The following is a 288,358-nucleotide window of genomic DNA, read 5'->3' on the forward strand; positions in this document are numbered from 1 at the left end:
GGGCCAACAGGCAACAGGGAAACAAGGAGGAGAGAGTTCCTCTACAGCACTGCCTACACTCAATATAGCACTTTGAAAAGGCAAAAGGATTACATATAGAATTATCTCACCTTCTACTATGTAAAAGTTTGTGTAATAATGGAGAACCTCCTGAAATAGTAGTTTACATCTCAATTTGCCAAATCAGCTGTGCACTTTGCCTTTCTAAATCTTTTTTTTTTTTTTTTTTTGAGACAGAGTCTCGCTGTGTCTCCCAGGCTGGAGTGCAGTGGCGTGATCTCGGCTCACTGCAAGCTCCGCCTCCCGGGTTCACGCCATTCTCCCGCCTCAGCCTCCCAAGTAGCTACAATTCAAAAAAAATTACATTAGATGATAGTTATAAGTTCTCTTTAAGATTTAAGATTCCATGATTTTACTAATATAGTGTCTATCCAGACTTCATTACAAGTTCATTGTTTGTACAGGACAGGGATGATGGCTTATGCACCCTGCACATGGCTAGTGTTCTACAATTCGTCCATTGTTTAAATGCCAGTTGAGATGTGGGAAAGTGTGTATCACTTGCTTCAATTCAAGGAGCTGGAAGGAATATACATATGTACACTTGCATATAATATTTTTGGAATTAGAAATAAGAAAGTAATACTGGTTGTTTCTGAGCAAGGTGACTGAGGTATCAGGAGTTTTGGGTGGATGGAAAAATTTGTTTTCAATATCAGTTGTCCTTTGTATTTATATTCGACTCTCCCCCTTGCTCTTTCTCCTCCAGCCACCCCGACCTTCTTGCTGTTCCTCCATTTCAAAAACGCTCCCAACTCAAGGTCTTTGCACTTGTCATTTTGGTGCCTGGTGCACTCTCCCTCCAGATACTCCCACAGTGAACTCCCTTACTTCATTCAATGAGACCGAAATGCTACGTTAATACTGAGACTTCCCTGACCACACTGTATGTAATGACTTCCCCCACAGACTCCCCATGACCCCTTAGCTAACAACCCTTAACATTTAGTAGCATCTGACATACTGAATATTTGCCTGCTTGTTTAGTGTTTGACTGCCTTTTGGAACACTGCCTGTGCTAACAATCAACAAATACTTGTTGAATTAAGAAACTTACTGTTTAAGATTTTTAAAAAGTAATCACAAAATTACTTTTTCAACAAAAACAACCAGTTAGGGAATAAACATTTGATAAATTAACTTTTAGATCTACAGTATTATAGGATAAAGTCCAAACTTCTTTTCTCAACACACGGACTTTCCTCAACACACGGACTTTCCTCATCTGCCACGTATTGACCACAGTCAAGTAACCCGTTCCCTTTCCTCCTGCATAAAGTGGGGCTATTCATAATTACTTCACAAAATTAAGATTCAATGCAGATGAAAGCGCTTTTGTAACCAACGCACTGTAAGTTACCATAAGCACAGGATTTCTTCCGCGCTTGGAGCCTAGGAATAGTACATGGTGTCAAACTGCGCTAATGACCTGAGGTTTAAGGACAGGAAAATCTCCAGTGCAGCGCTAGCAGACACTACTCTGGCGCGGGGCGGGGCTCCTTACCACCGTTGCCAGGGAAACTGTCCGGGCGTCCCTAGTCTCTGAGCCCGTGCTCCGGGGCCACTCAGCTCAACCTCTCTCCTGCGCTAGCAATAGGTGGAGCGCCGGCCAATCGGAAGAGGCCGGAGGGGCGGGGCGGGCAGTGGCCCTGGGAAGGCGGGTCCGCGGCCTCGCTCCCTGACTTCCGGGTCGCGGTGCTAGCAGGGAGAGTTCCGTCGTTTCCGTTGCCGGCTGTTTGCAGTGGGGAAACCGAGGCAGCTCCTGCTCCCCCTAGTTCTTCCGCTCCTGTGAGGTGGCTGCTGTTTCTTTTCCTCTTGCCCCGCGCTGCATTGGTGCGGCTGCGCTGAGAGTGCGCGGGCTCGCGAGCCCCGCGGGGTTCTGCGGGAACCCGGGGGCGCCTGGGCCGGCGGGTCTTTGTGCGAGCCCTGCCCTCCCATTCGCGGGCGGCGCGCGAGGGGGGTCGGCGCAGTGACGCCCCGAGCCTTGGGGTGCTCAGGCGCCGATAGTAGTGCATCCCTTCTGCTCGGCAGTTCTGCGCTTTTGTCCTAATGAGCGCGGACTAGATGGCTTGATTTTCAAGATAATGATCAACCCAGCTGTGATGTGTGCTGTTTTCTGCACTGACCTGCGGCGACTTCGAATTTGACAGCCCCTCCTCAGGCCCTAGTCCAGAGATGACGTGTCTGTGGGAATGTTTAAGGCAGGAAGGAGACGAGCAATTTTGTTTTTAAGTATCTCCCTCTCATGAGTATCTCCCTGACTTTTTCATTTAGAAGCTGAAGAATTTTCTTAAGACATAAGATACAGTTGTATCGTGTGTATACTTAAAAAAAAACAAAAAATTCTTGTTAGTATTTCTGCCCTTGACCTATTGAATGGAAAGTCAAGAATGAGCTAAGGTGTTATATACTCCGTGTTCAACTTGTATACTTAAGTTTATAAGCCATATGTAGTGTTTTTATTTGCTGGCATCACCTGACTGGGACAGTTGTAACGAATTATCCACATGGGATAAGAAGAGCGTGTTCTATAAAAACAATTCTGATGTTTTGGTATATATTTTAATTGTTGATTAGTTGGGGTCCTCTTGATCTTGAACTGTTGAACCCCAATTCTCAAAGAATGGGAAATTTGGAAACTAAGATATGAAACACAATGATTTAGCAAACCATTCTGTTATTCTTTCAAGCCATTGAGTGGTTTGACTACGTTGTGTGAATTTTCGTTTTGAAAAAGTGATAAATTGGCCATTGAATCATCCATCATTTAATTAATGTAAGCAGTATATATTACACCTGCCATTGTTTTTAGATGCCTAATTAAACACTATCACAAAACAGACACAATGAAATAATAGATACATAATTTGAGATTTGATCAGTTGTATAAACTAATTTTTTAAATTTTAAAATTCAGTTTAAGGTCATTAAGCTTGTCTTGTATATTTCCCTCCTCCAGGAAAAAAAAAAAATGTTTATTTCTTTGTGGGAGTTCTTCTATGGGCACTTTTTTCGATTTTGGATGAAATGGCTATTACGACAGATGACTGGGAAGTGTGAATTGCAGCGAATATTTGATACCTATGTAGGTGCACAAAGGACACACAGGATAGGTAATGTTATTCGAAAAAGAAAAAGTGCTAATAAAAGTTTAACTGAATATTTTTCTCAGTCCTCACAGTGACAGATGTATTTCTTGTGTATCCTGACAAGTCACTTAAACTGAATTTCATAAGCTTTGAAATCCTGCTTTGACTCTTTCAGCTCTAAAATTGTATGAATTTATAGAAAAAGTGATTATTGAGTTGCTTATCTGTGGAAAGAATTATCTCCTTTGGCTCCTGAAGTTTATCAGTTATTCCTTAGATTATAGCTGCAACCTATTTTCTGGTGAAGAATTTCTATACTTATATAATCCCTTTGAAATTTTCACTCACATGATGGGATGAGTGCCTCAGTCTAGATCCATTTTTATACTTGGCATCTTTCATCAGCCTTTTACTTTCTTACTGTTACTTATGAAAGGCCAGTAATTAGATATCCAGTGGTCTCTGGGAAAGACTATTAGACTCATTCTCACTGTCCAATACCGTAGCCAATAGCCACATTATATTGAGCATTTGAAATATGGCTAGTCTAAATTGAGATGTGCTGTAAGTGTAAAATATAAACTGTATGTCAAAGACTTACAAGAAAATGTAAAAAAATTTCAGTAATTGTTTATATTCTCTATATGTTGAAATGGTAATATTTTGGGTCTATTGGGTTAAAAATATATTAAAATGTTATCTGTTTCTTTTTACTTTAATGTGGCTATAGAGAATTTTAAAGTACACAAATGGGTCACAATTTGGGTTGTGTTATATTTCTGTTGAACAGTGTTGCTCTGGTACCTTCTAAAATACATCAGTTTTCAGTGCTTCAGTGAAAATTTTACTCTAAAATTTGAACATATATGAGTAAGAACTGTGGTTTGAAGTCGCTTCTTTTCAGCCAGGGTCAGGAAGAGCAGAGAAGTGCTCTAGCTCATGCTCTCTGTGTTAAACAGAAAATTGTGAATAGCCAGATTTCCTTTTGTGTTAATCAAGTGTGCTTCAACTGAGAAATCAACCCCTGTCAGGTTGAGAGAGTGGAGTATTGACAATTGGAACCTGTATCCAAAACAACATCGGAAGAATGACAGACAGAAGCTGCCTCAGGGCAACTGGTTGATGAAGTTTAATTACTTTCCTAGTTTTCTTACAACTTCATGGCTGACTTAAATTATTGCTGCTCTTTTAACTTGCCCTTTTGACTACTCAAAAGAGCAAAGTACATCTTGATAAGAAATCTCTTCAGGCAGTATGGGTTGGTGTTTTAGAGTGTGGGGGAAGAATATATATAAAGGCATTTGTTTGTGGCAAAAGCATTTTTCTTATATTTTTCAAATTGCTGAGAAAAGATTATTCGTAAATGTGCCAGAAATTTTTTTAAATAGACCAATAAAAATGTTCCTGTCATTCTTGATATAGAAACCAGGAATGGAGAAACTATTTGTCTGGTGACAGAAGGGTTGACCAGATAATCTGAAGTCCTTGCTCCTTTGTTGTACAATTTGGTTGCTGTCACCTCAAATGTAAACGCTCAGGCTAACAAATGAAAATGCAATAGAGAGCACTCTCATTGTAGTGTTAAGATGAGTTTCTGGGACCTGAGCTACTGTGAAGCAATCATGGGTGAGTTTGCAGTGGTTAGTAGACACTTCGGGGTCTAAACAGAAACAGATGACCCCAGGTAATGAGGTTGGTGTCCCCTCTTTGGATAGATATGTTGTGTTCGGTTGAGTTATTTATACTGTAAGATTAAATTTTAAAATGCTTGCTGTTATGTAGAAATTATATCTCCTGGAACTATTAGTTTATTACTGGTTTGATATTTTTACTAGTTGTTTATTATAAGGTAATCCACAAACAGCATTCAATGGTAACATCTTTTTTTTTTTTTTTGTCCTTTCAGAAAATTCCTTGACATACTCCAAGAATAAGGTAGGATAACATAAAGGTGGTAACTCTAGAAAACTTAACTTGGACATATTTTTTCTTAGAAAAATAAAAAGTGCCCTGCTAGAAGAGTGTTTTCTATAAGGAGCGTTGAGTGAAATTTTCCCCCTTTAGAGGTAATATTCTGTTTTCAAATGTTTCTCTATGTATGTGTGTTTTTCATGTGTGTTTCAAAGAAAATACTTGAATAATTCGTCCTGTTCTGAGGTTTTACTTGTTTATTTTGCTTTAAGAGTTGATAGCTTTTGGGAAAGCAGGGCCTTAGAAGGAAAGCTGTCTTTTAGACAGTGTCTTCCGGATAGGTTATGTGAGAGAAAAGCAACTTAGGATAATAGAGAAAACCCTGGGTTGTGTACCTTCTGAGCTCAAATAAGTCATAATTCATGCTATGTATTAGTCAGCTTTTGCTGTGTAACAAACTATTATAAAATCTCAGAGGCATAAAATGATAGTTGTTTCTTGCTCATATGTCTATGGGTCAGCTGGAGAAGCCTTACTTCAGGCTGAGGCCAAGTTCCTGTTTATTCCATTCGTCTCATCTGGGACTCAGGTGGGGGGTTAACAGGTACCTGGTGAATGTTTTCACCATGGGTAACTGAAGGCCCGACCACACAAACATATTTTAAGTTTCTTTGTGTCATGTCTGTTAGCAGCCTGTTAGTTAAAACAAGTTACGTGGCCAAGCGCAAGTCAAGGGGTGGAGAAATATGATATGCCCACCATAAGGCTATGGTAGGGAGTAGGTTGTATAATTCAATTACAGGGTAATGAAGAATTGGGACCAGTAATTCAGTCTACCACGTGCTGTTACTTCCCTATTGTAGTTCACAGTTTTGTCTACACGTAGATTATTTGGTGTGGCAAGGATAGAATATGGGTCATCTAGACCATTGTTTGAAATCCCATAATAGAACACAACCAGTATTAAACAATAATAGGAATAGAATAGAAAATATTTAGAAACCATTGGTCGTAATATGGTTAAATATATTTTAGGAATTTTTTATACTATTATAATTATTTTAAATATTTCTGTGTACATCTGTATGTATTTTAGACATCCACATGAATGTTTGTTCTTAGCCATAATGTAAAATGTGGCTTAAGGTCAAAAATGTTGCTTTGCTACTGTCTAGTAATATGAATCGTGCCAGAAATAAAATAGACCTTCTTGAGAGTTGCAAGCATATCTGTTATGTTCTGAAGAGTAACCTTTAAAATAGGTACTTTAATGATTTAGTTATACTCTTCAAGAATGGTCTATGTAAGAATAACTCATATATAAGTGAATATTTGGGGGAAGAGTCCAGAGTTACACTCCTTTGTTCAGAATTGTTAGAGAGTGATTAATGTATTTTCGAAAATGAGGATACGGAGGTCCTGAAAGCTAACAAGTTGCTGGTTCTCAACATTTATTTATACCTTATCTATTTATATAGTTCCTTTGTTTGAAACATAGGATGCAGTTTCCCAAAGTAACAATATTATAAATTGTAGCAGATGCAGTTGGGGAGGTGTTATATTTCAGGTCCATTACAAGAGTAGTTCTTAAATTAAGGATGAATCAAAATCTTCTGGAGGCCTGTTAAAACACAGAGTATTGGGCCCCACCCCCAGAATTTCTGATCTGGTTCTGATTGCATTTCTAACATGTTCCCAGGTGATACTGCTGCAGCTGTTCCTGCTGCTGGGGGCAGTGTCTTGAGGCACTAATAGCATATTAGTATGCTGTCTCGGAACTATTGTGGATCATAACTGCTTTAACTTAGTTTCGATAGGAAACTGTGTGCATTTTTCAAACTGACCTTAAACAAGTTGGTTTGGAACTATTTGGGTGCTGAACCCTCTAGAATGAATTGTTCTGTGAAACCTATTTTCTTTAAGCCTCGACGTTGTAAAGAGAATAAAACCATAACTGAGCTCTTTATATTATACCCACCATCCCCAGCTTCCAACCCTAATTTTTCAGTAGTGTATTCCGTCAAATACCTTGACATCTCTCAGCCTGGAAGTTGACCAACACTGCCGCTGCTGTCTACTAAAACTCTTCTCTGGTCCCCTTTATGGCTCTCTGACTTTACTACTATTCTTGCCTTGCGCACCGGTCATCACCACTGTGCTGCCTGTTATTTTCCGAACACATCGGCATGCTTCTGGTTTATGACCTTTGCACCAGGTCTTCTGTTTAACTAGGATTATCTTCTTCTGCTTAAAAGCTTAGCTCACTTCTTCATTTTCACGTTTTCCCTCAGTTATGACATCCTCTATGAGATTTTCCATGACCATTCTCTACCTAAGGGTATACTCTTGTCTCTGTTTATGATCCCCTTTCCTTAGTTGTTTCACCGTAGCACAGACCATCCCTAGCATACCAAATATTTTACTTACTTGTTTTTCCACTCCTGAAAAGAAAAAGGCATTCTTTGGGTTTTGTTTTGTTTTGTTCACTGATGTTTTTCTAGTACCTGAAACAGTGCCTGGAATGTGATAAGGACTCTGAATATGTATTGAGTGAATGAATGAATAAGTGAGAAAAATAAGAGGTTAAGGAATAATAAGTAAATGAAAATTTACTTTTTTCAGAATAGAGTGTGTAGTGTGTCTTTTATTTACCAATTTACTGCAGAGGTTCTGGAACTGGCGACCCAGTATCACATCTATCAGTGTAATTGTTAGTACTGCATTTATAACAACAGTTTTGGTCACAGAATTTATTAATGGGATTGTATGTGTGGTAAAATCATGCCAAGCTTAAGTGGAACAGTACATAAGATGCTACATTTAAGAACTCCAGTGCCTTGGTCAAATCCATTCAAGGATTTGAATGACTACCGTATGTTCAATATTCAACCAGGGTCTTTGGGATATTCAAAAGATATACAAAAGAAGACTGAAATTGAATGTAATTGTAAATAGAGGTTTAGAGAAGCAAGAGGTAAATGTAGTCTAGAGTGTTTGGGGATTTTAAAGTAGTGGTTACAAGTTAAAGAAAAATAAAATGTTCATTTTTTTTTTTTTTGACACAGAGTCTCGCTCTGTCGCCCAGGCTGGAGTGCAGTGGCGCAATTTCGCCTCAGTGCGAGCTCCGCCTCCTGGGTCCACGCCATTCTCCTGCCTCAGCCTCCCAAGTAGCTGGGACTACAGGTGCCTGCCGCCATGCCCGGCTAATTTTTTGCATTTTTAGTAGAGATGGAGTTTCACCGTGTTAGCCAGGATGGTCTTGATCTCCTGACCTTGTGATCCGCCCGCCTCTGCCTCCCAAAGTGCTGGGATTACAGGCGTGAGCCACTGTGCCTGGCCTAAAATGTTCATTATTTTTTACCTCTGTTGCTTGCTGTTAAAAAGTTCACTTGAAAAGTAAACATTAAAATTGTATTCTTATAACTTCATTATTCAAAAATAGAAATTGCTGATAGTACGTTGGAGGGCCTGCAAAGAGAATCGTCAACAAATGGGTAAATACTGAAATTAAATCACTTATGGTTTATTCTTTTAAAGTTTTAAATCTAAGATAAACTTTCCAATAAACAGAAGTAGCTTTATCAATTTAAAAATATAATTTATGTGTGTATTGCACCTAATTTGTATATTCCATTTACTTTGTAGGGTAAATCTTTTTCTCATTTTGTGATATTTTGGTTTACCTAATTACATTTTTATTCTATGAAAAAGTCGGGGTTCAAATCCTGATATTATCAATTACCAGTTGTTTGACTTTGTGCAAGTTACTTATTTGCTCATTCTAAAAGCTATTCATACCCACATAGTTGTTTTGAAATTAGAGATACTACTATGAAAACAGTCTAAGAGAATGCCCAATACTTGATAAGTATTCAACAAATAGTGGTTACTAATAATATTAATTATAATAGAATTAAGCCAATATATACCATAATCATTTTAGAAGTTTGATATTCATGGAAACCTCTTTGGTACTTCAGATTACTTAGCATTACCAATGATTGCTGTGAATAAAAGTGATTTTAATCTATTCAGAGTGATTCCCTAAAGCAGTGATCTTGGAGTATGATCCTGTTGGGTTATGAACTGTTCCACAGTGTGCATTCTTTCTTTGTTAAAAATTGAGTCTTATTTGCTTATATTTTAGATTAAGGACTATTTATCAATTAGATATTAAGGGTTACTAAACTTTGGGATTTATAAACAAATATTAATGACTTATCAGAATCTGAGGAGTCTAATTCAATATTCTGCTAAGAAGTCTGGCTCCCATGCAATATATGACAGTATAGCAAAGCTCCATGTACTTATGCATACACAGGCATCTGAATTTCTGAAAGTTAGGGAGAAATACTTTGGCAATCTATTAGTGTTTTTGGTGGCTGTCTTTGTATTGCAGCTGCTGTCTTAGGTTTTAAATAATAATAATATAGCTGTTAGATAGTTGAATAATAAATAAGTTTTATGACATTAGTTTTCTTTTAATGCTATAGTGATGCACATTTGCATTTTTGGGCCTCTACTTTTCCATTACAGCCTATAGTCATTCAAAGTATAATAAGGGGATTCTATGAGCAACTTTATGCCAGTAAATTGTTCCATTTATATGAAATGGACAAAGTCCTTGAAAAACAACTTACCAAAACTAACACAAAAAGAAGTAAAAAATCTAAATAGTCATGTACTTAATAAAGAAGTAGAAGCTGTAATTTAAAATTTTTTCACAAATCTCCAATCTTGGGTTCACTAGTGAAGTGTTAAACATTTAAGGAAGAAGAAATAATACCACTATTACATTAGCTCCTAGGAACAGAATAGAAAGAAACACACTTTATGGGGCCAGTATCATCTTGATACTCAAGCCAGAGGTAGACAACATAATATATGAAAATTACAGTTCAATGTCCTTCGTGAATATAGGTGCAAAAGTCCTTAACAGGATGCTAGCAAATTGATCCCAGTGATACATAAAAAGGATAATATGTCATGTTGAGGTTTTTTTTTTTTTTTACTTTAAGTTCTAGGGTACATGTGCGCAATGTACAGGTTTGTTACATATGTATACATGTGCCATGTTGGTGTGCTGCACCCATTAACTCGTCATTTACATTAGGTATTTCTCCTAATGCTATCCCTCCCCCTTTCCCCCACCCCACCACAGGTCCCTGTGTGTGATGTTCCCCTTACTGTGTCCAGTGTTCTCATTGTTCAAGTCCCACCTATGAGTGAGAACATGTGGTGTTTGTTTTTTTGTCCTTGTGATAATTTGCTGAGAATGATGGTTTCCAGCTTCATCCATGTCCCTACAAAGGACATGAACTCATCCTTTTTTACAGCTGCATAGTATTCCATGGTGTATATGTGCCACATTTTCTTAATCCAGTCTATCATTGATGGACATTTGGGTTGGTTCCAAGTCTTTGCAATTGTGAATAGTGCCGCAGTGAACATACGTGTGCATGTGTCTTTATAGCAGCATGATTTATAATCCTTTGGATATATACCCAGTAATGGGATGGTGGGTCAAATGGTATTTCTAGTTCTAGATCCTTGAGGAATCGCCACATTGTCTTCCACAATGGTTGAACTAGTTTTTTGGTACGGAGCCTCGCTCTGTTGACCAGGCTGGTGTGCAGTGGCGTGATCATGGCTCACGGCAACCTCCACCTCCTGGGTTCAAGCAATTCTCTCATCTCAGCCTTTCAAGTAGCTGGGATTGCAGGTGCACACCAGCATGCCTGGCTAATTTTTGTATTTTTGGCAGAGACAGGGTTTTACCATTTCTCAGGCTGGTCTCAAACTCCTGACCTCAGGTGATCCACCCGCCTCTGCCTCTCAAAGTGCTGGGATTATAGGCATGAGCCATCGCACCCGGCCCGTCATGTTGAGTTTTCAGAATCAATGTATGTAATTTACCACATTAACAGAGTAAATCAGAAAAATATGAACATTTCAGCAGATACTGAAAAACTGTTTTGACAGAATTCAGTACCAATTCATGATTAAAAAATCTCAACTAGATAAGGAACTTTCTCAACCTATGAAAGGCTGTGAAAAACATGCAGCTAACATGATACATAACACTGAATTATTGAATGCTCTCCACATTCAACTAAGAAGAAGACAAATAGATGTACTCTCTCTGCTTTTATTCAGCATCATACTAGAGATCCTAAGTAGTGCAGTAAGGCAAGAAGAAGCAATATAAGACATAATGATTGGAAAGAAATAAATTATATTAACAGATGACATTATGAATGTAGAAAATCTTAAGAAATCTACAAAAACTACTGGCATTATTAGTAAATGAATTTAGTAGTATTACAGGACATGGTATACTACTGTATGTTAGCAACAAACTTTTGGAAAATAAAGAACAGTACCACTTACAAAAGCATCCAGAAAACATAAAATATTCAGGGCTAAATTTAATGAAAGATACATAAGACTTCTGCACTGAAACTCCCAGAGAAGATTGCTGAGAAAGATGAAAATGGAACCATACACTGTATTCATCCATTGGAGGTCTCAGTATTATTAAGATATTAATTCCCAAATTGATTTATGGATTCAATGCATTTCCAGTAAAAACCCCTGCAGACTACTTTTGAAGATTGTGACAAGCTCATTCTAAAGTTTATAAAGAAATGGAAGGGACCTAGAATAGCCCACATAATCTTCTAAAAAGACCCCCACTACCTGACTTTAAGACTTTCTAGTCAAAAGATGAGTATAACAGATGAGAGACCAGAAATTGGCCACACCTAATATGTCATATAATTTTTAACAAGGGTATCAAAGCAATTCAGTGAGGAGAAGAAAGTCTTTTCAATAAATAGTGCTGGAACAACTGGGTATATATAGGGGAAAAAACAAACCTCAGCTTCAATCTCTTACCATACATGAAAACTAATGTAATATGGACATTAGACCTATGTTTAAGCTAAAACTTAAAATACTCTCTATGCTCTGAAAGCAAGCATAGGAGAGTATCTTCCACCTTGGGTTATGCTACCACTTAAAAAAATTGAAAAGTTAAATTTCATCGAAATAAAACTGCTTATCAAAGATATCTTTAAGGAAGGAGTAGGCAGGCCACAGACCAACAACGTATTTGCAGCATATTTTTCTGATAAGGGACTTGTATCTAGTAAAGCACTTTTATAAGTCAGTAATAAAAAGGCAACAGAATTTTTAGTGGACAAGAGTCTTGAATAGTCACTTGACAAAGGTGTATATATACATATGTGTGTGTGTGTGTATACACACTTGGAAAAGTGCTCAGCATTATTAGTCGTCAGGGAAATGCAAATTAAAGTCACAATAAGAGGACACTAAAAGTTACCTAAATGAAATAGACTAACAACACAGATGTTGCAAACACCAGTTGGAGTATAAGATGATATTATCACTTTGGAAAGTGGTTTTGGCAATTTCATTGAAAGTTAAACACATACTGCCCTATATCTTAGTAATTTCACTCTTAGGTGTCTAAGAAATGAAAATATATATTTATCAAAAGTATAATAAAGTGTGATCCCAAACTGGGAACAATGCAAATTTCCAGTACCAGGAGAATGAATAAGCAAATTGAGGTATATTCATGCAATACAACTCAACAATTAAAAGGGACAAATTACAGATATGAGAAAGAATGTGGATTTGAGTAAGAATGTGGATGAATCCTAGAAACGTTAGTTGAACAAAAGCCAGACACAAAAGAGTACGTACTTTGATTCCATTTATGTGCACAGCTAAGCTATGGTGGTAGAAATCAGAACAGTGGTTGCTTCTTGAAGGAAGAATGAATTGAAAAGGGGCATAAAGGAACTTTTTGGGATGATAGAAATGTTCTGTATCATAGTAGGGATGTGGATTATCTGGATGTATGTATTCGTCAAAACGGATCAAATAGCATCTGTGCCTTTCACTGTATTTAAATTATAAATCAATTTTTAAAAAAGTAATGGAATAGTATATATAGGAAAGAGTATTTGCTTAGAAACTAGATGTGGTTTCTCTTCTTAACTCTGCCGTACATTTATGTATGCCTTGGGCGAGTTCATTCAATCAGTCATTTGTTCATAATATATGTAATGAAGTTTTGAGCATATAATCAGTAATGTGCTATGCTAGATGCTCAAGTTATAAGAGTAAATAAGAGAGACAAAAGCTGGTAGAGAACATAGAGAAACAAAATACGGCGTGGTCAGTGCTCTCTAACTAAAGTATGACTGTGAAAAGAAGTAGGTAACTCTAGGGCTGGGGAAGGCTTCGCAGAGGAGGTGACATTGAACTGGATTTTTAATATTTTAGGAGTTTGTAATACATGCAAAAGGTATGGCTTTTGCCTTGACTACACATGGCGAAGGTAGTCCTTTTACCATTGCTGGTGTTTAAGCTTCAACACTCTTCCTGTACCCATATTATCTCAGGATTGGACAAACTAGACTTTGTTGACCACATCTGTATCTTTACTGATTGTTATTAATAGATCTTTGACCATTTTCTTCTCACCTTTTACTTTTATCTGGGGAAATCTGTTTCTTTCTCTCTCTCTCGCCTTGGGGTATATCTAAACTACAGACTCTATTTTTATTTTTCTTACCAGTTTTGATTCGAAGTCTTAGTTTGCGAACTGTTCTTCAGTATGCACAGTAAATTCCTACAGTTCAAATTTGATCTGATTTTGTTTTTGTCAATGCCAATTTGTTACCAGTGGTGATCTCTGGAGACAAGATTATGAGATTCAACTCTTTTCTGCATTTAATTTTTTAAACTTATGCATTCAAGATTTTTTAACATTTTTATTATGTAATTAAAATATCTACTTCATAAACACTATGGTGGCAGCTCATTTGCTAAGAACTCGTCAGCTGAGAACCTGTTGACTCAGTTGAGGAAGCCTTCCTCTGATACATCATGTTGCTGTTCTTTTATTATAAAACTATATATATATATATGAGGTTAGCCCTAGAGAAATTTTGAAATAAACTGGTTGCAACAAACTGGGTTTATTTTGCATTTTCAATATCTACTTTGTAAGGTTGATTAAATGCCTCAAAACTGTGTCTTTTTCAGCTACAAAGAATTTTTCTCATTTGGCTTTCTTTCATATAAATAGGTTTTACAGAAGGCGACACGTGTTGTTCAGAGTGAAGTGGACAAATGTGTAGACGATATTATGAAGGAAAAGAATATTAACCCTGAGAAGGATGCCAGGTGTGCTTTTTGTACATTATTATTTTTTTATTATGCAGTCATAGCCTGTGAAGTATCGAGATCACACACTGTTGTAACACTCTAGAGCTGAAGGGTTTGTGGAGATCATCTGATTCAGTGCTCTCACTTCACAAGAGGAGCAGTCGAGATCCAGAGAAGGCAGTGATAGAATCAGTACTAGAACCTGTATCTCTTGGTTTCCAATCCAGAACTAATGCCAGTATATCATCTGCCTTCTTCAAGGTGTCTTACCATGACTTTCCCAAGGCTAATAACTTTGGCTACTATGTCTTTTGAAATACAGTTCCTATTTCCTCTAGTAAAATCCTCCCAGGCTCCTCCATTCTGAGTTAGATGCATTGCTGTGGCATCTCGTAGTTCTATCATACCATGTAACCCATTGTACTATAGTCACTGATTAACTCTTGTCCTTCCCCCTGTAAATTCTAAGTTCCGTAAGAAGAGGACTTATCCCATTTCTGTGTTCCCAGCACTGGTATGTTGACATAGTATTTCATATTTTTTCCTTCATTCAGCATTTTCTATGTGAATATAGAGGAAGGAACAATTTATTTCAGCTGAGACGAGGAAGGGTCTAGGAGGGAACTGTGAGGATAGTTCCACCTAAGAGCTGGCATTTACGCTGGACCTTCATGAGTGGGTAGGGGAGCAGTGCCAGCAAGGCACAGAGACATAGAACTATTAATACTTTTGTATCTGGAATGATAGGGAGTTATTTGTAGCTGGATCATTGAATATGATCAGAGTAGTGGCTGGAGAAATGAGTGAAATGCTAGATTGATACATCACAGAGTCTTGTATGCCATACTGAAGGATGTAGATGTTGTCCTCTGGTTTTTAAGCAAACAAGCTACATTTTTAGATATGTATTTTAGGAAGATGGAGCGTAGATTTGATGATGTGGGAGGCTGGCAGAAGGAGTAAACAAGAGGAAACTTGAGTCATTCAGGCAAGAAATGACAAAGGCATAAATACAGTAGGAGAAAGAGTGCTATGAGGATTGCTTTGTTCAGAGCTAGAAAGGATTAGGGTATGGGGATCTTTGGACACATTGTGATGGAGAGAGGCAGGTCAGAACTTGGAGTGTTGTAGCTTGGGGAACTAATGGGTAGCGATGTCATTAATAGATCTAGAGACTAAAGAAGAAGCATGTTTGTGTAGGGAAGAGAAGCAGTTGTATTTAGAGCTGAGATAAACTGTTGTGGAGCTATTTGTTTTACATATACTTGGAAAATTAAGTCTACTGGTGGTATCTGGCAATAAGGATTTAGGAATGTATAGGATTGCCCAGAGAAAACATGAAGAGAAAAGCCTTCACAAATCCTTACAGTTGTGAAGTTTGCCATTCCTACCATATCTTGCCCTCTTTCTAGGCCTTGTATCCTATATAATACTTTGCATAATGTTTTGTGTTTAAGGAGGCCTTTGGTGGGTCTTATGTTAAACTGAAAGCCAGGAAATGCTTTCTAAATAGATTGACGAACCCCAAGCTATGAAAGACTTTATTGTGATAAGAAGGTATGCTTTTTAAAAATAATTTTATTATTTTTAGTTTTAAAATCTGCATGAAGATGTGCTTACTTCAGATAACTGGTTATAAACAGCTCTATTTGGATGTAGAAAGTGTGAGGAAAAGGCCATATGATTCTGATAACCTACAACATGAAGAGCTACTCATGAAGGTAAATTTCTGTTTTCTTTATGTGGAGTTGTTGAACACTAGAAAAATAAATCAGGCTTCAGCTAAGTAAAGTCTGTGCAAATTCTAGAGGCTTATATGGCTAGGCTTATATGGTTTCTTTGCCCTTAGAGAATTTTATTATGCTGGATTTCATTGATATGGAAAGATTTTTAGTTAGCTATTTTTATAATTTTCTGATAAGCATTATTATAAATATATAATGAATATGTTTTTATGAATAAATATATGCAAATAAATTTTATTTTAATGTTTTTAATTCTGAAATAAAAACCTATAGAGATCTTTTCAACCAAAAGTATATGTCTACAAGTTTCAGATTTTTCTCCTACTTTTTATACAAACTGCTCATATAAGTTACGCATTTTTTTAGCTACTTACAAATTGAAAACATGCGTATCCCTTTTCAGATTATTATGTCCAATCTTTTGGGACTTACAGAATGTTAATTGCCAAGTAATGCCACAAAAGATTTAAACTTTATGAAAGTAAAAATTATTTACTTAGAGTTTTTCTGTTTCTTATTTCTAAAGTCTAAATGCATAAAGCCAATGAGGTGCCAAAATTAAAGAGTAATAGACCTAGAGTAAGCTTTACAGATCATCTAGACTAGTCTCTTTGTTTGAGGGATGAAGATTCTAAGGACCAGGGAGATGAAGCGATTTGCTTTAGTCCTAGAATGATAGGGACTGGAACACAGCTGAATCTCCTGCCCATCCTCTACACCTATTCCAATTTTATTTGAAAATGGTTAAAGAAAGTAGCACATTGCACTTGGAATTAGGAGTTCTGTGGAAACAAACATTGATACTATCTAAGTAACACTAAGCAATACAAGTTTAAAAACAATAAAGGATTTTTTTGCTTTTCAGGAAAAGTGTATTTTGTTAAATGAGGATAATACAAATATGTATCTCAAAGGGTTATTGTATGGATGAGTTTTTATATTTAAAGTGTTTAAAATAGTACCTGGCACTTACTGAGGATTAACTGCTATTTCTGTCCCCATTGTCATCGTTATTCCCTTCATGTTAGGCCCTTGCTACACAATACCGTTCCTTTTGAGGGAAAAAAGTACAAGTCCTAGACCTCTAGTCCAAGGAATTTTACCTTGGTGCTTCATGGTGAAATTCAGTTCTACAGTACACATACTCAGCAGTCTACACTACACATATTCAGCAGTTCTACACTACACATACTCAGCAGGGTAAAGAGCTGTGTAATCCGTCTTGCTTTAAGTGTAGTCCAAGGACCATCTTTACTAGAGTTAACTAGTGTTCAGTGTGTAGATTCCAAAGTTCCACCTTAGACTTACAAAAATTACAATCTCCAGGAATGGAACCCAGAAATTCAATATTCATGCATATTAAACTTTTAATACTAGTGGTTCTATACTGTGGCTCTCACCACATCACTGAGACCTTACCATTGGCATGATCAAACTCCTTGCAGAATTCATGGAGAGAGGCTAATGTAAGCAAGTCACACGTGTTAGTAATAAAAGTAGTGACCAGGTAAACCTAATCTAATGCTTGGATTTAGCTTCAGAGCCAGTCTTGACCCTGTTTTAAAACACGGTCACAAGTCTTCACATTTTATTTTAGGTAACAGAATACTCCTTTCATTAGGGGTCCTTATTCAACAATGCCTGAAATGGTAATGAAATGGGAAAAAATGCAAGTATTTCTGTTTTGCAAATTTTCACAGACCTTTTTTAGTCAACTTCTGTGTCTTTCATTTGATGGCTTGTATTGAATTTAAGCAATAAATTTTCTTTATTTTGCATTGATTAGTTTGTTGGTATGTAATATTTGATAGCTGTTTTTGTTGTTGTTGTTGTTGTTTTTGAGATGGAGTCTCACTCTGTCACCCAGGCTGGAGTGCAGTGGTCCGATCTCGGCTCACTGCAAGCTCCGCCTCCCAGGTTCATGCCATTCTCCTGCCTCAGCCTCTCGAGTAGCTGGGACTACAGCTGCCCGCCACCACGCCTGGCTAATTGTTTGTATTTTTAGTAGAGACAGGATTTCACCATGTTAGCCAGGATGGTCTTGATCTCCTGACCTCGTGATCCGCCCACCTTGGCCTCCCAAAGTGCTAGGATTATAGGCGTGAGCCACCGTGCCCGGCTTGATAGTTGTTCTTAAATCCTCATCCTTAAAGATATTTATTTAAAACCAAATCATATTTTTTTAAACTGAAAATGTGTAAAACAAGTTGGAATGCTATCAGTATCATTTCTTCATCCTCTTCTGTCTTAGACCTATTTTCATTCTGATTAAGCACTATTAACCCACCATTATAATAGAGCCTATTTAACTATATGGTATCTGAAGCAAGGGCTAAGTTCCTAAAATACTGTGTTCTTCTCAAGCAAGCAGTTTACCAGTTCTGGGCATATCTGTATTAATTAGTAAATAAAAGACGTCTCATTGTTTTATATTTTTGTGTATTATTTGTTTTCAAAATCTGCTCTTTATACTAGTCTTTTTAATGGGAATAAATGTGCTGCATGTTTTAGGATAGTTGAAAAATGTTCTAAAGTCTTTGCTTAACCTATTATTTTTCTACAAAAGTTATTTGATAGCATTAAATTACTAGTTATAAGCTATGAGAAAGAAAATGTCTTAATAATGGAAATATGTTTGTACAGCTTTGGAATCTTCTAATGCCCACGAAGAAGTTAAATGCTAGAATCTCCAAGCAGTGGGCTGAAATTGGTTTCCAGGGTGATGATCCCAAGACAGACTTCCGAGGCATGGGCATACTTGGATTAATCAATCTTGTGTAAGTGAAAGTGAACTTTTTTTTCTTCCCTAAATGAAATTACATGTAATCTCTGATCTAGTTACTTCTAATAAGAAGTGATCTAGTTGATTCATACTATCTCTGAATTTTAATAACTGCAGTGCTGGGAGTATTTGCTAATGTGTTGGCAACAATATGAAGATACTGGAGGCCAGGCACATGGCTCAGGCCTGTAATCCCAGCACTTTGGGAGGCTGAGGCCAGAGGATCACTTGAGGCCGGAAGTTTGAGACCAATCTGAGCAATATAGTGAGACCCTGTCTCTACAAAAATAATTAGCCAGGCATGGTGGCATTTGCCTGTAGTCCAGCCACTTGGGAGGCTGAGGCAGAAGGACTGCCTGAGCCCAGGAATTCAAGTTTACAGTGGGTCGTGATTGTGCCACCTCCAGTCTGAGTGACAGAGCAAGACCCTGTCTTTAGAAAAAAAAAAAAAAAAAAAGACATTGGTGGAAATATACTTGTGTTTGTGATTTCTTTACTTACCAATGCTTTCCTCTCCTTTTTCTTTCTGATCTCCATTTTGATACTTCTTAAAGAATTATGTATCCTCCTACTGCCTTTATTCACTTGCTTTTTCTCTCTGGGCTCCCTGATTCTATTTTGGCAAATATAACCAGGTAAGGTGATAATAAAGTCTCTTTACTCTTTACATATATTCTTCACCACCTGTGACAACTTACCTACCTGCATTCCTGACTTTGTATAGACTACCATATGAACTTTCTCTCTTTTATCTTCTTTAATACTTATGATTAGCTACATGTATGAAACCCCAAATATGTAACTCAAGTCACAATTGATAGCCAAAACTATTCTAGAAGATGGCCCGGAAGATTAATTTCCTCCCATAAGGATATGCAAATATACAAATTGTAGTGTTTGGGTCTGTCCATGAAATTGTGATTTATAGACTATGAAATGTCTAGAATGGGAAGGCTAGGCTATTAAAGTTTGGATAATTCTTACTGTGAAAAAATCCTGAAATTGGCTAAATTAGGTTAATTTTGATGGTTTTTCTTATTGTGTATATATGTTTATTTTTCACCATTTGATACTGTTAAGACAGGTTAACTAAATTCAGGAAGGAAATTAAAAGTTGTTCTATATTACAGATTGAATATTTTAAGAGTAGTTTGACTATTAATGCAATGCTGAATTATTACAAAAATGAAATATAGTCAACTGAAGGCATTTTAGAGTCAATCTAGGGATAAAGTAGAAAAATTAGAGTACTTAGGAAAGCATTGCATTAAGCAAGACTTTTGAAACTGTTTTGGTGTTTACAGATCCCTTAGGGAATCTGATGAAAGCTTTGTATACTCTCTCCCTGGGAAACATATACACAGAAAAAGTTGTCCATAATGTAAGATGGTTCCTGGATTCCCTTTCATTCATAAATTATCATTAATTCATGGACTTCTAAGTTAACAGCCCCTGGTGTAATGGGTTGAAAATTAGAGCCAGTGAAGAAATAAGGAAGTTTATATTAATACTCTGTAGAAGAATAAAGAGGGAAGAGTTAATTAGAAATTTCTATGCTTTATGAAAATGTCAATGATTTTGTCCCCTAAAATGTGAAACCATGGACATTTATTTTTTATTTTTATCTTCATATGAGCATTGTGTGTGTGTGTCTGTCATTTAGAGGTTATCCTAAGGTTAAATAGATTTGGTATAGGCCAAAAGGATGTATGTGCCTACAAATAGATAGTTCCATATCCATCTCTCTTGTACTACTAATACTTCTGTTTTATAGCTAGTATTTTAGTTAGATGATTGATGAAGCAAAAGATTGTTGATTCCCTTCTGATTGCACTGAAAATGGCACTAAACAACACAGACTTAAATTGTAGTGGAAGGAACGAACCTAGGTGAAAGGAAGAGTGTCCTAACAGATACATATTGACTCTTCTATAGAACTAGAACCAGCAAAGAAACAAAAATAATTGAGTTTTTTTTTTTAAGATAGTCTCTTTTTATATTATCTATTTATTAAAGTACTTTACAGTCTTGTCAACGACCTATATTCTGTACTACATAGGCCTGATAGCTAGGAAATTTTGACTGAGAAGCATTTGTGAATCACTGAAGTGATTTGAGACAGATATCAGGATACTCATGGCAATACTAGGACTATCATTTTGACAGTAGCTTTTTAAATTGGTTCTGGATATCTTATATTTGAATGGCGTACATTCCTTTGATTATTTTTCTTAAACTTTTTAGGTATTTCAGTGAAAATTACACTAGTGAAGCTCATCAGATTCTTTCCCGTTCAAATCATCCAAAACTAGGGTAAGCTGGGTATATTAAAGAAGCTGTAATCTCTCACATTTATAATGCTTAGATGATTAATGAATTTGAAAGTATATCAAGGTATTTCTTAAAATGAAGTATTTAATAAGAACTTTATAAAGAATATTACATGATACATTATTTTTAAGGATAAATGTGATTGTAAACCAATTTTGTATGTAGTTCAATATATTTTTATCACAAGATATAGTTTATCTATACAATGGAGATAAGGGCCCTTATAAAATCTTTTTGAGAAATAGATTTGAAGACAGGCAGAGGAAATAGTTTGGAAAAATAATAGGAAAATGGGAAATAGCTTTGCAAATTATAAAGTGAAATGCAAACTGAGGTAGTTTTATTAGCCTTACCGTTATTTTTAAAAATATTCTGATAGTATCTAATCTTTGAAAAAGCATAGTAACAATGTTAGATCATAAAAATAAGTACCCTGATAATGGAGAAGAAAATGTCGGATTATCCAGTGTATTTTAGGAATCAGTGAGATTTGGTGTCTGTAGTCCCCCGACCCCTTTTTTATTTAAGAATTTTAGTTTTAGATATCATGTGAACAGAGCTTTATTTTTATTCCTTAGATTATATCCAGAAAAATATACAGGCTTTAAAAAGCAAAAATGTTAAATTCTTTCTAGTATATTTTTCTTACCATGTAGAGATTATCATAAAAGCAATACTGTGTTAAACCTGAAGTCATTTTCTACTAATTCCTAACGTAATTTTAATTTATTTTATGAGTTATTCGGCTAGCTGGTGTAACTGGTAATGTTTCTGACATAGGTATTCTTATGCAATAGTTGGAATCAATCTTACAGAGATGGCTTATAGCTTACTGAAGAGTGAAGCTTTGAAGTTTCATCTCTATAACTTTGTTCCTGGTATACCAACAATGGAACACTTTCATCAGTTTTATTGTGAGTATTAAAATGAGTTAAAACTAGATCTAAGATAATTCTTAAACCACTAGGAATGTATAATATATATTTTAATCTGTTGCCTCTATGAAGGTATATAACTTATGTTTCTCATTTTATTACTTAGGGTCTTTGAAAAACAAGAAAATAGTAGAAGATGAGTCCCCAAGAGTACTCTGTACTTCAGTTTTTATATTTGCTGATTATGAAAGGCAGTATTTCACATGTAGACACATCTAAGATTCATGTAATTTTTCTTTAGGCATTCATTTTCCAGCTAACTACAAAATATATTTTCCCTCTTGAATGCTGGTTAATGAATGCTGTTAAGGACAGGACAGACCATTTACAGATTATTTTATTATTTTTGGAAGGAAATTTAATTTAGAGGAACTTTTCACCCCCCCCCCCCGCCTTGAATTTCAAGGCCAGATTTTCTTGTGGTAGGTCAGAGATACTAAGTAACTGTTCCTAAAGCTGTCTTTACTTCTCTGTTCCATTCACTTTTAGTGATAATATTTGAATACTGAAGGTTTAATTGAATGAATCTATCTTCTGAAGCTATTGTTCAGAAGCAAAGAACTCAAATCTAGTTTTTCTTCACATACTACTTTTCTTGATCTTTTTCTGTCTTTAGAATGTCATTTGCATGTTGGTAGCATATAAGAAACTACTTAGATAATAGTGGCCAAATCATAATTTCTTTATCTCCATTGTTGAAAATATCATCCATGTCTCTTTTTCGCAGAACCTTTCCTGCCTTTACTTACACCCTAATTCCAGTTTTGTCTGCATCTTAACTTTCTCTTGCATGTGTCTGTTTCTTTCCGTCCCCATCGTAACTGTACAATATCAGGCCTTTGTTACTAGGTTACTGTAATAGCCTTTGGCAGTCTGTTTATGGTAACACTCTTCTATTTCTTCTCCACGTTGAAAGTATAGTTATTTAAAATGAAAATCTCATCATTTTACTCCACTGCCAAAAATTCTTCGAAGGATTCCCATTATAAGGCCCTGCATAATCTGAACCTTGGTAACCTCTCCAGACTCATCTTTTGCCATATACCAGCCCCCCTCGCACCCCTACAAACTCTATAGTGGAGGCATCCCAGTCTTCTTTTTAGTTGCTCAGAAAAATTATGCTCTCTTTTGACTCTGTGCCTTTGCAAGTGACATTCACTTGGCCTGAACACTATTCCAGCTCCCTCTGTTCTTTCCAAGTGATGCCTTCTCATCTTCCAAATCTCAGTTTAGACGTGCTCTTCTCGGGGAAGTTTATTCGTTTACTGTGTGTTAGGTGTTGTTCTAGGCCCTGGGGATATAGCAGAGAAGACAAAGTCACTGAATTCAGTGAGGAGCTGTTATCTTCAGAATCAAAATTTCCCCCTAATGCAGTGTCCACCTCCAGATACTACTTCATTTCTCTGCTCCCTTTCTTCAGGAAACTTTTTCAATAATTGCTGTTTTTCATTTCTTCATCTCCAGTTTTTATCTAATTCCAATTTAGTTTCTCTCTCCATGACTGCTCACACTGATTTTTCTCAAACACCAAGTTTTTTTGCTGCCTAATACCATTGCCATGTTTTTTCTTCATGTTATTTGTTCCTTTTAGTGGCACTGGGCATAAATGACCACACGTTTCTTCTGGAAACATTATCGTGACTTTTCTGATGCCACATTCTCCTGGCTTTTCTCCTGCACCACAGGAATTCCTGTAGACATCCACTACCTTACTAGATGTAGGAGCACCTCAGGGCCCAGCCTGTGCCCACTCCTCTCTTTAGCCCGCATACTTTTCCTAAGTGATACCATCTGGTCCCTTGCTTGAAATGCCAAATGTGCATTAAATGCCAAAATATATATCTTCAGCCCAACCTCTACGTTAACCCCAGCACTGTATGTCCAGATCCTTTTTCTCCCTTAATGGATAAGGATAAAGAATAATATGGGCATGCTTACACAACATAGGAGCCGATGCAGCATGTCTTTAAATGGAGGGACAGGTTTCAGGTCCCTAAGGACAGCATTGATGATTCTACCCAAGTGTACTGAAGATTTCTGGCAGGCATGAGATGCTTTCCTTTAGCATTCCAAAGTGTTGTCGCTGGGACTTTGCTAACTTGCCTCTATTTTTTTTTTTAAATGAAATATATCCCTTGTTCATTAGCTACCTATTGAACATAAATATAAAAGCAATTTTAAAACTCCCTAAACAATTAAGCAGTTTCCCGTATCTCAATATATACAGGAAGGTGGTAGGTTAGAAAGCGGTGCAAAATGACCTCTGTGTAGTAGTTTTCCCCTAAAGACCAGGGAACTTGAGGATCTGTGGGAACTGTTGCTCTCCAGCACCCTCACACCATCTCGGCTGGCTCCTCTATAGGAAGGACATTAAAGTGTAATATCTGAGGTAGAAAAGTCATTGTAGAACCCTTTCAGTTGCCTCCTGTCAGCTCAATCTATCGAGCTATATAGATCATCCTGGAAACAGTGAAGCTTATGGTTTTCAATTATTTTGAGACATTAAAATGCACATACACATATACCTATGTACCTTTTAAGCAGAAGTTTCCCAAAAACTTGATTTTCATACCCGTTACCATTGGAAGTTTCACATCTTAAGGTTCTGCTTTTCTTCTTAGGAGGAACATATTCTAACTAGAATAATAATTTGAAATCTTGTCTTTTGAATGTGCATACTTTTTTTGTTAGAGGAGTGGGATCAATTGGTTTGCACAAATTAGTTCCAAGGTCATAGTTTCTCTCCAGAAGGAAGAACAGTTAAGAGATTAGTTTCCACATTTTTTGTTTCCCTACGATCTGCCTTCATCTCCCCCTTTGCCTTTGATCTCTCTGCCTTTGTTTTAATGCGTCCTGTGTAGGAAGGGCTGGAAACATTGGTAGGTTAGCTTTTTAGCTCCATTGTCATCTTGTACGTCCAAACTGTGAGCAGGTATCTGCCATGATTGTGGAAAGTTACTGTCCAGCAGGAGGGCTTAGGATTTGGGGACCTCTGTCTTCTGTATATTCCTGTCTAGGATGTCTCCATTCTAGTTTTGTAGGGCCACAATTTTAGCTGGACTTCTGGTTTGGTGGTTCCAAAAAAAAAAAAAAATAGTAACACCTCAAATTTATATAACAAGAAAGTTATGCCTCAATAACAACTTTATTGAGGTATAATTTATATACCATAGAATTTACCCATTTTTAAATTACACTTAAATGGATTTTAATGAGCTAAATTGGGTAGCCATCATCATCATCCACTTTTAGAACATTTTCATCACCCCAGTGAGATGCAAGTTTACAGTTAATCCCCCTTCCTATGGTTTTCTTATCCTTAACCTCTGCAGTAAATACATGCAGGGAATTTCAGGTTTAGACATTTCATATGGCAATTTCTACAGAGTCTAAGTGTTCCAAACGTCTGGACTCAAAAGGACAAAATATGTGCATCATGGAAAACAGCTCTCTTTGTTCCATCACCTTTTGCAAAGCTTTGGGGGTCTTATGCCAAGGATGGCCCTGCCAGTTTCCTAGAATTTCAGTATTTTTTCCTGTGGTTTCCTGATGTCACATTAAATCACTTTAGCTATTATAGTCTCCGTTCTTCAAGTTAGTCTTTCCCTGACACTGATTTATATTATAGGTCAACAGCCTCACTCTGAAGCATGAAGTTCCTAGTGCTTTAACTTGAGCATTTTGTTCCAGGCCCATGTAGTCATTTGAATGGGCCACATTACTGACAGTAATGAAAAAGCAATTTAAAGGACATAAGAATGGTAAATATCTAAAACATAATAACCAGATACACTGAAACAAATGGTATGGCCGTGAAATTTGGATGGCTATCTCCATTATCATACTATGCAGAACATTAATCTCTAAATGTATTTATTGTATATCCCTAACAGTGTATGGGGGATAGAGATAGCAGATGGTATTTCTTCAGAGGCTTCATTTCTTGATATTACTTGTATATCATGGTTGACAAAAATCTGTTTTATCATATATTGAGAATAATCCAAAAATCTTTCTTAAACTGGCCTTCTTATGAAATGATATTTCAGTGTTGGAATATGATGATTTTAACCATTAATGTTTGCTTTATGACCAATATTATTAAAATAGGATTTCCATTTTTTTCATAGTAGGCAATCATGATAGTCTAGCCACCCTTTTGTGTAAAGTCATTGGCTTTTGCAACAGAGACCACTTACAAACTGTGTGATTTGGGGCACATCATTTAACTTCTCTTTACCTCTGTTTCCTTTTGGTAGAGTGGGAATAACAACATAGTACTTGCAGCCTAGGGCTGCTCTGACAGTATATGAGCATTTAGTGAGCACTGTAGAAATATTTGAAAAAATAATTCAATAAATACATTTGATTACATACAAAGTAGGACTGGGGTGGTTTTATTTTTTATTTTTTGTTTTACTTTTTAACAGCTTTATTAAAGTATATGGTAAACTGCACATATTATATAACATATGATAAACTGCACATATTTAAATATGTATGATTTGATAAGTTTTAACATATGTATACACCTGTGAAACCATCTCCATGATCCAAATGGTGAATATAATCACCACCTCTGAAAGTTTTTATGTGCTCCTTGGTAATCCATGCCTCTTGCCCCTCCCCCTACCATCCTAGGTACCGCTTTTTTTTGTCACTATAGAGGAGTTTGCATTTATTTTCTAGAATTGTATTTAAGTGAAATCATGCAGTTTTTACTCATTTTGGTCTGGTTTCTTTCTGCATAATTTGTTATGTGTATTAATAGCTTTTTTTACTTGTTACTTTTTTAAATTGACAAATTAGCTCATTTACTTTTATTGCTGAGCAATATTCCATTATATGCTACACATTGTTTATGTACTTGTTGATAGATATTTTGATGCTGGGTGGTTTTAAATTCACGTTTAAGTTTACATATGTGTGTGTGTGTATATAAACAAGTTCAGTTTCGTGAAATACCTTTAACATTTTGGGGGTTAATTTGGCTACCATAATGACGATATTGAAAGCCAAAAATATTAAGCTGATTTAGAGTGGATTTTTTTTTTTTTTTTAAAGAGAAGATGCTGATAGCTCATTGAAAAAAAAAGTAGAAATAACTCTTAGATTTAGAAATCAAGAATTAAGTAGGAAATAGCTTTCCTACACTTTAGCCTTATCCAACATTTTCTCATTACTTGCATTTTTGTGCTTCAGAGATTTCTCGGGAAACTTCTCAAGGTATCTTTTGAAAGTACTACATCTTTTTTTTTTTTTTTTTTTTTGAGATAGGGTCTCACTCTGTCACCCAAGCTGGAGTGCAGTGGTGCAATCATGGCTCACTGAAGCCCTGACCTCCTGGGCTCAAGTGATCCCTTCACCTCAGCCTCCCAAGTAGCTGGGACAACAGGCGCATCCCACCATGCCTGGCTAATTTGTGTACTTTTTGCAGATACGGGGTTTCGCCATATTGTCCAGGCTGGTCTCTTAAGTCCTGGCCTCAAGCGATCTGCCCACCTCAGCCTCTGAAAGTGCTGAGAGTTCAGGCATGAGTCACTGCTCCCGGCTGAAAGTCCTGCATCTTTTAAGCTTGAGGGACGTTGTTGATTTTTGAGACCAATAGTAAATGCACACTAAATCGTTTATTGAAATTGCTGTTCATTTTGAACATACAGAAACATTTCTCATTTAGTCCCTCAGGCCTCTAATAGTTTTGAGATTACTTTTGATTATTGTATTCTAATATGGAATTTAAAGGATGGTTATATACTTTGTAAAAATGAGATGGTTTGAATGTGATTCCAACATTGAGGACTAAATGTTTTGTTTTTCTTTAACTGTAGGTTATCTTGTCTATGAATTTGACAAGTTTTGGTTTGAAGAAGAACCAGAAAGCATTATGTATTTCAACTTGTATAGAGAGAAGTTTCATGAAAAGATTAAAGGACTTTTACTGGACTGTAATGTAGCACTTACTTTAAAAGTATAAATCATCCACTGTATCTTCTATTTCTACCACATTTTGCACATTCAACAGAATTTATATGTTGTAATAGGAATTATCTGATCAATTACACTCTTATATATAATTTCCTACAAAAATATTTCAGAAATTCTATTTAAGAAAGCTAGTGGACAATCAGTGTATGTTTACAGTTGTTTATACACTGTTCTCCAAAGGTACCTTATCCTTCCAAAGATCCCCTCTGTAGAGTCATGCGAGCTACAGTTTGGAACTTGGGACTTAGCCCGTTGGTGTAAAAGTATAAATCAGGTATTTGTATTAAATTGGTTGATTAAAATGTGTAAAATCAATTTTCATTTTTATGTGTTGTGGGATCAAGTTGGTATCTTTTTTCAAAGCTCTTTAAGGTTTTTTTTTTTTTGGTTTTTAGTTTGGAAATGGCTGTTTTTAATTTTGTCTGATTTTTATTTCTAGGGTAATTAACAGGAAGAGTGTTTCTTTATGATTTTCTTTGTTTGCATCTTAATTACGTGTCATAATGTTGCTTCATTAGTAGCAAACAGAGTAGAGATACGGCAGAGAGAATAAAGAATTATGGCCTCCTTTTGGGTTTCTGTGATTATTGAGCATAACTGATGAGAGAATGACAGTATTGGTGACTAGCTTTTTTGTTTTTAAATAACACACTTTAAAATGCCACAGTGTTATTTTTATTTGAAAGCTTAAAGGCATTTTCTCATCTTCAGTATTTGCTTTTTATCAGTTGTAGAAAAGAACCTTAATGTTTTCTTCTCTAGCTATGTATGTTTATGAAACTGCTTTACTTGTGTATGAAACTTCTCCACCTATGTATGTTTATGAAAAGAGATGTATTTGCCAAGAAAATCTTGATTATGTAAAAGACAAAAAGATTATAAAAGACAGTTTTTATTTAAATAAAACTGTCTTTGAAACTTAAGAAAGTTTAAGTTTAAAAAAAATCTCAGTTAAACATCATTGGTTTATTTGACTTACTGTTAACTCTTGCTTCTCTTTGACTCCATGGTGTTTTTAGATAACGATGTATGAACTTTATGTTAACGGTTTGTGGGATACTAAAATAGCTTGAAGACGACATGATGACTGTGCATTTTATATAGTTTTATTCTCCTAAAATCTCAGGAGGGCAGCAAGTGCTGTCAAGGATTATATAGTGATGAGATTCTTATGGGAATGATTTCTTCTTGGTGTGTTTTACACATTTGTACTGATAGCAAAACTAAAGTTTAAAGCAGGAAAGTTTAAGTTCTCCTTAAATCCTACAGAAACCAACCTTTTGAAGACATAATTTCATCTAAAACATGATGATATTTAGCACACCTTTTAATGTGGGTGTATATCAAGTGTTTAAGGACTGGCTCGTATATAATAGAGCAAGACTTGAGACTTTTTAAGTATTTGCTCATATCTGTTGACCTTTCTCTTTCAAACTTGTTAAAGAGAAGAGTGGTAAGACATATCCAATTGGAAAATAAGACGCAGTGTTGTATAGCACATGCATTTAAAGTGCATGCGTTAAATTAGTTTCTCAATAAGATAAAATTATTTTAAAATTTTAGTTCCTTTTATTACAATAGTGGCAATTTAGCTTTTCAGTATTACAGGAATTTAAAAATTGGTTTCTTGTAGGGGACATCTCAACTTTGGGAATGTCTTCACTTAATTTTTAAAAAATATTTTCATGCTTTATTGTCCAGCTATATGATATATCGCAAAATCCTGACAAGTTCATTGTATTAAGGTATTAACTATTACATGGAAAGCAATTCTGTTCATCTTTTGATGTTTGTGCTGAAAATGCTTATCTTTGTATTTTGATCCTCCAACAGCAGAGAACTTGAACTGATTTAAACCTTTGTCAGTATACTTAAGAATGCTTTAAGTGTGGAAGGGGAAAATTTTAAGTAATTAAGTTTTTTCCCTTCTAGGAAGAAAAACTATGATGATGTTAAGAAAATGTTGGTATAAAGTTTGCTCAATAATATGTTCTTTAAATCCACCTCCATATGTACGTTATAAGTATCATTCTATTTTTGCTTAAAATAATCTGCATCCATTTCAGATAGTTTTACAGCAAATTGATCTAAAAGCCACTATTAAATTCTAGGTTTGAGTCTAGAAGCCAAGCAAAATGTCACCAATGTCAGTTGTAAATTAGAATGCAACATGGGCCTTCAGACTCTTGATAGTGATATACATGAAAACCGAAATATAATTGCGTCTACCTTCCTACTTTCCCTTTTGACATATGTAGTTGGAATTTTATGTAGTCTTAAAATCCATATTTAGAATCTTACCTATTTCTATAATGATTAGTAAAATGCCAAAGTAGTGATAGAATATTGTGGCATTGAAATAGCCAAAAAATTATGTTAGTTTTAGCATCAAAAAAGTAAATAAATGTTGAAATGAATTTTTGTATGTGCCAGATTGAAGAGAGTGTGTCAGTGACAGGAAGTAGTCTAAAAAATTAATAGTCATGGTTTTAATAGGGTCTGAAAGACAATCTTTAAAGAAATGGGAGAAATCGGGGTATCAGTGAACCTATACCAACCTCTCTTTGTACATAAATATGGTGATGTAGCTAGATATAAAAATCAGTGTCTTACTGGCACCATTTACAGTTTAGAAAACAATCTTTTTCTTAAAAATTCCCATCTGATTCGTATTTTTAGGAGCTACTTGGATTTGTATATATTTTTTCTACGTGAAAATATATGTACTCTTCACTTTTGTTCCAGTATTATAATTGCTCATGCACTCTTTCTCCCCTTTGAGAACCTTCAGTGAAATATAAGTTCATCAAAGATTTGCTCAAAGGAGAAGCATCACATGAGTATGAAAAATAGATGCTTGCAGCTAGAACAGAAAAGGTTACACATGATCATGACACAGAAGATAGGAGGTTTGACTTGGAGGGCCATAATGTTTATTATCTTTCTTGAAATAATGGGGACCAGCAGCTGTTTTCTCAGGATAAATGGTCTACCCTACTTCTCCATGAACAGGTGTGGGGAGGCTTACTTTCCATTTTCATATTTATACACCTCTCTACAAAAGCAATTTTTAATGAAGATTAGTGGAATTGTTAAAAATCTGAGAGGAATCATGAGTGGAGGTGTTTGGGGTTTTTTTCTGTATTCAGTTTTTGATGAGAAAAGTTTTAAATGTAGTACAGGTAAGACCCAACTACTACCTTACTATTATAGGATGATTCTGTGTTTCTGTTAAAGTATTCAAGTAGCTTTCTCTGGGGGAAAAGTACCACTTGGACACTTAAAGGAATTGGGATTTTTGTCTACTTTGGATAAGGCAGTTGACTTCTTAAGTAAAAGCAATAGTGTAAAATGTCATTTTGTTTGGAATGTTAAGTGAGCAAATAAAAAAACATGTTGAAATTGTATAAGCCTTTCTGTTGATACTTCTTTTTTTCCATATTCCTTCATTTAGTCATTCATGCTCATTAAACATTTTTCTTATTTTTCTTATGTTGCTATAGGTAAATCAGAATATATAGAAAAAAGTTTTGATTTTCTTGACTTTTTAACTGCTAATTACCTATTTACAATGTTGAATGAGAAACAAGTGGTTATGAGACTGAAAATGTCCTCTATTTAAAAAGAAGCCACCACCTCCACCTGCCTGTTCTTACAAACAGTAGGAATAATTCATGCTAAACTGCACTGTTTTATTCTTAACTTTACATAAAAGTTCTATTATCCATCATAAAATGGATCTATTTTCACATAAATACATCATTTTTTACAGCTGCACAGCATTTCTGTGTGTGTGTGTGTGTGTGTATGTGTGTATATCTTACTTTGAAATAAAAATATTACAGGTAGATCTGGTTGGATAAGGTTAAGTTAGTATATTAGTACTAACTTTATTAAAGTTAGTACTAATTATAATTTTAAATATATGTATATATTTGAAAATAGAAAGGCTGGAAATTAAAGACAAAACATCCATCTTAAGGAGTTTGATGAAGAACACAATAAATGTAAAGAAAATAGACAAGGAAATATTAAAGATAAGTGCTTAAAATGCATAGAATAGGAAACAAGCATATAGGATCAACAGAAATAAGTTTTTGCTTGAAAAGACTAATATTGATAAATTTGATGATACTAGTTAAGAATAAAGGAGAAAGCAAATAATGTCAATGAAATATGGGACATCCCTACAAATTATACAGATGGTGAAAAAAATTAATTTTTTCAAAAATTTGAAAATTTTAATGAAATACAAAAATTTCTAGAAAAAGACAGCTTACCCAAACTGTACAACAAAGGGGGAAAGTCAGCCCTATTAAACTGAATTAGCAATTAAAACCCTTTCTGCTAAAAACTGCAGTTCTATATGGCTTGCATCAGTGAGCTGAATGACACATTTAAGAGTAAAATCACTTTTCACAAACTCTTGCAAATGATAGAGTATAGACTCTGCAATTCATGAGACTATCATAACCTTGATGACTAAAACTCCACAAGAACAGTATGAAAAAAAATTGTATGCCAATGTCACTTTAGATGCAATAATTATAAACAAAATGTTAGTACTAATTTTAATATATTAATGACCTGCATTTATAGATAATATTGCTTTAATATGTGATCAGTTATGGCTCAGTTGATCACCAGAATAAAACTAATGTAAGTTTTCATATTAACATTTGAAAATCATATGATAGTCTTACATGCAGAAAAAACATTTGATAAAAATTCATTTATGTTTAAAAAATAGTAAATGAGAAAAAGTGATTAATTTTATAAAGTGTATCCTTATAAACTACAACAAATACACTTTAAACAGTAAAATATTGGAATGAAATTTAGAAAGACTGGAGAACTATGGAGCAGTTTGATGCAGATCATTTCCCTCTAGGGACAGACTATTAATGATAAATGCTTTAACTCTATAGATTGCATTAAATCTGTAAGATAAATATAAAAACAGTTTTTCCCAATCCAAGAGTATGTTGTATACCTATATAGTTTTAAAAAACATTTCAATAGAATTGTAGCCTTTATAGTGATACCACACATCTTTTGTTGTATTTATTCCCAGGTACTATTTTAAAATGCTTTTTTTTTTTTTTTTTTTTGAGACAGAGTCTTGCTCTGTCACCCAGGCTGGAGTGCAATAGTGCCATCTCGGCTCACTGTAACCTCTGCCTCCCGGGTTCAAGTGATTCTCCTGCCTCAGCCTCCTGAGTAAGTGGGATTACAGGTGCCCGCCACCATGAGCAGCTAATTTTTTTGTATTTTTAGTAGAGACAGGGTTTCATCATGTTGGCCAGGCTGGTCTCGAACTCCTGACCTCAGGTGATTCGCCTGCCTTGGTCTCCCAAAGTGCTGGGATTACAGGTGTGAGCCACCACGCCCGGCCTAAAATGCTTTTATATAATACATTTTTAATGTTGATTTTATTAGCCACTTTGCCAAACTCTTTTATGTGCCAATTCTTTTGGATTTTCTGTGTACACATTCATATCACTCGTGAGCAGTAACTTTTATTTCTTTCCATCCATTTATTTGTCTTACTGCACTAGCTAGGACTTCTAGTACCATGTTGAACAGATGTGCTATGCCAGTTTGGATTTATTCAGCAAATATTCAGTCCTTTCTATTTCCCAATAAGGAGTACATTTCCCTGCTCCTTGATGTTAGGCTTGACCATGTGACTTGCCAAGATCAGTGGAATGTTAGTGGACATAAGCAAAGGCTTGAAATAGGTTCGAGCAATTGGGCTTATTCTTGCGCCTCTGCCATCACCATGAAAAAGAGCATGCCTTGGTTTGTCCATGGGTACCAGATGAATCAGAGCCACATGGAGTTGATCAGAACTGGTCATAAACCCATGGCCTAAATTTGAAGGCCAACTGAATTCAGCTAAGATTAGCAGAGCTGCCTAGCTAGCCTACTGTTGTGTGAATTCTAAATTTGTAATATTGGTCAAAAGATGTGCACATAAAACATACTGGAAGATTCCATTTATATGAAGTTTAAAAATAGACAAATGAGCCATATAATTTAGGGATGTATACTTAAATAGTGAATCTATATAAAAACACACGGAAAACCATTTACCATGAAAGCAAAGTTAAGATGGTCTCAAGTTGTGATCCCGTGGGTGGAGGTGGTTCTGCGGTGCTTGCAATTTTCTGTTTCTTGGGCTTCACTTTGTTTACCTGTTAGTTCACTTTGTAATAATACATTAAAATATTCATTTGCTTTATGCACTTTTATGTATATGTGTTATATTCCACAATGAAAATTTTCCCATTTTAACAAATGAAGACAAGAAGCAAGAATGATTTGCAGACTTTATATATCTTACCTTGTTTCAAGTAATGGCTTGCCTTGTTAAACAAAGAATAGAGTGTGATTATTGCCACTTACTTTGCATGAAAAAGAAAAACTTTGTGGTGATTCTCAGGCCTGTAGGGGCTTTTGCCCACCCCCGCAGTTGTGTTCCCTATCAGATGAGATCACTGAGGCTGCTATCAAAACACTTGGTAAATCCCCAGGTACCTTCTGATAACAGATGGATTCCCTTATATTTCCTTCTGTATGGGGGCAGGGCCTATGATTGTTTTATGTACCACTGTGTAGTATACACAATGTCTAGAGCATAGCAGATCCTCAAATATCTTCCGATGACTGGCGTTTCTCTGTACCAGGAATTGGCCAACTTGCTTCCCTCCATTTGCAACTTCCCATTGCCTGACCAGGGTCCCAGGCACAGAAATAGTTACATGTTTTATTCCTTATTCTTGAAAGAAACATGCTATTTTAAGGTTGTGATTTGTCCTAGTTTGAATTCCCTGTGAATCAGACCTTGAGGAAAGGATTTGCAGTTCATTTCGGAGGTGATCCAAGGAAACGCTGGTAACGGAGTAGGGAACCGAGATAGGGAATAGAAGTCAGCCCACAAATGTTGTAAGCTAAAAATAAAATCTAAAGCTTCCCACTGACTAAAGGACCCCCTCTTGGCCAAGGGGACCCCAGAGAAACCCTCAAAACTGAATTCCCAGCCGTGATAGAATGGAAGGTCAAACATGCTTTGTTATACCCCCTCCGTTGGATGGTTTAGACACAACTGACCAGCATGAATGTTAAAATAGAGATCACAGACTGAGGGAACAGACACTTTGTGGCAATATTCTTTGTAGCATTGTAGTCTTCTCCATAGTGATATGACACATCTTTTGTTAAATTTATTCCCAAGTACTATTTTTAAATGCTGTTACACATTTTTACAGCTTTATTTTCTTACTTCCTTTTGCTGGTATATAGAAATGTAGGTATCTAGTCTTTTAAATATTGATTTTATTAGCCACTTTGCCAAACTTCTATTATGTATGCCAATTCTTTTGGATTTTCTGTGTATACATTCATATCACTTGTGAGCTGTAAGATGCCAAATTATAAACAGGACCTAAGGCCGTGCCAGGCAGGATTAAGTTACGCACTCCTACACTTAAAGAATAAACTATGTTCTAACTGCCACAAGATTTTTCTTTTTCTCGAGCAGCTAAACACACACTGGCCTTGAGTGTCTGAAGCAATTGCAGCTTCACCAAGTGTTGACTGGCTCCAGCCCATTTTCCACCAGCCATAACTACAGTTTTAACTGGACAAGAGGATTCTAGTAGCTTTCTCCTGATAAGAGACCAACCACTGTGGACTGGCTCTGGCCTATTTACAGAGATGGTGCATTATGTGCCTTTGTGTCCCTGTTTCACCTTGTCATGTATAGGGCCTAACTGTAATGCATTTAAATGTTAAGTCCCCACCCCAAGGTGTAACACGCATGTTTGTTTAACATGCATGCATCAGGACTGCCTTCATGAATATTCATGATCCATCTGTAGCCTGTTGAATACGTATACTTGACCAACCCATTCAACTTAAATTCCTGTCTTACTCTTCCTTCCCTAGAAGTGCCTGCCTCTGGTCTTTGCTGGAGGATATGCTTTCTAACCTGCAGAATGACCACCTTGAAAGCTGTAACCCTTTGTAAGAAATAAAGTCTCCTTTCCAAATGCATGAAGACCCTGTGATTTTTTAGCCATAATAAGCAAAACACTACTGTGTGTTACTAGAGTTTGATCCCTCAGCAGTACTCCATCTGACAGTTAGGGAACTGAGATATTTGTACACCAACTACTACCAGTTATTGGTTAAGGGCTGCACTGGGGCTGTGTTATTTTCCCTGCTCTTCTAGAATGCCACGCACAGGTGAGTAAAGCTGGCTCTGGTGGCCAGAAGACCCTAAAAAGGGCAGGTGCTGACCTGACAATAGGAAGTCAGGTCAGCAAGCACTAAAGAGCAAAATGGTATGTGTAGGACATAGAAGATATCTGCTACAAGACCCTTTTGCAGGTAATGAATGGGGAAGATATGCATGAGGGCAAGGTGAGGATCCTCAATAGTAAATGTAATGTGGAGTTGATTAAAACAGAAGTAGAATGATGTTTGGCAACCTGTAACCTTCCTGGTCGTCCAAGCTGCCAATCCTTGTATTTGGCTTAAAATCAGACTGGGCTTTGTCTTAAAAACTTCTTTTTAATATGTTTTACTCTTTCCCTATCTCTTCTACATGCAGTTTGTAGGCATTAAAAAGGTCACTACAGGTGCTAATGATGAATTTGAATTTGGCTTTGCTGAAAGATTCCATGAAGATTCATTTTCATCTCAGTAGGAATCTCAAACTGTTCTTCTGTCTTCCCAGAAGTATCCTCCAGCTCTAAAATTACGTGATGCTAGCACAGGTGCCAGGACTCTAGTTACAATCCTGCTAAAATGAATATAGTGTCTTAGATTAGAAGTTGTTAAAGATACATCAAATCTGGACTCTAAACATTAAAAATTTATACTAATAACATTCAGAGTAGGTTCATGCCTATGATTCTAAAGACCTGCACTTCCTATTGGGCAGTATTGTATTCTAGGTGAACTTGACTCCTACACCCAGGTATAGATCTCAAAAGACACACTTTAAAAGGTATTAGCAATAGTTTATTGAATATATTAACTGACAACTGTGGTTAATAAAAACTAATATTTTTAATAACTTCATTTTTAAGTATTTATAAACTGCATTTCACTCAGTTTCTTTTCTACCAGTTGGAATTGTAATTAAAACATGTTAAAGTTCTTCACATTCATTCACACAATTGCACTCCAGAAATGGTCAAATGCAGTAGCTTATCTGCATTACATTTGCCAGGGTATATGCTGAATGTGTTGCTTTCCCCTTTTTAAGACACTGAGAAAAAAAAGTTACATGAAATAGGCATTAGTTTTCCTCTTTTTTATATAGAAAAGTCCAAAATTCTCTACCAAAATTCCTTTATCATTTTAGGTTAAAATAAGTGAACAAGTTTTGTTTGTTTTTATGATCCAGTCAGCAAGATTCCCACTGGTATGTCACATCATTTTCTTGAAGCTGATTATGTGGCACAGTCCATAGTCTGCCTTGACTTTGACAGTTCTCGTTTCAGTTGTTCAAAGCACACAAACATAATGACGTTCCAGGATCCGAGTCGCAAGAAGGAAGGTACCAACCTAGAAAAGTGCATGTCTTCATTCGATTAGTTTGTTTGAGATTCTTTTTTTTTTTTTTTTAATTTTTATTTTTTGAGATGAGGCTTCACCCTGTCACCCAGGCTGGAATGCAGTAGCACAATCATAGCTCGCTGCAACCTCGAACTCCTGGGCTTAAGTGATCCCCCCCACCTCAACCTCCCGGAGTAACTGGAATGAGAGACTGCACCACCACACTCAGCCTGAAATTCTTAAAGTGATTATAGCAGGTTATGCTTCTCATTTTGCCACTCCTCAAGTGAAGATGCTTAAAAGTACATATTCTTCATCTTTCTCTCCTCTGCTGAAAATAAATTTTCCTTTAGATGTCCTATATTACTTCAAAACAACACAGCCCTAATGATCACATCTATACAAATCCACAAATATCCTTCACTCCCAAAACATGTCTGCTCTTCTCTGACATGAACTTTTTCAAAAACTCTTTCCTTGTTTGAGGGAAGGGGGAATTTTTGCTTGTTTTGCTTTGCTTTCTGAATGGGAGGTAGGAAACTTAGAAGGGAGAAGGAAGAAGAGAAACCAAAGAAGTATTGAGTAGAGTCAAGAAATCAATGCTGTCTCAATCTTGACAATTCTTGTCCTTACAGAAATGGTTAAATGTTTAAATGGCTTTTATTGTTTAACCTATAAAAAACACCCCTCTGCCCCAATTTTTTTCCTTCAAGTCTCTTAACATGTTTCTCTTCACTTCTCAATGTGGGGTATTTTATTGCCCAAAAAAACCCACAAAATTACATTTCAGTAGCATTAAGTACATACACATTGTGTGTAACCATCACCACTATCCATCTCTAGAACCTTTTTGTCACCCCAGAAAGAAAGTCTCTCTCCATTAAGCAGCTCCCCATTTTTTTCCTACCTCCAGCCCCTTGTAACTTCTATTCTTTCTGTCTCTATGAATTTGACTACTCTAGGTACCTCATTTAAGTGTAATCATACAGTATTTGTCATTTTGTGTCTGGCTTATTTCACTTAGCATAATGTTTTCAAGGTTCATCCATGTAGTATTTCTCCCCCAAAAGATTTTTAAATTTGAAAAAAATAAAATTATTAAATGGTTAATGGTTTAATAACTGGTATATCCATTTTAAGTTAATTTTATAAAGAACTTCATTTGTATTAATGTATCATAAGTACAGATTATGATGAGTTGGAACTTTTTATAAAATGTGTATGATGCATTCATGCTTAATTTATAAGACTTGAGGAATGGCCTTACAGTTTAAAAAGGTAATGGAATTTTATCATTTAACCACTAGTGTAATCCTTGTAGAATATATTGACAGATTACTTAATACTGTATTTTCTTCTCCTTCTTCTTCTTCTTTTTTGAGATAGGGCCTTGCTCTGTCTCCCAGGCTGGAGTTCAATGGCACAATCATAGCTCACTGAAACCTTGAACTCCTAGGCTCAGGAGATTCTCTTGCCTCAGCTTCCCAAGTAGAGGGGACTATCAGTGCGTGCCACCACACTCAGCTAATTTTTCAATTTTTTGTTGAGACAGGGTCTCGCTTTGTTGCCCAGTCTGGGCTCAAGTGATCCTCCTGCCTCCATCTCCCAAAGTGCTGGGATTACAGATGTGAGCCACCACGCCAAGCCCATACTATATTTTCTTAGGAAGGTAGTTTCCAATACAACATTGCATTATGGAACTATGTAATCTATTACACAATACTTGTTTCTAGGTGAGTGTAATAATTACCCAAATCACATAATTTTCTGCATCACTTTTCTAGATTGGTGGTGATGTCTTATCTCTAGTTTTACAATTTTAAAACTTGAGTCCATCAAATTAAATCAAATCAAATCTTGTTCTCTCATAGCTCTCTATTATGATTTCCCTCTACTTTATAGCTCTCTTGCCCAGAGAAGGCAAAATACTGTCTACATTTCTAATAGATTGGGACCAATGGAAAAGGCGCTGATCTTGAATGAGCCTTTGATCAAAGTTGAGAAAATTTTAATATAATGACTTTTTACTTTCTGGCACAGTGGAATTGGTGGATTCAAGAAATCTGTGGTAAGGAAAAGTCAATACTAAATATATGAATATACTAAGGCTTGTAAGCTAAATGTCAGTTGTTTGACATAAGAGTGTCCCAAAGCACATAGACAGCCAGAACACATTACAGATACACAAGACCACATCTTACCCCTTGAAAAAAGCCGTTGGTCCTTCATTAGTGAACATTTTCATTGCACAGTTGGGCACACTTCTATACTGTCCTGGTGGAGAATTAATAAATCTGGTTTTTACTACATCCACCGGGGAGGACATAGCTGTTGCGCAAAATCCAGCAATAAGAGCCGACACCAAGTGGCAGGGGACGTCATCTAAAATGGATCGGTGAAACAGGTCAACATCAGACTTTTGGGGGCTTGCAATTTAGTTATCTGACATATCTTTATAAACCTGTTGATAACAGTAGCTCAGTGAAGATGTCTTATAAATAAATAAAATAAAACAAGAAAGGCATTGCACTAGAAAAAGAAGGTAAAGAGTAAATGGCTTAATAGATTGTTAACACTTTAGGAAAATGACCTGTTAGTTTCCTCTGTGCCTTTAAGGCCTGCAATAATGCCTAATATATGAGCATCTAATACTTTTTTACTGAAATAAAGTGCAAGGGAAATTTTAATGTCTCTAGAAATTGTTAGTATATTATTTTTAAGAACCTATCTTATGGAATTACTTTTTGGATGAGACCACTGATAGGCTCCTTGTATAACTAGATCTTTTGGATATAGTGCAGGATGGACTTACCTCCTGAATTCTGCTGTATAAAGAAAAAGATTCTAACAAAAGTCCCCTATATTAGTGTTAAATGAGAATAATGCTGACCTAAGATGAAATTGCCTGTTATTTTTGTTGCAAAATATTTCTGTTGTGGCAAAACTTCTTAAACTTAATATTTTGGTCTTTTCCTGCTTCTCACAAAGTTATATATAGTTCAAAATTACTTATTTTTAAAAAGAGAAAACAATTAAGAGTTAAGGGATTCAGTATAAGGTGGCTGCAGAAGCTCCAAGAGGAAATTCTAAAGGTGCAGACGTGTTTGTTATATGAAATGGGAAGTTACCTGCTAATATGTTGTTTTTCACAAAGGCCTCCTTCATTAGATCATATGTCACCAGCTCTGTACAATTGATGATGACACTTCTCATCAGATTGGGGGTAGTCCCTGGGGAAAAAAAGAAAATGTTTACTAACTCTACTTTATAATAAGTTGATAATTGTATGTATGTGCTTTGGTGGTTCTAAAACCCACTTTGAAGTTAGTTACCTTTCCAAAGACCCGTCAAGCCTTCCGTTGTTGCTACTATTCTGTACGCGTTATAAGTCCCCGTGTAGCGAGGTTTGATACCGTGGAGATGGCTCTGCGCTTGAAGTCTGACTTTCACAACCTCTGTGGGTTGTCCGATGAATACTGCCACTCCTCCAGTCATTAGACCAGCTAAGATCTTGCTTCCTAAACTAGGTGTTGCTATCCAGAGAAAAAAAAAATTATTAAGAAAAAACAATTAAAGACCTAGAATGCATGCATATCTTTTTAATTTTCAGTGGTTCATAGTTTTTTTTTTTTTTTTTTTTTTTTTTTTTTTTTTTTTTTCTGATATGGAGTCTTGCTCTGTTATCTAGGCTAGAGTGCAGGGGTGCAATCTTGGCTCACTGCAAACTCCACCTCCTGGGTTCAAGCAATTCTCCTGCCTCAGCCTCCCAAGTAGCTAGGATTATAGGCATATGCCACCACACCCTGCTAATTTGTGTATTTTTAGTAGAGACAGGGTTTCACTGTATTGGCCAGGCTGGTCTTGAACTCCTGGGACCTCAGGTGATCTGCCTGCCTCGGCCTCCCAAAGTGCTAGGATTACAGGTATGAGCCACCATACCTGGCCCATATTTTTGTATTCTGACAGTTTTTCTACTCCTCTAATGCATGTTCATGTGTTGATCATGTACTAAATGTGTACCAACTCAGAGTAAGGCTAGAAAACGTCAGGTGTCTGAAATTTTTTAAAAATGAAGACTTTCAAGGAACAAGAAAACACAATGCTTATTTTCACAGTGGTCTGATTTTTTCCTGTGTTCAGCTTGGTTCTTTCTTATATTTAGCTCTCTTTTCAGTATTATCCAACTGTGAGGAGGCACCTGTCACCAATGAGGCTTGATCTTTCTCCCATGAAGGATAATGTTAATTATGGGACTTGGTGGCCTTAGAAGAAGCCCAGTGGACAAGCTGCACCAATATGGGCCATCAACTAGTGTTAGGCTACAACATGTGAAGGGAACAAAAATAAGAAGACAGGTGAGAAGAAAGTGATTTTTATCTTAAATTTTTGAAAAAAAATAGCTTATGTTGCTCAAGACAGATATCATTAAATACAAATAGTCTTGAAGCCCAATATTCATTTCTATCATTAAGTAAATATAAAATTATGGTTCAGCAACATTTACTCAGCAAAGGCTTTCTCAGTCATTCTAATTCAGTTTCCTAATCTGTCAAACAGGGATAATAATATCTACTTCCTCGAGTTGTGTGAGTTAAATAATACTGAAAAAGAGCTTACACTGTCTAGCACAAAGAAAATCCACAAAACTGGCAGCAATTTTTAAATCACTATCGTGATTGTACTCTTCTCATCATGCTTTAGCAGGAGCTGGGCATATGATTGACAGCTGTCTTTTAATTGGCAATATCGTATGACTACAAATGCCTTCACTTTTAGCTCATATTTGTAATGCATTGCACTACAAAGTATCTTGATGTACTCATCCTATCCTCCAATCTCCAACTTTCAAATCCCTCTCTTCACTTCCCAGTCAAGCTTCCTGGAAAAGAGGCTATGTATTTTTTTTTTCAAGAACTAAAAGAAATTTATTTACAAAATATATTGTTTGTCTTTACTTCTCAGACCCATTTCTTCCTCAGTCCCCTACAATATAGCTTATACCCCACTACTCTGCTGAAGATGTTTTTACTAGAAAATCAGTGAGCTTCTATTTGTTATGTACAATGATCACTTTTCAATCCTTTCCACACTCTCTGCTGTCTGACCCTATTGATAGTCCCTGCTGTGACTTCCTGGAATCTAGCCCAGACTTTTCTCCTAAACTCATGTGCCTACTGGACATTACCTGTTGACATGGCCTAAACTAAATTTCTTGTCTTCCCCCTAAGACGGCTTCTATACATCTTCCCTCAATAAAGGGTATCTTTAACCAGAAACTTGGAAGTCATCTTGTATTTCTACCTGTCCCTTATGCCTTACTTCTATTTGTTCACCAATTCAATTCAATTATACGTTCTCAGTCTTTCTGATTGACATCTCTTTTTCCCTATTGCCAGTGCTTTAGGGCATACCCTGATCATTTCTTGCTTTCTAACTTACCTCTTTCTTACTCCTTTTACATATATACTCTATCTGCTGCCAAAGTGATCTTTTGAAAATGTACATTGTTTATGCCACTCCCCTGCTTAACATTTTTACAGTGACTTCCCACCAGGGTAAGGATAAAATCCAAACTCCTTAGCATCACCTGCAAGGCCTTCTGTGATCTGGCTCCTTCCTGTCTCTGTGGCTTCACCCCTCCTTCCTCACCAACATGTCCTCCCTGTGCTATGTTCACTCTACTTCTCACTGAGTCTTTGTACATGACCTTCACTCTACTTGGAGGGTCTTTCTCACCCCTTTACCTGGATCACTCCTGCTGGCCCTTTCAGAATTGATCCGGACATTAACTCTTCAGGAAAATCTCACAGGACCATGCCTCCATGGCTAGGTTAAATAGTTCTGTTTAATATGGCCACCATCTTGTAATTACAGTTAGTCATGTGCTGCATATGTGATGGTGGTCCCATAAGACTAGAACAGAGCTGGAAAATTCCTATCATCTAGTGACATCCCAGGCACCGTAAGGTTGTCATGTAATGCATTACCTTTTCTATTTTTAGGTACACAAACACTTAACTGTTATACAACAATTGCCTATAGTATTCAATACCAACAGTCTGCACAGGTTTGTAGTCTAGGAGCAATAGATTATACCATATACACTAGGTGCGGCTATGCCATCTAAGTTTGTGTAAGTGCTCTCTGTGATGTTCGTACAACAACCAATTTGCCTCCTACCTCATTTCTGAGAATGTATCCCCATCATTAAGGGAAGTAGGACTGTATTGTAATATAGCATGTGTCATGGTGTTGCTGGAAGTCAGGGACTCCAAACGGAGGGACCGGCTGGAACCACAGCAGAGAAACATAAATTGTGAAGATTTCATGGACATTTATCAGTTCCCAAATAATACTCTTATAATTTCTTATGCCTGTCTTACTTTAATCTCTTAATCCTGTTATCTTCATAAGCTGAGGATGTATGTCACCTCAGGACCCTGTGATGATTGTGTTAACCATACAATCTGATTGTGAGACATGTATGTTTGAATAATATGAAATCTGATTGTAAAACGTGTGTTTGAACAATGTGAAATCAGTGCACCTTGAAAAAGAACACAATAACAGCAATTTTAGGGAACAAAGCAAGACAACCATAAGGTCTGACTGCAAAAAGAGCCATATTTTTCTTCTTGCAGAGAGCCTATAAATGGACCTGCAAGTAGGAGAGATAACACTAAATTCTGTTCATAGCAAGGAATATAATATTAAGACCCTAGGAAAAGAATTGCATTACTTGGGGGAGGTCTATAAATGGCCACTCTGGGAGTGTCTGTCCTGTGCAGTTGAGATAAGGACTGAAATATGCCCTAGTCTCCTGCAGTACCCTCAGGCTCACTAGGGTGGGGAAAAAACCCCACCCTGCACCCTGGTAAATTTGAGGTCAGACCGGTTCTCTGCTCTCGAACCCTGTTTTCTGTTGCTTAAGATGTTTATCAAGACAATACATGCACAGCTGAACATAGACCCTCATCAGTAATTCTAATTTTGCCCTTTGCCTTGTGATCTTTGCTTTGCCCTTTGCCTTGTGCTCTTTATTGGCCTCAGAGGCATGTGATCTTTGTGACCTACTCCCTGTTTGTACACCCTCTCCCCTTTTGAAGTCCTGAATAAAAACCTCTGGTTTTACGGCTCAGGTGGGCATCACGGACCTACTGATATATATCACCCCTGGTGACCCAGCTGTAAAATTCCTCTCTTTCTACTCTTTCTCTTTATTTCTCAGACTGGCCGACACTTAGGGAAAATAGAAAGAACCTACGTTGAAATACTGGGGGTGGGTTCCCCCAATATCATGGAATATGGTCATCTATTCACTTCTCCTCACACACCCCTTACTGTCAACTGTAAACTCTGTCCAGAGACACATCTGCCATCTAAATATCTAACATAGTTACTGGCACATGGCAGTTCAATAAAGCCTACTAAATAAACTGAATCTATATAACATAGAACACTGCCAACATATATCCTATTAATTTGGTGCCCAAAGCCTGCAACCATTAACAGAACAGTCAATCTGTAAAGAAAACCACCTGAACGAGCACTTGACCTCCTTTGTGTTTCCTCTCTTGTACATCTATAAATATCAAAATGCAGTTTTGATCTAGTAACATACAGACTTTATCTTCACTTTGAAAGTACTTGTGTGGATAAGTATAATTTACATATTTGTGTAGACAATATTTATAAATTATCCCATAAAGCTACAGTATTGAAGGTTACTCACAGCAGAATTGATGAAATCTACAAGATGGATTTCACTTAATGTATTCATTTTGTCATCAGCACATCTTCTCTCCGGCTTGTCTGCTCCACATGAAAGTGCCTCTGATGTTGATTAGCTGTGTGATTTTGTGCATCTGACTTAACTGCCCTGATACTCAGCTAGCAGTTTTTACTCACAGCATTGTTGTGTGTTTGAATGATGGACAGAATCATATGCGAAGTGCAGAAGGCAGTAGAAAACAGGGTTAAGAGCCTGGAGTCCGAGGCCAGACTGCCTGGGTTTGAACCCTGGCTCTGCCCCCTCCCAGCTGTGTGACCTTGGGCAAGTGATGAATTGCTCTGTGTTCAGTTTTCCCAACTGCCAAGGGATAATGATACTACTAGTAGCCTTCCAGTTGTAATGTATCTGAAGCACCTAGAACAGTGTCTCATTCATAGTAAGCCCTCAAATAAATACTAGTTAAAGTGACAGGAATTCTTAGAGTGCACTTGCACTCAGGAAATATGTTTCTTTTTCCTTTTCCCGTAAACAAACGCCCTACAGCATTCGTCCATTTTTTCTGGTCTGGTTTTCCCTGGACCTTATGAGGAACCTCTTAAAAGGAAATATATCTTTTCCTGTCCTTTCAACTCTACTCACCAAGTCTGGCTTTCTTTGCTTCAAACAGAAGGTTTTGAACTTTGTTGCATACCCAAATGATGAGGGAAGCTTGTGGAAACACAGATACTCTGGTCTCTAGCCTGAGGATTCAGACTCAGAGGACCATGGTAGTCCTCATCTGGATTTCTGACAAGCTCCATAGATGTTTCTGATATATTTCCCTGTTTGGAGAACTTTAAGTTAAACATTATTCTGTAGCTCATGCATATTCTCCAGATGGAGATCCAAATTAGGCACAAAACTTCCATGACTGGGTGACTTTTTAAAAGTATAAATCTGCATCTAAAATGTCAATTTTGCGTACTTTTTTCTTTCTATGAACAATGAACTAATATTTGGGGAAGGGAGAGAGTTCAAATATGAATGTTTTCTCGCCAATTTGTTATGAAAACCACTCCTCGATGTGTTACATTTTTTGGAACAGAGCAGAGCCCAAGGTTTTTCTGCCCCTCCCAGGAACGTTCTCGGCTTACTTTCTTTGCCTGCGGTGAGGAACTCCTGGACCGTGTCATAGAGGCCGATCCTGAGAGAGGTGGAGCTGATCTGTCTCTGAAGCCCGGCAGGCAGCCCGCTGTAGAGTTTCATCCGCCCTTCTGTTTTGACCAGAGTGGTGATTGTTCCCAGGACACCTTTATACCTAATAGCACTGGACGTCGGGCGTTCGCCTTGGATCTGGAAATAAGAAAGGTGCAGATCAGAAGGGAGCGAACACTGAGTTCACTCTTAAGCCAAGATTTCCCCCACCGTGTTCCTATTTTCCGTTTCTTTTCTCAGCAACATCCCCCTTCCATCCACCTCCCTCTACGCCGTGTGTGTGTGTGTGTGTGTGTGTGTGTGTGTGTGTGTGTGTGTGTTCGCGAGCACGCAGTTTGGGGGAGGCTGGCTACAATGTCCATTTTAAACATTCGCCTCCCCGTGAACTCTCCAGAACCCCTAGGGCAGTAGGATAGGGCAGAATTAAAGAAAGGAAAAAGCACCTGACTAGTAAACTGAGGAGAGGCCAATATTCTCAGTTCTTAGAATACTAAGTGCACCCTAAATTTGGGGAGAATTTGGTAGTAGTCATGGTCAACCCATCCTCTGTGGCCCTCGTGGTTCTTCAGCTAATCCCAGAAAAAGTTCCAGTTTCCCATCCTAAAGCACCAGCCCTGGGACAAGGCCAGACTGCTTTGGAAGGGCACTTACCCTACCTAGAAACAGTGGTTAACCCAAAGCAGAGAATAAATGGAATGCACTCAACAGCGCCCCCTCTGGCCTGAGAGCCCTCGTAATGCCCCTCTGGCTGGCTACCTGGAGCCGGACTTTGGCCGTGTCCAGCGGGAAGGTGATCACGTCCGCTAAGCACGCGGCTATTCCAGCTGAGAAGAGCTGGATCCCCAGGGTCGGGTGCACGTCCGAGGCTGTCAGGCCCCCCATCTTCACTCAGAGACTGGAGATGCAGAGGAAAAGGGTTCCAGCCCCGAAGGTGTGGGAAGTTTCTTTCCCTTGCTCTTCACGCCTGTCTCCCGGGCAGCAAAACCCGCTTTCTGTTTTTTGAACCCCCGACCGGGCAGCTGAGGTGCAGAGGCGGCGGCTCCAGACAAAGCGCGGCGTCGGGGGCCGAGTCCCCGCGTCCCCTCCTCCCCACCCTAGCGCCAGCAGGACCCTCTGCGCCCCGGTCTTCCGCTGGGACTTATATAGCTGGGCCGCTCCGGGGCTGGGCCGCGCGAGGTCTCAGAAGACCCGGGCGTGGGACCTGGCGGGGGCGTGTCCGGAAGCACTGGCTCCCTCCCATTCCCATCCTCGCCCGGCGCCTCGGGAGCCCCGCTTCTCTCCCCAAAAGTCCTAGGCCGGTCCCTGGTTGTCTGCGCCCGGCACTCCGCGCGTGGGAGGGAGGGCGCACCGCGGCGGTCAGCACCTGCGCCACCGGCACGTGCCTCACCTTCTGTCACCCTTTGCTGCGCACCTTCGGCTGGGGCTTTCGGAAACCAGCACGATACCGGAGACCTTGGTAAAATGTCCTGCCAAGCTGGAGCTCTCCCAGGAGGAAGAGCTAGGCACTCTCCCATTCCTCCGACTCCTCAGACATCTTGCAGGCACCTTGCAGCCTTCTCTGCTTCCCCTTCCTCTGCTTTAAACTTCTCATCCTCCTTCCTCCGGATTCCTTCTCTTCCCACTACCAATTTCAGACTTGGAAGAATCCCACACAGGAACCAAGAGCACTCTGAACTTGTCAAAGAAAGCGTTTCATCACTTTTTGAGAGAAGATGTCAAACGAGGCAGTAGACACACTAGAAAGCAAATAGTACATTGCTAAAGCATATACAAAATGAGATACCGCTTGTTCCTTCTACTTACATTTCTTAGAGGGTGCAGTGGAAAGGACAGGGCAGGTTGCTTGGCTCCTGGTGCAGCTCTCCAGCTTACCAACTCTGTGAACCTGGGAAAGTCATGTGTACTCCAGCTTTTATTTTCAGCAGTGTGAAATGTGGTTCCAGAGCTAGCCCGGGTCTGAAATCTTCCTGCTAACTTACCTATAATGATGTAATGTGTGTTGGTTGTGTGGCCTTTCCTAGTTCAATCGTTGTGCACATTTTATTTTCAATGTTTATTCTTGTGAAAACTTAAAAAATTTTTTTTTAAAAAACAGTGGGAAATAATAGGAAACAGGAGAAGGAGGGAAATGGGCAAGGTCAGGTCCCAGCTTCCAGAATCTCTCAGATGAGCCAGAGATCCATTTGATATTACCAGAATCCACATCCAGCTATCTAGGGCTCAGGTGCTCAACCCTGACTTAAGCCCCCCAAAAGAGTCAGTGGAAGTCAGAGTCATCTCCTCCAGGAGCAGCGGAAATAAGACATGAATAAAGAATAATCTCCAATCCCTCTCTAAGTAAAGGTTGTGTACTGTGCAAGAAGCCAGCCCTAAGGCACTTCCAAGGGAGGTTAGGCTAACGGAGCTTCCCTGAAAAAGGCAATGTTGACCTGACATGGTAGCCTCTGAAAAAATTAGAAAGAAGAAGGAGCGAGCGAGGTTTCCCCTCTGCAAACACTTGTTGAAATAAAGATCAACTGAGGCAAATAAGTGGCATGCGTGCAGGCAAAGATGTTGAGGAAAGCACGTTGCATATATAGAGTGCATTCTGTTGGCCTGACTGGGAAATAGGGTGATGGGGAAGAACGAGAGAGGTAGGGCAAGAAGTTGGTGAGGGATGAGGCTGTAGAAGCCAAATGAGAAGCAAAGCCTGCAAATCCATTATGAGTGTAGATTCATGTTGTCACCTGTGTAGTGCTTTATGGACTATGAAGTGCTCTCACATAAATGTCACATTTAATATGATAGACAATACAGCTTTGTGAATGATTAGATGTGGAGTCAAAGATGACTCTGTTTAAGAACATGGGTTGCAAGCTTAGTGATGGTACCAACAGATTGTCATGAGGCAGTTGGTAAGGGGGCAGATTTTAGGGGTAAGAAGATTAAACCAGTTTTTAAAGTCTTAGAATTATTTGGAGAGAATACTGTTGATATCTAGATAGAGAGCCTAGGAAGCTGCATCTAACATGCTAAAAGAGCAAGAAATAGAGCTGGGAGGTATTTGGTGGTCATGATACGGATGCAATGAAAAGGGCATGCTTTACATGGGAAAATGGGACTAGTCCAATAGGACTAGGAAAAGAGTTCAAGGGCCAAATGATAGGGGGACCCAGACCCAGAGTTATAGTCTGGAAAGAATGGCCTTGTCAAAGGTAGAGTGAGAACAAGTGATATCCAGTGATAGAGCTAGTATTTAAGAACATGATTAAATAAAGATTGGGTCTTGACCAGTGTCAAGTTTAGAAAAAATGTCAAGAGGACAAAAACCAAGAAAAACCTACTGGATTTGACTCTAAGATTGTTGGTGATCTTAGGGAGTACAACTATGATGGAGTTGTTAGGTTGTGCGGCTGATGGCTAAGCAGTGGCTAAGAATGTTGGTAGAGTATGACTAAAATGTCCATGAGGAGGCCTTATTCCTTGCTGACTCTAGTGAAACTCTGCATCAACGGATTCATTCCCAATCCTCACCCCAAAGCTACCCATGAATCTTTCTCAGTGGTTCTATCTGTAGTAGTTTTAAAACATAATTGCAAATCCATCACATTCTCCCATCAAAAGATGAGGGTCCATGTGCCTTCCCCTTGCATCTGGCAGGCTTATGAATGCTTTGACCAATAGAATAATACAGAACTGATGCCATGTGGCTTCTGAGACCAGATTATAAAAGTCCTTGTATCTTCTGCTTTACTCACTGCAACATTTGCTCTTGGAGCCCTGGGTCGGCATGTAAGAAAGCAAACTTCTCTGAGCTGTCATGCTGGAGAGGCCCCACATCGTCATCCCTCTTTACCAAGGCACCAGGCACCAGAGTACAGCTATCTTGGACCCTCCAGATAAGCCTACTTGCTAGTTGAATACCATCAAGTGATCTCCAATGATGTCAGTAAAACAGAAGAATCACCTAGCTGAGCTCTGTCTAAATTCCTGATCTATAAAATTGTGAGATACAATAAAATAATTATTGTAGTAAGGTAGCAAAAGATAACTGTAACAGAACCTTTACTTGTTTGAGCAGTTGGGAGGGGCATGCATTCTCTCTTTGCCCCATCCTACTTTCACAATGAGGAGTTCAAGGCAGTGGATGGGTATAGAGTTTTGGATTTGGACTATAAGAAGAAGCCATAATACATTTGTAAAGAAGAAGCAAGGTAAATTAAAATTGTCTTTTTTTCCCCATAAGACATATGTTTGCATGTTTTAAAGCCAAAGTATGACAAACTGGAGGAGAAAGTGACAGGAAAACTATGAAAAGGGAAGGAAATGTGAGAAATAATCTATTAGAAAATAAGAAAAGTTGTTATCCAAAAACAGGTAAGGACAGGTAGGGACAAAGGACCCCTGACAGGATAAAGGGGTTGCTTTATTTGAGCCTGGAAGGAAGAACGACAGTATAAGCTTCCGGGATATTAACATCAGACTAAGATGGACAGTTAAGAGCCTTTGCTAGGAGATAGTATGACTGTAATTCAATGGTGACTGAGCACCTGAGATGTGCGAGGCACAATAGTGACTTCTAAGGGTTACAGGAGAGGCTGACGTCAAAAACTTCACACAAGGAGACCCTGAGAGGTCACAGAAGTTCAAGATTCTGAAAATGGTTCTGGATTCCAACCAGCAGGCTGGCCTCACCACTTCTGAGAGGCTCTGGGAAGTAGGAGAAAGTTTGCCTCAGGTTGGAGAGAGCAGTAGGGGAAAGGGTGGTATCCCCAAAGGGTCAGATTTCTGCTCTTCTGGCACAAAGAAGAAGCAGAGAGGTAAAGAATAGGTCAGTGTGAGCAAGGGCAACTGACCCTTTATGACGTAGCAAAGGAATGGCAGCAAGCTCTGAATGTACCAAATTCTCCTCTCCTTTTTTAAAATTTAGAACACATTAACAAATGCACTTGATCGAACTGTGGTCAATCAGAAATCGCTGCACAAAATGTATTCCTATTAAATAAAAATCATACAGTGCTTTGCACTTGAATAGTGTTCTATACTTTCCCATAATTCTCTCATTAGCCACCACTGGGAAATATCCTGTTACAGTTATACAGATAAATGTGCAAATGACAGAAAAATCAATTTATAGAAGAAGAAATACAAACTTTTAAAATGGGAGAGAGGATATATTTATTATCACTAATAAAGAAATGTATATACTTCACCTAATAAATTAATACTGTGTCACTACCAAAATTATAATTACTATAACTTTATATATACTATACTATAATATTAAATTTAATATTATAAATATTAATAAATTATGAGTGTTATAATTATAAATTATGAATGTTAAAATGTAATAACCATAATATCAATACTATATTAATGATGGCATTATACATTCACACAATTCTTTTGGAAAACAATTTGGCGGTATACACTGAGCCAAGAGAATGTCTATTTTTTTTTTTTGAAACAGAGTCTAGCTGTGTCACCCAGGCTGTGTAGTACAGTGGCACAATCTCAGCTCACTGCAACCTCCGCCTCCTGGGTTCAAGAGAGTCCTGTACCTTAGCCTCCCATGTAACTGGGAGTACAGGCATGTGCCACTATGCCTGGATAGTTTTGGTATTTTTAGTAGAGATGGGATTTCGCTGTGTTGGCCCAGGCTGATCTCGAACTCCTGGCCTCAAGTGATCTGCCTGCCTCTGCCTCCCAAAGTGCTGGGATTACAGGCATGAGCCATCACACCAGAATGTCTATATCCACTTCTGGTAATTCCACTTCTGAATTTCTACCCTAAAATAATTAACTAAAATATGAAAGAGTCATATGTAGGCTAATGTTTATGATAGCTTAATATTTATAACAGCAAATTAGTGAGAGTGCCAACCTCAGCTTGGCATCTAGATGTGGGATTGTCTGAAGAGCTGTCCAGAATAGTGGTGCTCAAGTGTCTACTGTTAGGAACTGATACACACGTGAGAAAGGAGAGCGCTCTTAGGAATAGAGAAAAAGTAGAAAGAGGACAGGATTGGGTTTTCTTGGTCCAGCCCAACACAAAGAGACAAAGACTATCAAACTCCATGTTAAGGAGAAAATACTCCATATCCATGCTGATTCAGGTGGTATAGCATGGTGATTAAGAGACCAGGAGGCCCATGTTCAAATTCTCGCTAAGATACTGACTGACTGGGTAAGCATGGCCAAATTACTTAACTTCTCTGAACTTTAGATTCTTTACGTATGTGATGAATATTCCTGCATCATGAGCCTATTCTTATTAATAAGTCACTCTTTATGCTAAGCGCCTGATGTACCTAATCCTCATAACTCAATGAAAGATTTATTCATGTCATGTATTTAACAAATATGTAGCATTGAACTAGTGCCAGACACTATAATATTTTAAGCATTTTGCGAAACTTAACACAGTTAGTCCTCCTTGCAGCCTTTGGAGGCATATATTATTATTATTCCCACTTCATGGGTGAGGAAACTCAGAGGTTCAGAGAAGTAAAAATAACTTCTCCTAGGTCATGGAACCAGTAGATGGTACCCTGAGGATCTGCCTGACCCCCTAACTCTCAACTACTATGTGATACCCCAACTGTCTTCCCAATACATTTGTGACATGATACTTTCCTATGATTTGAAGACACATAATGGCTATGTATCCTTATATATTTTTCAATAAATCATATCAAAAGTTAAAATATCACATGCAATATATATCCCTTACTTGATTTGTATATTTTACTAAGGAACTTACAAAGACAAAAATAAACAAAAAGCACTTTTTTCATCTTCAGTAGAACCTGGTAGAAGAGACAGGAAAAGTGACCTATGAGATTCAGAAAAATGAGGTGTATGGGGATTGAAGCCCCGTGGAAGGAACAGAGAGTGAAAAGGAGAAAATGTCTTAGAGAACAGGACATTACTGTTCTCAGATACTTGAAGACATAGCCAGTGGACAGGGGCAGATTTGTTCTGTATGCAATTAAGCAAAAGGATTAGTGCCAAAGAGTGGAAACTACAGGTGGGCAAATTCTAGATAAGTGTAAAAATGGTGATCCAGAGATAGAATGTGATGCTATTTGGGGTAATGAGTTCTCTATCAATACAGGCATTAAATTTCAGGCAGTTTGATATAGTATTCATTCAGGGCATTAGATTTATTGTCAGAAAGATATAGATTTGAGTATGCCATTTGCTATGTGACCTCAGGCAACTTCTTTAATCTTTTAAAATTCCTGTTTCCCTGTCTATAAAATGGGGGCAGTAGTTATAGTTATGGAGATATTGCGAAAACATAATTAAAGAATACTGGTAAAGATCTTAGCATGGTAACTGGAGTGGCACCTAGAAAGGGCATAATAAGTGATAGTTATAATTACATTTTCTACTGATACAGTTTGGATGACCACTTCATAGGCTGTTGCAGGGAACCAAAAGATTGAACTAAGGGTTTTACTAAAAAACATGAAAAGGCCTTGTACATCCTGAGATCCTACAAGTCCACGATTCTGTGGCCCACGCTGGGACACAGTTTCTATGCAGGGAGGTGAGGCAGGACTGGCTCCCAGATCCCTTTAGAAATGGTCTGAGGGTGAAATGGGAATGTTCCAGCTAAGAATAAGCCTCAAGACTCCTGGTATGCAGAGACTACAGGGCCTCAGTACAGATGAGGACATGGCTGCCAGGTGAGAGGTCACAGCCCAGTGACAGGGCCCTCTCCTTCCATCGTCCCTCCTCTTTCTAATCTCCCAGAGAAATGGAAATTGCAGAGTGCTGCAGAGTGGTGCGTCCTGCCTGGCAGAAAGGACTTGGTTAAAGGTGAAGAATTGTGAATGTGAAGCAGACAGTGGGGGAAGGAGCAAAGACGAACTGAGGTTACATTGGAAGCATTCTTTGTGATGTCTGTGGTCGTCTGCCTATTTCCAGCACTATGTGGAAGCCAGGGAACAAGCCAGGAGGCCTTCTCAGCCAGCGCCCTGCCTCTATGAACAAACCCCTGCAGGGCCTCCTGTGGCCGTCTATTGATCCTGAGTGTCTGGGAAAGATGAAGCTCCCACACCAGGACAAAGAAGGATTTTATTTCATCTACAGCATGATGGAACAGGGCAAAATACAGAAAAGAAATCACTACCCTCAACAGTTTTCACTTTGTTGTTTGAGCTATTATACAGTATGTGAAATGCATTATATGGTGAGCAGGTAATGGGGAACCTCCCGCAGGGAATTCACACATCTGAGCTGCCCAGGGTGCTTCGTCTGAAGGAAAAGCAGAGGGAGAAAACATCTAGGTGTACAAATATACTTGTGTGCCTAAAAGTCCATAAAAGCTCACTTTTTTTTTTTTTTTTTTAATACAGGGTCTCACTCTGTTGCCCAGGTGAGCGCAGTGGCACAATCAGGGCTCGTGTATTCAAGTGATCCTCCCGCCTCAATCCCCCAGTAGCTGGGATTACAGGCACGCACCACCACGCCCAGCTAATGTTTGTATTTTTAGTAGAGACAGGGTTTTGCCATGTTGCCCAGGCTGGTCTTGAACTTTTGGCCTCAAGTGATTTGCCCGCCTCGGCCTCCCAAAGTGCTGGGGTTACAGGCATGAGACATCTGCCTGGGCAAAAGCTCACTCTTTTACATTTACTCATGTGGTTAAAATTATTACTTGGAAACACATATGTGACTGGTTTTAGAATGTCTCAGTCTCACAGACAAAAGAGTAAACTTTCCTTTCTATTATTTTCCTATGATCTGTAGAATGACCTTATGATCACTCTCCAGGAGGGTTTCTCTGCCCAGCTGAATTTCATAATGAAGTATAGTACTTGGAGTTTAGTTCACCTTAGAAGCCATCCTTTGGCATGATCTCCACCTCATGTTTTTGGGTCTTTGTCCTTTTGAGGTGCATCCTTTGTGTTTAGATCCTTTGCTAGAAACATTCTTATTCAACATTTCTTGGTAGGGTATGAAGGGGATCAGCCTTTGAGGTATCTATCCATTGGGCAGAGCTGTTCTAACATTCTTGGAGCAACTGTTTATTCAATGAATGTCTAATTCCACACACATTTATTGAGCACCCCCTGCATACCCTGTGCTAAAGTCTGGAGAGACTGACACATTGGTAGATGATTATGATATAACATGGCAAATACAATGTTAAAAATGTCTCCAGGAGAATTGGGATCAGACAAGAAGAGTTCCTGGCCCTGGCTGTGAGCATTTGGGGGGCTTCCCAAATGCGGTGCGAATGGATCCAAATCTTGAAGAGTGAGTAGGAGTCACCTAGACAAGAGACGGGCATGGGAAGTGGCAGTGAGGTCATGCAAGACAGATGAGATGGCACAGCCAAGACAGGGAGTCAAGGGACACCATGGTAAGTTTGGATAAACAAAAGCTCGTTGGTATTTCTGGACCATAAAAGTCAAAGCAGGGGAAAGCAAGAGATTGGACTTGAGCCTGAGGAGGCAGAGCAAATCCAGAGGATTTGATCCTCCTATCTCATAAATAATGAGGAGATTTTAAATCGGGAAGTGACAGAGGTAATTTTACGTTTTAGATAGATCCGGGTGGCTTTGGGATTGAAGTCCGGAGGGCTTTGAGAAGACCCTGTTGCGTGTCTCTCCCTAGGCTTCTGGTGGTTTGCTGGCAAGCTTTGAGTTCCTCGGCTTGTAGAAGCATCACCCCGGTCTCTGTGTCCATCTTCTTCATCTTTGCATGATGTTCTCCCTGGGTGTCTGCTCTGTCTAAATTTCCCCTTTTTGTGAGGACACCAGCCGTACTGGAATAGTGCTCACCCTAATGATCTCATCTTTATACCTGCAACAACCCTGTTCCCAAATGAGGTCACATTCTAGGGTATTGGCGGTTATTACTCCAACATATGAATTTGGGGGTGGGGGAGACACAATTCAACCCATAGCAAGTGCCAGTGACAAGCTGCGTAGGCCTCTTTTGGCAAGACTTGAGTCTGTCACCCTTGGGTTAAGAATGAATAAGCCAGGTGTGGTGGTGCATGCCTATTGTCCCAGTTACTTGGGAGGCTGAGGCAGGAGGATCACTTGAGCCCAGGAGTTCTGGACTACAGTGTGCTATGCCGATCGGGTGTCTGCAGTAAGTTAGGCACCAAATGGTGACCTCCTGGGAGTATGGGACTACCAGGTTGCCTAAGGAGGGGTGAATTGGCTCAGATCAGACATGGAGCAGGTAAAAACTGCCCTGCTAATCGGTAGAGGGATCGCACCTGTGCATAGTCACTGCATGCCAGCCTGGGCAGCATAGCAACACCCCGTCTCTAAAACACAACAACAAAAGAATGAAAAAACAAAAAAAGAAGCATGGTAACAAATATAACTTCTTTTTTCAGGAGCCAGAGGAAAATTTCAGAAAAATTGTGTAGTGTATTAAAAGTGATGTAAAGAAGACACAATTTTTGAAAAATGGAGCAGAAAGCCCAAAGAGAAATCATGCTTCAGTGAAAATTAAGAGAAGATAAGATGCAGACAAGTTGAGAAGAAAATGAATGTGGAGAGATAAGAAAGAAATGCAGGTAAATCAAAATTTCAATAGCCAAATGGAAATCTGACTTGGGCTTTGGTGGAAGACATACATAATTTGCAGAGGGCTACTCAGCATTTTGAAATATTACTTTATTCAAAAGTAATACAGTGAGGGTTTTTTCCTCCCTATTTTCCCCCTTTCCATTTGTCTCATTCATGCAGGTAGTTGGGTTTATGCCTATTGTTTTAGGAGATATGAGATAGGATGGAAAGGTATATTGTCCCGAAAACTCTTTCTTTCTATGTTTTATTTCCCAAAACCTAAGTCCAGAAAGGGAGAGAGTTCCCAGAGAGGGGTAAAATGACTTCCACAACAGACATGCCCTGTCCTCTTCCTCCTCCCTGCCCTCTAGGTCCCGGGGAAAGAAAGGCAGCTACAGATTAGTTTCTCCGGCCCTACATGTGGCATGAAAGCAGCAGAGACAGGCTGCTTGAAGAGCCTCTTCCCACCCTTGGCACTGTGCAAGATGAATGGCACAACCCCAGGATGCAGAAAGCATAGGAATAACTAAGAATAAATGTATGCCAAACCTGCAGAAAGGCACTCTGAATCAGAAATGAAGTTGCATTCCTGAACTTGCCATTGTCTTAGAGGGGCTAATGGAATTTAAATCAGTGATTGGAGAACAGACCAGAAAACTTCCCAAATGTGGAGGACATTGGACAAGAAAACTGATTAGAGAAATGATAAATATGAAAAAGAGATTAGTGATCCAATTTTAAGATATTGCAAAGCTCAGAACTTGGTAAAAATCACCTGAACATGCAGGCTAGTTCATGGAGCAGGCTAGTTCATGGATCAGAAGCAAGAGCCCAAGAGGCTGGAGGAGGCGCACTGCTGCAGGCTTGGAGGGGCCGCTCCAGCCGGCAGGGGGCTCCCCCGACCTGGGCTGGCTGCCGCAGCGGGGCTTCGGCTTGAAGGGATCCAGGGTAAGCGCGCGGGCTTGGTGGTACCGCGCCGAGTCCTTCAGCGTCGGCGTCAGCTCCTGCCAAGCATCCTATCCCCGCGCGGTGCAAGACCAGGCGGGCGGCGCTCCCTTCCTGCCTCAACACCTGCGGGGCAGGTGGGAGAGCAAACACCCCCTTGCGCCCCAGCTCCCCGCTGCCCCGCTGCTGGCCACGCCGGGGACCCCCACGCGATCTCTGCTCAGGGAGACCCTCCCCAAGTTGTTCGAGGAGAGGCGCCCACTAGGTTAGGCGCCTTACCATCTACACTAGGCGTGGGAAAGTTGAAATGTATGGAGACAAGAGAATAAGCGGAAGAACAGAAATAACGTCATAATTAACCTAGAAATGTCATCTGCGTTCGAAATACCTGCTGGAAAAGTCAGAACAAATAAAATAAAGCAATGCAAGATTATAGCTCTATGTATTTCAGCAGAACGTCTGAAATTTAACCAGAGGGGTGTGACTACCGTTTGCTGAGAGAAGTGTTCTTTTCCGCACCAAAGCCGTCAACCCAATCAGCCTCTGGGTGAGGGCTGCCCGGTGTTCTCGAGATTATACTTGGGAACACATAACGGAAAACTTCGTGATAGGAATGCACAACAAAGCATGTCAGAATATTATGGAGTATTCTGCATTTCAATAGCATTCGTCAACCTTTAACTTTTGGTAAACGTTTCAAGATTTAGCATATTTCTTCAGTGAGTTATTAAATAGCTGTCTGTTCAAATTATGTCCTTTATTTGTGGCTTTTTACATTAGTAAATCGTTTGACTTATTACCTAAATTTACCTAAACCCATCAAGTGTCTATATATGATTGATAGATATTTCATTTTCCTACAGTAACTTCAATTTGTTTTATGACCTCCATATTTGTTCTGGGAGATGCAGCTACCTATCACAGTCTGAATTCACAGAAGTTTTATTTTTGCACGTATCTTTTTTACAATTATGTGATGACTTTCAAGTGTCTGGCTTTTAAAAGAAAAAGGGTCAAGGGTTAAACCATAGAGGTACCCAGAGTTTTGGTCTTGTTGAGCAGAAGTTGTCACCCAGGTACAGCTGGTTAGGATAGTGTTGGGTGGCGGCGTGCGGTGGCTCACGCCTGTAATCCCAACACTTTGGGAGACTGAGGCGGGTGGATCACCTGAGATCAGGAGTTCGAGACAAGCCTGGCCAACATGATGAAACCCTGTCTCTACTAAAAATACAGAATTAGCCGGGTGTGGTGGCACATGCCTGTCATTCCAGCTACTCAGGAGACTGAGACAGGAGAATCACTTGAACCCAGGAGGCGGAGGCTGCAGTGAGCTGAGTTCCCACCACTGCACTCCAGCCTGGGTGACAGAGTGAGACTGTCTCAAAAAAAAAAAAAAAAAAGATAGTGTTAGGAAAGCCATTGTGCATGCCGCCTCTCCATTCCTGCTTAGCCACAGAAGAATGAGCCTTGGGCCTGGCACACTTGCTTACCAAGAGCCCACATAGCCTGTGCTGGGCTTATTACCTTGCACGGGAATATCTTTCCCTGTTTGAGACTCAATGTGTACTCCTTTGTTCTGCATAAGCATATGTGTCAGTGGCCCTTAGGCATGCCCCCAGCTTTCAGTATTTCCAGCTCCACTGGGGAGAGGTTGGGGTCCTTCATCTACCCCAGGAGAGGGGCACATGTAGCCCACTGCCCTACTTCAGCTGCCAGAAGAGACCCTCTGGCCTTGGGAGATCACCACACGTACTGAAGCTCTGTCTATTCTCTTAAAGCTAACACGTTGCTCCATCCAGCACTTGACTGTGTTGTTTCCCTTGCCTACTCTGATGTCAATATGCAAAGGGCAGAAGTGTTTAGAGTCCTTCCCTGGAACTGGTAACCAGAGAATGATGTTTTGCTTCCCTGGGACTGATGACCGGTGCCCAGGGCTCTGCTTAACAGATAGTTTTCAATGTGAATGAGTCTATTCATCTTTTCATTTTGGATGTGATCAGACCCTAGTTTATTATTTGTGTCTTTTTGAAACTGGACACTGTATTTACTGTTTCAATAATAACCATTTTTCTAGTAGTATAGATTGCAGCCTTTATTGAGATAAACATCTCTATCAATAGTTTTCTTCTTTTTACAGTTGACTAGTTAAGGTGCTACAAGCTCATTTATTTTTTAAATTTTCTTTATTATTATTTTTGAGACAGAGTCTCACTCTGATGCTCAGGCTGGAGTGTAGTGGTGCTATCTCAGCTCACTACAACCTCCGCCTCCCAGGTTCAAGAGATTCTCCTGCCTCAGCCTTCCGAGTAGCTGGGATTACAGGGGTGCGCCACTATGTCTGGCTAATTTTTGTATTTTTAGTAGAGGCAGAGTTTTACCATGTTGGCCAGGCTGGTCTTGAATTCCTGACCTCAAGTGATCTGCCTGCCTTGGCCTCTCAAAGTGCTGGGATTACAGGAGTGAGCCACCGTGCTTGGCCTACAAGCTAATTTTAACAGGCAAAGTATCACCTGTGAATCCATTTATCAGCTCAAAAATGCAGCTTTAAATTATTTAAATTCCATGATCATGAATAATTGGAGAGACTTATATAAAAAATAATCTGCTAATAAATTGCCATGTTAAAATGAAGTAAAAGGGTTTGTTATATCTAAATAGTTGGAGAATAACCTTAAATATTTTGCACTCAAAGATTTTGTAAAAATCTACACTTTCCTGAGAATGATGGTTCAAAGCATATAAAAATGCTTAGAAAACCAAACACTGCATGTTCTCACTCGTAAGTGGGAGTTGAACAATGAGAACACATGGACATGGGAGGGGAATATCACACACTGGGGCCTGTCAGGGGGTGAGGAGCTACGGGAAGGATAGCATTAGGAGAAATACCTAATGCAGACGATGGGTTGATGGGTGCAGCAAACCACCATGGCACATGGCACGTATACCTATGTAACAAACCTGCATGTTCTGCACATATATCCCAGAACTTAAAGTATAGTAAAAAAAAAAAAAAAAAAAAGCTTACTTAGATGAATTAGTCAATATTCATGGTACAGTGGGGATTGGAGTTTTTACACTTAAATTTTAAGAACTTAAATTTGAACTTAAGTTCCCTTTGCAACTTCCATCTATTCAAAAAATACCATTTGGGATTGTGATTTTGTTTGTAAAACAGTACAAAGCAAAACAAAATAATTCCAAGAAAAGTTTTACACTTGTCCAGGAAAGTTATTCACCAAAATTTGTTCTTAAGACAAAACACAGAATAAAGTTGAGAATATTTAGCCATATTAAGGTTTATGTTAATCAAAAATTTATTGAATACCCATTGGTTATGTTAACCTGAGATTTACTAATGACTTTGAAATTATAAAAACTTAAACATTTTAGCCAAATGAAAAAATGAAGAAGTTGGAATACAAAAGGACTGGCAGTGAGCATTGAAACCAGTTAAACAAATTTACATGTTGCTATCAACAGGTTTATAAAACAGCACAAACATAATTTTTAAAAGAGAAAACATGAAATGCAAAAATATAATAGCCTTAGTCCCTAAACCCCAATTTTCAGAGACTGGAGATTGGGAGGGCGTCGGAAAGTCAATTGGTGAATGGATAAACAAGCTGTGGTACGTTTGTAGAACAGTGAAATACTACTCAGCAATGAAAAGGAATTAGATGCTGACACTTGCAACATGGAGGAATCTCAAATGAGTCATGCTAAGTGGAAGAAGCCAGACTCAAAAGGCTACACACTGTATGACTCCATTTGTATAACATTTTGGAAAAGGCCATGCTATAGAGAAGGAGAACAGACCAATGGTTCTCAGAGGTGGGGAAGGGTTTGACTACAAAGGGGCTGAGTTTTTGGAGAGTGATGAAACTCTCCTGTATCATAATCATGGCAATGGTAGTTATGGGACTCTATGAATTTGTCAAAACTCATAGAACTATACACCAAAAAGACTGTGTTTTACTATATCTGGATACAAAATCAATTTAAAATAATAAAAAATCCCCTCAAATCTATTGTCATCACACTTAGAACAAAATTAAAGTCTTTATTATATCCTCTAGGACACTGTATAATTTGGCCAGTGTCTACTCTTAATTTTATATATAAAAACAATGGCACTTCCAGCGTGGGGGGGGGGGGGGAATCTCTTTTAAATCTCATTCACAAAAATACATGAATTAAAGTCCTAACTAATAAAGAAAAAAAAACTATAATAAAAGCACTACAAAAATATACAAGATTATTTTTATTAATTTGGAATAGGAAAAGCACACTTGAATCAGACCAAGTTGGTAAAAGAAATAAAGGAAACTATTGAGAAATTCTATTGGATCAAAATTTAAAACTTCTGAATGAAAAGTCATGATAGATAGATAAATATAGATAGGTAGATGATAGATGATAGATAGCTAGATAGATAGCCAGATAGATAGATAGATAGATAGATAGATAGATAGATAGATAGATAGATAGATAGATAAAGTTAAAAGAGACAGGGAGCAAAAGCAGAAACATTTTTTTACATCCTAGCAAAACTAAAGTGATTTCTGTTCCTCCTAAATGTTTCTGTTGTTTGCCTCACTTCTTATGCTGTTCTCTCTGCGCGCAATGCCCTTCTCTCCTCTGTGTTTGGCCAGCTCCTATTCACCCCTGAGACTCAGAGGAGGTGTTGCCTCCCCCATTCTTCCTCCCTAACCATTCCTCCTTACCCTGCCCCCAGGGTGGTTAGACACTTTTTCAGTGATTCCAAATTTCCTGCACAAGTCCCTACTATTGCACTCCCCCACTGTTTTGTAATTGTTTATTTTTGCATTTATGTCCTCTGATAGATTGGGAGATCTTGGAGGATCAGAATGCTACATCATCGTATTTCCTGGGCCTTCCACTTGTCTGACACACATAAGCACAATGTGTACTTTAAATGAACTAATTTCTGTGCATAACTAACTTGATTGGGGCCAGCTAGCAGGACAAATAAGTGCCCTTTCTCCCTTAGATCAAATGTTCCAGGCATGTCCTTAACAACTGGCAGCCACTGTTTCAGAGATTCTTGGTTCCAATCCTGTTCAGCACATTAGATTCATTTTATTTCATAAGTTGCTTTGGAATCCATATTGTGACTTGTATACTTTGTCGTATATGGTCTTAATTTTAATCAGCTAAATAATTTAGGCCCTTAAATTTCAACCAGTCCTTTAAGTACTGACCAAAACTTTTACCAGTATATAATTTTTCATGGTTTGGGAGTGCTGGTCTGGAAATGAGTACTTAGAGTTGCTACTATATAGACATTTATTACCTATAGAAGTATCTATGAATATGGCTATAATGAAAAGGAACAGAAAACTCTAGGCTAAGGAAAGTAGGAGAAAACATTCCTTTACTAGTACCTTTTTTAAAATCCAGATTATCAAGCTCCAAGTTTCTCCAAAGGAATCCTCTGCCCTCTACATTTTATGTTCTGAGTTTCACAAGAGTTATACATAGCTGTTCTCTTTGGGAATTTAAGCTTGCTTCTTCTAGTGAAAATTCAACTAAAAAAAAATCAAATAGTGAATTTTCAACATGAGGCGTTGTCACTGTCCATGAGAACAGTGTCTCACAGAAGCCGAAAGAAGGGTGGGAGAAGATGATTGAAATGTTGCATATCTCTGTTGGGCCTGAAGATACTCTCTTCCCTCCACCATGCTCCTGGGATGAAAGTTTAGACTAGCCCCTCACCCAGCCTGCTGTCCTGTCCCCAGAGCCAGTTAAGGCACCTCTAGATTTTGGTCATCCTCTGAGGCTGGATTCTAAAACTTTACATAATATAAACAAATATAATGACTTAGAATCACTTACTGTTTTCAATCCCGTGTATTGAATCCCCTGCTTTTAAAAAGGGGATCTCTTCTGTCCCTCTGTTTAGTTATGATTAGGGTTAATCTAATTTATGATTGAGTATATAATCCTTTCCTCATTTATAACAGGATTTTTGTTAACTGTGTTTACTTCGTGTTTATTTCACCCTTTAGCGTAGTGCTTTATACATGTAGGAGCTCAATATAAGTTTCACTTATTGAACAAATATTATTTGGTACTCTCTATGCTTTAAGCACTGTTCTAGGCCTTCAGGACATGGCAGAATATTTGCTTTCATGGAATTACACTAGGGGTAAGGGAAAGGGTAAAAAAGATAATAAATACACTGGTAATATTTCAGGCAATAAATAAGTGCTATAAAAAAAATAAAAGAGACATACAGAAATTGGGGGCTGTTGTTTTTGATGCATTACTCGGGAAGCCCTCACTAATATAGTGGCATTTGAACAGAGACCAGAATGAAGTGACAGAACAAGCCATGCTTGTAGCTTAGAGAAGTGTAGTCCATGCATAGGGAACTACAATCACCAAGGCTCTGTGGCAAGAATGTGCTTGAATGTCCAAGTAACAACAAAGAGACCAGAGGGACAAGGGGGATGTGTCAGAGTAGTAAGTGACCAGTTAGAGCAGCCGCCAGAGCTAGATCATCTGGGCCATGATGAAGACTTTGGATTTGATTATTAGTGTGGTAGGAAGTTACTGGACATTTGGGCAGAGAAGTGTATGATCTGGCTTACATTTTTAAAAAGAATAACTGTAAGCTGGGTTCAGTGGCTCACGCCTGTAATCCTAGCATTATGGGAGGCTGATGCGGGCAGATCACTTGAGGTCAGGAGTTCGAGATCTGCCTGGCCAACATGGTGAAACCCTGCTCTATTAAAAATACAAAAATTAGCCAGGCATGGTGGCAGGTGCCTATAATCTCAGCTACTTAGGAGGCTGAGGCAGGAGAATCTTTTGAACCCAGGAGACGGAAGTTGCAGTGAGCCAAGATTGTGCCACTGCACTCCAGCCTGGGCAACAGAGCAAGATTCTGTCTAAAAAAAAAATGTGTGTATATATATGTGTGTGTGTGTGTGTGTGTGTGTGTGTGTACATATTTATATATGTATACATATATAATAAAAAAATAAAAAGAATAACTGTAGGGGGATACGATCCTAGCAGATAGACCAATTAGCAGGTATTTGCCAAATACAAGTAAGATGTGATGGTGGTTGGGACTAGGGGAGTAGCAGTGGAGGTGGTTAGAATAGATCAGGCCTGATAAGATTCTCTGACATATTTGAAATGGAGGTAGGAGAAAAAACAGTCAAGAATGATTCCAAGGTAATTTGGCCTGAACAAAGGGAAGAATGGAGGTAGCATGGGAGGAGCAGGTTTAAGGGAGTGGGCGAAATAAAGAATTCAACTTGGAATGTTAGATTTACTATGTCTATTAGATGTCCAAGTCATAATTTCAATCAAGCAAGTGGGTGTGTGATTCTGGGATCAGGGGAAAGTCATCAACATACAGATGGTATTTAATGCATGGGACTGAATGAGATCATCTAGTGAGCGCAAACGGAGAAAAAAAGAGGACCAAGGACCTAGACCTGGGCACTTCAACACTGGAAATCAAGACGATGATGAGGAATCAGCAAAAGAGACTTGAACAGGAGTGACCAGCAAGGTACTAGGTGGAGAAACAGAGAACGATGCCTCTGTTGCCAAGGGGTTTGTTTCAAACAGCTGTTCATAAAGTTTTGAGTAGGTGCCTGTAAATTCAGGAGGTGATCAGAAGTGTAGACCTGATCCAAAGAAACTAGTTAAGAGAATAAAGTAACCAAACAGGTATCCTGTGTGTGTTGCTGCATACCCTGGGACCTTTGCCTTCCCAGCGCGTCAGCTCATCCACCTGCAAGGGTCCCTCCTCCTGTGGGTGAGGACTGCCCCGCTGAGCTCAGAAGTATGCAGTGAAGGGTTCTGCAGTCAGCAAGTACCACCTTCACCCCAGGCCAGGCAAATCCCTAGGGTCTCAGCTCTGGCATATCAATGACATGGGAGGCGATATGTTACAGTGGAAAGTGGAGGGGCTTTGGAGTCAAAAAGGTTTTAATTTGAACCTTGAACCTTGGCTTTACTGCCTGCTTGCTAGATGAGATTGGGCAAGTTCCTTACTTTTCCCCCTTTGCCAAATGGAAATAATAAATATTAGCCTAGGAGGATTGTTACAAGAATAATAAATAATATATTGAACATAATACTCTTGATGCACATTGTAAACACACTAAATGGAAGGTATTATTATTACTATAGACAGGAAGTAAGGACTATTATCAAATACAAAGCTTTCTGCTAGAACTATGGAGGGAAATGAACAAAGAGGTAGACAAGATCGATATGAATAATCAGTGAAAACTCTAGTAGTGAAACATCGGGACAAACTAAAGCCCAGGAAAACTCAAATACTAACACGATTTAGGGGATTATTGGCCCCTTACTCTTCTTATCTTCCTGGAAACCTACAGAAGGCTTTCTCAGAGGCTTCCTAGCAGTGATCCTGCTGCCTCTTGGGACACCTGACCTTACTGGATGAGGACACTTGTCAGTGGAACTGCCTGACCTTCATGAGTGCTAGCTCTACAAGTCTGTCTCCTCAAGGCCAAGGGCTGTCCAGCTGTTTCTGAATCTCATCAGGGAGGATGGTACGTGAGAGGCCCTGATAGGCTCCAAATGGTGTGGCAACTATGGCAAAGTTTAAAAAAAATCCTTTTGGGATTTCTACTTGAACTTGCTAAATAAGCACAACCAATATTGACCTTGAGAGAATGAGGAAAAGTCTGTTTTCATATGGATTGACCATCACCATTTGTTGGGAAAACTGCACTTTCTCCAGTGCTCTTCATTGCAACCTTTGTACTAAATCAAACGTTTTATGTATGTGTCTGTTTCCGAGCTCTTCAATCTATTCTATTGGTCTGTTTGTTTCCCCTGTGCCAATTCCACATTGTCTTAATCATTACAGCTTTAATATAAGGTTTAGTACTCAGTAGTTCTAGAACTCTGCTCTTTAACACTGCCTCGGCTATTCTAGGCTATTACCCTATTAATTTTAGAACCAGGTTTATTTCCACTAAAACAAAACAAAACAAAACAAAACCCAGAAGTTTGACTGGAGTTTTGTCTATAGATTCATTTGGAGAAAATGGACATCTTTATAATATCAAGCCTTCCAATCCATGAATGTCATATATTGTCAGGTTCACGAATATGCCAAATGTCATGTTGAGGTCCGAAGGGAGTGGGTGGGTGAGGAGAAAGAACACTCAAGAGGCTGTGGGCAGGTGAAAGATGAATTTATTCAGCAGTAGCTCTCATCAACAGCTTTCTCACACTGTCTGCCCTGTCTCAGCTGCTTAGTCCAGCAGCTCCCACACACAGCTGTGTGCGTGACCAGCTCTCCCCTGCCTTCAGGGTCAGCAGCTTAACTCTTTCTCTCTTTGGGCATGAGTGAGCAGAGCTGTGTTCTGACTTCCCTATGTGCATCGGCAAAGACTGACAGCTCTGGCTCTCTCTTTCTCTTGGCACCAGCGCGTGTACAGTGTCAGCAGGGCAATTATACCTCTTACAGACAATAGTGGTATAGGGTCGAGAGATGGCCTTCCCATGTTATAGCTACATGGCTGTGATAACAAGTGGAGTTACACGCCTGTGCTCTAAACTCTCTGAGTAACTCTGGCCCAGGTGTCCATGTCAGCCTATTCCTTGACCAAAGCACAGCCATGTTCCTTACATATATTCTCCCATTTGTTTAAGTTTTCTTTACCTTCAAAGCCATTTTGTAATTATTAGTGTAGAGGTTTTGGTTTTTTGGGGTTTTTTTGAGACAAGGTCTCACTCTGTTGCCCAGGTTGGAGTGCAGTGGTGGTGATCACAGCTCAGTGCAACCTCCACCTGCTAGGCTCAGGTGATCCTCCCAGTCTACAAAGTAGCTAGGACGACAGGTGTGCACCACCAACCCCGGCTAATTTTGCATTTTTTGTAGAGACGCCATATTTCCCAGGCTAGTCTTGAACTGCTGGGTTCAAGCAATCCTCCCAACTTGTCTGGGAGTGTCTTAACACATATTTTGTTAAATTTATTTTGAGATTTATGATGTTTGTGGATGCTACTATAGATGGTATGGCTTTCAAAGTTTCTTTGCTAGTTTGTTAGTTTCTGATGTAAATAACTAAAATACATTTTTGTGTATTGACTATATTCTGCCACCATCTGAATCCACTTGTTAATTTCAATAGCTTTTAGATTATTTGGCTACACCATCATATCATCTACAAAAAGTGACAGTTTTGTTTCTCCTTCTTTTTTAATCCTTACAATGTTATTTGTTTTTCTTGAATTCTTGCTCCAGCTAGGACCTTTAGTAAGTTTGTGTAAACATAATTGCAGTTTTTGCATTGTTGAAATTTGCCATTTGATATTGGAATAATTCTTAAATAAATGGGGTTATGTTATATGTCATTTTAATGTGCATGTCTCACTTTATGTTGTTTTGCTAATGACTTATTACTTGCTGTTTATTTTATGTTTATTTTAAACTATGGAAGTGATGCTATGCAAAAAGCAAATTCAAATGATTTTCTTATTTGAGCTCAAAATGGTCATAAAGCAGCAGAGACAACTCGCAACATCAACAATGCATTTGGAACTGCTAACGAATGTACAGCGCAGTGGTGGCTCAAGAAGTTTTGCAAAGGAGAAGAGAGACTTGAAGATAGGGAGCATAGCGGCCAGCCATCGAAAGTTAACAATAACCAATTGAGAGCAATCATCGAAGCTGATCCTCTTACAACTACACCAGAAGTTGCCAAAGAACGCAATGTTGACCATTCTATGGTGGTTCAGCATTTGAAGCAAATTGGAAAGGTGAAAAAGCTCGGTAAGAGGGGGCCTCAGTGAGATGCACTGAAAATTGCAACAATTGCAGCCAGCATTGGTCAACAGAAAGGGCCCAATTCTTCCCCAGGACAAAGTCTGACCACACATCACACAACCAACGCTTCAAAAGTTGAATGAATTGGGCTATGAAGTTTTGCCAGATCTGCCTTATTCACCTGATTTCTCACCAACTGACTACCACTTATTCAAGCATCTCAACAACTTTTTGCAGGGAAAATGCTTCCACAACCAGCATGATGCAGGAAATGCTTTCCAAGAGTTTGCCAGATCCTGAAGCACAGACTTTTTATGCTACAGGAATAACCAAGTTTCTCGCTGGCAAAAATATGTTGTTTGTAATGGTTTCTATTCTGATTAATAAATATGTGTTTCAGCCTAGTTATAAGGATTTAAAATTCACAGTCCAGAGCCTCAACTACTTTTGCACCAACCTAGTAATATTAAAGAGAAGTGACGATAGAGGTCATCCTTGTCTATGTCCTGATCTTAGGAGAAAGGTGTTTAATATTTCACCAGGTGATGGAGGTGAGGTTCTACATAAGTCAATTAGGTCAAGCTTTTATTTTAATGAAAATATTTTTTTATTTCCAACTTTTAGGTCCAGAGGGTACATATGCCTTGGTTATCTGTACACCTCCTTAGTTATCTGTATTCCTAGGTATTTTTTTTTTGTGTGTGTGTGTATCTACTGTAAATGGGATTGCATTTTGATTTGGCTCTCAACTTGAATGTCATTGATGTATAGAAATACAACTGATTTTTGTGCATTGATTTTGTATCTTGAAACTTTACTGAAGTCATTTATCAATTTTAGGACGCTTTTGGCAGTATCTTCAGGGTTTCATATGTATACAATCATATCATTAGCAAAGAGAAAATTGGCTTCTTCTTTTCCTATTTGGATGCCTTTTCTTTCTTTCTCTTGCCTGATTGCTCTGGCTAGGGCTTCCAGTACCATGTTAAGCAGAAGTAGAGAAAGTGGGTATCCTTGTCTTGTTCCAGTTCTCAAGGAGAATGCTTCCAGTTTTTGCTTATTCAGTATAATGTTGGCTGTGTTTGTCATAGATGGCTCATTAGTTTGAGGTATGTTCCCTGGAAGCCTAGTTTGTTGAGGGTTTTTATCATGAATGGATGTCAGATGTTATCAAAAGCTGTTTCTGCATCTATTGAGATGATCATATGGTTTTTGTTTTTGATTCTGTTTATGCGGTGAAACACAGTTATTGATTTGTATATGTGTTGAACTAACCCTGCATCCTAGGAATAAAGCCCACTTGATTATGGTGAATTAATGTTTTGATGTGTTTCTGGATTTGGTTGAGGATTTTTGCATCTGTGTTCAGCAGAGATATTGGCCTGTATTTTTCTTTTTTAGCTGTGTCTTTGGCATATTTTAGTATCAGAGTCGTGGTGGCTTTGTAGAATGAGTTGAGGAGGAGTCTCTTCTCAAGTATTTGGTATAGCATTAGTAGGATTAGTACCAGCTCTTCTTTGTAGGTCTGGTAGAATTCAGCTGTGAATTCACCTGGTCCAAGGCTCTTTTTGGTTGCTGGGTTTTTTATTTGTTTCAATTTCAGAACTCAGTGTTGATATGTTCAGGGTTTTGATTTCTTCCTGATTCAGCTTTGGGAGGTTGTATGTTTCCAGGAATTTATCCACTTCCCCTAAATTTTCTAATTTGTGTGCAGAAAGGTGGTCATAATAGTCTCTGAGTATCTTTTGTATTTCTGTGGGATCAGTAATAATGACACCTTTGTCATTTCTGATTGTGCATATTTGGATCTTCTCTCTTTTTTATTTGATTATCTAGCTAGTGGTCTATTGATCTTGTTTATCCCTTTAAATAACAAGCTTTTAGTTTTGTTGATCCTTTGTATAGATTTTGGGGTCTCAACTGTACTCAGTTCTGCTCTGATTTTAGTGATTTATTTTCTTCTACTAGCTTTGGGGTTACTTCTTACTATTCCAGTTCCTCTAGGTTCAATGTTACATTGTTAATTTGAGATCTTTCTAACTCCTTGATGCAGGCCTTTATAGCTACAAATTTTCCTTCTAACACTGCTTTTGCTGTGTCTCAGAGATGTTGGTATGTTATGCTTCTGTTTCCATTTATTTGAAAGCATTTTTTGATTTCTGCCTTAATTTCATTGTTTACTCAAAAGTCATTCATGACTAAGTCATTTAATTTCCATGTAACTGTGTAGTTTTGAGAGACCTTCTTGGTATTGATTAGTAGTATTATTCCACTGTGATCTGAAAGTATGGTTGGTTTAATTCCAACTTTTTTGAATCTATTGAGACTTGCTTTATGGTTGATCATGTGGTTGATCTTAGAATATGTTCTGTGTGCAGATGAGAAGAACGTATATTCTGTGATTGATGGGTGGTGTATTCTGTAGATGTCTGTTAAGTCCTGTTGTTCAAGTGTCAAAATTAAGTCCAGAATTTCTGTAGTTTTCTGCCTCAATGATCTGTCTAACACTGTCAGTGGTGTGTTGAAGTCCCCCACTATTGTAGTGTGGCTGTCTATATCTTTTCACAGGCCTAAAGGTACTTGTTTTATAAATCTGGGTGCTCCAATGTTGGGTGCATATATGTTTAGGATGGTTATGTATGTCTTCTTGTAGAATTGAACTCTTTATCATTATTTAATGCCCTTTGTTGTCCTTTTTGATCATTGCTTGTTTAAAGTCTGTTTTATCAATATAAGAATGACAACCTCTGCTCTCTCTGTGTGTGTGTGTGTGTGTGTGTGTGTGTGTGTGTGTGTGTGTGATAGATCTTTCTTCAACCCTTTACTTTGAGCCCTGGGTGTTATTACATGTGAGATGGATCTCTTGAAGACACATGAGCCTTGTTTATCTAACTTGCCACTCTGTGCCTTTTAAGTGGGATGTTAAGACCATTTACATTTAAGGGTAATATTGATAAGTAAAGGTTTTTTGTTTGTTTGTTTGTTTATTTGTTTCTTGAGATGGAGTCTCACTTTGTCACCCAGGCTGGAGTGCAGTGGCGTGATCTTGGCTCACTACAACCTGTACCTCCCAGACTCAAGCAATTCTCTTGCCTCAGTCCCCCCAAGTAGTTGGAATTATAGGTGCCCACCACCATGCGTGGCTAATTTTTGTATTTTTAGTAGAGACGGGGTTTCACCATGTTGGCCAGGCTGGTCTCAAACTCCTGACCTCAAATGATCCACCTACCTTGGCCTCACAAAGTGCTGGAATTACAGTCATGAGCCACCGTACCCAGCTGATAAGTGTGGTTTTAATCCTGTCATCGTGTTGTTAGCTGGTTGTTTTGTAGACTTGATTGTGTAGTTGCTTCATAGGTTCTGTGGTTATATACTTAAGTGTGTTTTTGTGGTAGCAGATATTATTCTTTCATTACCATGTTTAGAACTTTCTTAAGGACCTCTCATAAGGCTAGTTTAGTGTTAACAAATTCCCTTAGAGTTAACTTATCTGGAAAGGATTGTATTTCTCCCTCGCTTATTAAGCTGAGTTTGGTGGAATATGAAATTCTTGATTGGAATTTCTTTTCTTTGAGAATGCTGAAAATAAGGCCCCCAATCTCTTCTGGCTTGTAAGGTTTCTTCTGAGAAATCCTCTTTTAGCCTGATGAGGTTCCCATTGTACGTGATCTGACCTTTTGCTCTAGCTGCCTTAAAGATTTTTTCTTTAGGGTTGACCTTAGACAGTCTCCGTCTATGTGCCTTGGTGATGCTCATTTTGTATATTATCTGGCAGGTGTCCTCTGGATTTCTTGTATCTGGATGTCTACATCTCTAACAAGATTAGGGAAATTTTCTTGAATTATTTCCTCAAATATATTTTCCAGGTTATTTTTTCTCCTTCTCTCATAGGAATGCCAATAATTTGCAGGTTTCATTGCTTTACATACTCCCACCTTTCTTGGAGATCTGGTTAATTTTTTAATGTTCTTTTTTCTTCATTTTGTCCATTTTTGGGTTAGTTTGAAAGACCAGTCTTCACGCTCTGAAGTTCTTTCTTCTTCTTCATGTAGCCTATTATTAACGCTTTCCATTATATTTTGAAATTATTTAAATGAGTTTTTTTATTCCAGTAGCTCTGATCAATTTCTTTTTAAGATGTTTATCTCTTCTTTCATTTCCTGCATTACTTTTGAAATTTCTTTGTGTTGATTTTCAGTCTCATCTTGGATCTTGTTGAGCTTCCTTGCAATCCACACTTTGAACTCTTTATCTGTCATTTCTGAGTTTTCATTTTGGTTAGGGGCCATTGCTGGAGAGCTAGTGATATTTAAGTGGTACCGCAACATTCAGGTTTTTCATGATGCCAGAATTCTTATACTGGTTCCTTCTCATTTGGAGAGGAGTGGATTGGGTAGAGTCTTTCGGCTTTGTTTCTATAGCTCTTCTGTTGGCAGATTTTATATTGGGCTGTGTGGTTCGACCTATAGGCCAGTAGATGGTGCTTGTGGCTAAGAGCCAGCTGCAGCACAAGCAGGTAGGTGTGTACCTGTTCTTTGTTTACTGTGAGGTGCTCTCTGTTGTTTCAGGTGAAGGGCTAGACAGTGGAGTGCCTGGTGCTCTGAGCTTCCTGTTCTGTGGGAGTGGGGAAACACAGCCAGGCAGAGATAGAGGCCCTGATTTGCCCATGAACACCCCAGTGGCAAGTGCAGGCACCAGCCCTGATGAGGGTGGCTGGGAGGAGCTCCTGGTGAAGTGCCGGGAGCCTCTGAGAGGGGGTAAGGGTGGTGTACCTGCTCCCCACCTTAGATAGACAGAAACTTGATTCGTTTCCCTATCACACCCCTGTTCCAGGGCTTCTGATTCATAGTTTATTTATTTATATTAAAATTTTGTTATTTTAATAGTTGTTGGGGAATAGGTGATTTTTTATTACATGGAGAAGTTCTTCAGTGGTGATTTCTGAGATTTGGGGGCACTTGTCACCCGAACAGTGTACATTGTGCCAATGTTTAGTCTTTTATGCCTCATCCTCCCCCACCCTTCTCCTTGAGTCTCCAAGGTCCATTATATCATTCTTATGTCTTTGCATCCTCGTAGTTTAGTTCCTACTTATAAATGAGAGCACATGATATTTGATTTTCCATTTTTTAGTTACTCTACTTAGAATAATGGTCTCCAAATCCACTGAAGTTGCTGCAATTGCCATTATTTCATTTCTTTTTATGGCTGAGTAGTATTTTATAGTGTATATATACCACATTTTATTTATCCACTCATTGATTGATGGACATTTAGGTTGGTTCCATATTTTTGCAATTACAAATTGTGCAATTACAATTACAACTATTATTTTTTGATTTTTAAATTATGGTCATTCTTGTAGGAGTAAGGTGGTATCTCATTGTGATTTTAATTTGCATTTCTCTGACAGTTAGTGATGTCAAGCAATTTTTCATGTTTGTTGGCCACTTGTATATCTTCTTTTGAGAAGTGTCTATGTCCTTTTCCCACTTTTTGATGGAATTGTTTTTTTTCTTGCTGATTTGTTTGAGTTCCTTATAGATTCTAGATTTTAGTCTTTGTCGAATGCATTGTTTGTGAATATTTTCTTCCACTCTGTGAATTGTCTATTTACTCTGCTGATTATTTCTTTTGCTGTGCAGAAACTTTTTAGTTTAATTAGGTTCCATTTATTTATTTTTGTTTTTGTTGAATTTGCTTTTGGGTTCTTGGTCATGAATTCTTTGCATAAGCCGATGTCTAGAAGAGTTTTTCTGATATTATCTTCTAGAATTTTTATAGTTTCATGTCTTGGATTTAAGTCTTTGATCCTTCTTGAGTTGAGTTTTGTGTAAGATGAGAGATGAGGATTCAATTTCATTGTTCTACAAGTGACTTGCCAATCATCCCAGCACCATTTGTTGAATAGGGGTCCTTTTTCCGCTTTATGTTTTTGTACGCTTTGTTGAATAGTTGGCTATAAGTATTCAGGTTTATTTCTGGGCTCTCTATTCTTTTCCATCATTCTATGTGCCTCTCTTTATACTATGGGGTTGGAATGACATGGATCTCTTGAAGCTTATCTCAGTCTCTCATGGTGTACGCTTTATTTATTTATTTAATATTTTTCCCAGAGTTTTATTTACTGAGTTGATGGTTCAGCTTCAGGGCAATAGGGGAGGTATCCCCAGGTAGGTACAGGTTGTGGTTAAGGCAGGTGAGTAGGTGTAATACCCAATGAGGGGCTGAGGTCCAAACCTTTATGAGAGTGGCTGGGGGAAATCTCAATTTCATGTGCTAGGGTTTTATCAGGGTGAGGAGTGGGAGCTACCTCAGCTTCCCTGCCAGAGTAGCAGGAAAGCTATTCACCTCACAGCTTCACTCCTATCCTAGTGTTTCAGCCATTCAGATCATAGAGGCACATCTTTTCATCTCTAGAAATGTTGATGTTCCAAGTAGAGAGGAATCGTGACTCTGCCTCTTATGCAGGCCTGAATCTGGGAGGTGCTCCTCCTGTGGGGCTGTAATCACCCTGAATTGTCCCAGGAAGGATGTCTATAGGTGCCTTCACACGGCGTCCTGTGGGGGAAGCCCCAGCTGTGCTTGTGGCGAAGTGCCGAGTGGAACAGGGACCCCTTCTCCAAGGCCCTTCGCAAACACAAAGGCTGTCTGCCTGTTGGGGTAGAGGTGCAGGAAGTTGCAGATAAAAGTGCTCTAGAAATAAATGCTCAGCGCTGCAAAGTGAAACCAGCACTCAGGCAAAAGTTTTCTCTGTAAGGCGATTTACTTCTGCAGAAGAGTGCTGCTCATGTCATTCAGGATTGCAAGGGCACAGGGAACAAAGGAAAGCAGGGAGTTTTTATTCTTAACACAATTCTTACCCCTGTGTCACTGCCCCATGGGCTGGGGTTGGACCGAAGAATCTAAACTGACCCTTTTGGCTACTTGTAAATATTTTTCTAAACATGGAAGGGAAGGGGGACGTGAGGTACAGTGGTGAAGCATGCAAGACGTACAGTTTTGGGGGAACAATGGGTGCAGGTAACTAAGAGAAAAGATGTGAGTTATTGATTAGAGCTGACGGGAAGGGGGTAGGCTGTTCACAGTAACTAGGGGCAAGGAGGCATGTAGAACAAGAAAGTTAGGTTTGAGAACAAAGGACAAGGAAGTTAGCAGGCTAAACTTTTGAAGAGAAACTCAGAGAATTTCATCATATCCTACAATTCCCCCTTTAAATTTGTCTTTTGTGTTTGGCTACCAGAGTGGGTAGAGAAATACCATCAAGTGGGGCGAGGGTTAGGCAGGTCTGAGCTCACTCCTTTTGGACCGGGTTTGCCATGGCCACCATGGGGGAAGGAGGGGTGGTTCTCAAGCCAATGGAGTTATGTTCCAGGGGAAAGTTTGGTGGCCTCTACTTAGCAGTATTGTTCACCAGGGAAGTGGGGGATAGCTGGTAGTGAAAGGCCTTACCCAGCTCCTATGCAGTTGGCAAGGCCAATCTCACTCCCACCGTGCCCCGCTAGTGGCACTGAGTTTATATCCAGGCAACCTGCACAGAGAACTCAGACTTGCCCCAGGCCATAAGCTTCCCTGTTGAGAAAGCAAGCAGGGCTTTCAGGCCTTGCCCCTCCCCATCCACTCACAATGGTGGCAGCTTCTCCACTTGTATCTGCAGCAGTTCCCGTTCACTCCCCCAGCAGTCTGCAACCCGGATTCTACTCAAGGAAGTCCATGCCCAGTAGAGATTATCACAAAATTTAGTTGGAAACTTCTTTCACCCTGTGACCCCTCCCTAAATCTGCTGGCTGCCTTCCCTGAGGGCCCCTGTGAATCAGCGATGGTTTCCCCTAGCTTGATCTGGAGACTGGGAGTGCCTGCAAGTCTCTTCCCACTGCTGTTTCTACTTTTCTATTTTGTGCAGCTCTCTAAATCCATTCAAGCTGTAGGTAAGGTGAAGTCCTTCTCCCATGACCTAGGTTTTCAGATTCCCAAGTGGGGATGTGTGTTCACAGACAGGTTTCCCCTGCTCACACTTTGGGAACTCACAGCGTTACACCTGTGTATTCTGCCTGTTCTCAAGTTGCTAATAAAGACATACCTGAGACTGGGTAATTTATGAAGGAAAGAGGTTTAATTGACTCACAGTTCACCATGGCTGGGGAGACCTCAAGAAACTTACAATCATGGTAGAGGGGAAGCAAACACATCCTTCTTCACATGGTGGGATCAAAAAAGAAGTGCCCAGCAAAAAGGGGGAAAAGTCCCTTATGAAACCATCAGATCGCATGAGAACTCACTATCATGAGAACAACATGAAGGTAACTGCCCCCAGGATTACATTATCTCCCAGCGGCTCCCTCCCATGACATGTAGGGATTATGGGAACTACAATTCAAGATTTGGGTGTGGACACAGCCAACCATATCGACTTGTCTCCCTGAGTTTGCAGCAGTGTGCCATTTCTTTCAAAGATCTCTGAATTCTTTCAGTTCTCCTAGTACATTCACGTGTGGTTCTTGGCATAGAAGTTCACAGTGTGAATCTCCACACACTGTTCTGTCCATCCAAGTGGGAGATGCATGTTAACCCTGCCTCCTATCTGCCATCTTCCGAAGCTGTTCTCCTGACTCCTAGTTTAAACGCACATTGTAGTCTATCTCCAGACCACAATGTGGTTGAGAGCCATGGGAAATGCCTGTTTTGTGACTCTCAAAGGACGTGGTTTCAGACATAACCCCATCACTCAAACTGATACAGATAGCTTTGTGACTCGCCTGTTCTCTGATGTGGCAGTATTTCTGCTTCTTGCAAAGTGGGGACCCCACCTTTGGGCCCGTGTGAGTGGGTGTTCATTGTGGTGGTGTTGGATGGATGGGTTGGTCTGACCTCAGGCCTGGAGGAAGTGGTCAGGTGCCAGCAGAGTTGGAATGGGATAGGCAGTTCCCCAGTTCCCAGGCTCCTAGATGACCTGGTGGACAGCGTATAAGAGTCCTGAAGGGGCTGGATGAGGGTTGGGCTAGCCCAGAGTTCAGGTACTGGCTGTGATGGGGATGGGTGGGCTGGTCCCTGAGTCACCAGCCAAACTTGCAGGTAGAACACTTAGGTGGCGGGAGCCTGAGGAAATATCAAAGGCCTGTGGGGGCTGGGTTATGAGAAGGGCTCTGGGTCGCAAGAGAAATGTTCAGATGGGGGCAGGGCAGCTGTGCTGTGGTGGGCCTTTCACCTTTCACTGGGAAGGGCTGGACCCCTGAACTGTGGCAATGGAGACTGGTGGCTGTGTGGTACGTGATACATTCACACTTCCCTCCCAACCAAGCAAAGCTGGACTTTGCTGTTGGGGCATGCAAAGGTGTCAAGCTTTGTCTGTTATCTCTGGGAGTTTCACCCCAGAGGAACACAGAGCCATGAACAACCACAGTATTCAAGCTGGAACAGAGCAGCTGCACTGGGAGCCCAGGCCAGCAAGCCGTGCCTGGCAAGGAGCGATGGGAATAAGATTTTCCACGGTCTACAGTCTGGGCACTTCCCAGAGAAGTATAGGGACCACCCACAGTATTCAGGCGGATTGCTGCTCTGGAAGCCCAAGCTGAGCCTTGCCTGGCGAGGAGCAGGAGGGCAGTCTGGCCATTCCTCAGCACTGTGGATGTGACCTTTATTGGGGCTATGGCGGCTGGCACTGGGTAATCCAAGGCCTGTGGGGCTCCATGTGGACTTGAGTGGCGCCTCTGCAAAGACTCCAGGCACTTCTCTGTGTCAGTCTGGGGGCCAGTTGGGGGTCAGGGAGGCTCTCCTGTGCCCAGGATTGCAAAGGTCTGTGGCAGATGTGTGCGTCCCCAGGACTCTCACTATTCACCCTCTCCTTACATTAGGGAGCTTCTCCTGGCTCCACCCTGGTCCTGGGTGGGTGGCTGCCCGGCTTTGCTTCTCTCTGTTCTCTGTGGATCTTGTCACTTCCTTGGTGAATCCCGCCATGATCTCTTAGATGATCCACTTGAAGAGCTAGTAGTTACTTGCTACTTTGATTCCTGTCTGTGAGAGAGGGTAGGCACCATCTCCTTCTAGTCAGCTTTCTACAGTCTCCCCCAGTCAAGCTTTTAAATCACAATTTCCAAATTTTCCAGATGCTTACGGCTGTTGTTTTCTGCTTGTTCTATTAGTAATTGAGAGAAGTTCCGAAAATATCCTCCTATACTTGTGGGTTTTCCTTTTACTTCTGACAACTTTTGCTTCATATATGAAACTATCTTTATTAGGCACATGTATGTTTAAAATTGTTCTAAATCCTGAGGGGTTGACCATCTTTTTATTGTAAAATATGCTTCTTTATCAATAGCAATGCTTTTGCTTTACTTGAAGTAGAATTTATTTTTACAGCCACACCAACATTTTTTGGGTTATTATTTGCATGGCTTATTTTTCCTCCATTTTCTTATTTCAACATTTCTGGGCCTATCTATTTAAAATGTAAAAATAAGCAGCATATAGTGTTTTTTTGTTTTGTTTTGTTTTTAGATGGAGTCTCACTCTGTCACCTGGGCTGGAGTGCAGTGGTGTGATCTCGGCTCACTGCAACCTCCACCTCCCAGGTTCAAGCGATTCTCCTGCCTCAGCCTCCCGAGTAGCTGGAACTACAGGCGTCCGCCACTATGCCCAGCTAATTTTTTTGTACTTTTAGTAGAGACAGGGTTTCACCATGTTGGCCAGGCTGGTCTCGATCTCCTGACCTCGTGATCTGCCCGCCTTGACCTCCCAAAGTGCTGGGATTACAGGCTTGAGCTGTCGTGCCCAATCAAAATTTGCTTGTTATGTAGTTTGAAAATTTTCATATTTTGGTGTTTAGTCCATTTACAATCAATGTAATTAGGAATAGATTTAGAATCACATTCATCATTTTATGATTTTTTGTCTCATCTATTCTTTGATGCCTTTTTTCTTACCTTCTTTTCAATTAATGAAGGTATTACTATTATTATAACTCATCTTTCATTTTCTGTTAGCTTGTTATACATTATTTTGCTATTTTTATTAGCTTTATTATATATTATATAATTATATTGTTATTTTATATATTATATATTATTTATGTATTTTTAAATTTAGTTTATTCTTTTATAGAGCTTGTAGCGTGCATTGAGTATTTAAAGCTTAATGATAATAGCAGTACTTTTCCTACTCTCCAAAATATGCAACTCCCTTAGAACATGTTCACTTCATTTCCCCTCTCTTATCTTTTGTATATTGTTGCCACACATTTCAATTCTATGAACCCTACAAGGCATTATTATAATTGTTCTCTACAGTCAATATTTATTTCAATTTGGTCAAATATTTACCCTTCCTGGTGCTCATCTTACCTCCCGGCATTTTTACCTTTCCATTTAGGATCATTTTTCTTCTGTTTAAAGAATTCTCTTTGATAGTTCCTTTAGTGCATGTCTGTTGGTAATTAAATATCCTAACTTTTTATTTGTCTGAAAAAATCATAATTTCAATACTTCACTTTTATTTTTGAAAGATATTTTCATTGAGTATAGAGCTTTAGTCTGTCAGTTATTTTTCTTTTAGAACTTTAAAATGTTTATTCTGCTTTTTTCTGGCTTCCATCATGACTGAAGAAGTAACTGTCAGTCTCTTTGTTGTTCCTTTGAAAAGTGATTTCCCCAATACTTTTGAAGTTTGTCTATATGATGAGTTTTAAACAATTTTACAATGTCTAAATGTAGTTTTCCTTGTATCTGTCCTGCTTGGGATAGCTTGCACTTCTGCAATCTGTAGCTTAATGCCTTTTGTAAATTTGTAAAATTATTAGCCATTATATCTTCAAACATCGCTCTGTCCATTCTCTTTCCTCTCCTCTTCTAGGCTTCCAAAAATGTATTTTAGACCTTTTCCCTAAGTCCCATATTTATCCTATACTGTTTTCTATTCCATTATTTTTTCTCTCCAGGCTTCTGTGTGGACATTTTTTGTTGACCTATTTTTTTCAGCTCATCAATATCTTTTTGACTATGTCTAATTTTCTTTTTTAAAAAATTTTTAGCTATGTCTAGTTTTCTACACAGCTCATCCATTGAGTTTTTAACTTCAGTTATTATTTTTATCTGTTATGAAATTTGCATTCAATTTTTATTCCGTTCCTCTCATGAAATTCTCCATCTAATTTATATTCTTAAATTAAATGCAATCTTTTAAAAGCCTGTGTGTATCTGATAATGCCAATATCTGGATCATCTCTGGGTTTGATTTTATTTCTGATTTTTTCTCTAGTCATGTCCCATAGTACACTTGATACTTTTAAAATTAAATGTCATACATATATATGAAAAATTATATAGGATCTGGATAATATTATATTCATCCAGAGAGGATGTAGCTTCTTTTTGCCATGCAGTGAAAATAGGCACAGCTCTCTTTATCTTTGTGATTAAACTGGCTTCTGGGTTTCAGTTTTGATAAAGACTATTTTTTATTCACATGTGCTTTTTTTTTTTTTTTGAGACGGAGTCTCGCTCAGTCACCAGGCTGGAGTGCAGTGGTGCCATCTTGGCTCACTGCAACATCTGCCTCCTGGGTTCAAGTGATTCTACTGCCTCAGCCTTCTGAGTAGCTGGGACTACAGGCACCTGCCACCATGCCCAGCTAATTTTTGTATTTTTAGTGGAGATGAGGTTTCACCATGTTGGCCAGGATGGTCTCGAGCTCTTGACCTCGTGATCTGCCTGCCTTGGCAGGCAGTGCTGGGATTACAGGAATGAGCCACCACACCTGACCCACATGTACTTTTAAGATATAGATTTTCAGGAGTCCCAACTAATAGTTTGGGGTGCCTTCTAGGATCTCAACTCATTGGCAGACTCTGAAATATTTTTATCTCCCTGTTCCATGAGAATACCTGAAGTTCGACTCAGCTTCCTAACCTGTTGCTTTGTGTGTTGCCCAAGAGTCAGAAAATGCCTTGAAGGGAAAGGGGTACCCATACAGAGTTAACTTCTCTCTGTATTTACATTCTCTCCAGGATTTTGGCTTCTCGCATCCTTGCTCCCTTTTCATTCTCAAACTGCAACTTTTATTTCTCTAACTTCAAGAGACTACCAAAATCTCTTCAGCATCTTTGCCTCTTTGAGACCCTTTTTGCTTGGTTTCCGAGCCTCTTGCTTCTGCACTGATGAATAGTTGACGAATTCCTTAAGAGGAAAAGTTGAGAAGAATGTGGCAATCCCCTTTATGCATATTCCTTTGTTCTAGGACCTTGGTCCTTGAAGTCCTAGCTTCCTTGGTAGCTTTCTCATGCTAGAGTTTGTTTGTTTTGTTATTTTATCCAACTTTTAAGTTCTTCTTGTGATACTGTTAGTCTGATACAAGACAGTTTATCATACTTAGAAGCAGAAGTACTTGATAACATATTTTTTAAGAAGAGTAAAGAAGGGTGAGCTGATGCTTGATCTTTAAAGTATTATAAATTCTTATAATAAAACTATAATAAAATAGACTATTACATTTAAACATAAACTAGTTTACTTTGATTTAAAAAATCAATGGGTACTGAAAATCCCTAAGAATATAAAATGATCTGAAAAATTGAGAGATACACATCCTCTCAATATTTTTATTTGCATATATGAGGCACGCTAAATCAAAATCTATGTGAAAACAATCAGGCCATACGGTACTCTGCAGCCATAAGCTCACATTTTAATGGCATTTGTGCAAATTGAGCAATTTTTACTGCCAATTAAAACCAAGGGGTGTTATTTTTACTGTAAATAGTGAGAAGCAGCATACAAGTTTGTATTTCCATTATTAAGTTAATTCTGATTTTTGGTAGGGGTGAAGGATGATCCGCTTTCTCCCCTCATCTTCTAGAGCGTGCTAGGAAAAAGCCCTCGGGACAGAAACACCCCTGGAGAAAGGCTGCGTGTGTGCCTCCTGTCAGCGCTGTCTAGAAAAGCACTGTGAAATACTGGCAATCAGACAGGTTTGAAACTAAAGATTGCCAAATCCAAATTCACTTTTATTCCATTAAATTGAATACAGTTTAAACGTTTAGAGTCTCAATTTCTTTCTCTGTAAAATTAGGGTATTTGGACTGATCATCTTCAAGATCTTTTTAAATACCAAAATGTTATTCTGTGAATATCGGTTGTGCCATATGAGGGTCAAAGAACATTATTGCCACCATTGCCACCTGACAGCCATTCAGGTGTCCCTCAGTGATCCTGGTCACTTTGTATGTTACTCTATCCATTTGGGCTGAAGCAGGACGGTCTGGAATTTGGGGATTCCTTTGTTGTTGGCCAATATGTCTCAAGTGCCTGAAGTTGCTCATACAGACTAAAGGAGGAGGCATTGTGGCAGCAAGGGATGCCATGTGAAAGAAGGGTGATGAGGACAGAGAGCCAAACTTCTCCTAGTATAAGGTAGGGGGTTCAGAATAAGACAATGAATACATGACCCAAAACCATCTGCTTGACTTAGATTTAGCAGAAAGGAGGTAATTCTGGTTTTCAGAAAATAAAAACCCAGATATTTTGTTAGGATTCCAGTCTTTATTCTAGTCTCTGTAGGATGTTTCCAGTCCAAGATAGGATTGAGTCTAAAGAGTAATACCCATAGGAAATTTTCAAGTACTTCTGTTTGACGAAGGGTGGCAAACACCTGGCACATGTGTGGCTATTTTTCTATCCGGCTCCAATGGTGGTTCTGGCTAAGTGATCATGGCACACTTTTTCTGTGACTCCAGAAAATGTGTTAGAATCCTTACCAACAAAACACACAAGCCAGGACTTGGCTTACACAGTGAAACCTGTCAGACGTGCCTGTCTTCGGCATTAGGCTTGCAATTGGGGTACTTGTCACGAGGTGAAGAGTAATGTCATTTAGGGTGCCAGGCCAAGGCTAGAGTCATTGATTAGATGTCTGGTTGTGCACAGAATTGCTACAGGACCCAGTCATATAACTCAGTGTCTTCTCCACCTCTTCTTGATCCTGCTTATTGTAAATGAAAAATAAAATTCCAGGTCCCCCAATCATCTGAATGGATCCCTTCTCTCCACCAAGGGCATTCCAAAGTTAACCTGAAAAACTAGTTTGGGCCTTGATGGGAAGGGGGTGTTGGACATGCCTCATTAAACCTCCTCCCTTTCAGAATTACTGATGGAACAGATTCATTAAGTCTAATAAGAAACATTTACCTTCTTTTCTCCCTGAAGCCTTGCTACCTGGAGACTTCACCTGCATGATAGAACTTTGGTCTCTATGATCCCTTATCTCAACCTGGACGTTCCTCTCTATTGATTCCAAGTCTTTAGATAATAACTCAACCAAATGCCAATCAGAAAATCTTTGAACCCACCTATGACCTGAAAGCACTCCCCTACCCACAACTTCCAGTTTTTCCACCTTTCCAGACTGAACCAATACACATCTTAACATGTATTGACTGATAGCTTATGTCTTCCTAAATTACGTAAAACCAACCTGTAGCCTGACCCTCTTGGGTGCATGTTCTCAGGACTCCTGAGGGCTGTGTCACAGGCTGTTGCTCACTCATATTTGGCTCAGAATAAATCTCTTCAAATATTTTACAGAGTTTGACCCTTTTTGCTGACATTACGTATAGTGGTAGAGTCCAGTGGTGAGTCTGTAAACTGATTTCATACTAATGAGTTAGTATTGTAGTCCCTTTTTGAAGAAATATCGCTAACCCAAGCTGGCCTACCCAAAGCATGTTTGGGTCGGGGAAGAGTACACATGGAGGCCCTAGACCCACCCCCCAGCATTCTCTATCTCATTGTGGATGGCGTTGTGCATGTGGATGTGGCACCCCGGCTTATATATCGAGGGTCTGTAAATGATCCTCCCAACAGGCAACTCCTAGGCACCCTTCTGCCCAGGGTGCCATGCCTGGGTACATGGCTCTGCTCTCCCCAAGATGAGAAGAAGACTGGGCAGGTCCTAGGAGGGGCTCAGAGCTGTTTGGGCAGAGTTACCAGAGTGTGGTCTAGATAAGGCGAGTGGCACAGTCTCCCTGACAACAGTCTCCTTGGTCCTTCCAGAGCAGTGCATCAGAGGACAGCATAGTCAGAGTGGGTGGACCAGGCAAGGCCCACTAAAGCCTGAGGCCCAAGGCAGGACACCAACTGCCCATGTCTGAGGACAGTACTAAACCCAAATGACTCTGACTAGTGGTATTTCAGTCTGTATAATAAATAGATATTGAAAAATACAGGCAGAGTGAAGAACAGGTAACTCAGGGTAGTCTGCCCACAGGCTTAGCTTCACTAAGCCATTTTACTAATTTTCTTCCTTTCCTCTTCTTGGGAATCAGAGAGCTCACAGAAATCTCCAGCCTTGTTTTTTTGACTCGCAAGACTTTCAGATTGGCAGCTGCAGTCAGTGAGGAGGGAGGGAAAGAAGACAGAGATGGGAGTCCATTTAGGAAGGGCAGAGATTTGTGTGGGGAAAGAACATTTATTCCCAGGAGAGGGCTCCAGAGATCTGCACTTCGCTTTGCTGACTCTTCGCCACTCTTCGCTTTCTACCCCCTTCCCAGGCTCTCAAATTACAGACTTTAAACTGGGCATAGCATGTCTTCCCATTTCCAAACTGTCCATCGTAGACGGGGAAGGGAAACCGTAGAAAATATCCGTGGAAGTGTAAACAAGTGACTGTGTTACCTGCTGATGCCTGCTTCAGGTAGCTTGGCCCTGTTGCTCTTCTCAATACTTTGGGGTCAGTCAGAACCAAAGGTGACAATCAGAAATAGAATGTGTAGGCTGGGCGCGGTGGGTCACGCCTGTATTCCCAGCACTTTGGGAGGCCGCGGCAGGTGGATCACTTGAGGTCAGGAGTTCAAGACCAACCTGGCTAACACGGTGAAATCCCATCTCTACTAAAACGCATGGTGGGGGGCACCTGTAAACTCAGATACACGGGAACTGAGGCAGGAGAATTGCTTGAACCCGGGAGGCAGAGGTCACAGTGAGCCAAAATCGCGCCACTGCACTCCAGCCTGAGCAACAAGAGTAGAACTCTGTCTAAAAAAAAAAAAAAAAGATACAGAATGTGTAGCTAGGTGCTGTGGCTCACACCTATAATCCCAGCTACTTGGGAGACCGAGAGGTCAAGGCCATTCTGGACAACATAGCACAACCCCATCTCTTAAAAAAAGGAAAAGAAAAGAAACAATGTAAAAGTCTCTAAGGGGGCTGGCCTCCTTTACTCTTGATGTTCTTGAAATTCGGCCTAGCTCTTTTACTTAGTGAGCTCATTAGGTCTTTCTCCCACATGCGTACAGTTCTCTCTCTCTCCTCTCTCTTTCTCTTTGTCTCACCAAATCTAGAAAAGAAAATTGCCCCACTTTGTGTGCTGGTGGTGTTGTCCGTGAGCTTCTTAGTGGAATACTGGAAGGCCCAACCTGCTTCCATCTCTCTGACAAGGTCCAGGCTGCATTGTTTTAAAAGTAACACCCTTGGCCGGGCGCGGTGGCTCATGCCTGTAATCCCAGCACTTTGGGAGGCCGAGGTCAGGAGCTCGAGACCATCACGGCTAACACAGTGAAACCCATCTCTACTAAAATTACAAAAAAAAAAAAAATTAGCCAGGCATGGTGGCACACGCCTGTAGTCCCAGCTACTCGGGACTGTAATCTCTAGTGATCGCATTACCTGCTGACCGCACCCAGCCTACACATTGTATTTCTGATTGTCACCTTTGGCTCTGACTGACTCCAATGTATTGAGAAGAGCAACAGGGCCAAGCTACCGGAACCAGGCATTGGGAGGTTGAGGCAGGAGAATTATTTGAACCAGGGAGGTGGAGTTTGCAGTGAGCCGAGATCACGCCACTGCACTCCAGCCTGGCAGCAAAGCAAGACACCGTCTCAAAAAAAAAAAGAAAAAAAAAAAGAAAAAGAAAAAAACAAGAAAAAAAAGTAATGCCCTTGAATCCTTACATGGTTGTGTCATTTAATTTGGATCATTTTGACCTTTAAATTTCTTTATTCAGACCTTTGATGTTTTTACAGGAGCTATTAGAAGAGGAATTGAGTTTGCCTCCTTTGCAGAGAAAACTGAAAGTGTGCCATGACACTGAGTGCCCTTAGAGAGGGGGAGATCTTTGGAAGGTTGAAGGGTGATCTTACCTAGAAGGTGCTTTTGTACGTGATTGTAGAGGGGGCAAAGAAAAAAAATGGCCTCTACCCATTGTGTTTCTCCATGAGCTATGACTGAGTGAGGCCACCGGGGAGTCACCTGTTCCCACAGGTTGGCGCTCTGATGGAAGAGTGCCAGTTAGGCAGGCCACGGAGGAGGGCTCTGTGACCCAGGAGGCACTGACACTGCAGGACTATGACGTTGGGGGGGTTTTAGGAGGGGATTTTGCCAGCTTAAGGCCATGAAGCCAAGAGGAAATTAGATTTTAAGCAGAAATAAAATCCTGCGGAAATATTTAATGTTAGGTAATGTTTGCATCATGAAGGACATCATCTCTCTTCCATTTAATCTTTTCCTCTTTTTGTCCGTGGCTTCCTGTGTCTGTAATAGAATAAAATGCATTGTCTCCACTGAGTGCTGTCTGGAACAGAGGCTTTTGTCAGGCTCTTCTTGATAATATCATTTCAGTTACACTTGAATTCAAAGCTCTGCCCTCTTTTTTTTCCCCCCTAAATGTCTCTAGCATTAAGGGAGGAATGGATCCTTTTAGTTTTGACCACAGAAATAAAACTTTAATCAGAACATGTTGAATGCTGGCTTCAAATTTACTCACCAGGAATGGTCTTTAGCCCAACATTACCCCCTAGTGGGATAAAATAGAATAGATATTAATGAGGTTATGTGGGATGCCTTTGAATGGGTGTAACTAGATGCTCTGGCTTGGGCCTGCTCTGTGACAGATACAAGTGGCTGTTAAGGCCCCAAGGAAAAATGCATCTCCCCAGCTCTTTGGAAAGCCACTGGCCTTCAGTGAGCATGGAGCAATTCATTCTGCTTAATAACCTCCTCTTTCTCTTTCATTTTATTCTCTCATTGTTGTCATAGTGAGTGGCATTTAAGAGCTGGAGAAACAAAACACAGAAGTCATGTGTAAAAAGTGTAACAGATTTGATTTCATCAAACATGCACACTATTGTGTAATGCAAGACACCAAAAGTTACAAGGCAAATTCAAAAGACACCTAAAGGAGCAATAAACATTGTTTAAAGTAGCCCATAAATATGTAAAATATTATATATCAGTTTAAAAAATTCATCTTCTTCACTGTGAAAGGAATTTGAATTAAAATGAAATATCATCTTTTATCCATCAGATTAGCAAAACTAGAAAGTGTTAATTTCAAATGTTGCTGAAGGTTTGGAAGAAGGGAGCACTAGCTGTTGATGGGAATGTAAACAAGTGAAAGACTTTGGAAGGCCATTTGTCAGGATCTGTTATGACTTTAAATGGACATATGCTTTGATGTAGAAAGTTTATCTTTTCAGTTCTATCCCCCAAAGATATTCTTATATATGTCAAAGATCTCTTTACAATAATATTCATTGCCACAATGTTTATGATAAGAAAAGCCTACAGATAAGTAAAAGTCCATCAACTGAGACAGAGTGTGGGGCAGCAGAGGTGTAATTAAATAAATTATGGAACATTTCCTTTTCACAGAATACTGTGCTGACATTAACATAAATGAGACAGAACTCCATATACATCTATGGAAAAAATCCCCATGACCCTTAGGTGAAAAATGAAATCACAGAATAACTTTTAGTTTGATTCAATTTTTGTGTGTATGTTTTAAAAATGTGTATGTGGCCGGGTGCGGTGACTCACTCCTGTAATCCCAGCACTTTGGAAAGCTGAAGCAGGTGGATCACAAGGTCAGGAGATGGAGACCATCCTGGTTAACACGGTGAAACCCCGTCTCTACTAAAAAATACAAAAAATTAGCTGGGCGTGCTGGCGGGCGCCTGTAGTCCCAGCTACTTAGGAGGCTGAGGTAGGAGAATGGCGTAAACCCGGGAGAGGCAGAGCTTGCAGTGAGTCAAGATCACGCCACTGCACTCCAGCCTGGGCGACAGAGCGAGACTCCATCTCAAACAAACAAAACCCAAAAACGCATATGTGTATGTAGACATGTATAGAAATTTCTAGAACAAATGAAATTCAATCTATTAATAATACTTACCTCCAAGGAGAGAAGTAGGAGTACAGATGTTAATAAAGGAAGACTTTCTTTCTACATAACTTCTTATTGGTCAATATGGGAATTCATTTTGCTGTGTCTGTGTATTACTCGTACGGAAAAAAGTAAGCAAAAATAAACACTATTATGTGATATTCATACAGATGCATGATGTTTCAATGGAAACTTCTCTACTATAAGATAAAGAGAGTTTAAATTTAGCATAGCAGCAAGGCTAAGCCCAGTGACAAGTCCTTCATCAATTGTCTTTTTTTTTTTTTCCAAGAAATCTCAACACATGGGTAAACATTGTGCTGGAGAAATGAGTGGTTCTGTAATTTCCCAGATAGTCAGAATCTTCTTCTGGCCTCGTGGCTTCATCATTGCCAGAGTCAGCACTGTGTACTCAGGGCCCCTAGAGTGAGCCATGGTGAACCAGGTGGTAAGAGTTGCAGGGAGTGATGGTGTAGCCTAAGGACTCCAACTGCTATGTCTCTTCACAGCAAACACCTGGACATGGGCAAGCCACCCAAGAGACAATTTGCTCTAAAATGGTATTTTTTGCCCCTTCCCATTTGGAGCAAAGGTCAAATTCCAAAGAAGATTCTGAAATATTCGTGTCAACGTGTGTATACCATTAAAGCTATTTCATCTTACTCATTTTCAAAACTGTTTATAATTTCATAGGTTGCTTAAGTATTTTAGAAAATCAATATATCCAGGTTAACTCCGCAGCAGCAGGTATTTACAAATTCTCTTCTTTATGAGACAAACTGTTGAAGTAACCCAGTGTCCTATCTCAAAAGATTTTGTGCTTTTATCTTTTCAGACTCTTCCAAATATCTTCTCAGTTTATATGAGCATTTAAGAAGCATTTAATACCTGGCAAGTTCAGGTATTACTTCCTGATTTATTTCCTCATTATTCAGCACAGTTCTTTATTTCTCACAGTGAGAAGAGACACTGTGTTGCATTACACTGAAAATACTGGACAATTCAATACAAATTATAGAGGTGTATTATCCAAATTCTGATGCTAAGTTTTCATTTTTGGCTTTTGAAATGTCATACTGATCACTTATTGGTTTATACCAAACTTTCTTTCACTTTTGAAACTTCAAAAGTAAATACTCTTCCCCGTTTCCCACTCTAAGGTCTAAATTTGCAGCAGGAATTGAAGGAGGGATTGAAATATTGCACCTGACTCATAGAATTTGACAGCATGACAAAGGATGCTGTAAAATATGAACCAAAAGGGGAAAATGAGTATGCTGTAATACCTTGGATATTTTTGGTCCTTTACCTGTTAGAATACCAACCAGTGTTGAGAAATAGTATATAGAGTAAAGGTAGTGACTGATCATAAACTTTGAATATGCTTGTCTATTATCCTGTAGGAAGATGGGATCTTGAGAGGCTTGAAACAGAGGAAAACATGATTACATTAAAGTTTTCAACAGATCACGTAAGCAGTAGTTTAAAAGAATAACTGAGGAGTGTGAGAGGGAGGACTAGGGGCAAACAATAAAATGGCAACAATCCAGCAATCTTTGTCATGATCCAAAAAGTTTGTTTCAGACACTTGCTACAAACATTCATGTACACATAGGAAAGTGTGACATGATGAATTTACAGACTTGCCCATTTCTATCCTGCTTGCCAATGATTAGAAGAGTAATTATGTCACACACAGACTGACAAATAGCTAAAGGGCCATTTTCAATGACTGCTTTTCAGTCTATCACTGATGCAGTTAGGTTGATTCCATGTCTTTGCTATTGTGAATAGGCTGGATGAAGAAAATATGACACATATGCATCATGGAATACTATGCAGCCATAAAGAGAATGAGATCATGTCTTTGCAGGGACATAGATGGAGCTTGAGCCCATAATCCTTAGCAAACTCACACAGGACCAGAAAACCAAATACTGCATGTTCTCACTTATAAGTGGGAGCTAAATGATGAGAACACATGGACACATAGAAGGGAACAACACACACTGAGGCCTATTGGAGGGTGGAGGTGGGGAAGAAGGAGAGGATCAGGAAAAATAACTAATGGGTACCAGGGTTAATATCTGGGTGACGAAATAACCTGTACAACAAACCTCCATGACACACGTTTACCTATGTAACAAACCTGTACATGTACCACTGAACTTAAAATAAAAATAAAAGTTAAAAAAAAGAAAGAAAAAATGAATGACTGCCTTTCGATTACTGAAAGCAGACCCAATTAAGGAAACTTAAGTTGCCGAGGTCAGGGACTATAAATGCATATGTGAGCTTCCATCAGAGCACCAACCTCTGAGTTCTTCCTTTGGGTCACACTTTGGGGCAGTTGGATCATCAGATATTGGGCAAAGGTGTCAAGAAGAAGCAAGATGCTGAGAGCCTGCTCAATCCACAACAAGCCAAGAAATGTTTTGTTTTGTTTTAAGTAAAAAGCAATCAATCTCCTTTTGCTGTGTGAAGGTAATAGGATTGATACTTTTGCTTAAGGATAACCTATACAAATACAGTCTGAACTGAAGAGATAGATCAAATATTAATATACAAACCTAATAAAACCTTCCTGAACCTATCGCCACATACAAAGCTGGACTGTCAGTATAACTAAGAATAGACTGAGAAGCAGAGACAGAATGGTGTTTATAAAAATAATGGGGCCGGGTGCGGTGGCTTACGCCTGTACTCCCAGCACTTTGGGAGGCCGAGGCGGGCAGATCACAAGGTCAGGAGATCAAGACCATCCTGGCTAACATGATGAAACCCCATCTCTACTAAAAATACAAAAACTTAGCTGGGCGTGGTGGTGGCCACCTGTAGTCCCTGATACTAGGGAGGCTGAGGCAGGAGAATGGCATGAATCTGGGAGGCAGAGTTTGCAGTGAGCCAAGATCACACCACTGCACTCCAGCCTGGGTGACAGAGCGAGACTCCATCTCAAAATAAATAAATAAATAAAAATAAATAAAATAAAAACTAAAAAATAAAAAATAATTGATAAGGGCTGGGCACAGTGGCTCATGCCTGCAATCCCAGCGCTTTGGGAGGCTGAGGTGGGCAGATAATCTGAGGTTAGGAGTTTGAGACTAGTCTGGTCAACATGGCAAAACCCTGTCTCTACTAAAAATACAAACCTTAGCCAGGTGTGGTGGCGTGCACCTGTAGTCCCAGCTACTCGGGAGGCTGACGCAGGAGAATCACTTGAATCCCAGAGGTGGAGGCTGCAGTCAGCTGAGCTCATGCCAATGCACTCCAGCCTGGGAGACAGAGTGAGACTCCATCTCAAAAAAAAAAAAAAAAAAAAGAATAGGGGTCATAAGCAATTGGGAGGAATCAAGAATGACATACGTTTCTGGCTTCAGTTCTACAGGGATATTGCTGTTATTAATTAACTAAGGACTAATAAAGGGAAACGTTATGGGGAGAGAAGGGTCCAGTTTTTGAAGTGCATATAAGTTCAGGAAGTGAGAGCATTGTTGTGCCTCTTGTTCATTGTCAGTGCTGTTATTAGCCCATGACACAGAGCCTGGAACACCCAAGGCACTCAACACATGTAGACTAAATGAAACAGTTCTGGAGAGAAGCCTGAGCTGACTCAGTATTTGGGAGTCAGTAGTAGACAGGTAGGGGCTGAAGTTATTGAAGTGGGTGCATTCTTTCAGGGCAAGCAATGAGAAAGGAGCACCTTGGGAAGATCCTTGTGGTGCCCATTCATGTAAAAGGTAGGCAAAGGAAAGCAGCCCAGGGGAGTTCATGGTGAATTTATTAGAGAAACAAAGGGGAATTGCAAAGATATTGGTGTCACAGACACCTTGAAAAGGAAGAGATAATTTTAATGAGGGAGTGTCAAAAGATCTAAACACCACAGAAAGAGGAAGTAAGTTAAGAATCAGGATCTATTGGAGTTAGCAATTAGGAAATCATTGTTGCCCTCAGCAAGAGTAGTTTCACTGCAATGGTAAATCTATGCTGAAGTGCATTGAAGTTAGACTGGAAGAAATAGAGGTAGTAAGATAAGACCACTCTTTCATGTTTGGCTGTGATGCAGTTAGATAAGTCAATAACTAGTATGTTACAAAGTTAAGGGATTGAGCAAATATTCTTACAACCTGAGGCTATTGTGAAGAAGATGTTGAAGACAGAATAGGTTAAGAGTGCTGAATTTTCCTCCAACACGGAGGAAGGAGAAAAGTAGATTGCAGGTGCAGACACATTTGCACTTGACGGGCTCAGAGTTGAGAGTTGCAACTGATAGCTCCAATTATTTCTGTTAATCGAGAATCAAATTTTCATCTAAGAGGAAGCAGGTGTGGGATTAGGGGGTTCGATGAGACTAGTAAAGAATTAAAATAGTTATTTGGGGGATTAGGAAGATTGGATCAGAGACATGAAACAATCATGGATTGCTAATTGGCATTCAGGACCGATCTGAAGATAAAAATCATAAAACTGGAGTAGTATAAATCTATATCATGTAAATTTTTTCACCTCTAGCAGTGTCTGCTACTCAGCAGCCCAGATGTGAGTGCAGAAGGCAGATGCTTATAACAATTCCTGATTTGGGGTTTACAGAGTAACCATCACAGAGGACAGATGGCAGATACAGGGGATCCAGGCAAATGGAGTTGAGAGAGCTGAAAAGATACTGGTGGAAGAGATGACCACAGGATCGTATCTCAATAGGAAAATCAGTGTGAGACCTCATGGTTTAATAGAGGAGTTGAAGGACTAGAAGTGCTGTAGACAAGTGTCCTGGGAATGACAGAGCTGAAAAGGTATGAGTTCATATTTCTAAGACACAGCAGGGGATGGAAAAATCACAGGAATCCAGGAAATCAAGGTTAAAGTGTTTTCTAGGTTCTTGGTTTAGATGTAGAAGTTCCCTGAATGGTAGAAAAAACTGGGGCAGAAAGGAAATTTATGAGCTAGATGCTAAAATATTTAGTGAACATCCAAGAAGGCCCAGGAAAACCCAGAAGGATGGTCGATGTGGCAGAATAGAGGAGGACAACAATTCTTTGACATGTCTCTCATTGAGAAGTAGGATCCATCCCCCTTTCTGAGTCTTACCTAGCCTGTGCCTGCTTTGACCATTAGGATATGATGGATGTGCCCCTCTGCTCCTTTCAGGCTTCAGAAGTGAGGGTAGATGAAAAAGTCATCACTAACTCTTACTTGGGTTCCTGCAGTGACCTCCTAAGTGGTCTGCTTGCTTCTATCCTTGTGCTTCTACTTATTGTCATGATAGTGGCCAGAATTATTGTTAAAGCCTTGGTTGGGTCATGTCTCTCCTCTGCTCAGAACCCTTCAGTGGCTGCCATCTCCCTCAGAGTTAAGGGCCATCTTGTCGTTGGTTCCTTATTACCTCTCTACCATCATTGCCCACCACCTCACCTCACTCACTCGGCTCCATCCACAGCTTCCTTGATGTCCCTCAAACTTACCAGGCGCACTCACACCTCTGGGCCTTTGCGCTTGCAGGTTCTTCTGTCTGCGAAGCTCTTCCTCCAGTCATCTCATCTGCATGGCTCGCTCCTTTGGCTTTTACTAAACAGTCATCTTCTGTGAAAGGTCTTCACGAATCACCCCATCTAAAATTTCACCACCTTCCCAAGCCCAGCATTTCTAACCGTGGTTCCCTGCTGTGTTTGTTTTATTGCATATGCCACTAACATAACAGATATGGTACTTACCTTGCTTATAGTCTGTCTCCCTTATTAAAATAGAATTTCCCTTAAGGACAAGGATTGTTTTTGGTCATTGTCATTTGCTGCTGTACTCTCAGTGCCTAAAACAATATCTCACATAGTAGGTGGTCAATAGTCATGAAATGAATGAATTCACCAGACCTATTCTAGGACTGAAAAGATTATTTCCAGGCCAATCCTAGGAGGTGCCATGAATCTAGCTGATACTTTCTCCTTTAGGTATTCTAAGAGCTACAGGATTTAGCTTTGCAGAGTTCTTCTGGTTTCTCTGTGAAGGGTGAGGGGAGGAAGTAGTTATGAACCCAGGAAGCCCTGACAATCTACAGGTGGGCCCTCTGCCATCTGCCCCACATAAAGAGAATCCTAGTCTTAGCCTACTCTACTCACTTGTGTCTAACGATAAACTCGCTTGTCTGACTCCTATGCTTTCCTTTTAAAGAATTAGACTGTCAAGAGCACGTTAAACAAAAGGCACAGGGCTCTAAACATTATGGAAAGGAATCATTTTAAAGCAGAAAATAGTATGAAATGCTTTCTACTCCACACATCAATTGTTACTCTTTTCAGGTTAGAAGTTGAATCTGTAACAAAAGAGCCTTTTTACAGGATGGGTAATGATGAAACACAACCAGAGGAGCCCTTAACCGGAAGTGGAAATAAAGCAGCTGCCAACACCTCCACTTCAGTTTCCCTACTAGGCTCAAGAAGCAGAATCTCTTTAAGTTCAGGTTCCTAGACAAAGCTTCAGCTGGAGACCAGACCAAGGTTACTCTACCGAGATCAGGAGGTTCCTATAGAGTCTCTGTGGCCAGGAAAGTGAGGAGGAGAAGCCTCACCACCCTTCCTAAAGAGGTTTGCCCTAAAGAGGGCAGGCTGTGGGATTTGCCCTGTGCCCAGAAGCCAGGGTACTCGGCCTGCACCACCTTGGTGGGGGTGAGGATGCTGTTGGAACATGAGCCTCCTTATTGCCCGTGGCTCTCTTTGTGGTACTACCACATAGCTTATCCTGCTCCTCCCTACAATCAGCTTCGAAGTGGTGCTGAAGCAGTGATATCCTTAGATCTGTGGTTTCTCTAGCATCACCCCTTCCCTGCATCCACACTCTGCATGGTTTGCTTTGTTCCTTTTCTGTAGCAGTAGCTTTCTCTTTTGCTTGTTCTTATGTGAAAGCTCCATTGAGGCCAGGACCCAGTGCTCTGGAGCAGGAACCTCACTGGGATATAGATACTGAACGCTTCATCTGCACTGGTGTCATCATTATCATATTAGCATGGGAAGGACTGACAGAGCTGGGGGTAAAGTGGCCAGAGAAGATGATAAAGGCCGGGCGCGGTGGCTCATGTCTGTAATCCCAGCACTTTGAGAGGCCAAGGTGGGTGGATCACTTGAGGTCAGGAGTTTGAGACCAGCCTGGCCAACATGGTGAGATACTCGTCTCCACTAAAAATACAAAAATTAGCTGGGCATGGTGGCGGGTACCTGTAATCCCAGCTACTCAGAGGCTGAGGCAGGAGAATTGCTTGAACCCAGAGGTAGAAGTTGCAGTGAGCAGAGACTGTGCCATCACACTCCAGCCTGGGTGACAAAAGCAAAACTCCATCTCAAAAACAAAAACAAAAACAAAAAACAAAACAAAACAAAACAAAAAACCCCACAAAACAAACACCCTCCCCCCCCCCAAAAAAAAAAAAACAGAGAAGATGGTGAATCACAAGTTGAAATCAAAGAGAATAATCCATGGAGACACACAAAGTACGTAACACAACCATGAACAACTAGAAATGTATCACCTGCCTTCTGGAAGCTGAGGGCAAAATGATTCCCCCAGGGTGTTCTTCTGATGTAGCCAATGAGCTGATGAGCGTATTTGTCTCATAGACTAAGCTGGAAATTTCAACTCAAGGGTTCAGTCTCCTCCCTGTGCATCCTTTAGAAGTAAACATAGACTAAAACCTGCCATTATGCAGTATATTGCTGCTGTGATGAAAAGCACTATAATGTGCTTGAACGAATAAGGACAAGACTGCAACAGAAATCTTAGCATATTAATAGAGACATAGGCTTTCAGAGGGACTTGCTGCTCATTTACTGTCTCTTTCTTAATGATAATGGAAAATGCTGGCTCCTCTTCTTAACCAGGGCTACACATTTAAACACACTCTTATTTCCCACTCAATCCTATCTTTGATTTTGGCAAAGTACAGATGGGCGAGAGTATTAGATTTTGCAGTTATTTCTTGAGGCATATTTATATTTAAGACCTCAAAGGTAAAAACACATCGAGTCATGTGTAACAATCAGAGTCCAATAAATGACTAGCTACTTGATTAAACCAAATAGCATTATAGCATGCTATTAAGGATTAAACAGAGGAATTTTCACTGTTATTACTTATGTGGAATGAGTATTTGTTTTTTTGTTAACTTTTATTTTAGGTTGAGCGGTACATGTGAAGGTTTGTTATATAGGTAAACTAGTGTCATGAGGGTTTGTTGTACAGATTATTTTGTCACCCAGGTACTAAGCCTATTAACCAATAGTTATCTCTTTCTGCTCCTCTCCCTCCACCCATCCTCCACCCTCCACCATCAAGGAGGCCTCAGTGTGTGTTGTTCCCTTCTCTGTGTCCATGTGTTCTCATCACTTAGCTCCCACTTACAAGTGAGAACATGCGGTATTTGGTTTTCTGTTCCTGCATTAGTTTGCTAAGGATAATGGCCTCCAGCTCCATCCATGTTCCCATAAAATACATGATCTTGTTTTTTACGGCTGCATAGTATTCTGTGGTGTGTATGTACCACATTTTCTTTATTCAATTTGTCATTGATGGGCATTTAGACTGATTCCATGTCTTTGCCATTGTGAACACTGCTGTAATGAACATTCATGTGCATGTGTCCTTATAGCAGAATGATTTATACTGCTTTGGGTATATTTCCAGTAATGGCATTGCTGGGTCGAATGCTAGTTGTTTTTAGCTCTTTCAAAAATTGCCACATTGCTTTTTACAATGGTTGAACTAATGTACACTCCCACCAACAGTGTATTTGTGTTGTTTTCTTTGCAACCTTGTCAACATCTGTTCTTTTTTGACTTTTTAATGATAGCCATTTTGACTGGTGTGAGATGGTATCTCATTGTGGTTTTGAAGACAGACATGCAACCAACAAGTATATTTTAAAAAGCTCAATATCACTGATCATTAGGGATAAGCATTTTAAGTTAGATAACTAATAACAATTATATTCCTTATTTTAAATATAGTCATTGATATACTACAAATTGTATTTGTCTCTATATGTTTGCCTACAAAATTTATTTAATCAAAATGGTTGCCAAATACAATTTCCCCTGCAAAAGTTGTCAAAAGAATAATGTTATTGCCTTAGGTAGGAACTCAAACACAAAGAAAAAAAGCTGTATCTGAGTATTTGATGTATTTTATTTGTTCACATTTAGCCTATCTGAGGTTAGCACTACTTCATTTGACAGTTTAAAAATCATCCTGTAAACAGAATAAAAAACAGCAGCAATAGCTAAAACAGGGACACAATGTATAATAAAATAAAGGAATGTGTTGAAAGGAACATTCCAAAGAAGCAAAGGAAATGAGACCATGATTACAAATTCAACAATCGGAAGAAAAAATCGTCCAACATCTGTAAAAAGCAAAATCATAACAGTAATAAAAAAGAAGCAATAATTCAAAGTGCAGGTGCGCTAGTTTTCATTTCCACATCCATTCAGGAAATAGAGCATACTATTCTTTTATATAAAGTGACAAGTTCTGTTTTTAAAACATTCAGGTACATTATCTTGCAGATTTTTTTCAGTTTACATTATCTCTACATTGATTTAATGGAAAGATGGTCATATGCGATATGTGGTATAAATTTCTTCAATCTATGGAGAATACGGAAATGGTAAAGTTGACTGTTTTACTTATGCTTTCTTTTTCCAGTAAGAAGCTAACCATCCAGTATCAGAAGCATCAGTACTTTTACTCTTTCAAAAAGAAAAGCAAAGCAAAAGCCAAAACCTGTCGTGAGCCCTCTGTCTTTGCTGCTACTTTCAGATTCTCTGTGACAAAAGACTGTTACTTTTCACTGAATTCCAATGAGTTGATGTAAATAATCAGAACAATTTCTTAAATGCAAAATTGGTCTGGTATCTGTCTAAATTGATCAAATACAAGTGTTATTCTGAAATCATGTAAAAATCACTTACTTTCATAACTGTTTAGAACCCCAAATGTTTTCCCTTTGAAGGGGAACATCTGTGGAATATGATTTTGAATAGAGGACTTTTATGAAATATATTTCTATCTTAAAAATATTTTTAATACTTCCTAAAGTGGTGTAGGATTTACCCTCGCTGACGATGCCTTCCATTTAAGAACAGTCTTGTATTTGTGGCTTTTCATTTTCCTTATAGCTCTAATTTTATTTTAAAAGCCTGAATACACAAATGACTGCTGCCTTACTTAGCATTAAATGGTACTATTTTTTAAACCATGTATACAGCTCAACAGCAAGATTAATAAGTTATAATACACACATATCACTGACAGATTCATCTTTTTGTTTTTTAGAATTCACTAAATAAACTGTATTCTGGTAAATCCCCTCCCCGAAACAAGAGTGTACTGTACCTACATTGAGGTGTTTAAATATTTCTCCAACAGTTTTCATTGTATTACATTATGAAAACACTAGGCTTCAAGCCAGGTACTAATAAATATTTAATTTAAAAGAAAGAAAGAAAAAAAAAAAACACAGAAGAACATAAAAAAGTCCCTCCCCTCCCTGTCCTCCCACTCCCCCAGGAAGGCGCCCGTGTCAGCCGGACATGGCAGAGATTTCATAGTCACTGGCCGAGGTGAGGGGCTTGCCCATCATCCGGATGTTTTTTGCACTGGTAATCCTGGCCATCATGCACACGGGCTTGTCAAAGTACTTGACCAGGGCAGGCTCAGTTAAGAGGGAGGCCAGGAATTGCTCGAAGGTGATGGCCCAGTCCCGGTCCAGGCTGGTGCTCCGGGGCAGTGCCGCTGTGCCCTGGCCGCTCCGCACCAGGACCGTGTCCTCTCCGATGTCCTCGCAGTGCAGCTTGTCCTCCTCGTGGGAGCCGGCACTCAGCACCGAGTACGAGGACATGGAGCTGTCGTCCTTGGTGTCATCGTCAGAGATCAGCATGGAGGAGCAGGCCCCGTTGTCCCGGGGCGAGGAGTCCTCCAGTTTGATGTCCTCCATCTGTCCTCCCAGGGAGTGTTCCTCGCTGTCGGGGGCCAGGCTGGCTGGCAGGGGCTCAACAGACTCTACCACGTAAGGCTGGCCCGGCCCCTTCTTGGGGAAGAGCACGCCTGGGATGCCCTGGTGGCAGGACGGCCCACTGCCTCCGCTCCCGCCTTCCTTTGCAGGCTGGGCCACGAACAGCTTGCCGACCTCGCCAATCTCCAGCAGGAGGCTGGTCACAGCTGCCGTGGCATGGTACAGCTCCTGCTCATTGGGGTCTTCGCTGAACATGTTATACATTGTCTTACACAGTTCAATGAACTGCCCCTGAAAAAGGATTTGGAAAAACACAATGTGAAATCTTCAGGGAGTAGAGAGGCAGGACTGAAGTGGACTGAAAAGCCATTTAAATGGGAATGCCTAAAGATTCCTAGAAAGTCCTCCGCCTAGGCTGGATGGACATGTTTAAAGTCTCTTATTGATGTTTCCATTTGTATTTTTAATTTTTATTTCTTTTTGAGACAGGGTCTCTCTTTGTCGCCCAGGCTGGAGTACAGTGGTGCAATCACGGTTCACTGCAGCTTCAACCTCCTGGGCTCACGTGATCCTCCCACCTCAGCCTATGCTCCGCTAATCTTTGCATTTTTTGTAGAGATAGGGTTTCGCCATTTTACCCAGGCTGGTCTTGTACTCCTGGGCTAAGTGATCCTCCTGCCTTGGCCTCCCAAAGTGCTGGAATTACAGGCGTGAGCCACCACACCCAGTTTATTTTCCCATTTTTTTAATTTGAAAAATTTCAAAGATCTATGAAAGTCGGAATGAAAAAGTAAACATCCATGTACAGCTCACCTAGAGTCAAGGAGGACTATGTCATACATTTGTCTCAGTAACTTTTTTCTTGTTCTCTTTTTCCTTTTGAAACATCTTAAGGAAATCTGAGACTCATCTCTTTTCACGTCTACACACTTTAGCATGCACCTCAATTTTTCTAAGGTAAGCTCCAATCCCTCCTCCCACGACACATGCCCCATCTCCCCTGACAGAAGTAATGCTTTAATGCTTTCAGTCTCCACCCAGATGATTTCTGTTCTTTGATTACAAAACTTAGCATTTTCAGCCTATAATTATTTATATTGTTTTTTTCTTCCTCATTTCACCAGGTTTTAAGGAAAATGTGCAGACGCCTTTATAGCTAAGCACAGTGATCTGAAAACGGCATGTGCTTGTCTTTTGAGTATCTGACGGTATTTTTAATGATTGGAATAAGATGCGTTTACTCTCAAAATGGAATATGTTGTGGTTCACATTTCCTCTGAGGAAGTCATTCTCTTGCAATGGAGCATATTTTTGATGCATAAATACATATGCACAAAATAGGTCCAAACAGATACTAATTAACTGCCCCAAAGTTATTATTTTTGAGGGGCATTGAGTCCACATTTATGGATGACTTTTCAGTCATAGAAAAAAGAGCGACCAGGTTTGAAGTGAATGATTTGAACTTTAAGCACTTACCTGATTTAATTTGGGTAAATCCTTTGCATTCTTTGACTTAGATTTATTTTCTGGAGTCCACAGTCTCAAATAATTACGATTTTCTTGGGAATTTGCTCTCTTCCCTACAACCCAAATGTCAAGAAGTCAGTGCTTACAGGCCAAAAAACAAGTGTACAACCAGCAAGAAGGTAAACATATAGAAGAGAACATCCGTACCTTTGTCCGGCTTTAGGCTCACTGTAACGAAGCCATCATCTGCACCCTGTTTGCTTCTGCTATCCAGTCCAACAACTACCAAGAAATAGTTCAGAAGAAAAAAGTAGAATGTTATATAATATGGCCATGGAATTAGCATTTGCAGTGGAAAATAGAAGACTCTCTAGGTAGGGTTGCCTGATTTAGCAAACAAACAAACAAAAAACTCCCCAAAACAAAACAAAACATTCAGTTAAATTTAGATTTCAGATAAACAACAAATTTTTTTCGGGGATAAGTGTAACCCTGTCATTAGAGGGGATATACTTATATTAAGAAAATTATTTTATATCTGAGATTCAAATATTACTACATGTCCCATTATCTGACAACACTATCTCCAGATAAAGGACCTCTGCAGAATTCTTTCTCACAGCTTGGGTTCAGTGTACAATAAAAAATTAATGGAGGGCCAACCACTGTGGCTCATCCTGTAATCCCAACACTTTGGAAGGCTGAGGTGGGCAGATCACTTGAGGTCAGGGGTTCGAGACCATCCTGGCCAACATGGTAAAACCCTGTTTCTACTAAAAATACAAAAATTAGCCGGATGTGGTAGCATGTGCCTGTAATCCCAGCTACTCGGGAAACTGAGGCAGGAGAATTACTTAAACCCAGGAGGCAGAGGTTGCAGTGGGCCGAGTTGGTGCCACTGCACTCCAGCCTGGGCAACTAGAGCAAAACTCCATCTCGAAAAAAAAATTAATGGGATAATGCCCCATAGACTTCAGCACTTAAGAAATGGTAGTGCTTGCCCCCATGAATGTTGATTTCTCTCCTGTCTTTTCTACATTATCATTTAACTTTGCATATATGAGACTGATTTTTTTGCCAGACCCTGCAAAAGATCAGTAACTCACTCTTTCAAGGAAATTAAAATCTATGTTGGTAGAAGAGAGAAAAAATTTTTTTTGCTAAAATGTTATATGCTATAAAACTACTTCAGATTTATAATTTGGTACTTCAAAAATGTGACTTTTAAGGAACCCACTTATAACTGTTTTGTCTTCTTAAAACAAGACATTACAGGGCACACAGGAACTTCAAAACAGGGAGGTGTACAATGCCCTCAGTTTCCCATGCACTTTGTCGGCTATTAGGGTGCATTCCAGCATTTCTTCAACCACCCAAAGCTGGCTGGTCAGCCAGATATGTGGCCTTCACTGTACTATGGGTCAAAGTAATCTCAGCAGCTTTTAAGATACAGTGAGGAAAGTGTACTATATATCATTAGGAAATTCCTCCCCTCTCAATGTTGTAAATGATGTAGGAAACAAGTAGATATTTAAAAAATATTTAATGTATGGTAAGTCCATGCAGTGGATACTATATAGCCATCTAAAAACCACGTTTTCAAAGAAATTTTAATGACAAAGTAATATTCTCACTGGATTTTAAGTAAAAAAAAAAGCAGGATACAAAACTGTATAGGTAGTTTGATTCCAGTTTTTTATATATATATATATAAAAAATTTGTGTATACTTTGAACAAAAAATTGAAATATTTCAAGGTTAGTTATTAGTTATCTTTATACGGTAAGATTTTAAGACAGCTTTGGCTTACTTATTTTACCTGTATCTTAAACATTTTCACACAAAGCAACAGTACTTTTGGCATTGGAAAACCTTCTTCAAAAAGCATCTTTCAATGATATTACATGCTATTGGCATGTGACCATTCCTGAAGCATTTCTAAAACAAGAGACTCCCTTTCTGAGATGAATGTCTACTAAGAAATGTGCGCTGAATATTTTGTAGCCAGAATGTGACTGCTAATGATATTAGGTTGGTGAAAAGTAATTGCGGTTTTTGCCATTACTTTCAATATATAATATTAAGACTACATACGATACACTAAGGCGCTATGCAAAAAGTCTTATTACATTATCTTACTAGGTCCTAATTACACCCAATATGACAGCTGTCATCTGCATTCCCCACGCAAGGAAACTGAGGCTCACATAGGAACCTCCCTACACTCACCTAGATAACAATATACATAGCTAGTGTTCTGTCCAAAGCTCCTACTCTCAACTTGTACTGCCAGTCATAAGACTGAGCCTGGCTTACTCCCTCTACAAAAATCACTTTGGTGCTTACAGTCTAAAAGCAGGTCTATGTTGTGCTTATCTGGGGATGGCAAAACTTAAGAGGTAAAAGAACCCAGGAGAAACCTACATTTACTTTTGGACTTAGGTGAGTTGATAAAGTTGACCTAATGATGAATTAGAAGGTGAGTAACTTACTACAGTAGCAAGCCAAAAGACAATGCTAGGTTAATGTAAGACAAAACAGTATATGACTTAACATATAAATTTGGAGACATATATGAGTTGAATCACATCTTTGTAGACCTATCGTCCACAGAGAGCAGGGTTCAGCATGCGTCTTCTGTAAAGGACCAGACAGTGAATACTTTAAGCTTTGTAGGTCATACTGTCTCTGTTTTAGCCACTCAATTCTGCAGCATGAAAACAGCCATAGGCAATACATACATAAATGAGCTTGGCTGTCTTCCAACAAAACTATTTATAGGCACTGAAGTTTCTATTTCATATACTTTTCATGTGGCAAAAATATTTTACTTTTGATTTTTAAAAACCATTTAAAAATGTAAAAAACCATTCTTAGTTCACAGGCTGTAAAAACTAGGTGGTGGGCTGGATTTGGCCCCCGGCCCATAGTTTGCTAACTTCTGCTACAGAGCAAACACAGATATAAGAGAATGCTTTCTGACAGAAAACCTAGTTCCAATTCTGGATGGCTGCCTAACAGGATAATATTATTAATGAGGCTGATCCTAGCAGAGAGAGGGCAGCAGAGTATATAGCTCTACAGGACACAAGTGTCCTAATCTACTGGGAAATAATGTACACGGTTCCTTCAGTGGGCCGAGGTACCTGCTGCCCAATAGTTGCCTAATCTCAAAAATTGGAAAGGAAAGTAACCAATTAGGCAACCATATTTACATACGTCTTTGATTGACTAGCTTTGGAGGAAAGTCTTTTTCCAATAACGGAGGGCTCCGTAGAAAATATAGTATCTTTGGTGAGAAAAGTCACTTACCATGTGTACACTCTGGGGTGATATCTTCAAAGAAGTACTGAGTTGCTTCAAAAGCAGAATCTGGCTCATCTTGATCAGAGGATGGCTCTAGGGAGGGGAGGAAACATAATTCTCATATTGGTAGGGCCATGAACCAGTGAAAGTATGCTTAATTATTAAATGAAATGACATAAGTGGGGATGAAAAGCTAAAGTTACAAAGGTGGGATGGGGCGTTGAGTGCCTACTGCCTCTAAACCTTAGTTGTCACATCACTGGGGGGCCTTGAGTGGCTACTGTCTCTAAACCTTAGTGGAAGGGGTCACTCCCTTTCTAACTCCATCTTCCCTTTTAACAACCCCACACCAAAGTGTTCCTTCATATTTTCTGTGGAATGGAGAATTTTCCAAGTTGTATGGAATAACGCTTTATCAACAAAATTTTAGGAAACTGTATGCTATAAAGAGAATTCCCAAATCTAGTTTTATCCTACCTCTACTGTTAGTGCCAATTTCATCTCATTTTTAAAAGTATTTGCTAGATAGATCCCAGCTGGTACCAACCTTGTTTAAAATTGAACTCAAAACCTCACCGTTTTCCCCACTTGTTCCTGTCAATGTTCCTACGTTCCTTTTCTCTCTCACAATGCTTGTATCCCAGGTGTTACCAAGTGCTATTTATTCTTTCTCTTGCAGATGCCTGCCTGCTCTTTTCTGTTATCACAACTCACTCTTCACACAGGCAAACGACCATACAATCAAGTGCATGCTGATTCAAGAACTTATAGAAATTGTCATGGTTCCGTTAGTTCTTAGTGACTCATGAATGACTGTGTATAGCAAAAAGAGGATAATCAGGTTACACCTAAAAAAGAGACTTCAAGCCAGGTCATGGTTACAGACACATGTACTGCTCCATGTAGCTCACTCACCAGGCAAGACGTGCATTTTGTACAGGAGTTTGAGCTTCTCTGTGAGATCCCCATGGCATGCAGCACCTAGAAGTCACATAAGTACCAACGTGAAATGCGTCACATGTGCTAGTAATCTCCAGGTCTAGTATTCCCTGAAAAAGTCTACTTCATACACATTGCAACCAAGACACGGCATGGTGAAAGGCCTGGCCAGGACCTATTTGGGTTAAGAGCTCAGGAACCAGGATGGTTGGTTTCAAATCCTCTGCATGTACTATGTACTCTTGGGAGAGTTAAACTCTCTGTACCTCGGTTTCCCCTCTGTAAGGTGAGATGATACTAGAAGATTCTACCAGTGATCTTGATGTCAGGACTCCATGAAATGTCAGAACTAAAAGTGTTAAAACATATAAAGCACCTAGAAGAGTGCCTGGCACCTAACAAACTAGCTTTAGCAATGAGAAAGGGCATGTGATTGGGCCACAACATCTTAAATAACTATTAAGAGTTCAGAAATAATTTCAAGATGTGTTTGGTATCACTTCAAATTACTCATTCCAGAAATCCTTTTTAATTGTTTTGGAGCTCCTAAGTATTTCCTTAATTTATCTGAACCTATCTGTCATTATATCACCATAGCTTCAATCAGAAGAATTCTGTTGCTTTTCCCCTCAAAGTCCATATTTATTGTTAGAACCAGAAAATCCTTTGTAAATATATATTCTCAGAGCGCCTAAAGATAAATGAGATTTAGAAAAAGAAGAAAATAGGAATCATAGAATCTGGGTTGGAAGGGACCTTAGGGGTTATCTTGTCCGACCTTCCACTTAATGTAGGATCTCCTCTCACACACCCCTGTGAGACAGGACTCCAGCATCTGCTGAAACATTCTCAAAGATGGGGAACTCAGTACAACCAGAGGCATTCAATTCCAAGCTGTATTCTTTAAATACTGAAAGTTCTTCTGTAATTTTTAGTCTAATGACCCTTAAAACCTGTAGTCTCAACTTTATGAAGTCCATGAACCCCTCAAAATGCAAAATTGTATTTATGTGCATATGTTACTTTGGGGAAAGAAAATGTCCATAGTCTTTATCAGATCTCAAAGAGCCCATGACTCAAAAATGGTTTAGAACTACTCCTCTTTCTCTTATCCCACTCTTTAAAGCCAAACAGAATGGGTGTCTCATCTCTTCCACACAACAATCCTTCAGATTTTAAGAACAGCTGTCCTGTCTTTGTTAAGCTTATCTTTTTGAGGCAACTTTATCTTCTCAGATTAGATCTCTCCCATTTTTCCAATTTTCTCATCTGATGTGATATGTATATCCTTCCCTATTATGATCCACATCTACCTTATGTGTTAATTTCTCAATCAATATCCCTCTGGAATGAGTTCAGAAGCCTCTTGGCCACTCCAGGAAATAGGGGAACTGTTCCTGACTCTTCCATTAGTATAGCCTAAGTGTGAATTCAGCTGTTCACACTCTTAATGATCACATGGTTAACTAAACCCCCAGATGTTTGCATGATTAATAAAACTAATCGTGAAAATAATGACAGACATTAACCATCCACTCTGTGTTAAGCCCTGTGCCAATTACTTCATATGTTTAATCCCACTTATATCTCATAACAATTCTATAAAATGGGCACAATTATTACTCCTATTTTACAGATAAGAAAAATTGGGCTTATTGAGGTTAGGTAATTTGTTCAAGGTCATAAGTAAGTGACAGGTCCAGGATTTGAACATCGATTTGTCTGACTCTAGATTCCATGTAGGAAACTATTATTATACTACATGCAGACATCCTAGCTAGTTCTTTAACAATTATTTCTTTAAATGTAGAACTTATATTTATCCTTACCAAAATTTTTCTTTCTGCCAATCATTTTGCAACAGTGAAACAGCAAAAGAACATAACTAATTCAAGTTTTGTTTAAGGGACCTTTACCTGCATGTAGGCTAGGATAATTTTAGAGCACTAAGATAATATGCAAAAATAGCAATCATGTAGTTTTTAAAAATTAACTCTGAAACTGAAGAAGTATGCAAAAAACTGTTTTGTTAAAGATTCATAGTAACATTATAATCTGACTGAAGACAAAGAAGTTCTCAACCTTCTCGGACCCCTGCAGATGCCCAGATGTCTGTGCTGTCTGTCACCTCTTGATCCCAACTGCTTCTTATTCCCCTGCCCTTAACACAAAAAGAGCCTAAAATCTGTACTGACTTAAGATGGTAGTTTAGGATGCTAGTCTGCCATTTTTGCAATTTACTGGCTCTCAGAATAAACCTGCTTTTCCTCCCACCCAAAAAACTCTCATCTCCTGAGTTTGTTTTTTGAGCGGTGAACAGCCAAACCTGAGTTCAGTTACAATTTCTGGCTATCATAATTTTTAAAAACCTACTTTGGTCACCTAACATATTGGCTCTCTCTTCTGCCTTCATGTGGCCCCACCCATTCAGTAAGTAAGTGTTCTCTGCCTTCATGGTTCGAGGTGTCTGCTGAGTGTGGTAGAGGAGAATGAGTAACAATCATAGTGACAATCATAACCGACATTTTTTTAGCCAGACACTCTTCTAGGAACTTTACTTGAATTGTTTCATTTAGTTTTGATGGTTAACTCTATCGTGCAAATAAGGATGCAAGCACAAATACTGGGCCCAACAGTACTAGTGAATGCTCTCTCAGTTGAAATGAACTTATTACCCATCCCACTTTTGGGTGCAGTGTTCAGCCAGTTACACAATCACCAATTTCCATATACTTTCACCTTTCCCATTGATAATGAATTATTTATCCAATGACCCGCTGCATCACAACTCATTATGCTATGTTTATAGACTCTAAGTTTTAGCCACACTGTTGGAAAAAGAGATACAGCTAATTTATGACTTCTGACAGAAACTCATTTCTTTTTTGTTTGTTTGTTTGAGATGGGAGTCTTGCTCTGTCGCCCAGGCTGGAGTGCAGTGGCACGATCTTGGCTCACTGCAACCTCCACCTTCCGGGTTCAAGCAATTCTCCTGCCTCAGCCTCCCAATTAGTTGGGACTACAGGTGCCTGCCAGTACGCCCAGCTAATTTTTTGTATTTTTAGTAGAGACGGGTTTCACCGTGTTAGCCAGGATGGTCTCGATCTCCTGACATCGTGATCCGCCCGCCTTGGCCTGAAACCCCTCATTTCTAATTCCACAAGGACCATCTATCTGTTCAGTAATTTCTAGAGGGATCTCTCCAGGGATTGATATAAAATTACTGATACATGTTTTTCAGAATTCATTTTTTAGTTTTTCTTTTTTTTTTTTTGAGATGGTGTCTTACTCTGTTGTCTAGGCTGGAGTGCTGTGGCACGATGTCTGCTCACTGCAACCTCTGCCTCCCAGGTTCAAGTGATTCTCGCGCCTCAGCCTCCTGAGTAGCTGGGATTATAGGGACCTGCCACCACGCCTGACTAATTTTTGTATTTTCAGTAGAGACAGGGTTTCACCATGCTGGCCAGGACGGTCTTGAACTCCTGACCTCAAGTGATCCGCCCACCTCGGCCTCCTGAAGTGCTGGGATTACAGGTATGAGCCACAGGGCCCGGCCCATTCTTTAGTTCCTTTAAACACAGACAGAATTTCTAATTTCTCCTTGACTTGCCCATCTCCATAACTATAACTGACCAAAGTAACTGGCAACAGCTCTGCAATCACATCTGAGAGTTCTCCCACTAATCTGGGGTATAGTTTACTTTGCCCAGGAACTCAACTGCATTTTGAAGTCTAAATATTCTTTTCCAATGTTTTCTCTATGCTGGACTTCAAGCCGCTTTTTCCTTCTCGAAGATTTTAAAAAGTATTCTCCTTACTGGAGTTGACTAAATTTAAGTAAATTAAATATTTGTGTTTATTTCTGTCACTTTCTACATGTAGAACCTGTCTCTTTTTTCTCCTCTTTATTTTTGCCCAAAGGCATTTTTTTTTAATATCTCTTTTGATGGATACCTATATGACAATCAGTAATTACCTTGGAAGTAAAAAAAATTAGCATAGGGTCGAAGAGGTCTTTAGCATTATCTGATTTGTGCCATTTTTTAGAAAAGCACACTGTACTTATATATCACTTGTGTAATTAAAAATTAATACTGCCTCCTTCTTCCTAAAAAATGCCCTTTTATTATCCTCAGTACAGAGTAGTGAGAAAAGGATAAGCTTTCAGGACAGATAGCCCTTGGCTGAATCCTGGGTCCAGCATGTATTAGCTGTGCCTCTCAATTCAGTTCAATAACAGATATTTACTGGTTTGCTAAAAATTAATGTTCCAACAAGTTACTTTAACTTTTCTGAGCATCTATTTCTTTAGCTAAATATGGAGATAATAGTAGCAAGCAGGTAGGTAATGAAGCATAAGAGTAACAGCACAAACTGTGCCTCTTGGGTACTTGGTATCAAACAAACTTTATAGTTGCATGCCCTTAGACAAATTAAATGCACATGAATTGTGCACATAAAAAGCATTAGGGTAGTGCCAGGCATGGAATAAATGCTGTATAAATGTCAGTTATCACTATCATTATTACACCTAAGAGCTGCTGTTTGGATTAATATAATAAAAGTTCTAAAGTATCACAACAGTATCTGCACTCTAAATACGTTGAGTTCTCCCACATCTCCTCTTTTAGGCGTATAGATGAGCGCTTTACACAATTTTTGTTTTAACATTATAGAACCTTACCTACATCCCTTCCCTTTTTAATAAAAAACCATCAGCTTCCTCTGGCCTTTACGTCTTCTAGATATAACTCTTACAGATTAAAGATGTTCTTTAGAAATGCTGGCTCTATGCCTGACATTTTCTCCTTCCTTGGGTACTTCTTTTTAAAGCATATGGCCCAAGGTCATAGAGTAGCACAATTAGAATTTTAAAAAAATTGTTCTTACCTCATTCTGGCATAATGCCTGCTATACTCTCAACCTTACGTCAGGTGGGCCAGGCTCCACTACCATGCAGCTTTTGTGCCCAGTTATAAAAGGAACAAGAGTCCAAAAAGGCAGTCATATGTAGGGCAGTGAGCAAGCCAGACAGGGAGCTGACGGGTAGCTGCCCTCATGCTGTGGTGAGGTGTGGGGTGAGGCTGGGCCTGCTCCTGCTGGAAGGTCCCTCCTCCCAGCAAAAGGGAGAGAAAAGACTTCCATTTAGGCTGCAGGGCTGCTGTGGTGCTACTTTATTAAAAACATTTCATAATGCTTTATGAAACTATGAAATTACATATAAAATTTATTATGAAATAGATGTTTTATGCAATTACATATAATATATTCAATAAAATATTCTGGGTTTTTTTTTGTCAAATAAAAGTAATCCACCAACCCAAACATTTGTCTCTTGTAAAACTATCTCAGTCTGTGGTTTCAGTGATTATGTTGACATTTCATTGTCTTGTGACTTCTCTAATAATGTATTTTTAACTAGTGTTGAGGGCTGTCTGATGTAGAGGCAACAATTTATCCATATACGATGTTCGTGAAAAACACATTTTATAATCAGTTTGCAAACTTCCCCTTGTGCTTCTGTAGCCCTGAGGGCAGCATGGGCGACACTGGGCACAGCTCCATTATCCCATCCCAACTCATGCAATAGTACCGCGTCCTTACTTAGCCCAGAGACAAACTCCCGGAAGTTAATCAAAGAGTCTCCATTTTCATCTAATAACTGGAACAAGCGGGAGGCCAGAACGTCAGAGTGAGTTCCACATGCCCAAGGAAAGAGAAGAGCAAACATCCCCTTGAACTGCTCGAAGTCAATGCGATACTGTTCGAGGTAGGGCAGGCTGGGGTCATGCCGGTCCAGCGCGTTGCTGCTCCCGCCCCAGTAGCAGCTGGTGAGATGTTCTGCCTGAAAAAGAATGGATGATCACTGGGGATCTTCTTTTGCAGCAAATACCAGAAAGAAAAGGCCGTCCTCCAGTTTGGAAAGGGCTTTAAGTCAATCTGTGTGCATCCCCTGGGGCAGGGCTGTAGCCTCAGGGCCCCCTCGGTCTCTTAGTTCTACACATGCCTCCACTTGACCAGCCCTTCACCGCCTCCACACCAACCATTTCTGCAATTTACACCTGGAAGGTCTGCAATGACTGGGTGTAGGTGAAGAAAGAAAGGGAACTCCCCCCCACCACATTCTCTTCCCTCTTACACACTCGCATACATTTTAGAACTAACTCCCATAAAGAGAAAGAAATTTTTTAGCTTAAATAGAATGCTACTTGAAAAAGACAGGAATTTAGGTAATGTGACCACCTTGTTTTCTAGGTGACAATAGTAAAGTCCAGACTTTATGTGGCTCACATGAGGTCAACCACCCAGTTAGTTAAAGCAGAATCATGATGAGATTTTGGGTTTCCTAATGCCCGCTGTAATGTCCCATGTATCATACATAACCCCCTGCTTCCCTGCTCACCAAAATCACATAAATAAGATCACAGTCACACAGTATTCAACCTACAAGTGTATGGTCATCCAATTTCACACCTCTGTAAATAGCTCTAGAAAAACTATCAGCATAGGAACCACTCCGGCGAGCAGAAGAGAGATCCGGACCCAGCAAAGGGCTTCCTGTTGCTGCCCTTGGAAAAAAGGCAGCCTCTTTATTCATGAGGTCATGGTGACTCTGGTAGAAATATCCACTCCTTTTAGGAAGACCACACAAAAAAGTATGCACTAGAAAGTTCTGAAAGAACGCCCTCAACCCACACAGCATTTATAGTTAACTCTGGGTGGCAGGTGGGGGAGAAAGGAGGAGCACAAAAAGGAGGACTTTGTTTTTACTTTTTCCTTATTGTATTGCCTGAATATTTCACTATAAGCATGAATAAATATGGTAATAGAAAAAAAAAAAACAAACACCTTTGGCCGGGTGCAGTGGCTCATTCCTATAATCCCAGCACTGTGGGAGGCCGGGGGAGGATCGCTTGAGCCCAGGAATTTGAGAACAGCCTGGGCAACATACTGAGACCCTGTCTCTACAAAAAAAAAAAAAGTTTAAAAAGTAGCTGGGCATGGTGGCACATGCCTGTAGTCCCAGCTACTTGGGAGGCTGAGGTGGGAGGATAGCTTGAGCCCATGAGGTCAAGTCTGCAGTGATCCGGGATAGTGCCACTGCACTGTAGCCTGGATGACAGAGACCCTGTCTTAAAAAAATAATAATAAAAAGAAGGAAAAAAAAAGCACTTTTGAAAATCTTTCTCTTTTCCGTAGGGGTTCTGAAAAAGAGGAGAGTCAATTGTGAGTATGTTGTATTTCTATTTTGCTCTCCCTTAGAAAAGGAGCAGAGAAGATCAATGTCTTTTCACAATTGTTTATTGGGAATTGTAGTGAAAAAGCTAAAAAGAGGAGTGGGAGTAGGGAAGAAAGGAGGAAGGAGAGGTGATGAGGAGAACCAGTCAGGTTTTTTGCAAGGCGACCTTGAGAGAATAAAGGAAACTGTGTCAAAGTTCCGCAGGGCTTTGGGACTGCATTCCTGGGACTGCATTCCTGGCTGCAGGGTGGAGGCAGTGTGTGTTAGAGGCAGGAAGGCAGATGCTGAGGTCAGAGTGGCCTGCTGGGTTAAGCTGTACTCTGAATGAGCATTAGTGGAGCCCAGCAGCCTCTCTGTGGGCAGCATGGTGTTGGTGATATACTCCGGGAAAGAACCCCTTAACCTGAACTACATCGGTTGACAAAGGTTACCCAAAGCATTTCCTCCTAACTAAGCATCCCAAGTTGCTCTGAACCTGGCCTGAACATGAGTGCAGGCACTTTCATGTTGCTCACAACCATTAAGATAAAACATGCCCTTCAGATCATCTCCCTTGTTCCTTGGTGAGAACCCACAGACCATCATTTGGGGACTATGGGCCCAGAGACTGAAATAGAAGGGCTAATTTGGAAAGAGTTCAAGAGAAATCAGGGCAAAGGGCCCCTGAACCACATTTTCCATGATATCTGCCTTAGGGTGCATTCTTTAACCTTTTCTCCTCAAGTTCTACCCAAAAGCCTGTGTAGTCAGCTCCTTGGGAGGAGGACTGCATCAATCCTTTGTATCTCCAAAAAAATACTCAGAAATGGGCTTTCTTAAAAAAAATTTAAGGACAGGGTCTCACTCTGTTGCCCAGGCTGGAGTGCAGCAGTGTGATCCTGGCTCACTGCAGTCTCGACCTCCTGGGCTCAAGCGATCCTCCTAAGTCAGCCAGCCTCTGTGCTACAAATGTGTGCCACCATGCCTGGCTAATGTAAAAAATATATTTTTTTTAGTGATGGGTCTTGCTATGTTGCCCAGGCTGGTCTAGAACTCCTGGGCTCTAGCACTCCTCCCTCCCACCTCAGCCTCCCAAGTACCTGGGATTACAGACATGAGCTACTGTACCTGGCTCTAGAAATTGGCTTTTTAAAGTAATAAAAAGTCTGGCAGGGTGACTAACACATAGTGATGACTCAATAAATGTTTAAGAAAATGAATGAAAGCCAATTAAAGTGTTACAATGATTCCATAAAGTGTCCATAACTGAAGTTTTATATTGGATTCTTTAGTAGAAGAGACTCTGTCCCATCCCTGACACCAACCGAGTCTCAGGTTCTTCTGGGTCCTCAGTAGAGCTGGGGAACTTGTGTTGTCAACACACCGTTAGGAGAGGGTTTTGAGTATAAGAAAAGTGCTTTCCTCAGCATATTCTCAGGGTTCAAATGACACAGTTGTTATCTGAAGGTACACAGACCAGAGAGCGCAGCAGTGCCCAGGTTAAGATGTGGCTTCGGCCGAGTTTGGTGGCTCATCCCTGTAATACCAGCACTTTGGGAGGCCAAGGCGGGCGGATCACAAGGTCAGGAGTTCGAGACCAGCCTGGCCAATATGGTGAAATCCCGTCTCTACTAAAAATACAAAAATTAGCCAGATGTGGTGGCAGGCACCTGTACTGCCAGTTACTCAGGAGCCCGAGGCAGGAGAATCACTTGAAACCGGGAGGCAGAGGCTGCAGTGAGTCGAGATTGTGCCACTGCACTCTAGCCTGGGCGACAGAACGAGACTCCGTCTCAAAGAAGAAAAAAAAAAAAAAAAAAAAAGATGTGATTTCAATGACTTCCAGATCCAGGACTTCTGTACAGCCATCCCCGGTCCTCCTCCTTTTGCTTTCCCTGAGTCAGCCTCCTCTGTACGCTGTCATAGTCCTTTCTCTTACCTGTCCAGGCTCTTGCTGCCTCCAGCTGCTACTTCCACTTCCATTTAGCTCCCCACAAAAATCCTGGCCCTGCCCCCATGCCCTGTGAAGACTTCTGGCCCTCAGCATCCCTTAAAAACCTGATCTCAGTTGCATCGTTTTCTCCTGCCTTATGGATCTCCAACTTACACTACATGGAACAATTAGCTACAGGTGCTTAACATGTACGAATAAAATATTCATGAGCTGGCACACCACAGAGACTGCACCCTCAAGTGCTGGAGGCAGGCTGGCGGGAGCGCCGCTGTCCACTCTGTTGATAATGCTAATGCTGCATCAAGTGTACCACCAAGCAGCCTGGACATCCAGAGTGCCTCCATCTTTCTGGGCTTCGGTTTCCTCATCAGAAGAATGCAGGGACTGTGTTATATTTAGAACTGATCACTAATTTATCTATTAATTCAACACACATGTTTGGAACACCTATGAAGGCAGAGACTCTAGTATTAGTACTAGTGCACTTTACCAGGCACTGGTGACACCAACATAAATAAAACGGTGGTACCCTCCAGTGGCGAACAGGCAGTGGGCGACACCAGCAAGAGCAGTCCTAAGCAACCACATTTTCTGACTGTAAGAAGTAGAATACCAGTGTTCAACTCTGGTTTTTATGTTCGTTTCTATTTCCTCCCGTACTATCTTTGCAATTCTCTAAACAGCCAGATTTAGTTCTGACGGTAATTAGAAACTGTGATGAAATTGGCACCTGCATAAAAGGCATATTTTAAACTTTTTTTTCTGTTATCACATTTTAACCTCTGATGCTGATGATACCTATGACAAAAATATTTTTTTTCCGAAAGAAAAAATTGTACTTTGCTTTATTTATGACCATAATACTTTACTTTCTTATTAAGAATCAAGATTGGGGCCAAGTGTGGTGGCTCACACCTGTAATCTCAGCACTTTGGGAGGTTGAGGCAGAGGTCAGGAGTTCAAGACCAGCTTGACCAACATGGTGAAACCCTGTCTCTACTAAAAAAAAAAAAAAAAGAAAGAAAGAAAGAAAAAAGAACAATACAAAAGTTAGTTGGGTGTGGTGGTGTGTGCCTGTAATCCCAGCTGTCCTTGGGCAACAGAGTGAGAGATAGACTCTGCCTCAAAAAAAAAAAAAAAAAAATCAAGATTGGTAGAGGAGGAATTATAAAAGGAAAATCACAGAAATTTAACCAATTATACTTTTCCTTGGGCATTTAAACAACTTTATTCTAACTACACGAGGGTGTTTTTACAGCTTAACACAGGAAATCACAATTTGCAGGAATTCAAGCAGAATTTAAACTTGATCACCATTGCTTTTTAATAAGTATTATGAAGCAATAACCTTTTTTTTAGGTTCAAGTAAACAACTAGAATATTATAAGGAGTGCAAGGGAACTAAAACATCAACTTAAATTGGTTATAAGAATGTTTATTTTCATATTAAGTACTTGAGTTTTGCACTCTCAGCTCTAGCTTCCTATTTATATTATCCCTTTATTTAACAGAAAATTCAAGAACTAACTGAATTATTAAGGTGAACTCCTTTACTCTTCTGAATGGGCATAAATTTACTTTGAAACTCACCTTGAAAAGAGCATAAAGTTCTTCCAGCTCATCAATGGTAAAGGAAGTTTCTGTCACAATGGTTCGTACCTATAAAAATATTAAGCACAATGAATTTCACAAACTCAAAAAGTGTCATGCTGGAAAAATCCCTAATTTTCCCCTTTCAAATTGGTTTCAGTTCTGTCAGGCAGAATTCACAGCCAGCAGGAGTGTGAAGAAGGAAGACAACAAAGGCTGCCTGCTACTTCTCAAAGGACTTACCACGTTGCGTTTCGTAGTATCCTCCAGTGTCTGGATCACTTTCAGTCTCTGTTTGAATCTCATCTGTTCAATCAAATCTGCCCGGATAGTTCCAAATTTCTGGAAAGGAGCAATATTGGTGTCTCTGAAAAAATCTCTTACAGCACACAATATCCTGTCTGCAGAATGCCTGCAACACACTCTTGACACATGAAAGAAATGACCTTTCATATGACAGGCATCCTACAGTACACCTTTAGTTACTGTTTTAAAGCCACCGAGCAATTAGAAATAAATATCTGGAAATTCTCAGGCAGCTCAGCAGTTGAATTAAATTTCAGAGTCAAATGTATTTTCCTTAAGTCATCGATTTTGTCAAGAAGCGCTAAATAAGGCTACTTGTGTATGAACAAATGCTTCAAAGAAAGAATCTTCTCAACTAGCAGAAAGGTCTAAGGCTAACCATTAGACTAGAAGATTGGAAGAAACCTCCAACCCTGTGTGAGGCTCCCTGCTCCTGACCAGTAGGTTCAAGAGCATTTGTCCATCTGGCCCAGAAATGCATGCTGTGTGTCTCCTGATGGCAGACACTGTGAGCTAGCCATCTCTTCAAGCTCCCTAGTACCCCCCTAAATGTTTGTTGTCAAAAGCCAAACCAGTCTATCTGAAGGCAGAGAAAGAATATGTAAGATTTTATATCTTTTAGGGATGCAAAAGAAAGACAAAGAAACCCCGCTTAAAGTATGAAGCTTAACCCATGGAAGCAGTGACTGCAATAGTTAAATATATTTGGAAATCAAAAAAGTATCTGAGACAGGTCTCAATCAGTTTAGAGGTTTATTTTGCCAAGGTTGAGGAAATGCCTGGGAAAGAGATGCAAGTCACAGTAGGCTATGTGGCTTGCACTTTTTCCAGGGAGGGTTTTTAGGGCTTCAATATTTAAAGAAGAAAAGGGGCAAGAGGGGGAACAAAGAGGAAAGGGAAAAAAAGAGGGAGGGTATCACATGTTGTGCAAAAAGGTGGGGTAGAGGGAACAGTCAACTATGTATTTGTCTGGCACTCAGTAAATCTGTACTTTACATAAGATAAAGTAAACATACAGTAGGGGAAGATGACAAATATGACCTTATCTTAGGGTGGGGGGGGCGTGGGGGGGGTGATTTCTAGTCTTCGGTGGTCTTGTACCTGTGAAGAGCTGTTAATTTACATTGTCAGGGTGAGGGAGGGCCCCTTGGGAGACATGAGGCCTTCTTTCTTGCAGCTATGTGTCTAGTAACAAAAGGAAAGGCAGCTTTTTACAAGACTCAGTTTCCAAGCGTAACTTTTCCCTTTGGCAACGTGAGTTTGGGGTCCTAAGATTTTGTTTTCCTTTCACATAGTTAAAGGATAAAGAAAAAGCTGACAAACAGCATCGAGTGTTGGTAAAGATACAGTGCAACCAAAACTCTTATATACTGCTGGCTGGAGTATCAGTTGGTACAACTGTTCTGGAAATCTGTCTGGCAGTATCTACCGACTGAACATTCTTATGATTCTCATATTCTGCTACTAAGTATATACCCCCCCAAAAAAGCATATATATATGTGTGTGTGTGTATACATATATGCTATATATATGTAATTTTATTTTTTTTACCAAAAGACATGTGCTAGAATATTAATAGTGACACTATTAACCAAAAGTCAGTAACCACTCCAATGCTCATGCACAGAATGGATAAATGGCAATATCATCACATAATCAACTATTTTGCAGCAATAAAAAGAACAATGTGTTTAAATCTTACAATCATAATACAAAGAAAAAAAATACAAAAACAGAAAAGAGCATATTCCGTGAGATTCCATTTGTATCAAGTTCAAAAGAAATCAAAGATAATCTATGCTTTTAGAAGTCTGGAGACGTATTAACCATGGTTGGATGGACAGTGACACGAAAGGGGCACAAGGGGCACTTCCGTGTTGCTAGTATGTTCTATTTTTGATCTGGGTAAACAGTTACATGAGTATACTAAAACAGAGGCTTTAAAAAGAGTGCCTTTGTGAGCCTTTGACCTCTTTATCAATACCTACTCCCCAGGAATTTGCAACCATTTCTATCACCTCCACTTTTTCGTTGTTGTTGTTAAAAATGAACTCAATATGTTTTAAAGCTTGGTATTATCAAAATCGCAGTACAAACATCAAGTCACACGCCCACATGACATAATTCAATTTATAAAATGTTTCTCGGGAAGCCCCCACTGGGCCCATGCCCAAAGAGAGCCCGACCCAAGCCTGGGGTCTCTGGGTGGGCAGAAAAGGTGAGTATGGGGGTCGGGGGGGAACTCGGGGTAGGGGGAGGAGGGCAGAGAGGAGGGAAAGTGGAGAAAAATGCAGACTCAGAAGCAGTCCATATAACAGCTCAGAAAGAGCTAGCTAGCAATAGTATCACAATGATACAGTACAAATCAAAGAAAAAATAAAAATAATTTGGCTGATACAGCAGGCTACACTGCCAAGAATCCAGATGGTGGCCTTCCTGCGGCCATCCGCACGTGCCTCCTCACCCACCATCTCTCCCGTGTGCCCACTCGCTTCCCTCTCGCTCACTTGCAGGCACTCTCTCACTAGGAAACATGGAAAGTATTTTGTGTTTGGAGCTAGTAACCTTAGTCAAATGAGTCCTCCGAAGAGTCGCTGAAGGAGGAATGCGCCTCAGCCTCTCGAAACAGCAAACAAAATGGCCGAGTCCTGCTGGTGGCCGGCTTGGGTTTCAGAGAGGGGCGCCAGGCCCTCTTGGTCAGCTAGGGGCTGCCAGTTGCCTTGCTGTTCTTTGCCACCATGCGACACATGGGGGAAGGCGTCAGTTTGGATCTAGCTGGAGGGGCCTTGGGCGGGCCACTCTCCTTCAGGAATTCTTCCTCTTCCTCTGAGTGCGTATTGTATTGTAAGAGTAGCTGCTCACTTCAGAGGCAAACGCGGAATGGGCCGACTTGGGCTGGCCTCTGGCCTTGAACCCCACCCCTATCCTCCTGGCTTTGGCGGTCCTTTTGTGTTTACCTTCTCTGGAAGATTTCAGAGACAGGTCGAGGCCCTTGGCCAGCACCTTCCTGTCCTTGCCCAGCAGGCTGTCATAAGGAGTTAAGTACCTGTTGCAGGCCCGGCCAGTTTTCGATTTCCCCCCAGCACTGTCCGAAAACTTGAAGGGTGACTTCAACTTGTCCTGCTTGGTGAAGGACAGGGCCTTTGTTGAGCTTGCCTGCCAACTGTTCCTGGTCGCTGGCCATCTTCTTCTTCTTAATCTTTATTTGACTTACGAAGTCAGACGAGGCCTCGCATACCAAGTCTGGTTCCTCCCCCTGGCCTTCCCCATTCCAGTGAGGGCATTGTGTTCCTCCTCGGGCCCTTTGTGTCTCTTCCTTATTCCTGCTCCCAGCTCATAGTCATCTGATGTCAGCAGAGACTTGCTGCTCGGCTTTCCGCTACTGTTGCAGCTCTTCTCCCTCTTGCAGGGGGCGACAGGGCGCTCGGGGGCGTGGGTCTGTTTCCGTGGCCTGCGTGCCAAGCTTCCATGGGACTCCTCGTGCCTGTCCTCGGAGTCCCGGCGCCGCCGCAGCTTCACCAGCTCGCGCTGCTTCTCCTTGTACCGGCGCTGGACCTCGGCTGGCCGCATCTGGAAGTCCAGCTCCAGGGCGTCCATGTCCTCCAAGGAGGACTTTATGGGGTACATCCGCTCCTCCTCCTTGTGCATCCAGATGTACTTCTTGTGGGCTTCAGCTCCCGTGGGAGCCGCAGGTTCTTGAGCGGGTCCCACCACGGGCCCATCCAGCACCTCCCTAAGCATGTGGCTGCAGGCTGCCAGCAGGCTCTTCAATGAGGGCCGCGCCACCAGGGCCCGCTCCGCACCTCCCACCTTCTGGCTCCTCTTCTCCAGTTCCAGCTCTGCGATCTCGCTCAGCAGGGTGATGTCGTGCAGAAAGCTCTGCTCCAAGACAAGGCTCTCTGCATCTTCCAGCTTCTCCAAGGCCTGGACTCCAGCAGCACCTGGAGAGGGCAGAGGCCTGGCCTGGGGCAGCTCCACGGCTGCCTCCAGGGCGTTCATGCCAGCCAGTGGGTCTTCCAGGCCGGTCAGGAACTGCTCAGAGCTTGCCTCTTCCAGGTAATCAGGTGATGCTGGGCACAGGCACGGCCTCCTGGGGCTCCAGTGTCAGGCACTGTCTCTCCCCGGCGGGCACGTCACAGTCTGACATTTCCAGGCTGGGCTGAGGCTCGCTCGGGGCTGCCTGGACCAGGCCTTCCTCCGGCGCTGCCTCCGCCGCGGGCACCTCCACCGGCTCCTCCTTGGCCTCCACCAGCGTCTCGGTGTCAGCTGCCATCCCAGGTCCAGGGCGGCTATGCAGGGTTCTGTCCGGCTCGGGGAATCCAGGCGTCCTTCAGGCCCCTCTGTAGTCTGGGCACTTGGAGGGCTTGGTGAAGCCCTGCCCAGTGGCACTCGGCGCCTGGGCCTCCAACAGGCCACCTCTGCAACCGCCTGCAGGGCTCAGGGTAGCCATGGTTTCCGTGGCGGGCAGTGGCAGCGGCAACTCCAGAGGTGGCAGCTCCGCGGGGTGCTCGTCCATGTCCTCCATCTCCACTTTGCCTCCCGCTTGGCCAGAGGCTCTTCCTCCGGGCCCTCCCGCAGCGGCTCTGGGATCTTGGAAGGGGATAGGCGGATGGGCTTGTCTTTACACGAGAGTGTCAGGCACCTGGGCCCATCAGCTGGGAACAGCACATCAGGGGCCAGGCCATCCGCATTGGCGGCCGCTGTGGGCTGCCCCAGGAAAAGGTAGGGCCTGGTGTAGTGCGGTGGCAAGGTTTGGAACGGGTACCTGGGCGGCATATCTGAGAACAAGGTCTGGAAGATAATGGGGCTTCCTTCTACATCTCCAAGTCTTCCTTCTTGAACACATTCTCGGGGGACTCTTCCTTGCGGGTGATACCCGGGGTGGGCAGCGGGGAGGGGTGTGGCGGGCTGGTGGGGTGGGAGCTGGGGGTAGCAGGGTAGGCGTAGGCAGGCGGCTTGGACACGTCCTCCAGCTGCTGGATGACCTTGGTCTTCAGGGAGGCCACGGGGGACGCGCGGGGCGATGGCGGCAGGCTTACCGCCTTGGCACAGATGCTCGCAGGGCCGGCGGCCAGGCCGGGGGCTTCTGCAGCAGCATCCCGGGGCCAGCGGTGGCCAGGCCAGCCTTGCCCGCGGCCTCCAGGCCCTGGTTGCTCCCCTTCTCCTCCATCTCTGCCGGGTACTCCTGCGCCTTCAGCCACTCCAGCTGGGCACTCCTTTGCAGTTCCAGGGCCTGGGCCACCCACTGCTGCAGGTACAGGAACTCCTGCGGCTGCAGGAAGTGCTGCAGCGAAAAGAGCTGCAACTGCTGGGCGTGGTGTAGGGGGCTGCCGCCCGGAGAGTACAGGGCCGGGCAAAGGGGCGGCACGGTGGCCCGCTCCATCAGCTCCGCAGTGTGAGGCAGGTGATCGCTGGGAATGACCAACAGCTGGCCCTACTGGGAGTCCCTGACAAACTGGTAGGCCGACGGCAGGGAGCCCCCACGGTTGGTGGGAACGCAGGGGCCATGCCCTAGTGCAGAGATGGGGGGCCCAAGGCCTAGAGGTGTCCGGCAAGCCACATGGACGTGCTACCCGAGCGGGACAACCAGGGGTCGTGGCCAGATGGGCTGCGAGGTCCACAGACTAGCAACCCAAGCCTGCCAGCCCCTGGCCAGGGTCACCAGGACTTTGGAGTTCAGGCCCTTAGCAGCACAGCTGGCAGGGTGCAAGCGGGCCAGGTCAATCAGCTACTTACTCTCTCTGAGCAGCTTCTCCTGATCTCAGTCCAGCCAGGCCCCCAGCAGCCGTTACTCCTGGTGTCTTGCCCAGGGTTCACACAGTCCTTATCTGCTAGGCTGTGCCCTTTCACATTACTCAGTGACACAGGGCACTCCTGGTCTGCCAGCCCAGGCCCCAGCCGGCCACTGCCGCTGCTATCCTTCTGCCAGGCCACGGCCACTGCAATGCCCACCGGCGAGTGTCACACTTCTGCCTCACCCTGGGCACCAGAGCCCTCGCACCCAAAAGCCTTGGCGCTCTCTGGCCTTTCCAGGCCCGCTTCAGCTGCCGGCCTCCACTTTTAACTACCCCTAAGCCACTATCCTCTCTTGCAAGAGCCTCTAAATACATCTCTGCGCTTCCTCCAGGCAATGCATCATTATCTTCCCCCAGTAGTAAGAATATCAGACAATGCTCTTCCTTTGTTTAAAATTCCAGTGATTTTTCATCCTCTCTCGGGATAAAATTCCAAGGCCTCTAAGCCCTTCATGCTCTTTCCACCTTTCACAATGTCCTCTCTGTCCAGCCACCACCAACCTCTTCTTACTCATCAGTTCTAGTGGCCTCTTCTTGTTCCCCAAGTGCATCATGCAGACTCCCTGCCAGCCACAGCCTGAGCACCGGCTGCTGGCTGCCCCTCTGTGCTTCTCTCAGACAGCACTGTGTTCGCTCCTCCATGGCACCTGTGTCTCTGCTAATTGTCATCTCACCAGAACAATAAACACTCAGAGAAACAGTGTGTCCCCACCCTTCACTGTGCTGTGTTCCTTCTTACTTGCCTTTAGCACCACCTTGCATTTGTTTTTTTTCTTTGTTTGTTTTTGCTTAGTAAATCTATCACTACTTACTCTATGGCAGAGACTGTGTGTGACCAGGACATGAGCTGAGGACAGTGCTGATTCACATGTAAGTGCTCAACAAATATTTGCTGAACTTAGGGGGTCTTCATGATCATCCCAGGAAGTAAGTGCTCTTCTTATCCCCATTTCAGAGACAAAGAAATCAAAGTCTAGCAAAAATCATCAACTTGCCCAAGTCTACACAGCTGGTAAGCAGCAAAGCTAAGTTTGAACCCAGGTCGTCAGATTCGAGAACTCGTGCTCTTAGCTCCATCCCGGGGAAACTTCCTAGCGCCTTACCTCTCTGACTGGCTGCACAGCATAGTAGGTACCCAATAACTGGTTAGGGATGCCAGATTCAATGAATAAATATATAGAAAATACAGGATGCCCAGTTAAATTTGAATTTCAGGAAAACAATGAATACTTTTTTAGTATAAGTATATCCCAACCAATATTAATTAATCCTGTATTTTTTCTGACATCCCTATAAATAGCACCTCTCTATAGATCAGTCCGTGTAGTGGAATCTGAACTATTATATTTCCTAAGTTGGAGTTTACAGCAAAAAAGACTATGCCTTTCTAGTACCTTTTACTTTCTGTTTTGAAAGGACTAATCCAGGGAATTCGGACCCAGGCATTCCTTTCAGATGATCAGAGCAGAAGAGTACACTGACATCTCTGAATCTGGCCAGTCCATCTTCCACCAGCAATGTGGTGAGTGGGTCTCAACCTTACGAAAGCAGGATTTATGGAAGAAACTTCTTATCTCCAAAGAAGTGCCTTCCAAAGGTGGAATTGGATTCTTCTCAACAATGAAGATGCAATATGCATTTGCACTGAAAAGCTGGAATTCAAGAGTTAGTAGGGGCTGCCATTAATGATGAAAAGCAATTATATTTAATTCACTATGGGGTTTTATCTTTGGCTAGGAAAGAAAAACTTTCAAGGAAGGTAAGTCTTTTGATCCAAACAGAAAAGCAGTGAGCATCCATTGCAAATTACATGCCTAATGATGAAGAACTGGGAATTTATTACTTCAAACTGGGACATAGCATGCCTGTGATCAATAAAAAACACTAGCTGTGAGACAGAAGGAAAGATAGCTTTATTGTACCTACAACTGTCAGGGACATTAACATGCCATCTCATCTGCACCTTACAATAACTTTAGTGAGTCTAGACCACTACCTCTGTTTTATGAATGGCCAAACCAAGATTTGGAGAGGTTAGGTCCCCCAGAGTTCCACAGTGGTTGAGCTGCAAGTGGTCTGAGACCCAGATAAATAGCTTTGTAACTCCACCAACGACCATTCTATCATAGGCAGTAAGTTCTTCCTTGTCTCTGGGTTAAAAAGAACATAAATTGTGGAGCCAGACAAAATTTGATTCAAATTATTGTTCTTTGACTAATTAGCTACGTGAGTGAGCAACTCAGTTGAGTCTTTTACCCTGTTTCTTCCTCTATAAAATGAGACCCCAAAGCTGTCCTTGTAAAACTGTGTTGGAGATAAAGATACATTAATATAAAGTCCCAATAATAGTAACTAATATTAAACATTGGCTTCCTCACAAGCCTGACATTCAAACAGCCCGGTGTGTCTTATATCTAATTAATATCAACTAGAAATGGATTCTGCTATTTGTAAGGTAGGGCTCCTTCCTCAGCCAGGACTCTGCAACTAGCCAGAGACCGAACACAATGGCCCTTCCCTCTGGTGCAAATGGTCCCAACCTAAAAGGAAACCATGGACTCCAAGTTTCTGCTTGGCTATTTCTGGAGGATTTGTAAAGGAATGCGAGCAATTAGAATGACATGGGGATCTCTCTCCCTCCCCTGACTTTGGGAGGGGCTCTGCCAGAATTAAATGCTAAAAACAGGACAAACAAAACTTGGCTCAGTAAATGCTGCAGCCAACATTTCCCATTACCCAAAACAAAGATACAGGTGTGGATATAACATATAATACCTTCTCCCAGGCATCGCATATTCCAGTTCCTTGAGAAGCGCTAGTTTACTAATGTAACAATAATACTTGTTGCAAACAGAATTTGTGCTGGAGGTAAGGGACCCTACAATTATTATTATTATTATTATTATTTGTTGTTGTTGTTTTGAGACGGAGTCTTGCTCTGTTGCCCAGGCTGGAAGGCAGTGGTGCGATTTCGGCTCACTGCAAGCTCCGTATCCCGGGTTCACGCCATTCTCCTGCCTCAGCCTCCCGAGTAGCTGGGACTACAGGTGCCCGCCACCATGCCTGGCTAATTTTTTGTATTTTTTTTTTAAAGAGACGGGGTTTCACCATGTTAGCCAGGATGGTCTCGATCTCCTGACCTCGTGATCTGCCCGCCTCAGCCTCCCAGAGTGCTGGGATTACAGGTGTGAGCCACAGCGCCTGGCACAATTATTTTAATTTTCTAAAATTTCCCTTCCTTGAACAATAAACAAAATTATCCATCTTTGTTTATGTCTCTTCTCCAACTCAACTATTTTGAAAATTTTGTTTTGATGTAATACAACTCAATTCTTATCTGAATGTTTCTGTGGCCTGTTTCTAATTATTTTCAGTTTAATTTCTAACATCTTTATTGGCAGAAAGGCAATTTATTATTTTTTTTGAGACAGGGTCTTACTCTAGTGTCCAAGATGGAGTGTAGTGGCATGATCACGACTCACTGCAGCCTCAACCTCCTAGGCTCAGATGATCCTCCCACCTCAGCCTCCCGAGTAGCTGGGACTATAGGCATGTGCCACTACGCCTGGCTAATTGTTGTACTTTTTTGTAGAGATGGAGTCTCCCTATGTCACCCAGGCATGTCTCAAACTCCTGAGCTTAAGTGGTCTGCCTGCCTCAGCCTCCCAAAGTGCTGAGATTATAGATGTGAGCCATGGCACCTGGCCAGAAAGGTAATTTTCAAAGCAGATGGTACTTCTTTTTGTTGCTTTGCCCCTGTGGGTCCTGATATCAACCAACAAATAGGTGTGTGGCACTTCATTTCACACCACTTTCCTCCATCCTGCCTGCAGATGTTCCCTTCTCTCCCCCAGACTTAGAACAAGGAGCAAGTAGCTGAGATAAAGGAACGAGGTGGAGATGAGTCTGTCTCAAGTTTATGTTCTCTGGCTCCTCCCACCCCACCATCATTCCTGAGCGGAACAAGCATTCCCCTGCCCACGCTGGGCAGTGTTTCTGTAATTTACTTTATCCTTCAAAGCTTACCCTGTGTTACTGGGAAGACAAGGATGGATGAAGAACAGATACAGATTTTTAAAAGAGACTGACCACAAGGTCAAGCTCAATCAAGTTCAGTCAGCCCTTCCTATCTAAATCCTCCAAAGAGAACTTGAAATATTTAAATGCTACAGCTTAAAAAACACCAAGCAAAACAAAACAACAACAAAGCTCAATGTAGGCCAGAGGGCCATGGAATGATGTGAATGAGTCTGCCCACAACAGGGAAATTCACTGAAATAAAAAGAAGGCATTGTTTCTAATATGTGAAGTCTATGGTTTATTTCTATTTTAAAATAAAACTAGGTCATCAAATGATGCTCAAAATGCCTCTTCGGTGTTTCTGAATTTGTGGGGTTCTTATTTTCCCAGTATGCAGAATGGGGTTCACTACTGTTAGCAGAAGGCTGAGCACCAGTGACACCTGAGAGACATCCCTTGATCAGAAAAAAACTCCAAATACTTAAGATAGGAAACGAGGCTCTGCCTTGGACGACTGGGTGAGGGAGAGGAGAAATTGATGGAATGTGAGGCTTTAGGGTATAGAAAAGCCTAACATTACAGGGGGCAGAGCCCAAGAGACGAGAGAGGGGTTCTCACACACAGGGGGCTGCGAAGAAACAGCCCCACACGCTCTACCTTGACTTCTATGGGGGTGGCGTCTGTCTGCACCTGTGTACTTCTGTGTTTGGTGGGGAGTAGATGTTCAGGAGGGCAGAAGAGGAGGGTGAGGGGGACAGAGGAGGCAGGAGATGGTAAGAAGAAACAGGGATATGAATTCAGGTGAACAGAACTCTGGTGGAGTCCCATGTTCATTGAATGGGCGGCCCTTTCTAGGGTACTCTGATCTCTGAAGAGTCTCCACCCCTGACTATCTTCCCATCTGGAAACACCCTCATAACTCTGCCAGAAGTGGGCACATATTTTATATTTGAATACAGTATTTATATTTTATGTAAAAATATATCATTGAATATTTTATGCTTCTTTAGGTGCCATGTCTTTTGAGATCTTTTGTCTACCAGAAAGGGCTAGAGAAACAGTTGTCACATAAATATGGCAATTACGAAAAACATTTCGTTTCAATACTCCATGTGAACTATTAGCTGTAGTGTGAACGTGCTGCTGATTAAATTACAAAAAATAACTCTAAGCACAGTGTCCAGTATCACTATACTTTTACCTAGAATTTATTTTGAAAGTTGCTGTAAAGCAGAAGTCACGAACAGGCAGCCAGTAGGCTAGAAAGTCCATGATGAATATTGTTTGGCCCAGGGAGTATTATAAAAAACAGGAACTTTCAAGTAAAATAAAGAGTTCCAACTTCTCTTGAAAAATAAAAAGTTTTGGCAGTAATGGTTCCTTGCCTCAGGTGCTAAAGAGACTGTCAACTCTAGCAGGTCCCAGCTGTCTAGTTCCAAAAGCCCACCCTTTCCTACCACCTCCACTCCCTGCCCCATTGTTAAGTGCCTTGCTGAGTGACGCCACAGTCACGTGAATTTGTAATTCTGCTCTAGAGTATTTTCTTTTACTTTTTCTTTTTTTTGAGATGGAGTTTCACTCTTGTTGCCCAAGCAACAAGATCTTGGCTCACTGCAATCTCCGCCTGCCGGGTTCAATTGATTCTCCTGCTTCAGCCTCCCGAGTAGCTGGGATTACAGGCACCCGCCACCACGCCTGGCTGATTTTTTGTATTTTTAGTAGAGACGTGGTTTTGCTATGTTGGCCAGGTTGGCCTCAAACTCCTGACCGCAGGTGATCCACCCGCCTTGGCCTCCCAGAGTGCTGGGATTACAGGAGTGAGCCACCACGCCTGGCCTCTATTTTCTTTACATATACACCAATAATGTAAAGTTCGGCCTCTATAAAGGAGACATGCTTTTGACACCTGAGCATTGCAGAAAGGGCACGGTTTCATAGTCACAAGTAGCAAGTGGGACGCATAGCAAGTCCCAGATTTCACAGAAATTTTATAAAAACTGATGGCCTCATGTTCTTCATCAGCAATATAGGGAAAATAATTCCTACCTCTTTGAAATGGTGTAAGAATTTTATGCACACATAGGTAAAGCAATTAGTATGGTAGCTTTTATTATTCCTGGCATTGTTGATAAGAGAAAGAGAAAGATGAAGAGAAGAGAAAAAACACGTTTTAAAATCAGCAAAACCCGGCCAGGCACAGTGGCTCACGCCTGTAATCCCAGCACTCTGGGAGGCCAAGGCGGGCAGGTCACTTGAGCTCATCAGACAAGCCTGGCCAACATGGTGAAACACCATCTTCACAAGAAAGACAAAGATTAGCGAGGTGTAGTGGTGCACACCTGCAGTCCCAGCTACTCAGGAGGCTGAGCTGGGAGGATGGCTTGAGCCTGGGAGGTAGAGGTTGGAGTGAGCCGAGATGGCACCACTGCACTCCAGCCTCGGTGATAGGCCAGACTTTGTCTCAATAACAACAAAAAAATCGCAAAACTTGCTAATGTTATAAGTGAGGTTCCATCAACAACTGGTGAGAACTAACTTGTAAGTCCACATTTTCTTTTGAGGTATAAACAAACTTTTAAAAATTAAACTTAAAATTCAAAGTCATGGATTAGCAAAAAATGCCACGCCCAAACTCACCTTATCGTTAGAGACACATAATGAAGAATTTATCTGTTAGAGATACATTCTTTTACAGGTGAAATAATATACTGTCTGGAGTTTGCTTTAAGTTACTCAAGGAAAAAAAGAAAAAAAGGTGGGGAGGAGTAATAAAACAAAGATCAGAAAAATGTTGATAATTGTTGGGACTGGATGATGGGTTAAAGGAAATGTATTATGTTATCCTTTTGACTTGTACTGTGCTTGAAAATATCTAGTGCTGGCTGGGCGCGGTGGCTAACGCCTGTAATCCCAGCACTTTGGGAGACCGAGGCAGGCGGATCATGAGGTCAGGAGACTGGCTAACACAGTGAAACCCCGTCTCTACTAAAAAATATAAAAAATTTAGCCGGGCTTGGTGGCAGGCGCCTGTAGTCCCAGCTACTCCAGAGGTGGAGGCAGGAGAATGGCCTGAACCTGGGAGGCGAAGCTTGCAGTGAGCCGAGTTCGTGCCACTGCACTCCAGCCTGGGCGACAGAGCGAGACTCTGTCTCAAAAAAAAAAAAAAAAAAAAAGAAAATATCTAGTGCTGATAATGTATCCTCAGGGCTGAGCATGATACCTGGTATAAGAAAGGTGCCTATACAATCTTAAATAAAAATTTCCTTGGTTGGGCACGGTGGCTTATGCCCGTAACCTTAGCACATTGGGAGGCTGAGGTGGATGGATCACTTAAGGTCAGGAGTTTGAGAACAACCTAGCCAACTTGGTGAAGCTCCATCTCTACTAAAAATACCAAAAAATTAGCCAGATGTGGTGGTGCACGCCTGTAGTTTCAGCTACTTGGGAGGCTGAGGCATGAGAATCGCATGAACACGGGAGGTGGAGGTTGCAGTGAGCCAAGATCAAGCCACTGCACTCCAGCCTGGGTGACAGAGGGAGACCCTGTCTCAAATTAAAAAAAAAAAAAAAAGAAAAAAATAAGATTTTGTTAATACATGAATAGACAAATGCTGTTTCTTGCATCTCTTGGGTCTTTCCCATATATAACCACATTATCTTTTTTGCTTGTCTGTTCCTTCAGCTCTCCCCCTCCTCCAATGTGTTGCACAGAAAGCAGAGATAACGTACTTCAAGAAGAATGCTCTTCAGTCTCCAGTGGCTGTTGGATGCCTTCCAAGTCAATTCGTGATTTCAAGACTCCCTACTAACCAGCTTCACTGGACCAGTTGACCTCATGACCATCGGTACATCCGTAATTCCATCTCTCTTCTAATCCAGATAAACTCCCTTGGTCCTGACTTTAATGCAAGGGAGCTCTTGCTTGGATACTGGCTGCTGCTTTCTAGCTGTGCAGCTTGGAAAAACTAGCTCAACCTCTCTTAACTTACATTTTCACCTTGAAATGCGTTAACATTTACATGGCAGGGCTGCCTACAAGGCACCCAGCACCTTGCCCCACACCTGGCAGGCTCTCGATGAGTAATAGCTATTATAGTAATCATTAATAAGCCAGAGACACATTACTCTAAGCTTTCACAAATGCCTATTCATCTTCACAGATTGTGCCTTCTGTTTTATTAGCCACATCCTTTCCCTGGTTAACACTTTTCAGACTAAACACACTGGGCTGGGTCATCTCGAACATGAAGCGGCTCTGTGACAGCTGTGTACCCACTTTAAGGCCTATTAACATCCTCTTGTGCCTTCCAGGAGGGGCATCTCAGTCTATTAATCAAACTTAAAGATTGGGACTTTGTCTTTTACTTCTATATTACTCTGCCCAAAGTGCAGGGCTTCACACAAGGGTCTATGCAGAAGAAAACTGGAGTCTCATACCACCGGCACAATTCCTTTCAACAGAGGCTTAGGGGAACTTATAATGAGTGAGATTTTCCCCATGAGGTATTTATGAAGTGAACTTATCAATATCAGACTGATTTCTAGCAACCTCGGGAGCCCTTAACTAAATCTCAAAAGATGAATGTGCTTTCAGGATTTCTTTCCTATGTTTCAATTGTCACAGCTAATTATCCTGAGGAACAGAAAGAAATGCATTGTGTACCTGAGAACATTCAGGTGTCATGCCTAAGCCCAAACCAGATTCTTATCCACATCAGTGATTAGCCCCATTCTGCCAGTGCAGTGAATCTCAACCCTCACCGGACATTTGGAATCACCTGGGAAATTTTTTTAAAAAACACATACTCTTGGGCTTCATGCCTAGATTCAGATTTAATTGGCCTGGGATGGAGCCTAGGAGTTTGTTTTTAAAAGCTTAGCTTAAAAAAAAAAATTAAGTGATTTAATGCACAGGCAGGATTGAAAACCACCAATTTACTGGTTAGGAGGGAGAAAACGATCAGCAAGAGTTCGTGGTGTTCTCTTAAAGTTGATCTACAAGGCATTAGAGAGCCACTGGAAACATGAGCAGAGTAGTGACACTTAAGCAGAGAAGAGAAAACAAAAACCCAGTTATCGTGCACCGAAAGACCTGGTACTATAGGCACTGATATAAGTTAAAAGGATTCTTTCCAGGCAGAGAAGGAACTGCAGCTTTGTCCTGTTACGACAGGATGTTTGGCAGCCTGAGGGCCACCATTAGGGATCAGCCCAAGAGGATGTAAATGGAAATCAGCCTTTGGCCTTGTCTCAATTTCTTTGCTTTCCCTTTAAAAAGGGGCAAAGTGCTGACTTCAGCATGAAGCTAGCTTATCTGCTGTTGAGAATAAAGCTGAGTTGCCATATACTAACCTTTAATACTTTAGGAATAATGCTCAAAATCCTAAGGAAATAGAACACTTGAACAGAAGATTCTTAGCAAAACAATTTTACTTCTGCGCAGAGGGGTGCCTCCTTGGCCAGTTGCCATGAGAGCACATGTGAACAAAGGGCATGAGAGCCTTTATTCCTGATGCAGGACCTGCCCCTGTACCCTTTCCCCATTGGCTGGGGTTGGGTCATACAATCTAAACTAATCCCGGTTGGCCAAACATTTGATTTTTTTAGATAGGGTGGGAACGTAAAAGAAAGTGGAGAGAACAAGGAAGCGGGTGTCGGTAATGAACAAGAAAGTGACTCCTCCTTCCAAATAAGGAAAGGAATGTGAGCTGGTACTGATAACGCTTGGTACTGAGGCGGCACTAGGCATCTAACAAAGGCGAAAAGGAAAAAGGAGAAAAAGAAGAAAAAGGCGGGGCATACTATGAATTAAAGAATAAAAGATTGATCAGATAATTGGAAGAGAAACCCCATTATATCCCACAATACCTTGGTGCAGAATTCTTTCAACAATAAAGGTCTGAGGATTCCTTTAGACAAGCAACCCACAGATAGAAAAGCTCTTGCTTACATCATACAGTACTATTCCAAAGTCCTGGGACAATGATTTTTTTAAATGCATATGGAAATAGTTTTGGAGACAGTAAGGTGAAATATTCATTCTTTACATCTAATAGTGGAAACATAAATTGAAACATACTTTATGGAAATTTGACAGTGGGTGCCAATAGCTTGATCATTCTTTTTTTTTTTTTTAATCTAATTTTTTTAACCCAAACTTTTGATTTAAATTCATTTCTAGGATTCTAAGACAATAATCAGAGATGTGATATTTCGGTACAAGTTTATCTTAGAATGCTATATAATACTGAAAATTTGGAAGAAATCGAAGTAAGTGTCTAACAAAAGGGAACTAGGTAAATAAATTTTGTTACCTCATTAAAGCAGAATACAATTTAGTAAAATCATGCCTTCAAATAATATTTAATATATTAGGGAATGCTCATGGTATACATAGAAAATGACAAAGCAGTATTTAGAAGGACCTTTTTTTAAAAAGTGTATGTTGTAAGTATAAAAACATACTTAAGGGAAATGTAAAATGCTTATAGGATACAGTTTATTTTTTTCTTCCTATTTCCCTACAATTTCTAAAATAAACATGTATTGCTTTTATGATTCTAAAACAAAACATTTTGCTTTCAATATATATGGAGTTTCAATGAAGATTAAAAAAATAATTACCAGTCTGTCTCATTATGAGTTAAGGACAAACATTTCTGAAAAGATTTCTATATCCATAGCAATTTTTTTAAAGCACTAAATTTTTTACTTTAAGAGAGGCTTTCTGATCTCACTCCATTCCTCACTATTTCTCTCCTATCCACTTTGTTGCTAGCTGGAATACTGACAATCACCAATCAAAATCACCAAACATCTGTAGAGAGCACAGTGTGCTCAGCAGAATACTCACGCTTTCTCTTTCTTAGTGATCATTTCCATAAAAGTTTAGAGAATCAAGGATCAGGAAATGAAGAAACCATCAAGTGTTATGAGCACTTGGGGCCTCACAAACCACCAGGTGCTTAAGGGGGCAAGTGGCACTGTGGTTCCTTCACCCCAAGAAGCATATTAGTTCTGTTGTGAGATTGAGCAGCACATCAGGCTGATTCCAGGGTCATCATGAACAAGAAAGCATCCTCCCCCACCCAGGCCAAGCAATTTTAGAGGAATCCTAGGACTCTGGTCTACTCTGGGCTATACAAGGCTATTCCAAGTGTCTCAGACTGTCTACTTCAAAGAAGCCCTAAGTACTTAGCATGGGAACAGAAAGCAAATTGATTTGTGAAGGTCAGCCTCCCCATGCCCACTCTCAACAGCCCCTCCTTAATCTATAAAGAGTTGAAACTGAGCTGCTACTAGATCAGGCTTCAGGATGGGAATGGTAAAGCGCTGGAGAGCCACAGCTTGTTTTGCCATGTGCTACTATGTAATCATCAAGACATCCAGGCTCCATTCAGTGTCCATCTCTGGAGGTCAAAGCTGTCAGCTAGCACAGAACTACTTACTTCTGACCAGTAGTTCTCACAATGTAGAAGGAAGCAGGTAAGCCTATGGTCTCAATGTTTTTATTCTCCCTAAAACGCATGTTGAAAATTAATCCCCATCGCAGCAGTGTTGGAAAGTGGGGTCTCATAGGAGGTATTTAGTGTGGAGTCCTAATTAGGGAAAGGGAATTGGGCTAGCAGGACCCAGGGAAAGCAAAATAAATATATATATAAATAAATAAACAAAACAAATCTACCCTTCTTCATGATCAAGGACACATAGCTCTCCTGTACAAATAACTCATAATCTTCCTGTGCCCAGCTATCACCAGACCCTCGGCTGACAGAAAAATGCAAGTTAGCTCACTACAACCTTGGCGTTCTCAGTACTGCACAAAGCCCTCTCCAGCACACAGCACAAGAACCATCCTATAAAATCCCCAGCAAGCCTTTGTCTCTTTGCAGTTAACTCCTCTCTTGCTAACTTGCCCATTGCATCCTTGAAATGTATTTTCATGCTTTCCTTAATAAATCTGCTTTTCTTTACTTACAACTGCCTTGGTAAATTCTTCCTACTGTCCACATGATACCAGTCTCAGATAGTTGCCAATCACCTGCAACATTTAGGTCATGAAGACTCTGCCTTCACAAATGGATTAACGTCACTATAAAAAGGTCTTATGAGCATGGGTTCTCTCTCTTCTGCTAGTGAAGACGTGGTATTCCTCCCCTCCAGAGGACACCACATGCAAGGTGCCATCTTGGAAGCAGAAAGTCCAGGCCCTAACCTGCCAATGCCTTGATTTGGGGTGTCCCAAAGTCTAGAATTGAGAAATAAATATTTGTTCTTTGCCCAGTCTGTGGTATTCTGTTACATCAGCACAAAACAGGCAGCAATGGAAGTGTGGAATGCATGGTCAAGCTCTGCTCAGCTAGGAAACAAGACCTACCTCGTAGGAAGTTCTGATGAGTCTGAAGATGTCTACCTCAGGGTAAGGTTCCACATCATCGCTGAGCAAGGAGTGGAGGTGAGGAATGGGAGGCAATGTGCTGTCTTTATTGGTCACACTGTCTAAATACCTGGAAGAAGAATGCATCAGAAGTCACAGGGAGAAGAAACTGGAATCCTCCCATTATAATTCTCCAATCGTTTTCTGCAAGTTCTACATTTTAAAACAAAGGACTAGAGTTTCTTTAAAGATGGAAAGAGAGAAAGAAATTCTGTTAATTTCTAAAGAAAAAGCATATGAAAATAAATCATCAGCCACAGGAAGAAGCGGGTATTATGACCACCATCAAATCAGTTAAGACTCATGAAATGAAGAGAAAGCAAGAGGAAGAAAACCGGAGGTGGTTTTCAAAGTGAGGCTTAGTACGATACCTTCCCAAAACGGTCATGGCCTCCCCATCATCCTTGCAGTTCAACAGTTTGTCCACATTTGCATCCAGCACAGCTAGGGCCAACTGGAATATCACTTTAATTCCTTCATAGAAGAAACAGTCAACAACCACAACTGCACTCTCAAAAGGCATCACACTGAGAAATAGTGTGAGGAACCAAGACAGGGAGATGGTAGAAATCACGCCCAGGTCTTGCATGCAGTCATACAGCTGTGGGACGTAGTCTCGTGCTAGCTCCTCAAAGACACCTTGGTCCACCAGTGCACCTGTGGCAGCGAGGTACACAAAAAGGCACAGCTTAGCCAACTACACAGTGTAACTAAAGAATCCATTCAAACAACTTGACTAATAATCCAGTTCACAATGACTGCTAGCACAGGACTCTGTTCCTTTCTGCTAACTGTTCTGCTGTGACTGTTACTAGACCAAGTTGTCAACACAGCTCAGTCACCAGATTGGTTCTGGCTGCATCTTCTTTTTCGGGGCTCTTCCTGCCCCGTTTTCCCTTCCAAAAAAGAACAATCACATGACAATTATAAGGGTTGTTAAGAAAGCCAGTTTATAAAGTTTTCATGACATACAATTAGTTATTGTGTTGGCAACATAATGTTTGGTTTGGCATGAAATGTACATCCATGTATAGTCATGCATCACTTAACAATGGAGACATGTTCTGAGAAATGGGTTGTCAGGTGAATTTGTCATGTCAACATCTTAGAAAGTACTCACACAAACCTAGGTGGTAGAGCCTTACTACACACCTAGGCTATATGGCATAGCCTATTGCTCCTAGGCTCCAAACCTGTATAGTACATTACTGTACTAAATACTGTAGGCAACTATAACATAATGGTAAATAGTTGTGTATCAAAACATAGAAATGAAACAGTAAATATACAGTATTATAATCTAATGGGACATCTGTTGTATATGCAGTCCGTCATCAGCCAGAACATCATCACATGACTACAGTTCCAAATGTACATCTAAGCAGCTTAGCTGGCAAACTTTCGTTTATCAAAATAATATTAATAATAATAATCCCAGCACTTTGGGAGGCTGAGGCAGGTAGATCACCTGAGGTCAGGAGTTCAAGGCCAGCCTGGCTAACATGGTGAAACCCTGTCTCTACTGAAAATACAAAAATTAGCCAGGCATGGTGGCAGGAGTCTGTATAGTCCCAGCTACTCAGGGACTGAGGCAGGAGAATCGCTTGAACCCGGGAGGCAGAGGTTGCAGTGAGCCAAGTTCACGCCACTGCACTCCAGCCTGGGCGATAGAGCGAGATGGTCTCAAAAAAAAAAAAAATCACACTTCTGGATGTGTGGTGCCCATATATTAATCATTTTTTTAAAAAATTACTTTTTTTAAAACTTAAAAGCATTCCTGTTGTACACATTCATGATCAACTTAAGGACATTTTTGATAATATTTTCAATAATCAAATTCATGTGCAAATGTTTAGAAATATAGAAAGAACGCAAGTGAGAAGCATAAACAATATACTGTATGACCCTAGCAATGAAAAGCTTGTCCTGCTAAAATGAATCACTGACATTTGACAGAATTACAAGGAGTTACAGCAATAATTTAAATCCTCAAAACAGGTGTTTGCTCTGCAATAAAACCAGTCCTGAAAAATACCTTAGAAACTTAGTTTTCAATAAACCTCTATATTCTATTTTTTCCACCCCAGATAGCCTTTTTTTTTTTTTTTTTTTTTTTTTTTTTTGGGAATACCTCTGTATTTCATAGGTTCCCATCCTCTTTATTAATTTTCTTATCAAATCTCTTTGTGTTGATGGTACGTATACCTGGTGTAGCTCTCACATGTCAGAGTGACACACACATCAAATATTTTCTAAAATAATTTCTGGAGCAGTGATATGTGTGTAGTCCCTTAAACTCCATGGGGTTCCTTTGTACACAACCTATATTTATTCAACCTCTCTCATTTCCATTTTGAAAAACTGGAGTAGTCTGAAACTCTTCTGGCTTATGGTGACCAGAAATAGTGTTCCGGCTGGTACTTCTCTAAAAACATCTTTCTGACAAGACATAGGTTGAAATGTTAAATGCATCCCCACCTACCCACAACTCTGGTGTTGTAGTAATCTGGGAGCATGCGCTCACACAGAGCCACGAGTAGCCAGAAAGCTTCCTCCTCTTTGGCATAAAGCAGCAGCACTGAAGTGACAATATTCATGGCCTAAAAAAGTGAAAGAGGATGTCAACAAATACAGTTTAAAATATAAGAAATTCTGTTAGCATATTAAAATTACTCAGTTATTCTCACAGGGGCTGGCAAACCTTTTCTGTGAAAGGCCAGATAAACATGTTTAGGCTTTGGAGGCTGTACATAGTCTCTTGTCACATATTCTTCTGAGTTTTGTTTTATGACCCTTTAAAAATGTAAAATCCTGAGTCCTTAGACCAGTAAGTGTGCAGAGTCTTCCTCAGCACCAATATTCACCAGACAGAGCCCTGAACTCCTACTGGCAAACCCCTATTCCAAAAATTTGCCCAAAGGCTATTTCACAAAGCTTTTAACCTGCTAAAATCTCTCAATGTTCTTAATTCAGTGAGGTAAACATTTCCTTTGTAACTTTCCATAATGGTTTCTATAATCAGGTACACATGGCTCCAGGCTTTCCTCAGAGAACAATGAAATCTTTCAGACTTGGAGTCCTCACCCAACATTTCCATCTGGAGAGAGATGGTAGTGATAACTGAGAGTGATTTAAATTCTAAAGTAACTGTACTTTATTAAAAGATATTATCAGATACCTCATAACCACTCTAGACCCAACTACTTTAATAGTCTTCTTAATTAAAAAGAGGAAGATTAAAAGATAAATATGAACTTCATTATATTAGAGGCCAATTACCTCCTATGCTTTTGATCTCCTAGAAACCAGTAACTGTTCATCAGGCTTCTACAATATAATTTCAAAAAAGGTATTTTGGTTTAATAGGCTTTCTTGTAAGTCTTACTCATTTTGTTCCCAAGTGATATCATCATGGAAATTCCACTTGAGAATTAACCTGCTGATCCTAGTACATGATGATGGTCCCTGCCAGTTCAGTGGAGATAGGTTTTTTAGGGGTCTACCTTGTAACAGGCTCTGGACTAGGTATTGGAAGATGAGGGACACAGTGGTGATATCTTGCAGGTCCTAAATGCTGGTGTCAGATAAAACAAAGATGAAAAGGTTAACTAGTCTGTGTGGGGGGTTATTTAAATTGAAAGTTATAAAAAGGTAAACTAATGCAGTAGAGGGAGACTAACATGTGCATGCACGTGCACTTGCGTGTTGAAGTAGGAGTTCAGCCTCTTTTAGCTTTTGCTGGATTGTCAGGGAAGGCCTCTATGACGATATAGCCTTTGATTCTAAGGTCACGTTATTTTGGAGCTTCCCAAATTTTGGCATCTATACCAGTACAAGAGATGACTTTTGTTGGTATGTGGGCACCTTTCTTAATACTAAGTTAAGCATTTATTTTAGTGTGTATTAAGACATAACCCTAGCATATAAAAGCTCTATTTAAGGACATTATTACTTAAGAGGATGCAAAGGAGGAACACTGTGGCGAACCACAGTGACAGGCCTGGTGCTCAGGATGCTCTCTCTTACTCCAGGGTGGGATGAGGGTTGAGGCAGAGAGTGATCAGAAGGATCTTCTCCAGGTCACCTAGCTGGACAGTGGTGAATCCAGAAAGGGCTCCTCCGCTCAGTGCAGTGGTTCTCAACCCAGGATGATTCTGCCTCTCAGACACTTGGCAGTATCTAGAGACATTTTTGGTTGTTACAACTGGGGATTTTCTACCAGCATCTAGTGGGTAGGGGCCAGCGATGTTACTAAACATCCTACAAAGAACAGAACAGCCCATACAACAAAGAATTAACCAGTCCAGAGTGTCAACAGTGCCAAGGTTGAGAGGGCCTGGTGAAGTCATAGTTCTGTTAACCGTAAACCTTCCTTCCCACTGTGTGTTGGCAAATAAATAGAAATTTCATTTTATTTTTTAGCATAAACCACCTGTGACATTTACCTGGCAATACCCTATGTTGGGATTTCGAAAAGCATAAGCTGTTAGGACTCTCCTTAGTGCGGCAATGCCCATTTCATTCTGAAAAGCTGGGTGTTCTGGAAGGGAGCGGTGTAAATCCCTCTCAATCTCCTCCGTGGCGAGATTATACTTCCCCATGGACTTCTCCACTAAGTCTTCATAGTACCCAGGATGTGTGGCCTTTTCATTGATGGCACCTGAGATATATCCAACAGATACAATATCAAAAATGTGAGCACTCTGCCCTTTGGTTTGCAACTACAGCTTACGATTGAACCGCTTTACTTCCCTACCTCTCAAAGGAAACTTGCAAGAGAAGGTGAAATCACAGATGTGGTATGTTGCAATCGTGGCTAGACGGGTGAATTTTCCTGTGGCCTCCTTCCCTCTTTCAGTTCCATAGTAGGCTGGCTACTTAAAAACTTTCCTAAGGTAGAGGGTCCCAAGCTACAAAACCATGCACCGCGGAACGCCCACAGACAGTCCCAAGGGACCGCTTAGGAACACAGGTGGGGAGGCCATCATCACAAGCCAGGCTGAGGCTTCACCTTCTCATTGCTCTCTTCAACCCCAGCAGCTTTGCTTTTATTTTATTGTGGTTTTCATTAAGATTTCACTTGAAAAAGGAGGGTCTGCCTCTCCAAATAAGTTTGAAAACGGCCTGCTAACCTGTTAGTTCTGAAGGGTTTAACAGCCATATCGAGGAGAAGGTGGAGATACTTGGTGGGTTTTTCAAATTGCAGAGAGTGGTAAGAGTATTCCTAGCAGTGGTGAGTCATCATTAGTGATGGAAGTTCCTTGGGTGGTGGGGATGAGGATGGAGAGTTATACTGAACCTCATCCACTTGAGATACTTACACTTTAAGATTCTTTAAGACAGAAAAACCCTATATGCAAGTATCTACTTCTCAATCTAAATTTTAATTACATTACTGTTGGGAAGACTGAATATTCACATGCAGAAGAATGAAAATGAACCCTTTTTTTTATACCATGTACCAAAATTAATGCAAAATGGATTAAAGTTTTAACACAGTTCCTGAAACCATAAAACTGGTAGAAGAAAATATAGAGAGAAAATGCTTCTTGACACTGATATGGCAATTATTTTTTGGATGTGACACCAATAGCACAGGCAGCAAAAGCAAAAATCAGACAAGTGGGATGGCATCAAACTAAAAAGCTCTGCACAGCAAAGGAAGCAATCAAAAAGCAACTTAATGGCAGAAAATATCTGCAAACCATATGTCTGATAAGGGGTCAATATACAAAATATATAAGGAATTCACAGAACTCAATAGTCTAAACCAAACAACCTGATTTAAAAATGGGCAAAGGAAATGAATAGACAGTTCTCAAAAGAAGGTATACAAATCACCAACAGGTGATTTAAAAGTGCTCAACATCACTAATCATCAGGGACATGCAAATCAAAACTACAATGAAATACCACCTCATACCTGTCAGAATGGCTATGATCAAAAAGACAAAAGATAACAAGTGTTGGCAAGGATGTGGAGAAAAAGGGAACCCTTGTACGCTGTGGTGGGAATGTAAATTGCTACAGCCATTATAGAAAACAGTATAGACACTCCCTAAACTAAAAATAGAGCTACCTTATGGTCCAGTAATCCCACTCTAAGCATATATCCAAAACAAGTGAAATCAGTATCCTGAAGAAATATCTGCACTCCCATGTTTATTGCAGCATTTTCACAACAGCCAAGATATAGAAACAATCTAAATGCCCATTAAGAGATGAATGGATAAAGAAAATGGGGCATATATACAAAATGGGATACTATATTCAGCCTACAAGAGGGGAAGTTCTGTCATTTTTGATAACGTGGTTGAACCCGGAGGACATTATGTTAAGTGAAATAAACCAGGCACAGAAAGACAAGTAATACATGTTCTCAGTTATATATGGAATCTAATATAGTCAAACTCATAGAAACAGAGAGTAGAATGGTGATTACCAGGAGCTAAGGAAGGGGGAAAATGGAGAGATGTTGGTTAAAGGGTATAGAGCTTCAGTTATAAGAAATGAAAATGTTCTGAAGATCTCATGTAATACTGTATTGTACACTTGAAATTTGCTAGAGGGTAGATCTTAAGTATTCTCTCACCAAACTCTCCCCACCAAAAAAAAAACAAGAAAAAAAGACAAAAAGAAAAAACATAGTAACAATGTGAGGTAATAGGTGTGTTAAATTAGCTTGATTACAGTAATCATTTCACAATGTATATCAAATCGTCAAATTAATACACCTTAAATATATATAATTTGTATTTGTCAATTATACCTCAACAATGCTGGAAAAAATGAATGAGTTCATGAAGGCTTCAGGATACAAGATCAATACACAAAACCTATAGGCTAGCAATGAATAATCTGAAAATGAAAGTAAGAAAAGAATTCCCTTTACTATAGCATCAAAAAGAATAAAATATTTCGGAATAAATATAACAAAACACATGTAAGAGTTGCACACGGCAAACTAAAAATATTGCTCAAAGAAATTGACAAAGACTTAAATAAAAGACATTCTGTGTTTATGGGTTGGAAGACTTAATGTTGTTAAGATAGAAAAACTCCCAAATTGATCTACAGATTCAACACAATACCTATCAAAATCCCAGCTGTCCTTTTTGCAAAAATTGGCTAGCTGGTCCTAAAATTCATATGCAACTTCAAGAGACTCAAAAAAGAACAAGAAAATTGGAGGACTCACACTTCCCAATTTTAACTTACTGCAAAGCTACAGTAAGCAAGACAGTGAAGTACTGGCATAAAGACAGACATACAGATCAATGGACTAGATTTAAGAGTCCAGAAATAAATCCTAATATTTAAGGTCTATTAATTTTTAACAAGGGTGCTAAGATAATTCAATGGGGGAAAGAATAGTATTTTCAACAAACGGTGCTAGGACAACTGGATACTCATACGGAAAAGAATGAATTAGACTATCACCTTCATCTCACACCACATAAAAAATTAACTCAAGGTCGGGTGCAGTGGCTTATGCCTGTAATCTCAGCACTTTGGGAGGCCTAGGCGGGTGTATCACGACGAGGTCAGGAGTTTGAGACCAGCCTGACGAACATGGTGAAACCCCGTCTCTACTAAAAATACAAAAATTAGCCAGGCATGGTGGTGCATGCCTGTAATCCCAGCTACTCAGGAGGCTGAAGCAGGAGAATCACTTGAACCGGGAGATGGAGGTTTCAGTGAGCCGAGATCATGCCATTGCACTCCAGCCTGGGCGACAGAGTGAGACTCAGTCTCCAGAAAAAAAAAAAAAAAAATTAACTCAAAATGACCTAACTGTAAGAGCTAAAACCATAAACTCTTAGAAGAAAGTATAGGTGTAAATCTTCATGTCATGAGAGCAGAGGACAAAAGAAAAAATACACAAATTGTTATTTCATTAAAATTAAATTTTTTTGTGCTTCGAAGGATACCATCAAGACAGTGAAAAGACAATGCACAGAATGGGAGCATTTTTTAGAAAAAATCTGATAATCAATTTGTATCTCAAATATGTTTAAAACTTTTACAACTCAATAATGAAAAGATAACCCAATTAAGAGCAGGCAAAGGATCTGAGTACATATTTCTACAAAGAAGATATAGAAGTGGTCAGTAAGTGCATGAAAAAATGCTCAACATCATTATCCTTCAGGAGAATGCAAATCAAAATAATGTTTAACGTTTAAAAGGTTAAACATAGAGTTACCATATGAACCAGAAATTCCACTTCATACATTCAAGAGAAATAGAAGCAGGTGTCCATACAAAAACCTGTATTTAAAAAAATTTTAAACTTTCTAATTTTCTAAATTTTAAATCTGTATTTTATTTTTTGAGAGAGGGTCTTGCTGAGTTACCCAAGCTGGGGTGCAGAGGTCTGATCACGGCTCACTGCAGCCTCAACCTCCCAGGCTCAAACGATCCTCCCATCTCAGATTCTTGAGTAGCTGGGACTCCATGTGCATGCCACCACACCCAGCTAGTTTTAAAAAAATTTGTTTTGTAGAGATGGGGTCTCACTATGTTGCCTGGGTTGGTCTCAAACTCCTGGGCTCAAGTGATCCTCCCGCCTTGGCCTCGCAAAGTGCTGGGATTACAGGCATGGGCCATTGTGCCCAGCCCACACAAAAACACGTAGATGAATATTCATAGCAGCATTATTCATAGGCATCACAAAGTAGAAACAACCTAAATGTTTATCAACTGAAAAACGAATGAACAAAGTGTAGTATATCCATACAATGATATAATATTTGGCCATAAAAAGGAATGAAATGCTGATACATGCTACAGCATGATGGAACCTTGAACACAGTATGCTATGTGAAAGAAACCAGTCACAAAAAACTACATATGATTCCATTTATACAAAATATCTAGCAACAGAAAGTAGTCTGGTGGTTGCCTGGGGCTGGGAGGGGGCTTCAGGGGAATGGAACTACCAGTCTGTATTTCCAAACAGTTTATATCTATTTTCTAAATGGATAAAAGGTATGGGGTATTTTTGGGAGATGACAAATGTTCTATAATTGTGATCATTGTACAATTCTGTGAATATACTTAAAAAAAAAAAAAGCCACTGAATTGTACACCTTAACTGGTAAGTTGTGAATTGTATCTCAATAAAGATATCATAAAAATATATAAATGATATATATATTGACAGGGTATACACTCACATTTCATAATTCAGAAAATTGGAGTCCCAAGATTCCTGGACTGGCCCAGGCCTTGTCTCTGACGGTCACTGAGAGAGCTGGCCTCACCACTCACGCTTGCCCTGGAAAAGTCAACCCAGCTGACAGGGACATAACGCTGGCTTTTGCTCTGTTGTTGTGGGAGAGATACTGTGATTTCTTGTCATCTCACCTGCATTTCATGTCAGTGGGTACAGAATTCAGGTCATGAGGCCATCGCCCTAAGGGTCACAGGGAGCAGGTGAGACCCAAGTTGGGCTCTGGCCTGGAGCTGTGCTCTCTTCATGACAGGCTGGCCCTCAGGCGAACCCCATTCCTGGATGTGGAAATACGGGCTCAGTTATCGCCCCAAAAGAGGGCTGCCATTAAAGGAAACGCTGCCATTAAAGGAAACGCTGGGTCTAACTCTCAACATTATCTCTGAGATAGGGCTGTGTACTATTGTTGTATATACTAGTTTCCCAGTACTCGTCTTGAGTTTCATTTTCACTTAAAACACAGCTATAAATAACTTCTAATTTGAACAAGGAAGATGAAAATGGAACTCTGTTTACTCTGTCAGTGATGTGAATCTGGTTGTCAAGGTGACTAGTTCACCAAACACAGGGAAGACAAGAGAAGACTGGATGGTAATGATCTTCTTGGGTTTGAATTATAATTAGAGATGAGTTGACACAAATTTAGGTTTCTAAATGAGGAGCTATGGCTGGTCTACTTAGGGAAAATGAGGCCAGGCACAGTGGCTTATGACTGTCATCCCAGCACTTTGGGAGGCTGAGGTAGGGGATTGATTGAGCCTACAAGTTTGAGACCAGCCTGGGCAACACAGCAAGATGTCTATTTCTACAAAAAGAAAGAAGGAAAGAAAAATGAAAAATAAGACATGTATTAAATAAATATAGAACAAACTAGTTTTACATGAAATAGACAAAACCAATTATTTTTCAGGATTATATGTTCCTATTTCTGAGACATTTATACATCTCATTATGGGCATTTACATCTACTTTTACAAAGAGCTATAGGTTTCTTTAAAGGCTTTCCTGTGAGTCTGGTAATTATTAATTTTAATATCACTTTCTAAGAATAAAAGCTTTTAATAACAGCATTTGTGTCAGACCATCTTAGGTTCAAATAAAAATATTCACATAAGCCTATTTAGAATGATTATATTTCAGGCTTCAATCTAGATAGAGCAACTGATTTACATGTGAAAGTAAAGTTAGTGAAACTAAGGAGTGCTCTGATGTCTGAGACACTAAAGATCCCCGAGACACACTCAGTGCTTCGGATGGGAGGAAGCAGTGTGGGCTTAGCCTGAAGGATCTCTGGTTTCTGTAGCAGGGCTCAAAGATCTGATGTGACAGAATGATGGACAGGCACAAGAGCCAGTTCTGTGGACCAATAAAGATGGATGCCTCTTCACCACTGGTCCATGGACGTGTCCCCTTCTGTCCTTCCTGGCATCTCTGGCTTGAAGTACAAGGTATGATCTGAGTAGGCTTTTATTTCCAGTGCAGACTCTGGCCTCAACTTTATGGTTCCAGTGATGACCAAAGACTTCAGGAGGTGGCAAAAATCAAACACCTGGGCCTTTTCATTCCTCTCATTTCTTTCCTCCCACTTCCCCACTTGATGACTGCTCTGAGGATGTGTCACACTTAAACATTCTCAATGAAGTTGACGTAGCTGGGAAAGGAAAAAAGAACTATCCAAGTCACAAAGTATTCTGCTCTTTTACTTCAGGTTCTCCTTTATTCCTAAATAGCCTGACTGAAGAAACGGAAGTACTTACAAAGACTCGAAGGATGGTGGCTTCAACATTTGGTCTGCTTCCTATGGGCCCTATAATTTTATAAAGGGAACAATAATTGAGGGACTTCAATACTCTGGTGAGGAAACATGACGTAGCTTTCAACTGGGGAATGCATATTTGAAAGAACCCCTGAGGCATGACTGAAGGCACAGAGAGGCCCTGGCGTGGAGTCCCACAGACTCTGACGCCAGCACTCCCAGCCCAGCGGCCGTACCTGACAGCAGCAGCCAGAGCTCCCCACGCATACTCTCCGGGATGCCCTTCAACACCAGCTCCCGTGTTTTCTCTGTGCGGTACATGCAGATCCCTTGCCCATACTCAGCAAAGTGAATCTTCCAGGCTTGCTCTTTCAGAAACTCTTTGGCCTGAAAGGGATAATGAAACATTACGACATCCAAAGTACCCTGAGGATGGTAAGAGAAGAGTGATGGAAGGTCAGAACATGTTCCCTGCTGAATGGAGTGACAAGTTCCAGAAAGAACTCATGAGAAAAAGGAAGTCAGATTTTCTGGAGTTCTCTAATTTTACACATCTATCATGGCCTGCAGCTCTGCCACAAAGCTTTTGGGCCCAGAGTCAGAATCCTACTTACCTGAGATTGTATTTATGGTTTTATGTCTACACCCCCAAGTGAAGGTAAGTTAATGATGTTCTAATATGGGCTGAGAAATCAGGTATTTATTTGTTGGTTTAACTTAAGCAAGAGTGAAAAACCAAACAAGACCAAAAGAAGTCACCGGTACCCTCTGTAACTCACCTCCTTCCAGGAAGCCACTGTGAAACTTATATTTAGACAAAAATCTGCTTAATAGGAAAATCTCCATTTACACAGGCATGTGTGAATTTACTTATAGTGAAAAATAGTGTTAGTGGCATTGTTCAAATCTACAAAGTTTCATGGAAAAGTGAGAGGCACCCACCAATTTCGGGTTGAACTCCTCGGGAGACCGCCGCCGATACATGGTCATCAGGGTCTGTGTGGCTGTGGGGACGCTGTTGCCATTTAGGTTAAACTGACGCTCTCCATCAGCATCAGAGCTCGTGCTTCTCTGGGGGCTGGAGGAGACGAGGCTGCTGGGTCGAGAGTACACCTGTCAACACAGAGAGGAACAAGACATTGGGAGGACATGGGCAATATAACCTACTTCTTCAGTGTCTTCTGTATGGTTATCAAAAGCTCCATCATTTTTTCCCATAATGTTTCTTGTTATGTGAAGAAATAGGAGAAAAGCAGCCAGCCATCATTCTGGCAGGGATTAGACAGGTGGCTGGGTCCCGGGTTGCAGCACTTCAATGCTCACAACAGGTTTCTGAATCTTCATGTTTTAGATGTATATTCGCAACAAAGTGCTTGCCCATTTGTTTGTCTGATTTGCATGTATGCAAAGCATGTCATGGTTGAATCAGCAGCTATGGCTGCCTCATCACCCCATTGAGTTTCTGGTGCCTCAAAAATGCCCATATAAGCTTGAGGCAGGTGAACAGAGACAAGGATGTTATGTGTGAGCTTACCACCTTCAAAACATGTTTTATCTGCCAGTAACTTCCTCTAACCATTCAGCTAGTCGCCTGTCTTTTCAGGCCTCCAGTTTTCCTGAATGTTGGTCCAGGGAAGAATTCCACAGGGACCCAATATATATTTTATCATAATAAAATCATCATAATGATTTGTACTTCAGGTTTGAGACTTTATTTAGTGACTTCTATACCATTCTGAACAATGTCACTATATGGACCCAAGTCACTTGCTATGTAACTAGAACAGATTACTTAAGAATTTCTTCAAGGATAAAATAAAAGTGTTATTCCAGGTGCTCTGTAAGGTTCTTTCCAAATCTATGACCCCAAATACAAAGTCCTTGAGATTTAAATGAGATATTGCTGAGATATCACTCTGGGCATCGGACGCAAAGCTGGAAGATCAAACAAAATGGGCAAGGAAGTGAACACACTTGGGCACAGGAAGAGGATAAACCAAAAATGCTTTCAGGTGTCTTCCACAGACCTCATCATCTGAACTGTTGTAGCTTCCTGCAAACTCCTTGTCAGAATATATTTTGGAAGTAGTCTGTTGTAGGAAATCTGAGATCCTTTGCACTAGAAAGTCTCTATCTTTCAAGTTGGCAAATAGGAAGGTCATCCTGTTTCGGGTGCTGATGGATAAGGGACTGGGGAGCACACTGGAGCTGTCTGCCTTTTCTACAATTGTCACCTGAAAAGAAGTGGGAAACAAAGAGCATTATTTTCCAAGAATTACCCAACAGCAGCCTATGAGCAGCACTAAAGGAGGAAGGTGGCACTTTCATTGTTCTGTAGGAACCACCTATATTTTACTGAGGCAAAACTGAGACTCTTTGACTCTGTTCCAGTAAAATAAAACAGTTCAAAACAATCAAACTGGAGCTTATAGTAGAAACTGGAATTGTCTTGCTGGTTTTTCCAAATCAGTGGTTCAAAACTGGGACTCTTTTCCTCTCAGGAGACATCTGACAACATCTGGAGGCATTCTGGGTTGTCACAAGTGGAGGGAAACTACTGGCATCTGGTAGTAGAGTCCCAGGGATGCTGCTAAACATCCTACAGTACATAGGACAGCCCCTGCCATCCCACTCCACCCCCATCCTACGGTAGGCAGGACAGCCCCTGCCATCCCACTCCACCCCCATCCTACGGTACGCAGGACAGCCCCTGCCATCCCACTCCACCCCAGAGAAAGCCTGTCCCAAAATGTCAATAGCTCCCAGGTTGAGAAACCTTGCTATAAAGGAATTATTTGATTTTCATTAAAATTTCATGGAGCTATAAGAGAGAAGGCTCCTAGCTGCTTCATCAGCCATAAGAGACAGAAAACAACCGAGGATACTGGTTCCTTTTGCCAAGCTTAATGTTGGAATGGTTTTCAAAACACCACCAATCCTTCAAATGTTTCATTTAGACTCCAGGGCTTTTCATCCTTCACCTTTGACCACTGCAAAGTTTTAAAGGTTCTGTTCTGAACAGACATGTAAAGAATGTAAACAGCTTAATTGCAACCCTATCTGAACTACCAGACCGTGTGTGTGCGCATGTGCACATGTGTGTGCCTACCACATTGGGGAAATGAAAGGAAAGGAAGACATCTGTTTTGGCTCTAAACTGAAGACATATATATGGGTGATTTATAATAGGATTTTCATCAACTGGAAACTGGGATAAATGCATTAAAACTTTTCTCTTTAGCACATTAGAAAACAAATCTCAAGACAAGCACTAGAAAAATGGTTTACTTGCAGCAGCTCTGACAATATACTTAAAGCTAAGATTTTTTTCCCCTTCTTCATTTCTGCCTGCAAGCAGTCTAGACAGGTTAAATTTTAAGCTGTTCATCAGCATTTTCATGTGAAATATTTTTCCTCCAAAGCACAACTTTAGAAACGTTTTCCCTACTGAAGACTAAGTAACCTGTTGAAGTTGTCTAAAAACTCTTGCATGCCTAAAAAAACAGGTCTGCTTGGGGTCCATAGAGGGAAAAAGTGTAGCATCTGACTTCTGTTTTCAGAATATATATGTTAGAGTATATACAAGATTCCCTTAATATCTACATTAAATATACATATTAATATATGACATATAATATACATTATATATTATACATTATAGAATATTAAAATATATATTAAAGGAATCTTCTGAGACACCTGAAGTTGTACATAAGGATTTTCTTTCTAATGAAAAAAATGCTAGATAACAGAGGTAAATACCTCCTTTTCGTGAAAAGAATTTTCCCATAACACTTAAGGCATGTATTAAAGAATACTCATTTTTTAAAAATCCACAAAAGCCCCTCTTCTCACATCAAATTTTTACCAGCTCTTTTGGTCATGAGGTGTCTGGGATAAATGGAAAATGCCAAGGAGATGAAAGGTTAAATTATGTGTCTAAAACGCAGATAGCTATGTGATTCTTGACAAAGTCAAAGTGAAAAATTCCTTCGTCTAGCTGGAGCATGTATACAGCAACAACAAAGCTCCCACATAAAACACATAAATGCTCACACGGCTTACAAAATGTTTCTCACTGATAAATGAATTCTGGCAGAACTCTATCATAAAAGCTCCCCGCCACCAGGAAAGGAGAACAGTTACATCCGAGTGTTCTACAATATAATGAGACATATTTTCATGACCAATTTGAGTCATAAAAGACTGCAACTTAATCAAGTCTTGGCCGGGCGCGGTGGCTCAAGCCTGTAATCCCAGCACTTTGGGAGGCCGAGACGGGCGGATCACGAGGTCAGGAGATTGAGACCATCCTGGCTAACACGGAGAAACCCCGTCTCTACTAAAAAAATACAAAAAACTAGCCGGGCGAGGTGGCGGGCGCCTGTAGTCCCAGCTACTCGGGAGGAGTAGTCCCAGCAGGAGAATCGCGCAAACCCGGGAGGCGGAGCTTGCAGTGAGCTGAGATCCAGCCACTGCACTCCAGCCTGGGCGACAGAGCCAGACTCCGTCTCAAAAAAAAAAAAAAAAAAAAAAAAAAAAAAAAAAAAAAATCAAGTCTTGATGTTTAATATGGAATACCAGAGAGTAATTTTTGAATGAAAACAAAGGCCGGACACGTGGCTCACGCCTGTAATCCCAGCACTTTGGGAGGCCTAAGCGGTCAGATCACTTGAGCTGAGGAGTTCAAGACCAGCCTGGCCAACATGATGAAATCCTGTCTCTACTAAAAATACAAAAATTAGCCATGAGTGGTGGCACATGCCCGTAATTCCAGCTACTCAGCTGGCTGAGGCAGGAGAATCGTTTGATCCCAGGAGGTGGAAGAGGAGGCTGCAGTGAGCCAAGATTGTGCCACTGCACTCCAGCTTGGATGACTGTGTGAGACCCTGTATCAAAAAAAAAAAAAAAAAAAATTCCTTCTCTTGCTGGCTCAGTAATTTCTTCAAAATCTATAGCAACATGATCCTGGATAAATGCTTAGCATCTGTTGACTGGGTCTACCTAAAATCAGTATGTAGAATGTATGTTAAAAACCTCCAGCTGGCGGGGCGCAGTGGCTCATGCCTGTAATCCCAGCATTTTGGGAGGCTGAGGCGGGTGGATCATGAGGTCAGAAGATTGAGACCATCCTGGCTAACATGGTGAAACCCCGTCTCTACTAAAAATACAAAAAAATTAGCCAGGCGTGGTGGCAGGTGCCTGTAGTCCCAGCCACTCGGGAGGCTGAGGCAGGAGAATGGCGTGAACCCGGGAGGCGGAGCTTGCAGTGAGCTGAGATTGCGCCACTGCACTCCAGCCTGGGCGACAGAGCGAGACTGTCTCAAAAAAACAAAACAAAACAAAAACCTTCAGTCAATATTTCAGCTGATTTATTTAAAAAAATTAAGTGAAACAATTCTCGGTCTACACAATCCTAAAAGTGGACATTCCGTGTAGGATGTAATGTTCCCAGGGATGTCAAGCAGCCTGACTTGATTCTGAAAGGTACCCAGCTCACGTGGAGGGCACTCTCCACTCAGACCCCACGTGGATGGTGGAGATGCCCCCATTGCTCTTCTGACACTATTGTTACCTAAAGGTAATAAAAATTACATTAAGTCTTTTGCTTCTTCCGTTAGTTGGGGTGGGGCTCTACCATTAATACATCTCAGAGTCATCAGTTCAAAGAAAAGGCACTGCTGTCTCACTGAGTGCTTCTTTAAAGCTGCGTCTTCCAACCACAACAAGCTTGATTTCTAAATTCTACCTCTGCAGATTGCCTCTCTTCTGATTTACCCTGAAATATAGTCATATTTATTATTATCTCTGCTCTACTAGAGAAAACTAGCAAGCAGAAGAGAGGGTGAGAATATTAATCACCATTCTCTCAATTCCTCCAAGATTTCACCAGTGTATTCTAAATCACACTAAAACGTAAACAGAGCAAGCTGGCTCCAACACCCTGGGGGTGGTGACCAGAAGGACCAGCAGGACAGCAGATGTCTTCATAGCGGCTTCCAGACCCTTTCTGCTCCTCATTTCCCTTTGGATAAACTTAGAGTGATGACTCATTCAGGTCATAAATAGCACATTCATGGTATTCTTAATCCCAGAATTGGTTTCCCTAGCCAGTACAGGTAATGCTGCTTTACTACATTTGGGTAGCACTTGATGAAGAAAATTACATTCAGAATTAGGTGAAGAAAATTATGTTTAGTAACATCCTATAGCAAAAACTACCAAGAAGGTAAATTTGGGCCGGGCGCGGTGGCTCACGCCTGTAGTCCCAGCACTTTGGGAGGCCAAGGTGGGCGGATCACAAGGTCAGGAGATTGAGACCATCCTGGCTAACATGGTGAAAAACCCCGTCTCTACTAAAAATACAAAAAATTAACCGGGCGTGGTGGCAGGTGCCTGTAGTCCCAGCTACTTGGGAGGCTGTGGCAGGAGAATGGCGTGAACCCTGGAGGCAGAGCTTGCAGTGAGCCAAGATTGCGCTTGCACTCCAGCCTGGGAGACAGAGCGAGACTCCATCTCAAACAAACAAAAAAAGAAGGTAAATTTGGTAGAAAAACTTACAAAATACATTTCACAGTCAAATGTAAAACTGTTACATTTTTCCTGTCAGAATTTACCCACAACATATCTTGGCCTCAAATGTGTTATAACTCCAGTTAGTTGACCTTATGATAAGGAGAACTAGATTTGTCAGTTGCCTAACATTTTTCATTCTTTCTGATTCACAGTTTGACTTCTGTTTGCAATTTATAACTTAAGGAAAATTATATCTATGTTTGGGAGAAAACTAGAAGCAATGAAAAGGTCCAATCATAAGTAACTGAATGAATAAATTATGTATTCATTCAGTAGTAGCTGGGGATGGTGATGTGTGCCTATAGTCCTAGCTACTTGGGAGGCTGAAGTGGGAGGAACACTTGAGCCCAGGAGTTTGAGATCACAGTGAGCTATGATCCAAGTACTGCATTCCAGCCTGGGTGACAGAGCAAGACCTTATCTCTAAAAAATAAAAGATTAAATATATATATATATTTTTATATAAATATATAAATATTTGTATGTATATATATTCTTCTACAATGTAATTTTTTTAAGAGATAGGGGGCCTTGCTCTATTACACAGACTAGACAACTCCCAGGCTCAAATGAACCTCCTGCCTTAGTCCTATGAGTAGCTGAGATTACAGGCATACACCATCCCCAGCTACTTTTTTAAAAGTTTTAATTTTTTGTAGAGATGGGACCTTGCTATGTTGCCTAGGCTGGTCTTTGAACTCCCGGCCTCAAGCAGTCCTCCTGCCCCGGCTTCTCAAAGTTCTGGGATTACAGGTATGAGCCATCACATCTGGCCTATAGAAGAATATTTAATGATTTGAAGGACACTTTAAGATATACTCAATGTTAAAGGAAATAAGTAAAAATAAAAATTCCCTATAAAGTTTTACCTCTAAATTACGTAAATGACATATACACAGCAATGCAGAGAAAAAACTAGAAAGCTGTGTAATAGAATGTTAACAGTGGTCTTCTCTGAATAGTGGAACTAGGGGGGACTTTTTTCTTTTTATTTGTCTGTACTTTTACAAATTCTGGGATAAAGACATATTACTCTTAAAACAAGAAAATAAGAAGAAACTACACCTCATTAAAAAAAAGAAAAAGAAAAAGAAGGCAGAGAGAAACCTGAATCCTTTGCTAAAGGGATGTTAGCAAGGGGACAATCCTGATCAAATATCCAAAGCTTCCAGCCACCTTAGCTTCCCTAAAGGACCAGGGTAGGTTGGAAGAGGTCAGGTTAGAAACTGCAGGGCTGCTGGCCCCTGCATTGTCCTTTCTCTGATAGCCTAACCTGGGGTCTTTGTCAACTGCAAGCCTCATGGCAAAGCTTCCAGACAAGTACCAGAGTAAGCTATCATCCTGGAGTTAGGATGGAACCCACCTCCACCCCACAACGATAATAATGTTTCTTAGACTTTACTGTGCATAAGAATTGGCCTGTAAATTTATTAAAGCTTGCAGAGATACAGATTCAGAAGACCTGGGATGGACTCAGGGAGCTACCATTGTGAGCAGCAGCACGATGGTTCTAACACAGGAAATCAGCGGAGCAGAGCCGAACAAACATATGGCTTTCGGACTCACAACCTAGACTGTCTCCTTTAGACCAGGGCGCTCTCAGACTGTGAGCCAGGTACAGTAAACACGTTTCCTAGTTTCTATATTTGATGCTTTGATATCTTGGGAGCCTTGCTGACCATGGAGGGATTACCCTTCCCAGAGCTAGCCAATTTCTAGAAAATTGCTTTCAAAGCAAATCAACCAACCTGGAGCCCACACCTCAACCACTTCCTTTACTGAATGCTCACACTCAAGACTACTATTTCCCTGCCCTTTGTAACCCAGGGACAATTAGGGACATCCCCTATGCCCCAGAGCCCACCAAAATCGTTCCAACTATCCAAGCCTAAGCCTGTTTACTCGGTGTGGCCCATTTCTTCCCTTGAAATCCCATAAAGGATCTTGCCCACATTTTCTTTCCCTCTTGCCTCCTCTGACCATGGTGCTTCCACGTGTGGCCCAGCACATAGTGTGGCATGCCCTTGCCTCTCGGGATCTGTGTATAAAACAAGCTATTTCTACAGCACTCACCCCCTGATTGCTGGCCTCATCAAGTCTGAATTGTAATAAAACCTACATTTAGGCCAGGCACAGTGGCTCATGTTTGTAATCCCAGCACTTTGGGAGGGCAAGGTGGGTGGATCACCTGAGGCCAGGGGTTCGAGACCAGCCTGTCCAACATGGTGAAACTCTGTCTCTACTAAAAATACAAAAATTAGCTGGGCATGGTGGCAGGCGCCTGCAATTCCAGCTACTCAGGAGGCTGAGGCAGGAGAATCACTTGAACCTGGGGGGTGGAGGTTGCAGTGAGCTGAGATCATGCCACTGCTCTCCAGCCTGGGTGACAGAGTGAGACTGTCTCTAATAAAATAAAATAAAAACAAAACCTACATTAAAAAACTCCACGCTGCTTCTGGAAGAAGAGATCTCATAGGTCCCAGAGTCACAGCAGTGACAACAAATGATAAAGAGTGCAGCTGCCACCAAAGACACACGAACATTCTCCTGTGTTCAAAAGCCAACCAATTGTTGGTGGAAAATTACTCCTGGTTCACCCAGAAAAGTATTACAAATGAAACTTAAAATATCAATTTTTATCAGATACTTACCTCACGGAGAGGGATAATGAGGCTACATAAGTTCTCCTCCTTGCTGGTAAAACAGATGTAATTTGTGGACACAAACATCTGCCCCAAAATGTGCATTTTGTTAAATGGAGTCCAGAGGGTGCAGTCTGTGTGGCCATCTAATTTTTCATCTTTGGGAAGCCGGAAAAGTGCACGGTATCTCTCACTCTTTGCCCTGGCATCAAGATCACTAGAAAGCAATAATTATTATTCACATAAGAAAAATGTTTCCATACCTTCTAAATTATGCAGCAGTGGAAGTTCCCCCAGCCCATTATTCCCCTACTCAATCTTGCTAGGCTCATCCCCACCTTCTCAGCTTTCTTTATACTGGAGTTAACCCCAACCTAATGACCCAAAAGCATCATAAAATTATCTTACCATATTTCAGCCCCTTGCATAGTCACTTACCATCAATGTCTGTAAATGTTAAACAATCATAGCAAAAATAAGCCTCAACAGGAAACTCCTCCTCTTTCTAAAGAAATGCAATACATTCTAAAGAGGTCACTGCATTTCCTCTTATCCAAGCACTTTGTCGGGGGACCTTATCTTTTAAGACCTAATGAGAATGCAAACCAGCCATATGAATCCACCGGGCCTCACTGTTCACCCCAGATCAGTAACAAAACTGCATGAAAAGACACAGAAACAACTCACCTTGGGCAACTATGGCTTCTGACCTTAGCTGGGTCTTCTGTTAACTAGTATCTTGTCTCTAATGAGTTCTTTGTTCTTGCTTATCAAGTCAGTTATTTAAACCTCTCCCCTCAAGTTTCTACCTGACATCAGGCTCTTGATGGTCTACTTTCTGACTTCATAGAGCAAAGGGCCATGATGCAGAAGCTCCCTCCAATTCCCTCCCTTCTGTCTCCAAAATCACCTCCATCCTCACCTACTGTTACTTCCTCTCTGTTCCAAAGGAAGAGGTAGTATATCAGGACACACAAACATCCTTTCCATGCTTTCTCTACAAAATATCACTTTTTAAATTATCAATTTTCTTACAGCTTTATCTCTATGTCCCTTCCTGTCCCCACACCTACCCTCACCAAAATACTCTTCTCATCTGCCTCCTTCATTTGATTCTATGTCCAATCTTTTTCATTCTAAAAAAAAAAAGCAATCCTCCCCTCCTTTACCACTGAATTTCTTGAAAAAGAAGTCTGTATTTGCCTAATTCCCCTTCCTTGTCTTTTTTTATTTGATCCGCTGCAGTAGCAGCATCTATCTTACACTGCTCTTTTGAAACATGTCTCAAATCACCAAGGACATCTTAATTACAAAGAACTCTGGTCAGATTTCAACTACCAAATGTACATCAATGATTTCCAATTTCGTATATCTTACTGGACTGATCTCCAATTAGATGAGCTACAGGCACCTCAATTCAACATAATCAGAACTGACCTATAGTATCCCTTGGACATGCTCTTCCTTCTCTCATTCCCTGTGTTGACGAAGGGTAATTCCAGGCACACAGGGCATCAACTTTCTATCACCCTCTCTCTAGCTCTGCTGTCACATTCAGACTTTGAGGCTTCTCTGCAGCCTCTCCTCATCCCATGCCCTGCCACCTCCTAGCCATGTGACAAAGTTACTTCGCTCTGTGTTTTCCCTTGTGCTTCCCCCATCATCATCTTCCCTCTGGCTGAAATATCCAGGTATGGATATGTACCTGCACAGGTAACTTCTATCACCTCTTCAGAGCGCAGCTCAAAGCACCCTCCAGTGAGAGGCCTGTCTTACACACTCTTCCCCACCTGGGCTGAGGCTAACACTCCCCATGTGTACACCCACAGCACTCTGTTCATAGGACCAGAAGAGTGCCTGCTGCCTTGTGTTGGAGCAGGTCATGTCTGTCTCACTTTCTGAACTGGAGCACCTCAGCTAGTCTTTTTTAGTTTTGTATCTATACACAGAAAAGTGTTCAGAACCCTTGAAGTTGATCAGAAAAGGTTACACTGAATAAATGAATGGGTGAGTTTCTCATTTCTAAAGTCTGGAAGACTCAAGGTCTCCATCACACACCGTTTTAGAGCAGACACTTTTTTAGGAGATTTCCTTTTGAGTTTGGGCAGGGATCTATCTTGTTCAAATCCCTCGTTGTCTAAGAGTTGCCTCATGGCTATGTTGGCGAGCTGCTCCATTAACTTGAAGGTCTCGTTGATGTTGAGGAATACAGAGAAGAAATGCTCACTGGACCGTGTGCTCACTTTGATCACATCAGGCAGAAGCAGGGTGGCATTCTTCTCGAGTTGAGTGATGTCTACCCACCGGATGACCAGTTTTGCTGAGCACAAGGAACAAACCTGGGTCAACATCTGATTCCTGAAAATCCTTTCAAGATACTACAGTCTCACAACCCCACTCCCCCATCCCACTGAACTCCTTTGAATTTATAATACCATATTTGTTTTGCTTGTTTAAGAGGTAAATCTGAGCCATGTGAATTCTGAGGTCAGAATTATAGATTTAATCCAGGTCTACTTAATTAATTACACCTTTAGTGAATCTTTATTACTTAGTGACCATTTTGAACTGAAAAATAATTAAATTCACTTAAGTAGTAAAAAAAAATTAGTATTGACTTAGTTATAACTATAGATTTATTTCTGATATTTTGATGCAGTTTATGAGTTCAGGGCAAACCTCAGTAGACTTTCCAAAGTTTCCTACTGAAATTTGAGATGACTTACCTTCCCTTCCCATAAGAAAAGAATAAAAGCAAAGGTGGTTAATGCTGAGGTACATCCAGCCCTGACGGGGGACCTTCCCCTTCCAGTAGCTGCAAGAGTAATAGTTGACAAGTTTCTCTTCCTCCGGCATCCCAAACAGCCTGTGAAATTTCACAATGGCTTCTTTAAACTTCTCCGTGTCATCATCTTCCTTTACATCATTGATTTTGTTGTATTCTGCAATGATGCCCTAATAAGGGACAAAACACAAAGCACACAACGGGTATTAATACGACTAGAGATGTACATATTCCAGAAGAAAACATTTCTAAGGCTAGAATTAAAAAAAAAAATGAGGAATGCTCTTCAATGGCAACCCCCAAATTCTAAGCCAATTAACAAGTAGTATTTGTGTACTAAAATATTTTCACATAATATAGATTTTATTATACTTTTATTGGTGCTAATTTTGTTAAGTTTACTAGGAATGAAGCCTATAGTTTTACTTTACAAATGAAGAGATACAAAGATTTTGCTAGTCCTAGTGTTTTTACTGAGCTTATTATGGTAGAGTTGTCTCAAAAGTCAACTTCTGCCTTTCTCCAAGATCGATAAAAATTCATCATGAATGAGCAAGCGAGGAAAGAAAGACCAAACACGTCACTAACTGACACTCAGCTCCACACTCACTGTCTCAGGGCCATGAATAACACTGGGGAGCCTATACGGAAAAACAAGTAATCATCTGAGCAGAAAAGGGGTAGATATGAGAGCAAAAATTATATTAGACACAGGATTTTTGGACAGTTACACAGGAAATGAAACATCTGCCTAGCAAGTGACCAGGTTAATCTACCATTCAATCATTATAATAACTTGAGAAGCCATTTCACTGTTACCTAGTTCATCTGTAATTCCCTGAAAATTGGCTTCTACATATATCTTGACAGAAAATATTCCCTTGAAATCCACCTTTGACTTTGTAATCCTCAAATCCCTCCCGCCTCATCTTCATTTTCTCTGATCTCAAGGTAGAACTGAAAATGCATGATCTTTAGAGCACGTAAGTCTTGGGTTCGTGTTCCCACTGTATCACTCTGTAGCTGTGTAGCCTTGGCCAACTTCTCAGATTCTCATTGACATGACTAAGCCCTCTGTAGCCTAAGGACAGAAAATTGCAATTGCCTCCTCATACCTAGAATTCCTGCTTTTCGGCTCTTAAAGCTTCTAGTGCATCCTTGATGCTCCCTAGAAATTTGTCTTCCTAAAATGGATTTGACCACCAAAATCCTGAGCGGTTTCCAACCACAACCAGTATAAAGTCCGAAAATCTAGGTCATTACACTTTGTTTGTTTTAATGTTTTAATTTTAATTTTTATTGCAGACTGGCTGCTCCTTGTGAAGCAGAGTAACCCACAGGCAATGTGCCCAGAGTAGCCTAAATCCATGTACATTTTTGGATCCAACCAATGCTGCAACTTTTTCTCATTGTACTACATCTGACCCAAATGTCCCATTAGGAACTGTGCTCCCGCCAGCCTGAGGCACCCTTGGGGCCTGAACATGTCATTTCTGTACTTTCCCACCTTCCTGCCTGTGGTCCTCCCATTCTACATGCCTAAAATCTGGAATCAGACTGTTCTGTTTTATGAATCCTACCAAGTCCCAAAGTCTCCTGTGAGCCTTTTCTCAACTATCATTCTTTTCCCCCCACATGATGTTGCTTCTCTCTGCATTATGTATTGAAATCATTTCCTGAGTCTTATTTCCACTGCAGACCTTTTACCCTGTTGCTAGTAGTTGTGATGCTGCCGAGTGGATGGCAGGAGAAAGGGCTTCAGTCTTCTGTAATCTCTGTCACTGCTCAATTTTAGTTAAAAGGATAGAATAGGCCGGGCGCGGTGGCTCAAGCCTGTAATCCCAGCACTTTGGGAGGCCGAGACGGGTGGATCACGAGGTCAGGAGATCGAGACCATCCTGACTAACATGGTGAAACCCTGTCTCTACTAAAAAATACAAAAAACTAGCCGGGTGAGGTGGCCGGCGCCTGTAGTCCCAGCTACTCGGGAGGCTGAGGCAGGAGAATGGCGTGAACCCAGGAGGCGGAGCTTGCAGTGAGCTGAGATCCGGCCACTGCACTCCAGACTGGGTGACAGAGCGAGACTCCGTCTCAAAAAAAAAAAAAAAAAAAGGATAGAATAGCTCCTTCCCAGGTTCTACAGGTCTTTCTACAGGTTTCACATAATATAAAATAAGTCATTCCAGTTCTAGGCAACAGCTTCTTATGACTTTGGAAAATCCTATTATATCAGATGTTCAATACAAATTTAAATATGCAAAAGAACATTGACGGGTAATTTACAGAAAGGAGAAATTTTACTTAGCAAACATGTTGTTTACTTAGTAAACAACAACTGTAACAGCAAATGGTGGGCTTATTATGCAAGCACAGCCCCAAGACAAGTCTTCATCCTATTCTAAGAAAACCATCCCAAAGTCCCTCTACACAGTCCAGGAATTACTATATAATAGCTTCTCAAATGGCATCCTGACAATACTCTCCACACTCTAATTTACTTCATATGGCCACTTTTCTGAAACAGAGATCTGACTATAGCATTCCCACCTTAAAATCTTCCACAGGCTCTCAGTGAAAGAGAAAAGAAGTCTGCACTGAATCTTAACCCATAAAATCTGCTCTCAACCTTCCCAAGTCAACCTTTCCAGGTCCAGCATAAATACCACCTTCCTTGTGAAACCAGCCCAATTCCAAATGGGTTCTAAGCATTCTCACGTCTATGCTGTCTTAATTTACATGCTGGCAGAAAAATAGCGTGTTTATGTGTCCTTCTACCGCTAAATATGAATTCCAGAGATAAAAAGAGTGTCTTGATCATTTTAATCACCAATATCTAGCACCTAAAAGATGTTCAAAATTATTAAATGAATCCATGTTGTTTTTCCAAATTAAAAGATACCTTAAGGGGCCATATCTTAGTCTTTATTGTATAATCCAGCGTCGTAGATTTCTAAATCTAAAATTGTTTTGGAGTTAGCAATGCCTGAGAAATTAGGTACCAAGTTGCTAACTTCTGTTCCTCGGTCATACTGGAGGGCATTAAGGATAGCAATAGAAGTAGCAGTGTGTTTCCCTGGAAAAATATCTAAAATAAGGATATTTTCCTCTAATTACTATTGATATCACTCCACCAAGAGAACAAAGACATTAAGCTCAATGAAGGCCAGGAGGGAGCTCAATTTTGGACCCTGACTATTCTAGGGACAAACAGGCATCGGTAGTGTTACTTTAAGAAATTCAGACAACCGAAGGCAGCATGAGGGCATGGGACCTGTGGGTGGGAAGGAGAAGTCAACTCAGAAGGGAAGAGGGATGAAAAATGCCCTTCGCAGTTGGCAAACACACCGATGGCCTATGTGACATTTCAAAGTTGTCAGTGCCTTTAGAGAAGGATCAAAAAACATCTACGAATGAAAGATTAAATAAATGAATGAGTACATAAAAATAACTGAATGAGAACCCGCTAACAGAAAGCAGCAGCTGGGCCTCCAAGGAATCATCAAAGGCTAACAACTCAGCGTAAGCCTGCAAACCCTCAAGAGGGCTAACATGCTATTCTTCTGGGTCGCTGCAGTAGCACTCTTATCTAAAGTCAAAATGAGCAGAATTTGAGAATGAGTGACACATAACAAACCAAATGAAAGCTACACATTTTGAGCAGAACTATGCTATCTAAAGATCTATTAATACCACATTTCTAGAATGCTCACTGAATTTTTTTTTTTTTTTTTTTTGAGATGGAGTTTTGCCCTTGTTGCCCAGGCTGGAGGGCAATAGCTTGATCTCAGCTCACTGCAACCTCCACCTCCTCGCCTCCTGGGTTCAAGCGATTCTCCTGCGTCAGCCTTCCGAGTACCTAGGATTATGGGCATGCACCACCACGCCTGGCTAATTTCTTTTGTATTTTTAGTAGAGATGGGGTTTCTGCATGTTGGTCAGGCTGGTCTCGAACTCCTGACCTCAGGTGATCTGCCCACCGTGGCCTCCTAAAAATGCTAGGATTACAGGCAAGAGCCACCGCGCCCAGCCCACTCATCGAAATTTTAAAGAGAAAATGCTTTTATATATGAGTAAATACAGCCAAGAACCATCACTCAGAAACACTCCAGGGTCTAATATACTAGTATCAACAGACAAGGCCTTGCCAGCTCATTTCAACAGTGAGGCTAATAGTCTCCACAAGGCTAATATCCCAACTTTCTCAACTCTAAGAAAGAAAATAATCCAGAATGTAGAACCTTTTCTTAGTTGGTTATAATTTTTTAGCCAGGTAGACTAGAATATGGAACAAAGGATAGAATAGCTCCTTCCCAGGTTCTACAGGTCTTTCTACAGGTTTCACATAATATAAAATAGGTCATTCCAGTTCTAGGCAACAGCTTCTTATGACTTTGGAAAATCCTATTATATCAGATATTCAATACAAATTTAAATATGCAAAAGAACATTGATAGGTAATTTACAGAGAGGAGAAATTTAACTTAGCAAACATGAAAAACTATTCAACCCCATAATAACCAAAGACAAAACTAAAACATTAAGGCCTTAACTTCTACCTATTATATTTGAAAAACAATTTAAACAACCAAAATGCTGAAAGCAAGCAACGGTGTAATCACACAGAGATTTTAATATACTGACAATATCTACTAAGGTCTATTAAAAATACTTAAACTACTTAACCCATTCATTCAAATTTTGTAATCTATCCCAAAGGGGGAAAAACACAGCCTGTGGGTAAAGTTATACTGTTTGAACAAAAGTATTAACTGGAGTTTTATTTGTACCTGCCATCCACTAGTCTAGAAGCTAAGGTGACTTCTAGAAAGACAGAAATGGTAAAGTCAATTATGAAATAATAACTAAAAATTATATAACAATATTGTAGATACTGATCAAGAAAAAAAGAAGAGAACAAAATTATATGTACATGAGACTACTATTATGACAATATGCATATTAGAAGTGGGGAGCCCAGGCATGGTGGCTCAGGCCTGTACTTCCATCACTTTGGGAAGCTGAGGTGGGTGGATTGCTTGAGCCTAGGAGTTCAAGACCAGCCTGGGCAACGTAGTGAGGCTCTGTCTCTAATAAAAAAAATAAAACAAATAGTTAAGAAAAAGGGGGTCTGGTTAGAAATACACAAAATGCTACATAAGTTGTTTGGATTAAGGTTGCATCTGTAGTTAACTATCACATTTATAATTTATAAAAGTTAATTAGGTCTTAAAACAAATAACTTTGTTGGTTCCCTTGATTATTGGACAATATGTGAAAGCTTAAACCATTCATTTGCACATGAATGACATTCTTTCACACATAACTGCATTAATAGCAAATCACTCCTCATAATTGGTTTTAGGGGAATTAAATCTGACATTTTTGGTATAATACAAACAAAAAGGAAAATGCCTGTTTGACATAATTGGTCCTTGTTTGTTTTACTTATTTCTCCTGGCTATTGTCACTTCTAAACTTTAGTTTCTTCCTACAGCTCTTTTTTTCTTTTTTTGAGACAGAGTCTCACTCTGTTGCTGGAGTGAGTGATGCAATCATGGCTCACTGCAGTCTTGATCTCCTGAGGCAGGGGAATCGCTTGAACCCAGGAGGCAGAGGTTGCAGTGAGCAGAGATCGCACCACTGCACTCTAGCCTGGGCAACGAGAGTGAAACTCTGTCTCAATAAATAAATAAATAAATGGGGACTATGACAAGGACAAAGGAGGCAATTTGTAGGGGCTCCCTCTAAATCTGGGATAGTGTGAGCACCAAAATAATTAAGTCCAGTAATGAAACATAAAAAACTGGAAAATATAGGAATCCATGAGTCCATATCAGTCATCAGTAAATAATAAATAAATGGAGGGAAGGCTCTTACTTATAGTAGAACAATAGTTGCCAAATGGTAAATGTGGGAGAGGCCTGGAATTGGACAAGCATTATTTTATAAAATTACCATCTTGTCAACTATCACAGTAGACTGGTTCAGATGAAAAATCATCAATGGATCGATCCTAAATCAAGAGGGAAATTTTGACAAGGAGTGATATATTTGTGTGACCTGAAAATATTTTCTTACAGAAAACTGTTTATTATCTGCAAAGTCAAAATTGGTAACTCTACAGTGGAGAAATTGGATACAACACCTTGGGCTTATAATGCCAGAGAGGGGTAAATGAGTGTCATGTGCCTCAAGAAATAATACCTTGAGGAGGACACAGGATCACCTATACAGTATTCCATCCAGGAATGCAACATCTGAATTGATTCATGATATCTGATGAAATGCATAACGAAAACATTCTAGTAAAAAAAACAGAATTTTATACTTTAAAAACCTCAGTGTCATACAAGACAAGGAAAGGCTATGGAAATATTCCAGGCTGAAGGAGACTAAAAAATGAAAACTAAATGCAATGTCTTCCTAAATTATAACCTGTACTGGAGTGGGAGTAGGGAAGGCTATAAAGGGCATTAAGTGGGCCAGTTAATGAAATTAGAATCTATGTCAAATATTCTAGTATTAATGTTAAACGTACATATAATGTTAAATACTGCAGGTGATAAATGTAGTGTTGTCATTTAACAGAACATCCTGCATGTTCTCATTCACATGTGGGAGCTTAAAAACTTGGTCACATGGAGACAGAGTAGAATGATAGATTCCAGAGGCTAGGAAAGTTGTGAAGGTAGGAAGGGGAACAAAGAGGCTGGTGAATGGTACAAACTTACAGTTAGACAGAAGAAATAAGTTCTAATGTTTCATAGTGACTAGGTGACTATAGTTAGCAACAATATATTGTCAAAGTAGCTAGAAGAGAGGACTTGAAATGTTACCAACACATAGAAATAATAAATACTCCAGATGATGAATACCCCAAATACTTTGACTTGATCATTCCACATTCTATGATGTAAAAAACACTTACATGTACCCCATAAATATGTAAAATATCATGTATCAATAAAAGAAAAAAAAAAGGAATAGCCCTATTCTTAGAAAATACACACTGAAGGAGGCAAACACACACAACAAAGCAAATGGTGTAAAATGTTATCAGGTGAATTTGGGTAAAGGGATACAGGTATGTTTTATTCAATTCTTATTTTTACAACATTTCTATAAATTTGAAATTATTTCCAATTAAAAAGGTTTTTCTTTTATCTCACTACCTGTATTTTTCCTCTCACGAATGTGGTGATATCATTCTCATTTTCAAAGATGGAGAGTGTCTGCAAGAGATTTTGCTCAAGCCATTCCCAGTGTTCAGTGATTTCTTTCCTGGAACCACCTGTACAAATGAAAATAATAATTCATGTCAGATTTCATGCCAAAGATATTTTAAAAACCAGGCTCACTTTGTCAATATAGTCTATACCATCAAAGGAGACTATCGGACCAAGAGCTCTGCCTTTAAATGCTTTCTCTCCTCCAGAGGAGACACACACACAAGACATTTAAGGATGTGGAAACGCAAGAGTAATATTATAATCAAGTTGTGTTATAATCAAGTTTGATTAGGTGAGTGCAGAGGCTTTGAGGACACTGTTTCAGATCAGAAGGCAGCAACACTTCTCAAATTCACTTTTCTAGACTAGAGTTTAGCACATCCCTCCCCTTTCCTCCCTTCTAGAATTTGCACTTTACAGAGTAACATAGATCTTATGATACCAGGTTACAGTTGTTAAGCTGCAACAATATGAGATCTTTGGTATGCCACTGGAGAACTGATGTAACCACCTTCTATAATGGCCAAAAAATTACTCTCACTCACTTCAATTATGAATGAGATGTGAAAATGGACTATCACTAGGGAATAGCAGCCTGGCTCTCATTAGCACGGTTGCCTCGAAATGTAATGGGATGAGGTCATCCTTGTAGCCTCAACCAAGTCACCACATTTTGGTCAATAATAAGAAGCATTTAAGATACCTCTTCTGGCAACCTCTAAACTTAAACAATCAGCTTTGCAGCATATATAATCACTACTCTGTTTTTGTTCACAGCTGCAGGGCATAACAGGTATGCCATCAGGGTGGGGGTATAAAGATACTGGACTAAATTCCCCTAGTGATTGTTAATGATCTTATAGAAAAATGGCTTTTTATAATTTGTCCATATATCATTTATATGTGTGTGTATGTGTGTCATATATATATGTGTGTGTATATATATATATAGTATGCACTGTTCATTCCAGAACTAAAGAAGGATTTTGTGATTCCATTGATTCACCCCTCAGGATTCTCCTTCGATTTCCAAGTTATATTTTACTTGATTTCTTTAAAGTGCCTTTTCTCTCTGTTCTTTGTCAGTGAGATCTCAGAATCTGATTCTTGACAAAGAAAGACAGGAGACACAGTGTATCTGCAATTATACTCAGAACTGTGGCAGAACTAAAATCTCTGAGAGAATGAGAGAAAGAAATTCATGAGAGAGAGAGAATGACAAATTTCAGATACACTGAGGAAAGGCAAAACAAAACCCACATTTACTTTCTTTTACTTTGAGACTAAACATTAAAATTGCCTACAAGGGATGCTTATGTGAAGAATAAAAAGCAGGTATCGGCTGAGTGCACTGGCTCATGCCTGTAATCCTGGCACTTCGGGAGGCTAAAGCAGGAGGATCACTAGAGCCCAGGAGTTCAAGACCAGCCTGGGTAACATGGGGGGACCCAGTCTCTACAAATAATAATAAGAAAAATTAGTCAGACGTGGTGGCGTGTGCCTGTATTCCAGCTACTTGGGAGGCGGAGGTGAGAGGTCCACATGAACCTAGGAAGTTGAGGTTGCAGTGAGCCATGATCACACCACGGTACTCCAGCTTTGACGGTGACACATTGAGACCCTGTCTAAAAGAAAAAAAAAAGCAGGTCTCTTAGTGGAGAAGAGTCCAGTGAAAACACTGAAGAATACATTGCTCCTCCTCTTGGGTATTTTCCATACTTGCTCTTTCAGGGCCATAGATTACCACGTGTAAAAGTAGTGGGATAACTGTCCTACAATGTCATGGCAAGACTCTGAAATCAGGACACCCGGGTACCCCCTCCTCCTTTGCCAACCGTCAGCTGGGTGACTTTAGACAGGTGCTTAATCTCTGTCTCAAATTCTGTAAAATTGAGATCAGTTAAAAACACAAAACTGGCTGGGGGCAGTGGCACACTCCTCTCATCCCAGTGCTTTGGGAGGTGAGGGGATCACTTGAGGCCAGGAGTTTGAGACCAGCCTGGGGAACACAGTGAGACCCTCATCTCTACAAAAAATGAAAAAATTAGCCGGGAGTGGTGGCACACACCCGTAGCTCCTAGCTACACCAGAGGCTGATGTGGGAGGACAGTTTGAACCCAAGAGTTTGAGGCTGCCGTGAGCCATGATGGTGACACTGCACTTCAGCCTGGGCAACAGAGTGAGACCCTGTGGAAAGAGAGAGACTCCAACAAAACAACCACCACCACCTTTACCCATCTCAGAGAAATACTGTGAAAATCACAAGGGCTAATGTCTGTAGATACAGTGTGGACAGTAAAAATACTGTTCAAATGCAAAGTACAATGCCTATTTGAAATATTTAGGGAATGAGTCATTTTGGAGTTTGAGTGCTTTAAAATATTTTAAACTTAAAAATTTTAAATACTAATTGGAACATTTTTTCAGACATACAGAGAGCTTCCTTGTCTGTAACCAGGTCATTACCATCACCAGCTGTGACATGCGGCAGACACAGAGAGAGCCCTGTGCAGAATAAAGGCCAGCCACGAATCCTCCACCCGGCTCTTCCATCTGTGCTTGTTGGCACTGTCAGATGGACTGCACCTTAGGACAGAGATATTCCTGGGAACCACAGGACTGACTTTTGCAGACCCAGGAGGCATAATTCGTCTCTGTTTTGCCTCTCATCTGTCCCTGCCTACATTGATCACAGATGTGCTTTGTAGAGTCTGAGCCTTGGCTCAGCCAGGATAATCTGGCTCTTGACTGATACCTCACTATGCTTTGCGCTTTACCAAGTTATCACACCAGGTACTTTACTTTCAGAATCCCATGGAATCCAACACTATTCCTTGGTTGTCATGGATAGAAAAGCTCCCATCAGCCACAAGACCTATCAGTTTTGCACACGCTGCTTTCAAAGCTTCCCTTCCTCCTTCCTTCCCCCCTTCCTTTCCCCCTTCCCTTCCCTTCCCCCTTCCCTTCCCTTCCTCCTTTCCCCCTTTGCCCTTCCCTTCCCCCTTTCCCCCTTTCCCCCTTTTCCCTTCCCTTCTCCCTTTTCCTTTCCCTTCCCCATTCTCTTCCCTTCCTCCTTCCTCCCCTTCCCCCTTCCACCCTCCCCTTCCCCTTTCCTCTCTTCCCTTCCCTCCCCCTTCCCCTTCCCCCTTCCTCCCTTCCCTTCCCCCGTCCTCCCTTCCCTTCCCCCTCCCTTCCTCCTCCCTTCTCCCTCCCTTCCCTTCCCTTCCCTCCCCTCCCCTTCCTCCCCCTTTTTTTTTTTTTTTTTGGCGGGGGACAGAGTCACACTCTGTTGCCCAGGCTAGAGTACAGTGGCATGATCTTGGCTCACTGCATCCTCAACCTCCTGGGGCTCAGGAGATCCTATCACCTCAGCCTCCCTAGTAGCTAGGACTACTGGTGCATCTCACCACACCCCGCTAATTGTTTTTATATTTTTAGTAGGTCTCAAACTCCTGGCCTCAAGCAATCCGCCAGCCTTGGCCTCCTGAAGTGCTGGGATTACAGGCATGAGCCACCGTGCCTGGCCTGTGTGCTTTATGCATAAAGAAAGGATGAAGGTTTCTTTATGCACACATTTCTATATGTACATCCCCACCACACACACACTTCCATAGCAGAAATGGTATATGCCCATATGAATGCACTCATTCACTAAACATCTGCTTGCACCTCTAACCTTCACTGACATTATATGAAGGTCCACATGGCTAATGTATCTTTCCCACCCCATCTTCAAATAGTCATCTGAGTAATCTTGCACTGAAGTTCAGGTTTACTATCATTGTTTCCCCATCTGTTGGCTCCTCTGCTGCCCCAGGATCTGCTGTGCCACACTGCCCACTGTCCATCATTTTCATAATCCCCACCATCCACCTCCAACATTGTTCTCACCACTGGCTCTTTTCTCTACTGCTCGCTATGAGGTAGGTAATGCCTACATGTCTATCTTCCTTTACCAGCACCAGCCCCAAACCTATTGCTTCTGCTTATACTGTTTTTGTTCTGTCCTCTGTCTCCTGTCCTTCCTCCCATACTTGTGTCACATGAAAAGGTTGGCCTTTTGGAGTCATCACCAGCCACTCGCTACTCCCATGTACAGGAGAGGTACTGGGACCATAAGTCCCAGGATCTTCAAGCCTTTCGGCGTGCTCAGTGCTTTGTGGCTGTTTCAGTACTGCCAAAAGAGGTTTTGGAGGTTTCTTCTGGCTACATCCAAGCCTAAGAAGTTTCAGAAGACTGGATTCTATGACCAGTGTAGCCGGAACTCTAAAAGTAAAGGTCCTGGTGTGATGACTTGGTAAAGGACAGAGCATGGTGAGAGCACCACTCAAGAGTCAGAAGAACTCTGTGTATCATTATATGAACCCATTATCATCACATGCTATTTTAGAAACGAAAAAAGACAAACACCATCAGTAAACAGCAGCTTTAGGAACTGAACTATGGATTCCTGTCTGGACCCAACAGATACTTTCTGGGGAGAATAATGTCAAAGTATGTTTTTAAATTTATATTTACTGCACAAATGCACCATATTCTCTGAACGCTTTCCTAAATGTACAAAGAAGCAGTGAGGACAGGTGTTCCAGCTCCAGGTTCTGGTCACTAAAACTATGAGGATCCCTAAAGCCAGGACTGAATTCACCACTATCATCTGAAGATTCCAATCCAGTAAAAATACTTCTGGAAGCAGGTGGCCACTTCTGTCACTTCTCACCCCAGAAAAAAAGGGTCCAAGTTACCTCTCAGCGATATCAGAGCAAACGCCACTTTTTCTGGACCACTTCTTAGTAACCTGTGAGACTCCAAAGGAAACGTGTTTGAATTCCAAATGTTGCTTATAAATGGCTCTTCCATTTCTCAAGTAAGTAAGTATATGTGCTGCAATAATTCAAGTCTAAGAACTTGTTGTTAAAGTGAGATAGCATGAAGCTCCTTTGTCATGACCCTGACAAGGAACTAATCTGTTTATCCAGCAGCTTGAAGAAACTGTGTTAGGACACTCAGAAGAGAAAGGAATGGCTTGGCTGTAGATTTTCTGGACAGGCCCCATTTACAGAGTTGCGCAGGAAAAACAAGCTGACCCGACTGTGTAATCAGCTGGAATAACAAAGAACCCTGAGGTTGGGTATGAGAATCCTTCAGGAAATGCAAGTTAAAGCATTCTGCTGTGGCTAAAAACTAGAACGCTTGATAGGCTTAAGGTTTAGACATTGATTTCTAAAAAATAAGAATCTTCATTATTTAGAGCAGTTTTTTAGGGTAATGGCCAGAGGCCCTAAATATATACCTGGGCAAACTTTTTAATGTTGTCTGCAATGAAGAAAAATACGAAATCATCCTAGCCTAATTATTCATCTAGTTTGAAATCTATCTTAAAGTCATGAAGTCTACTTGAAATAAATAGAAGATGGCCTCCAAAATGATTCCATCACATCTGGCCTCTGAGGATTAAGAACAAAGGTTTAACGCTCCATTGATAGATATTCGGCAGATATTTTTTGCATGATGCATGATTCATAATACATTTTTTTTCTTTCTATCTCCTAGGAATAATACATTTTGTTTCTGGGACTGCAGATCTTGAGAAAAACCTGTATTGTAGAATAACTAAAATGGTAAATTCTCATTGATCATAAGTGTATGTACGCACATGTGTAGGTACACTTGTATGTGCATATAAAAATAAAAACCACTCATCACATAGCAGAAAACAAAACCAAAAACCCAATAAGCCTCCAAAGGATTAAAAAGCAACTGACCTAGTATTTTCAGATTCAGAGCAGGCTATGTGGATCACCGAGCTCACATGAATAGCACTTGAAGCTAATTAAATAAAGGGAACCAAATGAAGAAATCATCTGTATTATGGCCTTTTCCAATATAATCTTATCCACAAAGATGATAATTTTGAAGTTGCCATATCAAATGAAGGCAAGAGTATTACTCCACACATAGGAGCAACATTTAAATTGTCCCTGTATTTACCAAGCCACCTTGTACTTTCTACACCCAGAAAAATTGCAAACTTATATTCAGAGAGGGCAAAAGACAAAACCCAAAAATAACATGGTGATTTGAAACATTTTTAGAAAAAATGAAAATATACTTTTTCAAAATCCGCATCTAACTAAAGTTATAATTATAATTAGGTTAAGTAAGATGATAATGATAATGTCCTCTATTATTTGTGCTTACCAAGAATAGGCATCACACTTAACTACTAAAATGTCAAACAGGCCGGGCACGGTGGCTCACACCTGTAATCCCAGCACTTTGAGGGGCCAAGGCAGGTGAATCACTTGAGCCTAGGAGTTGGAGACCAGCATGGGCAACATAGTGAAACCCTATCTCTACAAAAATTACAAAAATTACCAGGGTGTGATGGTGTGTGCCAGCTACTCAGGAGGCTGAGGTAGGGGGTCACCTAAGAACGGGAGATCAAGGCTGCAGTGAGCTGTGACTGTGCCACTGCATTCCAGCCTTGCTCACTCCACTACAGAGTGAGATCCTGTTTCAAAACAACAACAACAACAACAATAAAACTGTCAAACATATCCAGATTTTTCTGGCTCTGAAGCCTACATTATTTTTTTTCTTTTTTAATAATCTTTTTTCATTTATTTATTTATTTTAATAGAGACAGAGTCTCACTATGTTGGCCAGTCTGGTCTCGAACTCCTGGGCTCAAGTGATCTTCCCAACTCAGCTTCCCAAAGTGTGGGGATTACAGGTATGAGCCACTGTGCACATCCGAAGTCCACACTCTAAATTGCTACACTTTGCTGCCTTCTAACATGTTTTACAAGTGCAGCGAGTAGGAATAAAGGTTAAATTATCTGAAATAAGAAGAAGCCTGGTTATGAGTGAGGCAATTTTACTTAATGCCTCAGACCATGTCAAAAAAGTACACCTGGTTTCAAACTTCTACAATGCCACACGCTAACTCTGGGGCCATGGGTAAGTTCCTTTAACCTCTTTGTCCTTCAGATTTCTTGCCTGTAATATGTAAGAAACAACACTTAACACATTGGTTTGTGCTACAGATTAAGTCAGGTAATACACTTCAAGTCCTTAGCATAGGCCTAGAACACAGAAAACACCAAATAATTACTTTTGGAATTACCTGAAGCAGCAGAACACAAAGACCTCATCTTGAAATGTGATTCAAAAAATATTTCTGTCTTCTGATGTCAAGAAAAGAAACTATCTGCTTAACTACTGCTCGACTAACATACATTTAGCACAAACCTCTCGGGCCCTGGAACTCTTATGTTTGACTGCAAAGGGTACATATTATATGCCTAGATGCCCTTGTGTAACTATGATAAGATTCTGACATAACTCTGCTTATAATCTCTATGGGCATAATAATATGCTCACAGCTTTATAATCACTTTGAGAACAAAGAGTCCCAGGTAACTCATTCAGCCTTGGCAGTAAGAATCAGTATTAACATCCTTATTTTACTGGATAGTGGGAACACAAATGTCTATCTTTCTGGACGGCAGTCAGGCTAGAGATATAAATTACATGCATATCCTCTTTTTAACTTTTTAATTTTTGCTATTTTAATTACATGTATATTCTTTGATTCAACATATCTACTTCCATAAATTTATCCTAAGGTGATAATTAAGAGAATGTGCAAAGATCTTAGGAGAATATTCACTAAGATTGTTCAAAATACAGTAACATTCGGGGGAAAAACCCTAGATTTCCAATAACATACTGAGTAGATCATTTATGTTATATTCACATAAAATATCTACTTATTAAAATTGATAGGTCAGGCGCAGCGGCTCACACCTGTAATCCTAGCACTTGGGGAGGCCGAGGTGGGTGTATCACTTGAGGTCAGGAGTTTGAGATCAGCCTGGACAGCATGATGAAACCTCATCTCTACTAAAAATACAAAAATTAGCCAGGAGTGGTGGCGTGCACCTATAGCCCCAGCTATATATTTGTATATATAGGTATATAAAGTATATTGGAGATTTTTTAAAGTCTAGAAAGTGATGATTTATGATATGGTATTTTGTTTTCTTTTTATTCATTTTATGTATCTATATTTTGTAATTTTTGCAACAAACATGTATTGCTTGAAGAAAAAGGAGCAATTATTTTTGTTTGCTTTCTTAACTCACTGTGTTTCTAAGGATACGAGAATAGTCCTTGAGTTACACAGACCAAGAAAGAATCACAAAAATACCTATCAACTTTCATATTACGTCTGCCTCATGCAGAAAGCAACTAAATTACCCAACACTTTATTTACTTAAAGTAGAGAATAAGAGCAGAACCAATTAGCAATCTTTAATTAAACTCTGGGTCTTACCATTTGCTAACTAGAAGAATATTTAATCATAAAAGCCAGCATGGTGCCACTTAAGAAGTCCTGGGATGGGACTGGGGAGACCCGAGATCTTGGTCTGAGCACCACATAACTAGTTATAACCAGGAATGTGAACTTGGACAATTCACCTTGCCTCTGCATCCTACTACAATAAGAGGCACAGGCAAGACGGTGGCTGATCTATCTTTCATTTCTGAAACACAATGACCATCGAGGCCCAGATGACATTCTGGAATGGAAGGGATACTAAATCAATACACAGCCAAATCAAGGCACTGTTCAGCATTGTTATCAGTGAGGTGTCCATCAAACACATCCCCTCCACGCTTTACTTTATTAGCCCTTTTTGAAGGTCAGATGCATCCAGAAGGAACTGCCAGCAGCTCTTCTGTATCTTTGCTTCTAATTCTCCTGAGCTGTCCCAGAACTCCTTTCTTTAGATTGTATCCTTGGAACGACCTACATTCCTATGTGTCCATATTCCCATGGAGATCACATAACCAACCCTTTTTACTGTTACAACCTTCTAGTCCTTATAATGGGGAGAAAGTCAAATGGCTTTCTACCTCTGCCAACCGAAGGCCAAGGAAGACAATGGACTGGGCTCTCTTCTGCCTCTGGAACACCATATCCAAAACAAGAGCTGCTAGGGGCATATCTGCACCTATTTAGTATTCTCATGTGAGCCCCAGGTGCAAAATAGTCAATTCACTGGTAAACCATGAGAGACACAATTGTCAGAGTACAGTATAACCAGCTCAACAAAACTGGCTGGATAAAACGTAGAATTTACTGTACAAACCACTAAAAAAAATGCCCTTCTGTAGGCTAGAATTGTTGACATAATGGCATATTAGCCAAAAAGAACAAAAACTGCATTTTGGGTACTAGTGAAATGAAATGGTCATCGTTCAGGAAAGTTTTTTCGCTCCCTTTCCCAATTAAATTTCTCCATGTCAAGGAAATGTAAATGATCAACTTCTTCAGACCAGTCTGGATAAACTAACAGAAGATTATTTGTTAGTAATTATGAGGCAAGCCAGGCATGGTGACTCACGCCTATAATCCCAGCACTTTGGGAGGCTGAGATGGGCGGGTCACCTGAGTCAGAAGTTCAAGACCAGCCTGGCCAACACGGTGAAACTCCATCTCTGTTAAAAACACAAAAATTACCCAGGCGTGGTGGCAGGCACCTGTAATCCCAGCTACTCGGGAGGCTGAGGCAGGAGAATCACTTGAATCCAGGAGGCAGAAGTTGCAATGAGCCGAGATTGTGCCACTGTACTCTAGCCTGGGTGACAAGGCAAGAGTCCGTCTCAAAAAAATAAAAAAGATAAAAAGAGGAGGCATGTGAAAATAATGTCTCATCAAATAATTCGTGGTACCTCCACCCCGCTTTCCGTATGATTCATATTGCCCAGGGCCAGGTGCTTATTATAGTGGCAGTAAGATGGTCAGAAAGAGTCCTCCTGCCTGATTTCATGTGAGTCAAGTCTAAGGCAAATCATACAGCTAGGATTTACCAGTAACACTACTACTGCTCTATGTGGTCTATGTCAAGACATTGGTGGCAGATGCTCCCTTTAACTCAATTTATGCTTATTAAAGATTTACAAAACACATGACAAGATCAAGATTTATAGAAAAAGGTTTTATAATCCCATGGATTCCACAAGGCAGTGAGTTAGACTTACCCAATTGTCTGCAGAAGTTTCTTTTATAGCAATATTTCATAAAATCCTAGCAAATCAGAAGTTTTTAATATATTTTCCTACCCCATACTAACTTTGTAGTTTATGAAAAATAACATTAAATTTACAAACAATAAGGTACAGATACATTTAAAAAATCTTAAGGGAGTAGCTTCTGCTCTTAAAATCTTATGAAAGGGAGCCAGTAACTTGGATTTTAAATGGAAATCAGTAAGAAAGAACAATTAATGGTGGCCTGTCGCGGTGGCTCACACCTGTAATCCTAGCACTTTGGGAAGCTGAGGCAGGTGGACGGCTTGAGCACAGGAGTTTAAGATCAGGCTGGGCAACATGGCGAAACCCTGTCTCTACAAAAAAATAAATAAATAAATTAGCAGGGAACGGTGGTGCCTGCCTGTAGTCCCAGCTACTTGGGAGGCAGAGGTGGGAGGATCACTTGAGCCTGGGAGGCAGAGGTTGCAGTGAGCCGAGATCACGCCACTGAACTCCAGCCTGGGGGACAGAGTAAGACATTGCCTCAAAAAAAAAAATACAAAATGCAACAAAAACAACAACAACACAAAACCACTTTCACAACACTTGTCTCGCTCTGTCGCTCAGGCTCCCATAAAGAAATTCTGGAGCTATCTCTGTGGATAATCAATATATACAAAAACTAAAACCATTCTGGGTTTATTATAATGAAATCATGCAGTGATTTCATTGTGACAGGTACCACTGGGAAAAGAAAACTACACATCACTTTGGACAATAAATTATGCCATCAGCATTTACAGCTTAGTGTTCCTTAGCCTTGGCTCAGCAAATAATTCAGGAATAACTCAGCTTTGTAACACCCAATTCTATCCCATAGGAGTATTCACAGGAAGATCTGTTTCATAGCAATACCACGGCAAAGCCCCAGAATCAGACTGAGGAGTAGTAACGTCAGGCAATGACATTATAAACGTCAGCGACAACAAAGGTGATGGCTCAGGGTCAGAGGAAAAGTCACAGGAGACACAAACCAGTTCCTTACATCACCAGAAATTGAGGTGGGAAGACCAGGAGGCTGGAGGGCGGTAAGGAGAGATCTGAGGGCTCTGAAGACCTCCTGCCTGCAAAGGATCTCGCAAGCAGTTGGGCACTTGTGGCAGGATTGCTGGAAAGTGAGCGAGAAGGAGGCGGCGGCGTCCTTTCTACACCCTCATGAGGTGGAGGGGCTTGGTGGCTTTCCCTGGCTTTTAACTTCTTTCTTTTTAGTTCTTCATCTGCTGGCTACGAAACATGATTCTAGATTGTTTGCCAACTAAATGTGATGCTTACCCAATCAACTATGGCAGGCCAGATGGTACTTTCCCTTCTACGGGCTCCCTCTGTGGTGGGTAAACGTGCAGAGAAGACTGGAACACTGTCTTCCAGGACCCTGGGTTACACTGGTAAGTCTGTCCAGGTCAGAGTCCCAGCTTCCTCTTCTTTAATCCTTTATCACCTTCCTCTCACTCAATCCCCATTCTTCACTTTTTGATGGGTTTTCCCACTGCTCTGAACCTTGAAGCCATGCCTTCGTTCATGGGGTGTGTAAACAATGGTTATAGTTAATTGTCTCTCATTGGGCTGTTTGCATCTCAGAATACATTTAAAAAGACATAATTATGGTCTGGTACGGTGGCTCATGCCTGTAATCCCAGCATTTGGGAGGCCAAGGCGGGCGGATCACAAGGTCAGGAGTTCGAGACCAGCCTGACCAACATAGTAAAACCCCGTGTCTACTAAAAATACAAAAATTGGCAGGGCATGGTGGTGTGTGCCTGTAATCCCAGCTACTCAGGAGGCTGAGGCAAGAGAATCGCTTGAACCCAAGAGGCAGATGTTGCAGTGAGCTGAGAATGTGCCACTACACTCCAGCCTGGGCAACAGAGCAAGACTCCATCTCCGGCAGGGAGCGGGAGAGACATAATTACAATGTTAGAATTTCAGGTACTACTAGATCCCTGAGGGAGAATTACCCAGGCAATGGAGCTTGCCAGCAGCCTGAAATCACACCTAGATAACCTCTTCTAATTCTGTAGGAGGCCAGCCTATATTCCTCTGTTTAGTTGGATGCCCAGAAATTCAATGGAACCGTAAGGCACTGGTTCACACTGGGCTGTAATTGACTATTTACTTGTATCCTCACTAGACTGTACGTTTCTCAAGAGCAGAGACCAAATATAATTGTCTTTATATTTTTAGATCCCAGCACAGCACTTCCTACCAAGTAAACATCAATTTTAAAAATGAATGAAGTCAGCCGAAAAAGCTCCCAATGGCCGAAGCCGGAACAATTTGAGCAAAGAATAAAGTAGTGTTGGATTATAACCCAGAAGATGAAATAAATAGGCATGAGTCTATAGTGACATAAATAATTAAATAAATAAATGAGGGAGAAGAGATAAATTTACTGTGCAAAACAATTCTCCACAAATTATGTAGACAGTTTACCCTAAAGGAGAGAAAAATCCTTGCTCCTTAAGTATGGACTGCACATAGTGATTTCCCTCCAAAGAGAATAGTTTGAAAAGGGGAAGAACAGAGTAACTTTACAGTGGAGAAACCTAAAGAAACACTATTTTAGGGAGGTGATCAAGGAGGCCCACAGTCATAAATCATGTTGATAAAACGTACACTTGGCACCATGAAACAAAATGGCCCTTTATCTCTGTGATCTAAATCTACCGCCCCTGTCTAATCATGAGAAAAATATCAAACAAATTCCAGTAGAGGAGCATGCCAAAACATACTGGATCAGTATCTTTCAAAACTGTCAAGATCATCCAAGCCCAGGAAAGTCAGAGAAAATTCCACAGCCAAGAGGAGCCTAACAGGATATGACTGACTAACTATAATGTTATACCAGATGGGATACTGAAACAGAAAAAGAAAATGAGGGAAATCTGAACAACAGACTTTACTTACAAATAATGTATCAACACTGGTTCATTAATTATAACAAATGCACCACAGTAAGATGTTAATAATAGCGGAAACTCTGCATGGGGGGTGGTACAGATGAGAGTTCTCTGAACAATCTGCTCAACTTTCCTGTAAATCAAGTAGAGGTGAAAAAATAAAAGTTAAAAAAGTGTTCATATAGTGACCTTACTTTTCTTATGGCTGTTTTAAAAACCGCATGCAAACAAAAACTTGGCCATTTTGGGCCAATTGCAGTGGCTCATGCTTGAAATCCCAGCACTTTGGGAGGCCAAAGCAGGAGTTCAAGACCAGGCTGGGCAACCCAGAGAGGCACCATCTCTACAAAAAAAGAAATTGTAGGAAAAAAAAAAAAAAAAGTCCGGGCACAGTGGTTCATGCCTGTAATCCCAGCCCTTTGGGAGGTTGAGGGGGGTGGATCACCTGAGGTCAGGTGTTCAAGACCAGCCTGACCAACATGGTGAAACCTCATCTCTACTAAAAATACAAAAATTAGCTAGGTGTGGTGGCAAGAGCCTGTAATCTCAGCTACTTGGGAGGCTGAGACGGGAGAATCGCTTGAACCTGGGAGGCGGACGTTGCAGTGAGCCAAGATCGCGTGACTGCACTCTAGCCTGGGCAACAGAGCAAGACTCTATCTCAAATACAACAACAACAAAAAACTTGGTCGATTTGGACTAGAAGTTCTTATGAGAGATCCAATAAAAGCAAGATTAAAAATTTTTTTTTGCTGGGTGCAGTAGCTCACACCTGTAATCCCAGCACTTTAGGAGGCCGAGGTGGGCAGATCCCTTGAGGTCAGGAGTTCAAGACCGGCCTGGCCAACATGGTGAAACCCCATCTCTAGTAAAAACACAAAAATTAGCTGGCATGGTGGTAGGCACCTGTAATCCCAGCTACTCGGGAGGCTGAGGTAGGAGAATTGCTTGAACCCGGGAGGTAGAGATTGTGGTGAGCTGGGATCATGCCACTGCACTCCAGCCTGGGCGACAGAGTGAGACTTCATCTGGAAAAACAACAAAAAAAAAAATTTAAGACTAGTCAAGTGCAGTAGTGAGAAGTGGGGACAGAGTAGAAAAGGAGTTCCATCTGCAACTGACTGTGATGAATGGAAATAGCTCACGACCGTCGGACCAGCCAAAGCAAGACTGTTGACTACTATTTTAAGCACAGCACAGCATTACTGATTATCATTAGGAGAACTAAAGAATCCCTACTCAGTAGGAAGTACTATGCTAGGATATACCAAATATTACTTAGTACACCCAAGTATTCCACACATCCTTCTTCATTTCCCAGCTTCCTCTGCAGTGAGGTTGGGCCCACATGACTAGTCTTGGCCACTAAGTGTGAGTGGAACGGAAGGCGGAGTGTGCCACTTCTGGGCCAAGGAAGTTAAACACAGATGTGCTCCACCCTCGCACTCTTCCCTTGTATGCTGACCTTGGAGGCCCTGTGTTCCAGAGTGTCACTACACATGGAGGAGGCCACATAATCCCAACACGACTCTACCCGAGTGAGAAAGAAACTTTCGTTGTGTTAAGCCACTGAGCCTCTGGGTTCATGTGTTGAAATGGCTAAGGTTAATCACCCTAAAATACCAGTGATTGCATTCAGCAAGTACACACTCCTTTCCTTCTGATAAAAAGTTGTGAACCCTAACGCTTCTTTTAAAACTTGCATATTTCAGGATGCGTTTGCTTACCACAGGCGATGGTCCAGTAGACCAGGGAGTCTGGAGTCTGGTACAAGATTCGGTAAGGAGCGACCCGGGCACTGGAGTCCAACACAACATCAAGGGTACCCACCAGCAGGCCTGAGGGTGGAACATGGGGAGAAACAGGTAAGAATTGCCTTAGTACTTTCCCAAATTCCCAGGGGCAGCGTGAACATGCCCTTTCATGAGCTCTCCCAACAACCCCATCTCCCATTGCACCACGCCTTGGAAAATTTCATTTAAGATGATGCTGGCTCTGCACAAGCTGCACAACTTGACAAGGTCACGAGAACCAGTCGTGCTTATCCGATTCAGTCTGCCAGGCTGCCCCACATGTTATTTTCATCTGCTCCACTTTCCATTTATGTTTAAAAAATTAGTACAATTCAGCTCAGCAAACACTAATTAAATTCCTACTATGTGCAAGACAAACCCTGTGGGCACAAAACTGAATAAGACAGCATCCCCAGGGCATTTATCATCGAGCGGAGGAGAAGGTCAGGCAGTGCTTTGGCACCGTGTTTAGGATGAGCCAGGGCCGGGAAACAGAGGGATCTTCCCATTTCAACAGCAGAGTCCTCTGTCATTTGTGACCTCAGTCATGATAACCAGGGCTAACCAGAGTTGGTCTATGCTATGAAATGATGCAGGAATAAGGTTGAGGATCAGGGTCTGCATTTTTAGCACAAAGTTTAGTTCTTTGAGTCAAGAACCCCAGTGATCCACTTATCCAGGGTTTACCAGGCCCATGTGAAAACTTGTTCACATCGTCAAGTCCAGACAAGCCTGAATGTTCAGCAAATGAATTTAGCAATTTATTTGGAAGGAATACAAATGCCCAGTATACCAATGCTCACTTAAGAACAGGCTGTACCTTCTCTTTCTAGGAGGAAAACTGACAAGGAAAAGGAAATTAAGAGCAGAAGGCGGCTTAGTGAGCAAAGGTGGAAGGTGCCTCGAAGGCGAAGTCTGCCCAGATGACCCGGCTGAGGCACTCCAGCCATGCAGAGAACGCACAACCCTGTTTCTCACTCAGCAATCCTTTTCCAGTGTTCCCAGACAACTTGTCAGGTGTGGTGGTGGCAGTACAAGGATTCTGACAGCTTCAAACTGGGAGCCTGTCATCAGTGCAAATTTCTCTTTTAACCACCTTTGAACCACACTTAAGCGGGATTAGACACCAAACATTTTCTACAGCATTTTAAAATAACACGGATTACACACACACACATTCTCCAAGGTATAATAAACTAGATCCCTTAATTGGAAAGATGAATCCAAAAGATTTCCATAATGTAAATGCCCATAGTTAATCTAAAGCTACATGGAACCCAGTGTATAGCAGGGCTTGGACTCAGAAGGACCAATTAGGAACCCAGAACAGTTGACAATATTAGCCTAAGACATTTTATTTCCAAAATCTCGCTTTTCTCAATTGCCAGATGGAGACACCATTACTACCCCAGGATTGTTTTTGAAGACTGAAGGTAATAAGACTTAGGGGTAATAGGCTGTTTGGAATGAGGGGTTAAGCCACCTGAAAAAAACCTGCTAAGATACTTTTATCTAAGTTTACCTCTATTTAGATTGCATGTTTATAGAGCATGACTTTGGGATGGAACTAATGGTATTTGAAGCTGGGAGATGGAGGCTGAAGGCCCCCAGCCTCCCTTGCTTTGCAACTGTTGATACTGAAAGCAGCAAAGCTCAGTGCCAGATTGCAGGCTTTTCCTAAAGTTTCGCTGAATCTGAGGCACAAATTCTGAAAATGTTGCCACCGGTACCTCTTGTTGTGTTATTTTGTAATAACGTCTTGAGGTTTGGTTCTGGCCATACCAAATAAGACCCTGATATGCACAATGCCATTGAAATTCACTTCCCTCTGCTCTGGCATCCTGGTGTCATGGAGGGAGCTATGATCTAGTCAACTCATGTTCGGAAGAGCTCAATTCTGTCTCTGACTCTGTTATAACCAGTTCTGTGGAGTGGGACGGGACATTTAACTTCTCGTTGCTTTGATTTCCTCAGCTGTAAAGTGGTCATAATCGCCCTTGCCTTCCTGAACTAGGGTTATTAATCAAGAAGCCTAAGTGAGGTAGAACATGCAGAAGTCCTACAGTTGTCCTTGGTCTTTGTCCAACGGCAAAAAATCCATTTAGATTCACTCCAAACCACAGTGACCATTAGCTGACCTCAACATACCAGGATAAAAACAAACAAAAAAACTTTTGCTCAGTAGAAATTAACTTGTTAGCTCTGGCCTGTATGAAATACATTAAAAATGAAATTTTTACAGCCTGCAAAGTCTTCCAAGGGGGTAGATTTCCAAATTATATCACACACATAAGCATTTTTGTTTGCTTTACTGTGACTTGGATTTGCTACAGAGACCTCTAATTTCTTAAATGACTTTTAAGTTATCTACAGATGGAAGAATATAATAGGAAAAGCAGAAAATAGTGAAATAGTGCTAGCCGAGAACACTAAATTTCCTTCTCTGTTAACTAGACACACAAATGCATCACTCATAATTGAGTGTTTGTAATACCTCTCACATCTTGAATCAAAATAAGAAATAAAATGCTGAAACTACTACAAGTGTCATATATGTTGGTTCTAAGGCATACAAACTTTAGTCTGGGTTTAGAGGGTTGCAATCAAGAATCAGCTTGTGGGCTGGGCACGGTGGCTCACACCTGTAATCCCAGCACTTCAGGAGGCTGGGGCAGGTGGATCACTTGAGGCCAGAAGTTCAAGAAGAGCCTGGCCAACATGGTGAAAACCCTTCTCTATTAAAAATCCAAAAAAAATTAGCCAGGCACAATGGTGTGCACCTGTAATCCCAGCTTCTAGGGAGGCTGAGGCAGGAGAATTGCTTGAACCTGGGAGGCGGAGGTTGCAGTGAGCCGAGATCATGTCCCTACACTCCAGCCTGGGCAACAGAGCAAGACTCTGTCTCAAACAAACAAACAAACAAACAAACAAACAAAAGAATCAGCCTGTGTGGTTTAATAAGCCTCTGAGTGTCATCATAGACCAAGACTCTATCAAGGGCAAGCATAATTGACTGGGCAAGGCAGAGCAGCGGACAGGGGCAGTCCTGGTTCTGGAACGCTTCAATCCTGGCTCTGCCACTTCCTCCTGGAGCCTCAGTTTTATCATCCTTTATGGCTCACTGAACTTTTGTCCTCTGTAACACAAAAGAAGGAAGACCTCTGAAAAGGTCCAACCCAATCCACATATCTTCATCACCACAATGTTCCCAATTAAAATCCAACCTCAACATAAACCATTCTAATTAACAAAGCCTCTGGTGTCAATTAGAGATAAAGAAGACCGAGTTGCTTAAAGCAAGACCCCCTGGAGTGAGGGTTTCTCATTAGATGCAAGTTCACCAACCCTACCTCTGCATTCACGACTGGCGCCACCAACTTCCACTAAGACTTGGATGAAAACTAACAGATATACATGTACGTAGCACAGGTACATGCTGAAATATTTTCAAGTAAATTACAGAAAGTGTATCAGGATATTCACATTAGGTACATTTAAATGAGAAAATTTCTGTGAAAATTCCCTGAACATTTAAGGCACTGGATATCCAAACAGAAAATAATACTGTGAACTGAGGTACGCAGTTGGCCAGTCAAATCAAGAAATAGACTCTTTCCATATTAACCCAGAAGTGTTGAGTCCTTTCACGCCTGGGTAACACTGATCACTCGAAATGTTGTACTTGTCTGTCTGCTCTTGTCCCCCCCGACCTCAAACAGCAAACTCCTAATCTTTGAATGCCACCTTTTTCCTACTGTACTCTTCCTCCCAGTTCTGCCTCTATAATGCCTATTACATTTGTTTAAGATTACTTGCATATTTTGCCTCGTCCCATTTTTTCCTCTTCTCTCCAGACTGAGAGTTCCTTGAGGGCAGGGTCTAATTGATTATTTTGGATCCACAGGCCCTGCACTTTGGAGCCCAGTAAGCACTAAACACATGTTTGATGATAAATGGACAAGTTAGGGGTGTGTGTGTGTGTTTAAAAAAAAAAAAAAAAATCCAAATAATAAATTATCACCATGCTATCTAAACTCTATTGGTGCATGAAGTCAAGACCCTGGGAAAAAGGAAATACTCCTCCTTTGTCCTCTATCGATGTAGAATACTAGGAGATGGGAAATCTGGTCTAGAGAATCCCCTTGCCCCGCCCCCCCACAAAAGGAGCAACAATTAGGATTTTCTTAAAAGTCTTATTACTCATACCTTTGAAATGGCTGTCAAAATACTGAACCTTTTCTTCATTTCCCACACAAAGCGCTGTTTTAGCAGCTGTTCTAGTCAGCTATTCCTGGTGTTAAACAATCTTGATTGCCTAAGATAACGAAATCAAATTACAGCCCTCAAAATAACTCTTATCTGCATCTACCTATTACATTAGTACAGTGGCATCTTATAATGTAAAAGTGCTGTTTTCAAGGAGATTCAGAAAATACTTGGAAAATTGTTCCATATTCGCTTCCCATTTGGTTGTGGGCACTGGAAGATGTGTGATGCATAGTCACCACTGCACAGCTGCAGCCTGGCTGGGAGCTGGTACAGGTGGCAGGTCCACAGTGCTGCAGAGAAACCCCCGTCAGCCTTCTGCAGGCAGGGCTGTGTCAGGAGAGTGTTGCCATGCAGAAATGTGCTCATGGAAATGATCGATCCATCTACTGGTGACCAGGGCTAAGTAAACTGGACAGGATCCTAAAGATTACTTGGCTTCCCCTATTCCATTAGTCCTGAAGCTGGTCTGAAATGAAGCAGAGATCCAGGAAGTACATGGCAGAGTGGTCAGGGGAGCGGGCTCAGCCTCAGCTCACATACCAGTCAGTCCCTTAATCTCTCTGTGCCCCTGCTTCCTGATAAAGAAATAATAGTACCTACCCTAGAAAGTGCCTAGTATGCACTAAGCACTACTGTGTGATGAATTATTCAAAACAATAGAAAAGTATAGGAAATTACAAAATACATGTACCACTACTCTGTTTTGTTTGTTTGTTTGTTTTTAACATTTTGCCTTACCTGCTTCAGGTCTACTTTTTTTTTTTTTTCTAACAGAAAGAAAAGGTAACAGACACAGTGATGTTCCCTTTGCACTCCCTTAATCCCATTTCCCTCTCTCCATTAACCATTCTTAAATTGTTTTGTATTCTTCCTATCCAGGTCCTTATACTTTTACTGACCCATATGTTTTTCATATAAAACATTTAAAACTGATGAGTATTTTACAAATTTGCTGTAAGTTACACTGCAGCTTATTTTTTTCAATCAATATGTTTGTAAAATTTATCCAGAATATACTTGTAAATCTGATGCATTCAGTTAAAAATATTGTGCAATATTCCACTATGTAAGTATATTACAACTTATCTGTTTTCCTAGTAAAGGACATTGGACTTATCCACAGTTTTTGCTCTATTATGCAACTGTAATCATATTCTGTTTGCATAAATCCTTAAGCACCTGAGCATATTTCTTTAGAATGGAATTGTCAGGTCCCAGGGTAAGTGCATTTCTAAACCTCATTAGATATTACAAAATTGCTCTCTAAAGTGCTCAAGAAAGTGTGGGAATACCTTTTTCTCCATAATATCTCCAACACTTAGCATTACCAGGTTTTTAAATTTTATTTTCACCAATTTCTAGAGTGAGAAATGGCACCTACTTGTGATTTAAATTTGCATTCCTCTGATTATTAATTGATTTTCCTGTTTGTTGGCCATTCCAATTTCCTTTTCTGTGAGTTATTTGCCTTTCCCATTGTGGTGACATTTGCTAAGAGGTACAGTTAGACAGAATTCACCATCTAGAAGCTTCCATTTACATACATACTGGATTTCCATTCATTTCAGCAAATATTCACCGATCTCCCCAAAGCCAGAGATGCAGTATCCTTGGATTTACTTCTTTATATATCTTCTATACACATGCAAGACTTTTGGCTCAGTACTTGCTCTCCCGCCCATCACTTCCATGCCTGGCTTACTATCTGGGAAGATGGGAGGTTTCTGTAGGCCACCTGCTGCCACCTGTTCTTCCGGCTGCTGCTCCTTAGATGTAAGTGATACGTTCTCTAGAAGTCTTAACACTTACACGATACTGGGCAGAAAGTAATTAAATGGAAACATTCAGAAGCAGCTGCTGACATACCTATAAACTCTCTAGCCATACCATAACTTTTACACTTCTTTAATGAGCCTTGTTTGTTTGCTTGTTACTTTTTAAAGCCTCCAAGGTTTTGCACAAGTGTTTCTCATTCTGGCAAACTTCTCTTTCCCTCAATATCCAAGTCAAGGTCACCTAATGCATGTGTCCCTGTTTTCTCCGGCATGCTCCCAACCAACGCTCTCAACACTCAAGCCCCCAAATCTCCTGGCAATTAACTTCGCTTTTTTGGGTTTTGCCAACCATCTTGACTTATATTACACTAAGATAATTACTACATTGTTTCCTACTTCAAAAATTAAAAAGTACGGTTTCTTCCCACCAGACCCTGGGTAATTTGAGGACAAGCACTGCCATATTTATCTTAGGAGTCTCAAAGCCTACAATAATGTTCAGCACATTATGCTGAATATTTACAATGTGGACCACAAAATTCTCAATTTGATGAACATTGGGAGAAACCAAGAATTATTTTAAGAACTAATTCATCTTTGTACCACAGTTTCCAATATTACAAGTTCCAGCAAATCTGCCTTAAATAATTAAAATTGTCTATGAATCTTACAAAGGAGACCAAGACTTGAGAAGGCGGCTAAAAATTCCATTTCAAAGACTGTGAGGTAATAATGCAAACCAAACTCATATCTGGAACTGCTTACCTTGGGAAATCAATTTCTCCAGTTTCAGAAGTAATTTGTCACTTTTTAATCAGTATTGAAATTTATCTGAAATTAAGTTAGATCAAAAGCAGAGATATTCAGGGAAAAGACAAGCCTCTATTCCACTTTTGGAAAGGAGCTCAGAGATTGGCAGTTGTCAAAAAAAAAAAAAACAAAAAAAAACAAAAAACAAAAAACAAAGATAATTCAAAGGTTTAATTGACCAATTGAAACCCTTGTGCCCAACAAACAGATTGGTAAATATGGTTTGCACACCATACTGGCCAGGGGACCAAGAGAGGGATTAGGAAAATGGCTCTGTGTGCAAGTGTGAAGAATGCTGAAATGGCCAGGTGAGGGTCATCTCCATAAGTATAAATGCACCAGAGTTCCTAGAGGCACCATAACCAATGTGAAGGTACACGTGGGCTAATGTTGGCCAGTCACATTATGTATGAAAGGGGAATACAGGTGGAGGCTGTTCTCTGGGTAAGGAGGTGGAGGATGTGGGAGCTTTGTCAAGGAAGGTGGCTGGGACAGGAAATAGGTACAACGCATTGTTCTCTGTTCCATAACCTCAAAAAGTATTATAGTTATTCTCAGGCACAGGTATTATTGGCAATAGGGGAAAAAGATTAGAAGGGCATGGATAGACATGTAACCAATCCCAATACTTGGATGCTACCTTCAGTGTCGAATGGTGGGAGCAATTTTATTTTCATAAGTACCATACATTCTTCCACTCTTTAGCATCTCTAGATAAAAATGGTTCTCAACAAGCCTACTATGGAATGTTGTTGTTTTAAACAGGCCATCCACAACTCTTTCCTCTCAATTTCAATAGCTGCTTCTCATAACTCCATTCTAGCTGCCCCTGTATCATGCTGCCTTCAAGGATGACACCGTTACCTGGGGGGAAGGAACGAGTCTTATCTCTCTCTCTCTCTCTCTCACACACACACACACACACGCACACACACACCCCAACTCATCACTCTTCGTTGAAAGATGAATTAAGAAGTCTAAGAAATATATTGTTGACTCTTAATGAGGAGAGGGCTTCTCAAACATTTGTGGTTAAGAATCAGTTTTGCCAACTTGGGGACAGGGCTGAAAAAAATCAGTTTTTCTTTGTTTTTTAGTTTTCAATCTGTTACAGACTGACACTTTTGTAAAAATATGATGCATATGGAATACTAAAAAAAAAAGAAATGACATAAAAAATACAAGCTTCCAATTTTTTGATTAAAATTAACAGACAATTGTTCTAGGTTCCTAAATGCTTAATCTCAGTATCTGTTCTTAGCTGGAGGCAGACTGGTAACAGTTTAAAATTTGGTACTTTAAGTCAGCAGTCCCCAACCTTTTGGCACCAGGGACTGGTTTTAGAGAAGATAATTTTTCCATGGACCAGAGGTGGGGGGTGGGGTGGTCGGGGGATGGTTTGAGGATGAAACTGTTCCACCTCAGATCATCAGGCATTAGATTGTCTTAAGGAGCATGCAACCTAGATCCCTTGCATGTGCGGTTCGCAATAGGGTTCTTGTGCCTGTGGGAACCTAATGCTGCAGCTGATCTGAAAGGAGGTGGAGCTCAAATGCTCCCTCACCTGCCGCTCACCCCCTGCTGTGCAGCCCAGTTCCTAAAAGGCCACAGACTGACAGGTACTTGTCTGCAGGCTGACAGTTAGGAACCCCTGCTTTAAACACTGTTAAATTAGGGGAGGGGAGGCTCTAGGGCAGTCATGTTCTTAAGTCTGTGTTTCTTAGAATCATTTATATAGCTTTACAGAGCACATGCAATTCTGTAACTTTCATTTGGGAAAAAATGACTGTTTTCACAGTGCAAACTAACATAAAACTCAACAAACTAAGATACAACTCAACATACGTGAATGAAGGAGGCGTGAGGGTTTTGTTGTATGTTTATCCCAAGGGGCACTGGTTAAAAAGTGCTGGGAATATAAACTAGCGTATTAGGTGATCCCCGAGAGACCCCTGCCTCATTTCTTACCAAGAAGGGAGTGAGCTACAGGGGAAAGAATGACAAAGCTAAGAGAGGTGGAGCACCCACTTTGTAGAATGTCAAACAGTAATTCTGGATCACAGGGTCTTTGACATACATGCTTATATAAGTACTCACAAAATAAATGCTCAACAAGAGGGAGAAAGAAGCTGTGACTTTCATATTTTCCACCTCAAAAGATAAAACACAGGCTGGGTTATAACTAAGCAAACAGAGCAGAAAACTGAAATCTGAAGAGCATTTTATCTGTATCCAATTAGTATGTGCTGCTCAAATCTCCCAAGAACCCTCAAAAGGCCATGTCTTCCAGGAGCTGTTCCATTTCCCCTGCAGGCCCATCTCTTAAAGTCACAAGCACCTGCTCCTGCATAAAGTTAGAACAGCTGGAATGGATTTTTCCATCCCCTTGGGGCAGGGGTCTGAGGAAGGAATGATTCAAATACTTTATTAATGCAATACCTTACTCTACACCCTAATCAGGACCAGCTACATAATCTGTGGGGCCCAGTGCAAAAAGAATATTCAGGTCCCCTTGTTAAAAACTTCTTCAGAATTTCAAGGCAGCAGCAGTAGAATATTAAGCCAAGCCCAGCGCTTTTCTAAGTGTAGGTTCCTGTGTACAAGCATACCTAGGAAGCTGGCCTTCACCCTAGCAGTGTGTTGGCTCGTTCTCTCCCCACAAACAAGCTTGCTGCTTTCAGACTTTTGTGCAGGACTCAACTCTGCTCTGATACAGACCAATGAGGACAATGGGACTGAACTTATTAAAAAATCACCCCAAGCCTTGTGTGATCTAATTCCTCAAAGAAGCCCCTCAACAGGTGGGGGCTTAATTTAATTTCCCCTCATGCCCTGTAATAGGAAAGTGGATGCTATTTTCTTAGACTTACAGCTGCTTCCGTGTGCAACAGGAAGTTATACTGATTCTAATCTTGGCTGTAGAGGCAGGTTTGAAAAACCTAAAACTCAAAGGTCAAGGCTGACCAAGGTCAACCTTGAGAGGTAGGAAGGAGGGGCCTTTTTGGTGCTAGTAGGAAGAATTCATTGCTATGAAGCCCACCTCTGTTTCTAAGAGATTAGCTGTATCAATCCCCTCCTGGATACCTGGGGGCAACGCCCCTTAGATCCTTCTCTCAGAAAGGCCACATTTGCAGAAGTCATTCACTGTCCTGAGTTGTCAACCCTTCTTCTAATTCATGTATCCTCTCACGTAGTACATCTGCAAATAACTGAGAGCATCTATAAGCTAAAGAACAACTTGACAATGAAATAATATGAAATAGAAATAACTCCGAATTAAAAATTACATTTAGGTAATGACCTAGAATGTCTAAATAAATTATAGTACATTGATATAATATTTAGACATTTAAAATCATATCCTCAAATAATTTTTTAATGACATGGTGAAATGCACCTAGTATATGAAAAATAGCACAAAACTAATTACTGTTCTGTATGATCCCAATTTGTCCAAAAAAGTATAATATAACCTATATTACAAATTATAATACATGTATGAATTTTAAAGAATACAAAACTAACTACAAATATTAACATTAGTAGGTGAGATGACAATTCTGCTATTTTATGGTCTTCTGTGTTTTCAAAAATTTCTCAAATGTGCATTCAATACATTTATGATGAGAAAACAAAAAATATATAATTACCTCCAACCTTTTATTTTGGGCATTTTTTACTCAAAGAGAGCTCATGCCATCATGTAAACAGACAGTTACCATGGTTATACTAAAGCTGCTACTTCACAACAGATAACTACAGGTTAGAAATCTTGTTGCTAGGTTGCAACATGCTAGTTAAGAGTCAATATCTAAATGAGAAGCTTCCTCAAAAACACACTTCCTTGGAGAGGGACCTGATTTTTACATTTTAGAAATTTTTTTTGAAGTTCATTTTTTCCCTCTGGTATACAGAGTTCATCAATGCTACAAATTGGTACATATTCATACACACTGAACCACATTCCTTACTCCAGTTGCAGGCACTTGATGTTTAATAACTAGTTTATCTCAAGTCAGGAAGTTTACAATGCAAAAATGAATCCAATTGATTTCATCATTTTTATCACCAAGTATTCTCTCTCTGAGTATGCTCTTTAAAATATATATATAGACACACATGCTGCGCGCGGTGGCTCACGCCTGTAATCTCAGCACTTTGGGAGGCTGAGGCAGGTGAATCACAAGGTCAGGAGTTTGAGACCAGCCTAGCCAACATGGTGAAACCCCATCTCTACTAAAAATACAAAAAATTAGCTGGTCGTAGTGGTGGGCGCCTGTTGTCCCAGCTGTCACGAGGCTAAGCCAGGAGAATCACTTGAACCCTGGAGGTGGAGGTTGCAGTGAGCCGAGATTGCGCCATTACACTCCAGCCTGGGCAACAGAGTGAGACTCCGTCTCAAAAAAAAAAAAAAAAAAATATATATATATATACACACACACACACACACATATATATATATAGGTAGGTAGATAGATAGACAGACAGACAGATACATGGGGTCTTGCTCTGTTGCCCATGCTGGAAGGCAGTGGCATGATGGTTTCTGGACCAAACTGAGGGTCGGGCTGCTATTTCTCATGCCCTAATAACAAGATGCAGATGAACTGGGGAGGAAGAGAGTTTTTATTTCTGCAACCGGTTACAGGGAGAAGGCCTGGAAATTATCACCAGGCCAACTCAAAATTACAAAGTTTTCCAGAGCTTATATACCTTCTCAACTATATGATTACATGTAAGTGTGCATTCATCTAAAGACATAGTGATTAACTTCTTTTAATCTACAACTAAGGTCTGAGTCTTGAGGTTAATTTTAAAGCTTTTTTTTATAGAAATAGGGGTCTTGTTATGTTGCCCAGGCTGGTCTACAACTCCTGGGTTCAAGGGATCCTCCCACTTTGGCCTCCCAAAGCACTGGGATTACAGGTGTGAGTCGCCTCATGGGCCCTCCACTGAGTATTCATTAAATCTGTAAGTACCCATGGCGCTGCCTTCAGCTATATATAAGCAAGACAAAGAAAAACGCTATCTGTGCTTATATTAACAAAAGAAATGCCAGGAAAGATGCATATTAAATTTAATAATGGTTACCTCTTGGGAATGAGAATGATATGGCAGAAATCAGAAACCTTTTTTTATTATTTGAACTATATTTTTAGGCCAGGAACAGTGGACTGTAATCCCAGTACTTTGGGAAGCCAAGGTGGGAAGACCGCTTGAGCCCAGGATTCTGAGACAGCCTGGGCAATAATTAATACCTTATCTCTACAAAAAAAATATTAAAAATTAAGCAAGGCATAGTGGTGCATGCCTGTAGTTCCAGCAACTTGGGAGACTGAGGCAGGAGGATCACTTGAGCCCAGAAGTAGAGACTGCAGTGAGTTAAGACCACATCCTGCACTTCAGCCTAGGAGACCCAGTGAGACCCTGTCTCTGAAAAAGGATTTTTTTTTTTTAAAAAAGAACTATATTTTTTGAAGTAATTTTTATACTATTAGAACTATACACGATAAAACATTGTACTTTACAATTTTTACAATGCACATGTATTATAATCAAATAATGAACCACTAGGTTGGTATAAAAGTAATTGCAGCCGGGCGCGGTGGCTCACGCCTGTAATCCCAGCACTTTGGGAGGCCGAGGCGGGCAGATCACGAGGTCAGGAGATCGAGACCATCCTGGCTAACACGGTGAAACCCCGTCTCTACTAAAAAATACAAAAAACTAGCCGGGCGAGATGGCGGGCGCCTGTAGTCCCAGCTACTCGGGAGGCTGAGGCAGGAGAATGGTGTAAACCCGGGAGGCGGAGCTTGCAGTGAGCCGAGATTTGCGCCACTGCACTCCAGCCTGGGCGACAGAGCCAGACTCCGTCTCAAAAAAAAGTAATTGCAGTTTTTAATACTATAAGAACAATGAAACATTAAAGATCCTACTCTAATAGTTTATAAATGATGTAGTCACATAACCAATCAGCTCCTACTGCTTTCTGTAAAGGTCACTGGCAAAAATCAGAATTGGTAACCCTTGGCATAATGCCTGGGGGGCTGAAGAGGCAAATGCAACATGACACAGAATAAAGCTGCCTTGTGCAGCCTTTCACCTGGGACTTTGATTAGTGCAAACACACAAGGCTAAAACGTGGCCTAGGATGAAAAGATGAGCCACTTCCCTTGTTGGCAAAAAAGAGTCAAGCTCTGTAAAACATTTAAAGAGGTTTATTCTGAGCCAAATACGAGTGTTCAAGGCCTGAGGCAATCTCAAGAGGTCCTGAGGACATACGCCCATGGTGGCTGGGTTACAGCTTGGTTTTATATGTTTTACGGGTACATAAGACATCAATCAACACACGTAAAGTGTATATCAATTTGGTCTGGACAGGAGGAACCACTCAAAGTGGGGACTTCTGGGTCCTGGGTGGATTCAAGGATTTGCTTAATGGCAACTGATTGAAAGTTATGATCTAAAGACTTTTAATCATTAGAAAGAAGTGGTTGGGTTAAGATAAGGGGTTATGGAGACCAAAATTATTATTATTTAGATGATGTCTCATAGGTGGCCACTCTGAGAGGCAACAGATGGCAAATGTTTTCTCTTCCGACCTTCACAAGGTGCTAGTCTCTCAGCTAATCTCTTCAGGATCAGAGAAAGACCTGGAAAGGGGAGACTTTCTACAAAATGTACATTTCCCCCATAAGAGATAGCTTTCCAGGACCATTTTAAAACATGCTAAAGAAATAAATTTTGGGGTAAAATAATTTTTTCAGTCTGCTGTCTGTCATGTGATGCTATACTAGAGTCAAGTTGGAATTTGGCATCTAACTGCTAAAAAGAGTCTGTTTTGGAGAAGGCATAGTGGCTCATGCCTGTAATCCCAGCATTTTGGGAGGCTGAAGCAGGAAGATCGTTTGAGCCCAGGAGACCAGCTCGGGCAACATAGTGAGATCCTGTCTCTTCAAAAAAATTTAAAAATTAGCCGGGTGTGGCGTTGTGCACCTACAGCCCTAGCTACTAGGGAGGCTAAGGTGGGAGGATTTTTTGAGCCCAGGAGAGATCGAGGCTGCAGTAAGCAGTAGCCCCACCACTGCACTCCAACCTGGGTGACAGAATGAGACCCTGTCTCAAAACAAACAAACAAACAAACAAAAAGTCTGTTTTGTCAGTCTTAAGATCTCTGTTTTAATATTAATAGTGGTCAGTTGTGCCTGAATTCCAAAGGAAGGAGAGTATAATGAGGAATGTCTGACCCCACTTTCTCATCATGGCCTTAACTAGTTTTTCAGGTTTACTTTGGAATCCCCTTGGCTGGCAGGAGGGGTCCAATCAGTCAGATGGGGGGCTTAGAATTTTCAGTTTATACCCTCCAGTTATCTTGCTTCTGGTCTTTCAGACTGGCTGCAGTTTGCATGCAATCTGGTAACAAAGCCCAGCAAGTTGAATTCACAGTACCTTGAATGAGTCCTGTTCCTTATAACCCAAAGTGCCCAACTAAAACCCTAACTAACTCCTTTGGCTCCATCTGGATAGACTCTTTGAGTAAATGTTCCCTTCTACACTATAGCAAGTTATATAAGAAGGTGCATAGGCATTAATAGCAATAATGTTTTCCAGTCTTGCATCCAAATATTCTAACACAGATAAAAATAGTGGCTACAGACTGTAATTAAAACAATCATGCTACTTGCAAGGGAGAGATACAGTAGCAGCCTGGCTTGATTCCTGGGAGTTTCGTGAAACCTCATCACTTTGAGGGCACGCAACTCCACCTGCATTCCACTTCTATCTTAGGCTTTATTCACCTGGATAAGACTGAGGGACTTCACAGAGAAATTTCATTTTGTGATGGATAATGTGACAGCAATCTTCAGCTAAAGTCTAGATAAAGCCTTAAAGAGAAAATTGAGCTTGGAGGACCTGAAAATAAAGAAAACACTGTGGCACCAACAAGGGAGAGAAACGAAACGAAGAAGCTCACCACAGATGATTTGACTGTGAAAACCATAGGTACGGTAACCAGTAACACCGCTATTTTATCAAGATGTCTATTGTAACACGATGTGTTTTCAATAAATGTAAATAACCTGTAAATGTAGATAAGTCCCTTACAGAATATATTAGGCCCAACTGAAATTTCCTAAGAATTAGTTTAGTCATGGCCTGAAGATAGCCTTGCAACCTGTTTTGAAAAACATTGATAACAGGTTGGACACAGTGGGTCATGCCCATAATCCCAACACTTAGGGAAGCTAAGGAAGGAGGATTGCTTCAGCCCAGGAGTTGGAGAACAGCAAGGGCAACACAGTGAGACTCCCGGGTCTACAAAAGTTTTAAAAAAATCAGCTGGGTGTAGTGGAGCTTGCCTATAGTCCCAGCTACTTGGGAGGCTGAGGTGAGAGAATCCCTCGAACCTGGAGATGGAAGTTGCAGAGAGCCATGATCGTGTCCCTGTACTCCAGCCTGGGTGACAAAGCAAGACCCTGTCTCAAGAAAGAAAAAAAAATATATCAATAATGAATGAGAAGAAATCATCATTGGCACTCAAAAAAAAATAAATGTAGTGTACTAGAGTAGGGGGTGCCCTTCTTTGCAAAGCAATTACAAAGTCATTTCCAGGAAACCATTGACTTTTCATGCTATAAACTTGTCACAACAGAGGGGTACGATACTAACGATATCACTCACTCCTTACATCCTCAGTTAGAAACTGATGAGCAAAAACACAAGGTGGGAGAAATTATTTTATATTATTGATTAATGGGGAAATTTAAAGTAATGAAGAACTTACGTTTCTTTCACCCTTAATTATATTGTCTACATCTAGTTCCTTAAAGCAAAAATCACACACACACCCACACCCTCTACAATCCACTATGCTGATTTAAAACATGCTTATTTAAACTGAGTTTAGAGTAATGGGGGTTCTAAAAATAAAAACCAAACACCACCACCACCAAAAAAAAAAACAAAAAAAAAACACCTCCAGGTTTGGTCTCAATCTATCTTTGCATTTAATAAAACAATAATGCAATGAAAGACTTGGGTTATATCAAAATAAATATTTTTAAACTTTTTAAAAAGACAGTCACCTGCAAGAATTTATTTTATGCCAGTGTTTCTCAAAGAATATCCTCTTTGAATAAACAAAGGTTTCCCTTTCTTTCTCACATTCTGTTACATCACCCTAAATAAGTCATAATCCTTATTATGACTTATGTAGAGAACCAACATATATTCCCTGAACCAGGAGATGCAGACAGGAGCTTTTGCCCAACTTTCCTGTGTTGTTTTGTAGTCGGGGTTGGGAGGGGGGTCAGGAAAGAGAGAGGGAGAGGGGAAAAGCCCAAGTTGTTGTTGTTTAAAATTTCCAGTTATAAAAACAACCATATTTAAGCTGCTTCTTCAAACTGTGCAGGGCTTCCTGTTCAATAGCTATGACATAAATGATTCAATAATGGCAATGATTCTTTGTTGATGGCTAATTCACCATCCATAATCCTTTTAGACATGACTCAGCTTTCCTGTTGGAACAATATTTCATTTATGACTATCAAATTAATTTCTCTACAGCATGTTAGCTATAACCATATACTGGGTACAATAAACCTTCATTTTCAGCTGATAATGAGCAAGGGCAGCACTAGGCATCTCATCTCAGAACTTGCTAGCTTCAAAACTTTTCCTTTGCTGGTCGAAGCCCGGGTGCTCTGTGAAATCTAGGACACAGATCAGGGAAACAGATTCTTTCTACAGCTCAGTTGCAGCGTGAAGATTATGTGATTGGGAGAAGCATGCATTTCATGTTCTCAAGGTTCCCAACTGGGTACAACACAGTGCAGTCATGAAAGACAGACTGGAAAGCCATGGTATGCCCAGGAGCCCCCCAGCTTATTTCTCTAAGTCTACAGGCCACAACTTCCCAGTGGTACCCCAGAAAATGATGACAAGCTAGCAATATACCTATTGTATTGGCTCTTGGGGTACCTTTTGTGCCCCGCAAACACTATCATTTTCTAAGTATTCTATGACATGAATAGGTAGAAAGCTCTGTATTAGAATAAATAAAGCATTAAAAGCCTTTTAGATAATACTGCTTTACACTACAATATTTCTAGACATTTAATTTCAATGCATACTGATGGGATTCAATTGAGTTAATAGTATATAGTTTCCCCATAATTTGCTTTTAAAAAGTTAACTGAAATGTGCTTTATTTTATTTAAATGTGATATGTCTAGTTTTTTTCTGTTCCTTTTTTAAGGAAAAAAAAAGTACATTCAGTTATGCACATTGGGAGGTGACTCACAGGACATTCGCCTGATCTTTATGCTAATTCTTGGAACATTTTTATTTAGACAGAACAATCCCCTCTTTGCAAAAGTGTGAGCATCTCTGGTCTTCATTCCTCTCTCCTCTGAACGAACCCTGAGGAAAACAGAGTCAGAGCTACCCTATATAATCCTCCACGTAATAATTACCCCACATAAATTCAGGGCCTCATACCTCCTTAGCTCTTCCCAGACAGTCCAATGAATAAGCAACAACAATGACTGAACACTTTACAATGAACAAGCCACATGATTAGGAAATTACCAACATGGTTATTTTCAAATAATTTCCAGAAGATCACCAGGGAAACCCCCAGAAAAACTAAGTTCACTGAACTTAAATCCGAAAGAGCACCCCGCAGTCTAAGGAAAAACATTTAGATGTTTGTTCTGGCCTATTTCTATGACAGCAATAAGAATGTCCCTGACATTCCTACCTAGTGTTGTGTAAAGTAATCAGAGAAAATGGATTCAGTCTGGGCGTGGTGGCTCACACCTGTAATCCCAGCACTTTGGGAGGCCAAGGTGGACCTCCTTAAGGTCAGGAGTTCAAGACTAGCCTGGCCAACATGACGAGGCTGTTTTTATTTTTGTAAAAATACAAAAAAATTGTATTTTTAGTCTGTACTAAAAATACAAAAAAATTTGTATTTTTAGTCTGTACTAAAAATACAAAAATTAGCTGCGTGTGGTGGTGGGTGACTGTAATTCCAGCTGCTTGGAGGCTGAGGCAGGAGAATCACTTGAACCCAGGAGGCAGAGGTGACAACAAGCTGAGATCATGCCACAGCACTCCAGCCTGGGTGACAGAGCAATACTCCATCTGAAAAAAAGAAAAGAAATTGGATTCAAGTCTTCATTTCCCCACTCACAAGCTGTGTGGCTTCAGACAAGTCACTTAGCTTCTCTGAGTCACAGTTTCCTGCCACTATATCAGGGATATTTCATCTTCCCTGCCAGTCTCCCAGGGTTGTTGAGAAACAGATGACATACTGTGTATGGGAGTGCTTCAAAAACTGTAGAGTCTCTCGGTCACGTAATCTAACTAGGATTTTTCTTTAATGCTTAATTTTGGAGCAGGGAAGGAGCTTCAAGACATAAACTTGCATCTTCTTTTTCTACAGAGAAGGAAGCTGGTCACTGGATGGAAGTGCTTGCTAAAGTTATGTTCCGAATCCCAGGAAGTAGTCACCATGATTTTTAGTGTCTAGAAGAGGTGAAGGAAAAATATGGCCTTAGTCCCGGAGGCATGTGATTTCATCCTTAGCATCATGAAATAGACACTGAGCACCTGTGGAGAGGATGCTTTGCTGGGCACTGGAAATATAATCTATCACTGATGTCTCTGAGAATAGGATCTGGCTGCAAAGAAAGAAGCAGCACATAATAAAGTAGTCATTTGCTCAGTCAGTTCAAGGGTACATAGCTCAAGGGTAATAGAGAAGATGTTACACGGTACTTACCCAAGGCTGGCGTACTCATGCAGGAGACTGTTTTGAACTGCCTCCTGGAGCTGGGTTTGGTAGAAGGTAGCTTTTCAAAACCACAGGCTTTGTATTTAAGAACCTGGGTGGAATCCCAGTTCCACTGCTTCCTAGGGTCATGACCTTGGGGCAAGCTATATAATTGATAAAAACCACAATTTCTTCACCCATTTAGTGAAGATAATAGTATCTTCCTGAGAGGTTGTAATGAGGATTAAAGGAGATACTGCACATGAACCAATTTTGCACAGCGCCTGGCACTTGGTAGGTGTTTAATAAACAGCACTGATTGCGGTTGCTGAAGTGTGGCAAGGCAGCCCCCAAGGTGGAAAGGCACATGGGAATGTGTGGGGAGCAGTAAGTCCATCAGCTCAAAAGCAAGGGAGTGCTTCAAAGGCTTAGGGTAGACATCAGATTGTGGCGGGCAGCCCCATGCTAAACTGCTTAAACTTTATCAATAAAACAAAAAGTTTCTGGGCTCAGGAGTCGTCACATGTGTTGCTGCATAAAAACCACTCTAACAACAGTGTTTGGTAGTTAGGAAAGAGACAACAGGAGCAGACGACCAGCTAGGAAACTTCTTATGAGGAAGAGGAGATTGATTAAGCCCCTTCTTTTAGGCTAGGAGGTTTCCTAATACAGAATTATCTCTTTAATCTGCACAAAAACCCAGCTAATTATTATCTCCATTTCACAGATGAGGAAATGGAAGCTGAGACATTAAGTGAGCAAAGCTATGATTTGCTCTACTGTCCAAGTCAATCCACTTTGCTGCTTCCCACACACAGGAAATGTGGGCTGTGGCCCGTCAAGAGGAGTGAGGATAGCAGCATATTACCTGGGTGGTAATACTGGCCACCCCAGAGAAGGGGGCAAGTTCTCTGCTGTTATTATTTCTGTTAGGGGAAAGGTTCCTTAATCTACCCTCTTCCTGGAGGAGTAACCTTTGAAGAGCTGGTTTCTAAGGTGACCCATAAGCTTCTAACCTCGGTGACAAGTGCCAACCTCAGCAGGTTTAATATTTTCTGTTTGTTCTCTGGAAGGGAATAACATGGCCCTTGTAGGTGAGACCACAGACCAGCTCTTTGTGTGTGCGCCCAGACGGGAGCCACTGTGGCCCAATCGGCAAATGCAGCTCCTTTCTTTCTTGGCTCCTGGAAAGTGCTCTTTCTCCGAGGTCACAGCCCTCACTCAGCTCAGCCAGCCTTTGAAGGAGGTTCCCAGACTTGTGCTGCACCTGACTGCCAGCAGATAAGTAGAGCTAGAAGGGTGGGGAAGACTGGAGATCTTGGGGGCCCCTCTCTGAGGGTGCAGCAGGGTCTGGGGAACATGGTCCCCATTTGCACTGTAAATCTTGTTTATATTCTGGTTGGCTTTGTTACAGAAAGGCAGAAGCGAAACTAAAATGTACTAGATAGGCTGCGCATACACTACTTCAATTAACCCTTGAAACAACAACCAAATATCACCAGTAATAGCTAACAGTGGTGACCTTATGCCAGGTACGCTCCTAACCATTTTATATGCATTTTCTAATTTAATCCTTACAATCCTAAAACATACATGCAATTATTATCCTTATTTGATGGATGAGGACACTGGGGCATGCAGTTATCGGGTGGCAGCTAAGTGGCAGCTTCAGTCATTGGGCCAGGGCGGCAGGACCCCAGAACCTGTGGCAGTGTTGATGCATCAGCTTCTAGGATAAGTTTGAGGGAGTTCAGGATGCTCAGAGGGAAGTCACACAAATACAAAGAGAAATAATTGGACTTTCTCTAGCTTCCAGAAAATTCAACCTTATTTCAATCACTACCTACTTCAGATTCCATAACATCCTTCCCATTTTCATTATTTTTAGCTGATAATCTATAACAATTTCAGTATTCTCCTTAATCCCCACTTGTGTTACTTCTGGAATGTTAATAGATTCCAAACCCCATCTTCCTGCTGGTTTTATTAATAACAGGATCATTTTGACCCAGTGTCTAGAATTGTTCTCCTGCGACTGAATGCCCATCTTGATAACTTGCCCAACACCCCGTATCTCCTGAGCACGTAGTCCTTCTGTCTGCTCACATCTGCTCATCTCGGCCTAGACCTCAACCAACTGCCTTCTGCTGAGCCCTTACCAGATTCCATGCCTAGCCTCAGTGAATTTACATACCTAGCCCATTCTCCCACATCTGGCCTGTCCCATCACCAGACCAGGATTTTTACACCCCTGTCCTGTGACTCCTATAGGAGTCTGTTTTTTAATCAATAGAAGTAGTAACTGAAGTGCAATTCATAGTAGCAGGGAGCCTGTGGAGGGTAAGAAAATGTTTACTCAGACCAAGCTTCAACCATAATAGCTTCAAATGGCATGAAAACAAGGGAAGGAATATGCCTGAGAAATTCCACTGATTACTTTTAAATTCCACTCATTCATTTTCCATAAATGAAAGGCGGGGAGGAAGCTCAGAAATAAAGAGAAGCAGCAATGTAAACTGCATCCAAGTGTGGTTGTTGAAATCCTTCCCCTTAACCTTTCCATCTGGTACTACAAATAGACAGGTAAATCAATGTCTTAAAGCCAACACCATAGATATTTTTATTCAGCCTAAACTTGGGTCAGAGGTCTAAATATACTCCAACAGCAAATTCATTTATCATTCAATCATTTGTTCATCTGGGAAACATTTGCTAACTGACTTACCATGTGTCTGGCACTGGGCTGAGTCTTGGTAATGTCATGTTAAATCTTAAGGAACCTTTGGATGAGTAGGGAGTAGCAAGGCTGGCAAATCACATAATGAAAGAGAACACTAAAATTCTGACCTAATGATAATTATTAAAAGTGATACCCTTGTAAACTATCTTTTTACTCTTCAATTATTATTAAAACAACTAAAACAGGCTGGGCGCGGTGGCTCAAGCCTGTAATCCCAGCACTTTGGGAGGCCTAGACGGGTGGATCACGAGGTCAGGAGATCGAGACCATCCTGGCTAACACGGTGAAACCCCGTCTCTACTAAAAAATACAAAAAACTAGCCGGGCGAGGTGGCGGGTGCCTGTAGTCCCAGCTACTCGGGAGGCTGAGGCAGGAGAATGGCATGAACCCGGGAGGCGGAGCTTGCAGTGAGCTGAGATCTGGCCACTGCACTCCAGCCTGGGTGACAGAGCAAGACTCCGTCTCAAAAACAAACAAACAAAAAAAACAACTAAAGCAGTATTTTCTGCTCCAGGTTGGTGTTATTTCTTTTTTCAATTTTACTTGGAAAAGACTCTCATCACTACTTTGTCTGAAATGTCACTCTCACTCCCTCCTGGACATACCTCTGATTCTGCCCTGTCCTTTCCTTCTCAGAACATGAATTACACCAGGAGTTCTCCTCCCCATTGAGTTATAGCTTATTACTCTTTGGGGTTCTCTCTCATCTCTCAATCCCTCTTTTTCTTTTCTGTCCCTTCCCTACTCTTTATTTGATTCAACCTCTTTGTGAGAGAGTAAACGTTTAATCTTTTCTTAGGCTATCAAATTACATTGTATAATGGAAATCATAGTACCCACTCATTAGAGTTCTTCCAAATAAGAAAGGCCTTACTGTGTCTCAGTGATTATGGCCTCTTGAATTACAAACTCTGATAATGTTTAGTAATTACTGTTACATGCTATGTACTCTCAGCTTCTCTTCTCAGGACCCTGGGTAGCCTGCATGAATACAAAGGATGTCCGTGTTCCACAACTTATGATTATTATGGCTTCAACTTGCGTTACCAAACTACCAGTGTCCTTGAAGGGTTTAATATGAGAAAGTGTCAGCCACAGATGTGGCTTCAGGTCTTGATTCCCAGAATTTTTTTTTGTTCTTGAGACATGGTCTCACTCTGTCACCCAGGCTGGAGTACAACGGCGTGATCTGGGCTCACTGAAACCTCTGCCCCCTGGGTTCAAGCGATTCTGTCTCAGCCTCCCAAGTAGCTGGGACTACAGATGTGCGCCACCATGCATGGCTAATTTTTGTATTTTTAGTAGAGACAGGGTTTCACCATAGTGATCAGGCTGGTCTCAAACTTCTGACCTCAAGTGATCCACCTGCCTCAGCCTCCCGAAGTGTTGAAATTCCAGACGTGAGCCACCATGCCCGACCTACTTCCCAGTCTTTAACATAGATTCCTTCAAATTGGGACAGGCTCTTAGAATTACCGAAATGAGAAAAATTTTAACATATAAGCCCCACAAACTGCCGTGTATTTATTTTTAATTTGTATTTATTTATCAATTTTATTTTTAGAAACAAGGTCCTGCTCTGTTGCCCAGGTTGGAGTGTACGGTGTGATCATAGCTCAAACTCCTGGGTTCAAACACTCCACCTAGCCTCCTGAGTAGCTAGGACTACGGGTGTGAGCCACCACGCCTAGCTAATTTATTTTTATATTATAGAGACAAGGTCTGGCTATTTTGCCTACGCTGGTCTCAAACTCCTTGCTTCAAGTTATCCTCCCACCTCAGCCTTCCAAAGCACTGGGATTACAGGTGTGAACCAGCCAAAAATGTCCAGTTAAAAGATCAAAGCTCAACTATTGAGGTGGCATTGCTTTCTGAATACATTTGAGATACTAAAAGTCACAAAAATAACAAATGATGGCATATTTGTGAATGGGACCAAACAGTCCTGATTAATGCAAGGCCATGGCACAGTGTCCCGGACCAGCTGGTCATTTCTACTCTACCTCTTCTTTTTTACCATCCACTCAAAAGTACCAAGAAAAAGAAATGGGATACAAGCTAAGGATGGAGCTGGTCTGTTAATAGTTCAATAGGCAACTGGAAATAGCTTTGCCCAGCACTAGCTCCCTGAAGCTATGCTACAGACAAGAATGATATAGAATGAGCCATAAATTTCCAGCCTCACATAGCTGTGATGTGGCCCAGGCACACAGTGGCCATTTTCTCAATGGCAACCTAACCAACACCGATACATACAAATTTTTGAAAGTTTTCTTCAAAATTATCTTTGAATTTTAGGGTGGTGAAGGCTTTCTAACTGTGACTCACAATCCCAAAGCCATGAAAAACCTAATATATTCTTCTACACAAAAATTCAAACTTCTACATGTCAAAAACACCATTAAATTAAGAAAAATTGGGGGGGGAAAAAAAAAAAGACTTGCCACTCAGATCACACACAAAAGGCTCATGTACCTAATATACAAAGTTCCTAAATTGGTCAATAAGAAAAGGAGCAACCACCAAAAACAAAGTGGGCAAAGAGCAAGTACAATTTATAGGAAAAAATCTATAAATGGCTCGTAAACATGAAAAAATGTTCAACATCACTTAAAAGAAAATGCAAATTAGAAATACACTGAAATATCATTTTCACTTGTCAGAATGGCAAAAATCCATAATATGATAACACATTCTGTTTTGCAAGACTGGGAAAACAGACATTCCTCACACATGGTTTGTGAGCAAGCAACTTGGTAAAACCCCTAGGGAGGGCAATTTGGCAATACCTATCAAAACTGAAAATGCATATATCCAGTGGCCCTAGAATTTCACTTGTTGAAATTTATTCCACAAATATATTTCACATTTAGCCCAATAACGTATGTACAAGGCTATTTATTCCATCAGTTTTATAGTATATGCCTGAAAATAGAATAAATGTCCCTTAACAGGGGAGTAAATAAAATGATAGCATTGCCATATAATGGAATATGCAACCATAAACAATAAAAAGCAAAAGAATGATGACATGCTATGTTTTGATACAGAAAGATATACCATTGTACGGTAGATCAACCTGACAGCAATAACTTAAGCATACCCTGAGAATGACCCTGTATGGCCTATGCACCTGATTGTGTGTTCAGAGTTCCAAGCTAAGGAATCCAAGAGGAACCAACCTGGAGATTCATTCCTTATCTATGAGGAACATCTGAACCCCTGTCAGGTCCAGTGGAACAAGAGCTGCTCAGTGGATGGGGGCCCTTTGTTCTGGTTTAAATGAAGGTTGCCGGGTGGAGGTTGTTATGGGGAGACTGCTAAGTTAAAATGCGGTATCAAGTGCATGCTTTTTACAACTGGTGGCAGTTCTCCTGTCCAGCCCACTGACACTGGACCACTCTGGAAATAAGTTTCCTCTAGTAAAGCCCCATATCTCGTTTGCTGGATGCAGATCTTTTCTTTGGCCTCTCAAGCCTGGTGCTGTCCCTCCTGGAGTTAATAGGGGTCAGGCACGGCAATTGTTCACTGAAAAAAGCACGGTATGGAAAAACCTTTTTGTACAAAGGTTTCAGGGAAGTGTGGGATAAAATTACATATTGTAATTTGCTTGTACATGCAGAAAGAATCTGGGAGCATGAAAAAATAAACACAGTGGCAACCTAGAATGGGTGACAATGGGGTAGTTGAGTAATAGGTCTGAGAAATTTTCCACTGTATGCTGTTTAATAGCTTTGTATTTTCGAACCATATAAATATATTATTACTCAAAACTTTAAAAAATTGGCTGGGCACAGTGGCTCATGCCTATAATCCAGCACTTTGGGAAGTCAAGGCAGGTCTCTTGATCACTTGAGGTCCTGATCACCTCAAACTTCTGATCACTTGAGGTCAGGAGTTCAAGACCAGCCTGGCCAATATGGCGAAACCCCATCTCTACTAAAAATACAAAAATTAGCTGGGCGTGGTGGTGCATGCCTGTAATCCCAGCTACTCAGGAAGCTGAGGCAGGAGAATCCATCAAACCCTGGAGATGGAGGCTGCAGTAAGCCAAGACTGCATCACTGCATCACTGCACTCCAGCCTGGGTGACAAAGTAAGACTCCATCTCAGAAAAAAAAAAAATTAAAAAAATTTTAAAAAGTATATTTGTGCCTGTGTCAAATATATTCTTTGCTCAGAACACTAATAAATTATTAACCTCAAGAATTAGGGGATGCTTGAGGGAGAGCTGCTCAGGGTCAACATGCACAAACTTTTCTCCTGTTACATCTTTTCTTAAATGTGAATTATGGGGCTTGAAGGTAGAGACATTTTCACAACACCCCTCCCCCCAGTACCACCTTGTCTTAAAATGGTGTTACTTAAATACACACAAACATAAAACCAAGCATAAACTTCTTATGTTCAAAGCTCATTTATAATATAATTATAAAACCAAACTATATTTACAAAGTAAATGCGGTAAAATTATAAAACTAATGAAAGTCTGAAATAACCACATTTACTTAAGTGCAAGATGAGACTGTTTTGTTAAAACTAAATCATGATTTGATCAGAAATGCTGTACAGAGTAACATGGCCCAAGTTCTCCTGAATTCAGCATACTACATTATCTTTTGTAACGCAAAGCAGTTACTCTACCACAACTTTTCTGTATTCTTTGCTTAGTGTGCTGCGAAATCATTTGCCCTTCTTTTGCCCAAATGCATCTGTTACATAGTCAAGCTGCCTCTGTCATTTACTCAATATCTCATAACAACTGATATGCGGTCAACCAAGTCATAAATCCAAGTGCCAACTCAAACACTAAAGTTGAGTGTCAGCGGCGAGTCATTAAGGGTGGTCATTCTGATAACCCCAAATTAAACTTGTATCAAGGTTATCTTGTTAGCATTCTTTTTTTTTTTTTTTTTTTTTTTGAGATGGAGTCTGGCTCTGTCGCCCAGGCTGGAGTGCAGTGGCTGGATCTCAGCTCACTGCAAGCTCCGCCTCCCGGGTTTGCGCCATTCTCCTGCCTCAGCCTCCCGAGTAGCTGGGACTACAGGCGCCCGCCACCTCGCCCGGCTATTTTTTTGTATTTTTTAGTAGAGACGGGGTTTCACTGTGTTAGCCAGGATGGTCTCGATCTCCTGACCTCGTGATCCACCCGTCTCGGCCTCCCAAAGTGCTGGGATTACAGGCTTGAGCCACCGCGCCCGGCCAGCATTCTTAATATCATAACAAAAATGAAAATATCAAATGCAAAAATTACAGAGAGAACTTAGACTCTGAGTGGTATACAGATCCCCAGCAGTTCACAGAGCCTAGTGTACAAAACACAGCCGTAATGAGTTATCATCTAATTATCTGTAATTTGTTTGAAAGGCAATGATTGCCCCTATTCACTGCCCCAGTGGAAGACTCTGCCATGGATCTGATTCTCAAGCCTCTGAGGGGTCAGACTCCTGACTACCTGGCTCTCTCCTGGCTCCTGCATCTACTTTCACCTCTGATTCTCTCTTTGCATCACTGCCCACAGCAGTGGGGCAGGCCAGGCCCCATTCTGGTGCCCACATTCAAGCTCTCAAAGCCCAGCCTGGGGCAGAGTCCCAAACCACCTATGGCCTAGGATGGAAGGGTGGATATTTTGTGATGCTATAATCCCCATTTAGCACAAATAACTATTTTCCATAAAGGGCACATATATTACAGTGTGCATTTCAAAGCCTCTCATTAAGTCTTATCAAAAACCAAGAAACTAATTTCCATATTAAAAATCTATTCTTCTGATTCAGAAAGTGCTAGTCGGCAGATTCCTGCTGAATATAGTCTCTTAAGCAAGGAAATTTGTCATATATTTCTGCATCCTTGGTGCCTACTTGTGATAAGCACCTAATATCTGTTCCATGAGTGAACAAGTGAATAAATGAATGAATGAATGAGTGATGAATTAGCCAGGAAGTTAAAAAAAAGAAAAAAAAAAAGGGAATGGCAAAGCACCCATCAAAGTACTACAGGCTGGTAAACGCCACCTGAGCAGTCAGTTGGCCTTTCTTTGCTGTCTATAATTTCTCTAATTGCACAGAAGGAGTATTACCTTTTGCTAATTAAATTCTTTCTCCAGCTAAAATTCTCTTTAAGAATCATAGTCTACCAGAAAAATAGAGTAGAGTTCCTATGCACATTTATTTTATTTTACTTTATTTTTTTACTTTTAACTCTAGCTTCTATAGCAGGAAGGATACATTTATTTTTAAAGTATTTACAGATGTAGTATAGGGAGTCATTCTGATATTTGGCCTGTTGCCATGGCTAAAGCTAAAACAAGCAGGTTCTACTGGCCTAAAGTTAATAAAGAAGGTAAGATGGTAAACACTGTTCCACCAAATGCAGTGCACACAGTCATTATAAAGGTCACTGGCTACATACTGCAGACACTCTTTTGATACCATATTCTGCACCAGTCAGAAATGCTGGCCAAAATCCAATGTAAGGGGAAAAGAAACAAAATTCTGTCTCTCAAAGTCAGGTGTTTCTGGGTTATATTTTCAAATTTTTAACTTTAAATGGTCAAAAAAAAAAAAAAAGTAACAATTTTAACAAAGCTTTCAATTAATTTAAGTTAGCCATCTTAGAAAAATAGAAATCTACTTTTTTTTTTTTTTGAGACAGTCTTACTCTGTCACCCAGGCTAGAGAGTGCAGTGGTGCAATTGCGGCTCACTGAAACCTTCACCTCCTAGGTTCAAGCGATTCTTGTGCCTCAGCCTCCTGAGTAGCTGGGAAGCTGGGATTATAGGTGCATGCCACCATGCCCGGCTTTTTTTTTTTTGAAAAGGAGACTGGCTCCATTGCCCAGGCTGGAGTGCAGTGGCTTGATCTCGGCTCACAGCGACCTCTGCCTCTCAGGTTCAAGCAATCCCCCTGCCTCAGCCTCCCAAGTAGCTGGGACTACAGATGCGAGCCACCCATACCTGGCTAATTTTTGTATTTTTAGTAGAGATGGGGTTTCACCATGTTGGCCAGGCTGGTCTCAAACTCCTGGCCTCAAGTGATCCACCTGACTCGGCCTCCCAAAGTGCTGGGATTACAGGCATGAGCCACTGCACCAGGTTGAAATCTACTTCTCTGGATGAAAACTGAGACACATGGAAGGTAAATAAATTCTCAGTGCCATTCTGGGGCCCATGCTAGATCCTCTTGGCAATGCTTTAACATCTTTCTATTCTTACTTCTTACTCTTTCCCCTCTTTGGATTTTCTCTCTGCCATGCAGTCCTCATTTGCCACAGCCATTAATTGGTTACCCTCTCTGAAGGTTGACATTTCAAGTTTCCCGTAACAACAGGGTGAAACCATCTCACTGGATCTCAGAATGTGAAGCTCTATGTAAAAGTAAAATTACACAGACATAATGTGTATACTAGATAATTTACTTTTCATAAGATATGAGAGAGATGCATAGTTTAAACAAACCCCTAGTTTCAACAAGATTTAACTAATCCCAGAAGATTCTGATGATATGAAAATGAAATTGCACTCAAACACATTCTCGAACTGCAACTTATCCATCACAACAGGAAAGGGCCCCATGGAGGCACCAAGGAGATGATAATTTCAGTTCCATATAACAGGCTGCACTTCCTTTCCTTTTGGTTTTCAAAATAGAATAAAAAATAATGACATGACAGGGTTTTCTCCCTTGCCATATTCCTTTGTAAAAATCCCCTTTTGGGAGGCCAAGGCAGGAGGAGCATGAGGTCAAGAGATCGAGACCATTCTGGTCAACATGGTGAAACCCCATCTCTACTAAAAATACAAAAAAATTGGCCAGGCCTGGTGGCATGTGCCTGTAGTCCCAGCTACTCGGGAGGCTGAGACAGGAGAATCGCTTGAATCCGGGAGGCGGAGGTTGCAATGAGCCGAGATTGCGCCACTACACTCCAGCGTGGTGACAGAGCAAGACTCCGTCTCAAAAAAATAAAAAGAAAAAATCCCCATGAGTGGTTATTTCATTGAATCTGAGCAAGCACTATTTTTTGTCTTTTTTTTCCCCAGGGGGTACCCAGCACTGAGAAAGCACTGTTTTGAATGTATTATCACCACCTACTTTTCCAGATATTTTGTTGTGGTTTCTGCTGGACCAAAATTCCCCATTTTAGCAAGAGCCAGGGATTATGCCTTCCCCCACATAGACTCCCGAAAATCAGGCAGAAAAAAGTCTTCATCCACTTTACGTGTCTCTTTGTGTAACTTCATAAAGCTTAAACCCTTGAGTCCTACTCTCATTCCAGGCACTAAAAAGCTTTTTCTGAGAGCTCAATCCTTGATATGATAAGTGAGCCTGCATGGGACCATCATGGGTAGCTCTTCCTCATCAGGCCACTCTGACATTAATGTCTATCCCATAGCCTGCTGTGTGTCAGCTGGCCACTCTGAGAACAAAGGGCACCTGGTCAGGAAAAAGCCTCTGCCTCACATTCTTGGTACCAGGGGACGTCAGATGTTGTCTAAGACTTTCAAAGATACCCTGACAAATAATGGATCTGATGGCACTGTCTAACTGAGACATCAAGTAATAGGACATGGGCCAGGCACGGTGACTCATGCCTGTAATAATCCCAGCACTTTGGGAGGCCGGGGTGGGCGGATCACCTGAGGCCAGGAGTTCGAGACCAGCCTGGCCAACATGGCAAAACCCCGTCTCTACTAAAAATACAGAAATTAGCCAGGCGTGGTGGCAGGTGCCTATAATCCCAGCTACTCAAAAGGATGAGACAAGGAGAATTGCTTGAACCTGGGAAGCTGGGTTGCAATGAGCCTAGATCTCACCACTGCACTCCGGCCTGGGCAACAGAGCAAGACTCCGTCTCAAAAACAAAAACAAACAACAAAAAAGAAATAGGACATGAATTTGCTTGCACATGGAAGCCCCTGATGCACAACAATGGTATGGAGCTGAGGCCCACAGGCAACAAGTGTGAAGCGTGAGTACTTACACTCGAAAACAGAGAATCCTGCAGATACACCTTCTTACTACTGGAACTACTACTGTCCATTTTGAAGATGCTTTGAGCTACTATTCCGAAGAATCAGAGAGTAATTGCTTGTCATCAATGGACTCAAGTTAAATGATACTCGTCCTTTACCCAAAGACAGTCAGCCACATTCTTACTCAGACCATGGGACCATTCAAACTTGCTTTTGAGGTTCTAGAAATGCAAGGGAGAAAGGCAGGTAGGCTGCAGAGTGTTTAAGTGGGTAGACTCAAGGAAGACTGCCTGGGTTTACATACCACCAGCTCAAGCACTTACTGCTGAGGAGCTTCTCACTCGGTGCCATCCTCTGCAGCACAATGATGATGGTAAGTGCTACTTACTGGCTGTTGTGTTGGTCAAGGAGACAGCATGTGTAAGGCACTCAGCACAATGCCAGGCTCTCAGTAAACACTCGATTAATATTGCATATTATTAGGATCACTAATTATTATGTGGAGTCTCACTGCCCAAATCCAGAAATTGTCTCCTGACTACCCATTAAAGAAGGAAAAAGGGCTGGGTGAGGTGGCTCACACATATAATCCCAGCTACTTGGTAAGCTGAAGTGGTAGGACTACTTGAGGCCAGGAATTCGAGACCAGCGTGGCCAACATAGTGAAAACCTGTCTCTATAAAAATAAAGGTTTCTAGAACCACCAAAATGATTGATTCACAAAAGGGTCTATGGTTTCCAAGCTGTCGCGTGTCTTATAGAATGAACACCTGGTCTAAAATCCTACACAATGGCACCATAGGTTTAAAACACACACACACACACACCACAAATATTTGCAGGGACTTCAATGCACTCACTACAAATCTGATCTTCACAAAAAATCCTGAGGAGCAGATACAATTTTTCTTACTTTACAGCTCTATGAAAAAACATGCTGGTGGAATTTGATCTCAAAGCGAAGTCTTCTTATTCTAAAACCTCTCTTCTTTCCACCATACCATAAGAGAAAATGTGCCTTAACTGGTATATTGGTGTTCCATCTGAGTGATGTGCACATTGCATAGAGGTACCTGGATGAGAGGGATGGGTGGTGCTGAAATCTAGCACCAGCCCTGCCTGGAAGTCTGTGCCTTTCTGGTGACATAGCTCAGAAAGGATACCTTTTTCTAAGTGCACAATGCCCACATAGACCCTACTCAGGTAACGGCTTCATAGTCAGGCTCTTAACCATAAGTCCATGCTCACTAGTCTGCTGTCCCTAGAAGTAGTACCAGTTGAAAATGCAAATTCAAAGGAGTGTTGATAAACACATGAATAACATATAATATGCAGTGGTTTTAATTTATTAAATGGGAATGAGACTTAGAGGTACGGGAGATATTATACCTTAATCTTCTCCAGTTGACCTCCAACACATCAAGTCTCCATGGACAGTGGCTTGTCTTTGTCAGAGACATGTCACAGGTCTTGTTTAGAAAGAAAACCCAACACTAATGGATATCTTTGTGCAGTTGCAAAATATTTAAATCTGCAAATACATTCTGCCTTAATAGCCAGACACTATTGTTAGAGGTCTCAAATATAATTACAAGAAGACTTTTGGGAAATCAGAACACCTTTCCCATTTAGGACATTGTTACTGTTTACTTGCCCATGTTCTCCAAGTTCTAAATAAAACACTGCTCAGTTCTTTCTTCCTCTCATTAAGTACTTATTTAATTAACTGAAACGAAATCTGGTGTTGGTCGGGTAACATCAGCCACACCATTACAAGTTAAAACCAGTTTCAACATAGAACTCAAGTCCTCCACAGCTGTCTGTACCAAGGAACACAACACCCCACCAAGCCCTTGAATGCCTTCACTGTTAACAGGAAACCAGGGTTTTATTTGGTGGAAAGGGTGATTATTTGAATCAGTAACACTCTGGGGCAAATTTCAAAGATGCTTAATAAATATCAGGAAATGAAAATTCCTATTGATACAATCCAACAGATACCATATATATGTAAATTATAATAATATACATCATGGTGACACTGTACAATACAATCGCCACTATAAAAATAGCTTCTGACTACTGATTTCAGTTACAGCATGGACTCTCCAATTTCCCCAGTCCTCATCACTCCAGACCGTCTCCTTGATATTAGAGCTGAGTGTCAGTTTCCATTTATCACCTTGTACTCTTAAAATTAAAACTACAAGCATTGATCATAGAAATGTATCTCTATAACCATAAGCTGTATCTCCCTCCATGGTGGAAAAATAAAGAGAACTACATATGTCCCGATATTAATCCCTCCTTTGTTTAGCTGATGTCAGGACCAGACTTGCCCAGGAAAAGAAAAAGTCTTTGAAGAGAAATCTGAGAGATGTTTTCTACACCCTTCAGGGTTTTTCTGGGACAAAAATTTGATTATCTTTAATGCCTAGACCTCCATTTTCCCTATTAATTTCAACAAACACCCCTGCAACTTTAAACTAAACATTATATTCTTATTATGTGTGTTTACATACTTATTTCCATGAAGTCATACTCTTACTGACTATACCTGGGCAGTCTGCACAAATGGCCTCCAGATATCTATTAAGTAGGCTTTCTGCCTGTTTCTAGTTTAAGTGTCCTTGATGAAATCTTCACAGGGTATATGGAATCTAAAGGTTCATGAAAACTCAAGGTACGTGGAACTGCCTGTGCTTTCTGTTTAACTCTATATGTGATATAAAAATAATGCACTATACCATTTCCAAAGAAATAAGCAATAGTCATTCCGTTTCACCTAGATTCAAAAAAACAAATGGGCTGACAACTTACCATTCCAAATACTTACTGTAACCAACATTTTGCTTTTATTTTCTTCTTCTTCCTTTCCTCCCCCCTTCCCTCCTTCACTCTTCCTCCCCCTTCTTTACTTCCTTCCTTCCTTCCTTCCTTCCTTCCTTCCTTCCTTCCTCCCTCCCTCCCTCCCTCCCTCCCTCCCTCCCTTCCTCCCTTCCTTCCTCCCTCCCTCCCTTCCTCCCTTCCTTCCTCCCTCCCTTCCTCCCTTCCTCCCTTCTAATGAACCTCTGCTCCATGTAGACAAGGCAAGTATACTATCCTTACATGGTAAATGCTGTCACCGAGCTGATGGCCACTTTGTAGATTTTTGATACTGCCATTGTCACTGATCCTGATTTTGTTGAGTAGATGGAGGATACTTTGTTTTTTGGATTTGTATTTATTTTTTTGAGACACAGTCTCACTCTGTCGCCTAGGCTGGAGTGCAGTAGCACTTTCCTGCAACCTCTGCCTCACTGAAATCATGGCTCACTGAAACCTGTGCCTCCCAGGACTCAAGCAATCCTCCCATCTCAGTCTCCCTAGTAGCTGGAACCGCTGGCACATGCCACCACACTCAGCGAATTTTTCATATTTGTTGTAGAGATGGGGTCTTGCCATGTATCCCAGGCTGGTCTTGAACTCCTGGGCTCAAGCTATTCACCCACCTTGGCCTCCGAAAGTGCTGGGATTACAGGTATGAACCACCACACCCAGTCAGATGGTGGATACTTTGATAAGAGAAAACTACATTGAGGAACACAGAATCCTAATACCATATTAGGCCCAACATAACGCAGGCCAGGTGCGGTGGCTCACTCCTGTAATCCCAGCGCTTTGGAAGGCTGAGATTGGAAGATTGTTTGAGGCCAGCAGTTCAAGACCAGTCTGGGCAACAGAGTGAGACCCCCATCTCTACAAAAAAAAGTTTTTTAAATTATCAGGATGTGGTGGGGTGTACTTGTAGTCCCAGTTACTCTGGAGGCTGAGGTGGGAGGAACGTTTGAGTCAAGGAATTTGAGGCTGCAATGAGCTATGATCAAGTCAAATGCACTCCAGCCTAGGTGACAGAGCAAGACCCTGTCTCTAAAATAAAAATAATAAATACAAATTTGAAAAACCTAATTAATGCTTTTTGCTTTCAGTATCTCATTTGACCCTCACAATAAACACATGAGGTGGTAGGAGGAACCATTCCCAATTTCAGATAAGAAGCAGTCTCAAAGAAGTTAAGAACTACAGTCACATATTTAGCAGACACCACTGCTGGGTTTCCTTATATTCCAGAAAGGCCTTTAAGATAGCAAACTCCAACAATGTTTAAACTCTTTCATTGCACATATAATTTACAATGAAAGATTAAATATAGAATTTCCTTTTATCAAACTCTTTCAACCTGCCTAAATGATTTCAAACAGAAAGAGATATTCTCTTTGACATTTATATTCTGTTTGAAGGACATTCCTAAGGCCCTTTGAAAGATGATTAACCCTAAAGAAACTGCCTACATTTGCTAAGCTTTTTGAAAATATTATCGCCCATTCTGTATAAGCACTATGGGCTCTCTAAGACAAAGATCTAGCTGGTGAATAAGAGTGAAAAAAAAAAAGTATTTATCTAAGGACTTTATAAAATCCTGTGCTCATCTAAACTTTAATGAAATGGGTTATAGGCACATCGGAAATAAAAATCTGCAAGTGACTTTTAGAAGCACATATGTCAGCTGGGCATGGTAGCTCACGCCTGTAATTCCAATACTTTGGGACGTCGAGGCAGGAGGATCACTTGAGCCCAAGAGTTGGAGACTAGCCTGGGCAACATAGTGAGACCCATCTCTACTAAATATCACAAAAAATTAGCCGGGCATCATGTATGTGTCTGTAGTCCCAGCTACCTGGGGACTGAGGCAGGAGAATCACTTGAGCCCAGGAGTTCAAGGCTGCAGTGAGCTATAACTGCACCACTGCACTCCAGTCCAGATGACAGAGCAAGACCCTGTCTTAAAACAAGTAAGTAAATAAAAATAAAAGTGCACATGTCAAAGTTTAGTACGGTTAACACAGAGTAAATAGCAAGACCTACAGTGGCGTACAATAACATCCAATTGTACACAGTCCCTGTGACAAACTGTAATGACCACAAAAACAAGAGATAAGAGTTGTCTTTTGCTAGAAACCAGAGTGTTTACTGGCACTAAGAAAGCGGGGATGAATCACAACTCATTATACATATTTCTATCAAGGACACAACCTAAGCTACTTACGTTGTGAAAAAGTTACCGAGTGCTTTTCTGGGTAAACACACCCTGAAACTGGAATGATACTGACAAGATTAGCAGGCTTCTGAAAAATAATGGCCCACAAATTTACAAATCATTTACAAAAAGAAAGCTACCTGATACCTCCCTAGAATATACCATGAAGCTGAGGTTGTCAGTAAGGAAAACTGGGTTTTATTAGGGAGAGAGCGAGGGGGAAGGAGACAGTGGGTTCAGAGGAACAGGTGAGAGGAGATAAACAGATTAAAATCAAAGGGCATCCAGCACGATGGCTCACACCTGTAATCCCAGCACTTTGGGAGGCCAAGGTGGGCGGATCACTTGAAGTCAGGAGTTTGAGACCAGCCTGGACAACATGGCAAAACTCCATCTCTACTAAAAATACAAAAATTAGCTGAGCATGTTGGTACATACCTGTAATCCCAGCTACTTGGGAGGTTGAGACAGGAGAACTGCTTGAGCCCGGGAGGCAGAGGTGCAGTGAGCCAAGATCGTGCCACTGCACTCCACCCTGGGTGACAGAGTGAGACCATGTCTCAAAAAATAAATAAATAAATAAATAAAGTCAAAGGGCAAATGGCACCCTCTTCCTAAAGATCAGTGATTACACTTAAGCAGAGCCATATTTGAGAAACTAGAGGTGACCCCACTGCAAAACAGAGAACAGGAAGAAAGAGGGGTTTGCAGTTCTTATGACCAAGATTAGCCTCCTGACAGTTAAGTAGAGCAGAGTATGATCTGTAGGGTTAGCCATGCTATTCAATCAGAACTGTACAATGATTAGGCTGAGAGCTGAACTGCAGAGTGCAGAAAGGAAATGCCAACACACTGTGCTGTATCTGGACCCCACTCTTTTCTCCATTCCCCTGTGGGGAAGCAGAATTAGCAAGAGGCAACCAGTGGAGTCACTTGTCAGAACTGTATGCTCCACATCAGCGGTCCCCAATCTTTTTGGCACCAGGGAGCAGTTTCGTGGAAGGCAATTTTTCCATGGCCGGGGGTGTTGGAGCAGCAGGGGTGGGGATGGTTTCGGGATGAAACTGTTCCACCTCTGATCACCAGGCATTAGATTCTCATAAGGAGTCCACAACCTAGATCCCTTGCATGCGCAGTGCACAGTAGGGCTGGAGCTATTAGAATCTAATGCTGCCACTGATCTGACAGGAGGTAGAGCTCAGGAAGTAATGCTCGCCTTCCCGAGTACTGGACTGTGGCTTAGGGTCTGGGGACCCCTGCTCTACATTACAGAGAATCCTAGTGAGGAGCCCCTAAGCGGAAAATCTGCAGGAGAGGGACAGCCAGGGCAACATGAGTTCCTAGATTAAGGAAAGACCCTCCGTTTTCTTATTCCATGCCCTGTTCCCTCTCTCCCTCTGTTCTCTATCTCTCTGTCTATCTCTGCCTGAATCTCTCTCTCTCCCCACACCCTCCCTTCTCTCTCTCTCCCACACACACACACACACACACACACACACTCTCACACTCACATCCGTAGGGTCTTCCCCACAATAAGAAACTAAGTGCTGTGGTTGAAGGGCTCCACATCTGGGTACCAGGATAAGGGTAAGAGAGAAGCACTAACATATTTACCATTTTGTAGTTACAGACAGTGATACATTCCTATTGCTTAAACAATATATAGTGAACTGAACATTTTCAACTGATTGAAAGGCTAAAAGAATTTCCTGGAAATGATATAAGATGTCTTACAATTTATAGTAATCCTGCTGCAAGCACAATACTAAATCCCTGAAAATCACTTTGGTGGAAAATTTGGAGTTGAGGAATGTCAGACATTAGGATATCGGTTCTTAATTCTTTGATTCACAATCTAATTTAAGAAGCTGACAAAAAGTGGAGCCTCAGTTCCGGAAAAATATACCTTCACACTTAATTCCATCAATCTGGTATATAATTTCATGTTGTTCAAGGACCTCCTGAAATTGCTACCAGTTTCAAATACTACTAAAAGGAAAAATAGATTTGGGAGCCAAGGTTGTAATGATCCTATGAAAACTTTAATAATAATTTTATGTCCACAAGGAAAAATAAACAGATATTAAACAAAGAATATCTTTATGACATTTAACACAAATTACATTAATGTGCAGTCTCCTCTGTATGTCAAATGTGCAATTCTCCTCTCTTGTTCTCTAGAAACTATAAAAGGAAAATCTTGGGACTGCAAACTATGCTGAAAGGAAGAAGTTAGGCTTGGGAACTGAGTTATGCAAAAACTGCCTTCCTTTTGTTCTCAAACAGATAGATGTAATTTCACATGCTTACTTTATCTTATGTAAAATGTAGATTTGCCGAGCATAAAATGAATGCATAATTGACTCCCCTCGCTTTCTTTTCACATGTAAAATGTAGATTCACTAAGGACTAATCAGAGCTTCATAAGAATGTAACCACTGGCCTCATGGTCTTCCCCTCTCTCCCTTTTTACTCCTTTTTTCCTCCTCTCCTTCTTGCTCTTTTCCCTTTAAATGTTGAAATTCCCAAAACCATCTTTGGAAAAAGCACAAGACACAGATCCTACTGTGACTTGTGTTTCTTTTTCCCTGGTACATCCTCAACCTTTGCAAAATAAACCTCTAAATTGAGACCTGCTTTAGACACTTTTTGGTTTACAAAACTTTTTGAGAGTGACCACCCTCACAATAAACATGAATATTTGTCTTTGTTGAACATTCATACAAACAAGTCTTTCCCTTGTCTAGTCTTCCAGTCAAATGCCCCATGCCCTCTTAATTTTATATCTCGGAATGGCTCTATATTGTTGTCCCAAAGACAGCTGGATTTAGAAGCCTTGAAATGGGAAAAGATTGGAAAACTTTTTTGAGAAAATCCACATAGTTTTCACACTTCCCCCTGGCGTATGTTATATAACTATAATCCATGACAACCAATAGCCAATGACATCAAAACACGGGAGAAGGTACAGCCTCACTCTACTAGCTTCCTCATTTCCACACTCAAGACTGAATTTTTTTTTGAGACGGAGTTTTGCTGTTGTTGCCCAGGCTGGAGTGCAACAGCATGACCTCGGCTCACCGCAACCTCTGCCTTCTGGGTTCAAGCGAATCTCCTGCCTCAGCCTCCCAAGCTACTGGGATTACAGGCAGGTGCCACCATGCCAGCTAATTTTATATCATTAGTAGAGACAGGGTTTCTCCATGTTGGTCAGGCTGGTCTCGAACTCCCGACCTCAGGTGATTTGCCCGCCTCCCAACATGCTGAGATTACAAGCTGAGCCACTGCACCTGACTCAAGACTGAATTTTTAAGACTGGAACTGACTTTGCCCCAGTTTCCTTTAGCTTTCTAAAGGATGCATTGTAAGATCATCTTCCTCCCTCCTTTTGTAAAAATAATCTCCCTTTTTAATCCTTTTCTCTTTCTAAACTCAGTCAAAAATGAGTACAAATCCAAGCTCTGCCTATGCTACCAGGGTTTCCTCAGGTAAATACTTCTATGAGAACTCAGCTTCCTCACATATAAAGGGGAATAATAGCTAACCCACAAGGTTGTTATGACAATCAAATTAGAGAATGAAAAAGTTCTCAGCAGGATGCCTGAATCACAGATTTTTGGCAAATTTTAGCTCCTCTGTCTATATATTGTCTATGCTAATTATAAAATGAATTTTTAAAAATTCATTTGTACATACTACCGAAATGTAGAATTGTCCTTATTTAGAGGCATTAAAGCTGAGCACAGCGGTACATGCTTATAGTCCCAGCTACTAGGGAAGCTGAGGTAGGAGGATCACTTGGGGCCAGGAGTTCAAGACCAGCCTAGGCAATAACAAGACCCTATCATATTAAAACAAATTTTTTTTTAACAGAGGCATTAAAAGTAATCTAGAAGAAACAGAATTAGATAAATATGAGTTCCCTTTTGTTTGTTCAGTGTAAACAGAGATCAAATCCTTAATGTTCTGCTTGATCTTCACTCTAGCAAGTATCTGCCCAGCAAGCCTTAGAATAATGGAGCTGAAAAGGTAGGAGTGGAGGTACAGTCATGGGTGTGCATTTCTGACATCACCTCATGGATCTTCATCTAGCTTTGTCCTCCTTGGACCCAGATATAAAGTAGAAGAGTTGATTTTAAGGCCTCTGAATAATAATCTTCCCTGATTAAACCTCTGGAAAACCTCTTTGGAAAAATAATCCCTGAACTTCAGTCTAGAGGCTGAGTCATACAACAGGCCTCTTCCAAATGAATAGTTGTTCCTAACACTATGTATCAGCCAGGTTCCCATGGAAAGGTAAGAGGCCTCAGGCATCTGCTGAAGGACCGCCCTAAAAGATCTTCAATAAGCAAATTCTTTTCTGGACTTCCATAAACAGGGACAGACAATTTTAACTTGAGGTCAACAGTCTGAGTCTAGCTCCTAAAACTAAAGTGTTTTCCACACCAATAATATTCAATTACAATCTTATCCTCCTGGGTGCAGGAGAAAGACAAGGTTCATTTCCTCCACCTACCTAGAAAGCGTCTACATAACGAACTCCCCCTTTACTCGCTTTCTCTCTTCAAACATTCACCTTATCTTATGTAAAATGTAGGTTCGCTGGGCACTAACCAAAGTGTCCCAGGAATGTGACCATTGCCTTATATCATACCCCCCTTCCTACATGCCTTCCCCTGCTTTAAGGAAATGTATAAATATTAACCATATTAATAATTAAATATTATATAAATATATAAATAAAATAATTAAATATTATTTTTTAATATTAAATATATAAACCTCTGGAAAACCTCTTTGGAAAAACAGCCACAGATGTGTCTGTGCTAATGTTTTTCCCAGACATGCCCTAAAGCTGGTTTAATAAATATAGAGGAGTGAGACTTACACCTCAATCACTCATTTTGGTTGTCAATTTCATCAAAATGAAAGTTCCTTAGATCTTCAGTGGAGAGTTAGAAGGAAAATCTTAATGGATTTCCTGAGTGGATCTCACAGCTAGAAAACCTAGTAATCCAACGTTCCCTGAAATAATATGTAAATAACCTATAAACCAAAAATGAAATTCTAAGCCCTGCAACCAACTGAATGGACCTCTCCCCTCAGTCAAGGGACTTCAAAAGTAAACTGAAAAACTAGTTCAGGCCATGGTGGGAAGAGTAGTGGGGGTGGGGTGGTGGGGGCTGTCAGTCATACTTCATTATAATCTCCTCCCTTTGGAATTCCAGAAAAACTGACCAGCATTAACATTAAAACAGAGATCTTAAGACTTACAAAACAGATTCTTCATAGCAAAAAGATACCAAACTCCAATGTGACTAGCATAGCATCACATGACAAAATAGCAGGCCCTAAAGAAAGAAATTAAAGTATTTTACCCCAAAATACATTTCTTTGACATACTAAAAATGGCCCTGCAAAGCTATCTCTTTTGGGGAAAATCTACATTTTGTAGAGAATCCCTTTCCCTTTCCAAGTGTTCGCTGGATCCAGGAGAGATTTAATTAAGAATCTAGTACCTTTTAAGGTCTGATCAGAGACATTTATCAGGCCAGGTGTGGTGCCTCACGCCTGTAATCCCAGCACTTTGATAGGCTGAGACAGGCAGATTACTTGAGCTCAGGAATCAGGAATTTAAGACCAGACTGGGCAACATGGTGAAACCCCATCTGTACACAAAAATACAAAAATTAGCTGGGTGTAGTGGCATGCGCCTATAGCCCCAGCTACTTGAGAGGCTGAGGTGGGAGTATGGCTTGAGTCCAGGAGGCAGAGGTTGCAGTGAGCAGAGATCATGTCACCGCACTCTAGCCTAGGCGACAGAGCCAGACCCTGTCCGGGGGAAAAAAAAAAAAAAGGGAAAAAACAACCAGAGACATTTACCGTCTTTCTCTCTAAAGTCTGCCATCTGGAGGCTTCATCTACATAATAAAAACCTTGATCTCTGCAACCCCTTATCTTAACCCAGAAACTCCTTTCTATTGATTTCAAGTCTTTAGACAATAACTTAACTCTTCCAATCAATTGCCAATCAGAAGATCTTTGGATCCACATATGACCTGGAAGCCCCCTCCCTTTTAAGTTGTCCTACCTTTCCAGACCAAACCAATGTACACCTTACATGTATTGGTTCATGTCTGCCTATAACTTGTACCCCTAAAAAGTACAAAATCAAGCTATAACCCGATTACCCTGGGGAACATGTTCTCAGGACCTCCAGAGGCTGTGTCATGGGTCATGGTCCTCACATTTGGCTCAATAAATCTCCTTAAATATTTTACATAGTTTGGATTTTTCATCAACAAAGCTAACAGCAAAAGTGTGACATGCCATTTGAAACCAATTAGAAGCCAGTGGCAATTGCAGAACACCTTAAAAAAATGACTGACTCGCTGGGCACAGTGGCTCACACCTGTAATCCCAGCACTTTGGGAGGCCGAGGCAGATGGATCATGAGGTCAGGAGTTTGAGACCAGCCTGGCCAATAACGGTGAAACCCCATCTCTACTAAAAATACAAAAATTAACCAGGCGTGGTGGTGGGCACCTGTAGTCCCAGCTACTCAGGAGGCTGAGGCAGGCTGACTGCTTGAACATGGGAGGCGGAGGTTGCAGTGAGCCGAGATTGCACCACTGCACTCCAGCCTGGGCAACAGAGTGAGTCTCTGTCTCAAAAAAAAAAAAAAAAAAAAAAAGACTGACTCATCCACTGGGCTTTTTAGAATGCACATCTGACAAGAAAAGAAAAAGAAAAGCAGAAGGTGGGTTATTGACTTCTTCACAGTTCTCTAGTTTCACTAGTAGAGGATGTTTTCAAATTACAAATTCATAATAACTATATATACACACACTCCCCACAAACCTGTGAAGAGGAAAGGTAACCCCTCCTCCTCTCTCTCCCACTCCAGTCCTCTCCCTGGTGATTCCAGCTCGCCATTCTCAGAGAGGACCATTTGTGCAAAAGGAGACAGAAAGAAGAAAGAAGGTGCAGGGGCAGGGGAGAGAGGAGGGGGAGGAGAAAGGGAAAGAAAGAAACTACCTTTTACTGGTAGAGCTTTCAAAATGTACACACAGTATCAGGAAGGGAGGAAAAGGAAGGGAATGAAGGAGAGAGGAAGGATGGAAGGGATGGAGGGAGGGAGGAAGGAAGAAAGAAAGAAGGACAGATGGAAGGAATGATGTAGAAACAATTTAAGGTTGCTGATCAAAAATTATCTTCTGCAAAAAGCCTGAGTATTTGACTCAACGTTGTCAAGCTGCCTAAATATCAGACAGATATCCATTTGCTTTAACAGCATCCTTCAGAAAATGTAATGTCTCTGTAAACTGCAGAACTCTTCCATTACTCACACATTGCTGTGAATTAGAGCCAGTTGCCTCCTAATACCTAAATGAGATCATCACCAAGGGAGGACAATCATGGGACAATCATCTATGAATGGTTCTTTATGTTTCCTGTATTTTACATAACTTATCTCAGATTCTTCATAACGGGTGCTAAAAGGTTATTAAGCCACATTTTAAATAAGGAAATTAAGCTCAGAAAGGAAGAGAAACTTTACAAATCACATGTCCAACAGGTGGAGCTGTGATTTGAATCCAGTTGTCGGCTTACTAAGTGAAGGACTAAAGAGTAGAAGTCAGTGAGAGAGGTAGAGAACACAAAGACGCTGTGCAAAGAGCAACCCTCAGGGTTTTTGTCTGTGGCATTCCCTGCACACTGCTGTGCCATGCAGCAGACATGGGCTTCCACCTCCAAGACTCAGAACTCAAGGTGGTACCTACCACAGCTGTTGGCATTATAAGCTGCCTAGGTCCAAATAATTACAAATCCTGGTCTGTACATAACTACAAAACAGGCTTTTGTGGTCAGGCCTGGGAACCATACCACAATTCACAATCTGACCCCTTCATAAAGTGGGTCCTCTCTGTGCATGAGGATAGCAAAGCAGAAAGGATATGCAGTGTTCCTAGAGCAGCAAGTCTGTTTCAACCTTTCAAATTCCTCAAATTTCTAGAAGGAAGCTTGGAGTAAATGTTTTCTTGCCTAGTTTTTGTGGCCAGTTTATAAACACCCAGAAGTTGTCAAATGTCATGTCAAATCCCACACAAATTATATGCATTCATTCCCACGGTTTCTTTGTAGAATAAGGCAGTCTCAAGACAAATTGGTATGGATGATGGAATTCTGTGAACAAAATTATCTTACAGTTGATAACAATAATGGGGTGGAGGGGGGGGGATTCATGGAACAAGCAAGCAAAATCTGCTTTTGTCTAGTCATGCTTCCTGCCAGCAGCATTTTCCTATTAATAATATGTAAGTATTATGAGCCAGCTCCACACACAGCTACAGACTACTGCCCACCCCAACACATGGAAATCACCAATATAAACCAACAATAAAATTCTAACCCCCCAACTGACTGAATGGACTTCCTCTTCTCAGCCAAGGGAACTTCAAAGAAACCAAAAAACTAGTTCAGGCAATGATGGGAAGGGGGGTTTTCAGACATGCTTCATTATACCCTTCCCCCTTTCGAATTCAGGCACAACTGACTAGCGTTAACATTAAAACAGAGATCAGGTCTTTTTTCTGATCCTAAAGAGATTAGCTAGGTGTTTAGCACCTTTTAAAGGTTTGAGTAGGAAACATCTGCCATGGCATCTACCTGTGCAACCTCACTACATAAGAATCTTGGGGCCCTGGAGCTATGGTTCACGCCTGTAATCCCAGCACTTTGGGAGACCAAGGCGGGTGGATCACCTGAGGTCAGGAGACCAGCCTGACCAACATGGTCTCTACTAAAAATACAAAATTAGCTGGGTGTGGTCGCACACGCCTGTAGTCCCAGGTACTTGGGAGGCTGAGACAGGAGAATCGCTTGAACCTGGGAGGTGGAGATTGCAGTAGGCCGAAATCTCACCACTGCACTTCAGCCTGGGCAACAGAGCAAGACTGTTTTTTTTTTTTTTTTTTTTTTTAAAAAAAAAAAAAAAAAGAATCTCAGTCTTCACAACCCCTTATCTTAACCCAGTCACTCCTTTCTATTCACAACTCCTATCTTAACCCAGTCACTCTTCTATTGATTCCAGGTCTATAGATAATAATTCTTTAATAAAACCAATTGCCCATTAGAAAATCTTTGAATCCACCTGTTACCTGGAAGCCCCCACCTCTTCGAATAGTCCTGCCTGCCCAGACCAAACCAATGTATACCTTACATATACTGTTGTCTTATGTCCATCCCCCTAAAAAGTATAAACCCAAGCTATAACCCAGCCACCTTGGACACACGTTCTCAGGACCTCTTGAGAATGTGCCTTGGACCATAGTCACTCATATTTGGTTCAGAATAAGCTTCTTTAAATATTTTACAGAGTTTGATTCTTTTCATTGACATGAATTACAACATTAAGTTCCATTAGGAGCTAACATAAATTTTAACTGCTTTTATATTACAGTTGACCTTTAAACAACATGGGTTTGAACTGCCTGGATCTACTGCCTGGATCTATTCAGCCTCTGCCACCTGAGACAGCAATACCAACCCCTCCACCTCCTCTTCCTCAGCCTATTCAACCTTGTGAAGACGATGAGGACAAAAACCTTTATGATGAAGCACTTCCATTTAATGAACAGTAAATATACTTTCTTTTCCTTAGGATTTTCTTAGTAACACTTGCTTTTCTAGCTTACTTTATAAGAAGAATGCAGTATATCATACATATAACAAAAAATATGTGTAATCTACTGTTAATGTTATCAGTAAGACTTCCGGTCAACAGTAGGTTATTAGTAGTTAAGTTTTGGGGGAGTCAACAATTATACACAGATTTTTGACTGCATGGGGGATTGGCATCCCTAACCCTTGAGTTGTTCAAGGGTCAACTGTATAAATAAATACACAAGCACTACTAGTTGCAACTTTACTAATACAGTACTTACAAGCTGGCAAGATGAAAGCATTTATCCTAAAAACAAACAAACACCTCCTAACCAGTCAGAGCTTCATGAATATCACTTTCTTATTTCTCCTACATTTCTGGGAGTTATCTGGTTGTTTGATTACGAAATGGAAAGTCTCCCTAGTTGTGGAGGTCTCCACTGAACGCAGTACGTCGAATTCCTGGACAGTCCAATGCTCTAGCTCAGATGGAACAATTTGATATGGACTTAATCTGTCTGCACTCTTATCATCTCCATGCCTATCTTCTTAAATCTCCCGAATTTGTTCACCCATGTTTCATCTCAAGATTAATAATATGACCCAGCAAAAACTGGCTTTTTCTTTCTTTTACATCTTTGTAAAGTTCAGTACCCTAAACGTAGTTGATACACAAACACATTTCTGAGACAACTGTTTACTGAGCAAATCACACATTTGATTTTGTGTAACGAGAAACAGTCTCCATCTCTTGAGATCTTTTAACTTGAAGCCCTTATGTTCTAATTCACCTGAGATCCATTAAGCTCCTAAAATTGCAGGCAAATTTTTGGAGTGCTTTCATTTTTCTCAAGGTAGAGTCCATAGCTTATTAGATTTTCAAATGGGGGGTGGTTATAAAAGGAAAATAAGGTTAACATACACCATTATAATTAATCTATTAGTTCATTTTCACGCTACTGATAAAGACATATCTGAGAGGGGACAATTTACAAAAGACTGAGGTTTAATTGACTCACAGTTCCACATGGCTGGGGAGGCCTCACAATTATGGTGGAAGATGAAGGAAGAGCAAAGGGATGTCTCACATGGCGTCCAGCAAAGAGAGAAGTAAGAGTCAAGCGAAAGGGGTTTCCCCCTATAAAGCTATCAGCTCTCGTGAGACTTATTCACTACCACGAGAACAGTATGGCGGAAACTGCCCCCATGATTCAATTATTTCCACTGGGTCCCTCCCACAACATGTGGGAACCATGGGAGCTACAACTCAAGATGAGATTTGAGTGGGGACACAGCCAAACCATATCAGTCTTGTAAAGAATACTAAATAGGCCGGGTGCAGTGGCTCATGCCTATAATTCTAGCACTTTGGGAGGCCGAGGCAGGAGGACTACCTAAGCTCAGGATTTTGAGACCAGCCTGGGCAATACAGTGAAACCCCATCTCTATTAAATAAAAATAAATAAATAAATAAATGCATATAAAGAAGAATACTAAATAGGCTGGATGTGGTGGCTCACGCCTGTAATCCCAGCACTTTGTGAGGCCTAAGTGGGCAGATCATCTGAGGTCAGAAGTTTGAGACCAGCCTGGCCAACGTGGTGAAACCCCTCCTCTACTAAAAAAATACAAAAAAATTAGCTGGGCGTGGTGGCATGCACCTGTAGTCCTAGCTACTTGGGAGACTAAGGTAGGAGAATTGCTTGAACTCAGGAGGTGGAGGTTGCAGTGAGCCAAGATTGTGCCACTGCACTCCAGCCTGGATGACAGAGAGAGACTCTGTGTCAAAAAAAAAAAAAAAAAAAAAAAGAATAAATACATACAAAATCAAATAGGCTCGCACTTATTAGGTGTGGGACCTAGGGTAAATCACTCAATCTCTTTAAAGCCTTAGTTTCCTTTTCTACATACTGAGGATAATAATAGCATCTACCTTATAATGTCAGATAAGATAATCTATACCAACATCAACTAATCAGGACAACTATACACATTGGACAAAATATATTTTAAAATATCAAAAAATTAAAAAGCAACAAATTACCATACCTGAAGAAAAGACAGGCTCAAGGGGGAGAGCTCTGTATTTTAGAGTGACAGTTATTTTGGGAGGCGTGTGCCTCTTCCATAAGGGGCTGCTGAGCAGCTTAGAGTCTGGATGTGCTTTTAACAGAATCCTGGACTAGGGGGACCAGGATAGGAGTTAGTACCATCAAAGAGGTAGGGCAGCTAATGATGCCACCTTTTCCTCTTTGGGTTGGGACGGTGGAGGGCTACGACCTAATCATAACTGTAAATCCTAAGTAGGCAAATCCACTCAAGTTAGAGCTCAGCTTGAAAATATATCACTACCGCTGGGCACGGTGGCTCACGCCTGTAATCCCAGCACTTTGGGAGGCCGAGAAGGGTGGATCACGAGGTCAGGAGATCAAGACCATCCTGGCTAACATGGTGAAACCCCGTCTCTACTAAAATACAAAAAAGTTAGCTGGGCGTGGTGGCGGGCGCCTGTAGTCCCAGCTACTCGGGAGGCTGAGGCAGGAGAACGGCGTGAACCCGGGAGGCGGAGCTTGCAGTGAGCCGAGATCGCGCCACTGCTCTCCAGCCTGGGCTACAGAGCGAGACTCCGTCTCAAAAAAAACAAAAAAACAAAAACAATGAAAATATATCAGTACCAAAATTTAGTGATTTTGGTTTGCAACTGGCAAAAAAAAATTTTCTCATAGAAAATAATATTATCTTCTCCTTCAGATTAGTTTTACAAAGTAGAAGTACAATGTCCAGTTCATAATCAAAAGTAGCCAGACATAAAAAATGACATCAGAGCATGAATGAAAACTAGGAGAGAAAAACAGACAATAGAACAGGCTTATAAGAGCTCGAGATATTTAAGTTAATTGAGGCCTTACAAGAACCATACTTGCTCAAAAAAGACAAAAAAATAAGATTGAGAATTGTAAGAACTGAAAATTAGACAATGAATCAAAGAGAAATTTTTGATTTAAAAAATAATTAAAAGCGGTTGGGCTGAACAGATTAAATACAGTTAAGGAGATAGTAATTAACTTGGAACAGAGATCAGAAAAAAGTAGCCAAAATGAAGTAAAACTTAAAAGGTAACAGACATAGAAGATTCGATGAGAATGTCTAACATATATGTAATTGGAGTGCCAGAAAGAGAGATGAGGGAATGAAAGAAAGGCAATATTTGAAGAGACAGTGGATGAGAAGTCTACTAACCCACGGAAAGACATATTAAAGAATACCTACTACCCCTAAGCAGGATTTTTAAACATCCACAAATTATCTAGATCATACTAAAACTGCAGAAGACCAAAGTCAAACAGAAAACCCTAAAAAGAGTTAGAGAAAAAAGACATATTACTCACAAAAGAACAACAATTCAGAGTGACAGTTTAACTCAAAAGAAATGATGTCTCAACCACACTTTTTAAAAACATATTAAGTGCCAACCATTCAAAATAAAAATATCCTTCAAGAAAGAAAGCATAATGAAGACATTTGGAGACATACAAAAACTGAGAAAAGCTGTGACAAGCAGGTCCTCACTAATGGAAAGAGTAAAGGATGTTTTTCCTGGCAGTGGAAAATGGATTCCAGAAAAACCATCAGAGAGGGAAGAAGAAAGTAAAACAAAAACGGTAAACATGTAGAGATCTAACTGAATATAGGCTTTAAAATTAGTAACAACTGCATGTCCTTGGGTTGAAAATATGTTAAGAATTAAAATACACTATTACAACAAAAATGGTATGTAAATTGGGGGTGGGGAGTTAAAGTATTCCATGGTCTTTGCATTACATGAGAAAAGATTTAACACGTCAATTTAAAAAATAAAAAATAATGGCCAGGTGCAGTGACTGACATTTCTAATCCCAGCAATTTGAGAAGCTGAGGTGCGAGAATCACTTGAAGCCAGGAGTTTGAGACCAGCCTGGGCAACATAGTGAGACCCTGGCTTTCCTTTAAAAAAAAAAAAAGGTTAAAAAAAAAAGTACTGGTTAACAATATAATTTGATGAGTCAAAACTGCATATGTAATGTCCAGAATAACCACTAAAGAATAATAAAATGAATATAGAACTTCTAGCTAATAGAGTCTCAAACATTGTAACTTAAAAAAAATTATTCCCATATCCCACCAAAAGGCAAGGAAGGCAAAATAAAAAGAACACAAGATAGCTAGAAAAAGTATAAAGCACTTAATAAAAGAGCAGATTTAAATCCAAGTCACATGGACATTAACTAAATAATACAATTAAGAGTGAAAAAATTTCAAAATTGAATAAGAAAAAGTCAACTGCCTGGGTATGGGGGCTCACACCTGTAATTTCAGCACTTTGAGATGTCAAGGTAGGAGAATTGGTTTAGGCCAGGAGTTTGAGACCAGCCTGGCCAATATAGTGAGACCCCATCTCTATTTATAAAAAAAAATTAAATTATTAAACATTATAAAAAGGAAATAAATCAACTATCCCCTATTTATAAAAGACATATCTAAAACATAAGGATAGAGAAGAGTTGAAAGTAAAAGTATGAAAAAGAGATACCATAAAAATACTAACCAAATAAATCTATTCCAACCATAAGAATGAGACAAAAGCAATTCTGGAAATATATGTGAATATTTCATAATGATAAAATGCTCAATTCACCAGGAATATATTACAATTATAATGCAATAATGCTATATTATTAGGATTGCTTTATAAATGCAAGTTCAGGCAAACACTTGAAAATCAGTTACTATAAGTTACCACACTAACAGGATAAAGGAAAAATCATGATTACATTGATAAAAATGGAAAAGCATTTCTTAAAACTTCAGCATCCAAATATAATCAAAAACTCTTGGCAAACTAGGAATAAGAACTCCTCAAAATAAAATAAAATGAAAACAGGCAAGGAGAACAAAAATAAAAAAAAAAGAAACAAAAAATTTTACAAAAATTACCATACTTAACAATGAACAAATGTTGAAAGTCTTTCTTTTAAGACCTGGGAAGGGATCAGAGTACGTACAATTGCCACATCAATTCATAATTGTATATGAGGTCCTAGCCTGTCAAGAAAGGCAAAGACAATTTTTAAAAGCATAGGAATTACAAAAGAAATAAACTGTCAATATTAGCAGGTGATATGGTTGTCTATGTAGGAAATAAAAAAAAAAGAATTTACAGATAAATTACTAGAATTCATTTCTTAAGTTAGCTACATTTGGGATACAGGTGAATATATAAAACAACTATATTTCTACATCCCAGCAAAAAAGAAGCAGAAAATAAAATTTTAAAAAGACAGAATATACAACAGAGTGAAAAAAATATGAAATACCTAGGAATAAATATAATAAATGAAGCTTAAAACCTCTACAAAGAACACTATAAAACACTGAGAAAAAATTTTAAAGATCTAAATAAATAAAGGAATATACCATGTTCATGGACCAGAAGACTTGATACTAGAAAAGTAAAAATTTTGCCCAAATTTATTTACAGACTCAATGTAATGTCAATCAAAATCTCAATAGTTTTAACATCTTTGTTGCTGCTGTTGTTTTGTTTTGGTGAGACTTTGCAAGCTGATTCTAAAATACAGATGGGTCCCAACTTACAATGGTTCGACTTACAAATTTTTTTTAGTTTATAATGATGCAGAAACTATACAAATTCGGTTTGCTCCTTGACTTACAATAAGGTCACATCTGGATAAACTCACTGTAAATTGAGGATATTTTAAGTTAAAAAAATGCATCAATATTTTCAACTTACTGAAACATAGCTCCACTGTAAGTAGAGGAGCATCTGTATTGTACTCAAATAGTCAAGAAACCTGTAGAGAACAAAGAACAAGATAATAGAACTTTATCTACTGCATATAAACTCTTACTATAAAAGTACAGTACACAATTACCCCTGTAACTGTGCATGTAACCCCTGAATCTAAAAGAAAATTAAAACTACAGTGTGGTGTTGGTGCAAGAATATACTAATAAACAAAAGAAATAGAGTAGAAAACCCAAAACAGACCCACACATATGGGTACTTGATTTATGACAAGCATAGCTCTACAGAACAGTGAAGACAGAATAGCCTTCCCAATAAATCACGCTGGGGCAAATGAATGTCCACGAAAAATTAAAAATACAATACCTAACCCCTACTTCCCACAATATGCAAAAATTAATTCCCAGTGATCTATACATGTTAAGGTGGGGGTTAAAACTGTTACATTTCTAGAATATAGAAGAATGTCTTTATAACCACAGAGCAGGAAAAGACTTATTGAATAGAACACAATAAAATATTAACCATAAAGGAAATGGTATCTAAAAGAAAATGGTATCTAAAAAGGACTTAAGGAATTTTAAAAATTAAGAATCTCTGTTCATCCTTTACAGAGTAAATAGGTAAGGAACAAATGAAGATTTTGCCACACATGTAACAGTGGGCTCATACCCAGAATATATTTTTTAAATTTCTGCAAGTTAGTAAGAAAAAAGACAATCCAGTTGAAAAATGGACAAGAGACTTGAACAATCATATCTCAAAATATTCCAAATGGCGAATAAACATATGGAAAAATGCTCAACTTCATCAGTCAGGAAAAAGCAAATTATCCCTGCGATGTGACATTACTCCAAAACCACAACAATGGCTAAAATTATAAAGACTGACAGTGTTGACAAGGATACATGATGGAACAAGGGAAACTTCCATATGCTGCTGGTGGGATTATATTGGTACAACTACTCTGGAAAACTGTTTGGTATCATCTACTGAAGTTGATAATACATTATAAGCTAGCAATTCCTCTCCTGTTTATAGAGCAAATAGAAATGTATGCCCACAGGCACCAAGAAACATGTCCCAAAATGACCACAGCCACATGATCCATAATGCCCCCAAATGGACCATCCAATGGTCCACCAAAAATACAGTTGATAAACACATAAATAAATTGTGGTATACTCATATCATAGTTTTCTACACAGAACAGAAAAATGAATGAATTACAACCACCAGCAACAAAATGAATATCACATGCACAAGGCTGAGCAAAAGAATCCAGACACAAACGAATACATACTCTATAATTCCATTTCATTTCTTGCCAAAAAAAAAAAAAAGGCAAAACCAAAATATAGAGTTTAAGGATATGTTCTTTGGAAAAACTATAAAGAAAAATCAAGGAAGTATTTACAAAAAAAAACATGAGGACAGTTTTTATCTTTGGGGGAGGTGACAATGATTGGCTGAGAATCACAAGGGGGCTTTTGGCACAATAGCAGTGTTCTATTTTTTTAATCCTGGTGTTGGTTGCCAAGTGTTCACTTTGTACTAGATCACTGCACTTTGCATCTGATGTCTGTAATTTTATGTATATGTATGAAATCTGTCAAAGGGAGTTAAATAAATCAATCAAATGCATCCACAATAGAAGAAGGACTTCATTGCATCAATGCCTATATATATAGCTTGGAATCAGGAACCCAGAATATCTTAATTTTTAAAAAATGTTAAGTGTCCTCAACTTTGACCCATTGTTTTTTACAGCTTTCTGTGCTAATCTTTCCATGACAATGATTTCAATGATTCCATTAATAAGCGTAATTGCTGTGATTTCTCAATTTACAAGATGTAATTTTACCTATGTGAAATAAGTCATTGATGACAAGATGAGATTTCAAGTGGACTGTAGTCAGTTATAGCTCTAAAAACCAGTAAGAACACAATACAAATGTTAAGCAGAAAAAGAAGGCTCTGAATCCCTGAATTTTTCACATCCTATTGCAAATGATACAGGTAAATGAATGCTTAATGTTTACAAGGTGTAGGAGGGTTAACTGCAGAAGGAAACGTTCTTTTTTACTACAGTAAATTATCTACTCTATGTTGTTGTCCTAGGCTTAAAGGACTATGTGGGCCTGGCGAGGTGGCTCACGCCTGTAATCCCAGCACTTCAGGAGGCCAAGGTGGGCAAATTAATTTGAGATCACGAGTTCAAGACCAGCCTGGTCAACATGGTGAAATCTCGTCTCTATTAAAAATACAAAAAAATTAGCCGGGCATGGTGGTTCATGCCTGTAGTCCCAGCTACTCAGGAGGCTGAGGCAGGAGAATCGCTTGAACCTGGGAGGAGGAGGTTGCAGTGAGCCAAGATCACACCACTGCACTCCAGCCTGGGCAACAGAGCAAGACTCTGTTTCAGAAAAAAAAGGACAATGTAGGCTGACTCCAATATTAGACCTGTAAATTACACATTAACATTTAGAGTTAGATAACTTCTACAAAGTGAACTGGAAAATCCTGGTATCAGATCACTAGTCAGTATTTCCAGAATGGGGCCTGGAGCTCTGCACATTTATCTTTTCTGGTAGAAGCAAGATCCTTCAAACATACCAGTATATATTGTACCACATGACACTTGAATTTTAATCTTGAGAAAATTAGTTTATAAATATAATTATAAGTAAATACATATATCAAGAATCTTTATTTCATAGCACAGCATTTGAAAGCAACAATTTACCTAGTGTGCAAACCCCAGGTGATATATGAGGTTGATAAATGCTCAACTCTGAGGAGGTCAAAGTTCATCTCTTTTTTGCAGTCTCCTTCCTAGTGAAACTTCTATTTCTTCTACTAACTTTTTCACTGTACAAAGTATTCCAGTTCTGTTCGTTCTAAATAACGCAAAGAGGGAGAAGGTCCAATTTCTCTAGTATGGTATGAGTTCAAGATTATTTCGAATATGGCACTACTTTGGATATAGGTCTAACTGATCTTATTATCCTGAATGATATGATATGGCTTCAGCAACAATTACAATAATACCTTGAAGGAAGGGGGTTTAGGGAAGATGTGATTGAGCCCAAATAGTTAAAATGCAGTTATGCAGCCAATTATTTTTACTACTAGAACCAGACAGTTTGCTTTGCTTTATTTCTAATCAGGTGAAACAAAAGAATTCCTGTTTCCTTATTCATTCTCTTCGGTCATAACTCATCTAGGAAATGACCACATCAGTTCCTTACTGATCGCTTCCCTGGAAACAAAAGAGCATTTTACACCTGATCCTGCTGTTGCCAGTAAAGAAAGTGGAGTAAAAATTAACCTTCTTCCTTCCGTCTTCTCCATTTGGAAAACAGTATTTTTAAGGGGGGGAGGGGAAGGGAATGCTGCATTCAATTTATAGGGGATAATACATTCCCTCCGCCCCAGACTCACTCTTTTCCATTCTCCTCAACATCATCCACTTAAAGAACGCTCAGTACGCTAAGGGCCCCAAAGCCTGACAGAGTCAAAAAAGAAGCATCTCTGCCCAACCTGAACAGCACGACTTTCGAAGCCTCGCACACAACGAGGCAGGGCGAGTCGCCCAGCCCCAGGGGACCGGGCGGCGTCTCCGGAGCCTGCAGCCCAGGGCCGCGGGCGGGGCCGCAGCGCTCCCGGCTCCCCTCCTGCAGGGATCAGCCAGGGTCCTTACCCGCCAGTCCGCCGCCGCCGCCTCCATCGCCGGCGTGGCCCTTCCTCCGCTGTAGGATGAAGTATGGGTTGGCCCTCTCGGTGATCCACAGCGCGTTGGCCAGCAACACCTCCTCGGGGTTCACCCACATGGTCCTGGCCGCCGCGGGCGGGCGCACAATGGGCCCGTGGGTCGGGTCCTGCACCCACCACCGCGACAGGCGCGCACTCCTGGGCACACGCGCGCCCGACCGCCCGCCCGTCCGCTAGGTGCGGTGGCGGCGGCAGGCGACTTCAGGGGGCGGCCTGCGGCGACCGGGCCACAACAAAGCCCCAGGAGGAGGCCGGGGAGGACGGCGAGGACGCGGGCGCGGCGAGCAGCATCCTCCCGGCAGCGCCGCCGCCCCGCGAGAGCCCGCGGCCGCAGACGCCCGGGCCTGGCGCTCTGCAGCCCGGCTCCGGCCCACGGCGGCGGGAGGAGCTGGAGGAGGAGGAAGAGGAGGAGGAAGGGAGCGGGAGGAGGAGGAAGTGGTATAGCTCAGTCCCGGGATGCGGCTCGGCGGCGGGCAGGGCTGCGGGCCACCCGAGTGGATTCGGCCCCGCGGTCAGGGCCAAGCTGGGCTGGGGCGCTGCTGCTCCCGCGGCGCCGACCGGAGCTCCAGGGCCCCTGCCGTCTCTACCTGCTGGAGCTAGCGAAGTGGCCGCGCCTTAACGCGGCGTGTCGGGACCGGTGGCGCCACTAGCGAAGCCCAGCTCCCTGCTGGAAGGACGCTCCGGACACTGCGAATGAATGACGACAACGCGGCTCACTTGGAGCGGGTCCGGATTTCCGCGGACTCGGTACCTCCGCGGGCTCTGTGCGCCGAGCTGGGCAGCTGTGGCTGGCTTCGGGGGAACCTTCGGGGGAAGCTCCTGGGGACCGTGTGCCAAGCACTGGGCCCGACGCCCATCCCAGCAGGGAGGACGCCGCCAGCCTGCGTGGGTGTGTGTGTGCTGTTTGTGTTTAAGGTTGACGCTCTGTGGGATAGCGCCACCCCTTTTCCCAGGAAACGTGTTTCAAGGTTCCAGACCTGGAGCTCGGTTAGAGACCCGGGTCGGAAGCCAACGCAGCCAATGGTCGTCGATGTTTTTGTTTCCTGCATCCCCAGGGCAAGTCATGCGCTAAACTTGTCACCGCTTGTGACCCCTCCCCCTCTCCATGCCATTGTAATTAAAGTGGCCTAGCTAAGTGCATTACATCACTTCTTTCCTTGACCTGTAGGGCATGAGCAATAGCGAAGTTGGAAGCGGCCCAAAAGCTTAGACCAACTAATTCACACCACAGCTGTTCCTATATCGCATTTGGGGCTTCGAAAACTGGGCATGGCAGAATTTTAAAATTTATCCACGCTGGTAGATGGATTTTTTTTTTTTAATCAGTGAAACCCGAAACACACAAAGCAGGCCAGCTTTATCCCTAGACAGTTTCAGTTTCCCCAAATACTTCGAGCTTCCTGTGGTGATCACAGCCCATCTGCCTGCATATCTGATGACCTTTTTTTTTTTTTTTTTTTTTTTTTTTTTTTTTTTTTTTTTTTTTTTTTGCCATCCCGCCCAGGAGGAGATCTGGAGGATAGTTCAGGCAAAAAAAAAAAAAAAAAAAAAAAAAAGGCTCCTCTTCCCAAATGATGGGAATTTAGCAGACCCTGCTTTGTTGTGGATGCTGGGCGATCCTAGGGACTTTTCCCTTTCCAAATGAGTAAAGATTCAAATGAGACTTTCTTGTGTGGGCTTCAAAATTGTGACTCTTGTAGCTCCGACTTGAATTGTTGAATTCCTTCAAATAGTAGAATGAGCAAATCACCAGCCATTCTAATGAGACTGCCATTGCATCTGTTCGCTTCCCACCCCTTGGGCTCTCAAGGAATGGAAGTTTCCCTTGATGTTACCACACAGACTGATCTACCTCTTCCAGGCATCAGTGGAAACCTGATATATTTAACACAGACTCAAAAAAGTCATTTGGCACTTTTGGTCACAGTGCAGTGCCTTCAGTCACAAAATCTGCAAATGAAAAGCAAACAAGATTACAAGTCATACATATGTAAAAATTATATTAATATATCATGTAACTTTTATATTTTTGAAGTGTTTCCATAGGTATTCTTTTACTTGATATAATTGGTATTTTAAAAAACTAGGTGCCTTTATACCATGTCGGGGTTTGGAAAATGATACCACAAAGCATGGTGCTTTGGCATGCTGAGTACTTTGAACTGAAGGAGATTGAAAGGCCTCAGAAGCAGTTTCTCTCTGACCTTCTCCTGCCCTCCTGTCTCCCACCTCTCTTTCTCCCCCAAAGTGAGTCATGGAAACTGAAGGCCAGTCATAGAAACTAAAATCCCTCTCCCCAAAGCAAGCTACAAAACCTAGAAATATTACCATTCCTCACTTTTCTGTGTAAGAACAGGCATAAAGAATAGAGAAATAAAGAAATTATCTACCCTACCTTGTCTGATAGTAGGTCTCCTTTCCAAAGGAGTCCTGCTCTAAACCCAGCAGGAGGGAAAGTTACATGGAGAGGCCAAGAAGAATCTGAAAAGACAGGCTGGGTCTCTGTTCTCAGTCGAGAACCATTGGATCTTACCCTTCTGTCCAACCATATCTACGTGGCTGCCCACTCTTCATTGAACCTAAGCACCAAAAATCGACAGAGCGAGACTCTGTCTCGAGAAAATAAACAGGCTGGGCACAGTGGCTCATGCCTGCAACCCCAGCATTTTGGTAGGCGGAGCCAGGAGAACCCCATCTCTATTAAACCAGAGAGACCCCATCTCTATTTTAAAAAATAGACAGATTTCCCTGGGTCTTTCCGTCTTCATTTCTGAAGGTTCCCATGTCACCTAAAACTTTGGTTAAACAAATGTGTTATGCTTTTCTATTGTTAACCTGTCTTTTGTTATAGGTGTGTTGGCTATGACCCTTATGGGAAGGAAAGATATCACACATTTTCCCCTACAACAATCTTTTGTTTTTGTTTTGTTTGAGAGAAAGTCTTACTCTGTCACCTAGGTTGGAGTGCAGTGGCACGATCTCAGCTCACTGCAACCTTCACCTCCCAGTTCAAGCAATTCTCCCACCTCAGCCTCCTGAGTAGCTGGGACTACAAGTGCCAGCCACGACGCCCAGCTGATTGTTGTATTTTTAGGAGAGACGGGGTTTAACCATGTTGGCCAGGCTGGTCTTGAACTCCTGACCTCAAGTGATCCGCCCGCCTCAGGGCCTCCCAAAGTGCCGGAAGCCACCATGCCTGGCCTACAACAATCTTTTGGCGTGCCCTTGGCATGCTGCTTAAAGTTGTGGTTTCACACCAAAACCTATACCCTAGCCCCAAAATGTAAGTTACTTTGGCCTTTTTTATATACTGGTACCAAATGCTATTTACTTATACAGTTTATGCATTCATTCATTCATTCACTTACTCAACATATAATTATTGAATGCCTACTATACCCTAAGCCTTGGAATAAAAAGTGAACAAGGCCAGGCGTGGTGGCTCATGCCTGTAATCTTAGCACTTTGGGAGGCTGAGGCGGGTGGATTGCCTGAGCTCAGGAGTTTGAGACCAGCCCGAACAACACAGTTAAACCCCATCTCTACTAAAATACAAAAAATTAGCCGGCATGGCACTGTGCAACTGTAGTCCCAGCTACTCAGGAGGCTGAGGCAGGAGAATTGCTAGAACCCGGGAGGCGGAGGTTGCAGTGAGCCGAGATCGCACCACTGCACTCCAGTCTGGACGACAGAATGAAAAAAAGTGAACAAAACTACAAAGTCCCTGCTTTTGTGAAGATTAAAGTGTAACCAAAACAAGTTTATAAAAATTTGCTTTGAGAACAAGATAGGACACCAAGAGGAAAGAAGAAAAATATTAAAATCCTTAGCCATTTTCTAGTTTCTTGGAAGACTTAGAGCACATTCTCTCCGGGAAATTAGGACTGCCATTATTATCATGACTTGTGATAACCTGTAGTAAAAGGACATTGCAAAAGACTAGAGAAACTATAAGGAGTTTGTGGTGGCTTTCCAGTCCCATACTGCTACCTACTCAATTAAATGTGACTTTGAAAAAACAAAAGACAATCAAATATACCTAGACAAGAAATGACACAAGGAGAATCTAATTAATCTAACTAGTTCCTCTGTGAAATAGATGACTATTTTTAGCTTTCAATTTATTCTCACAGGTTTTAAGCCCTAGGATAGTCTCAGACCACCTGAGGAGGAAAAGCATTCAACAGATGGCTAGATAAGGTAGAGGTAGATGATGTCTGTCCCTCCCTCCCTCCCTCCCTCCGTCCCTCCCTCCCTCCCTCCCTCCGTCCCTCCCTCCCTCCCTCCCTCCCTCCCTCCTTCCTTCCTTCTGTCCTTCCTTCCTTCCTTCCTTCTTGCAGAGTCTTGCTCTGTCATGCATGACTGCAGTCTACAGTGCAGTGGCACGATCTTGGCTCACTGCAACCTCCGCCTCCTGGGTTCAAGCAGTTCTCCTGCCTCAGCTTTCCCAGCAGCTGGGATTACAGGTGCCCACCACTGTGCCTGACTAGTTTTTGTGTTTTTTAAGTAAAGATGGGGTTTCATCATCTTTGCCAGGCTGGTCTTGAACTCCAGACCTCATGATCCACCCACTTCGGTCTCCCAAAGTTCTGGGATTACAGGCGTGAGCCACTGCGCCCAGCCTTGTTTTTCTGTCCCTCAGGTCTCTCACTCTCCCCTCCAACCCTAATAGGTTTCCCTTTTTTTTTTTTTTTTTGAGACGGAGTCTCTCTCTGTCACCTAGCCTGGAGTGCAGTGCTGCCATCTTGGCTCACTACAACCTCTGCCTCCCAGGTTCAAGCGATTCTCCCAGCTCAGCCTCCCAAATAGCTGGGATTATAGGCGTGAGCCACCACGCCCAGCTAATTTTTGTATTTTTAGTAGAAATGGGGTTTTACCACGTTGACCAGACTGGTCTCAAACTCCTGACCTCAGGTGATCTGCCCGCCTTGGCCTCCCAAAGTGCTGGGATTATAGGCGTGAGCCACCACGCCCGGCTGACCCTGATAGGGTTCTGACTGCTTGACGTTTGAGCAGTTAAGCCATGTATTTCTTAGTGGGAAGATCTGACTGATGCAAAATTCCAAGTGTAGTTAGTTAGTCTTTGGCAATTTCCACCCCCATTTCTGCAGTATGCCCTCCTTTTCTGCTTTTTCACCTTCACAGTGGTGTGTTTTCCTCCTTATCCTCACTCCTCTCCCACTCAGTCCTCTGCTTGGTCTTCTTGGGACTTGCCTCACTTTGGAAATAGCATGGAGTCTCAGAAGCACTGTGCCCACACATCCCGCCTCCCAACTGCAGTGTCTGCTCCTTCATGGCTCAATTCTCCCAGAAGCAACGGGACAAAGGCTGCAGAACATGGGTGTTAATAACCATTCCAGGTCGGGCACGGTGGCTCACGCCTGTAATCCCAGCACTTTGGGAGGCCGAGGTGAGTGGATCACTTGAGGTCAGGAGTTCAAGACCAGCCTGGCCAACATGGTGAAACCCCGTCTCTACTAAAAATACAAACATTAGCCAGGCATAGTGGCACATGCCTGTAATCTCAGCTACTTGGGAGGCTGAGGCAGGAGAATCACTTGAACTCAGGAGGCGAAGTTTACTGTGAGCCAAGATTGCACTACTGCACTCCAGCCTGGGCAACAGAGACTCTGTCTCAAAACAAACAATCAAACAACAACAAATAACATTGCACTGCCCAGCAGTCCCAGGAGTGGTCAACTAGTAGAAAATTCAGTTTCAGTTTCAGCAGAGAATTCACCCAGCAGAGTAATAAAGTGCTAATGCTTCCTTGGAAGAAATCTTCTAGGCTTCCTATCTGAAGATAACATTTTAACAACAGCTTTTTTAAAAAAAATAATTAATTCACCTATCTTTGATATCCAACCTGGAGGGGCAGTAGCTGTAGTAGGATATTGGGAATTTCTTTTTTTTTTTTTTTTTTTTTTTTTTTTGAGACGGAGTCTTGCTCTGTCGCCCAGGCTGGAGTGCAGTGGCCGGATCTCAGCTCACTGCAAGCTCCGCCTCCCGGGTTTTACGCCATTCTCCTGCCTCAGCCTCCCGAGTAGCTGGGACTACAGGCACCCGCCACCTCGCCCAGCTACTTTTTTGTATTTTTAGTAGAGACGGGGTTTCACCATGTTAGCCAAGATGGTCTCGATCTCCTGACCTTGTGATCCGCCCGTCTCGGCCTCTCAAAGTGCTGGGATTACAGGCTTGAGCCACCGCGCCCGGCTGATATTGGGAATTTCTTATACCCACTGAGGTAGAAGAAGGATGACCAATGGGGATAGCAAAGAGTAATATTGCTTTGAAGATCCAATACTTTGAAGTTGCTTTGAAATCTGTATTAGTCGAGATTCTCTAAAGAGACAGAACCAATACACTATATACTATGAGAGAGAATTTTTAGAAGAATCAGCCTGGAGTTCTGATGTCCAAGGATAGAGAAGAAGAATATGTGGTCAGCAAAATGTCCAAGAACAGGAAAAGAAGATCTGTATATCAGATCCATGTTCACCTTTTCTCCATTTTAGTTCTCTCTAGGACCTCAGCTGACTAAATGGTGTTCTCCTCCACAATGAGAGTGAATCCTTCCTCCTAGTTCACTTAGACTCACACGCTAATCTCCTCTGGAAACACCGTCACACATGCACTTAAAATTAATGCTTTCCTAGCTCTCTTGGTATTCCTTAATTCAGTCAAGTAGCTACCTAAAATTAACTATCACAATATAGAGACCTTCACAGTGGATCTGAGTTGCTGAACCAGCTGAAGAAACTAGATCAACCAGTCACCACATTGTCAACTCTGCAAGTAATAGAGCTAATTGATACAGAAGCCACAGTTTGGTTATTTTAGCTTTAAGTGAATGAACAGTTCTGCAGCCAGGACCATCCTTATAGTATGATTGAAGGGAAAAGATTCCTCAAAATAGCTCTTACTGTAACAGTGCTACCTTGCATCCATTCATTAAATCATTCCACTTTCACTTACATTCTGAGATGCTCTGGAAATAAAGAATAAATGAAACTCCTTCCCTCCCTCCTTCCCTCCCTTCCCCCCTTCCCCTCTCCCTCCCTCCCTCCCTCCCTCCCTCCCTCCCTTCCTTCCTTCCTTCCTTCCTTCTTTCCTTCCTTCCTTCCTTCCTTCCTTCCTTCCTTCCTTCCTGCCTTCTTTCCTTCCTTCCTTCCTTCCTTCCCTCCTTCCTTCCACAGGGTCTTGCTCTGTTGCCAAAGCTGGAGTGCAATGGTGCAAACATGGCTCACTGTAGCCGTAAGCTCCTGGGTTCAAGCAATTCTCCCACCTTAGCCTCCTGAGTAACTGGGACTACAGGTGTGTGCCACCACATCCAGCTAATTTTTAAATTGTTTTGTAGAGATGGGGTCTCCCCATGTTGTCCAGGCTGGTCTTGAACTCTTGGGCTCAAGCAATCTTCCTGCCTCAGCCTCTCAAAGTGCTGAGATTACAGGCAAGAGCCACTGCACCCAGCCAAAACATTGTTTCTTTCTATGTTGGGGACATTGTGGTCGATGACCTCTGTCAAATGTATCTGTGTTCCTTGAACGAAGGAAGGAAAGAAGACCCTAGCCTCTCTGAGGGAAGAATAAAGCTAAACATTAGCAGAGATTTATTTTCAGACTATTTGTCATTAAGCAGGGCAAGTTTTTGTGTTTTTGTTTTGTTTTGTCTTTTCATGAAAGAGTCAAACCTAAGGGCAAGTTTTAATGGTTGGGAAAGAATGATAAATAAGGAAGAGACTTTAGAACAAAGGGCAAGGTGGTGAAACACTTTTCCTACTTCACAATTATCTACTGCAAGTTCCCTGAGGGTCAGGACCCTCTTTGTTGGTGTTCCTTTGGTGTTCACATGACGACTGAATTTCTCAACTTACGTTTACAGATTTAGAAAAAAAAGGCCCTAGGAGACCCTGAACATAGTTATATTGAACTCTTCATTTTATATACAAGGAATGAAAGCCCAGAATAAGGAAGAGACTTGACTAGGGTCACTTGGATAATTAATAGCAAAGTTGGAAGTTGGTCTTATTTAGAAGACTATGAAGAACCTGAATACAAATTGCAACTTTTCCGTCTTTCATTACACATTATTTGTCACATTTTTCCCTCAAGAATTAAGTTTATATTTATATGATGCTTTCATGCCATTACCTATCACTGTGGTCTGGATGTTGAAACCTATCCACTGCTTGGCCAGATATAAGCCATATGCCTGCCCTGGTGTTGGTGGTGGCAGAGGAGAGGTGACAGTGTGTGAGGAATAGTCCCCAAGGAAAAAATCAGAGAACTATGAGAATAAGGAGACAGGGTCATGGGCAAGCCTATGTGACAGAGGTCTACTACACAACCTACTATTGACAACTTGTTTTTTGGTGACTATATCTTCTTGAATGTAATTTGATATTGCATGTTAATATCAAAAAATGTAACATGTTTTGTTTTCTGCTAACAAACCTAGTGGTTTGACTCTTGATAATTATGGTCAGAAGTCATTTGAGTTACTTAATTTTTTTTAATATTTAAAGAAAAGAAATTATTGCAAAGGTTCAGATAGATTAAACTAGTACCAGAGTAGCAAGCTCTCCGATCAGGACAGGTGCAGTGGCTTACACCTGTAATCATAGCACTTTGAAAGACCAAGGTGAGAGAATTGCTTGAGGCCAGGGGTTCAAGACCAGCCTGGGCAACATAGCAAGCTCCTGTCTCTACAAAAAAATTTGAAGTTAGCCAGGCATGGTGGCACATGCCTGTAGTTTCAGCTACTTGGGAGGCTGAGATGGGAGGATCGTTGGATCCCAGGAGTCTGAGGCTGCAGTGAGCTATGATTGTGCCACTGCACTCCAGCCTGGATGACACAGGGAGGCCCTGTCTGGGGAAAAAAAAAAAAAGCTCTGGCCCGGTGCTTTTCTCCCTACCTAAACCCTTCTCTGAATCTCTGCTTCTCTCTGTACATTTGGTCTAGTGTCTTTCTCCACTGATCAGCCTCTTTGCTAACAATGGTATCTGATCCCTTGTAATTTAAGCATACACAATAACCGTCATAGCCTCTCTGGTTCCATCTCTCTGTTAATGCTTTCAAGCTATAACTCCCACCATTCAGTTTTCTCAAGGAAAGAAGAAACATTTCTTGGCTATTTTCTGAATACTTTAGGTAGGTATTTCTTAGCTATAATTCATGAGGAACATCAGTTGGTTCAGCTTATCTTTTTGTCCAAGGTCAAGGTTGTTGCATTGCTTATGACTGGCTGTCATTTTGAGGCAGAAGAATAGGGAAATAGGGTAACCAAGGGTTAAGATAGAAGCAAAAGAACAGCAGGTGCAAACAGTTATAGGCAAGATTCGACAGTATACAGGCGACATTCTCACTCATGTGATAACAAGACAGGCATTTCCACTTCACCCTCTGATTGACCACCGGACCAAGTCTCCACTTCAGCCTCTGATTTGTTGTGGGCCCAGTCTCTACTTCAGCCTCTGATTGGCTGTGGGCCAATCCTTCATAAGGTGTAACCAATTGGAGGCCTCTAAAGAGCACCTGGGGATGTTACCAAATTGTTTTAGCTTAATAAAAACCCTAAAAAACATTGTAATCAGGTCTCTTGAGCTGCTTGCTCCAGCCCACTCCCACTCTGTACTTTTGCTTCGCTAAATCTGCTTCAGTTTCTTCTTTTGTTGCTTTGTTTGTGAGTTTTGTTTAATTTTTTTTCAACTTGCCAAAAACCTGGACAACTCACAGTCAAGACTTTCCATCTGCTAACAATTTGGTCAGATCAACAAGACATGGCATCTATGTAAGTATGCATATTTTGTGCAACTGGTACTTCACAAATTCTCACTAAAAGTGTCCCGTCACTTTGCCTTCAAATGCTATACTAGTTGAAAAATGTCTGAAGTATTTCTTGTTTAACACAAGCCAGTCAACCATGTCAATAAAGACTAAAGCTCTTATACCACCCCGGGCAATATAGTGAGATCCTGTCTATACAAAAAATGAAAAAATTAGTCTGACATGGTGGCACATACTGTCATTCCAGCTACCTGTGGGGCTGAGGTGGGAGGATCTTTGAGCCCAGAAAGTTGAGGCTGAAGCAAGCCATGATTGTGCCACTGCACTCTAGTCTGGTAAAAAAAAAAAAGACAACAGCTATTTAATGTGGTGTGTTTTTAGTTATACTGTATGCAGTATAATATACAGAATATCACACAGTATAATAATTTTTATTATACTGACAACATTCTCATTAGAGAAATACTACATTTTGTCTTATAAATCTCAGATCTTTAAAACATTTTTTTCTTTTGAGACGGAGTCTTGCTCTGTCGCCCAGCCTGGAGTGCAGTGGCATGATCTTGGCTCACTGCAACTTCCGCCTCCCAGGTTCAAATGATTCTCCTGCCTCAGACTCCCAAGTAGCTGGGATTACAGGCGTGCACCACCACACCCAGTTAATTTTTGTATTTTTAGTAGAGACAGGGTTTCACCATGCTGGCCAGGGTGGTCTTGAACTGCTGACCTCAGGTTATCTACTCACCTCAGCTCCCCAAAGTACTGGCATTACAGGCGTAAGCTACCACTCCTGGCTCTTTAAAACATTTTTATGGTGTGTTTTACTAAATGATTTAAAAGAAAGAAGAATATCTAGGCATCGATACCAATACAAAATAACACCTTATCACCCAAACCTTCTAATTTACCAACTATATATAAAACCACTTATCTCATTATTTCCAGCCCCTCAGAATTTCCAAAAAAGATTACAAATCATAGAACAGAATTTGATCTGGAGATCCCAAATATTTGAAAAACCTTAAGTGTAAAACATTAAGGGGAGAAAAAAGTATTCACTGCACCAAAGGAGAAACTCCCAAAGGTTAAACATGAGACTTGGCTCTCAGGCTCTCTTTATCAGGACTAATAAAAAGTCCAAAAAAAAAAAAAAACCCAAAAGGACTCAGGCTGGGCATGATGGCTCACACCTGTAATTCCAGCACTTTGGGAGGCCAAGGTGGGCAGATCACTTGAGGTCAGGCGTTCAAGACCAGCCTGGCCAATATGGTGAAACACTGTCTCTTTTAAAAATACAAAAATTAGCTGAGTGTGGTGGTGCATGCCTGTAATCCCAGCTACTTGGGAGGCTGAGGCAGGAGAATTGCTTGAACCTGGGAGGCGTAGGTTACAGTGAGCCAAGATCATGCCGCTGCACTCTAGCCTGGTTGACAGAGTGAGATTCCATCCCCCACCACACCCGCAAAAAAAAAAAAAAAAAGGACTCAGTTTTCATTTGTTCTTGAGGCTCTCAATACCCTCTCTCTAGGCATTTACTGCTGAGTTTTCTTTTGCAGAATCTTTGCCCTCAATGATGTTGTTTACTTCTATAAAATACAGACCTAAATCGACATTTTCATCACAAAATTGTACTGGTGAGAATTTTGCTCTTTTTGTCACTTGCAATCCCCTTATAGGCTGTGAAATGTAATCTTCCACAAAAAGGAAATGTGTTAAATCACACTGATTTCTATTCCAATGAAAATTACAGTTTGCTTTTAGTGGGCATGACTCAGTCAATCAGATTGGAAGCTTGACATTCTGTGCCTGAATGAAACTTTTTAAAACAGTTTCGTCTTTCTTCTCTTACACGGAGCCAACCATCATTCACCTAAAGAACACTGAAGAGGAAGGCATAAAATGAAAACAAAAATAAATGCCTGCTGACTTTATCCTTCTCTACAAACTGTGGCCCTCAGATTTTTAATATCAAGTTGCAAGTAAGCCTTTTGAAAGAAATGAGAAAATCTTTTTAGATGTGCCAATAGAAGATCACAGAATTCTAGATAAAGATAGCTGACTGGTTTTTAAATTAAACAGTGCTGTAATAAAGATTACATTTTAATCATACTTGGGTAAAAAGAGAAAAATAATCATCCTTGAATAAAAACAGAAAGATAAAAATGAAAAGACTACTTTTTTTTTTTTTCCCCCCAGACAGAGTCTCGCTCTGTCGCCCAGGCTGGAGAGCAGTGGCGCGATCTCGGCTCACTGCAAGCTCCGCCTCCCGGGTTCACGCCATTCTCCTGCCTCAGCCTCCCGAGCAGCTGGGACTACAGGTGCCCGCCACCACACCTGGCTAATTTTTTGTATTTTTATTAGAGACGGGTTTCACCGTGTTAGCCAAGATGGTCTCGATCTCCTGACCTCGTGATCCGCCCTCCTTGGCCTCCCAAAGTGCTGGGATTACAGGCGTGAGCCACCGCGCCCGGCGAAAAGACTACATTTTATTAAATCAACCCTATGTAGCTATGTTTAAGTCTGCAGTGGAACCCCTTGAAGCTGGTGCCAGATGATATACAGGCTTTCTTAGAACCAGGAACAAGTAACCACCTGTATATAAAAGTGTGTGTGTGTGTGTGTGTGTGTGTTGTGTAAGGGGAGCACATGAACTATTGTACAAATTTAAACATCTCCAATTAATAATCCTCCTGATGTTTTATTTTTAATTATACAACTAAATAATGTTCACTGTAGAAAAATCAGAAAATACAGATAAACAAAAAGGAAAGATGCGAAATCTACATGTATGTAGTGTTTCATGCTACGCCTAAACTTTTGTAATTTAGCCTGGACAACATAGCAAGACACTGTCTCTACAAAAAATAAAAATGAATTAGTTGGGTGTGGTCTCATGTACCTGTAATACTAATTATGAGGGCTAAGGCAGGAGGATCACTTGAGCCCAGGAGTTCAAAGCCACAGTGAGCTATGATTGCACCAGTGCACTTCAGCCCAGGTGACAGAACAAGATCCTATATCAGAATAAAACAAACAAACCTACAAAACTTTTGTAACTGCTTTTATTACATAACAATATTGTGAACATATTTTCAGGTTTTTAAAAAACGTACATTTATATCATTACATTGGCTGCGTATTTTTTAATTATGTGATGTATCTGCCACAATTATTTGCATCTTTAAGATGTTATAAACAAATCTATGATGAACATTTAACTGTGTATCTTTGTATTTTTATCTAAATCTTTTCTTTTCTTTCTTCTTCTTTTTTTTTTTTTTTTTTGAGTCAGGGTCTCTCTCTGTTGCCCCAGGCTGGAATGCAGTGATATGAACACAGCACACTGCAGTCTCAAACTCCTGGGCTCAAGTGATTCTCCCACCTCAACCCTCTGAGTAACTGGGACTACGGGCACATACCAGCACACCCAGCTAATTTTTTTTGTATTTTTTTTTTAATATTGTCAGGGTCTTGCACTGTTGCCCAGGCTGGTCTTGAAGTCCTGAACTCAAGCAATCCTCCTTCCTTGGCCTCCAAAAGGGCTAGGATTACAGAGGTGAGTCACTGCATCTGGCCTAATTATTTAGTATAGACTCCTAAAAGTGGAATTTCTGGGCCATCTAGAATATGCCTTTTAATGTTATTGACATACATTGCTCCAGGAAGAATGAAACCAATTATTTCCCCCAATAAATAAAACAGGATATACATTGCTCCAGAAGGAATGTAACCAATTATTTACCCCAAGAAATAAGACAGCACCTGGTTCTCTACAGACTCATATAATATGTTTCATGAAAATGTCTGTCACTGTTTGTTTTTGGGTGGAACATGATAATATGACTCTGTATTTTTATTGCATTTTAGTAATTTCAAGGTGTGACATAGTTACACGATTTTCCAAGATTAAAAATAGTTCTGTTTTCTGATTATAAAAATCATGTTTATTATTAAAATGAGCAAAAGAGAAAAGCATAAGAGAAAGCAAAACTCCTCAAAATATCACCACTTAGAACTAACAACTGACCTTCCACATATCAATCTGTGCATATTAATGTATATGGACCAGGAGACATCCTTTATTCCTGGGCTAAGTGCTATTCTGAGATAACATGACTTTCCATCTGCATTCCAAGGACATCTTTGGTGCTGTTTATGTATACTGAGTTAAACGAAAGATCAGGACTGCAATTATGCAGCCTTTCTCCTAGAGCACATGGACAGGTCCAGGGGGTCAGGCGGAGGGAGGTCTGTTTATGTACCACTTGCTTATGTATTTGTAGACCAGGCCCTGAGATAAAACGTAACTGTGTGTGGAAAGGTCAGTGATTACCCCAGCATGTTGCTCAAACTTGAAGTAGAGGACAATGCAAATGATTCTAAATTTCCCCCTTCAAAAGAGGTGCACGGTTCCCTTCTAAAATCTGTGGTAAACTCTATTCAGCACTTGCCAACACAAACAACGTTTCCTAAATAGCAGAAGGGTCACCTACTAGAATAGCTGCTTCATAATGTTTTCATGAATCCAATATATTTGAAAAACTGAGGTCCTCTAGAACTCCTTTGCACAGTTAAAAATAGGTATGTAATGTCATTTTAAATATTTTTCCCCTAACTTACTTGCTGTGATAGCTTTATCTGGTCAAATATGGGTTTGTCAACCATGGTACTACTAGGGGAATTGATTTTCCTCCATTGCCAAGGGAGTACTGTGCGTGATTTTCAGAGTGCATATTTGTTTTTTTGGCTGCTCATCATCTGAACATTGTTCCACTTTTTAGGGTTGTCCCTCAAATGGCAGCCAGACTTTCTCTGCCAGGATGATCTCAGCTCCCACCTGGCTCTTGGAGCTGATAATCCACTGAGATGCAGCTAGCTCCCCACCCAGCCCTAGAGTTCTCTCTCCACACCCTTCTGATGAGACTTCCCCTTCTTCCAATCAAGAGAACCTCCTCATAGCTGGGCATGGTGGTTCATGCCTATAATCTCAGCTACTCGGGAGGCTGAGGTAGGAGGATTGCTTTGAGGCCAGGAGTTGGAGAATAACCTGGGCAACATAGTGAGATCTCATCTCTAAAAAACGAAAAACCAAAGACAAAACGAAAGAACCCTTCCAGCCTGCCAACAAGTTTTATTCTTTATTGGTGATGGGTGTGCTGTAGAAGGGAAGATATAAATTGTTAGATCTTTCTCTGCTTCTCCCAGTTAGGAGGTTAGCTCTTTCACAACAGATACAACATACCTCCAGTTGTGGGTTATGGCTGCTTCAACATGATGGGGTGTGTATGTGTGTGTGTGTGTATACACTTGTGTGTAGGTACAATCATCCCTTGATATCAGTAAGGTACTGGTCCCAGGACACCCTGTGAATACTCAAATTTGTGGATGCTCAAGTCCCTTATATAAAATGGTGTAGTCCCCAGTAGGCTAGTGGTTAGGAATAAAATAATATATAAAAATAGAAATAAAAATGGTGTAGCATGGTATTTTCATAAATAACTAATCTCCTGACACTTTCATTTTATTTTTATTATTTTTTTTAGACAGAGTCTCACTCTGTTGCCCAGGCTGAAGTGCAGTGTCTTGATCTCGGCTTACTGCAACCCCTGTCACCCGGGTTCAAGCGATTCTCCTGCCTCAACCTCCCAAGTAGCTGGAACTGCAGGCACTCATCACCATACCAGGCTGACTTTTGTATTCTTAGTAGAGATGGGGTTTCCCTATGTTAACCAGGCTGGTCTTGAACACTTGACTTCAACTGATCCACCCACTTTGGCCTCCCAAAGTGCTGGGATCACAGGCATGAGCCACCACGCCCGCCTCCTGACATTTTTATACTTTGGGTCCCCATACCAAATTTATAGTGGTTTAAAACGTCATATGACACAGTGAGAATTGATTAGAGTTTATTTCTCACTTATCTAGCAGATCTACTTCTGTTAGGAAAAATATCCAGCTAACGTTGGGAAAATCCTTACACTTTAATGTGTTTTGGTAGAGTTTACAAGTGCAAAAGTTTCTTATGCTATCCCTCCTCTGAGAGAATAAAGAAAGAGCTAAAATACCTTTGAGTCACTTGAGCAAACCTGATGTTATCCTCTGACGCAGTCTAGCCGTGTTCAAAGTGTCCGTGGAGACACTGAACATTTCCTCATGAAAATAATCTCCTCTCTCCAAAGCTTATTCAAGAAATGTAAACATATTCTCTAGTGTGGGATAATAAAATACAGTCCTCTATTTCTGTTTCCTTTCTTTTCTATTCCTAGTAGAAACCAAGAAGAATCTGAAAAGTTGAGTCAAAATAATATCCGTGGCAGCAGAGCGGAGAGGAAAAGGACCCAGGGCCGTGGGTGGTAACAGAGGGAAGGCCTGTTTGTTCAGCATGTTAGATGACTTTGCTGGGGACCCACCATTCTAGGATTATTCCCTAGGTTAAGTGAGAAGGACATTTAGGAAGAGGATTGCTATATTGCATTAGATGTATGGAGTTATTTAGGAAAGACCTTTGATAATGATATCATGGAGAAGTATAGCCATATAGCCAATAAAATGCCTCCTGATCTTTATGAAAATTGGAAGAGTGTCTGAATTTGGTGATATCTACAAAGTAAAACATTTAAAAGTGAAAATATTTTTTGAGTTATAATCTCATTTCTAAGAACTTATCTTACCCATATACTTGTGTATGTGCCAAAGATGACTGCACGTTTTATTATGGAATCATTTGTATTGAAGCACAAAGATTGCAAAAACCTAAATGTCCTCAGCTGGGTGCAGTGGCTCGTACCTATAATCCCAGCACTTTGGGAGGCTGAGGCAGGCAGATCACTTAAGGTCAGGAGTTCGAGACCAGGCTAACCAACATGGCGAAACTCTGTCTCTACTAAAAATACAAAATTAGCCAAGTGTGGTGGCATGTGCCTGTAGTCCCAGCTACTTGGGAGGCTGAGGCAGGGGAATCTCTTAAACTACAGAGGAAGAGGTTGCAGCGAGCCAAGATTGCACCACTGCATTCCAGCGTGGGTGACAGAGTGAGACTCTGGCTCAAAAAAAACAAAAAACAAAAAACAAAAAACCCATACAGGGGCCAGGCACCGTGGCTCACACCTATAATCCCAGCACTTTGGGAGACCGAGGTGGGCAGATCACCTGAGGTCAGGAGTTTGAGACCAGCCTTGCCAACATGGAGAAACCCCATCTCTACTAAAAATACAAAATCAGTCGGGCGTGGTGGTGCACGCCTGTAATCGCAGCTACTCGGGAGGCTGAGGCAGGAGAATCACTTGAACCCAGGAGGAGGAGGTTGTGGTGAGCTGAGATTGCACCATTGCACTCCAGCCTGGGCAACAAGAGCAAAACTCTGTCTCAAAAAAACAAAACAAAACAAAAACCAAACAACAACAACAACAAAAACTCCATACGTTAGCTAAAAATAAAAATAAAAATCTAAATGTCCTTTCAACAGAACACAAGTTATATAAATCATGCTGCATCCTTATCAATTGTATTAGACACAACTTTTAAAACATGAGGCCTACATATATATCTACTATGAAATGAGTCTATATGAAATAAAGTTAAAAACAATCAAAGTTCAGGACAATATATGTGGAACATCCTCATTCACATAAAAAGGTGGTTATATCTATCTGTCCATATTCGAGTATATTAATAGCAATGTTTTCTAGTGGTTGCCACTGGGAAAGGAAGACTGCAGAAGCAATGATCTGGAGTGAGAAGAATTGATTGATTGATTGACTGATTGATTGAGACAGGGTCTCGTTCTGTCACTCAGGCTGGAGTGCAGTGGCACAATCATGACTCACTGCAGCCTCTACTTCCCAGGCTCCAGCAATCCTCCCACCTCAGCCTCCCATGTAGCTGAGACCACAGGCATGCACCACTTTGCCCGGCTAATTAAGAATTTAAAAGTTCCTCAGATCTCATGTATCTTAGCTGGCTAGGGCTGTCATAACATAATATAACAAACCCGGTGGCTTGAACAGCAGAAATTCATTTTCTCACAGTTTTGAAGGCTAGAAGTCCAACATCAAGGTGCCAGCAGTGTTGGTTTCTGATGAGGCCTCTCTTCCTAGCTTGCAGATCGTGACTACTTACTGTATCCTTACATGATCTTTCCTCTGTGCATGTGCAAAGAGAGAGAGAGAGGAGAGAAACAGAGGCACAGAGAGATCTGGTGTCTCTTCCTCTTCTCATGAGGGTACCAGTCCTATTGGATTAACGCCCCACTCTTACGACCTCATTTAACCTTAATTACCTCCTTAAAGGCCCTATCTTCAAATACAGTCACATTGGGTGTTAAGCCTTCAGCATATGAATTTAGGGGGAAACACAATTGAGCTTATAACACCTCATAAGTGAACTTCAAAGCACAAGTCTACTATGAATCAGCCTGGCCTTTTCATCCACCAACAGCCCTCAGGTTGTGCTCCTTGGAGCACCCGTAGAAGGAAGTAAGGAAGTAAGAGTAGAACAAGAGACTGTTGAGGTGAAGAAGTTTGCTATCAACTCTGGAACTAATATTACTTGTGGCCTTCCTTTTTTATCATCACCACTCCTTGCCCCTTCCCATCCTAGGACCCAAAACAATCACCTGAGGACACTTAATCAAAAATCCCCTTTTATTTCACAGCTTCCAGACAGTACAAGATTATCTAAAATGGGATAATTCGTGAAATAAAGCAGTGTCCTGAAAGAGTTAATTGTCTTGGTTTTCAAGTGAACTTCCTTTTCTTTTCTCCACTTTGGATCTTGGTGGAATTAAGTCAATTGTTAGGCATAAATTGAATGTCATCGTGGATGCTTTGAGCATCCTCCCTCTGAATGTCCTTGGTTTTATTGAAGCATTCTAGACTGTGCCATAATGTGCTGGAAGTGGTCTTGTCCCATATAATCATTTCCAAAGTCTCTGTGGGAGATGACTAGATCGTCTAAGCTGACGAGCATTTTGCTTATGGTACTTTCCAAAGCATGGTAGAGGACACCCAGCATGCATAAGAAACATACGGAGGTAAAGGATGAGGGAAAGAGAGGTCAAAGGAGGAGTCATTGGTCTCATGGAAATTGAGATAGGTGCAACGGGCTCTACTTGTAATCCATTAGTGTTTAACCACAGCTTTCCCAGTAAAGTCTTAGCATCGTCTATGAGGGTCTCACAAGCTGGCTCCCGTCTTCCTCTAAGCCTCATTCCCACATTCCCTCCTCATCCTCTATTATCTCATGATATGGAGCTGCTCTACCTGCCAAAACCCCCGCTCTTCATGCTGACTCTCCATTCCTTGCCTCTACTCAATGATCAGTGATCAATAATCAATTTCATTTCCACATCTCTTTGTCCTGATAAATCTGTCTTATCTTGAAATATTCAGCGCAAGCCTCTTTACCTCTGGGAGGCCTCCCTTAGATCCACAGTGAAGTACTAGCTCTTTGCTATTTATCCATTTCCTCTCTCTGTCTGTGTCTCTCTCTTTCTCTCCCTCTCCCTCTCTTTCTCTCTCATGTATAATTTACTTTTGTATCCCAAGCAGCTGGCACACTGCCTGAAACACAGCAGGTATTAACAAAATGCATGTTGAATTGAACAGTGCAACTTGAACAGTGCATCTCCTAATGAGTCTGGTGTTGGTTCTCGGCACTCAGAATTTTCTCCTAGTTAAACCTGTGATTGGAAAAGACTAGTTTGGAGACTTGTGGTGGATTTTCTACATACAACATTGTTGCTCACTAGGAGATCGCAAAGGTGCCTGCCAGCTTGCCTGTCTGCTTGCTTTCTGGAAGTAACACTAGAGGAATACATCACAATGTCAGCAGTAAGAAATGGTAGTTGGAAGAGCCCAGAGTGCTTACTCTAGCATCTAGGTAAACATTCATTCATTCATTCATTCATTCATTCATTCATTCATTCAATTGCAGCCTCATTTTGAGGCAGGCCTTGTGCTGGGTGCAGGAAACAAGACACACACCCTGGTTTCCTGGAACTCACAATCTTGTTTGGCTGATAGATGTGTAAACAAACACAGCTGATCCTTCTCTTCAAGTATTTAAAGTTTACTGTTTTGACCAGAAGGCACATGATTGGCAGTGGTTTGTTTTTGTGCTGAGGCCTGTGTGTGAGAATGAACTCTGAGCTAGTGAGTGAGGTTAACCAACAACTCAACGTCTAAGCCTATCTTGGCTTTAATTTCCTTTATTATTATTTTCTCACAATTGAGATTGTACTCTTACTATATTCCTGAGTGTAGTAAATTAAAATTTTTACTGTACTATATTTTATAAGGAAAATATGTTCCATAGTAAATTGTGAGAACACATGCAAAGGAAATTTGCAATATCGCTGTAATTTTTGTACACTGTGGTAAGTATATTTCTAATATCTTAAAGCTGTTCCTGGCTATGATCGCACTTCTGCACTCCAGCCTGGGCAACAGAGCAAGACCTCATCTCTAATAAATACATTAAATGTTAACAAATAAAAATTAAAATGAAAGAAATTATCAAGCTGTTTCTGGGCAAGAGATAGACATGTAGGAGAGGTTTTATGAGAAAAATAGCAATAAAGCAAAGATTTCATTTTCAGCATGAAAGCATTTTCTGTTCTGTCGAAAAAGATCAGACTCCTAACCAGATTTAGAGATGCAAATATTTGTTCCTAAAGAGGAGACTTTTTCTCCCAAAGTATAGTTTAGGGCTAGTCATCCAACCCTAAAATATAGGCCACACCTTCTTCAAGAAACATATTCTTGATTCTAGAGAGTAAAAAATGTAACCCCACCTATCTATTCTGGCAGGTTCTGGTCTCTGGAAAGCTCCATGATGCAGCTAGGGGAATATAAGCCAGTTGGCATGCCTGCCTGAGGGTGGTGAGATTAGGGGAAAGATACTTGCACCAAGCCTCTTAACGTGGTTCTTCATCACAAGGGGAGACAAGTCCTACCTCATTGGCATGCCTCAATTTAATCAAAGCATAAATGAGAATATAAGCATTTAAATAAAGTGCAGATAGGAACATTCCTTTTTACCCTATAATAAATGCCATCTGACCTACTATGCCATAGGAGCATAGTAAAAATACTTTGTTTTGAATAGTTTCAACTAGGTAATTTGTGAGCATATAGCAAAATGACTATTGAGTTTCAGTTGTGCAAATCTGGAAAACCTTACATACATTATGGAAGTTAGATTTCTTTCCTTTGACAAATGTAGTTTGTGTACTTTCAAAACGTGTGACATTTTAGGTGTTTGAGAAATGGCATACTTGCACACCTTGTTAAAGACTAAGAAAAGACAGCAACATCTTTGATCAATTCTACCCTATACTTAGACAGCTGTTTTCCTTCTAGAATAGTCTGTGTACTTGAATAGTAAGTACTAAGTTCACTCAAACATACTCCCCTGGCTTCAAAAAATTTCTCCGTCAATAGTCATTGCATTCAACAGAATCTAAAGGTCAGAGTGAGCTAATGAAATGTAGTCTGGGTAATCAGATTTCATAAATAATTCAAGTGGTAAATCTGGTTTTCTTTTTAAAAAATAATACTTTATAAAGTAAAATTTTATTCCTAAAACTAAGTGAAGTCAAATTCATGCCTTTTAATGATGCTTGAAGTGTACATGTGAGCAAGTCCCATATTTACCCTGAAACCATGTCAACAATTTTTGAAAGGGTATTTGCTGTGAATGAGATGATCTTTTTCAAACCATTTTTGAGTTTACATGTAGATCAGATGTTTTGACTGATAAACTCATTCTTATCACTCTAACAACAAATTAATTTAAATAAATGTCTTTTCATTTAACTGAATTATTGTTTAAAGCATTTGGCCAAATTGACTTCTTTCTTTGGTATTTAGTAGTTGCAACTAATTAATTAATGAAGCCGACATTTTTAAAAGGTCTATTAAATATCAGTACCTTTCTAGGCACGATGAAGTCACCTGTAACCAACCAGGAAGTTGGTCAATTTGACTAAAAATTTCACATTTGGAGGTTCATTCGTCTAGTATACTGTGGCTGATTTTTCTACTTTCTTCTACTAGTTCAGAGAGAACAATAAGTCTTTACTGAGATGATCTCTTTCATGTCTGGCACTATTATTCTGTTTCTAAAGAGCTGCTAGTCCATTTTAAAGGGCAAAAGGGTGTATTCAGTATTCAAACAGACAGGTACACCATAAAATCGCACACAAAATCCTGGAGGGCTAAATATACCTAAGAATTCAATAAATATTTATTTTTTTAAAGATTCATTTTTTATTTTTTAGACTAGCCAAATGCAGTAGCAAGAATGGGGGGAAGAGCAGAACAAGAAGCTTGATCTTGGACAATCAATGGTAACAATTCACTACCTTCAGACCAGCTGAGAAATATTTATTGAGCATTCAGAGTGTAAAAGATAAGAGTGTGTAACCTGCTGGTCATGTTGGCTCAAGTCTGTAATCCCAGCACTTTGGGAGGCTGAGATGGGAGGGTCACTTGAGCCCAGGAGTTCGAGCCCAGCCTGGACAATATAGCAAAACCTCATCTCAACGAAAAATAAAAATAAAAAAACTAGCCAGGTGTGGTGGCACACTCCTGTGGTCCCAGCTACTTGGGAGGCTGAGGCAGGAGGATCACTGGAGCCCAGGAAGTTGAGGCTCCAGTGAGCCACTGCACTCCATCTTGGATGACTGAGTGAGACCCTGTTTCAAATAAAAAAAAACAAAGTCTGTAACCCTCCTTAGTTTCAGTTTAGCAGGGAGGGTTAAGACAAGCATACTAGTGAATGGAGAATGGAGACCACAAGGTCCATAGTACAAAGAAAAAACATTTGAATTAAGGGTATGACTTTGGACATGTTAACTTAAATTCTGATTTTGTTCCCTTGTATCTAAAACTGGCTAATAATGCTAAATTTATGTTGTACAATGTTTGGGGAAAAAAAAGCCTACACGAAGTAACTTTGTATGCAGTAGAGACTTATAAAAACTTGCTATCATATACTACATGCACATGTATTGATATCATACAAATATCCATATACATTACATGTATACATATGTGTATACAAAAGTAATTGTGGTTTTTGCCATTACTTTTAATGGCCAAACAGCAATTACTTTTTCACCAAGAGTAATTGGGTGACAGAGCAAGACCTTGTCTCAAAAAAAAAAAAAAAAAAAAAATTTGAACAAGCATAAAAGTGATCATACTTAGCCTGCATGGTCTTTAGAACCTACGTGACCTAACACAATGTACTGTTATCTATTAATTCTCAGACATAGAGACCTAACACTGCCTGTCCTCATCTACCACCAGGGCCAAAGAAATTGCTTCTGATTTCTTTATCACCTGCTCCTTATTCCATTCTAGTCAAAGATATATCCGACAATGATGCAGTGGGAATTAACCTAGTTTAACAAATACTGAGAGTGGAGTGTGCAATGGGAGATAATGGAGACGATGGCCAATTTCTTGATGAAAGGAATTTTCCTTTGGCTGATAATGTTTATATAGAATACAGCATATCAGAACCAATGTAAACTTTCCTGCATTCAGAAAAGTCCTCTTCCGGGAGAGTCTGGGTTTTTTTTTTCTTGAGACAGAGTGTGAATCTGTCACCCCAACTGGAGTGCTGTGGCATGATCTTGGCTCATTGCAATGAGGAAGATTTAAGAAATGTCTTCTTCCTCCAAGGACATGTAAAAGAGATATATATTGGTAAAAGTTTTAGCAAACTCATGTGTTTGAAGCTGTTGAACACAGTCACAGGCAAGCACGTGCCAAGATCTTCTTCACTGGCTTTAAAGACAAACCACTCACCCCTGCTTCCCCTCCTATTGGATTGATGGCCTTTTATTATAGCTGCGATAGGATAAAAGTATGAATGTAAGAGTGTTGACATGTTTTCTCTCTTCTCCAAAGCCCTAGAAAAAAATCTTATCCTTTTCAATCCAGTTTCAGCATTGCACCCTTAAGAAAAGGAAGAATTTCTTCTGGCTAAGCCAGAAGAAAAAAATCTATCTACATAAATTATTGAGGAAGACGGGAAAAGGAAAAAAGTTTGGTATGCTGAGGGTAGGGAAAGTATTTTTCTTCTGGAGGGAGGTCATAAGGAGGGCTGAGCTGGAGCAGTTGTGTGTATGAAAAAAGGAAATAAGATCTGGGGGCTGTAGCGCATGCTTGTAGTCCCAGCTACTTGGGAGGTTGAGAGGCAAGAAGACTGCTTGAGCCCAGGAGTTTGAGGCTGTAGTGCATTATCATGGTCATCTGTGAAAAGCCACTGCACTCTAGCCTGGGCATGTAGCAAGACCCTGTCTCTAAAAAATAATAACAATAACTTTTAAAAAAAAAAAAAAAAAGTAAAAGAAGAAAGGGGGTTTTAGCAAGAGCTGCTATGGACCACGTGTTTGTATTTTTTAAAATGTCCTACAAGATATTTGAGTAAAGAATAATTTAAAATATTTGTAATTATTTCTGCCAGTTGAAGTGTATTTCTTAAACATGATACCACCAGTACTGAGCCACATGGGTTCTAGGCATATAATTCATTATTCAACAGCATTTCATATCTCTTTACCACATGCTAGGCCAGTGGAGGATCTGTGTATGCAAAGATGAACATGATGGCCTCCACTCTCAAGAGGTCAAATGGTCTCCAGTAGAGATAGATACATATGTAATGAGTTAAATGAAGTGTTTCAAGTACTGAGATGTACAAGATAAAAGGTTTTACACCAGATGCATGTTTTTAAAACATAAAAGCAAGAATATTCAGAGTTGCTGGGAATGGGGGACACCAGGAATATCCTCACAACTCCAGAGATGCTCCTGACTGACCCAGGAGGTGGCAATGGAAGAGGGAAGAGAGACCAGAGGGTAGTGAGGAATGGAACCATGTGCTGTTTTCCCCCGGAAAGACTCTGAGCTCCTACATTTTTCTTTGGAAATATTGAAAGTTTGATTTGTAATCAAGAAAAGCCAAGAGGGGAAGCGTGATCTCCTCATGATTTGAAAGATAACTCTGGGGAGCCAGGCACAGTGGCTCATGCCTATAACCCCAACACTTTGGGAGGCCAAGGCAGGCGGATTGCTTGAGTTCAAGCATCAGGAGTTGCAGATCAGCCTGGAAAACATGGCAAAATCACATCTCTACTAAAATTATAAAAAATTAGCTGGGTGTAATGGCATGCACTTGTAGTGCCAGCTACGTGGGAGGCGAAGCGGGAGGATCACCTGAGCCTGGGAAGCTGAGGCTACAGTGAGCCATGATTGTACCTCTGCACTACAGCCTGGGTGATGGGAGTGAGACCCTGTCTCAAAAAAAAAAAAAAAGAAAAGAAAAGAAAAGAAAGATAACTTCATAGCATTCATACAAGGAGAAAAACAGAGGACAAAGTCAGATGACTGTGTTCCACAATTTGTACAGTACAAGATTTCTTAAGGAGAAAAAGCAAAAAGTGCACTATTCTATTGCTAAAGACATAGCAAGTAATTGCCAACTTCCTTCAAAACTGAAACCTGAATGGTCATCCTTACAGCAAATGCCATTGCACAATTAAATGCAGTGTGCTTAACGTATGGCATTGTCGGTGTGTGAGTAATCTATGCGTTATGTTTGACACGAGGCACATGAGGCGTCATGACTGACTAAGGATACATTCTGTCCTGGCAGTTTCAATAGCATGAAGCATGTCAATAATGGGGGAGGAAAAAGAAGTCAAATACATGGAGAGAGAGATATATATATATTTTGAGACAGAGTCTCACTCTGTTGCCCAAATACATGAATACATTTTTAAAAATCGTGTCTTCTATTTCATGGACGTTACTTTCCATCTTGCATGAAAAGTGAGAAAGGAAGTATAAAGTGCAATTGAATCAAGCTTCTCTTTTCGAAGTTGCTCATTACCTTATATAAGAATGTTTCTGTGCCTCTGTCTTTCAGTGAGGAGAAGGAGGGAGATGTGGGAGAGGAACAAGCTTGACATCTCCCAAGTGCTCAATTATTGCCAGCAACTGTGCTGGTGTGTTATCTGTGCTGTCACTGACGCAGAGCAGCAGGCGGGGTTGGTGTTAGAGGGAACTCTGGGAACAGGCTCTAGGGTGGGGGTCCTAGTTCAGCCACTTAGCCCTGTGACTGAGCAAACTCTCAACTAGCCATAGCAACTAACAGGGCATTGAGAGGCACTGTATCAAGTATTCTCCTATTATTTTTTGAATCCTCACAACATCCTTTTACATAAGGTAGAAGAAATTGAGATAAAGTTAAGGCAGAAGGAATGGCATAAAGATGAAAAGCATCTGGGTTCTAGAGTAATACTGCTGGTGTTCATGTCACAGCTAGACCACTTATTAGCTGTGTCACTGTTGGCAAATTAACTTCTCTTGAGACAGCTGGAGCATACTTTGAATAGGGTTTGGCACACAGGAAGAGCTCAGTCATATCAACTCCTATTGTGATTCAGTTAAATGGCAGGTATCCCTGTTTGTGAAGTACCTTAACTGCTTAGTCTTGAGTAATGAAGACAAAGAACAGATATCATGACTTGAGGACACTGGTTTGAGGCTAGAGAATGTAGAGTACATACAGGTATTGTAGGCGAGTATCGAGGCCTGCACACGTGCTCACTGGTCCATCTCTATTCTAACAGCGCGTGTTCCTCTTTCAGTTCCTCTTTGGGGTCTGGGTGGGGAGAAGTGGAAAGGGAAGAGGTGTCATGCCTTTGTGATTTCTTTCAAGAGCAAATCAAGTCTGCCAGTAATGAGTACCCTAGAGTGTCAAGACATTCTCTAGCCAAAAGGTCACCAGCTTCCCAATAATGGGAGTATCTGTAACATGTAGCACACCCAACAGAAATAAACCTCATGAACTCAGAATTCTATCTGGGGGACTCTTTATTTGTGCTCCAGAACTTTGAAGGCCAGTAGTAAGGCCCATTCAAAAAATAAAGACGTTTCTATGTTATAATACTCAGAGGATTCTTTAATCAAGATTTGTGAACATGGCAAAAAGCTAGTTTAAAAAAATGGAACTCTCACTCATATAATGAAAAATTTATGAGTTATGTATTTATCTCACTAAGTGATGAATTAGTTTGTGCTTAAGCTCATTTTCAACACGGGTGCTCAGATTTTGCAAAATCCCTTTTAATTGCCAAACCCCCCAAAGACTCAGAAGGCAGCCAGTATAAGGGCAGTTGTCTGTTCTTTTAGAGAGAACATGAAGAAATGCATTCACGCTTCTCCTTACGAATCACTACTCTTTCTAAGGCTCTATTTTTTTTTTTTTTAAGGGATGGGGTCTCCCTCCCTCTGTCACCAAGGCTGGAGTGCAGTGGTGCTATCCCAGCTTACTGCAGACTCCGACTCCTGGGCTCAAGCAGTCCTCTCTCCTCAGCCTCCCAAAATGCTGGGATTACAGCTATGAGCCACCGCGCCCAGCCATCTTTAATTTTAAAGGAGCAGTCTGAGCTCTGTTGGGCAAGATGGGCCATGGATGCTGGGGGCCTCTTCTACAACCAGCCCGGGTTCCCTGCCACTTTGACAATCTGAGTGAGGGTCTTGGCTTGGCAGCCGCAAAGCCAGTGAGTGGCTAGAGACCCGTCCATTATCGAGAATGAAATTCCCATTTCTGTTTGCTCTTCTTTTCTTTGCCTCATTTCATCCCTTCTCCAGGTTTTATTTCCAGACTATTATGATGGAAATTTGGTCTGGCTAGATAAGACAATCTCCAAACAGAGACAGAATGATCTTGAGAACAAGATAGCAGCATCATTTGAATGGTTTCCATGGATTTTATTTGGGGTTATTTGATCTTAGCATCTCCTAAGTAACCTAAATGGTTCAAAATGCAGCCTTCAGTTTTTCCTGTCTGACTACAGTTAGGTCTTAATTGAGATCACCATGGTAATCTGTTTTAAAGTATGAAAAAAGACCTGTTTAAGGCCAACTGGCAGAGAGAACGTATATCTCCAGGTTTGAGGCACACGCTGGTATCTCTAAAGACACCACCTTCTGTTTCCAATGTGAAAAGAGATAAACAGAAATTTTGAATGAGCTGGTAAGGACAATAAAATAGAGTATGCAGGCCGGGCATGGTGGCTCATGCCTGCAGTCCCAGCACTTTGGGAGGCAGAGGTGGGCAGATCACAAGGTCAGGAGTTTGAGACCATCCTAGCCAACATGGTGAAACACCATCTCTACCAAAAATATAAAAATTAGCCGGGCGTGGTGGTGGGCACCTGTAATCCTAGCTGCTCAGGAGGCTGAGGCAGTAGAATCGCTTGAGCCCGGGAGGCGGAGGTTGCAGTGAGCCGAGATAGAGCCATTGCACTCCGGCCTGGGCGACAGAGCAAGACTCCGTTCTCGAAAAAGCAAAATAGTGTATGCAATACTTAAAGAATGATTGTTATCCAATAAGATAAACAATAAATAATTCTTATGATAACCTTAATAGTATTTTCTGATATAAGAAATTAGCTTTAAAATCCTATAAATATAAAATTATAAAATTAAATTTGTAAAATAGGGAAAAGTTATTCCTTCAAAGTTATATATATGATTAAAACATAAAAGATTAAACTAAATGACTTCTGGCCACTGCTGTCAATGGCTAGTTTCTCTTTAGTGTATGGGTACCCTGCAAAGAGATGAAGAGTAAGGGAAGGGGTTAGAACTGGGTCTTCCCTAAGTCTCATTATCCCCGTCCTGCCTTCCTTATAACCCCTCTGCAACAGATAGGAGAGGTTTGGGGAGCATCAGCCTGACTTGCCATGCAGAGTAAGACAGGAGAGGGATTGTCCTGTTCTGTGCAATCAGCAACATGCAGAGGAGGCCCCCATGGTGCCCCGTCTCCCCACCAGGCTGTTGGAGACTTGAGAGGTAGAAGAGGGGCAGAGAGTGGCCTTGTTCCTCCCAGAATCAGGCTGTGATGTGTGTATGCTGCTCAGGTGAAAGCTCTGCCCCTTCCCACACCCTTCCCTGTGCATCCTAGGGGACTCCACTAGCAGGTAGGTAGGACCTGGACAGGGCTTAATTTTGTAGCCGCCTTGAGCATTTACAGAAGCTTCACTACCTGCTCTGTCACCTTTGGCATTGAGGCAACTGCCATCTGTTCTTGGAAAAGGCAAAAAGATGATCAATATGTCAAGGTGAAAGAAAGAAAGAAATTGAAGTGTATCTGCAGCATTCCCTTTTCTCTTACCCTTTGATTCTACTTGAGATCCTTTGTTCCTTGGTGGCCAGGCCCTTGCAATACTGAACGGAGATGCCAAACTGAAGGAACCCCAGTGGGGGTAGATACCTCTACATAGGAAAAGGAACAGGAAGAAAAATTCAGCGCGGAAATGGGGGCTGGGGAGAACAACAACAACAACAAAGTCAAATGTGAAGAGGGTTTTTAGATAATCTGGTTGTGTATTGTGTTACAGTTTCCTATCCCTTCTCCCAATGGCCATATCCTAATCACCCTTATTCAGCAAATCCCATATTATCATTCTTTCTAGTTCAGAAAATATTTTTAATCTATAATTTTAAACACTTAAAAACTAACCAATATGCTTACTGTGCATCAGGGGTTTTCTAGGTTATTTAAAAATACTTGAACTCTCATAATAACACTCTGAAGTAGAAACATTATTCTTACTTGATTATTGAGGAAACTGAGGCAGAGAAGATAAATAGCTGAAGGTCACATGGGTAGAAAGTAAAAAATCTGGGCTTCAAATTCATAGTCTGGCTCTTGAGTCTATGCTTTTAGCCACTGCACTGTGTTGCTTCTCTTACATTTTTATATTAGATCTTTATTAAACATGTAAAAATGAATATAATATCCTGGTAAAAAATTAAGTCATTATAAATAAACAAAGTCATTTCTGGATTGTTCCCCATCCTCAATTCTGGCTCTTTTTCTTTTAGAGAGAATCATATCTTTGCACAGCTTTTATCTCCTATATACTTTCATGCATATGTATGCACATGTGTCTATGCATACACATACACATACACACACATATATAAGTACAAATATATATCCACATACATATATGTGCACATGTATATACATATGCAGCATATATAATTGTAGAAAATACATATTGTGTGTTTAGTTTTTTATTTTGTATTACTTAACAATGTGTCTTAGAGATCTTTCTAGTCTACATATAATACAGCTGCATTTAAAAAAATTGTTGCATGTTATTTCGTGGTGCATGTCTTATATGAGATACTATGTCTCATATAAGCAAATTTCTAGTGAGAATGGAACATGTAGGGCTTTTCCCCCTATTTTATACTCTTTCAAACAGTGCAGCACAGGTGACCGTCTTTGTACACATCTCCTGTGTGTGCAGACGAGTATTACATGGATAGACTACAAGAAGTAGGCATGCTTGGTCATATACAATATATACTTAAAATTTTTGTAGAGCTGCCAGTTTGTGCACAATAGTAGACATAGACATTGCTGAGACTTCTTGTCTTCTGAAAAATCGTACTCCCCGAATAATATTTCTTATGGAGGAAAAAATGACCTGGGGCAAACACCTTAAAAATCTATGCTGCTTTGTAATCAGAGCACTAACAAAAACAATAATTTTCTTTCTTCAGCCAGTCCTGCTCCAGGCCTGACCTTCAGCCTGTTATGATGTAAGTTTAGCCTGGCTACTCCAGAACCAACTCCAAACAGAGATAACTTAGCACAGGAACACAGCTCATCAAGGCCAGAGGCTGCCTAAAGGGGATATGAAAAATGCACAAAAACACTAGAAATGCTGGACTCTAAGCACTAAGACAGTACATAAGGAAGTGAAGCTCTGAGCCAGTGGGGCTGTCTTTGGGGTAAACAAGGAGGGCAAACTGCCACAAGCCCAGAGTCATGCAAAGGTGCGATGCACCTCTCTAGGGAAGAAGGGAGGAGCAGGGGCTCATGTTATTTATTTGAATAAAGCTGAGAGGACTCTGATCTATGTGCAACAGCTGATCTGAGAACTTGCATCTTTCTTACGGAAGAATATTAATGCTACTTCCACTCTTCCAGGTTTCTTTGCCTAGCAAAAACTATGATCCAACATAATTCATGCATTCTACTGACCTCATTCTCCTGTTTATCAATCATGTAAGAGCTAATTCATGTTATAAAAATGTATAAATCAACTTTTGTTGATTTGCTTTCAAAAGCATCATACCAATGACTCTAACACCACAGTGTAGCATCTTCACTTTTTGGAGTTGGATTTATGTTGCTTTTGTTTTTGTTTTCTGAGACAGGATCTTACTCTGTCACCCAGGCTGGAATACAGTGGCACAATCATGGCTCACTGCAGCCTCAACCTCCTGGGCTTAGGCAATCTTCCTTCCTCAGCTTCCCAAGTAGCTGGGACTACAGACATGTGCCACCATGCTGGCTAATTTTTTTAAAATCATTGTTTGTAGAGATGGGGTCTCCCTTTGTTGCCCAGGCTGGTCTGGAACTCCTGGGCTCAAGTAATCCTCCTGCCTTGCCTCCCAGAGTGCTGGAATTACAGGCATGAGCCACCGTGCGTGGCCTATGTTGTTTTTGGGTACATCATCTGCTATGACAGACTCAGGAGGACCTGATATAATCAGGTAACTCTATAGCAACAGGATGCTTTATTTTTCATGTTTTCTTAGAATGATAAAACTTAATTCTTTTGGGCCCTGATATTGATTTAGAGGTCTTAAGGTTTTCTTTTAAATTGTCTCACTTGTTTTTAGGCTAAAGTTTCCTGTTATTTCCTTCTAAACTGAATATGAGGCTCTTTAACAGACAGAACAACATTGGAACTGAATATTTCTGCCTTTTCGTGACATTAACTTTATGTTGCCAATGGCAATCTTGATTTATAAGATAACATACACAGGCAAAAAGTAGAAAAGATATTTTAAATGTCCAATTTTTTTCAAGAAATAGTAAAAAGTACAATGCAAGGAGGAAATGATTATCAACGTATTTCTAGGGAAGTAAAAGTTTAATGTATTGCAAAGCTTATCAAAGACTGTTAGTTGTTCCTCAGTGTTATGGGTCTAATCATGCACCCTGAAAATTCCTATGTTGAAGTCCTGACCCCCAATACCTGAGAATGTGACTTTATTTGGTGATAGGATGTTTACAGAGGTAATCAAGTTAAAGTGAGGAGGCCATTAGGGTAGAACCTAATCCAGTATAACTGATGTCCTTGTAAGAAGGGGCAAATCTGGTCAGAGATACACGCAGAGGGATGACAACATGAAGAGACAAAGGGAGAAGATGGCAGTCCGCAAACCAAGGGGAGAGGCCTGGAACAGATTTTTTTTTTTTCTCAGAGCTTTCAAGGAATCAAGCCTGCAGACACCTTGATCTTGGATTTCTAGTCTCCACAGATAGTAAATTTCTTTTCTTTTTTTTTTTTTTTTTTTGCCGCCCAGGCTGTAGTGTAGTGGCGTGATCTTGGCTCACTGCAAGCTCTGCCTCCTGGGTTCAAGCAATTCTCTTGCCTCAGTCTCCCGAGTAGCTGGGACTACAGGCACCCGCCACAACACCTGGCTAATTTTTATTTATTTATTTATTTATTTATTTATTTATTTATTTTTAGTAGAGGCGTGGTTTCACAAATATCGGACAGGCTGGTCTCGAACTCCCTGCCTCGTGATCCATCCACCTCGGCCTCCCAAAGTGCTGGGATTACAGACGTCAGCCACCGCACCTGGCTTGAGATAGTAAGTTTCTTTTGTTTACGGCCACCCAGTTTATGGTATTTTGTATGGCAGCCCTAGCAAACAAATACGTATACTCAAAATACATATATCTTATCATAATCAGCTCCAGCGGTGGCCTCCAATGTGCCATGCCCCCCAGGACCTACACCTGATCAGTCTCCTCCCCTTGAATCTGTGCTGGGCCTGAGGCTTGTTTTAACTCATAAAATGTGGCTGAAGTGAGGCTGTGCCAGTTCTGGCCCTCAGCATTAGGAAGGTGTGGCACTTAAAGTTTTGCACTTTGGGAAACCCTAGACTGCCCTTTAAGAAGTCAGGCCACCCTTCAAGAGAGATCATGCAGAAAGGTCTTATGGAAAGAGAGAGACCTGAGTCTTTATGGAGAGACCTTTCTACATGGAAAGGCCCAACACTCCACACATGCCAGCTGAGGTCAGTCTTCTAGCCGTCCCTACCAAGGCATTGTAGATGTGAGTGAGCATGTTGGACATGATAGCTGCAACCATCATCTGACTTTAATTACCTGGGAAACTCTAAGCAAGGTCAGTAGAGGGACTGCCCATTCAATTCACATAGTTATGAGTGATAATAAAAAGTTGATATATTTGAAGCCACTAAGTGTTGGGATCGTTTGTTACATAGAAATAAATAACTGAAATATTCCCTTCTTCTACAGCAATACTTGGTCTCTCTTCCAAGAGACAGAGTACTGGCTGATGGGATATTAGGAGCAATGGTGTGTCTTACTTCCCAGACATGTTCTTAAATCTCTTTCCGCCTTCGTCCTCCAACCTGCTCTATGGAACGTGGTCATAAGATCCACCCTAGACAATATGCATGCACTATGCTAGAGACAACTGAGTAACCAGGTAGAAGGAGCCTGGGTCCCTGCCATGCCAGCCCCAGACTATTACATGGAAGGGAAATGAACTCCTAGTTTATGCTGGGCTCCAATTACAGCAACTTATCCCATATCCTAATTAACATACAAGGGACAATTTATTGATGAAATGTTTTACAATCTTTTTCTTAGTAGGTTTCTCAGCATGTTTTACAATCTTTTTTTCAGGAGGCCATTTTTCTACACTGCAGTAAATTAGGACATTGTTTCAAATGAAAGAAAAGGAATTAAAGGATGAGAACATGAGGTCATATATGGATACATATGACAAGATTTCTTCAGGTTGAAGGCCAGGCACGGTGGCTCAAGCCTGTAATTCCAGCACTTTGGGAGGCTGAGGTGGGCAGATCACCTGAGGTCAGGAGTTCGAGACCAGCCTTGCCAACATGGCGAAACCCTGTCTCTATTAAAAATATAAAAATTAGCCGGGCATGGTGGTGCATGCCTGTAATCCCAGCTACTCGGGAGGCTGAGGCGGGAGACTCGCTTGAACCTGGGAGGCAGAGGTTGCAGTGAGCCGAGGTTGCGCCATTGCACTCCAGCCTGGGCAACAAAGCAATACTCTGTCAAAAAAAAAAAAAAAAAAAAAAAAAGTCTCTTCCTTCTCTTTTGGTGAAGCTAAGTTCAGTTCCTGTTGGACTCCTTCCCTATAGCGATAGTCGTTACTGAATAAAATCTATCCTTCTGGCTTTAGTTAGTGTCCAACTTAGCTCGTCTTTGACAGTCAGACTGTTGCTTGCATTCAGCTTTTCATGATCTCCATAGCCCTTGACTTGGTCTCATTCCTTATCACATTTGCATACTGAAAATTGGAAGAGCAATGGTCAGACTCTCCTGAGAAAGGATGAACCTAGTTCACTCTGAAGCACAATAGAGGGTGTGTGTTAACATCTGGCTAGGTTATAGTCATTAACATATTATCTGATTTTGTTTTCTGAATGGTTGACTCAATGTTGGGTAAGACTTAATAAAAATCCATTTTATCTGCTCTCCTTTTTCCTCTCTTTCCCTCAATCTTTACTGTGTTTCCCCTTAACTTTGCATCAGGGTGTTCCCAGGATATTGTGTCAGGGGTCTTAACTTATATTTGATGTATGAAATGAAATGCATTTTCCCAACATAGCTATGCTTAAGTAGAGCAAACTTCTGTGTTCTAACCCTCTCCTTTCCATGACAGTTTAGGAGAATAGAAGGAACATCCAGGGTAGAAACCTCTGGGTCATTGCTCCCTTGGGATTCAGGGTGAAGACTAATATCATTAGTCAAGGCCAGAGGTGACTGGGTTTCTTGCCAAGAGGTTGGTGAGAGCCTATCTGGAAGTGGGATGATTTGACTGGATGTCTTGCCAACCCTGGAGAAACCCCTGTGGAGGGGAAACCCAGTGTTAGAACCAACGAGCTGGGGGTGTGAGTGAGCACCGAGTCATACCATCTGCAATTCAAGTCAGTGACTGTGGATCTCCCAGACTCCCCTGCCCATCCTAAGGTACCCGTGAGGAGCTGTGGTTCTCAAGGACAAACTACCAGATGGGTGACTGTGCCAGTAGGACCAGCAAAATGGAAACTGAGGAGCTGAGGAGCCTAACACCAACCACAAAACCCAAACTTCCCAGAGAGAGGAAATTCTCCATCCAGAAACCATACAGGAGATACTGTAGGACACTTTTTAAAGTACTTAGTGAATACCCAGGAAATTTCACCTATGCTGTAGGCACTGTGTTAAATGCTTTGTGAACATGATCTCATCTGATTCTCTCAATAGCCTAAGTGGGTAAGTTCCATTACTACCCGATTATAAAGAAAATGGAGCCGAGAGAAGGTACGTAATTTACCTAAGGGTGTACTCTTTTTTGTTTGTTTGTTTTTTTTTTTTTTTTTGAGACAGGATCTCACTCTGTCACCCAGGCTGTCACCCAGTGGCACGATCTTGGCTGGAGTGCAGTGGCACAAACTCCACCTTCTGGGTTGAAGTGATTCTCCTGTCTCAGCCTCCCGAGTAGTTGGGACTACAGGTGTGTGTCATCACACCTGGCTAATTTTTGTATCTTTAGTAGAGCCAGGGTTTCACTACGTTGGTCTCATCTCAAACACCTAGCCTTAAGCCATCTGCCTGTCTCAGCCTCCCAAAGTGTTGGGATTACAGACATGAGCCACTGCATCCAACCAGGGTGTACTCTTAGCAAGCAGCAGAGTGACGACTGGAATGCATGATGTAATCCCTTGCTACTTTTCTGGTTTGATATCCTTACCAGGCCATCTCTTGGTGATCCCATTGAACTTCTGGCTCTTCCTCTCAAAGCCAAGCATGCTCTCCGCTAGTCCTGAGTGCGCTCTTTCCTCTGTTGGACTCCCCTTGCCTCTGATAACTGTGTGGGTTTCTCCTTCCCTTCAACCCTTGAACAGGTCTCTGTTCAAATATCCTTTTTCAGTGAGGTCTTTAACGCTCCTATCTAGAATGGCATCCTTAGCCCTTATTGATCTTTATCTCCAGCAGCCTGCCTCATTTTTCCTTTTAGTTTAGCAGCTATTTATTTTGGCCTGAACCTCTTTTTTTTTTTTTTTTTTCTTTTAGAGATAAGGTCTCGCTCTGTTGCCCAGGCTATGGCTCAATCATGGCTCATTGCAGCCTTGAATTCCTGGACTCAAGCAATTCTCCTGCCTCAGCCTCCTAAGTACCTGAAACTACACCTGTGTGCCACTACACCCAGCTAATTATTTTACTTTTTGTAGAGATGGAGGTCTCGCTATGCTGCCCAGTCTTGTCTTAAACTCCTGGCCTCAAGCAGTCTTTCTGCCTCAGCCTCCCAAAGTGCTGGGATTATAGGTATGAGCCCTAATACCTAGCCCATGGACCTCTCTTCTGAACTCCAAGCTGTGATAACCAATTTCCAACTTGACATATCCACTTGGCTGTCTATAAACTTCCTCAAATTTACCATAAACTTCCAAAAATGAGCCCTGATCTTCCTCCCACCTTCCTTCAATCTGTTATTCTTGCAGTCTTCTTTATTTCAATGAATGGGACCTCTAGTCTTCTAATCTCTCAGAGTAAAAGCTTAGGGTCACCTTTCACTTCTCTTCTTTTCTCTCTTCTCCTGCCCAACCTGTCAGGAAATCCTGTTTTCTACCCTCAACTTAGATCCCAGCTCCAAACACTTCTCACTGCCTCCACGGGGTTACCCCATCCTCCTCACCATCACTGCTTCTCACCGAGATTATTGTGATAATTTCCTCACTGATCTCCCTGCTTCTGCTCTAGGTTTCTTCAGCTTATTCTCTGCATAGCAGTCAAAGTGATCTTGTATAAATATGAGTCAGATCATGTCACTCCTCTGCTCAACACCCACCAATAGGTTCCTGTCTCATTTAGAGTAAGAGCCACTGCCCTCACAATGGACTACCAGATCCTAAACTCTCTGGCCTTGGTGGCCTTTCTGACCCTGTCTCCTAGATAACTGGAGTATGTACTGGGAGAGTGAATTAGTCAATAGTATTTATTATATATCTACTTGTTTACATGTTTGTTATCTATCTCTTCTAGAATATAAACACCATGAGTACAGAGAATAGGAAATAGTAGATACCAAATCAATATTTATAGAATGAATGAATGCACAGGTAAACCCAGACCATCTGATTTCAAAGCTCATGAGCTTAATCCACTATACACCACACCAGAAAACAGATGCGCTTTAGGTCATTCCAATTTTATTGTGTATTCCAAATCTTCTGACATTTCCCTATCATATATATATATGATTATATATATATATATGTTTAATTCTCTGTAGCAATTTGACACTAGCAATTTGCCTAGTTTTTAAAGGAGGTTTCATGGCTTTGTTTTTCTTCTGTGCTAATGGTTACCAAATTCACTATTTCAAGTTCCAGACCTGGATTTTTAAATAGCTGCTGTGATGTGGCCTGGCCTTCCAGAACCAGTAAGAAAATGCATGCCAAATGCTAGCACAGAGGATGATGCCAATGAAGATTAGTTCCCTTTCCTTTTATCAGGACAAAGGAAACACACAAGTTGGTTTAACTTTAAGTTGGGACTGCAGATGGGGGAGACAGGAAAGCGGGAGAGGGGACAGCTCTTTGGGCAGCTGAACATTTCCCAGAGTGACTGCGGTGTGGGCTGCCTCTCATTCACATTGGAATGAGGAAGTGAAAACCATCTCCTGCACCCGCTCCCCGCCCAGACACGTCTACATCCTTCCCCTTCACTGTAAAAACAGGTGCTCTTCCTCTCTGGAAAGGATTTTCATCTAAGGGAGCCATGAATGCATTTTGGGTCATGTCCTTGTTTAGTGTTTTAGCAGAAGGAGATTTCCAGCCACATCCCTTGGTAGCTCTTTGTTGGGCAAGTCACATCATTTTTTTCGTTTTGGTAAAAATGGATTCCTCATGTGTAGAGTGGGTGCATTATTTACTCGGTTTAGTATTGTAAGGCAATAGTACTTTCAGACATTAGATGTGTACCATCATCGTTTACATTGTAATAAAAGTATTATACAAGGGAAGTACAATCTGTTTAGTCCTCCTGCAGTGTATAAGCTAGTCTTATCTCAAAATTTAATCCTAAAGCACACAAATACATACCTTTTGTCTTGTTTTTGTTTTCTCAGCTTTTTTTTTTTTTTTTTTTTTTTTTGAGATGGGGTGTTGCTCTGTCACCCAGGCTGGAGTGCTATGGCTGCTGTAAAATTTGTTAGTTTGAAACATCACTCATTTATTCTCTTACAGTTCTAGAAGCCCTAAAACCAAAATCCGTTTGGGCTACGTAAAGTTAAAGGGTCACAGGGCTGTGTCCCTCTGGAAATTCTATGTGGTTCCAGTTGTGGTGGCATTTCTTGGCTCATGGTTCCATGGTCCCTTCCTTCCTCTTTTATTTTTTGTTTTTGTTTCTTTTTTTTGAGATGGGATCTTGCTCTGTTGCCCAGGCTGGAGTGCAGTGGTGGGATCATAGCTGACAGCAGCCTTGAGTTTTTGGGCTCAAGGGATCCTCCTGCCTCAGCCTCTCAAGTAGCTGGAGCTGGGACTGCAAGTGCGTGCCACCCCATCCAACTCCTCCCTCTTCAAAGCCAGCAGTATAGCATCTTCAAACCCCTCTCTGTTTCTATCATTATCACATCTCTCTCTTTCTCTTCTGGGTCAAATCTCCCTTTGCCTACCCCTTAGAAGAAAACCTTTGATTGCATTTTGGGCCCATCTGGATAATCCAGGATGATCTCCTTGTCACAAGAGCTGTAATTTAATCACATCTCAAAATACCCCTTTTCCATATAAGGTAATATTCACAGGCTACAGGGATTAGGATGTAGATATCTTTGAGGGTCATTACTCAACCCACCATGGAAAGAGTTCCATTTTTTTTTCTACAAAAAGGTTAAAAGCTATTAAGCTAAATAATAACAGAAACACTTATATAGTACATTCTATGTGCTAGACATTGTTTTAAGTATATTTGTGTGTGTGTGTGTGTGTGTATGCATGTGTGTGTGGGCTCGTGTGAATCATTTGTTTCTTATTCTAAGGATTTGTGGTTTTGTTTGTTTGTTTGTTTGTTTGTTTTTTTGACAGAGTCTCTCTCTTCACCCAGTCTGGAGTGCAGTGGCGTAACCTTGACTCACTGCAACTTCTGCCTCCCAGGTTCAAGCAATTCTTGTGTCTCAGCCTCCCTAGTAGCTAGGACTGCAGGCATGCACCACCACACCCCGCTAATTTTTGTATTTTTAGTAGAGATGGGGTTTCACCATGTTGGTCAGGATGATTTCGAACTCCTGACCTCAGGTGATCTGCCCGCCTCAGCCTCCCAAAGTGCTGGGATTATAGGCGTGTGCCACTACACCCAGCCGGGATTTGTTTTCTGAGACAGAGTCCTGCTGTGTTGTCCAGGCTGGAGTGCAGTGACATGATCTCAGCTCACTGCAGCCTCAACTTCCTGGACTCAAGTGATCCTCCCACCTCAGCCCCTCCAAATACCTGGGACTATAGGTGTGTGCACCATGCCCAGCTAGTTTTGTTTGTTTGTTTTTTTAAAGACATGGGTCTCGCTATGTTGCCCAGGCTGGTCTCAAACTCCTGAGCTCAAGGGATCCTTCTGCCTCAGCCTCCCCAAGTGCTGGGATTACAGGCATAAACTACCGTACCAGGTCAGACCAAGGTTTTTTGACCCAGGTCTACGTAGAACATGCAAGAGACCCCTTTGCCCATCTACAACACCTACTTCAATTTTCTATTTGTAAAATAATTTAGTTATTTTAGTAATAGCAATGAAGAGTTATTATAAAAGCAATTGAGAGGGAAAAAGGGTTTCCATTTGTATTTCCAATAGGAGTAGAGCCACTTAAATTTGAAAGCAAGGTATACTTTTTTAAAAGTATAATTATTGAAAAGTTATAATCCAAGAAAATATTGTTGATGCATCAATTTAATAATTTCTGAATCAACCAGATCACCAATAAGAAACTAAATAGGTAACAATGAAGCTAAACTAATGGGAATTGATAGCTAAAAGAACAAAGAGAGTCACAATAAAAATATAACTGTCTCAGGACAACATTAATGACAAGAAGTGCTTCCCGAAAACTTTCCGAAAATTTCAACCCACATGTGAGCGGGTGCATGGGCAATAGGAACTTTGATACATTAACAAGCATTGCCTAGCAGCCAGTCATCTGAGTAGAATACTGAATTAGAGTCTTTAATAAACTCTAGAATATGCTAGTTTTTCAGTACAACATCAATTTTGTTTTGTTTTTTTTTGTTTGTTTTTGTTTCTTTTTGTTGTTGTTAGAGACAGAGTCTCGATCTGTCATCCAGGCTAGAGTGAAGTGGCACGATCTTGGCTCACTGCAACTTCTGCCTCCCGAGTTCAAGCAATACTCCTGCCTCAGCCTCCCAAGTAGCTGGGATTACAGGCACCCACTACCACGCCCAGCTAATTTTTTTATTTTTTAGTAGAGATGGGATTTCACCATGTTGGCCAGGGTGGTCTCAAACTCCTGACCTCATGATCCGCCCGCCTCTGCCTCCCAAAGTGCTAGGATTATAGGCATGAGCCACTATGCATGACCAACAAACATCAAATTTTGTTAATTCTTAGAAACTTCCTATAACTATGAAGTCTTTTCTCTCTCTCTTTTTTTTTTTTTTCGAGACGAAGTCATGCTCTGTTGCCCAGACTGGAGTGCAGTGGTGTGATCTCGGCTCACTGCAGCCTCTGCCTTCCCGGTTCAAGTGGTTCTCCTGCTTCAGTCTCCTGAGTAATTGGGATTACAGGTGCATGCTATCATGTCTGGCTAATTTTTGTATTTTTAGTAGAGACAGGGTTTCATCATGTTGGCCAGGCTGGTCTTTAACTCCTGACCTCAACTGATCCACCTGACTCAGCTTCCCAAAGTGCTGGGATTACAGTTGTGAGCCACCGGCACCCACCTGTATTAAGTCTTGATAATAATGATGAAAACTCACATTTTGAGCCCTTAGTATGTGACAAGCACTGTGCTAAACACTTTAGTACATTAATTTCTTAATCCTCGTACTAATAGAAATTATGTATCTGAAGTACAGAGAAATTAAGTAACTTGCTCCAAGTTGCACAGACAAAAAATAGTGGAGCTGGGAGAGGAACCCAGGCAGCCCCTAAAGAACAAATATAGAAGGCTATGGGATAGTTTGAGCCCACCTTCAAGAATCATTGTTTTAGATATTTACACCACTGCTTTTTTCCAGAGTTGTTGTATAAAACTATAAGCACTTTTTATAACCTTTACTGAAGCTACGGTGGACTTGGATTATAGTCATTGATTCCTGCATTAAATTGTCAGCTCCAGGAGGTCAGAGAACCCATCTTGTCCTTTTGTTCTCCAAGGCCCTAGAAAAATGCCTAGCACAGAGTATTGGATCAACAGATGTTTCACATAATAATGCTGACCAACATATTTTACTTCTCTGCTGATCTCAACATTTATTATTTCAGTAAACATGTATCTAGCACAAGCCATGTGCCCACTTCAGACATGGGGATAGAGCAGTGATAAACTTACACATGGTCCTACCCTCAGGGAGTTTGCAGTCTAATGGGGGAAACAGACACTAAGGGAGCCATTAAGATGATGAGATGGTAAGAGAAGTATGGATGCCATCCCAGCACACTGTAAAGGGGCTGACACTAAAAAAAGGTCAGGGAAGGACTTGTGAGGAAGTGTTGAAGGTGGAAAGCTGAAAGATGAGTGGTAAATAGGTCAGATGAAAGGGAAAGGGGATGTGGAGATGGTGGAGAGAATATCTTCAACCTTTCAACAGTGCGTTGAAAGGTGCAGGGATGGCCAGGTGTGATGGCCTCACACCTGTAATCCTAGCAGTCTGGGAGGCCAAGGTGTGAGGATTGCTTGAGTCCAGGAGTTCAAGCCCAGCCTGGTCAACATGGTGAGACCCCATCCCTATTAAAAAAAAATTAAGAAAGGTGCAGGGGTGAGAAGCACAAAGCATTTGTGGACCTACACGAACTTTACTGAGTCCTTGAGCCTAGTGGACATAAGGGAGAAAGGCCAGCCATTAGGCTAGAGAATTAGTCATGGGCCAACTCTGGGTCTTGGTAGGAGTATGGAATTTATCGCAAGGTACTGGGAAATCACTGTAGAATTTTAAACATAATTAATGTTTTGCTAGAATTTACATCCAGAATGATTTCACTTGTGGGCAGTGCAGAGAATGGATTCACTTGTGACAGTGCTGAGTAGGAAGTAAAACAGAAGGTAGGGAAACCGGTTAAAAGGTTATTCCAGTGGTCTTAGTGATAGAGGATAGCAATGACCAGGATGGAGAGAAGCTTGAGAAACAAACACCTAGCCAACAAAGCAGAGCAACCAAGTTTCTAATGAAAGTGTTAGTCAGACTAGAATTTTCTCCAACTGTATCATTAACCTCATCACTTGCCATCCAAAGAGTATATGCTCTAGTTATTGTTCTGATTCTAAATTCTGTCCCAAAGGTCAAGAGTGTAGTACCATCTTCACAGTGAAGATGCATTGGGCAGCAGTGTTTAATGGTCAACTATGGTCAGGAGGGAGGGGGTTGAGGGACCAGAGGATGAATATTGTAGTTTCAACCAGAGAGAGCTATACATCAAAATTATCTGTAGAGCCTTTAAAAAATAACTATGCCAGGTCCCCATCCCAGATCTGTGGATTTACAGTCTCCAGAAGTGGGACTGAGGAGTGTGCACTTTATAAAGCTCCATAGAAGATTTTGATACTCTATGATTTAGAACTTTGTGTGGGGGCATGAAATACTGGGAGCCTGAGTAGGGCTTTTCAGAGAATACAAATGTGGGAATTAATAAGGAGGTGTAATTTGCAGGACTTGGCAACCGGCTGGATGTGACCCAGATGGCAAAGAGAGGTTCTACAGATAGAGGTATCTTTGATCATCCATTAGGCCGTTTACAACCTAGGCAGAACTTTTGTGAAAACTGGATAAAGTCACCTCCCTGGGCATAGGGCTTGGCAAGCTGAGCCAGGTGCTTCCATCAGGCCATTGGTTCTATATGGCAGTCCTGGTTTCCCACCTGGAAATGGGAGGTCCAGGCAGCATAGGTGAGCTGGTTAGCAAAGACACTGGTAGGTTACGTTTGGGTCGAAGTGTGTTTGGTAAGCAGGAAAATATTTATCTATCCTCAGGTGTTAGAGCAAGTAAGTGGAAATCCTGTTTGTTGAAGACCAAGGATTGAGCTGAGAGATATTGGCATAGTGGCAGAGCTGAAGGTCTGCATTGTTTGATACAGCCAAAGGGAAGACTGCAGATAGAAAACAGAGTTCTCTGTTACTCAAGTGTAACTGGTGACAGTTAAATGAACTGGGAAGAAGCAATTACTTAGAAAGTAACCAATCATACAACAAAATTCCCTCCACAAAACTTAAATGTTATTTTCCTGAAACTTAGCCTAAAAAGTAGTAGGAAATTCCATGGCGAGGTAACAGGCTTTATGGGAAAAGTAGTACAGAAGAACCAACCTTGGCAGAACTTATGAATATTGTCACATTTTCTAAACTCAAACAGTGGAGGGCATAATAACTAAATAGACTGTTAGTAACATTAAACACAGCTTAAGTTAAAGGGTGCTGGACAGTTAATCACCATGTACTACCTCCTGGTTGTTAGACCCTTCAGGATTTCTCCCCCCATTTAATCGAGGTGGTTGCAAGTTCATTTTGCATTATTGCAGATAATGCTTACTTGCATTTTAAGATATGTTTACTTTATTCCTGTTCTACTCATGTATCCAGTCTATTCTGATTTGGAGTTGTTTTCTCCTGCTTCCTAGAGTAACTTGGATACTTGGAAAGGAACATCTGCATAACTGAGAAGGTTTTTTCTTAAACTCATTTATTTATGCAGAAGGTCATGAAAACTTCACCAAAAGAAAACAGAGCATTGCAACCTGTTAGTTCCTCTTAGAGGTTTCAGTTCTCTTCTCCCAGAAGATAACAGCTAATAATATAAACAACATTCTTTCAGCATTTCCATCTGCTGAGTGTTGGGCTCAGAGTTTTACATATGTTGTGCTATTTACCCTTACAATAACATTGTAAAGCAGGTGATATTATCATCTCCATTTCAGAGATGGGGAAGTTGACTCTTAGCCTAACAAATTCGGTCAAGGTCAAAGCAGTATCATTAGTCAGTGGTAGACGTAAATTTGAACACAGGTTAGGCTAACCCTGAAGCCCTCAATGTTCTCTTTTAGAATTATGGTAAAAGACACATAACATATGTTAAATCAAGTTTAGCTTAAAGCTGCCTCCTTACATATTTTAAGTTCAGCCTAAAAGTTTTGCTGTACATCGTGAACTATAACAACTGGAAGTATAAACAGACCGCAGCCTACAGTTGTGCCAAATCACCACGTTTTGGCAAATGAAATGTAGCCAACTGTTCGAACCGTGTTCAAATAAGGCTAATGCAGACCGGTAACTAATCCAGCTGTTTCTGAACCTCACTTTCCTTATTCTGTCCGTGAGTCTTCTACAAGGCGGCTGCACTGGAGTCTCTGAGCCTACTGTGGCTCAGAAGGCTGCCTGATTTGCGATTAGTTCATTGCTCAATTAAACTTCTTTAAATTTAATTCAGCTGAAATTTTTGTCTTATCTCATAGATCTACCATCTTAACCTTTTTTTTTTTTTTTTTTTTTTTGAGATGAATCCTCGCTCTGTTGCCCAGGCTGGAGTGCAGTGGCACGATCTCGGCTCACTGCAAGCTCTGCCTCTTGGGTTCACGCCATTCTCCTGCCTCAGCCTCCCGAGTAGCTGGGACTACAGGTGCCCGACACCACCCCTAGCTAACTTTTTGTATTTTTTTTTTTTTTTTTACTAGAGACGGGGTTTCACCGTGGTAGCCAGGATGATCTCGATCTCCTGACCTTGTGATCCTCTCACCTCGGCCTCTCAAAGTGCTGGGATTACAGGTGTGAGCCACCGCACCCCGGCCCAGTCTTAACCCTTTTTAAGGGTTAGTGGCATTAAGTGCCTTGACATTGTTTTGCAACTATCACAACCATTCATCTGCAGAAGATTTTTTTCTTTTTCTTTTTTAAATTATTATTATACTTTAAGTTCTAGGGTACATGTGCATAACATGCAGGTTTGTTACATATGTATACTTGTGCCATGTTGGTGTGCTGCACCCATCAACTCGTCAGCACCCATCAACTTGTCATTTACATCAGGTATAACTCCCAATGCAATCCCTACCCCCTCATCTGCAGAAGTTTTTAATCATCCCGAACTAAAACTCTGTACTCATTAAACAACTCCAAATTCCCGCCTCTTCCAGTCCCTGGTAACCACCTTCTACTTTCTGTCTCCATAGATTTGACTATTCTAGGTGCCTCATGTAAGTAGAATCATAAAATAGTTGTCCTTTGGTGTCTGGTTTATTTCACTTAGGTTCACTTATGTTTTCGCATTTATAAGGATTTCCTTCCTTTTTAAGGTTGAATACTATTCCATTGTATGTCTATTCTACGTCATATTTTGTTTTGCCATTCATCTGTCCATTGGGTTGTTTCCACTGTTTGGCTATTGTGAATGATGCTGCTATGAAGATGGGTGTACAGGCCGGGCGTGGTGGCTCACACTTGCAATCCCAGCACTTTGGGAGGCCGAGGCGGGCAGATTACTTGAAGTCAGGAGTTTGAAACCAGCCTGGCCAAAATGACAAAAACCCTGTGTCTATTAAAAATACAAAAATTAGCTGGGTATCGTAGTATACGCCTGTAATCCCAGCTACCTGGGAGGCTGAAGCAGCAGAATTGCTTGAGCCCAAGAGGTGGAGGTTGCAGTGAGCCGAGGTCACACCATTGCACTTGAGCCTGGTCAACAGGGCAAGACTCTGTCTCAAAAAAAAAAAAAAAAAAAAAAAGAAGAAGTGTACAAATATCAGTTCGAGTGCCTGCTTTCAATTTAAGAACTTAAATGTTAAGCACTGCTCCACAAAGCAGCAAGATCCAGCAAGGTCACAGCTCTGAGATGGAGGTTGACCAGCCTGCAACTTCTTTTATATAATCCAGTACAAACATAGCCTCACGGGGGAGGGAAAAAAGGAATACAGGAACTTCATCCTCCTCCCCACAACTTTCTAGTTGAAAAACAGATTCTACTATTGTCGACCTGATTATACTTGGAATCAGTTGCAGAAGTCCTGAAGCGTAAGCCACAGTTCTATTGCTTCTCCTTCAGAGTTAAAAACAAAAATACACATTTTGCAACAGTATAGAAAATACCTATTTTAAAACAATGCTCTTCGATATAACATGACAATTCTCTCTCTCTCTCTTCTCTCTCTCTCTCTCAGGGCCTTGTTCTGTTGCCCAGGCTGGGGTGCAGTGGTGCGATTTTGGCTTGCTGTATCCTCTGCCTCCTGGGCTCAAGCAGTCATCCCACCTCAGCCTCTCAAGTAGCTGGGACTACAGTTATGCACCACTACACCTGGCTAATTTTTGTACTTTTTGTAGAGACAGGGTTTGGCTATGTTGCCCAGCCTGGTCTTGAACAGCAATCCACCTGCCTCAGCCTCCCAAAGTGCTGGGATTGCAGGCATGAGCCACTGAACCCAGCTGACAATGCCACTTCAACTACACCATCGTACCTGCCTGGTCTCCCTGCCCATCTGTATTAGCTATTGTTCATACTGATTATGCATAGATTTGTATCACTTGAAAGACACATTTCAACCTCTTTAGTCATTTTCTATTTTGACAGATCAAGTGTGGTTTATTTCTTGGTAATTAATTAGGAAAATGTAAAGACAAAACTCTCCCTTCTGATTTTTTTTTTTTTTAGTAATATTTCGTGCTAAACATCTTTCACAGCCCTTGTCAGTTCTCTCAATCTCTCTCTCTCTCTCTCTCTCTCTCTCTCTCTCCCCCCCTCCCTCTCTCTCCCTCTCTCTCCCCTCTCCCCCCTTCCTCTCTCTCCCTCTCTCTCTCTCTTCTTCCCTCCCATTCAATAGAATGTGGATGAGGCACACTCACATAACGAAGGGTAACCTGCTTTACTCAAAGTCCACAGACTTAAATCTTAATCTCATCCCAAAAAGTGTACCTTTATAGAAACATCTAGAAGAATATTTGAGCAAATATCTGGGCATTGTGTCCCAGTCAAGCTGACACATAGAATTAACCCTCACAGTGGGGGAAAGGCAAGAGAAGTACATTTTATTTTAAACAGGGGAGCTTTGCCAACTGCTAGACTAACAAACAGAGGTTTTAGTGGATGAGCCATTTAGACATATCTTATAGTTAGACTAGAAAACCAAATAAACTAAGCCTTCTACATGGGAAAGGTCAAAAAGCAGAGGCGCCACGCAGGTCCTGGCTGTGGATTTTCACAGGGTGGTGAGCAGATGGGAGCCTCCCGGTGAGAGCAGAAGGTACGTCTCCCTGGAGGCCGAGGCTCCCGAAGCCAGCTGCTCAGGGAGATTAAGAGCCTCCCTGCCTGGGACAGTTTCCAGCTCCCACACCCAGCTGGTGGGCTCCTCTTTGCACTGGCTGCCACCGCCAGCAGGTTCCTGTGCCCCCTCCCCAGGGAATTCAACCAGAGAAGCAGGCTTGGGGCGGACAGTGGGCTCACACCCCCTGGAGCCCCAGCAACGCCCCGCTTCACTTTGCAGAGACCATGCATCCTGGGCTCTCCTCCTCCACTCCCTGCAGATGCACTTTTTATTTTTCTTGTCCTGGAGGATACCTCTATAGTTCTTCAAGGCCCTGCCCAACTGCCATCTCCACAGCAAGGTTGGTGCTGAATCCTCTAGCTGACATTTATTTCTCCTCCACGACATTGTCGCAGCAATGACTCTGAGCTCTGAACTTACATCTTCTTCAACAGATGTCATCTACCTAGCTGCGGGACTGTCTTAGTCAACTTGGGCTGCCATACCAAAGTCCCACAGACTGGGTGGCTTCAACAACAGACATTGATTTCCTCACAGTTCTGGAGACTAGAAGGCCAAGATCAAGGTGTGAGTAGAGCTGTTTTTTTCCAAAACCTCTCTCTTTGATGTGTAGATCTCTTCTTCCTGTGTCTTCACGTGGTCTTTCCTCTGCACATGCAAATTTGGTGTCCAAATATCCCCTCTTTATAACGACACCAGTCATATTGAATTTAGGCCAACCCCAACGACCTTGTCTTAACCTACTTACCTATAATCCCTTATCTCTCAAGTCACCTATCTCCCAAATAAGGTCACCTTCTGAGGTACTGAGAGGGGGACATAACTCAGAATTTTTTTGGTGGGTGGGTGGGGCATAACTCTGTCCTTTTTTTTTTTTTTTGAGACAGAGTCTGGCTCTGTTGCCCAGGCTGGAGTGCAGTGGCCGGATCTCAGCTCACTGCAAGCCCCGCCTCCCGGGTTCCCGCCATTCTCCTGCCTCAGCCTCCCAAGTAGCTGGGAGTACAGGCGCCCACCACCTCGCCCGGCTAATTTTTTTTGTATTTTAGTAGAGACGGGGTTTCACCGTGTTAGCCAGGATGGTCTCGATCTCCTGACCTCGTGATCCGCCCGTCTCGGCCTCCCAAAGTGCTGGGATTACAGGCTTGAGCCACCGCGCCCGGCCATAACTCTGTCCTTAACAATGACCTTGGGTGAGTTGCTTCACCACTCAGTTTCCTCACCTGCAAAAGGGGGATACAAATAATGACTATCTCATAGTGTTTTTATAAAGATGAAATCACTTAATGTATGTAAACCGATTAGTGTAGAGTCTGATAGATATCAGTCATCCAATAAACAAGTTACTTTAGTAATACTTAAAATGATTCTTTATTAAATAGAAAGAATTATTAGTTACTTTGAAACATTTTAAAAGAATGCAATGTATGGGGCCCTAACAAAGAAGGAAATCCTGTCATCTGTGACAGCATGGATGAACTTGGACGACATTATGTCCAGCAAAATAAACCAGGCACAGAAAGACAAATGCCACGTGATCTCACGCAAACGTGGAATTTGTAAAAGCTGAATTCATAGAAGTAGAGCACTCTGTGGGGGGTGGCGAGTCAGCGGATGTTTGTTAAAGGATAAAAATAATTTAGATAAGAGGGATAAGTCCCAGAGATCTATTGTACAACATGGTGACTATAGTTAATAATCTATTTTGAAAATCACTAAGAGAATAGATTAAAAAATATATATATATAGAAGGTGTGTCACCATGTCGCCCAGGCTAGTCTCAAGCTCCTGAGTTCAAGTGATCTGCCCCCTTGGCCTCCCAAAGGGCTGGGATTATAGGCATAAGCCACCACGCCTGGCCTAGAGAATAGATTTTTAAGTGCTTTCACCACAAAAAATCAGTATGTGAGGTAATGCACATTAATTAGCTCAACTTAGCCATTCACAATGTATACATATTTCAAAACATCATGTTGTACACAATAAATATATACCATTTTATTTGTCAGTTAAAAATTAAAAAAGATTTAACACAAAATTGTTCTTACTAAAATAAGAATGATTAATAATAAGAGCAGTATGTTACAACTGTGGACTTTAGAGTCATGCAGATATGAACTCCAGGTTCCAGCACCTGCTAGTTTTTGGTCAGGGCAAATTACTTAATCTGTTTATCTGTATCTCAGTTTTTTGATCTGCAAATGGGAATATGAAATAACTGCCCCACAGAATAGTGTAAAGATCTGTTGAGCTAATATATAGAAAGCATGTTAATCATTCAATAAATAGTAGCTCTACCAGTTAGATTTAAAGCTAATATGTATGTCCACAGTACCGTGCTTAAAGAAGGAAGAGGTTTATTTTTCCCTCATGTAGTAGTCCATGGTGAGTGATCCGGGCTGAGAAGGCAGCTCTGCATCACCAGATAAGTTGCATCCCAACTCCCTTCCCCTTGTTGCTCTGCCATCCTAGGGTGTCCCCATCCACGAAGTTGAAGGGGGATTGTTGCGAGGTTTATGTCCCAGCCAGTGGGACGGGGAAAGAGGAAATCTAGGATTAAGTGACTTTGAGCAAGTTACAGAGAAGAAGTCATCTTTGGTAAGAACTTAACCACGTGGCCATAACTAACTCCAGAAAAGCTGAGAGATAGCCTCTAGCTTGACAGCCTGTGCAGGGCCAGAATTATACCGTGACTATGAAGAGAGAATGGATCTGGGGTGGTGGGTGAGCGCAATTAGTAGCCTGCCGCAGCAGCTTTGATAATATCATTGTGTGGCTTAAAAACACAACTGGCGTGCCTTCCGATGTCTTACCATGATGACTATACCGTATAGCTCCTGAAGGGTGAGGTGTCTCATTATCACTTCAGCCCTGTCTTTACATCCAAAGAGCTAAGCCATAAATGCATTTTTGCCAATTGCTTTAATAAATACTTGAACTTAGTTGTATGTATCAAGCAACATAGCATTAATGTGGTTATACTTCAAAACCAGGTCTCCTTTAATTTTTTAAAAATATATCTTCCAACTCTGTTGCCTATACAGTATATAACATTTTTCTAGTTTGCTTCCATTACACACTCTTAGAAATATTCCTTAAAAAAAAAAATCAATCTGATTAGTAGAGAAAAATTAAGGCCTGAGAAACACTTTGGAAAATATGTGATATGAAAACTATAAACCTTTGGTTGAGAATAAGTAAGCATTAGAACTGATATTTTATATAACATTATTTTTTAAATGGTTTAGCAATACAGTTTTGTAAGTATCCCACCCTGTCCCTAACACAGTTGCTGGTACTCACACCAGGCTTGGGTTTTTGTTTTTATCTGTCTCCAACCATCATTTCTCAATTTCTTTTTTTCCTTTTTTTTGAGACTGAGTTTCGCTCTTGTTGCCCAGGCTGGAGTGCAATGGCGCGATCTCGGCTCACTGCAACCTCCGCCTCCCGGGTTCGAGTGATTCTCCCACCTCAGCCTCCCGAGTAGCTGGGATTACAGGCATGCACCACCACGCCCAGTTAATTTTGTATTTTTAGTAGAGATGGGGTTTCTTCATGTTGGTCAGGCTGGTCCCAAACTCCCAACCTCAGGTGACCCGCCTGCCTTAGCCTCCTAAAGTTCTGGGATTACAGGCGTGAGCCACTGCGCCCAGCCTTTCAATTTCTTTAACTACTGTTTTTCTGTACATCTTCCCACCAACATTTTTCAGTAACTGCAAGATTTTACTGCTCATCCTCTTTTCTTATTCCACTTTCCCCAGGTGAGCTCATTCATTTTCACACACATTTTTTTCTACCCAGATTCATATTTTATATTGAATTCCAGCCAAAAATTTCCAGTTTCCCATCAGACATCTCCACCAGAATGTCCTACAGCTAGCTCCAATGCAATGTGCCTAAAACTGAGGTTGTCATCTGACCTGCCAATCGGCTCCTTCTTCTGTATTCTCCAGTGAAGAACATTGTCATCTACACTATAAGCTAGAAAGTTTGCACTCTGCTGTTTCTCCTCCTTTTCACCCCCCTCTGCACAATCTAAATGTTCAACAATCAATGCCTATCATTTCTTTTTTTTTTTTTTTGAGATGGAGTCTCGCTCTGTTGCCAGGCTGGAGTGCAGTGGCATACTCTCGGCTCACTGCAACCTCTGCCTCCCAGGTTCAAGTAATTCTCCTGACTCAGCCTCCCAAGTAGCTGGGTCTACAGGCACACACCACCACACCCAGCTAAATTTTGTATTTTTAGTAGATACAGGGTTTCACCATGTTGGCCAGGATGGTCTTGATCTCCTTATCTCGTGATCTGCCTGCCTCGGCCTCCCAAAGTGCTGGGATTATAAGCATGAGCCACTGCATCTGGCCCAATGCCTATGATTTCTAACTTTGCAATGCCTTTGGGATCCATTCCCTTTTCTCTGTTTCTTCTATCACTGCCACAGACTTAAAAAACAAATTATCTCTGGCAGTATCATGTTATTGGTTCTAATCTTCAGCCAGCAGCTTTCTAAAACACACATCTGAGCTTGTTACTTCCTTTTTTTTAAAAAAAAAATATATTCTATGGCTTTCCATGACCATTAGAAGACTGTAAATTCTTTTGCAAGAATAATCAATAATCATCACACTCTGGCTTGTTCTTTGCAATCTTCTCTTCCACTCTCATCAGTTATGTAACTCATAGTCTAATGCTTTAACTATTTGGCATTTCCCCAAAGTGCCTTATAAAGTCCTACCCCTGATTCCTTTTTCATGCTAGTCCCTCTACCTGAAATATGTAAGAAAATCTATAAGTACAGTAAGGGGCAAGAAAACAGGAGTGATTGCCATTGTCTAGCATCATTGGCAGGACATTTCTTTTGGAGAGATGGATCTGCAATGGGGAGTAATGTGGCACACAATGTGTCTTCATGGTGGGGAAAGATGTAAATGACACTGAAAATCAGAAGAAGTTTGCAAATCCAAACAACATTTCAGACCGTTTAAATTTGGTCAGGCCAGGTGTGGTGGCTCACACCTGTAATTCCAGCACTTTGGGAGGCCGAGAAGGCAGATTGCTTGAGCCCAGGAGTTTGAGACCAGCCTGGGTAACAAAGCAAAACCCTGTCTCTACCAAAGGTACAAAACTTAGCCAGGTATGGTAGCTCACACCTCTAATTCCAGCTACTCGAGAGGGTGAGGTGGGAGGATCCCTTGGGCCTGGGAGGCAGAAGTTGCCGTGAACCAAGATTGCAAAACTGCACTCCAGAGTGAGAACTTGTCTCAGAAAAAGAATAATTAAAAACAATAATTTTTGGCAAACTCTTTTATGTTGTAGAACCACAGATTCACCAACTGAAAACTGGGTATGGAGAGCATCATTTCGGCTAACAGTAATAACATGCCTTTAGAAGAGATAGTGTGTTGGGCTCTCTGAAGGTTGATGCTAATTGGAAAACAACACAAAAGCAAACCAAATTAAACTCTAGTCTCTACCACTGAGGAGCTTCCTCTAAGAATTACCAAAATCAGCATCTGAGGCAGGCTGGACTGGTGTGAGCATTCTGATGGCTGCAAGAGGCAGCGAGGTGTCAGATGAGAAAGTGGGAACCAAGTGAATCCTTCGCCCTGCTTCTTCCATTTGGTATGCCCCCCTTCTTCCTGACAGTAACTAGCTCTTCCAGAAGGCAGCAGAATCAGCACTTACCCAGGCTGCAAATGGCTCTCCCACAGAGCTTCGCTGCTGGTGATGAACAGCCTGGGGAAGTGACGATGGAGCATGTGGCAGATATCCAGCAAACAATGAAGGCAGATAACACACCTGCAGTGTCCTTTAGACACAAATGGAATTCATTCTGGACTACAGAATGGACTATAGGGCTAGTGAAATGTTTCCCCACATGCACTCTTCACCCTAACACTTACTTCCCCCTTCTTCGTCTTTTGGTCATAATGAAGACTATGAAGAGAGAATGGATCTGGGGTAGTGGGTGAGGGCAATTAGTGGCCTGCTGCAGCAGCTTTGATAATATCATTGTGTGGCTTAAAAACACAACTGGCATGCCTTCCAATATGTTCTAAATTGTTTTCAGAAAAAGAACTTTTTCACATCATTCAGAGCATTATTCTCATGCTGGGGTATTTGATCAGCCTGGACACTTGGGCTTGCAGAACTCCATAAATGCTTTTGATTATAGAGAGAGAGAGAGAGAGGAGAAAGAGAGAGACAGAATTGGAATCAGCTGTGGCAAAGTGTGTTCAGGGAACCATTTTCAGAATATGGGAACATCATGCTTATCAGGATGGTTTAGGCTGCAGCACCAGGAGAAGAATATTTGGAAGAAAATCCTATAAATGATGAAAATCTTACACA

General features: G+C 40.9%; 3 protein-coding genes and 1 pseudogene across 5 annotated transcripts; 1 reads left to right on the forward strand and 3 right to left on the reverse strand.

Annotated features, from left to right (window-relative positions):
* The first annotated feature begins 1,740 nt into the window (after positions 1 to 1,740).
* On the forward strand, positions 1,741 to 31,449 carry ELMOD2 (ELMO domain containing 2). Of its 3 annotated transcripts, XM_065545519.2 has the most exons (9): positions 1,741 to 1,854; positions 3,022 to 3,173; positions 5,056 to 5,084; positions 14,185 to 14,282; positions 15,856 to 15,985; positions 18,653 to 18,786; positions 21,036 to 21,104; positions 21,903 to 22,036; positions 27,886 to 31,449. In XM_065545519.2, the coding sequence occupies exons 2-9, from the start codon at positions 3,032 to 3,034 to the stop codon at positions 28,029 to 28,031; spliced, it is 882 nt and encodes a 293-aa protein (XP_065401591.1). In that variant the 5' UTR covers positions 1,741 to 1,854; positions 3,022 to 3,031; the 3' UTR covers positions 28,032 to 31,449. The 3 variants fall into 3 exon arrangements, with proteins under 3 accessions (XP_065401591.1, XP_073896609.1, XP_073896610.1); XM_074040508.1 differs by lacking the exon at positions 3,022 to 3,173 and having other exon boundaries at positions 1,741 to 1,853; XM_074040509.1 differs by lacking the exons at positions 21,036 to 21,104; positions 21,903 to 22,036 and having other exon boundaries at positions 1,741 to 1,853; positions 3,020 to 3,173.
* A 5,608-nt stretch (positions 31,450 to 37,057) lies between these two features.
* On the reverse strand, positions 37,058 to 47,653 carry UCP1 (uncoupling protein 1). The gene is made up of 6 exons (XM_005555967.5): positions 47,295 to 47,653; positions 46,478 to 46,676; positions 40,945 to 41,145; positions 40,741 to 40,842; positions 39,814 to 39,994; positions 37,058 to 37,621 (listed from the first exon to the last, which is right to left on the reverse strand). The coding sequence occupies exons 1-6, from the start codon at positions 47,418 to 47,420 to the stop codon at positions 37,507 to 37,509; spliced, it is 924 nt and encodes a 307-aa protein (XP_005556024.3). The 5' UTR covers positions 47,421 to 47,653; the 3' UTR covers positions 37,058 to 37,506.
* Positions 47,654 to 98,096: 50,443 nt separating this feature from the next.
* On the reverse strand, positions 98,097 to 235,546 carry TBC1D9 (TBC1 domain family member 9). Its single transcript, XM_005555968.4, has 21 exons — positions 234,591 to 235,546; positions 179,928 to 180,038; positions 165,146 to 165,264; positions 157,915 to 158,143; positions 157,247 to 157,508; positions 155,198 to 155,405; positions 147,998 to 148,204; positions 146,913 to 147,083; positions 146,207 to 146,357; positions 139,425 to 139,639; positions 137,462 to 137,579; positions 135,351 to 135,636; positions 134,920 to 135,049; positions 116,664 to 116,762; positions 116,421 to 116,489; positions 111,262 to 111,502; positions 105,634 to 105,699; positions 104,725 to 104,811; positions 101,620 to 101,694; positions 101,422 to 101,525; positions 98,097 to 100,233 (listed from the first exon to the last, which is right to left on the reverse strand). Exons 1-21 carry the CDS (start codon positions 234,718 to 234,720, stop codon positions 99,511 to 99,513), a joined length of 3,801 nt encoding a protein of 1,266 aa, XP_005556025.1. The 5' UTR covers positions 234,721 to 235,546; the 3' UTR covers positions 98,097 to 99,510.
* Positions 119,192 to 121,503, reverse strand: LOC107129831 (trinucleotide repeat-containing gene 18 protein pseudogene; annotated as a pseudogene).
* Positions 235,547 to 288,358: the final 52,812 nt, after the last annotated feature.

This window comes from Macaca fascicularis, chromosome 5 (genome assembly GCF_037993035.2).
Source record: "Macaca fascicularis isolate 582-1 chromosome 5, T2T-MFA8v1.1".
NCBI lineage: Eukaryota > Metazoa > Chordata > Mammalia > Primates > Cercopithecidae > Macaca > Macaca fascicularis.

Excerpts from the sequence above, each read along its gene's own strand:
- ELMOD2 (XM_065545519.2), top strand. The coding sequence starts at position 3,032 with ATGTTTATTTCTTTGTGGGAGTTCTTCTATGGGCACTTTTTTCGATTT. Across the intron at positions 3,174-5,055 it reads ACAAAGGACACACAGGATAG|AAAATTCCTTGACATACTCC; the intron begins GTAATGTTATTC and ends TTGTCCTTTCAG. Across the intron at positions 21,105-21,902 it reads TCAAATCATCCAAAACTAGG|GTATTCTTATGCAATAGTTG; the intron begins GTAAGCTGGGTA and ends TTTCTGACATAG.
- UCP1 (XM_005555967.5), bottom strand. The coding sequence starts at position 47,420 with ATGGGGGGCCTGACAGCCTCGGACGTGCACCCGACCCTGGGGATCCAG. Across the intron at positions 41,146-46,477 it reads CCTCACCGCAGGCAAAGAAA|CAACACCTAGTTTAGGAAGC; the intron begins GTAAGCCGAGAA and ends TTCTCTGGATAG. Across the intron at positions 37,622-39,813 it reads CCAACGGCTTTTTTCAAGGG|GTTGGTACCTTCCTTCTTGC; the intron begins GTAAGATGTGGT and ends GCACTTTTCTAG.
- TBC1D9 (XM_005555968.4), bottom strand. The coding sequence starts at position 234,720 with ATGTGGGTGAACCCCGAGGAGGTGTTGCTGGCCAACGCGCTGTGGATC. Across the intron at positions 147,084-147,997 it reads ACAACAGTTCAGATGATGAG|GTGTACTCTCGACCCAGCAG; the intron begins GTCTGTGGAAGA and ends CTGTGTTGACAG. Across the intron at positions 105,700-111,261 it reads GGAGTTTGTCTCTGGGCTAA|GTGCTGCATGCCATGGGGAT; the intron begins GTAAGGACGCGG and ends TGTGACTTCTAG.